A 243,793-nucleotide genomic window follows, 5' to 3' on the forward strand; every position below is an offset into this window, starting at 1 on the left:
ACTAGCGCGTCTAAAACGAGTGATAATGCACTGCTGGTACGATAATGCACTGCTGGCACGCGTCCAAATTTTGTTCGTCTACGAGCATTGAGTTGTAGTCCGCCGTGATACTGATAGTGAACTCTTCGAATTGTCAGAGGAGGATTTTCTCTCAATGAGACAATATTTTATGAGAAATTATGAAGGAAATTTCGAAAGCAACCCAGTCATCGCGTATTTGTTCAAATCATCGCCTTCTGCATGTACTAAGATCAAGGCGCTAGGCATGCACGAGATCGGTCGCGGTCCCAGCCTCGGCGCGGCTGGAGTGGAAACATTGGTGAGCTGTCCTGTCCTGTCATAAAAACGAAGCAAGTGAATCTAAATCTAAATAGAAATTTGTCTGGGATCCTGTCCTAGAGTATCAGTCATCAATCCGAGAGGGAAATCCTCAAACCGGAAAATCTACTGACGTAACTTCCAGTAATATAAATACATTGTAAATATCAACCTGCCGCCATGCTATCGTCTCACTTCACCGAGTCGCGTATTCGGCCGGGAACGATCGAAGCACGCTGTATTTAATAAACCACTTCAAGTTTATACCTTGAGTCAAACAGGTTGTTTATTCATCACTGTGCACTTTTAATGAGCCGATCAATGTACAGATTATCCCTAGAAACGACGAGCAGATAAAATAAATCCAGTCGCTGCACGACGTTCACATTAAGGCCAAGATCAGCTGTCTTGAAAAGCAGCGTTATTGTTATGCAAATTAGACACAGAGGCGCATATGAAACGAGGAAACGTTAGTTCTTATCTTGTTTCCGATATTTTCAATATACTGGTATAATATAATAGCGATAAACCACCCCCTGGGGAAGGTATACCACTCGGTTTTGACCAGTGAACTCAATATATGCACTCGCTATCGCTCGTGCATATATTTCGTTCACTGGTCAAAACCTCTTGGTATACCATCCCCAGGGGGTGGTTTATTGCTTAAGTATACCTAGATGCAATAAAATCTTCTAAAATCATCCAATTTAAAACTGGTAATATCCAGAAGAGCTTAATGAATAAATGTCTGATCGAAATTTGAATAAGGACATATTATGTGTACAGGTAACATTATATTAAAATTTATATCAGCAAGTATAAAAAGGAGACATGGAGACACTGAGTGTATGTATGTATGTATGTATGTATGTATGTATGTATGTATGTATGTATGTATGTATGTATGTATGTATGTATGGATGGATGGATGGATGGATGGATGGATGGATGGATGTGTGTATGTATGTATGTATGTATGTATGTGTGTATGTATGTATGTATGTATGTATGTATGTATGTATGTATGTATGTATGTACGTAGGTATGCGTGCGTGCGTGCGTGCGTGTGTGTGTGTGTGTGTGTGTATGTATGTATGTATGTATGTATGTATGTATGTATGTATGTATGTATGTATGTATGTATGCATGCATGCATGTATGTTTGTCATTTAATCTGGCAGGTATAGACAGGCAGGCATGGCCGGCATGTATACATATATGTATAATGTCAATGTATGTAATGTATGTAAACTTGTATTGTGTTGTAGCCATATATACTTTCACACACACAAAGTTATAGTCATATGGAACCATGCTGGATGAACATGATGTGGTTATTACAAGCGAACAAATGGCAATGAAAGGCATTATTTCAATGTGACATGTCAGGGATTTCCGGTTTTAATCTTCTTACTGTGTTGTCTGTCACATTTTCAGTCACACAGAAATGTTCTTTTAGAGCACACGCATGGGTTAACAAAAATGAATTGATACGAGACTCGCAATTGGTCAATAAACCTGACATGGCAGGACAAAGCACCCTGTCCATCACGGTTACCATCAGAATGAAATCGTTATAAATTAATGGGGCTACTGGACATTTAAGGCTTTTTCGTTGTCATATTCTAACCAATTTGGACAGCACTACGAAAGAATGGAATAATCGGTTATAAGTATGTCTCTGTTGTAGCAAGCCACATCTGGATCAATTTAAAGCATCGCTTGTGGAATTCTAGCTCTAAATCTATTTCGAAGCAGGTGGATGTTTGCAAAGCAAAATCAAGAAAACATTCAATAATTGCGGTTGTTCCTGTCTTTAAAAGCAGACTCAAATTGATGGCATGACCCTGTTCTAATCTCTCGCTCGTTTACCCTAACTGGTTAATCCTAATAGTTGGCCCCTTAAGTACGCGATGTTGTCAAAATTTCAACAATACACCACATTAAAAGGTTAGTACACTCTAAAAGATTTGGTATTTAGCTATACAATGGTTAAAAGTTTCTTATGATATTAATTCGTTACTGACATTTGATAATGGGAAGAGAATAAAGAAAGGATCTAGTAACGATGCTAGAGGGCGCAGTGGCAGCCCTGTTCATATATTAATATTGTAAAACAATCGTATTAGATTATAACATCTTTATCTCTTTCATCAATCATTAAGTATGTATATACTATATATTTTCTTCCGTAATTGCTGATCATTATTCACCTTAACTCTAAAGTGACTGAAGTCGCCAGTGAATCTTATAAATGAATTCTGTCTTTCATCTTAACCCTCATATTGTAACTTCGCGTTTAATATCCGCATTGTTGTCAATTGTCATCCCTATGTATCCGCATTGTTGTCAATTGTCATCCCTATGTACACTGTATCGCATTGCATTCACTTTGTACATGTTAAGCTACGTATGTGCCCTTGCTGCCCTCCATATACTACAGTACATCATCAGAACCCGTCAAACTGCACGAGATTCCCGTATTACTCTGAGTGTTCCAAAGGCTGCACCTGTGTGTCTCTATGTATTTCATCAAACACATGTATAAACTCTTATGTCATGCAACTTATCCGTCTGCGCTTTTTTCCGCGCTCTTTCTGTCGTCTGAGTTGGTTAGTTAGTGTCGTTATTATAAGTGAGTTTCCAGGGATACATTTGTCGTAATCATGTCAACCTTGTTAGTGCACAAGCAGCTATACCAGTATTGCTAAATCAATACCATAGAAGTTATTCTTGCTGAATGACCTCACCCGTCTATCACCAGTTTCATACAAACATATAATACATTTTTTAACCATATGTTTCAAACTATGTCTCACTGTTAAGAGTCTTTGCATTATCCAAAATCACATAGATTAATCATTTCACTTGTCAAATGAAAGAGCGAAAGTAAACGCTATACGTATGTTTTGTTCAGTTACATATTTGTTGAAATAGTTAATTAAATAGTACATGTGTGTATAACATTAATGATTGATGTTCCGTCCTACTAATGGTGGACAAAGTCAAGGACTTTTGTCGATCAAAGTTTGGCAAATAATGCTTGATGCACAACATACACCATAGGCTATGAGACATTTTCTATAACCTTCATTAAGATTATTATATTTTGAACCACCGACTTAGGGGGTTTAACTATAATGTGAATTGGTTATGGCTTACCGTAGAGGATCGAAATACCCTCACATGATTTTATATCTCATCTTCTTTACGAGAAACTTAATTGCAATCTAAGTATAGTCGCTGGTCAGTAGGGAAATGATGTTGAGTAGGTCTATTCAACTGTTCCTACATATACGTGTCAGTCAGGCGAAAGCATGATAAAGAGCAAAGCTATGCAATTTTTTTTTTCAAATTTATTCTCGGAGGAAGTATATTTGTCCCTGGCCATTAAAACACGTCTGTTGGATTACGCTAATCCTTACTTACCACATATTATAAGGATGTAGTGGATATAAGTTAAAAGACATGACTTGTCAACTTATCTGCTTATCGTATTTGATCCAGAGTGGAAGTTCAGTGACTTTGCATGGTAATCCGTTATCTTCTTAAATCACCAAATAGGGTGGCAAGGTGGAAATATATTTGGAGATGTTTTAATTAAACGTACACGTACGTACGTACGTACGTACACACATACATACATACATACATACATACATACATACATACATACATACATACATACATACATACATACATACATACATACTGTGAGTTAATAAGTGACTTACTGGCGTCCTAAAAAAAGTATTTCTGGGTATGTCAAATATCAAAACTAAAATATACCCCAAAATATATATACAGTTGTAGCTATAAAAGTTGTAGCGAGTCTCGGGTAACTTCATTTAGTCATTGGGTAGCAACTCCCATAGTATGTGGCATGCGCGCGCATGCTAATCAGCGTTTTAAGTCCATCTCCATATTATCCTATCCACCCCTCTTAGACAATAGATTCGTCTCCCCTTTAAATCCCTCAGTATTATTTTTTATTCCATTTTCGATTTCTGCTTCCTTTCAGACGTGTTGGAGGTTGGCGTGATACATGGTCAAGTATTACCTTATCTTCCTGAATAGTTCTCCTGAATACATCCCCATTTTACCGTCTGAGTTGGTTTCCTGACCACAAAGTTGGACATCACTTCGTTGTATTTTTTATTCACTCTTCATGATGATTTGGATTTTGATGTTTCTGATCTCAGCTGAATCACTTTTATTCACTGTTTCAAAGTCTACGACACCGGATGCCGTGACGCAAGATGGAAGGCTTGGATCGTCGTCGTTATCATTATCGTCGTCGACTTTTGAGACCGACTCTGTCATGCGTTCGTCATCAACGAGCGGTGCTATCACCAATTGGTCTCCGGACACCGACATAGGAGACGAATACCAGAAACACATGAATAGGAGTGGTCAAGATGACGACACCGTCGTCAAGTTTTTGCGTTACGTGGAGGAAGTCCAGGAAAATATCGAGAATTGTGAGCGTGGTACGGGCCAACGCTTACCACCGGGGGAATACAACACGGATCGTTTTCAGACACAGGCCCAGTTAGCTGTGAATTTTGCCAATTTCTTGACAAGAGTTTGGAAAGATCCCGCCTTAATTGGAGTACAAAAAACACAAGAATTCTTTTATGTTGCGGTTAGATCTCTACTTGATAGTGACGATCTTATTTTTGCGGCTGGAAATTGTTACGATTTTCGGGAATATGAAAATTTAAAAGAATTCTGTCCATACGCACATCGTTTACCAGACCGGAGTATACATGCTAAAGATCTATCGGTAGAGTATCCGTACTTAAACAACGAGTCTGAATGGTTTTCTATGGCTAAACACAAAGCAGAAGAGCTCTTAAAAAATTACAATCAAACTATAGGTAAGTTATGACGTTCATCATATTTTTAATTTTATTTCACCTTTAGGGTAGTTTATCTTGTTTTTGAGCCGCGGGCAGTTCATGTCAACTTCTGATCATTCCGCCTGTGAGAGCAGGGCATCTTCACTGTCATGCACTAATGAAGTCGACAGTCGCCGATATATCAAAACCCTTGTTGACATCTAGCTGGGATTCTGTCAGGGATTACAAATCCACGGTGTATCAATGTACTTTAAACACATTTTATGCATGTAACGCTGTATGAAGAAGTAATGATAACAGTGCAACTGTAGCTGTGTTGTGTATCCGTTCACCTTGAACTTAACAGTTCTTCTAGCGTGAAGCCCCTCTTTGTGTTTTGTATGTTACAAACGTTAACGTAAGTATGCTTATGAAATGCATTGCCAGCATCATTAGCAAGTTAACTAGAACAAGTTCGAATTTTTGTGATTAGAGTTGATGGTAGATAAGTGGAAATCTTGAATGGCCGTGGCGCTCGGAAGCTTTGAAGACCTTTTGATCGCCATATCAAATTATGGAGATGTTGTTATGGATTGTTTAATGATAGCAAGTCAGGGGCTTGAAGTGGAAACTTCGAAAACATATGCTGTAAAGACAGTGATAGTTGTTTAATCAATATACATCTCCAGAAGCTATATTTAACCGCCTGCGTATATTTTATTTTCCACCCCAGTCTGTATTTAAACATAATCCAGTGATATACGCGGATGGTGTTTCTTTGAACATGACATCAGATTTCGTTGATTCTAGATGTTTTGTGCTTACCTTCGTATCATATCATATCATACTTTAAAGAACACAGGAGTCTTTGGGTTGGCTTACGGGTACATTCCTAAGATAATAACTGCTACTCCAATAAGCTGCGTATACTTTAAACACTGTACCGTATTGATATAGCTCACCAATAAAACACAGTAGTCTCGTATATTTATACGGCCTTGTGAAATGACACACCTCGTCAACCGCCTTCACATTTTATTACCTGCAGCGAAACAAAGAACATGCTCAATTTTTAAAATTGAAGACGCACAATAAATAACGCGCGATACACTCATATTTCATTTTACAATGATCGATTTACAAATGTATGTAGCAAAATTAAGTTCACAGATCATTAACTACTTCATTAGTTTCCGATATGTTTATTTAATTACATCTGTGTTTAGCTACGAACGAGACTTCGTACGGGTCTTATCTCTGTATCAATTCGCCTCCACTGTATTCACCAGTATCGTCTTCACCCGGTACCCCAACAGAAAAAGGAAAGCGAAATTTCTCAAAGATTTAGAATTTTGCGAATATGACATCATTGATAAGGTATAAGATTAGGATCGTCACAATCTACTGTCAACGAGAATGCGTCTTTCCGAGCAAACGGGAAATAATTATCTCTGAATTTTCCTGTCTTGCTTACATCCACAACTAAAGATTTGTTGCCATGGTTACATTGCTTCATTTTCAATTCTTCATGCCAGACAAGGCATTACAGAATGGAATACGAACTCGGTGGCCCTGGAATTTCAACTCTCCATCTGACTTACGAACTCCAATTTAAATCTACCGGTCTTCTCAGTTTACGATACGGTTTTAGTTCTCTTCACTTGTAATTGAAATAAAAAATTATATGCGTTGGATATAAAAGCCCCCATTTTCATTCCACATTGTTTTTGATACAGCATTTTATGATCTTTTTCACACCCGACAATATAAATTGATGTTGGATGTTGAAAAATATGGGCTACTATGTTCTGCACGTTACTTTTGCTCACAAAACAGTTTTACAGTTTCTGAAAATTTACATTCAGACATTTAGGGATACATGTTCTTGGCTCAATTGAGAAGGATGAAGTTCATAAGTAATGAGTGAAATGCCAAGCATTAGATCCAAAATGAAGAATGGCGCTGGATGACGTTATAGTAAAAATAGCGAAATGTCAGTAATCGTGTACAATTGTGGCATGCAGCACAACTCGCATAATACTGTTCCGTTATGATGCATGTACACAGTGTCTCTTTATAGATTGAAGAGGGCAATTATTCGGACAATACGTAACTAACAATGTCTACATACTACGATCTATGCACAGAATCTAGACTCGATGAAAGTGGTTGACACACTGTGTATTGATGGCATTGCTTAGAGTGCTACATACATTTGAAGTATTCCATCGAGTACCCGTACATCAACGGTGACAACTGTAACAGTCTAGTCCTATTCATTATGCAATAGTTGCAACGCTTCATCGAGACTCTAGGTTTTTGTCTTATCGCCCATTTAGCGTATTCGTTCTGCTTTTCAGACCACTGCACATTCGCCAATCTTCGGTACGCTTCGACTTCAAGTGCTTCCTCTCGTTGCATGTAAAACCGCCCCGACATAATAGTTCCATTATAATGATGATATTGAATATCAAGCAAGGAACTCTGATGTCACACGGGTACACGAACTAGTCATATGTCTACCTTCGGGGTAAAATATTCGGGCATTTCCGAATTCGAAAACAAGTGTATAGCCGTCGATTTTTGTATTAATCCTTTTAACATGTTCTTTACATGTTTTCTCGCTTACAACACCCACGTATCACTTCAAATGTGATTAGAGTGTTGTCTAAAGCCATAGGCAGCGATTGGCATTACCAAGAGAACAATGAGTAATAAGAAGTTCTTTCGATTCATCCTGTCTTGATTGTAAGCTGATTCTTACAACTTTTATTCCTCGGGTGTCTTTTGACACACTAATAGATATTGTGCTAGTGTTAATAATCGACTATGAGCCACACAATCATTGCTAGGTGGTAGGTGTTGTAAAAAGAGAGAAAAGTTAATCTTCACATTGCAGTTTCAAAATACTAGACTACAATATAGCGAGATAAGAATCAAATAATAAGTCCACAATTTATACAAATATAACACACATTTCCCAACCATGTATCACTGAATGTTTTCTAACTCAGAAACAAATGTGAAATGTGAAAATGTGATCGGCGTTACATGTAGTTGCAAAGAGACGAAATACTCATTTATTTCTAAATTCACACTGAAGGTACAAGGTAGAAAATATAAAATCAAATTCAGCAGCCATCAATTTTTTTTTTCGAAAAATCAACCATACATAGCATGTCCCAAACGTTAAATAAAATCAGTGAATATGTTGCATTTACTTTAATTAATGGCCTGACAGACGAAACCTACTGAAGTGATATCCATAACGAATAATGCCCATTGGGTCTTACAGTTAAATCATAAATATTACGTCCCCTTTGTAAGCACACAACATTATATCCTTGAAGTGATATTAATATCCTTACAAACTTGATAACATACAACTATCGTTATATATATATATATATATATATATATATATATATATATATATATATATATATATATATATATATATATATATATATATATAATGTGTTCATATTTATGTATGTATATATATATATATATATATATATATATATATATATATATATATATATATATATATATATATATATATATATATATATATATATACATGCTGATATTAATATTGAGGTCCCTTGCGGAGATGACCTTCATTTATGTGTTTCAAAAGCCTTGATCACGGAGTTCAAATGTTTCTCAACAAACTTGAGTTACAGCGCCAAAGTAGCCCTGTACAGTAACTATAAATATCGGCAAGTAACCATTTCCATTATCAACATCGATCTTCAATAATGTTATGAAATATTCATCACTTAAAACATCCGGGAATGTCGTGGCAGAAAATTTATGATAAATCCTTAAGTAATTGCTCATTCCTTGTTTCTGTTTTCGACGTTGCCATATTCTGAAACCACTTCCTGTCCAACTGACTACTTCCACGACTGATCAATCATTTATAACAAGACAGATTTATTTCAATAGAGTCGTTTCTTTTACGGAGTGATTACAATGTTATTCAATATCCTATCCGGGTTATTTTTCCCGCTGACTAGGACATTATTGAGCAGCTAACAAATTTACCTTTTATAAATTAGTACTTCCTAAGATGTCGTAAGGCGAAAGCTGTGTTTGTCACCTCTCATTTGTCGTGAGACTGTGAATAATTCATAATCGGGATCTCGTGACACTTTCCAACAGGCTTCAAAAAGTGTTGGTTTTTTGAAGTGCGTTTTTTCTATAAATGTATAGTGATCGAGCCAGTTTATGTATCTAGTTATGTAATGGTCTGATATCTGCGTAACAATGCCGCGTTAACGATCCAGGGAGAAATGCGTACGACCGAATCAGCGTAAGTTCAGCCATTAATGCCGTTCGTATTGCAGCAAGCAGAAGAGAAAAGTAAATTCAAACTCGTCGAGAGTGCTTGCCTATCTCGTAATGTCGAGTTGACCTTTGAAAAAAAAGTAGGAAGTTTCTCGCTATCCTAAAACAGAAGTCACGTGATATATAAAGAGCAACGTTGTTTGTCTTTTGTCACATGAATATTTAATGAACCCAAAAGTCCATAATATGAATAACTGCACCGTCCGGTTATTTTAACGAAATATACGGTATATATGAAATAACAGAATGAAATAGTCAATCAATATTAAAGAGCTGAAAATGCAGGCTCACCTGAACTCTTTTCCAATAACATTTACTAAGACATTACCATAGAGGTTTGCTAAGGGGTATGTCCATATTGCTGAGTTAAGCCAGCATGGCAGAGAGTTTGCACCTTCACACTAACAGACAGAATATGACATTATATTGTTTAAGACGATTTCTGGCAAGATATTTACTTCAACAAAACGTTTCGAGAAAGTGACCTGTTTCTGTTTTTAAACAGTATCTAGTAAACACTGTTTTGTGAGAAAGTACACCTGTTCTACAAAAAAATGCCCACGGGGATCGCTATCTGTTTTATGGATTACACTATACGTAGGTAATGCATTATGGTTATTTCCATGGGACTGAATTCATAGAAATTAGACTGCTTTGGCTAGACAGAAGTCTTATAGATTTTGTTTTGTTTGATAGCAGAGGGTGCGAAGTTTACAACTCAATTCATTTTAATATTACTTTATAAGTATTATAGTTGATGGTCAATTTGAAAGCAAAATAGAGTTCATACACTTTTTCTCTAGAACACATCCAGAACGTATTGCACTTATATGGTTGGTAGGAGCATAATCACTTTTAGTCAAACTGCTTTCTCGTCATTCACACTTGATTCATTTACGGGCGATTGCCGCTATTCATTCGCTGTCACTTTGCAAACAATTTCACAGCGTACTATTATTCCGCGGCGTAGTACATAAACACTTGGTGTATATTAACCTGACTCGAAATCACCAAACAAAATTCTTTGACTTTTTGTTTTACATGCACGCTGATTCACAGTTACATGTGTGCAGTAAAATTGAAAAAAAAATGTCATTTGATCTTTCGAAGCTTTACGGAATTGAAAAATGTTAGTGAACTGTGCAGCGGCAAAGACTTTGATGCATAGACATTTGGTCTGCAATGATCTTCAATGGAGACCGCCTGGCGGAGATTGTTTGAAACTACCGACGTGGTAACTAACACACGGAAGGAACACGTATTGTAGTTATAAGCGTTAGGCTTGCTTCGCTGTCGTCACATTCGCACTTGTTTAGCACAAATTAATGCTTCGTGTCGCTCCAGTGCACCAAGTCCTACTTTCAATACATTTGATCGAATGCTTTTTCAGAGACAGGTGAACTTCCTAAAATGATTACCCAGGGGTCTCTTTATTTTAGAATTAGGCAAGCTCTAAAATAAACATAAAATGAATTTGTCTAATTAGGTTACATCGGCAACATCTAAACCTAATCTGTAGCAAAAATATTATATCAGTCTTCATGTATTTGAAGAGTTGGCTTGACAATTTTAATATCACGTCGTGCGACTCGTTTCAGCCTTCACTTGTAGTTACGAGGAACACGTGACTAAAATTAAAACGTGCATTTCCTTTGTATTTGGCCTGACGTCACAATTTCCTTAATGGAGGAAAAAACGCCAATTAACCGTTGAACAAATTTTCATAAAATAACAACTAACCTAGAATGACCAACAGCATCTCCACAGTGCCCTTCTAGATGGCAAAATAAAAAAATGGGATTCTGATGTAATTGTTTCTTAAATGAATGCTGAAGTGTTGTGAATCATTTATTTTCTGGACTTATATAAGACATATTTGATGACCTCTGGGGACTTTGCAGCTAGCTTTACTGTCATCAGTTATTAATGACTAGTGATTGACTAAGTGTAGCATTCGCGACTCTGACCTAGATTTCAAAAAGACACAGTAAAATCTTGCTTTCGGAGAATCAAAAGAAATTATATTGCTTAGGCTTATTGTTTACAAAAGTTCTCATTTTTGTTTTCATTTTTGCCCACTCTACTCCAAAAATGTTCATATTTTTTTAAGCGTTTATGGTATCCAGATATTTGATATTTGATGTGTGACGTGGTGTAGCGTAGTGTAGTGTGGTGTGGTGTAATATATTATAGTGTGGTTTGTTGTAGTGTAGTGTAGTGCAGTATGGTGTAGTGTGGTGTAGTGTAGTGAAGTGAAATGTATAATGGTGTCGTTTGCTGTAGTGTGGTGTGGTGTGGTGTGGTGTGGTGTGGTGTGGTGAAATATATTGTAGTGTGGGTTGTTGCAGTGTTGTGTAGTGCAGTATGGTGTGGTGTGGTGTAGTGTAGTGTAGTGTAGTCTAGTAAAATGTATTGTGGTGTAGTGCAGTGTAGTGTAGTGTAGCGTAGTGTAGCGTAGTGTAGCGTAGCGTAGTGTAGTGTAGTGTCGTGTCGTGAAGTGAAGTGGAGCATAGTACGGTGTAGTGTTACTGAAGTACAGTGCAGTGCAGTGCAGAGTACTTCGGGTCAGTTCTCTGCAGTACAGTTGAGTTCGGTTCGGTTAATTGTAATATAATGTGCTTCGTTTGTTGGCTTTTGTTGGTTTACCATTTGTAATTTGGATTGGTGATGGCTGTTTCTTGTTTCTTTTGTTAGCCAATAAATCATTCGTTTATTAGTTTATTCTCTTTCCTCGTTAGCTTAATCTTTTTTGGCTAAAAATAAGCTCTTAAAATGTAATGGAAAAAACGTGCAGTAAGCACACTGATCAGAAATGTGTACTCAGGGGGGATTGAAAACAAACAAAATGTATATTGTAGAACGTGACTTTAGTGAGATTTGACAAATTCAAATACAGCTCAGGTGGTCATGAGACTAGCAGCAATCGTCAAAGCTCGATCAATCGTCTTATTTTAATTGGAGTTATTACCAAATAGGGATGGTCTTTTGTTTGGTGTGATTACCTGTTTGTACAAATTATCAGTCACTGTTAGATAAAGGTAGTCAAAGTGATTAAAAACCAATTTGTTTACACACTTCGATTAAAGCGTTTGTTTGACAGTGATTCATGACTTGTCATCTCATAGCCCGTACATGTAGATGCATGGTTTCAATAACGGTTTCGTGTATAACGACCCAAATATAGGAACGGACTCTGTTGACATCTAAAAACTACTAAGAAATGTTCTTGTTGCATAATCGACAGTAAGTAGTTTCGACAATTTCTTCATGTTTATGGAGAATTGATATTTGATCGTTTAAAGGGGAATGCCACTACAGGATATAAAGGTAATTTCAGAAACTTTGAGTTCTGAATGGTTTCATTTAGTAAGTTCACATCACATAAATTACGCTCGGTTGCCAGGAAACACCAAATTAACACACTTTTTCACCTCCATTGTTCTGTCAGTGGCGCACAATTGGGTAATGGGTCTTAGCAGACACGACTACTTATTAGATGTGCAATGCATATTCATCTGAAGGAAAAGAACATTTAGGAGTCATGAATATGCATGTTACATCTCATAAATAGTCATATATGTTAACATCCATGACTATAAAGGTGCACCAATGAAAGAGCAATAGAGGTGAAAAAGAATTACAATTTGTTGTTACTTGTAAACCGAGCAAAATTTATGTCATGTACAATCATGACATGACTCTTCAGAACTCGGATTTTATGCAAATACGTTTATTTCCTGGAGTGGCTTTCTCCTTTCAGAACTGACTTTATATCATATTAACAACCTCAATTAGCTATGTATACGTGTGAAATTATACAAAGCATGCCATATTCATCACATTGTACAAGTCCACAAAACAGAGTTTTCATTGTCAGGGCTAGTACAGAAATCATACAAATTATTGCGTTTGGTTTTCATTTGCAGCTATTTAGTTAATTCAAACTTGTCAAACTATATTTGTTTGAGAAGTAGTGATTTACGGCAAAGTGCACTATTACTTATTAGTCAGTCGTCAGTCGTAATTTTTTCATCATTTGATCTTATCTCTGCGCATGTCCATAACGATGTGTTGATAAAATTGCAAATGTCATCCTGAAAGTAACTTTTGTGAACACCACTTGCCATGTATTTAAATCATAAATTTTGACTGGAATATCAACATTTCAATTGTCACTGTGACGCATATCTTGATATGAAACGGATTTAAGACTCGATTGTTAAAGATTCAAACTGTTTTTTGCGTCTCCAGCCTTGCAATGCGATGAAGCGTTAAGGACTCAATAGACAGGGCATCGCTGTTATTCCCCATGGCATGGCATCCCCATTCCGTTTCTACCAGCTTATACAGTCGTGAGCAAAACACGGCAAGTCAGATAATGAGCCGACATTTCCACCTATATTGCTTTTCAAATTTGCATGAGTAGCCATCATTCGAAGCGTTGACAATATTAAAATGACAAATGTCAGCCCAGCATTCCGAGCGGGAAGAGTTTACTTCGATGTGTGAGTTTTGGGCTAACTAATAAAGTTTGTCAACCTGATGTTATCAATGCAACAATACTTAGCCTTGTGAGTCCGCCAAAATTCTTGAATAACACAGCGCTAGCGAATATTTTGTGCTTCTTTTTCGGGAAAAACTAGATATTTTAGAACAAAAACAAAGATTCGCATCCTGTAAAAATACAAAGAGACTGATGTGTATATCACACATCGATTTATCTTCAGACCCTATATAGTGGCCTAAACCTTGTCTGTTAAAGAGCCATTCCTATTTGTGTGTTTATTTTTCCCGCAAAATATAACACCCGTGACTTGTTTAGTGTTATATTTGTGTACAGGGTTTATATGTATTCTCGTTATAACACTCACCATAACAATTCTAATTTATTATTTTATCATATGGTATGCACCCTTATATCGAATTATCGAGTAAAATGCATGTTGTATATTGCACGCCAGGCAGCCTCCTCCTTTCATCAGTGAATCACACTTCCTTAATAATGAGAATGACATAACAAAGATGATAGGAAATGTTGATTTTTGAAAACAAATTCAACTCTGGTAATAATCCACACGTAAAACTGAGTCTGGTGTGTAGTTGAACAATAGTTAGTGAAAGTCGATTCTTTAATTCATTTCAGGGCAACTTGGACATGTGAGTCACGCTAAAGACACTTTTATTGTATTAATGTTCTCACATTAGGACATCTAATCAAATATCCTTCGAAAAACTCATTACTACAAATTGGTTTCCTACCTGTACTACACAATGACACATCATAAAGATATCGAAAACCCAAATGAAAGCAAATGAACTGCATTCTTCTCTTAGTCAGCACAGCGATTTTGTATATAAATTTGTTTTTTTAAAGAAAACCGACATGATATCGACGATTAACGTAATTTATTTTTAAAAATATCAATTATAAATGATTTATCAGAATTTTTCGGATGTGAGTTTCTTTTTTCTCAGGGTGCATAATGTAATGATAAACAGCAAAATTGAATATGAAAGTAATATTTTCATTAAACGACCACTTAATTGAATATGTCCACCGCGTGTGGCCGGGGTTTTTTTAATAACTTATATGCTCGGAAGATATAGTTGTCTATAATAGTGAAACAGTATTTGACAAATTACTAGCAGACATGAAATACGCAATACTTTTCAAAAATAATGTTAATGATGTGCTCGTATAGTCTGCGCCCAAAGCTTTGCTTGTGGACTTCTGGTGCATACAATCCCCTGTTACATGTACTGTGGGTAGGTAGGTAGGTGGGTAGGTAGGTAGGTAGGTGAGTAAGAACACACATCTTTCATATGATCGATCAACATATTCGCCTATATAAATCTCTTCATTATTATCATTATCGTCATTACTACAAACCCCCGGATGTGTATTGAAAATAGTATTCGTTCCATTCAAAATAAATTGTGAGTATGATATATGCATGTATTATGAATAATATTTATTAATAAAGTATTCTTGAACGAGGCCAAGGGGGATGATGACAGAAATTTACAATTTGATTAAAATTACTTCACGTTACTTTGTATGATATGGAGTTATATAATTACAATAGAAGCCAGTTGACTGGAAACAAAACGCAGTCTCGCACAACAAACATGTTACTGACATTGCTACATTTTATCGTTGGCTTGTCAAACATCTTATTTGGATTTGGAAAGCTTATCAACAGCACTACATGTTCTTTGCGTGAGCTACCACTGTCTTAGCAGATCGTCGCCAAATCGTATACATTGTAACAATGTTTACTTTTATCAGGTATGCAAATGGATTCAAATGTAACAATTTTGTCGTGGTAGACGATAAAATGTAGCTACTGTTCACACGAATTTTGACAAACCAAAGGATAAACTGTAGCAATGTTAGTTAGAATTTCATGGAGCCAGACATTGTAATGTAGCAATATTAGTTGGTAAGATTTTTTGTGAAACGATTTATTGTAACTGAAGTGGTTCCAATTGTATTGTATATGTAAGTACTGCGCTTGTTCGTGTATCGTTAATATTGGTTGTTTGCCAAGCTCAAAACTCCCATTTCTCATTTCTATAGGTGGTTATTTACTCAAAAGCCAATTTTATAGCATACGTATCCTTGGATTTAAAAAATGATCGTCGTAAAAGACACTTTTATTACATTCATAATATTGACGAATAGCAGTAGTCGCTTTACCAGTCATTGCCGTAATCACAGCGTGACTTTTCGTAGTGTCAAGTGAAAAAACACACCTGCTACACTCTGAGTGAAATCATTTTAATGTGAAATGTATATATTTGCCTTGCAGCCGTTGGTTTGCAGCTGCTACTATATCCTGGTCGTAAAAATCTCATTGAATCATAAATTATACGATGTGAACAAACCACTATTTAGATCATTGAAATCTTATATTCAATATACAAAGTACACTCCTATACGTCTTACATAAGCTTGTTTTTAGTCGTATATGTTTACAAGCGATATGCTAGTATCTCAGTGTGAACAAGTATGAGTAGGGTTTCACATTGTATAAATTTACATATCACATTTTTTATATCATAATTTGTCTTCTTTCGTTGTCCAACTGATTAGGCCAAATAAAAAAAAGTTGTTTGGTTCTGGTTACCCGACCCCACCTAGTTTTTCACGCCGACCCTAAACTTTTTCTTTACGTATTCAAGAAAAATAATAATAAAATAGCGAAAATCGTGAAGTCTCGCAAGAAATGGTGGGTGCGGAAACTGACATCAACTTAAAATGACAATATAAACTATTCTTCCAATCTGTAATGGCTGTACATCTGACAGGAAGAAATAAACAACACAGAGACCATTTGGAAACTAATGGAAAACCTGAACAAGACATTCATACATGAAAACAAACAAATATAATAAAATAGGATAAAAATTTACCTACCCCACTTATTTTAATTTTTTTAGAATCCAATATGTCTGCTGAATACTGTATTAACGCGTTACGCAAAGGGTAAATAAAAGATTGCACATTCCAAACGATGGAAACCCCCCCCCCCCAACATGTCTTCCATAATTTTAAAGTAAGCAGAAGCAAGCTGGCATAAGTATAGAGAGATTTAAGAATTTTGATTTTCAGTGAAATTTGTCCCCAAGGCGCTGTCCATCTTAAATACAAAAATAGATGGTATAAAGATCATCACATGCGAATATTGCCTGCAGGGACATAAATCTATTATGGGTTCAGCATCATTTAATGGCCAAGAAACTGTCATTTGATAGAATCTCTAAAAGACTTAGTCAGGAACTGACTTCTATCTCAACAGATTAACCAACATTGTTTACGTGTTTTAAGCCAAGAGTTGTCTAATGAAAGTTTATGAGTGAATTATTCTTAACATTTATCATAACATCTGTCTGTGACTGTGGTAATGCGCTCTGTGACCAGCGTCACAAAATGTCTATGCAATGTACTCGGCGCATTCTCTTCGCATTGTCTTCTGTTTATGTTGATTAGCTATCTTTTGCACGTAATCACTGATTTCCAGAAATATCTTGATCAAGGGAAAAAACTCTTAATCATTTCATTTCACATTATATTATCTTATACTATCATATCATATCTTGTAACAAATATCATATCATATAATTATGACATATCTGTACACATCATACCACATGACTCGTTATCAATACCTGTTATTATAACTGTCAAAATACATATAAAAGATATAAATCATATTTGCCTTTCGATGGCGTCATTGGACATATTTACTTGTTTGGATAGACCTTGCAATCGGGACCTGGTAGTGAAATCAGAATATACATTAATCCCCCTAATGCTGAGCAGAAAATGCGTCAACTCCTTTCACAATTCATGTCTTGAGTTGTAATGATTCTAGCTTCAATGTTTTAAGCAATAGTAGGCCACACACACGAAATAGCAAAACTACTTAACATATGTTAATGCATTACACTCTTGACAAAATTCTTCAACAACAAATTATCGTAAAATCGTTTCCCCAAGCATTCACCTGACACCGTATTTGGGGTGAAAATCTTTATTGAATGGTACAAATCAAACGCTGTTTTAGGTTTTTGATGAATGGAATGCCCCTGAATTGTACGCCGAATAGACGCCTCACGGTAATATAAATCACAGATTCAAATAAAGACAAATCACTATATGACTGGGTGATTGCCGACTATTAACTTTAAGGTTTAATAGTTAATATGTTGATATGAAATAAGTGGAAAGAAAAACGAATATTAAAACATTAAATACTAGCAGCAATAATGGAAGAAACGTGTATGAATAAATCTAGACAAATTTTACAACTGCTAAAAGTAAACCCTCGTGATTGTTTTTATTAATATCATTTCTTGTGTCAATATTACTGACTTCTACGACACCTTATGATTGAATTCATAAATTGCATTTATTGCGTCGACATTCTAACATGAATTAATTTCTTTCCATGCCTGTTTCATTGTTATACATTTACCTTTTGCCTTTTTAGCGCCCCCCCCCCCAAGAGGGTGCTATTACAATGGGTTCCGTCCGTCCCATGCGTGCGTCTATTCGTGCGTCCGTCCGTCGGTAATACCCCATTTCTCTGACATGCGATATCATATTTCTTTCAAACCTAACACAAAGGTGACATATCATGTGGGACATGAACTTGTTTTTTGATATATGCTAATTTAACTGAATGGCGGCCATATTTGTAGTTGAAACCATTATTTACTGCATAACTAAAAAATTGTAATGAACAGAGACTCCATTCCAGTGTCTACCCCATATTATCAGATGCGAGCTATCATTGGAGACCTTGATTTCTTTTAAATCATGTTTACAAGTAATATTGAAATAAAGAAGGATATACAAGCATTATTTTTGGTGCTCATGTAATGTTTACTGAATGGCATCCATATTTGTAGTAAACAATCACTATATTTCATACTGCATAACTAAACAACTTGAATCATTGTAGCAATTATGTGTGGCTAATGTCTTTTAGATCATGTCTACAGATAATGTAGAACCAGATAAACATAAATATGCATTACTTCGGTGCTTTTTGTAGTGAACAATCATGACTTACAAATTAACTCAAAAACGTTAATACATGGAGACTACATTAAAATGTCTACCCCTATGTTGTAAGGTTTTTGATTTTTCTTTTTAGACACTGACCTTTGACCTAGACCTGGATATTCAGGTTCAGTTACTAAAATTCAACAATTACCTGCATTATGAAAGACACTTTGTAGTATTTATTTGTTGCCACCAATTTCTTTTAAATCATGTCTCCATTCAGTTACATTTGAGGGAGAATGTCTTCTATGAAGACTTGTTAAGATTTGTTTAAAGGATATTGGTCGTCTGATGCGCATGTCCAGTTGAAGGGCACGTCTGTTGACAAATACGATGCATTGTCACTATGTAAGCTTTTACCCATGCCAATTCCAACAGCAATGTTGCATTTAGCTAATTTGCATGGCAATACAATCACCAAGGCACTATCCTTCGTAAACCATGCATATTTCCACTCACTGCCAGAAACAAAGTTCGGTGCGTACTTAGTTACTGGCTAGGTTTTCGTAGCACGGGACGCCGAGGTGCCCACGTGCATCAGACAACTACAGTCCTTTAGTTCTTCAGAAAATACTAAGTATTTATAACAGCTTGATTTCAATTTAAGAGATGGATTTCAACGTCTTATATATTAATTCACCAATTATAGAAAACAGCGTGTGTAAAACGTCATGTTGTTTTACCTATACTGTGTGCATTCATCATTTGTTGTTCACAGATGCACAAATACTTTTATAGTGCGTCAAACTATGGTAAATGAAATCTTCATTTCCTCTGTCCCCAGTCTTATAGACAAGACAGACTATGAAATAATAGAAACAGATTTCTCATCAATTGACCGCATGAGCGATCTTTCATCTTCACGTTTTCAATAGATGGTGTTTTTATTCCCGTATACCAATTCTCCATACGGTTCTTTCATCTCCGTATTATTTGAAGTTATGTTCAATCACAATTTATCATACAGAAAAGTATTCACTATCCCTCCTTTTAAAGCAGACAATTTGATGCCCGCGTGTGACGTTCCTTCAATATGATTAATGACACAGATATTAATGACCTGTGTTATTTTAAACAAAACTTCTGAATGCATGATTTACGGCTTGAGAGGTCGAGATCGCTGCTTAGAAAAGCCATATGTCAATCGTGCGTAAAAAACGTGTTCTTCCTATTTGCATGCTAGTCTCGATGAGATTATTCAGTATTCAAAGATTTATGTGCGGCCTAAAAATATCATCACCTAAAGTTAAAGACTTTAATTCAAAGCTAGCCTGGGGGAGGGGGGGCTGAAATATGAAATGAATTATTGTTTGGTGGCCTTTACCTCCATTCTGTACTTATTTTTAAAAAACTATGTGATTTCTCCCATAGGGAATATGACAAGGTGTCCACTCAGTGATTAGTACTGACGCTTTCAGTAAAATGTGTGTGTAGTACCATTGAAAGGTTTTAAGTGCACTGTTAGACACATTAGCGGCAGCATCTCCTGCCATTAAACATGAAATACCATCTTGCAGACTGTTGAAGTAAAAACCATTACGAGTTTATAAAGATAACTTAAACAGATGGATGTGACCATCAAAAGAATAATAATCATGTTTTTAGGTTGACTGTGATAGACGGGTCTATAGATAAATCGCTGATGTACGTGACGTGTATTCAGGATTACTGTTGAACATTTGGTGACGTGTAAGTGAGTTATTTAATATGTTCACTGCCGCATCCGTCTGTCATCCTTATGTGGTTATGATTTCTTTGTTAAGCAGTTCTTTCACATTTAGGCTGAATGCGATGAGTCAACATAAACATCTCTCCTGACCTGCATTTAGGACGTTTGTGGGGATGGGTGCAGAAACAAGGAGGAATGAATGAATGAATGAATGAATGAATGAATGAATGAATGGATGAATGAATGAATGAATGAATGAATTCATGAATGTGAGGCCAGAATGGCCGGTAGACAGACGACAAACGGACGGTCGGGCGGACATACATACATACATACATACATACATACATACATACATACATACATACATACATACATACAGTCAGTCAGTCAGTCAGTCAGTCAGTCAGACAAGTGTACTGGCGAACGGACGGTGAGATAAAGATAACAGAAGAAAAAAATGAGTACAATAGACAGATATATAGAAAGATATAGACTGGCGAAGGAGAGTATGACAGTTTCCGGTTTGACTCGATTCCTTACAAAAATGATCACTCACAAGACAAGGAAATGCTTGATTGGTTATAGGCTCACGCGAGAGTCGTATCACATATCGCAAATATGTACTACGGAGACATTGATCTACGATTGACCTATGGTTTGTGCCATGTAGGTCATAAAAGACAGAAAGAATATGCATCTATCCTGAGATAGTCAATATGATGGAAGCCATTGATCTGAAGGAATGACTTGCTGTCAATGCATTCAGTCATGCCACAATTTTTATCTATACTATTGTATTTGTATTTCTGTTTTATCCTATGCATGTTCAGCCCTAAGTGCCAGATCAATGCAACAACGTACCACCCTATAGTCTGTCGATAAATTTGCGCGAGAAAATAGAACGCTTTGATAGACCAGAATGATATTAAAGTTCGGATGTTGGTAAGAATAGAGATATTTTACCTACATTACGCTTATTCACACATACAGTTATGCTAGCTAGGGCAAGTACATAGTTGAGTATACGCCTTTGTGTTTTTGCAGCCTTCCAGCTCCAAATCACTTATTTTTAAAACATGGTCCCAGTTATCTCCACGCAGACATGACAAATCTGTTTCGAAAAGAAACCCACCGTAAATATTATATAATTATTTAAACATTTATCAGCGTCGTTTAATAGGATTGTGTTCGAAAATGAAAAAGTAATTTGTGCATGAATTTGTGAAATTACGCACACTGGCACACAGGCTTCCTGAATGCGAAATTGTATTTCTTTTTGAAAAGTGATGATGATAGGAAGAGACAGGTTCTCAAAGACGTCTCATCCGTTACAGGAATAATTAAGATTATTAAAAGATTAATATTTTATATACAAAATCCACTGCGAATATTCTACAACATAAGTGCGTTTTAAAGAAAACCTCATCTTTCATGCTGCGAACCATTTCAATGTATTTACGTCCATGTGCGGACGAGACTTAATGTCTTCATGGTCAAAGGAATAAACGCTGTGTCGTGGAACAAACGTATTTCTACCCGGTATACTTTACCATCGCAAATCCCATTGTTTGAGTCATGATAAAGAGGAATGATCGTAAATAACAGTCTGAAAATGAAGAACACAACGTTTGAGCCCAACACTGTTATACAAGGTTTGATGAATATGTTGTAATTAAATTGTGTGCTAAAGAAATATTCTCAATAGTTACCACCTGCCTGCAATATCACCTAGTACTGTAAACTTAACGCATTTCGTAATCTTTTATATCTATAAATAACGCTTCTAGTGTCATACGTTATGATAAATTACTTTTCTCCCTGAACAATTATCAACATACGTTGCAATGGCATGTGGTATCTACATCGACCTTATAACGTATCATAATATGTTAGCAAAATTGATTTCATGTAAATCTCTTGTTAACCTAATTTCTTAAATATGTTTTACATGACAAATTGATGTGCTGTTAATTTTAATCTAATATCGCTAATCGTACGTCCTTTACCGGCTATCTTAGAGTTGTATCATGGGTGTCATCTCATCCATAAAAACAATTGTGAGTTATTTGTAGCTTTGAAAAGTATTCTTGTCCTTAGAAAATATATCGCTGATGTTACTCTTCAACACTTTGACTTCTAGACATAAACACTGTTAGTAGAGTTACAGTTACTGTTGTGGAATCTAGTTTTAAAGCGAATGTGTAGCTATCGACCAAATCACTCTGACATCATGTCAGTGTAATGGTTTTATACCATGTGATCAATAAACATCGTTAATAATGTTGATTCGTGGACAACATTAAAATGAATGATTGAAAGGTACGCTGAATGGAAAAAACATCAAAAGAAACTCATAAGTTAAGATAACTTTTTTTAAATAGGAAAGCTATCAAGTGTTGCGTACACGATTTATACATTGCCCGAACACCATCTGCGAGGAGTTTAGATGGCACCGATTAGGCAGGTTGAACTGTTGCGTAGGAGACATACCAGGCTTTAATTTGAATTTGGAAAGCATTTGGTGATATGAAACTTCTTTAAAAAAGATTACTGTGAAATAAAAAGGAAGCGGCGGAAAGACATTATCTTAATAAATACTTCAAGGAAACGGATTACGTACAAAGTTGTTTCCACTGCCATCTGAACAGGATACGCAGCGACGATTTGCCTTGTTTGAAATCCATCACTAATGCTAACAATTTTAGGATTGCAGTCATTACAAGGTGCATTCTAAAATGCCAATGGCTTTAGAAATCACACAAATTGCCAATTTCTTGCAATCTTTTTTGCAAACCGCTTCTTGTGAGTGACGGAAGTTGCCCGCTAATCCCGAAACTTCTTTCAAAACCCATAAATGCTAACAAGCTTATTACAATTCTTCCGTCACGTTTACTAGCGATATCTCTCTTTGCAATTGTAGCAGCACATCCTCCTCTCCTAGCGTTTACCTTCTCCCTTTCATCCACACGGTCCTGCTTTGGTAAACCTTCTATGGTCACATTCTCTTGATATTAGATATAATTGACAAGTTGTTGTTTTTTTATTGAATACGACCACATCAGTAAACCATCGTGCGATTTAACATTATTTCCATGAAGGAAAGTGCAAGTAGTAGTTTGATAAGTACGAAGCAATTTTTTGGCAATGCATAAATTTGATAGACAAATGCATTTAGATTAAAGTTTTTGTACCTTGCGCTGATGCTTGGTGATATCAGATTCAGAATACGTGAAGTTATATACTTTATTCTCGGTAAGCCAATCCCACGGGGTAACACAAACAAGCTGAAAATGATTGGGTCTCCTTTCGGTACAAACTCACGTTTTTATAAACACGTGATAAACACATGTCCACGAACAACACTCCAGTAAGGCAACTGATTACTCAATATAATACTAAACGTGTTCTCGTTCAAATTTTCTAAAGGTGTCATCAGAAGCTTACGGTTACTCAAGATGGTAATAGCCGGTTATCTCCATTTTATTTGGAATTCCTGTTATTACTACAGTACTATGGATCGTATGATCTAGGGACACATTCGGAGTAATGTTTGTTCAACATAATATAAATTATGTTGCCATGGTTAATCATGAGCACGCTTGTCGAAATTATTTCAAAATCAAAATATTGAAAATAATGCTGATGTATCTAGTATGTTACATCATTGCATAAGTAATGAATAACAATCAATACTTGAACATGGGCAAGAAATAATTTATTTTTTTCAAATTTCAACTGTGTTGATACTGATATCATTGTGAGTTTTTTTATCCCGGTAAATACAAAGTGTGGTGTCCGAAAAAGAAGAGAAACTATATAAGGTATGCGTTACCACTTCCAGAGTTTATTCATGTCCCAATGAATTAAAGAAGTGTTTAAGAAATATAACATTCGGACAAACCTTTATTAGTATTTAAATATCCTACAGATACGTGATCGTAATAACTATGAAGTCAAAATCCAGTGAATTGGTAATATACACTCACAAACTATGTTTCATACGCTACCAGGGCATTTTGCCACAATACAATACAATGCAATGAAATGCAAGGCATAATCATGCCATACGATACAATGCGAGATGAGATGAGTAAGTATGAATCCGTGTGATACAAGACAAGACAAGACAAGACAAGACAAGACACGACACGACACGACACGACAAGCCAAGCCAAGCCAAGCCAAGCCAAGTCAAACCAAAGACAAGACAAGACAAGACAAGACAGGGTATGACAGGACAAGACGGCACGGCATGGCACGACACGACACGACACGACACAGCACAAAGCAAAGCAACTCAACGCAACACAACACAACACAACACAACACATCACATCACATCACAACACAACACAACACAACACAACACAACACAACTCAACACAACACAATCCAATCCAATCCAATCCAATTCAATTCAATCTATTCTTCTTGATTGTCCCAAATTGGCAATTCATGACGCGATTGAAATAAAAACTAATGGTAATACTAGGGAAAATTGTTTTGATAAATGTGCACTTTCTCAACAACCTGACGTCTAGCGTATAGGCTCTGTTACCAGCAGTCTTTTAAATCATAGTCTTATCCTTGATATATGGTCAAGATAGGTAATCGGATCTGTAATGGCTGCTGCCTAAAAGTCCAATAAATATTACACAAATGATTGATTTGTAGGACACAATGTACAATTAACATACAGCCTGCCGTAATAGTCCTTGAATTAAGTATGGTGTTTTTAAAGCTGAGCTAAAATGCAATCTGTAAAATGCATATCTGTAAAAAAAAAAAAAAAAAAAAAAAAAAGGGGCGTTGCACGCAAGGACATAGAAAGAGAAACAGAAGCTGTCGTTGTAACTATTTCCCCCGAAGGTCTCTTGCAGGTAAAAGAAAACTACTACCGACATTTACAAATCAAAGATTGGCCGCTGTGTTGTTCTCACACACTGTATTTTAGTTGTTTTTTAAATTTTTCTGTGAAAACATGTGGAACGTTGAATGTTGACAAATAAGAAAGAGGGAGGAATGGAAAAAAAATGTGCTTGCACAGCTGAGACATGATCACCTTGTAGTTTATCTGTGAGAATCACATCCTTGTGATATTCCCCCGAGGTCTATTTTCTATCTCAGACTGGCTTACATCTTAAGCCGGAGAACGATCGTGTTATTGTGGATAACTGCCTTGGGTACAATTAACAGATGTGCTAGTCATATGTGGATAACAGGAATGACTTCACCATCGGTTTTCCGTTAATCAACACCCACCAAGACAAATAAACAATACTGGGAAGAGAATACTTCTTTCAATGAACGTATCTACAGCTATCATTAATTACTTCTGTCTAGAAAGACAGAAACAGAAAAAAATTGCATATTCTTCAAAAATAGCTATATTTTTCCATGTCATGTATTTAGTTGTGTACATTACGCCATAACCATTAAACCTATAAATTATCAGAACTAACAGTCAATATGATATAACCGATAAAGTCATTCCTAAACAAGACACACTATCGTTCTGGTCAATAGACAACTTGTTTATAGTATTTTTTGTTGGTTTTCGATAATCTCGTAAATGTAATGAGCCATTACATATACAATTCATCATGCTACACCAATTAGCCAAGTAGAAACGATAGCGAAAATGGCCACACATGAAGAGTCTGAAAATATTATAATGGGTCGTTTAATGGCAGTGATTTAGTTGCACTGAAAGTCATGCATTAGCAGTTAATTTGCACAATCTTTTATTACAGGTTGCATTGTATCCCTCTCTTTAGAAAAAAGCTGTACTTTTTGTAATTGTGGTTTACTTATCCCTTGTAGTCAGAAACTAATTTACATGTCAGTGAACTGGCGAAGGTTTTTTGATAGATTGTGTATCACTGTACTATTACGCTTTGGACTAGGGGATGCATTGTATATGACATATCTATCGAATAAGGTTAAATGGCTTACAGGGAAGTTCAGAGTGCAGCTAATTAATTATGCGTAAGGTGAAGTGACTGGCAGCAATCTTTAGTCTATTAAGTGAAATGTTCTTAATGAATAATATAAACTAACATCACTGTAGGCTGCCTGTCTTTCTCTTATGTTTTGTTTGTTTGTGACAATTGGTTGTGGAGATTTGAAATAATTGTAAATTGCACTCTTGTAGCAGGCCTATGCTAATTTACATATGCTTTATTTGCCTTTTAGATTATAAAAAATAAGGTATTTTCATCATAAAGATTTATTTGACTCTCTTCTCCTGCCATAGCATAATATACGTATTGGATAAATAACCTGCCAGTGGGTTCGTATTAATATTTGACACTCTTCACCAAAATAGATCATATGAAGTTTATATCCTAAGTTGTGTATAACAGATCAGTAAATGGAAGCCAGTGAATTCCGGATCAATAGTTCATGTTGGCACTATCCGATTACTGGTAGCCTTTGGAATTGTTTCAATGAAACCGCCCATGCGAGTCGTGTTGAGTAAAATGTTACTATATGAATAATAGATAGTCAATACTAATATAAAAATAATTAATGTCATAATGTCTTTACAAAATAAGACGTGTTGAGAAAGTGTACGTATTTACTAAACAACCAGACATTAAGTTTATCAGGCGATGTTAATTGTAGGTTGCGAGTGTGCATTTGTAGTAGGTGTAAAATAAATCATAACCTTGAATGAACTGCATCACGACCTGTTCAAAACGTTCAGGTGGGTGTAAAGGGTTGTTGAAATTAAGAACTATATAACTGTCTATGTCGGCAAATAAAGCCCATTCTTCAAACGAAGCTCGTTACAGAATAAACATGAAGGGGGATTACGATTGTGTTTATCTTTGTAGGCCTCGTATAAATTGAATAGTCCCACGCAGCTAATGTTGATGATGAAATACATTGATTGATCAAATATTAAAAGATTTAGATTTGCGATACTTACAGCTTTATATAAAGACTGCAAGGCAAGATGTTACTGAGAATATAGGATTTTGTGATGCACTACTTGACCTTTACTCTAAGGTCATTAGACGGGATGTGATAAAATGCAACTATAAAGGTTTTTGAGTACATCAGGCGCCAGATGCGATTCGGGACTGTTTCACTCTGAAAGGAGATTTCATACTGTAATTCACATGCTGAGAATGACTAGTGTTTGCCTAATGGACTCATATTAGATGGTTTAGATGAAAATGCAAGTCGTTTTATGATTCAGCAAAATACTGGATTTCCTGTTAATCAGATACTTTGTATCAAGACGTTCTGATCTAAGCTTTTGTATTTATTTTGTCATTTACTCTTAGACATGTCCATTTTACGAAGACCACCTTGGGATCTCGCGGGACACACTTTCTTTAAGATTAGGTTAAACACACGGAGACTTATATGGACGGTGTAGTTTCAGGAAAACACGAACACTTGTTTCTGTTAAAGAAATAACCTTCAATAAAAATTCAAGTTTAACTTTATCGGAACGATGACATCTCATTTAGCCACAGTGAATTAAGTTTGGGGTGTAATCGATTCTCTTTGTATTCCAATTTGTTTAGTTTGGTTAGATTTTGAAGTGTTCTTCTGATATGCCCAATATGTAATTCCCATCCGTTGTCCTAATCTAAATAAGTTTTTTCTTCTTAGTGTATTCCACTTAAAACTCATTCATAAAATAATATAACACCATCGAGATGTGAACTCAGACATTTTTTTTTAATTCAATGAATCGGCATCAGGCCAGCTAGTTAGTGACACACGGTCGCATGTTAATTGCCCACGAATGGAATCAAACTGTGATATTGCAGCAGTGAGATGGGAAATTGATTATTGAGAAAGCGATTCAATTACCACAAAATCCCTAAGTGCGGAAGTAGTGGATGGGAAGCAAAAGTTGACGGCGTAAAAACCGAAAAACGAGGGGACTTTAGAGGTGATTGAGACGTACTTCTAGTACTTTCTAAGTAGTGATTTAGTAAAGACAAATGAACAGGAAGTGTCTAACTGAGTATGAATATCTTTAAACTGAATTAGGCCATGCCAATTGACCTGTGACCCGATTCTACTTTTTGTATCATTTACTGTAATTGTTTCATATATGTTACGAGTCAGTGCATCTCTAGTTGGGTTAATATGGTGCTGCCATGCGAAATGAAATACTTGGTCATAGTCTGGTCAGCGGAAGAGTAATAACAAACCCTTTTAGACATGTTGTCATGGAAACGTGATATAGAAATGTACCTTTACAGTCACATTTTTCCTTCATGAGCATGTCAAGATAACGTCACTTTCTTCAGTAAATCTCTGTAACACTCTGATGCTGCAATCGGCAGGCTTGACTGACAATTGTTGTGGACATAATTCATACAAAAGCAATGTTATATAGGAGTAATAGTCAGAAAACTGAATCTACAATCATGATTTCGATGTAAATCCATGATACAATTATTGCAACGAACTGTCAAATCGAAGGATGACTCGATACGTCTGTAAAACGTACTATGAAACTAAAACAACCTAAATAAGAACTTTCATCTGAGGAGCAAAATCAAATATTTCCTACCTGCGTGTAATATTTCTGTCTTCTCGTTAAGGACGGATGAATCCTCAAATTGAAAGTTGAAATACTGTGAATTGTTTAGATCTTTATAGGGCATATGTTATGAGAAGTAGAGTATACAGCTTCTGTATTTGATACTGAGTAAAGAGATTGGATTTCCTATGAAGTGTCAAATACATAAATTCAAAATACAGGGAATGGTTTCAGTAGTCCCTTCGTATTACTTGTCTTATATGATGACCTTTAACCATTCCTGTTTTTCTTGCTAAGCTTATATTGATAAAATTCTAATGTAAAAGTAATGTATCTATGTACCTATTATTTGATTTTTAACGAGGCCAATCACTAAACTCCAAAATGCCTAGGAACAGATACAACTTATTTTTAAGAGAATAGCTTGTTGCTTTAAGTTCGATTGATTTGATCTAGTTGTTGTTACCGCCACCTGAAGTTTGATATTCGTTTACTAGAACCACATAACATCGCTGTTTACATCACATGATAATGAAGATTGGTGTATGCGTAATGTATGCATGTATTCAGCTAATTTCATTCAAAATCCACATATCTATGTAAAACGTCAATGTTACTGTGACATCACTAACGAAAGGCTACAATTATCTCAGTTTTCCGACTGTAAATATTCAAATTGTACAGTCAGCAATTGCTTTGTCTTGTTATAGTCTACCTTTTGAAAATAAGGATAAAATTGTGAGCGTAGATGTAGTGTAATTTTTGACTTAACGTTAATATTATACCTACAGTGAATTGCATTAAAAATTAAAACATGCGTTTGCCTAGTTATAATATATCTTGTGGATAATTGAGAATGTGAATTTAGTTCATGCTTCAACTTAAGGTTGATATTACATTTTAGATTCAACGAGGTATGTTAAACATTACAAAAGGACCGCAGACTAGTTTACAGTAACGTAATCATGTCCATTAGAATACTAGCCTTTTCTGGAAAAGCGACCTTTTACTTTAGTCATTGAACAGGAATGGTTAAAGGTCATCATATAAGACAAGTAATACGAAGGGACTACTGAAACCATTCCCTGTATTTTGAATTTATGTATTTGACACGTAATTACAATACATTTGAAATAGTTAAATTATAGAAAAATACTTTAGGATCAGCATGTATACTAATACGCTATGCTTGAAGCTATGCCGTTGAACAAAAATGAACAACGTAAGTGAATTATTTAAAGCTAAAGATTGACTTGCACTCACGTCACACCACTCTCATCTTTACGTTTGGTGAAATCTCTGTTAAGATAAACGTCACATTCAATTTTATTATAAGTGTCACTTTTGAAATGTCGGTGATGTAAATATGCAGTAAAAATGGCGATTTGTCGAGTATCTGCACGTATATAGCTGTTCACTCAAGGAGCATTAGGACGAAAGCTTTGACAAAGACAGCTTACTAAAAAAAAGCTCAAAAGCAATCTTCCCCAACGTATCTACATCCCAACTCTACTGGGATGTCTCAACTCTTACTGTAAACTTCTAAATGCCTCACGTAGTACAGTGCACAAAGCTGTTCAAATGGTATATGATTGACCTGGGTAGATACAAGGTCGAATCGGAAATATACATTAAGAACATGTGTAATTTTTGTCGTAAATTTAACACAGTTAGCGTCCGCAAATTTATTCAATTATTGCGTAAACTGCGTCAATTTATGCTAACTTTAAATGTGAAGTTTTTTGTTACTATTTTGGTTCTAAGTGTACAGCACAGGAAACATTACCTGATAAGGTGTCTAGTGTGTTATATTCTGCATTTTTATACATTGGTTTACTCTAAATTGAGGATGCCACTCTAAGCCTGGGGACATAGATAACTAATGCTATACCTTTCTCACATGGGGATTGAAAACGAGCACAAAGCTGTCAAGATTCAGCTCACCTAATGTACACGTTTGAGCGTACATGATACGGGGTTTTGAACCAACTGCATTCCTGTCGATGATCAAGGACAGAACTAGTCTTTAGCATGTAAACATGGAGCCTTCAGATACAAGAGTGCTAGAGACACATGTGTTCAACAATTAGTCCAATCCTTTTCGAACCACGGCTAATAGCAAAGGCAAAGAAAGACGCCGATAAGTGCAATAGCCTAAAGAAATCCACAAAAAGTCGGCGTCGGCGATTAACTGAAAATAAGCGGAAGAGAGGAAGAAAGCACTTGGCAAAACAAAGTATTCATACTTTTGAATGTGCATCGTCACATGAAGGTTCACTGAGACGTACCCAATGTGGAAATTAACTTTATGGTTGAAAGTGTTCCTACTTATTCCAGTGTACTGTTTAAGTCATATTCAGTGTTTAGAAGTAAGTCAGGTGAACTTCATTAGCCGACGAATATAATCACAAATGGGCTAATTTTGAACTTTAAGATTGTTTTACTATCAAAGTACCCTCATTAAGGACTCTTTCTTCAATCCAAACAAGCGTTAATGATCTATCATACATCTTCAGCATCGTAGTCATCTCATACAAATATAGCTCCTTTGATCATTCCGCTGAATCTTGCTTCGATATGGATAGATAACGACGGGGAGTCATTCCACGATTGCCTCCATGGAACTTGTGAAGCAGTGAAATTGAAAAAACTGACTGAGCTGCAAGAAATTTGCACTCGTAATTACACAAATGGCAAATGGTGACGCCATTAATACGGAATTTAGAAACCTACACATTTTACACGTAAAGGTGAATCTATTTGTTTATCAAAGCTTCACTGAACAATGATGTCAAAGATTACGACATATGGATAATTTCTGTGCAAATATCCATCTCTGGAAGCAAATTGGTGGATTGATTGAAGGCAATATGTGCACTTTATAAACGTCGATTGTCTCACATTAGCAGTTCCGACCATGTCAATGTTCCCTCTCAATCCGTGACATAAATAAAGGCTACACATCTAGGGAACACTACTTTTTTTCAACAAGTACTCCACGAGGCGGCTTGTGTGCTCACTATTTGCTTACTCCTGTTATAATTTTTATTCGAAACACCCGAGATTTACTTATTATTAGGGACTGTATAATCTGTTCATCATTGTAATTGTATAGATCACGAATATGTACCTTTAGGTTCCATTGAAGGATGTCTGAAAGGTTATATCCACTGGTAGCCACCTTCTAGGTATCGGTGATGATTGATCATACTGTACAATGTTTCTGTAAGACCTCACCTTATAGGGTTGAAGTACACTTTCCTTGTTATATCATTTACATTGCTCCCTTCAATGACAGTCACTCATGCGAATTCTAATATCGAAATGATACCCATTAACGCAAACTTTATGTAATCGTTACTCTTACAGTTTACAACCATCGCGACTTTCTTTTAAGCGTATGTACGGTGTTGAAACCCAACTCTGCAATATTAGCAATATGAATTACGTTTCGGTTCACATCTTGCCTCAAAGTTGGCATTTCAACAATTCCTTCGGTTCAAGTAAGGTGAATTGAGGGTGTCATATTGCATTTAGGAAACTCATCCCCTCTCATAGTGTACTAACAAGTGAAGTCTGTTATCGTCAAACATTATGGAATATTTCATTGAGGGTCACGACTTTACGTACTCGACCCTATGTTATAGTGTAAGTAAATAAAGTATTGCAATAATATTTATACATGTCTAGACACTATGGGGAAACCTTACATTGAGCACACAAGTATAATGACATTAACATACCGACCCCTATTCTCGTGGTATTTACACGAGTAATATTCACTTTAAGTATATTGGACTGCTGAATTGAACGACGTTATGTCCTGCATCGAGCTAGTAGTCACGGCAAGATTCGTAATTCTTACAGTATCTAATTTGAATATCGTGCTTATAATGATTAACATGTCACAGCGGACATAAATTGACTATGCAGTTGCAAACCACCTAGAAACAAGCAAATTTCATTCGAGTGTGTGCCTGTGTGGGTACCTATATTATTTATTTATAAATGTGTATGTATGTGTGTGTGTGTGTGTGTATTTGTGTGTGTGAAATCCAGGCGAAACTGTCCGTTGAATAGATAGCTTGTATGTAAATTTACAAATAAAAGCCAAAATACTTACTCATAAACGTTCGCGTAAGCTCCTTACAGGAATTGCAAAAGTTTCGTTTCAATTATAACAATTTTAACCAATTAATGTTATCTCTTAACTATCGACTTTGGTTCCTCTTCAACCGATGATTTATTAAGCAATACATAGTAAATTTTCGCTCACTCTTAGTTAATATATTACACTTAGGGTACTCCTCATTTCCTAGCACTATTAGATAGCCGATAGGAGTGACACTTATTGCCGTCATGGATATCGTCTTTTAGAAAATAATAACAAATGACTGATAAATGACTACGTCTGAGGTCAGGTCAAATTCTCTATTTCTAGTGTGTTTTCTTGAACTTTAGCTCGCCAAACTTGAAAAAATGATCGAGATTGTAATGAGTTGTATGTGTTATAGAAAACGAGCTATGAGAGGCAATGATTGTCGGAAGAAAGGTAATTTATTTTTGTATTGATTTTCTTCTAGTTATCATGAAGTGCTCATTACACCAAGAGTATATAAAATGTGCATTTTATTGGCTAGATAGGAATGTTGGATTGTGTGTTATCTGTATTGCTATATTATGTTTTATGGTCCTACATTACACCTAAAATGCGCCTCCTGATATGTCCGTATTTGATGGATTTGTATATAAGGCATTAAGATCAAGGATATTTCACTTCTTATATATTAGAGATGAATTTACCAAACCAAGCATGCAAAACAAATATTTTACGTTAAACATAGTTAGTTATATTTTAATTTCATTTTATAGTACATTTCCGATTGCACGACGTCTTACAATACAATAAAGTGACTGTAGTCGAGAATTTGAACTGTCAAAGAAAGGCAATCAAGATAGATGCAAACTTCCTCCATCGCATTACTTTCAAGAATGAAATATTCAAATATGGCAGAACGATGGCAAAGTAATGATTGTATTTTGTATTTCAAGCATGTCAAATACAATTTTACAAAATGAAAATACCTATTAGTAGCATTTTGAAAAGGAAATTTCAATCCTCAGTCATTCAATCATAGATACGTCCATCACCGACACAATAGTCGATTTTCCGGTTCCAAGATGCATTGCGCGAGATGATGTCGCTTCTGTTCTTACATTTAGTCTTGTTTTGTCTATATTACGTTTGAAATAACATTTTCATCAGGAAATTATGGAAACACATGTTGACATCTTTGATAATGATTGATTTTATAGAACAAAGACTAAACACCATCAATTACAGACAGTGATTTTACAGGTGAACCCAGGGTACGGTCAGGTGACAACCATCCCCCTGAGTAGCGCGTGCAACCCCCTCAGCGCGTACACAATACATGACATTGTATGGAGAGACGCGCAATGCATCTTGGAACCGGCAACAGGTCTATTAAATTCACATAGAAAGTATACCAAGAATATTTTTGGGTAAACGTAATATTTTCATATTATTGTAGACTGTCCTATTTTCAAGATATACCTACGGCGCCGTGTACACATTTTCTAATCCCATTTATGTCTGTATTCGTAGCTGATGAACTTCGATGCCATTGTGTACCCTCTCAGTTCATGATATGTTGCAGGTTTAATAATCTGTTCAATCAATGACCATGGTATCAAACTACCCAAAGTGATTCTACGGATTATTTTTTAAATTAAAAAAACATTTGTATGTCATGAAATGATTATTAGGTTTAACATTAACTATCAGTGGTACATCTTCCACTTACGTTAAAAGGAAAACATTACTCATTTTAAATCACGCTAATTTTGAACACTCAAAATAGAACGCATTTAAATTGTTTTTAAACAGCTTTCTTATTCACCATCGGATCAAATAATCACTCGCAATTTACGATATATCAGGCTTAAAAACGTGATATGTGGTCTCGATACCTGGAAACTGATATCTAAAATGTCAGATTGAGTCTCTACCCAACCTGGTATTATGCATAGGGACTAAATCAGCGGAAATCACGTCACCAACTTAGCGGAAATGACGTTACCCCAAACAGAGAATGGATGACTCTCAATTGCAAATATCGCGATTACGGTGTCGATCTTCTGCTCTGTAATGTGATAGCTTACGTTGAATGTTTTCAGAACCAAGCCAGTACCTTGAACGACTTATGCTTAATATTTCTCAAGATGTCGAAGTTCACTCACCGGAAAAGTGTACGTGATATGGGGAACTCTCACATCTTATTTTACATTAGTCTTATCCCTTCAATGACATTGAAACAAGATCATTGAAAAAAAATGTGATTTTCCTGCTAACTCACAATCGTAGACATACAAGGCTATTCATATTTGGTTACCATGGACACTAACATCTCTCAACCTCAGCTCGACCAAATGTTAGATAATTACATCTATATCAGGTATCATCGTCGTTTCGTATATGATATGACAACCAAATAGTTCGTTATACATGGATAGCCTCATGCAATCCGACATATGTACAAGGCAATAATAAATGTCACGGGGCAAAATGTAAAGTAGTATTGTGCTTATCGAATTTACTTTGAGACGAAGTCATATCATATGAAGCTGCCAACAAACAATTTTATTATGGATATTTTAGGGCAGGTTGTTGTTGTTGTTGTTGTTGTTGTTGCTGTTGTTGTTGTTGTTGTTGTTGTTGTTGTTGTTGTTGTTGGTTGTGGTGGTGGTGGTGGTGGTGGTGTCGTCGTCGTCGTCGTGATCGTCGTCGTTATATATGGTGGTGGTGGTGGTGGTGGTGGTGGTGGTAATGATGATGATGATGATGATGATGACGTTTTGTTGTTGCTGTTCTTGTTGTTGTTGTTGTTGTTGTTTTTGTTGTTGTTGTTGTTGTTGTTGTTGTTGTTGTTGTTGTTGTTGTTGTTGTTGTTGTTGTTGTTGTTGCAGTACTTATTTATTGTTTTTTGAAAATAGGTTTACTTGATGTTTGCCCGTAAAAAAGTAATGAACTTTTTTGACACAAAATCTGCTAATGTGTATTTCCGGTGCTAATCACAAAACGCGAAATTCAGAACTTATTGCGAAAGATGATCTAAGCCTTCATGCTTGTGTCGCCAACGACAAGCGTCATAAGCTATGTTCTGGCACACTTCTAGTATTTAAACAAAAAACTAGATAACAGCTTGTGCAACCTTTTTTGGCCTTATCTCTGAACTTACACATCCTTTTGTGTGCTTGAGCGAAAGCTCTATTACATAGTACCTTAGCAAAAAAAAGAACTTAACTCGGGTTCTGGTGACAAAGGCAGCCAAAGCCAGCTGACGAGTTTGAATGAAAGGCGAGATTAAAAACATGTGCAACCTGTGTGCCATTCATTACTAACACACAAAGGGTAAAAAGTGCCTGGAGGTGTACATAATGATCATATGATGCCAGCCTACATACTACTCTTGTAGTCGCAATTCACGAATGTTACATGACTTACAATCACAGAGGGAAAGCTGCAGACTAATAACCAGTTAGCCTACGGATCTTATTAGACTTTCTCGCAAGCTTAGGGTGCAGTGATCTTTATTCTATAACTCACACACAGAAAATACAAATACGAAAATAACCAAGAGATTTTGATCGAATTTCTAGAGTAATAGTTGTCACAGTGGTGCTTTATTTGCGTTTTATTAGTGTACATTCAGTACAGTTTTCTCCGTATGCTTCCTTTAATCTCTTGAGTAGGGTAAGGAAAAATTACCCAAGGAAAAATCGACTTTGTTTCATTTCTATAGCGTGTTTGATAAACTCGGTCATCAGATGTTTTCAGAGATAAGGATCAAACCCACTCACCAAAGGAATACTGAAAGCTATTCCCGAAGATTAAAATTATGTACGGTACCAGTTGTGAATTTAATTGAATTTGCTTTCAGTATCGTAGTCTTTCCGCCCTTATCTCGAAAACGTATGGTCCGCAGGATTGAAATGATGCGACCTTAACTATAAGCTTTGGCTCTGTATAGGTGCAGTGAATCGGGAGGCGCTGTACAACAAGCAGCATCTGACAGATTTTCACTTATTTCATTCTACTTCACAGAGAGGAATCAGAATAACACAATATAGATAAAATGTCATGGATTTTGGTAGCTGACGCCTTCATTCAATTTTTGTTTGCATTTCAAAGCTATTATTTGTCAAATGGTGTGCATACCTACCGTACATGTCATATAAATTGTGTTGATGGTAATTCATGTCAACATCAATCGCACTATTTTGTGGTTAAAACTGTCTCCAGCTGTCATCGGTTTTTTTGTTTGTTACATTTCTATTACTATTGACCTTATTTATATATCTACCTTTCAACTTCAAGATAACAAAGCCGCCAGGTCATCTCTACCTAACTCTTAAAAAAGACAAAGTAATGATAGAACACATCTCAGCGGGTTACTTTATCGTTATTAACATCTGTCGACCAGTGCTTCTGCCTATATTCAAAATGTTCGAAGCCATGTCTGTTTTAATTTCCGTGACCTTTAACCGTACTACTTGGTAACATATTTCAACGTTTGTATAAAGTCTGCCTATAAACCAACTCTTGGTAGACATTTCAAACATTAATTAAACTCTGTGTGATTAAAAATAGACAAAAAATAGTAATGAAAATGAAAAACAAATTGTGGAATTTTCCAATTTTACGTTTCCGTTTACAAGATTAACGATTGACAGTACATTCGTGAATTAAAAAAGATAGCATATATATAACATGTGGATTAGTCGCTACATACCCGCCGGCAGATTACCAAATTGTCAAATAAACACATTTGAATAAATAGAGTATGATTACAAATTGAAAGTTCATAGTTTGTAGTTTTTGGTTTTTGAACGATCTGCGTTTTTTCAGCCTTTGAGAAGCTGTAATTCAATGCCTTTGCTCCGATTCTGCGTCGTTATTTTTGCCTCTTACAATTTCAGCGCGCGGCGTTGTGAACAGGAACACCTATGTAATGCATTGTACAACTTGAAGAAGTTTACCGTACAAGCAAATCATCAGAGGTTTCTGTTCTATATGCTCTTTTACCGAATGGATAATAACAATAATATTTCATCACTCTATTTCCAATGGCGCACTTTAGGTGGTAGTAATTTTGTGGCGCTAAATAACAAGCGGCAATACATCTTCACAAACGCCATTCATGTTGTACTGTGCTACCGATTATGGTATATACTTGTGTGGAAAATTGTATTCATTATTGCCGTATTATCAACCAACCTATTTAATATCTATCAGAATCATTCCATAATAAGTATCTTATTATCTTGAAACGCGTCGAGGAGATGAAAACGGGAACATCAAAGATCTATAGAATCATTTTCTCGTACAAAGTACAAATGAAACCCTATGCATCAGGCCGCTGCAATTCTATATCTTAATTCTGTCTGATTTAGTTGTCGATTGTATGATCCTTGATGTTGAATAGCCTAAGTAGTCAAGTGTCTTCAAGACGATTTATTCTCCTTAGTTGAGTTTTACCTTAATGCCTCGACTGGGAAGCCCTATTACCGCTAATACAGTAACGATGTGTAATGATCTCTCTCGTTGTATAACACAGATTATAAAAGAATTGATTTATTGAATGATACGGACATTTTTGAATCTATTGAAGTACAATAGTTAATCTAGTTTTTTTTTAAAGTATGAAATTCGTAGGTACGCTCTAAACAGCAAAGAAAAAACGTCGAGAGTTGATACTAAGATAGACAGACAAAAATAGTTTTCCATTCTCTGTGTAAGATGTACGATAATCGAAATAAAGGTGTATTATGTGCACTCTTATACAAAGATGAATTTGAAATGTTTTCAGGTAGTTCATATGAGTTTACATTTCTTAGACTAGTACAGGTGACGTAAGACTTATGAATAATTTAGGATTCAAATAATATTAAAATTGCTATACTATGCGATTGCTGTAAACGACATCCGAATGTGTCTTCTTTGAAGGTTACTGTGTGGTGGCTAAATGTGAAATATTAAGTATAAGTATGTATATTTATTTTTTCCAGTTTGCTTGTGATATGTAAATATGTAAAATGTTTTTGACAGAGCAGTTATGTAAATAAATAAATAAATAAAAAATAAAAATATTAATATTATTTTGAAATTAACCGAGCAAATATAGAAAAGGCGTGAAAGAGAGAGACGTTGATGTGTCTGAAAATGAAATACGAGAGAGCGAATAAGTGACAAATCTCTTGTCAGTCTGATAACCCTGTGGATCTAGTGTTAGAAACCAAACTTCACCATGTTGTGACTACAAAACATGGTTTCTTAATAACATGTGAGGGATTTGATACTTTGATAATATTAACATATGTAATACCAGGAATCTCTCCAGGTAATTCTAATGTCAAGTTACTAAAAGGATCACATAGACCCAAACACAAAATGCAAATGGTTGCAAAATGATTGATGTGGAATGTGTCAATGTATATCCAAAAGCAAAAAGACTATGCACACGACAAAGATTGTATTTACAGTCACTATAAAAAAAACGTTGGCATGCACAATGCGTTTACAGCTTGAAGGCGGAGCTGCTGACCTCCGACGTGAACGCGTTAAGTAATGTTGTACTGCAAATGTGCAACGTGTGTGTGATCAAGGTCATATGTATTCTTAGTTTCAGTTTTATGCAACATCTTCTTGTTTGCGCGAAGGTACGAATCTCTTCAGTAAATAGAATGTAAGGATTATTATGGTACAATCCGCCTCGGGACCAATTTCCTTGAAAATCACAGTTCCTCAAATCTCTCCAAAATTTGCCATATGAAAGATTGGTCCAGGTTCTCTTGAAATAGTACTAGGAATTTGGGAGTTCATCATCATGTTCTCAGGAAATCGTCATTTTGTCATTGAGCTAACAAAGTATTCAGTGGCCATATTGGATTCTAAAATGGCTTAAACGTGGACCGATATTTTTTTTTAACTGTATGGTGACTCGTGATTTTTTTCTCTACTAGATTTTAACTGGCGGGTTTGTGTTTTCTTGACCTAAGAAACAGCAACTTTTTAGTGCAGTTCGCGTACAAAGAAAATTCACTAATTTTCATTAATTTCTCTTACAGGTTTAACTACATTGCGTCATAATTCGACAGCATTCGGTCTTACTGAGAGGGATGAGAGCGTCTTAGTTGGTTACGAAAATGGACACTGGAGTTTACCTTACTTTGATTGTGGTGGCGGTAATATATGGATGATGACGTACACAGTACCATTTCTTGGAGTTAGAAACCATACATATCATTTTAAGTAAGTTTGAACTATTATACAGATGTGCCTCAAGAACTTGGTGTTACCAACCAACATTTCAACACTTCTGAGGATAGCCCTGTTCGTATTGTTCTGTTTTTAGTAATTGGTTTTCTTTTCGTTGTTTGCCTGTCTAAGTATGTTAGCGTGTGTGTTTGTTTGTTTGTTTGTCTGTTTGTTTGTTTGTTTGTTTGTTTGTTTATTTGCTTGCTTGCTTGCTTGCTTGCTTGCTTATTTCCTTGCTTACTTGCTTGCTTGTTTTGGTTGGTTCGTTGGTTGGGTTGTTTGTTTGTTTTGTTCGTTGTCTGTCTGTCTGTCTGTCTGTTTGTTTGTTTGTTTGTTTGTTTTTTGTTTGTTTGTTTGTTTGTTTGTTTGTTTATTTGCTTGCTTGTTTGCTTGCTTGCTTGCTTATGTAAAAAGAATGTTCATGGTCCACTTACAACTGCCAAACACAAGCAGTGTGCATCAATTTCGTGTCCATTTGATCTATAGTATTGTCCACAATTATACCATGTCATTTTTAATATAGCGACTATTATCAACCGAAAGACCGAACTACAGTATACACCGTTAAAAGCATACTTTTTGATATCGATGATGGTGCACAACAATAAAAGTAGATTGACGTAAACAAATGCCTCTACTTGTACTTTAGAACCTTTTTGTAGTACTAAGGCCCAATTTTAAGATACATGCAGTGAGTTTTTGATATTTCGCAAAGTTTTTCGACTTCTGTAAATATTTTTTTGTTTATTCTGCATTTCGTACACTATGATATCCTTTAGTCGACATATCCCACATTAAATATTATTACATCGCCTGTGGGTGAACGTTTTTTTTTGTAGATATAATCAAGTAATCAAATTGATTTTTGGGGTCCGCACCAAATATCAGCGCCCTCAACGGCGATTACGATTTCAACCTGCTTCTGCACTGCTCAGATTTACACTTGCCAATACTCTACCTAAAGATAACAACGACCACTAATCTACAGATGCAATGTATTTTTTTAAGTAATTGACAAATGTTTAGTGAATATATCTTTGGTTGTGTGATGAAAAAAAACAGTTGCAGCTAGTGCAGTTTTAATGTAATGTTAGTAATAGCATTGCTTTTTATCTCGCAAATCACAATTTCTAGACCCACGTTCTTGTTTGCATTACTTTAAATAAAATACATCAGTTTCGAGCCATTTGACATCGGTAATACGTATGTGCGACGACGTACACGTTCCTTTCGGACCAAATACTCATTTTACTAAAAGCATGGAAATATTTATAGCACCCATATAGACCAACTGTGCATGTACTTTTTTTTCAACAGGATGTTCATTTTACTAAAAGCATCTTCAGGATGCAATCAACGTAGAAATGTTTTGTTGAAATATTAAGTAACTTCTTCTCGGTATCACTTCGTTTGTCCACGCTTTCCATAAAATCAATAGTCACAGTGTTCACCTTTATCTGTGAGACTTCGATCTTTGAAGTCTGATATTCAACATTGGCATTTGACCTTGAACGTCTATGTCACGAATGTTTTGACAACATCGTAAAACATGATAATCATTTTGTCTAAATATTCAAATTGTCTGTACACATTGCACTGTTTTGATAGAATACACGAGATTTGTTTAGATTGACAGCATCAGCCCCACAGTGTTCAATATTTATTTCAAAATGCGTGGTGATTTGAGGATGGGGCGTAAACACCTTTATGTAACATAAGAACGATTCGACAATGTGATACATTACACACACACACACACACACACACACACACACACACACACACACACACACACACACACACACACAGATATACTTGACTATATAAATACGCAATTGTTTTTTCTGGCCTATACAGATAAAGATGCAACTCGTTTCAATGTCATTTCCTGTTGATGCAAATCTTTTTAACGTCACAGGTGAAACATATATACGTCAAAACATCGACCCTCGATTCATATCTCTACTGTACAATTGTTTGTGTGTTGGAATGACGTGTTATTTCCTCCACTCTGACAGCTTCTACTGCAAATGTACACGCCGTAAATATTTCATGATTACGTTTATTTATTCATAGACGACTGATGGAACAATGTTCCTCATTACGCCAATAAATGTAATCATTATAAAACTATATTCCTCGACAAGGGTAAAGTAACTACACATTAAACTACTATGTTATGTATATTGTAGGATTTGTTGGCATACTTTCAGTGCTCCCTAGCTATACCATTATTCTACCAATGATGGAGGTGCACTTTACATTTCAGATAACGTCGGTGATGTAAAAACAGAACGTTTTGATTCCAAACTGAAACAACGAGGAAAACTGTTGATTATTTTGTTGTACAAACGTTTGTTTTTCTTAGCGATTTCATTTCCAATGTTTGTTTGGGTTTGAAGCAATTTCTTAACTCAAATCAGTTGATATGATACCGGGGCAAATGTTATCAATAGAAAAATAAGGATTTGGGTTTTTATCTATTTTATTATGGATGCTGTGTTTATCTTGGTTATCCGGTGATTTGTCCGATCAGAATGATTTGTTTGTTATTCGGCTTCCTGACTATGTGGTTTATATGTTTTATCTATCCATTCATTCGTTCATACTAACTTATTTATTCGTCCTGCCTCTCTTTACCCCCTCAGTCATTTAGTGAGTGAGTGAGTCAGTCAGTCAGTCAGTCAATCAGTCAGTCAGTCAGTCAGTCAGTCAGTCAGTCAGTCAGTCAGTCAGTTGTTGTTGTTGTTGTTGTTGTTGTTGTTGTTGTTGTTGTTGTTTCTTTATTCCTCCTCAAAGAGAAGAGTTACAACTCAGTTCACAAATATACAAAAACAAAATAATGAATAAATAAGTACAGAGTGCATGACTTCATTAGTCAGTTGAACGATAAACTTAAGGATTTTATCTTGAATATTTCCTATTTGTGAGTGAGTGAGTGAGTGAGTGAGTGAGTGAGTGAGTGAGTGAGTGAGTGAGTGAGTGGGTGGGTGGGTGGGTGGGTGGGTGGGTGGGTGGGTGGGTGGGTGAGTGAGTGAGTGAGTGAGTGAGTGAGTGAGTGAGTGAGTGAGTGAGTGAGTGAGTGAGTGAGCGAGCGAGCGAGCGAGCGAGCGAGTGAGCGAGCGAGTGAGCGAGTGAGCGAGTGGGTGGGTGGGTGGGTGGGTGTTTGGGTGAGTGAGTGAGTGAGTGAGTGAGTGAGTGAGTGAGTGAGTGAGTGAGTGAGTGAGTGAGTGAGTGAGTGAGTGAGTGAGTGAGTGAGTGAGTGAGTGAGTGAGTGAGTGAGTGTCGGCTGGCTGGCTGGTTGGTTGGTTGGTTGGTTGGTTGGTTGGTTGGTTGGTTGGTTGCCAGGTTGGTTGGGTGGTTGGTTGGCTGATTGGCAGGTTGATAGATTGGATGGTTGATAGATCGATCAGTTGCTGGCATTCGATCCATTATATTGTCAAGGCTGTTTGAAGTTAGAAGGGTTAGTTGGTATGCATGTGTTCGATTAACGAGAAAATAAGTTTTTAATGATTAGAGTTGTTTGACGGGCCTGTGAATGACAGACACGAGAACAAGATACTGACCGTCCTATTTCAAGACAATTACATAGATTGACGGATAGTTAGATAGTCGTTTACTTTTACTTAATCAACACATTTTTTCAAAAGCTACAACATAAATTTCTCTTTCTGTAACCCCCTGTGGATAGTATACGTCTGGGATTCGCTGTAGTTTCTATGACAGTAAGCAAGTATCGTCTAAGTGCTTCTATTGTCGTCTGTTTAATGTTACTGATGAACACAACAATCAAGGTACGGTTTGTAATCAAATTCAGTAATTACAGTGATTCGTCCACGTTTATGTTGTGGGCAAAGATGAATGAGTCTTGTTCTTTCCCTCATTCAGATGTAATATCGAACTTCATTGTCGGGCAACAAAGCATGTTTGATATCTCTTGAGTCTTTGCAGTAGACAAGTCGATTTGGCTAATTTCTATTTTGAACGAGACGTGCAAGGATAATGAACGGCATTTTCTGACATTTGGACTGAAGATCCGCAATCGAAATGATCGTAGGAACGGAAATGCCAGATTCTAACGGTCTAAAGAGCAATTACATACACTGACCCATTACGCTGAAGGCGACTTTCATCGTCAATGGGTTTAATTTTGAGCTGCATTAACCCGTACTAATGAAGCAACGATTTGTATTCTGGGCTTTGTCAGTTAGTACAATTCCCATAAAAAAACAACAGTTCATTACTGTTACCGTGGGCAATATAATGTACCTATTGAGAACATGGGCCATCAGTGGAAACAAATTAAATTGTCAAGATGTTGCCTTCGCATTTTGTTCACGTCATTAGAAGCAGTCAGTGTTGCGTGATGTGCAAGCAACTTGTGAAAAGAATTGTACAACATTAAAGTTATCGACATTATTCTTCTTATCTTGATGTCTACATCGGTATCCATTGGCAACGCATTTATTACTATTCAGTCGTTAAAATCATTGTAATCAATACAAACAATATATATTTATGTTTGGAATTCCTTTTCTTGAAATCAGAGTTAACTTCTCAAAACAGTTCGGGTTTTACTAGTGCATACTAGTGTACAGCATAGTTTTACACCACAATGACTCAAAACAAATGAGGTGTTAAGACTTCTATCACTCGTAACATAAATTTGTTGTTAATTTTTCACATAGTGTATCGACAATGTCTATGTTACCGTTCCATAAATCACGGTTGTATACTGTTAAGACTCTATTGGCCCTACTGGTTATTACTCTTAACTACATTTTACAAACATTTCACACCATACAGTGTCCAAGTCAACCATTCAATGGTTACAGGAGCCTGGATGGGTCTGGTCATATGACCAATACATTATTACTAATAAAGTACGTTCGCTGAGTGTGTTTTTCATTGAATGTGTGACTATATGATTTGCGAGGCTAATATGAATGAGATATGCCATTGACAAAAGTCAATATTTCAGTAAAAAGGTTTGCTTATATATAGTTTCGCATATTTATGATTTATGAGGGGTACACAGGTCGCATGGAATGTAATAATCAAATGGTTCATTTCTATATTTGATTTAGACTTTTAGCGTGGTGTAAAGCCTCACATCGCGGTTAAATAACTGTAGTTTTACAAATACTGACATTACCCTTATTACGGAGAATTTGATTTAATTGCAAACAGTTGTGAGTGGATTACTAAGGAGTCCTTGCGAATGTCGAAGCAACGGTAAGCGAGCAACCTCACACATACGCATGCTCAATGGCAGAATGAAGCTCAATAAAGTAGTGAGACAAACACTGTCTACAGTTGTTTCCATGGATCGCTAATGACTGTGGCAAAAAAATTTCTAATATTTCTTATGTAATATACGTATCTCCGTTTACTTGCATCCAATTTTGAACCATGTTTATAATGACATAATAACGCCATAAGGACAGGGGGGAATGTACAGCTGGGTCTAGGAACTCGCGCATGCTTACATAACTACGATGGTACTTTACGATTCAGAATCACACATCATACTTTTGGCTCGTGTTCGTCAACCATAAAGTATGATTGGGGTCACTTTCTTACCTTTAAAAGTAATCAAGCTTTGTGGTTATTTTCCCGACATAACCGAATACCTTTGAATGTGGGTTTCTTTCTATATGTTGAGTGACGTCAAATCTCTTATTAAAAAGCATAATACGGATTAGCTGTCATTATTGAAAATGATCGCATTACTATAGATTTCGTCTTATTGTGTGTTGTATGGATGCGTCATTCATTCAGAATCTATAGGTAAGCAAAATACAAGGTTGCTTTTTTTTTCAATAAGAATATTGTCGGATTGATTACATATTGATAAAAATAATGAATAAAATAATGAATGAAAGCGATGGAAATGTTACTGTACATATAGTCATCAAAGTTATACACTATGAGAAAAAACAGATTGAATATAAACTCTCAACAATGTATATGTTCAATATACGATGCGGTCGTAGTGATACGTCTCTTCTCATTTGTGTACATGTCATCGTCGTAAAAACGACACGCCTCTTTACGGTAACTGTACAGGACGCAAAAGAATTATTTTTCGCTGCGTCAGCGGCAAAAATGCTTTTTTAAGAGTATGTTAACATTGCACATTTTACAATTAACATTTTACTAAGTTATACAACCTAGCCTTGAGGGCTCTCCACAACCCAATGAATCGATACCCAACACACAAAATTGTCATATCTGCTATGTGGAAATAACGATAAAATATATAAATATCACCTATAATTGCATCGCAATAGTGGTACAAATGTATTATGTGTGTATCATGTGAAAGTGACATCATTTTTAGAATTGTCAAAATCTTTCACTCTTGATTCTAGACGTTGTGAATATGCTTGTATTGTATTGTATTGTATTGTATTGTATTGTATTGTATTGTGTTTTTTTTGTATGCATGCGTGCGTACATGTATGTATGTATGTATGTATGTATGTATGTATGTATGTATGTATGTATGTATGTATGTATGTATGTATGTGTGTGTGTGTTTGTATGTGGATGTGTATGGATGTGTGCGTGTGTGGATGTATGTGTGGAGACGTATGGGTATACAAATACTGGAATATCGGCTAGACTTTGAATTGCTGTCTATATACGAACTTGAAACTTCTAATGTAGCATGATCCCAAATCAGTCTTCCTACATAACACCGTTAGCTACTAAAAGAAGTCGACTGATAATAATTAGACATAACGGCAACGGCATATAACGCCGTCATCTGTCATTCCCAAGAGTGTTATCTGAGCCTTCAATAAGCCTATTCACCAACCATCTCGTGACTAGGGTTTCATGCCATACTCTGCGATCGAATTCTAAGATTGTGATATCCACATACCCTACTTGTCAATACGTCATGTTCGAGTCTGTATTGATGTATGCTTGTAGGCTTTGATGTAGTCTACACACTCTCGTCACTGGGTAGAAGATAACTCAACAAAATCTTCTTTTTTTAAGTCTTGAGGGAAGGAGCCCAACAATATCAGATTGCTAAATTTTAATAGATTCAACTATTGGTGTGTGCTGACAAAGCAATACATAACTCTGATGTGCTAGTATAGATACGAGTTTTTTATTGGGTTGATGTTGTTGTCAGGGGCCGATGGTACCTCCGTCGTAAGACACACGACTGACACGTTGATGCACAGTTCCCTGCATTCTGACATCTTTGTCTGTCCTTTTAAAAATACATTGAATGTGTTCGTTCTGACAGAAAGCTTGAACGACTAAGGATTTTTCATGTCTACAAATACTATACGCAAATAAAGGCCTTTAAGCTCATACGTGAAGCACGATTTTAGCCAAAGCGAAGATACCACCAGGATAGCAAAGTAAAGACCTAAAGCCTCGTGAATCAAGGTTTGTCTAAACACGGTTTTGTATCCGTGTACAAATGAAAATGCGGCGTGGACACGCAAGGGTGGGCGCCGGGCACGTTTGTGTAAAAATTGCCTATGGGAGCTGCGATTTCATGATGAAACTCTCAGATATGTTTCTATGTATCTCCCAGCTAGCTATTACTTTGATATACCCACGGTATCGGGTCATCAGTGCCTGTGGTAAGACACCCACGTTTAGATGGAATCATCGTCACTATATATGGCTCATAACCATTTGTCAGTTCAAAATAACGAAGCCATGTGGTCGGTAACATTTGTTGAAGAGTGATATGATATATGGGGAACTGAAACTGATATAAAAGAAGAAAGTCTTAGATTTCTTCAATCTTTTGAACTTACTGCAAATTTTAATCTCCACTTTGCTTCGCGGCAGTAATATACGTTCTAACAGTCTTGCGATGTGTCACCGCCGTTAGATTTTTTTCAACAAAACAAATTGCTTTTAGTTTGGAAAGTTCACAGTTGGAACCATGGTTCTATAGAATACAATTAGGTAAAGCATTTAGAATAAAATGTTTTGTTTGGGCTAGTAATAAAAACTGAACAAAAAGCTCCTGTGTGGTATAAAGTCGTGTCAGTTGTTGTGTATTATTGGGAAAAAATATTATATTTCTTGTTTTATTGCATATGAAAGAACAACCTTCTTGTCAATCAATCACAGATGTGACCTCTGACCTTTCAAGCCCATTAAAGGTTCATATACTCATGAATGTTCTGATAATGGGGCATAACTGATTAAACCCTTTTTGTTGTGTTATTCCAACTTGTCAAATGGCGATCTCTTAGGACGAGAATCTAATTTAATAGAGTTTTTTTTCTGCATTGAGAGTATTACAGTCTAAAATGACATCAAAGCAATTAAAACGTCAACTTCTGACAAGACGCCATCAACTGCCCAATGGTCCATTATCACAGTGATTGCTGACTTCCCGACTTTAGATTACACCGTGACTGCACCACGAACACTTTGTTGTAACCCACTGAAGAACATTCACAACATTAGAGTGAGCGATGTAGTAATGTCGGAAGATTCTTGTTGAGCCAGACGATAATACTGTTGGTATGATGTTTGTCGAGTCAGACGACATTTTGTTTCATATTTCATGATTTTCATTGTGTATCTTTTTTTTAATTCTATCCCCAGCTTCCTGTATTTGATTCTTAGATAATCCGTTAGTTATTGGGTACATGCAGTCAATTCGACTTATTTCTCATACATATTTGATATTTTCTGTCGCTTGCCTCGATCAATGTATAGAATAGTCCAGTGGTTACGAAGTGTTTTGTTAACAATACCACAACCCGAGACTGATATAATAAAACATATCTGAGAGTCTGCTATAATAGACAACACATCATATTACATATGACCTACTTTTTTGATCAAAGGAATTGCGTTTTATTAATTTACTTCAACATATTGTTAGTTTGGAGTCGTTACCAATATGCTGTTGATTTGCCTTTGGTACTAACAAAATTCACAATATTGATAATTATATAAAGTGTTCGTGACGATGTCAATAATTTAGTGAGAAAAGAAGTTGACGATAAAAGAGACTGCTACAACCCATGACATTTGACGATATTTCATTCACTTTGATATAATCACAATGAGTGGGTTCTCGTCTGATAATTTGTTACGTTGCGACCAAAAGGGAATCTGACAACTGCCACAAACCGGCAGCAGTACGGGAGGATCTGCGCGAAAAGGTTAATTGTTTATTGTCATCGGGTTTGAGAAAGGGTAATATTTCCTGTTAAAAGTTTAAAGGAGGGTTTTCGTTATGATGGTTAAAGATCACACCTGAGTTCTTCTCCAATATTTGAAAGCAATTATAACCATATTTGCCTTTCATGCCAGGTCAATCAGATTAAACTCTGATGTGGTGATATACACTAGATGTCTTTATTTACCTCCTTTTCCATCGTTTGTTTTGTTTCGGGTGATCGTCACTTTCAGTTTGATGCTAGGAGTGGTTCCCGGATATTTATAGCACAAACAGTCATGTAACTGTAAATTCACTATTGTGACCAAATACACTAAATGTTAGGCCTTTGCATGAGAAAGGGTCTTGTAAAATGAGGTATGATGTCCAATCTGGAGTTCTGCGAGGAACCTCCTCGTACGATTACTCATCATGGGGTGTCCCCCCCCCCCCACACACACACGCACACACCCGGGACTGTCCCTCTAGGAATTGGGATGCAACTGCGAACGATTTTGCAACACTTAACACTGGGAACAATATTCGATCACTAGGAACAATACTTCGACAGTTTTTTTTTAAAAAGCGAAAAGATTTTGGAAAATGATTTTAGATTTCATGAAAATGTAGGTTCAAGTTTGTTATCCCTATAAGCGACGAAGAGAATTTTAAGATTGAAATTTTATCAGAGAATTGCCTGCCTGACCCCTAAATTGACGTTTGCATGGAGCTGACAATCAATGTAACGTAACCTGGGACAATCATCAACCTCTTAACCCCAAAATGACTTAATGTCAGAATTATCGTTAATATCCCTGCTAAATGACAACGTCAGAATCAATATGTAGAGTGTATTCTCCTAATTCATGTGAAATGCTAAGTAGGGAACTATAAATAATACGTATCAAAACCACACAATATTTGATCATAATCTTATCGGGTTAATCATTTAAAAGCATGTTTATGGTAGTTTTTTAAAAACGTTCGGATCAAAGATTATGAAGACATTAAAATTGCGGGTATATTGGACATACTTGAATTAATGTTGGCCTTAATGTCTAGCTAAGTACTATGTAAAGCTGATAAAATAATCTATCGTGTGTTTTCATGTTTGTTTAATGTCTGGTATTTGATGTAAATGATTTAAGGAGGGGACATTAAATTTGAAGGGGAGAGTGTATATGAGTGATGCACGCTCTGGTCTCACGATATATGCTGCAACACAACGGGGCTGACAGGCTATTATACGGTTATACCAACAAAGTTCATCTATTTCTTCGTATAACCTTTGTTTCACGATATCGCTGTCCACTTAGGAGAAAATAGGGGCAAAGAAGGTACACCCATTGTTTAAGGCAATGAAACGCTAACAGAACCCCGTTCAGAAGCGAAAGCACATTATCCGGTGACGCAACGGATGGTGTCGTAAAGAGACCTGTGGTTTTACGACATTGATACAACACTTTCTTATCTTGTACATAAAATTGGCTATTTGGCATATCTAATTTAACGATTAACCGACGCGACACAGGCAACCGAAGTAGATGAGCTTGTGTTACTATCGAAAAATCAAATGGAAATAAAGTAAGCCATTGCTATTTATTCGTCGTCTGATGTTCGATGTGATATAGGGGGGGGGGGTCAATGGCTAAAGCGTATTACTAATCAATGTTCTGATCTCGCTATCTCACGTTTTGAGGCGGACAGGTACATGTTATCTAAAAGTTAAATGTTTACAGAAATTATTGATTTACGATTTTATGGCTATCTAATGAGTACTGCACTTTTCAGAATTACTTAGCTTCTAGTAGATCACTTGCGTTTGTTAACGTTTCCTATAACTTGTAAACATCTAAGAACCGTGTTAAGTCTGGGACAGCATCCTTTCAGCGGCGTTCACAACCTCTTTATGTTTAAATGTAAATGTTATCAGAGTAATAACTGAAAAAAGTGCATTTTAAAATAGTTTTTATTACATTCATATGTCTCAGGGTAGGATTTAGAATCCATTAGAATTGTCTGGGTTTTACAGACTTGACTTACTGCCAGACAAAGTCTCATTTGGCGCTGATAAGAGAATGACTTTTTGTCCAAACATGTGTTGAACGTTTGACATTTGAATGTAAACACATTAATTAGTTTTAAGGTAAGAACCATTTTATTCGGAGGAGGGGTACTGCATATGATCAGTAGTCATACTGAAGTTGACAAAACAATAGAATGTTGCTTACATAGGCTCCTTCACACTGTTACCTCATGGGTCTTAGCAGACAGGAAAGTCATTGAATATTCATGACCCCCAAGTGTTTATTTCCTTATAAATAATCATGAATATGTATTGTTCATCTAATAAATATTCATGCATATAGATAAACAAGTTTTAATTTGTTTCTTGGCAATTGAGAGAAATTTGATGGGAAATTATGAAATTACTCTCCAGAACTTAAAGTTTATGAAAATACTTTATTTCCTCGCGTGATGTTTCGCCTGTACCTTCATGGCTCTTAGTAGTAACTTCTGTTTACTATTAAAACAGATATAGAAATTACTAAAATATATTGAGTCATGTTTAGTTATAGCTAGAACTCTTATTCGATATATGTGTAAGCTGATAAAAGTGTGACAACAATAGTTTGGTTACCAAAACATTTGAAAATCGCCAACGTCATGTTTACCAATCCCCTTTTATTCACATTCAATCACGTCTATCCTATTTTGTAGACGCATATGTGCTCCAAAAATAAGATTGATCGTGAATTAAGTATATGTATTGTATACCAAAAGCAGACCTCTGTATAACAGACAACTGAATAAGTTTGTAAACGTTCTGGTTAACAACACCCTAATTGATGAGCCTCATCGATTAAACACAAGCCTGGTATGTCATAGTGTCATGTTCTGTATCATGTTTGCTTTATTTTCCATTAGGTATGACGTCAAAGTGCATTCATACTCATATATTACAATGTTGTGGCTATCATTGGGTTCAAATATCAGACAATATATTTTATTTCATTGAGTTACATACACGCAAAATATTCTCATTCATTACTATGAGAAATGTTTTGAATTGAATTAAGTGGCATGTGAATAATTCAGGTTGGTTCAATGGTGCTACAGGGAGAATCACACACACACACACACACACACACACACACACACACACACACACACACACATTTATAGAATATGGTCGTTGTTACAACTAAAACTGGTTTATAGAAAATCAATCGTCAAGTTATACTTTTATGTCTTTTTGTCATTTCTATATATTATTCCCATTATTTCAAATTGTCGAACCTGCTATCGCGCATGTCGATTAAGTATCAATATAGTGTAGTGTAACGCTGTGTGGCATTCTGTTCTTGTATGTTGATATGACATGTGTTATTATATAATTTGCCCTAAAGGTACATGGTATATAGCTTAAGTAGAGCTCCCCACTGTTATTTAGATAGAAGAGAAAAATGACGTAAAACACATAACTTTGGAAGTACTTAAATATTCGAAATAAGCCATATTTTAAGTTACCAAGCTCACTGCGCACACTCAACCATTTTATGGTTTTAAGTTTTCTGTGTACTTTGACTCAATGTTTAGCTAAAAAATGGGAACACGCTTACGGAGTCTGCAACTTTAATCTGTTTTGTTCACATGATTTTATTACACTTCACTTCAGACGTTTTCATCATTCACTCAATGTTTCCATGTGTAATCCTTTACTTTATTTTATTACGTATTATTCCGTTATTTCCATTTGACAAATTACTTGGTTGTTTGTTGAGCACACTTCTGTATATCATGTATCTGTAAGTCTAGGGTCCCCTCAGTATCATTTTTCAATGTTGAGATCCGTTCTCGTTAAATCTGACTCCTAGAATAATTTACATTTGATTTACTCAATTACTCAAATTATGATAAAATATTTCAAGAACATGATATATAGATAATGGAGCCTTTAATGGCAGGAAACGATTTTATAATTCCATAGACAATGTAATATGACAATATCAGTTTTGTTCACGAAATGTTTTCAGGTGCTTAGTTTTAAGTAGAGCTGGTGAACAGGAATTTTCATTAAAATTTGTAATGCGGGGCAGATTTTGTAACTTTATTAACATGAATTTCCGAGAATATGTAATGAGGATTACAGGCAACAGTTGTCATTTAAAGAGGTACAACATTATGGTATTTGGAGGTTACACTTTTCCCATATTAGAACATAATTATACTATTCTAAGTACTAAAATATGTTGAATCAATCCACCAACTGAACATTATATTAGGACAGAATTTCAGAGGTACCAAGAAAATCACCAAACACCGCATTTGGTTTCCAAGCTTCTTGTTCACCCCTTCTGCTAAACTGTGGCGATCCAGCTTTGCTTCCAACAAGTATAAGTATTGACAGCGGAGAACTTCACTGTCTGTGGTTTCCGCGTATATTGTTGATTTGTGTTGTGTACGCTAGCTGGGCATTAGCCGAAACAGGACCTTTCATGGAGACTATACTTCTAAGTTGGTGACTGTTAAAAAGAAAAAAAACAGACTAAACCATTATCCGTGAACTTTCGGGTGATCTGCAGAAAGAAACCCAATAAGTAACAGTTACAGGGTCTCTTAATTTCGAGTGATATTATTATATGTTAGCGCGGCAGCTTTGCCTCATAAAAGACGGACTGTTTCCGTTTGATGGTCTTAATAATGATTGAGGAATGCATGTAAGACCAAACCAGTAAATAAAATCCTGTGTGATCGGTGTATCAAACAACTCAATTAAGTCTAGCATAATCTGTAAGAAACGTTCACATGCACACGGAGTGATTATATTTGGTAGACAGCTAAGCTGATATGTCGTAAACCCTATTTCATATGACAAGAAATGATCATCTTGAAGGAGACAAAAGAATTGCACGATCCCATCACAATGAAGTCAAACCACAACATCTTTCAAATCTCTCTATTAATAGAGCTTCTTGTATTCCTATATGTGGAAACCGTTGTTGTAATTCTGTCAACATTTGGGGCTCCAGCATATAGAGTTAATGAGTTGATGGACGTAAGATGCTGCGAGTGTTGTTGACGGTATATATAACGTTTCCTGCCACTTGGTAACATATTACAACATCGAAGGACATGGCCAGTACGGATATCCAGTTCCTGTAATATTCGATGGTTTTTAAACATGTGTTTCCATCACCAACGCTTCAGTCAATTATATCACTTGCACTGCACGCATATGTATTGTGTGAAATACGTTCACTCTTTCTATGACGATATGTCATACAGTTAAATCATAATAGCAAATAGCAAAACCAGATCAATTAAAGATTGTTTTCAGGATTGTATATACCTGAAATTTCTCGGTTATTCTGCCTGTAGAATTTGCTTTGTTATTCAAGATAGTTTAGATAGCTTTCTAATTACTTTCTTTCTTGGGAAAGTCGTTTTTTTTTCTTGTCATGACACAACACTTGCTTTTCTTTGCTTTTGAATGAACCGATTACCGTCCTCATCAATATGCAAATGACTTAATTTATATGCATAGTCGTCGATAGCTTCAATATCAATAAGGAGATGATATGGGGAAAAGAAATCTGATAGAGGTAGATTGAAATGATAGCATTCTTATAGTGAGATATGCTTACCGGAAGGAAAGGTGAAAAGGTACCATTATTTATATCTTTCTTCGGATTGGATAGCATAATGATAACGCAGTCAAAGAAGCCGCCTTCCATAATTTAAAAATTATAATAAACAAATAATTGAACCACAAAGGGGCATAACCTGTAATTATTTGCTTGTATTATGATTATACCCGAACATGAAAAGCCATTCTCTTCACGGAAAAATGGATTCTAATCTTTGTAATCAGACGTGGACGACAGAGATTTCAACGTCCATCGTGTATTGTTAATGATTTGATGACGTAATTCGGTGACGTTAAACAATTACGTCACAGGATCGTTGATAACTGCAAGCTGAATTCCTGACTGTAGCAACGAGTATTTTTCAGCGTATTGATTTAATCTGTTAAAAGCATAGCAATACAAAATGCATCAAAATAGTGCGTGCCTTAAGTCAAACCAACGGAAAAAATACATTATGGTTTAAATTATGTTTACTATGACTTTCTTCTTATCTAATGTCATCATTACAGTTATATAGCCAAGGGGGGTGCTCACTTTTCCTGTCTTTATCTACAAAGCGTGGTGATTTTGCCTGTTCACGTAATTATGAATTCAAGAAAGCAATTACGTGAATGTTAATAGAAGAAGACGTCGGTAGGAATATTGGACAGGATTGGTATGACATTAACCTTTACACCCCATGGCTAAAGCCTTGCAGACAACTTACAAAGATGTAGCTCAAATTTGGGGTAAAATGTCTGTCTTGCAGTTCGTGATATATATGAAAAAACCAATGTCCATTAAAATTTAAGAAAACCGTGAGAGAAAACACATTGATTCACTCAGTGAAAGCTTTGAATTGACGTTTTCAATTGACTGATACCGCTATATCAAGGGAGACTATTCCCACGGCGTTCATATGGTCCGTTTCACATTCGTTGATTATTATCTCCGTTCGCGTGTTATTTCAATTCAATAGTTGAGTATTCTCTCTCGTGGCATTGCATACAGACTGCATAGCATCACTAGATCACAAACATATATAATGCAATATTGACCACAACACCCGCCTATTCATCACGTAATTTTCGTGCTTAATCCTCGAGTAAGAATTTCTTTCATGTCCCGAGATTATTCTCTCCCACAGCGCCTTGTTTTGGTTGACTGCGTTGATAGTTTTTCGTTTATTTTTTAATCAGTTAGATTCGGCGGGTAAAACTCCAATCCCAGATATATAATGACCTACTACTTTCTGAGTGTTATTAGTATGAAGGTGGCAAACATTGTCATTGCGATCAAGCCTTCGAGCTAACAACATAGAGTTCGGTAATACGACCTGACGAAGTTGACTGAGGGAAACTTTACATTTCTAGACAAGCGTAAACATTATACACGAAGTGCCAGATACGTTAGAAGTCTCACAAAAAGAGCAGAATTCGGTAGTATATGGAAAAAAACTCAATACATCGAGAGACCGATGTATTGAATAGCACACGGTTTTATTTAAGTATCACTTTAAAACATGCACGGTTGATGGCCGTAAGCTGGAAAGTATCGATGTATACTGCGTCTCTCACTCATCCCGCGGTATCTTCTCTTAGTTACGACCTTTCTTACAAATGCTAGCGGTTGTTTATCCTTCTTTTATCACATCGTGTTTTACTACAGAAATCCTCAAGCAGCGTCTCTTTTGTTGAAATTAGTTTATATATTAGCGACATTGTCGAGCAAATCTGTCGATATTGCTCGACAGATGGGTCATCTGTGACTTTATTCTGACTTCCACTGATTCAATAGAAAAAAACCAGCGGAACAATACTTCAAGTATATACGTCATGGAAGTTTTCAACGCGCAAGACGAGTGTACAACATTATGATCTTTACATTTAAATTCCGTTCCAGTTTTTTCTTTTTGTAAAGCGTATGAATACTTCGTGTTATTTCTGACATCACGTCCCCATGGAAACTATGGTGGCTGTCGTTTCTCAAGGAGACATCGAGAATAACTTGGAAACTCATCTTAAGCACGAATCAAATAATACATATTTATCACATATTTACCATCCTGTCTTGAAAACACTTACAAGGGTTAAACAGCTGTCATAAACAGCGACGAATGACAGTTTTACCGCTATAAATTGCATTCCGCCACGCCTTTTTTAAGCGAAACATATTCAGAAGTGAGAGACATCGTGCTCAAGAGTCGAATCTCTCCATTCCGAAATATTAAAATTGCATCAGGATTCCCATATTGTAAAATGTTACCTGGTAATAGTTTAATGTTACACAATATTGAAATTTCCTCTCTCAAGTTTGACTTCATGATTTAGTCGGTTTTTGAAATATTTTCCCTATTATCAGAGTACATCCTTTAGAGCCGGTTGTACCACCTCTCAATCACATAAATTGTTAAAAAGCATTTTAACTAAGCGACCACTTAAGTAATAAAAAGGTTTCTACCAAATGCGTTAACTTATCTTTATGGAAAAAATCACGGTGGAAATGTTAAAAGTCATTAGTGTAGAACTGAACTACCGCTATCTTGTTAACAACAATGTGCAAACCTGAATATAAACTGATTGAGTCTCCTGGTATTTAGTATCAGGAACTTAAACCTTAGTTCTTAGAGAAAAAGTCCAGTCACAGTTGTATTTATATACAGTTAAAAGGTTACAAGAAAAGTCCTGTCACTCGGCCAGACTAATTTCTACCTTTAGTACACTTACATTGATTACTGCTATCAACTTAAAGGAAAATTCCAGTCAGACTTATTTCTGCTTATAGTACACTTGCATTGATTACTGCTATCAACTTAAAGGAAAAGTCCAGTCAGACTTATTTCTGCCTTTAATACATTTGTATTGATTACTGCTATCAACTTAAAGGAAAAGTCCAGTCAGACTTATTTCTGCCTTTAATACATTTGTATTGATTACTGCTATCAACTTAAAGGAAAAGTCCAGTCAGACTTATTTCGGCCTTTAGTACACTTGTACTGATTACTGCTATCAACTTAAAGGAAAAGTCCAGTCAGACTTATTTCTGCCTTTAGTACACTTGCATTGATTACTGCTATCAACTTAAAGGAAAAGTCCAGTCAGACTTATTTCTGCCTTTAGTACACTTACATTGATTACTGCTATCAACTTAAAGGAAAAGTCCAGTCAGACTTATTTCTGATTTTAGTGCACTTGTATTGATTACTGCTATCAACTTAAAGGAAAAGTCCAGTCAGACTTGTTTCTGCCTTTAATATACTTGTACTGGTTACAGCTATCAACTAACATATGATTTGGGAGATAAAATAGCACCTTGATAAGTTATTCAACTTCGAAAATGGATCCCTACTGCACTTGCGATGTGTTTGGTCATTTTGGAGATTTCCTGCAAGGGTTTGTGAGAAGGCCTTCCTGGAAATGACGTCACATTTACTACAATCCCTTTCTCTTGAGGGTCAAGTGTATGTAAGTTGATAGCAATAAATACAAGTGTACTAAAGGAATACTAAATAAGTCTGACCAGAGTTTTCCCTTAAAGTGGCAATCTGGAAGAAAAATAGTTTTGATTTTGAATGAATGAATGAACGATTTTTATTTTGTTTTCCTACTTTAAAATACATAGTGAAAGAATATAGACAAAGTCTGTATTGTAACTTATTATATAGCGGAAATCTTCCATTTGTGTGTGAAAAGTGCGTTATTGCAAATGATTTGTAACCAAATCAGGTAAACTCAAGTAATCACTTGTAATCATAAGTAAACACATGAATTAATTACACTATTGATATATTTTGATGTTTCAATATTTGGGAAGGGACAGGCAAGCACAGACTGGACTCGACATAATGATTACTTGTGTTACGGTAACCCTACATATTACACATGTTGTTTAACACTGTGTTCTGCAAATAGATAAACATGGAAAAATTGTTTCACTGATTGAAATCCAAAATAATTACCCATTCCGTCCATATGGTCACTTAAGTATTTCCAATCCAAATACCAAACGCTACTTATCATGCTACATGTATTTCAGATTGTCGACATAAGTTCGAGTTCATTGCAAATGAAATTTGTTTTGTTTTGTTTTCTCCGACCATCATACTCAATATTTCCTGATGTATTTCCCTTTTTCAGAGGAACAAGTGGAATCGATATATCACTTGATGATGTAGATATTAACCAGTGTAGTCAGACAACGAATATATCCGATAGCGGTGGAGGGATATTGATGCATACAGAGAAAAGGAACGTGTTTGCTGGCACTAACAAATGTCCGCCAGAAAGTACAGAGGTGAGTACGCGGAAAAAAATAGAAGAACGAAAATGACTTTACTCAGGTGAAATGATTGTGTCAAGAAATAATAAGCAACTTCTATTTCATATGCATATAGTAGAAACCAGTTGACTTGAAACAAATCATAGTCTTGCTCAACAAACATTTCACTAGCATTGCTACATTGTATTTGTTTATATGGTTTTTCGACAAAAATCTTATTACCAACTCTTCTTTTTATCATCTGGCATGACAAAAGTCTTACCAACATTGCTATATTTTCTTTGAGTGGGGTATAATTTCAGCCAATATTCCCCAGATCGTATACATTGTAACAACGTTTACTTTTTCAGGCATGTCAATGGATTACAATGTAACAATTGTAAGTCAATTATTGTCGTGCCAGACAATGTTTACACAACACTTGCAATAGACATGCTACTAATCAGAACGCCCTTTTATCAGTTGTGGACAATTTGGAAATGGCTTTGAAGGTACTGTAAAATCTTCTACTAGCACTATCAAACTGATATGACATGTACATTCATTGATACAAAAACAATAGCGGGTGCCTCTAATGTAGATTCACTTGATTAGTTCATCAGTTGGTTTATGTATGCGAAAGTTTGTTTATGTCTGTGAAAGTTAGACATAAGTTATATGGCTACCTTTCACAGACTAAACAAACTGATAACAACATGCCTTGAACCTACAACAAAGGCACCCGATCTTGTTTTGTATTTGTATATGTCTGTTTGAAAGTGCCATTTGTAATTGTCTACTACTGATACAATGACGTTCTGATCAGCAGCATTTCTATAGAACTGTAATTGCTGTAAGGGATTGTAACAATTTTTTTCGAGCCAGACACTAAGGTTCAGCAATGTTTATATTAAGATTTGTGTCGAGTCAGACATGTAGACAGTTTCCATTTTATTCCAACATGTAAGCTTAGTGGTGTATTCGACATGTTCCGTACAAGCTTGTAATGTCAGCATCAATGTACATAATGAGAGAATATTTTTACACAGAATCTCTCAGTATGTGGTGATTACCTCGGTTAATATATGTATAAACACGCCACGCTGATGGTCAGCTCAGCCGAAAATGCCTGTGTTTAGTGGAAACTAATTGAGCTGTTTTGCGCATTTTCATCCGGCACCATATGCGAGGTTAATGCGATCGGTGAACATAACTGTAATGCTCGACTGTTTTACGTTCACTCGTTCTTCTTTTTAAAATTTGAAAGTTGTGTGTGCGACTGAATTTCCTTCTTGTTGACAAACACGATTATTCCCATCACCTTTACTGTGTAAGTTCTTACCGGTAACAAGTTCTGACTATTATTGGTGAATTATTTGGCATAATGCACGAATTTACTTGGAGGAACAGTCTTTTGCATATCATGTGAATTTCTTGCTGAGAAACAAAAGGTTGTTAGAGTGTCCCTAGTTACTGGGTAGGCATTCGTACAGAGTGTATTTGGGAATGAGACGACTGCTGAATCGGAAGGTTACGTTTTAGTAGCCTGTGAATGTTAAAAGGTTTGGCTAAAACAAGCTCTAAGAATTCCAAACAGGTTCACAATTATTGAACCCTAAATGTACTCTAATTACATGGAGTATAAGTCCTTACCGAGGATGTTTTACTTCTAGTAAATATAGCCTTGGATATATCCGTATCAAGGAGGGTGACGATTAAACGACGGATATTGTACATTCTTGTACAATTCTGAAAAGGCTAGTTTAACTTGTAAATTAAGGTCAAAAGACATCAACTTTATCCGTGTTATCTCTAACATTCATCTAGGCCAAAAGGTTGATACAGGACCCAAAATACCTACCCAGAACCACAGATAAGTAACACAGAACTGAGTCATAAAAAATCATCCAAAACGCTGGCTAGCAAAATCGACTGACTCAATCTCACGAGATTGACAACGACAATACAGAAGGGTGCTGCCTAGAGCCCGCAACTAACAGATAATGTTCCGATGAACTTTGCTGATTAATTAGAAGGGAGTCGGTTGTTTAATGGTTTGCTTCCATTACTCTATTGTGTTGATTTCCCGGGAGAAGTCTTCAACAAAATCTATTTCATCAAAACTCATTGGCGAGTACTTAACATTAAGTAAAGGTTGATAAAAATGGATGGCCCTGTAGTTAAACTAACTTATAACCTCCTAAACGTAATTGTATAAGTGTTTCGGGTAATTTGTCTCCAGTGTAATGTGATTACTTGGGTTAACTCTTTATCACACCTGGCTTGACATTCTGTCAAGAGTCTAACAATAAATGACGAAAACGAAAGTACGTTACAAGACCGTGATTTACAAGACCAGGCATCGTGTACTTTTACTTGCTATGAATGTTACGACCTTTCACTCATTATTTGAGCAAAGAAGGGTACAAGATTTGAGCACGTTTGGTGTAAAGTGTAGATGCTGAACATCCGAACACCTTTTAGAATTCAAAGAGGGGTGAGAGAAGTCCAGTGAGAGCCATCCCTTATGGGTTCAGTGTTAATGCAGGATGAAACCGGAGTACCCGGGGACAACCTGCGTTGTTCGGTCGAGTCAAGCTGAACAACACTCTTTTTACTTACAGCATGGTAAATTTAATGAAATCCTGAATGGGGTTCGAACCCCGATCACAGTGGTAAGAGGCAAGTGGTTTAACCACTCGAGGGTTTAGGATATTACCGTACGGGGCAAGGTTGGGGTTGGGGTTGTTCAATTCAAGTTTGTTTTGCTTTAGAAGGCTTCGCTAAAGTTTCCTTGTGGACTGCCGAGAGGAATTGGTACAGTATCGATACAAGACACTTCGTGTCAACTAAAAGCCACTCAGAACTTGACAAGTCATCACATAAACTGCCTCTGACACGCAACAAAATACATAAAGGTCAAAAATTGCGAAAAGATGTAGTAGATTTGTGATGGTTTTGACAGAATTCATGAAAGGAACTGTCTTTTTACCTGTCGCAATTACTCTTTGAAAAAGCTCAGTTATGCCCTAGCTGTGATGTAACATGAGTTAGTGCTATTGACTGTCTGTCTGTCTGTCTGTCTGAAATTTAAATCAGTCTCAATTGAATGGAACGTAGACCCTTTCTCCGGTTTTTTCCACTGTCATTTATCTTTCACTGGTTTCCAATTTCTTCGATTGGAATTTAAGCAGCGACAATCGATGTTGTCGCAAAAAATTTGATTTCCAGAGTAAATAGAGGAGATGTGATCCCTCCACAAATCCTTGTTCATCGATTTCATCAAATTCGCATGCGCAAACGATTGAAATTCTTGAGTTTCAAGCCGACTGAAGGCCGTTTTTAATTGATTTTCAGATATTCTGAAAGATGCGCTCTAGATATGTTCAATTTGAGATGTATTATTTTCAACTCTTTTATCCGGTATAGTATGGATCTACCCATATCCTCTTCTGAGCTTTCTGTTTTTTGCTAATCTGTCTGAACCTGTTTAACCTCTCTCTCTCTCTCTCTCTCTCTCTCTCTCTCTCTCTCTCTCTCTCTCTCTCTCTCTCTCTCTCTCTCTCTCTCTCTCTCTCTCTCTCTCTCTCTCTCTCTCTCTCTCGCTCTCTCTCTCTCTCTCTCTCTCTTCCATAGTACTGTAGTTGTTTCAGATTTTAAAAAAGTTTCGCCACTTTTCCTCGGTTGAATTGACGTAAAAACTGTATCACAACATGTCATACCGTTACCATGGTAACTCGTTCACCCCTCTCCGCTCAGTCCCAGCAGCATATATTTAAGAAACAAGTGTTTCATGTTTTGATGATCTGATAACAAGATAACACATCCTCAGTTTCTGATCGCATAAAGCTTTAGATTCAGAAAAGAAAGAAAATATCCAACAACAATACATGTATCGAACCTGCCGCTCTTATATAAAAACTTGCTGATAGCAAACTAGGGCCATCAAAGGAAAATAATCGACATGAGACCCCTTTCAACGAACCATTACAAAGAAAGTTAAATAATGATATGATGTTTGTATGTACATGCAATGAGTCCTAGAATCAAAGAGTTTTTTATCATTTTAACTTTAGAATTGAGGATCCTATCTCTTGGAGGCATTCGGTTTTACAAGTATAAGTATACTTAGAACAAGCTTTACTGCAATATTCGCTACCCTGGATTCCATACATGTATTCTCAAGTTCTCTTTGGCTGTTCTTTAGAGATACATCACGCGGTGCATGAAAGATGTATCTATTGATGACAGCTTAATAGATTAGCACTTTTGAGTAATCCGTTCCTTGGAATCCTCTTGGTAATTTAAAAGAATATCCTAAACCATGGTTATAGATCCACCAAATAATTGGACGAGGTCATTCAATGCTGATATTTCATACAATGTGTTCATGAAGATTGATGGAGGTATACCATCAAAAAGTAATTTGAGAAAATAGAACCTAGGGAAAATTAGAAAATACCGTGACTAGAACATCTGTCTGATTGAGATGGAGATAGTTTTTTTTATTCCATGGTGTTTGTTCATTGAATTCATCCCACGCACTGTCGAATGCAGACTCGATGAAGAAACATCCGCATACTACCATATTTTGATTCGGTTGTCATGGAAACGGCTACCTTAGACTTTTTTCTCCGCTGTTCAACTTTTGACAAGTAGATTTCATAGAGGAAATATTTTTTTTTGCTTGCAAGTCAGCAATTCAAGACGACTGCCCGTCTATTTCACATCGAATTAACCAGTACATAGAGTTTCATTATAAACATCAAAATTGTTATTAAATCTGTCCCATGTTTTCCCTTCTGTGTAAATTGCCCTCCTTTGTCATAGTCATGTAATCATTGGTGCGTGTGATACAACCATTCGTTACTTTTTATTTCATTAAATTTTGTACGTGTTGAATAATATGCTATGGGGATAGTCGTCCATGTCATTGGGAAACCTACAAACGGTAAGGGAGTATAGATTTCCCGCCGTTTATTGGAAATAGTATACATTTCTTGATTTTCATATAAATGATTACCTTATAATGTACATGATAGTGATATATTTACTTTTAAATGTACGTCATCTTGAATAATCAAGTGGCTCTGATTTCCCCGTTGTTCATCTCTCCCCTGCAAGTCAAAGATTTCAAAGTTGTATATATCAGCGCGCCCCCAACCGGTTAACCTGATTGGCTGCCAGCGCACAGCCAATTGGATGCCTTGTTGTATTTGCTAGTTTCGAAGACGGAAACGTTCATACCTGGTATATTCCACGACTCTCTAACACTGCCTAAATAGTGTTTGCTCGCTTTCGCTTCTGCAAAAATGTAAAAGTCTTTTTTTATTTTACAAACCACCATTGAATGACTTTTAACTTAAATTCCCTGTCAAAGGATAGTGTTACAGGAACTCAATGATTGTGCTGGGTAAATGTGATAAATTATATCCTACTACCAAACAAACAAACAGGCAGGCAGACAAACAAACAAACAAACAAACAAACAAACGGGCGGGCGGGCGGACGGACGGACGGACGGACGGACGGACGGACGGACGGACGGACGGACGGACGGACGGACGGACGGACGGACGGACGGACAGACAGACAGACAGACAGACAGACAGACAGACAGACAGACAGACAGACAGACAGACAGACAGACAGACAGACAGACAGACAGACAGACAGACAGACAGACAGACAGACAGACAGACAGACAGAGATGATAGCATAACCTCCGTGAAATCTCGTGATGTTTGCGGAATTAATAATCATTATTGTAAGTGATAGTCAGTCTCGCATTTTAAGATGAAAATATATTCCATTACTTCTGAAATACATGGACGTCAGGAATCGTCAACCTCAACAATATCAATTCGCGGGTGAGCGATGGCTGACACAGTCGGTCGCCAACTCAGTTAATTTATAAGTATGATACAAATTTACAGTATTGTCAAAATTATGCTCTTCACGCCACTACACACCTATTATTCCGCTATCTTCCCATTAGCTAAAATTGGGCGTGGGTGGCCAGAACATCAAAATCATTTACACTGCAAACTATTCAAAAAGTTGCAACTCGAATGTTCATTCTTATATCCATAGATATTCAACCATATCGATAGACTATGTCGTAGTTTCATTATCCTTAATGAAATCTAACTATTACCCAAATTAGCAGTGGGGTTCTAAAGAGAGAGCGAAAAATACGCTATAATTCAGATTTTGTTACATCGTTATCTTTCTCGCAGCGTCGATTAAATTTACCATATATGGTATTGTAATCAAGAAACCGTAGATTTCATTCACTGATTTGAAAAATCTTGCAATCAACACATACATATGTACACACACTTCTAGGTCTTCAACAACACTGTTGAAATATAATTTAGCGACCTTTGTCGCTTTGATGTGACTCTTTTCATCTTCTTGTTTCCCGCCATTGAAAAAAAAAGAGAATCCGACAAAGTTCCGTTTATTTGATAAGTTGTAATAGGTTATTTGTTAGGTGCTGTTTGGGGAAAGACTTCAACATTGAATCTGTTGATGAAAAAGTTAGATCCACAGGCATGGAGATTGTTTGTATAGTGACATACATATGTGTCGTTATTTTGATTGTTCGATTATTCGTAGTACCCATTTTGAGATAAACTATGTGACACCAATGTAGTTATAACACCCATTCTTTGGAAAACGCAGGTCATACATATATAAGTATACATAGCATATACTCTCAACGGCGAGGGAGATATATTGTATACATTATACTGTCACATACAAAAGAAACAAAGTTTTTAACGCAATATTGCTGTGCTAATCTTCAATTTTACGAATATTATATACCCTTTATACAAAACAGATCTCAAACTCTTTCTGTGTGCATTTTCAGTACATTTCCTCTTTATGGAAGAGGTTGTTGCTTAGTTACATGGTTTTAATAAGTTGCCGTGCTAGTTACAAAAAAAAAACTTGTATTATTTTCGTCTGTATGGAGGTATAGTCAATAATATCAAAGCGCGTTTTATCCATACGTTTGGGTGTATTTAGATTTAGTGTCATTTACAAGTAATTCATGCACAAACTTCTCTCCCAGTCATATCGTATAGTTCACACACACACACACACACACACACACACACACACACACCACCACCACCACCACCACCACCACCACCTACCATCATCATCATCATCACCACCACCACCACCACCACCACCACCACCACCACCATCATCATCATCACCACCATGTGTTGTCAAAGAGCTATAGTTGGTAAACTCAATCTCTTTGTTGTTGCCGTAATTCAGTTATTAATTGGGTGACTTATCAATTTGCAGTATAAAGGACATAGTTCCTACATAATTAGTATCCAATTGATATTCTCTATACTCCAATATAGAGAATATATGTAACTCAACACAAGATGTGATTAGCTAAACTTGTTAGGTCAGAATCCTGGAACTTAATAAGATGAGCTATGTTTTGTAATCCACAGATAAATGTGATGTTGCACTATATGAAGTAAGGTTTACGAAAAGTAACACTTTGATTGCATTGTAAAACCAAGAACCAAATCTGACATGGAGACTCTTAATAAGTACAACACGAGTTGCACGGCAAAGATTATCTTATAAAATGGAATAAAATTGACAAATTTCAGATCAAGCTTAATAGCTTTCTCTATTGTCCAAGTCAGTATGATAGACAATGTCCGAAAAGACACGGAGTCTTTTCTTCTACTCCGTGACCTTCCAGGCCTGATTTCACTACAATTGCTCTTTCATGGGTCTTTACAATTGAAACAGTAATCCTAAACCCCGCCGTATAAACTTAATTGGTTATTACTGACGGGAAAGGGCAGTTGTAAAAATACAATCAATTATTGCGATATTTGCTTATTTTATCATACGCAAGCCTCCGGCTCAAGTCATGAACAGTGAGTACGACGGATTGGTTGATAGTTCCAGGAGATGATCACGTGACAGGAAATCCCCGATTAGATCTCAACTTACAACAGCCAGCTGAGCATGCCACTTTAGACATATTTGTCTTGAGGCATGTAGGATTAACAAAATGCAATTGGCATGGAGCACTTACACTTTTCCGTTCCTTAAAAAGTATCTCACGAAGGACATTTGGTTGATATTTCTACTCCTCGCGTGATATTTAGTTTGCCCATACAGACAGTCAAGCGCCACCATAAAAAGGCTGGTAGTTTTACAAAGATGGAATTCCATCAAACTATTTAGAGTGTGCTAAGATAATGATATTTTATGTAAAAAGAATGTAGAAATGTCAGTAAGATTTTTTTGTCGAGCCAGACGATTCAATGTTTGGAAGCTTTTTTGTCGCGTAGACGATTAGATGTAACGTTGTGAAGTTCTGTTTCACGTGAACTGGTTTTCACTGTAAGTCGTACAATGCCGGGAAGTATTAGAGAGTCTGTATACAAAGAGCTATAAAATGACGATCCTAGTTATCAAGTTTCTCATAATGCATGTACCAGAATTGTTATGGTACGTCGTTCTGTTAATTCTCATCTCGGACCTTTCATGATCGTGACAGACTTTATGACCACGATTTTAGATATATTGAAAAAGATAGAAGTAAAATAGTATTTTTTTATAGCAAAGTACAGAAAATATTTTGCAAAGTATTTCAAGCTGTAAGTACAAAACGAGAAATGTGTGTAACGAGGAGCTGAGTGGTTGAGATAGGCGTTTCGATTGATGAACACACTGTGAACATAAAGTTGGTGTAACTGTCCTATAACACATTACTCAGTACGTAGATAGTAGTGATTTTTCTTTATAGCTGTCTCGACTGTGTCATTCATCACAACTAAGAACGCAATATAACAAACAAGTTTAACTACTTGCAGCAACTGTACGAATTACTCTCATCTATACCGTATAAGTAGGCCTTCTATTTGTTCCAAGTTAATGGAATGGGATTTCCTTTATTCGATGTCCATAATTGAGTAAGATTCAATCAACAAATTTATCCCATACTTAAGATTTGCTCGTCTCATAGCTTTTTTTACGGTCGGGTTAACTTTATAATAGCTGTCATCAACTATATAACCAGGCTAAGGCGATAAGATAACAACACACAAATGTAGGGAAACGAGAGAACTGACGAATTTAATATTCCAGTATGGTCGTGTAAAAAGCTCTTTCATTCTGCATTCCATCAGCGGAATCTCTTTTCCGCAAGGTAGATAATACTACGGGGAATTCGAAGTGTAATTTAAAAAAAGAGTATGAATTTAAACTCAGTTTGAGACTTTCCCATGCTGTGATATTCATCCGAGCAATGGGTGCATACTATTCGTGTCTTAAATGTCGAATTCACAGCAACGCCAGTAGTATCAGCGAAGTGGAGATACTGTGAAAATATCACTGAAACTTAATAATAGAAATCGTTTTTACGATAATTTTCATGAGCATCGTGAACTATGTAGACCTTGTGTATCATTAGAAAGAAAAACAATGTTATCGACAAATTTTAGCTTGCCATTCAGTAAAATAAGTTGACTGCAAAGCCAAGCAAATTTTGACAACAAAATTTCCCTGCTTGAGAAAATGTGACTAATATTTTTCACATAAAAGGTACAATGGACATTAACCAAGTTGCAACAAAAAAGTAATGGGCACAAAAATATTTTTGTTTATATATAAATAGAAGTGATTGAAAAGAATCTCTTTTTCAAAAATGTTAACAATGTTTTGGATATGACAGCTGTCTGTTTGTCCAATTATGAATTTATGATTATTTCCAAAGTCACACGATCACACATGGTTTACACATGGTGTGGGGTTCTTTTTTATTCCAGCCTCAGTACGAATGTATATGTGTCAGTTCAATGTCCTTGTTGACCGTGGGTACTCCTAAAAACCACCGTAAAATTCATTCTCATTTCGCGACTCGATAAATTGTCATTTTAGATCTTACAAAACCGTGTTTCCTACTTGTCAGTAAGCCAACGATGTTACAGCAATAAAACTGTACTTTCTCACACTTACCCAAGGGTACTAAATTTCCGTCAATAAAAACGGAATCATAAAAATGTATTTTCAGACCTTACTACATTAGTGCGTTTATTTTCTGTGTAACTAAAACTATCTTACCTCCGAAGTTATACTCATATCATTTTAAAAGATTGCACTAGAATTCAGGTTCAAATTCTGTAAAAAAAAAAAAAAAAATACTTGTGCTTTTGGATCAGTTTCTTCACATTTGAATTGAAATAAGTTTGGTCCAACCTATAATACATTGGTGGGGGAAGGGTGTAGTTATCCGGCCGATTAGCAACTATCTCTTGGTATTTTACAGTTCTAATCGGCTGACCTAAAGGGCTTAATGATATGAGGAATTTTGTTTAATCGTTTAAAATATTCTGATGTATAGCAAGGCTCACCCTCCCCCAGTTTCAATGTAAAGTCAAATGAAATGACATTGTAATTTCTAATGATAAAGTACATGTATGCCAAGTCACTCGATACCATTTTTTAATTCAACATATCTTTGATAATATTCCTGTTCTCATTTTTATTACAGTGTGTCTTTCTCCCAGGGCTTGGTTTTCGTCGTGGATCTTACAAATGTGTTTGCCAAAAGGGTTTCTACTTTCCTGTCCTGCAAGCCGAAAACCGTTTCTACAATGGCACCGAGCTAGAACGAGAACATGACAAATGGCTTCGACATGAGCCAAATTCTTTCGATGCTGCCGGGTGTCTACCATGTGGACCCGGATGTGATGAATGCAGCGACGGGAGATCTTGTATTCTAGCCAATGATTGGACAATGAGAACCGCCATTTTGATTATCCAATGTACCGTGATCTCATGTACGAGTATCTTAAAGTGGTTTACGATGAAATACAGCGGGGTCAAGGTATGTTTATAAGAGGAATCCTCTATTTTCATACAAGACATCGTCCACTAAAAAGATATTCAGCCTGGATAATTGATACATTGCGTCACCGTAGCATTTTCAGCACATACACAAACCCTTATAATTATAAACCCGGAAACGGTCATATAAAATAACAACTTCACGTGATCGCTGTTAGCCAATTACGGAGCGATTTTCCTTTCTGAAGTTTGGTCTAAAGTTGACTCTTTTGGCGTACCACAGTCTACAGTTTGGGCATTGTATAAGTGTCTACGAATCGAGTGTTAATCCCTAGAGAATGTCACCCATGGGGTTTGGATGATATTTTAATGACGTCCTTTCAGGAACAAAACTCATTTTGAAGTCGAAATTATCTCTAGAATTTAAGCATGGCTTGTTTTGATCTTTTACAGGTGGTAAAAGCAGCTAGTCCTGCCTTATTAAGGATTATTCTCATGGGTTCACTAATTCTTTACTCCCCGGTAAGTATTTCATCTGCTAGAGCTGTAGGGCGGTTTCAAATGAGCAGTTGTTATCGTACGATCAAGACCACTGTTATATGCGTGATTTAACTGAAAAATACGTCACACCAAAGTAAAGAAGATAAGAGTGAAGGCGTATGACTAAAAGAGTGGGTAACTAAGAGACAAGTTCAGTTCATTCACAATTCTGCAAGTGAATGTACTCTCAATGTTCACCCCGCAGTAGGAGTCCAGATTTGCCCGTGCTTATCAATTACAAAAACATCACCCTGCCTTCCTAACTTAAAACTTAAGTATTTTCCATTTTCTTCTGGCATTGAATGGCGTCCCTTGAAATTCAATCCCAAGATAACATATTATCTATGACAACCCAAAGGAAAGAATCCGAACGTCTCTATTTATAATTGCACCTTGCATCGCCCGAAGGTAGACTTTCTACCATTTTTTTTTGTTTGGCTAATATAGATCTTCGGTGGCATATTCAATGTGCCACAGGTCGTGATGAGTGCTATAAACTATGATTGTATTCGACGCCCGTTAGAAATGTCATGCCGCATTGGGTGCCAATCATAAGATAGTTTCATTATATCTAACTGGTTCTTTCCTTTCATTTGCCTTGTATGTTAAAGATATTGATCAGCTACCCAGAGCCTTCTGATATTTCATGCGCGATGATACCATGGTTCAATGAAGTTGGCTTCTCAATTTCATACGGTGCTCTCTTATTAAAAACTTGGAGGTGAGTTTATTGCTTTGATCTTGATTATAACTCGTTTGGCGTCTATATATCGAAGTCATGTACCTGTGATAAATCGAACTTTTAAAAGCTTGGATTAAGGGGTGGGTGGGTGGGTGGGTGGGTGAGTGGATGAGTGAGTGGTTGTGGTGCTGATACTGCTGCTGCTGCTGCTGCTGCTGATGATGATGATGATGATGATGATGATGATGATGATGATGATGGTGGTGGTGGTGGTGGTGGTGGTGGTGGTGGTGGTGATGATAAGAAGGAGGAGGAGGAGGGTGGAGGTGGTGGTGATGTTGATGATGATGATGATGATGATGATGATGATGATGATGATGATGATGATGATGATGAAGATGAAGATGATGATGACAACGACGATGACGACGACGACGCTGACGATGATGATGATGATGATAATGATGATGATGATGATGATGATTTTGTGGTGGTGGTGGTGGTGGTGGTGGTGGTGGTGGTGATATTGATGAGCTATACAAATATATTACTATCCCCATGTTTAACGTCAAAAACGGCTCATTATTACAGGAAAATTGAAGTTGTTTTGGCCTTTCACATAACTTTTTACACATATTCAGACGATTTCAAATAAAGGAGGTTCCCCTTGCACAGTTGGAATATAGAAGCAGACAAGTAATCGTGTTGTTTATCTATGACAAAGTAAACAATTGAATACATTAACATAATCAAGTCAATGTGTATTTGTTTTCACACTGTACAATAATAGTAATGCTTATCATTGTGATTCGATAGGGGATATTGCTGTGTGTGTGTGTGTGTGTGTGTGTGTGTTTGTGTGTGTGTGTGTGTGTGTGTGTGTGTGTGTGTGTGTGTGTGTGTGTGCGCGCGCGGTGTCTCTGTTGTTGTTATTGTGGAGTTGAAATGCGTCTATGTTTAAGTAAAAAACAGCACGTCTCATAAGTGAAACGCCAAGGCAACTTCAAGTTCCCTATATTGGTGATATTATATATACTGGTTATATACTGAAATTGATTTGTTATCAAACGCATCATTACAGCAGGCGTTTCAGCGATCCATACTTTTTATTACATGTTCAACCGATCCATTTCTAAAAATCAATATTTGCATCACTGAAATTGTGGTTCTGCCATAAAGCATTTTAATATATAAAAAGGATGGTGACACTACAAATTCAGTAAACTAGTACTAATATACATGGATACATAGGCTGTATTGCATTCGCTAGATTAATATGTCACACATCACTCTGCAATTTGTCATAATACAAACTCAGAAGGTACATTCAACATGGGTCGAATTATTAGAAGATGCTGCTTCCGGCCACCATTTGTCATAATGTTGTGTAGCCATATTACCATGGAAACAGTTTATAGCAACTATATGTAATAGGTTACACGTTGATTCAGTAATTGTCTAGTACCATGTTATACCTTGAGAGAGAATAATCACATAGATTATATGATAATTAGGACAGGAAAGAATTGAGAGTAACATATATGTATATTCATATAAAATAACATCTTATTATATTCAATTGCTGATGTAACCATTTAATAACAAAACTTAAATCAAACCATAAATATTTAACACAGTGTGAGTGTTATCTGAACACAAGTTGAAGTATTAATGTAGCCATTACAGAAAGGTTCACTTATGTCGTTAGCCATCGGTATGAGGACGAGCTGTGTGGGATCCCCTCATTACGGTTCAAACATCAACCCAGCCATTTCAAAATGGACGTCCTCGTCCACAGATACCCTAATACATACATGTAGCAACATCGCAACTAATGAGCATCGAACGAATATGTCATTATAAAGTATAGCATTACCGTTGCCTCAAGAGCAGTAAATGTTTATGCAGTGTCAAAACATACAAAGTTATATGCAAAGTATAGTAATATTTACGAGTCCCGGGGCATACAGTGGTTCTTTGATTTATACGATTTTTCATTTCCACTGTATTGAAATAATAACAAGAAATGTTTATTACTTTTTCAACTTTCCCCATATCCACATCAATTCTATACGAATCGATGTAAACTGTGGTCGTAAAAATCCAACTTCTTTGATCAACATTCCGTCGGTTATCTGGTAGTAGAAAATGCAATACAATTTTTATTTCCATGCATATTTTATTACTTTTTTATCGCTTAGGGGATTATTGTATAGTAGTAGACTTAAAACGCTTTTATCATGACTTACAGCTTACTTATATGAGTGTTGTTCAAATAATTATACACGTTCTAAAATCTAAGCTGAAATGTCAGACAGATATAGAAACTTTATGTAGCTATTAAAAGGATAATAAAAAAGAAGGTAGATTTATCGTTAACTGTTTTAATTCATTTCCATACCAATTTATTTATTTTGATTCGACAATTCAAATCTCCGATCTGTGTGACTATTTAAGGCTTAAATTTTATTATTCTAAAAAGCCCACCCAGGTGCACAACGAGTCTGAGATTCAAGCCTTTGCTTGGGCTGAATTACTACTACGTGTTAAGGACTAGAACTTAAAACTGCTACGATTGGTTCGCGTACCGTATTTCCTCGCGATCTCGAAGCTTTTTTCAAACATCACCGTGGTTACAACAGAGACATAGTAACTAGTGAAAAAACATTTCAGTGGGGTGTATTTAAAATTTGATTCGGTGTTCCATTAGTTAAAATTGCCAATATAGTTACCACAACAGACGCTTTAGATAGCTTGCAAATGTAAAATGCATATTTGATGGTGTTTTCTCGTAACTATTGGATTCCCATGAGTTTATTTTGAGCTGTGTATGATGTCTCAATTCATCACAGCCGTCGTCAGTCGTACAGTAATACACGTCGTCGCCATTTAAGGAGACCAACATATTGGAAATGGTGCCATTTTCATCCATTTTCACTCCCTCGATTCTTGTGCTTTTTATCCCGCATGAAATTGTTAGGAGAAAAAGCCCGTCTCCACATTCGATATAGTGATCAATCATATATATATATGACGTCGAATTTTAGATATAAATTTTTATCTTGTCTCAAAAATGAGAACGATATATTTGACAATTTAAAATGATTTCTTGCCGAAAGTGACGATGGGTACAAGAGTGATAGAAACGATCCATCATATCTGTCCCACCGTCAGCGATTTGTGGACATCTACAAAATGCCGTGACTAGTTGATTTTCTTTCCTCAGCGACCTACTTTCATCAGTAGCTTTTGTCCTTTAGATCTTGGACATGAGTGGCACGTTGTCACGAACACCAATTTAACAGCATGTTACCTGATTACTTCCATTACGGATGTCGTTGTCATTCAAACTATTGCTATTTACAAAAGTTTGTGCTTTGAATTTAAAGCGCCACATTCGTCAGGAGCGCAATCGTAGGAGTGTGTGTACAAATAAGGATTCTGTTTGCATCTTTAGTAGTCTTTCATATTCGAGTTTGGACAAAGATACTACTAGGTGGTTACACAGCTTGAGGTTTTCCAAGGGGCCACGTACCAGCAATAGTCCGTATATCTGCATTAAGCATTGTCGGCATTTTCCACCATGGATGTCTGGTCAAAAAGACCCTTTGTGCATTTTATACCTCCGTATGTTGAGAACGAGTGGTTTAATGTTCGAAGCAGTGAAACATGTATTCAGTCAAAGAAAATACATTTAAATTATTTTTTTAATATATGTTTCGTTTATGACTTGGGCGTTTGGATTCATACCAAGCATCTTCTTGTATATAGTACATGTACAAGTATGCTTGAGACAATATGAATATTGATTATAATGTCAAGTTTGTATTGCTTCGTATATCCAATAAATAAAGAAAATTGATGTAGCAAATACCCAATTGTAATTTCACATTTCATTTTTTTTTCAGGATATCAGTGGTATTCAGGGTCCGTTCAGCAGCTCGTGTAAGGATCACAGATAACGATCTTATAAAAAGGTTGTTATTTATAGTCGCTGTATTCGTCGGTTACGTCACAATATGGACGATAGTTGACAGACCACATGTTGTCAACACAAAAACTTTATCAGGGTTAAAAACGACACAGTGTTCGTTAACATGGTGGGATCATGCAGCGGCAGGGGGTAAGTGTGAGACTTCCAATAATGGAGTTTGTATCTCTTGTTTTACCACCTGTCGATGCGAAGGTACAGGATAAGAGACCTTACCGATATATGACGCCCTCTAGTGGCGAAAATTTGAAGAAATGTATTAATATACAGCAGACCTTCTGCGTCACTTCTGCTTTTGCAATTAGAAAAAGTCCTAGCTGTCGAATAGCCGACTTGATGAGTGCAAAAAAAACCTCTGGCAATTCAAGTTGTATATGAGTTGCAATATTAATATTTTAATATCTAGACTGTGTATTTGTTAACTATGAATATCTCTCTAATGGAAATAGTGAATACAACACAAATTAAAAGCAGAATCGTTATTAAAAAAACACGAGATAATGACATAAACAAATATTACAAAAGAATTTCTACCCATACAACGTATTTTGGCGGGAGTTATTCAAGTATGACAGTTGATTGGCAAGGTCATGGTCAGTAACTGCTTGTGACAGCTGTAATATGCCATCATCATGACGCCCCGAGTATGAACCCCTGACAGGCAAATTTGTCTTTTGAAAATAACGTAATGATGAAAACGACAGAATAGCCGTAGTTTACGACCTGTAAACATTTACAGAACAGGTGATTCTCGAAGGGGTAAAATGATTCAACGTCACCGGTTGCCCTGGAGACAAGGAACAAGCTCGTGTCAGCCATATAGCAGCACAAATATTGCATTTTCAAATTACACCTAATCCTGGAGAGCTGTTCTCAAAGTATATCTGTGTCAATTCATTCGCGGATGTGGACATGACTCGCTTAAGGAGGCCGTAAAGAGCCATACGAGGAAACTGTGGTCGAAACATTAATAGTCAATTTGTGGTGAGTTGGGGGGAAATGACTATGTCAATGTCTTCAAATTGGTTCTTGGGGAATAGTGTTTCGAAAATCCAGTCATAAGTAATGGCGTTGTCATTTTTTTACCTCGCCTTTAGGCTGGGGTCAGGATTTACGGCAGAGGGCTGAGCTGGGGAGAGATTGGGGGCATGAAAAAATTGAGGGTTCAAGGGGGGCATGAAAGTTCTGATGGTCTGAAAGGGTGGCCCCGAAATATTTTGCTCATGATTTGAACCAACTTAAACCTCAGGAGCGGTCGTTTACCTAGGAATTAAAAATATTTCTCGCGACATCGCCGCAATACCTTCTACAACTTATATTCAATGATAAGAGACAAAATAATTTCTCCCCAGGCCCCCTAATTTCTGACCCCGTTCTAGTTGTATATGTGTGACCTTGATGTTTAAGTTAGAAGCAAATGCAGTGGCGAGTTCTTTCTAAGTTAATATGTATGTTGTACTGCTCATGATCACAGAATCAGTGTTTAAACTTTGCAAATCGGACATTACACATAGTTCAGTCTATAGTGGTCTGAATACAGTGGAACGCTCCAAAATACTGCATCCGTCATCTTGTAGTAGTTTGCCTGCGGGGCAATTTTGGCTCTGTATTTAAAGCATGTAATATTTGCACCTTATTTTCGTCTGAGCATACAAAACAAGATCCTCTGTTTTATTAAACTTCTCAGTCTCATTTTTCGTTGTCTGTAGGATACAAAATTTAGGCCTTCATCCTGGTTTCAAGAAGCATTGGATTTGCGGACTAGCTGGGTCACGCACGTAGATAGAACACACGTTATCTGTTTTTTTATAATGCGGTGCAAAATGTAACTTGGAATACACAATAACCAATGTACATGCGTGCAAACATGCGAACCGACTGTGGACTAATCATATGAAAGTACCCACAACACTTTCTCGTCAATCGAATAATGTCTCCTCGTTCATGGTTGTAAATTAGGTGGTTGTAAGTTAGATATTCACACTGCGTATAGCCGTCATTTGAGGAAGTATGCCACCATAAACATTCACGTTGTATCGATTCGTTCAGGATATGTAAACACGATACGAACAAAATAATGGTGACTTTTTAAGTGACGGAATAGGTTCTTAAATCAGGAATTGTCGGCTGTGTTTACAAACTGGCAGCCATCTCCGTTGATTAAATGACTATTTGTGACAGATAGCCGTAGTTGAGAACGTGATATGCTGCCATGACTTATAAGAAGTGTTTTGTTGAACAAGCACACGCACAGTCTATCACAAGCGGTAAAGACGAAAGGTGACATTTTAGCGTTCACAGTATTGACCATGTTCTTCAATTACTTTATGTCCTCGATTCCTGTTTTGTATGTTAAAAGCGCGGGGAATCATTGATAAAGTCTGGGCAGAAATTCAAGCTGTTCGAATTGACAACATCAGAGATACCATGAGTTCAAAATATGTTATTTACAATAAACATGATACACATGATTGTATACTAATATGTACCATTCCTGTGATAGATGTTGTTCTCACGGGAAAGTATATAATTCTTATTCATTTATGTATTCACTTACTTTTTATGCTTTAAACGTCTTAAAAGTAGGCCAGAAAAATTTTGTACGCTACCTTATAGACTATTGTATTGATCAGCCAGATTGAAAATCGATGAACGTCTTGTCGAAAAATCCCTTAATGTCTATATGCCAAGGTTATTGGAGTCAAACTTGGAGATACGTGTACGTTTATCTTGTGAACTAATAAATACTTTAATATGAAGCCACTAGGGTGCTGAAATTGTAATAAACTCTGAGCACATAGGCGGCTCTTGAGGAAATGCGGTGAGTCTTTGAAATGAAATAACCAACAAAAAAAACTGATATTAACTTCTTGCCGGTTTCACTAGAGGAGATAATATGAGGAAATGAAGAAAGGAACGGAAATCAAACAAACATGACAATAACAATTTGTGATATAAAAAAAGAGTAAATTATGGTTAGGAAAGTGAAGTCAACTGACTTACGTCTCAGAAATCTCCTTTCGGTGAAATAAGATTTTGTGTGCGTGGTTAAAACTTTAATTACAATGTACAGTCTTGGATTACTGTATGCCAAATAGAAGCCTTACATCGTGCAGAGATGTTGAAGTAAAATCAGTGTTTAGATACACGACAAACTATTGAGTTGTAGTTTTGGGTTTCCTAAAAGTGTTACATTTTGCAATCTTAAAGATTAAGGCCCGCACACAAAGTAACCTTATATGCACATATTAAATGAAATTTCTGTAAGGTTTGAATTTGAAACCATTTTCGTGAAAGACCTCAACTGCGCATAAACTAGTTTTATACTGACTCGAACACAAAATTCAACTTCGTTAATTGGAGCACGGGAGTATATGTCACCCGTGGATGATTCTCCATTATTGGACATAAACAGCTTGTTTCCTTCACGAAAGATTGCTCACGTTAACAAGCCTGTTTTCTTTCACTGTTTTCTTTCACATTTGACGTATGCCAAGATTATTCCCCCAAAAGAAAATGCGTTTTTTATCAGTGTGGTCCAACAACCGTCCCTCCGATTCAATCATCAACATCTGCGCCACTAGTAAAAAAACGAAGTACGATTATCGATTATCAGTTCGTCTTTTACTTAAGGGTTCGTTGAATAAAAGTCGTCGTGGTATGTTAGCTCTTAATTCCCTTTTCTGGGATAGCAGAAAGGGAATGATTCATTCACAGTAATTTGAAGTTCTCGGTTTTCGATTGACATCGGTTGAGAAATCGTGCAGTTGCATTTAACTTTCGGCATATCTTTCGGCTAAGTTCAGCTTATAAATGCAACCGTAACTCCTTTATTTTTGTCTTCGATTTTTTTTTTCATTTTTAAAGCTCAACGGTTGTCAGATGTGCATGTCCAAACGAACTAATTTTTGTTTGTTGACAAACATGGTGTGCTGCTTTGATGTCACTATACTGTAAACTCTTACTCGTCCCGACCATCACGTTGAATTCGGCTCGTTTGCATTACGTCAACATTTGTTGTTGTTGTTGTTGTTGTTGTTGTTGTTAGTATTTGTTGTTGTTTTAATTTAAAGGTTTTCTAGAACATATTAACAGTGAAAATGTAAAACCTCTCTTTCCGATGCGCATACTACGAAAAGTATTTGGAATATCTTAGTGATTTTCTTTTCAATTTTACAATAATCTGAATTTTTCAAGCAAGTGTTCATATTACGAAAACATTTGTGACGTCGGTACACAGGTCTGTAACGTTGCCCTACATTGAACTGTTGCCCGATAAAACCTATATTTTGCACATTCGCTATTTCTAATTTCAGTTCAATAAGCATACATGAGCCGAATTTCTATGATCATTCGACGCCAATGAGGAGGACGTGACGCTACCCCAGTGACGTTGCGTTATTTTTCGCAACGGAAACTGTTAATTGTGTTTTTCACCTTGTTTTCAAGGCATCATGAAAAAAAAACCAAGCTCCGTCGACTTGTAATTGTCCAATCAATTTTTTTAATTTCTGAAATGCAAAATTCGTGTTTGAGAAAATCAATTCAATCAAGGGAAGTGTGGTGTTTTTGATATTATATTGCCACTCAACTCAACTAGCACAGCAACGGACATTTATGGAATCTCGGATCGGTTCATACAATGCCAGCTATATATCTACTCGAATTGCCTTGATAAATTGGTCTTGCATCAGTGGTTAGACATGAAACTATTTTTATTTAAATCACTTCGCTTTGTAATGTATTTCTTTACTTTAAGTATGATACTAGAAAGAACAAAACGTCCCGCTTTGTTAGACGTTAGACCGCTGACATTTCGTTTTCGCTTTTCTTTCGTCTCAATATCATCCATTCATGGTGTCGCAATGAAATGGAATGTCTCTTTCTTAACGATATCTGATCCATTTATGTTCTTGATAGAGATATTTTCAGGCGTGCATATACCATATGTCATTTTTCAAAACGTGTATCTGCTATAGTTCGTGAAATTTGCATACTCGTGACGTCAGAGCGCCACTGTTTGAAATAGACAAAGTGCTTCGAGGTGTGGAAAAAACAAAAAGTCATTTAAAATCAATGTCTTGCTTTTAAATGGAAATTAAACGATCGCAAGAAAAAAAAACACAGGAAACCAATTCAAGTGGAACGTCGAAAGCTTTTACGGAAATTATGAAATGCATTCAAAATATATTAATAACAGTAAAAAAAATGACATGCGATTGATGATGGGGTCAATCTACTTTTCAATAACAAAGAAATGCAGTGAAGACTGAAAATTAAGTATAATGACATTGAAACTTATATTTTTTTTTAAAAATTATACTTTAATGAGTCGAAACTATAGAACTGACAAAATATGATATCTAAAGGTAACGTGATGAAAAAAATGAACACGTGCTTAAAATTGATTTTAATTTGGTGAGATCGTGCTTCTATCTACTAGAAATTGACAGGAAATCGAATTAGTGAGTGATATATATTGGAAAATGTTTTTTTTTTAAAGTGTGGCATTATCGATAAATAGGATGTGGTTATCAACGAATGCGTAAGCACGCTGAACTGATCGTAAAAATGTGTTTAAGTACTTCGGTAAACGTTGATGGCAGCGCAGTATAACAAATGATCAAACGACCAATAAGACATAACCGTTTATCGCAATGAGATTACAAATTACTTTTTATCAAGAAGACAAAATTAATCTTCCCATTGCAGATTAGTTGTTTTTTAAATGTAACTTTATTGCTATCATTTCATCTTCTTTATGGGAGTGTCATGGTGTTCATGGTACTCTAGTATCATTCAATTTACATTCCTCGTTAAAATGACTCAACTCGTCACGCTATTTAGCAATAAAAGATGTTATAGAGAAAGTCATAAACCGGGGATGATCAAACTTTCACTCAGTGTACTATCAGCATCGACTGTAATACATACAGTATCGGTGAATTCTATAATTATTAGTGTACATTTACCTATTTTTTTCCGTCAGGTGAAATACTGTTGCTACTTTGGGGGATCAGACTCAGTTTTATCGTGCGGAAAGCGCCCTCAGAGTTCAACGAAAGCAAATTTATCACATGGGCGATATACAACGAAACTTTGCTTTCTATGTTTCTTAATATTGCACTGTGAGTATGAAATGATTATTCTTTTAACTATGTTTCACAGGTTATGCTGAGAGAGAGAGAGAGATAGAGAGAGAGAGAGAGAGAGAGAGAGAGAGAGAGAGAGAGAGAGAGAGAGGGAGGGAGAGAGAGAGAGAGAGGGGGGGGAGAGATGGAGGGATGGAGAGAGAGAGGGAGAGAGATGAGAGAGAGAGAGAGAGAGAGAGAGAGAGAGAGAGAGAGAGAGAGAGAGAGAGAGAGAGAGAGAGAGAGAGAGAGAGAGAGAGAGAGAGAGAGAGAGAGAGAGAGAGAGAGGATAGGCAAAGACGGAGGCCCAATGACTGACATAGACAGACAGTCAGGGAGGGAGAGTACTATATTTGTAATGATTTGTCTTTAACATATGCCTTCTTTTTCGTTTCTGGTTGCTAATATAAATAGTTCTTAGTCTATTGATGTAAAACAAGCTTGTCGATATTTTATATCATTATATCAAAATTTTGGCCCTTTCGATTTCTTTGTGTTTATCCGATTACTTATACAACTAAGCCGATCTTCTCCCTTTTGTTGAAACAGAATATTTCTCCAGGATCCAGCAAATCCAGATCTTAGATATATTATTTTGTTTGTACACAGTCAATTGACAACAACAGTAGTCCTAGGTTTGTTATTCGGTAGTAAGGTAAGAATTCAACCTCCTCTATTTCTTCTTGACTTCTGATGTTTTAGTTTCCTGCTCCTGAAATTTTTATTTTGTGTGTCTGGTGCAAATTATTTTGTGCTATCGAATATGTTAGAACATGTCATTCATTTTCAAGTTATGGAAATGATAAAAAAAAAACATGGTTGTTTCACTCTCTTCATTCAAGACGTAAATCATACTCGTCTGTCGTCTGCTATTTTTCTCCGAAATCTCGCGCTTTTAATTTGTAGATAGGCTACCAAGGCCGCGAAACGACATTCTATCAAATTATGTATGCATCAAACCATAATTACGTTTCTGCGATATGCACTCAAGTTTCAAATCTATTAACAGTTTGGACCGACATTTAATTTATCATATTAATGATTTTTTTTTCAAAAATAGATTCAAACAGTGATAAAAAGTCGTAGATATTTTACAGGAGAGAGCAAAAAATGATGTCCAATTTGCGGGTGGTTATTAGATATGTAAACACTTACCGTACGTGTGCAACTCAGCAGTTCTACGCTCTTGTATCGCCTACATGTAAATGCACGCTAACACCATGTTTTCTTCAACCAATGAATATTTATAATTGCTGTATTTCGTTGTCCCAAAGAACATAATTTTTCACAGCATGAATTTTTTATAAACATAGGGATATGTAGAAAGTTTGAATCTAATAGCCCACTGTGCTTATTTCATACGTCATAGTATGTCTTCGTCATTGCTATAGTATTCGAACCACCTAGTGCTTGAAATTGTTTTCGTTGCCTAATTACATCTACCACGTTCGGATAAAAGCTCCACATGATATTAGATCCGTACACATTGCTATAGTTAAAGAAGTGTATATACCATCTGTGTGTGAAGCGCATATCGGAGTTGATAGTCCTTAAATAACGACCCCCAACCAGCTTTGATTGGTACTTGATATCCCGAACGAAAAACTCTACCGATCTCAGAATTCATCATTTTGTTTTTAAATTTCACTAATAATTCACAGAGATACCTAATATCTGTATTTATGTCCATTACACCTAAGACTTTGTTCGTTTCTTATGTTTGATTTCATACCAAGCCCCCCAGGCCTTACATATATCTGTATGGTTTCATCCATTAATTCCATATTTTACTCAGAGTATTGTGTATTTTCATAATCTTACTGCTTTCGGGCAGCCTAAAGAGATCACCACAGGTTGTGGACTTAATTTGTTTTTTCCGATGTTTGTTTTAAGATGCACTTATGTGACATGATTTGATTGAACCATTAGCTTGGGGCGTCACCGTCCATGATTGCCTACAATGGGGAAAACTAATGTACGATATGTCCTCGGTATATTGCTGCAGGGGTCTGTTTTGAAGTTCCCTAAAATGTTTGGTTGTAGACGCGATATCAAAGTTTACGTTTAGCGATGTTTCTGTGCATTCATAGACTTGCAGTCCAAAGTCGTCATTTAAAGTGACCATATGGATGAGGATTGGGTATTTATTTTGGAATTTTAATTTTATAAAACAAATTTATCTTGAAAAGTCAATGTGTTTGTAATTCGTACATTACAAAAAGCTAAAAAAAAAGCAATGTATAAGAAGTCAATTTTTGTACGTACAATAACAAACATTTTACACATTTATTAATTCTTTGCAATTTATTGGGTTACAAACAAGGAGTTCGTATATGTTCTTTTCACATTGGTTTTTGAAGTAGGAAGCCACGATAAAATTGTTTTATAAATTAAAAATGCAAAATATAAATACCATCATCCATGTGGACTTTTTAAAGTCGTCAGCTATGCATGTCTAGGCAAAGTGCTTTTTGTTTATTGATGAATACAAAACATTGCTTTGCAATCACTGTGTATTAAGATCTTGCTCATTCCAACTTCCAATCATTTCCATTTGGATTTGCCACAACGCCAGAGTTCACTTCTAGGAGAGAAAGTCTTTCGTAAATCACGTAAATTTCAAAGTTTCGTTTGAGCGTCCCTCGATACTATCTCGGCTGTCGTAGCATGGGACCCCGAGGCGCGAGCGTGTACATCAGACGACTGCTGTACATGTACTTTACACTAAACTTCGTTTCTCTCTATTTCTCTATTGACAGATGTATCTGGTATACAAATACCAAGGTAAGACAGGGAAACACGATTCCTATTCCTCCAAAAGATCATTAGGTATATCACGAACTTGTGAACAGTGCCACAAGTACTACATCGGAGAGTGTCATACCGATGCTGTTAAAAAATTACAACCACGTGAACCAACGTTGGATAGATTCGACGTAGAGGTATCAAACAAATCGCAGCCTCGTTCAGTGCAATGTTGTCACCCTCGTTCGCAGACATGTATTTCCCATATGCTTCACTGAGACCAACCCCATCCCAGACTGAAAGAAACCGGCTTTTTTCATCTTTCATGTCATGCTATTTTTTTCTACATGTCACACTGCTTCCTCTCCAATGTCTTCTTAACTTTGTGTCTAATTTCTCTTTTTCTGTCGACGATTTTTTTTCCTTTTTTTCCCACATCAGCCCAGTTTACCTCAACAAGTTCATCTTCTTGTACGCACACACGACCGTTGGAGTCGAGCAAGGCAAAACTAGCCTGCTCTCGACTCTAGGCTTTGATTTCAGTCGTAAGTGCCGTCATCTATTTCGCATGGAAATTCAACAAAAGGCTCATTGTATTCAGCCAGGGCAAAACGTAGTTTCGTAGATTTTATATCGTTAAAAATATCATTAATATTTTGATAATTTAAAAATTAAATTAAAAGTTGGACTAACTCTAAACTGCTCATAAGCCTTATGTGTGTAACTAATATAAAATATATAACATTTTCTCATTTGTAGAATAGTCTAAAAGTACCTCTGTAGTGGTAAAGTTTTCTGTTTTGTGATGTAAATGTTCTTGTGTCAATGCTAAATAAGCCCTATCGGGCATTTTCTCTAACCGTCATTCTTATCTCCCCTATTACTTCTGTTTTCATAGTTCACGTGTCATTATTCTCAATACAAACCTGGAAGTGACTGCCATTGGTACGTCCTGCCCAGATGTTCTTCTTTTTTCAATTCTGAACATTAAAGTTTCTGTATGTGTTTATAATCAATGAAAATAATTGTTTAAATGTCATTCATCTTTGTCCCCGAAAAAAAGCAAGATGATTGTGACAAATTTGATATATACGAGGAACTCTTTGAACTCATTTAAGCAAGTCAAGATTTTCAAGTTAAACTTTACGGACATTATTGCAAGAATATTAAACGTTGTCTATTTCAAAACTTGGGAAAACTAAGATTGCTATAACAGTCGCACATAGTTTCCATATTAGTCAATCATAGTAACACGTCTATCTTTTCAGCATTCGATTTTTTAAACCGTTGTGTTTCACTGTTTACAGTCTGCAGACGGCTATTATACCAAATTCTTACAAAATATAAACTGTCCTTTACACATACATGTCATGTGTATTTTACAACTTAATACTTAAAGAAAGTAGATGAAGTCATCATCACATAGCATATATGATGTCACGTGACACACGAGAATCACGTGATAATATGAGATGATACAACATGACGTAAAGCGCGTCACATCCATTATGATTGGTTGAAGTAACTTAGTTTGCACTTCACAAATTAAAACAAAATGTTATTTTCTTTTCTATATCTTAGGTTCTCCCTCCATCAAAACTACCATTACTAAATCATTTTTTTTCTCAGTATCCTCACTAACAATATCATCGCCTTATTTGGATCATCATTTCATTTGGGGAATCACACTCCATACGTTCTGCACTACAGTCTCAGTCGTCAAAATTTAGACAAATTTCCGTAAAGAAATTTTTCGGCATTGGTAGAAAAAAGATAGGGAAATTGTGTTTTTTGAAACAAAAATGAAAGTGATAAACCAGACGCGATAATTTTTTGTCTTAGACACATTCCACATTGTCGTTTTATCCAGTTCGTTGGCAAAGCCTGTCAGTTTGTCACGTGCTTGTGTTTTGTGAATGTGAAATAGGACTTGTTGGTTACCCACTTGTCAAGTCCTATTTTTGTTTTGTCCAATTATCTCTATCCTCTGTGCATTTGTGTCATGCTCTTGACTGTGTGTCAATTAATGATGGTGATAGACACTTGGGTAGGGGGTGCATGTCACATGACCATCACATGATATTAATGCTGGGATCACATGATCACCGCATGACCTGTAACCCCTGCCGGAAAAAAAAGATTATAACCAGGATTTTTGATCCCAGCCTGTTCACCAAGTTTCTCCACCCATATGCCTTACATTTTGGGATCACATTCACATCACTTCACGTCACGTCACGTCACATCACGTCACACCACCATATTACCCGGGAAACCAATGATTACCCTGTTTTCTCTCTGTCCTCTTTTTTCTTCAAATCACTTCACACATTGACACATGTTTGGCATGCATTGTTCGTCATTATTTTGATATATGAATATGTTTATGTTTAATACTAACTCCTAATTCACTTCCAGTCCCCTTTAACACGGTTTGCATCACGCACCTTGCACTGGTTAATGTAATGCATGGGGAGTATTAGTTGTAACAACTTTGAATGTACATTTAATTTTGCACTCATTTCAAACCAAAGCATGCATCTGTAGTTTGCATGACGATATTCGTTAACTTTTCAGTCATTGACGTGTAAATCCTGAAATCTCGGTAAGTTTTCGGAATAAAGAGAGAGAGGCAACAGCTTAATGGGTGAAATCAAACATAAGGGAACCCCGAGAGGAATCCTTTGGTTTATCCTCAGACCATTAAAAATAGTGGTCTGAGGTTTATCTGAGCAGATCAATGTTTCCCCCAAATTTGTGAACAAGCAAGATATACTTACATTGCTCTCAACTTCAAGTTCACATTTTAGTAACACACCTGAATTTACCTGTCTCTTTTTTTCATCTGATGGACAATTTGCATTGTTTTACCGGAAATGACGTCAAAAGCAACTCTTCTCGGCGATATCCTATAGTAAAACGAGGCTGTTGACCTCAACTAAAATATTGCTTGCGCACAGCCAGGAGACGACACAGTTACGAACGTCATTTCCGTAGCTCTTATGCAAAATGGCCATCAAATAAAAATATGTTTAGAGTAAATGTATTAACTGCACGAAAATTAACTTATGATTGGTGGCGTAGAACTAACAACTAGCGAAAACAGTACTGTCATAATAATTAAATAAATAATGAATTAACCTTTAATTGTAGGACGTATTACATGTAAATGGTGACGTGTTGGTGACGTAACTAACAATTCCCCATCCTCCCCTTTGCATGTTGTAAGTAGCATTCACACAATCATATTTCAAGCCAATTCTTTATTCGCAGGGATTCACAGTTAGCATGAGGAAAGAAGACTTTGTGCCGACTTGTCCACACAAAATGGGGGTAGGCTCGATGGCTAGCGCCCTCCATGTTGTAGAGTAGAATATTCAATAATTCTCGACAGCTCAAGTTCGTTCGTTGTCCCTGTCCTGCGTCACCCGTAAGGTTTATTTTCGCGCAATGAAGACCAGGTCACTCCAAGACATAATCGGGTCGTTTACCTTCTTAGCAGGCGTTGTATAGCTTAACTTGTGTATTTGTCAGCCTCTTTCTATCTGTATCACTTCTAGATCTGTGAATACAACATTTGAAATAACACTTTTAAAGATTGAATTAATCATTGGAAGTATTTTCATTCAATTTCAATCCATCATTATGGTTGCATGCTATATAAATGTTAAAATTCTGCTTAACATATCTCATTGCTTGCTGAATATATTTCGCTTACAGTTTAACAAGGAAATCGACCTGTCTTGGAGCGACTTGCTTGTGGAAATTCAAAAAAATCGCTCATCTTGTTCTCCCATTTCTGACGATCTTACTCTAACAGGAGGAATTCCGCCGTCTCTACGATCAATTAGAAACACTCAAAGGAAGGAACATGAAAACGTCGAATCCACACCTAGTTAGAACAATAGCTGCGATGACTGACGCTGCCATAGCAACAACATCGGCGATATCAGAAGAAGCCACAAACATCATCCGACAGAAATCATGCAGAATGAAAGAACAACAAGAAAATGGATTACCAACACACACAGAGGAAGAATGGTTATGACTAGAGGAGATCCAATAGTATTTTTTTATTCTGTATGGTAATAAATAACTTCCAATTATGTTGAATGAATTGCAGATTTCACCAGATTTGAAATGTCGAGATTCAAACTTGGGAGTGCTGGCACTCTTCCCCACATTAGTGGTTTGTCTTTAAAGACACTGACAAAAAGTCTGCAGAAAACTACTGTGAATTTGGCGCCAATTCATTTTGGCGGGTCCACAATTTTTGACGGCAGTGTACCCATATCTACTTCACTTTTGTAAGCAAATATAATGATAATGATTTCCCTATGTTATATATATATATAGTAATTTACGGATGAAAGTTATATTATTTTCGCATTATCTAGTTTGGTGCCAAAACTGTTTCACGTAAATAAACTAAAATATGTTTAGAGCTAAAGCACATACGTTCGCAGTATTTATTGGAAACATATGCATGCAAGACACGTTATGGATATTGATAATGCAAATACAATTAATTGTGCACACGGTTTGCAAAATTACCAGATTGCATTTTACACAGCTTTGTTGTATTTCTCTATTTTGTCATATTTTAAATATGGGTTTGTCTTACCATGTACTTTGATTTAAAAGTCAATTTTGAAACTTTATGTCATTTTGCCTACTTAAGTTGGTTTTGAAGATGTAATAGGGGACAAGTACATTACAGTGTCGATATATAATATCCTACTTTCAAAAGCATGTTTCAATAGACAGTTTTCATGACTCCCTGTGTGATACCTACCTCACTTCGACCACTGGTGGCGCTCTTTCATTTTAGACTTATAGTAAAGTGCGCCGCCGGTGTTTAGTGTGCTATCACACCTGATTTACAAACAAGAATTTTTTTAACGATTGGAAATTACTTCAATAACTTGCTTTCGTAGACGAAAAAAGAAGATAATTTTGTTCTTTGAATAGTCACTGATGTAGTGGGAACACATAAAGCAGTCAGTTGAACTGTACAAAGAGGTAACTCCAAATGGAAATACCCGGGTGTCAAATCCGAAATCATTCTAGGGGCCAAATATTCGAATGAAACACTATCTGCATAGAATCTAAAAACCTACATGTTTTTCTTTGAATAATAAAGTAAATGGCGTAAAATACTCATGAACGTTATCCTGATTTGATTTGATTTTCCTTGCAATGTTTGTCAAACAATTTGTAGTTTGGAATATCAGTCTTATCTAAACCAATGTATCAAATGCTGGCAATATTGGATATTATTTCAAAGGTTTCATTTTCGTTTTCCTTGGCATGAAAGTACTCGAAAGTAACAATGATATGTGAAGAGAGAGACAATAATCAGTGGCTTTGTATTCGATTCTTGCTGTTTCTTTTAATTTCCCTTAAAACCAAAACCAAATGAAAGTTTGTTCTTAGTCATTTTGAAACAGTAGAGAAATTTGAGGGTTCACTGTCTTGTTTTCATAAATCGACATTAAACTTTGCATACAGTTACATTGAAACTCAATATTCGGCGTCCACATTTGACTCTATTTGACGATCATCTTGACCTCGACAGAACATTTGCGTGGGGACCTCTCATTTTTTTTTCTTAAATTTAACTGAGAATTGGTTGGGAGATTACTTGGACAAATTTAAGTAACTGCAAAAGTTTTTTTTTTAATTATTCCGAGGCACGTATTACGTTTAAGCATTAGAGTTGGTCAGTATGTTGACATATTTAAAAATCCAAACCCCTATCGTTATGCCTATAGAGGCGGTGTCTTTTAACGAACAGGGGTTAAGATTAGTGTCTTTGGACCGACTGCCGTTGTGCTACTTAATAACAGAATGACTCGTATTCGAGTTCAATATATAGCCCACAATTGTAAGGCATAAAATTTATTTTCTTAGTGATGTATTTGAAATCTTAAAGACGTACAGTACTGAAATAGATGACTCGTTGATTCACAAAAATTACATTAATATGTTTTGTTGAATTTTTTTCGACACACTAGTATAACTCATTCACACAGCTAATGTGAATTTAATAAAGGGCTGTTTTTTGAGAGCTGGTCGATTTATTTTTTAAAAGTACCAGCTATCGCATGATGCATACGTTATGATATATTTCAAAGACTGCACTTGTCTCTTATAAGTATGAGAGCTTTTCCTACGCCGTAGCTTCTTTTGTTTTTATATAGAGTAAATATTTAAAGAAAAACAAAAGTCAAAATTCTTTACAACTGTAGAGGGCGCTGTGAACGAGCAACGCATGTTTTTGAACGTGACATGCAATGGTAATGATCTGAACTTTAGAGTGAGTTTGTTTTGTTTATTTGTTTGTTTGTTTATCTGTTTCATAAAAAACGGAAATGAGAATTACAGAGTGATTCAAGGTATTCGGAAAATATTGTGATTGTGTCGCTCGCGTAAGTAGATTAGGAACTTATCGTACTAAGCTTGAGAAGTATGTATTCGTCTTTTGCTATGTATTTTACTCTTTTCTAAAGAAATGAATAGGCTGATTTTTATACAAACTAAGTGTGTGTTCATGTAAATGTATATTTCACTAGTTTTCTCTGAAATTAAATTTTGTAAACTTGAACTTGCTAATTTCTGACTATGTAATCTACAAAGGAGATAGTTTCACCACGGAAATTAAAAATCGTCTTTTATTGCAAAAAACCTTAAAATCGGTTTCTAGTAGTCATTTTATTTCGTTGTCAATATGTCAGTGCGAAGCATTGCAATATAATGCTATAGAACACCGTACACAAGTTATGTTCTAGTGGGAACTTTGCCTATCAAATCTTTGTTTCCGTCCACTATTGGGAAGTATGTAATACATTCACCCAGGCACTGATAACATAAGTTTGATATCATTCTTGAAATGCATCCCTAATGTATGTGTATGTATGTATGTATGTGTGCGTGCGTGCGTGCGTGCGTGCGTGCATACGTGCATGCGTGCGTGCATGCATGCGTGCATACATGTATGTATATATGTATGTATGTATGTATGTATGTATGTATGTATGTATGTATGTATGTATGTATGTATGTATGTATGTATTTAATGGGGTCGCAGTAATTTCTAAAATTTAAAGTAAATAAAATGAATTCCGACCTACCTGCCATAACTTCTGAAGTCATGTACCAGAAAAAATAGCTTTTTATCTTGGCTAAACACAGAAATCGTCTCAAATAATGCAAATAATATTTATTGCTTGAACACATATCATTATTGGCTCAGAAGTGGACGTTACTACAGCCTAAGAAAGGCGAGGATAAATATCAGGTCAACTGTAGATGGCAGTATACATCTCTGAAGTCAAGGTAAAAAAAACGCGAAATTGCGATTGTTTGCCGTCTCAAAACGATATATTACGTAAGAGTTGAAAAACGTCAGTTTCCGTTTGTTGGCAGTGATAAAAACGTGTCCATGGCCGAGTCAAATCATATTTTAGAAGATGTATAAAAGAAAACATGAACTTTTGAGTCGATTCTAGATAATTTAGGATAACTATACGAAAAATTCATAGAAATATAAACAGAAAATCCCATACTTTCCTAATACTTTCAAAATTTCTTTCGAATCCGAACGCGTTTACAATAGTTTTCATAGTCTGGTTGATGCTAAATGCATAAAAACAAAAAAATCGCCTCAAATAATAGAGAATATTTGTTGTTTGAACATACGCACGGTCACAAAGGTAAAAAAAATTGCTTTTCATAATTAAAGACAATCAATCGGTCTGACAATTTACACACACATACACACACACACACACACACACACACACACACACACACATACATACATACATACATACATACATACATACATACATACACACACACGACAGAGACGCATGCATGCACATGCACACAAACACACACACACACACATACATACATACATACATACATACATACATACATACATACATACATACATACATACATACATACATACATACATACATACAACTGTACATACATACATACATACATACATACATACACACACAGACACAGACACACATACATACATACATACATACATACATACATACACACGCACGCACGCACACGCACACAGACAGACAGACAGAGACACACAAACACACACACACACACACACACACACACACACAAACACACACACACACACACACACACACACACACACACACACACACACACACACACACACACCACAGCAATACCCTGTATGGTTGCAATCAGAAACGGAAATCATTTTGGTATTTAATACTAACAGACACTAGTCAATGTCTAATCTTTATTTATTGAAGAGTCCGAGAGAAAACAAACCTGGTACATCACTAAAAGATGACATTATCCCTTGTATCTAGTGTAATACTGTCATCGATATGGCATCTGTTACATCACTTTTTATAAACACAAAATTTGAAATAAAATAATCATAAATATATTCAAGGAACATATACATAAATTTACAAAATATGTAATTCAATACACAAACAAGGATTTCAATTAATGAATTTTTCAAAATAAAGTCAAATTGTACACCATTTTGTGACTTTTATGTTGATTACCAGGGTATCTTTGAGATCTGGACACTAGTAATTATTTTTATTTACTAAGTCATACCAGATGGTCATAACTTGGCCCCCCCAAAAGTCTAGTGAAAGCTGGTTAGAGTTAATGCATGGCGAAATTTCAGTGCCTGGGGAAAACCTGCGTTGTTTGGTAGAGTCCAAACGAAGTCACTCATATTATTTACAGCAAAGCAAAGTTAATCAAGCCCTGGTAACTCCAACTGCAGTGGTAAGAGGCCAGTGGTTCAATGACTCAGCCACCAAAAACTAACTAGTCTTAATGCTTCATGTGAAAAGTCATCTATGTTGGTAAACCATTAGTATTGAATGTAAACATTTTTGTTCCAAACACATTTTTTTTTCCAGGTACACTTCCAAGTTTATATTTGAAAGAAAAGTTTGAATTCGATACTACAGTCGTCTCTGTATGTTATGTATGTTTTTCCTCGATAATTTACATAATTGCATTATTAACAATATCAGTTATCCAATGTGGAACCAGAGAAATAAATGAACATGCAAATCGAAAAGAAAATATAACAATTAAATGTAACTTTATAAATACATGCAGTAAACACAACACTAAAACTTCTGAGAGTTGGGGTATTGGGGTATCGACTTACAAAAATAGACACAAACTAAAAGTTTCATGATCTTGCAGTGTACATTTTGGTGATTTCCAGAGTTTACACTACCAGTGTATTGACTATTGCATGATTATAACTGCATAACAGAGTCATCACTACTATCGCCCACATGTGTAAATCTTCCCACATTGAACAATAATAGTTTTAGTTTGTGTCTGTGTCTGTCTGGGTAAACTGAATCCTGATTCCTACAGTAGTATTTATTTCAAGTTAGGTGCATACAGTGGATGTCAAAATTACTGTGACTCCCCCCCAAAAAAAACAAAACAAAAACAAAAACAAAAAAAACACACAGATAGTAACGGAGTTAATTGTAACTATGTGCAGTGACCATGCATGGAATTCAAAAGAATGAAAACGTTTAAATAATCAATATAGCACTTTCAAGTAAAGTAAAGCATAAATTTCTTTACTGGCTGTGTAATAATCGGAAAGCTATATACAACCTGTAACACCCAAGAAAAGCAATTTCAGAGTGTACCAACAGCGTCGTAAACCACGGACCCCTTTACGGCACCGTCCAAAATGTACCGCACTTCATATCTTTGGCAGAAATATGTGCTCTGGCTTGCTAGAATGTGTACCACAATCTTTTAAAGCATTCAGATCAAGTGTAAATGTATAAGTTTCAATTATCTAACTATCAGCCCAGTACATGGGGGCTGTAAATGTAAACAATTGCAGCAGTTCAAAGTAAGTAAGTAGTCAATGACTAGCTGTCACCAAGAGATGAATATGATTACAGTTGTGGCACTAACGCACTATCATCACAACGCAATCAGTTTGTTGTTTGCTAAACTAAGGGTTTTTTTTAAGCTAACTGAATTGGAAAGGACACATACTAATTAAAGTGTCATTAAAGTGTTATTTTACACTTGATATGAATGTTATGAACATAGTGTAGCACACAATGGAATACGCCGTATTCCGGTTATCGAAGAAGCCCCGAAAAGATAAAAGATATGATTGTTTGGCCACTAGGGGCGCTGTTTTAGAACCGGAAGTGAGGGCCAGAATTGTAGAGTATCGTTGCAAAGCATAGAGTCTATAGGCATCGTAACCACTGACTAAAGATTTTCTGTCATTCCCCGTAACTTTACGCTATAATATTGCATTATCGCCCATCAAATAACGAAATAGCAAATTAACCTCTTGTTCTCCTAATATTTCGCGTAAGTTTGGCTCTGCAATTCGACCGTGAGGAAAACCCAAAAGTAGCAACATTTTGAAACGGGTAGTACACTGGCATCTCACTCACGTTTTCAGTGTGACCTCGTCCATTTGCGTTACCATTGGAGAAATTGTAGCGATTGCTTCCAGTCAAACATCGGAACGGAAAAAGGTACAAAAACAGAGGAAAGAATCCTCAAAATCACAATATACGCTACAGTTATTGCAGCTTGTATAAAACCAATCTGATTAAAATCCGATGTAGATGTCGGCTAATCGTTCATTGCTATTTTACTTTCGTTATTGTGCCTGAATTGACCTTCGTGGTACATGTTTGATCGCCTCCTCTACCGATCAGGACAAAAACGTAAACATGTACCACGAAGGTCAATTCAGGCAAAATAACGAAGGTAAAATAGCAATGAACGATTAGCCGACATCTACATCGGATTTTAATCAGATCGGTCTAAGACATGGTATGATGAGTGAACCACGTAAACGTTACATGGAAGGCCGATTCATTGAAGGGGTGGGCGGTGTGGTACATCAATCACAATAACAATATTTATGATTCGTTGCCGACTTCAATGCGTTTTTTTTTATACACTGATGGTCCTGAATGAAGAATAGCAAGCTAACCAAAGTGTGATAGTAAAGATGAGTATATCAATACAAATATGTTTATGCCAACTTATAACCAGTACATGAAATGTTTTTTTTCCGTACAAAGTTTTATGATTTCACCCGTGGTGCTACACCACTGTTCTAATAAACAAGAAAGGCCTAAGTATGATTTCACCCGTGGTGCTACACCACTGTTCTAATAAACAAGAAAGGCCTAAGTATGCGGCGACATCAGTTACAATATAAACATGTGGCTTGGTAATAGTCGACCGAACTCTCAATATTGCAATGACTGTAGCTGGAAGCTGTTCAATCGGATTAAAATCCGATGTAGATGTCGGCTAATCGTTCATTGCTATTTTACCTTCGTTATTTTGCCTGATATTATTTTTCTTGGTACATGTTTACATTTTTAGCCTGATCGTAGAGGAGGCGATCAGGCAAGCTAAAAAATGTAAACATGTACCAAGAAGGTCAATTCAGGCAAAATAACGAAGGTAAAATAGCAATGAACGATTAGCCAACATCTGCATCGGATTTTAATCAGATTGGAAGCTGTTGTCAGATTTGTAATTTTGTAATCGTTCTTTTGTCAAGCAACAGACACCAGTAAGGTAAAGAAATATGTTTATCATGTCTACATCGGGTATATTTCGAAGGTCCTCCGTCCAACTTTCAATGTTTCCGCTGTCGATTAGTTCTATCTTTTGATGCCCGACATCCACTATTCGTCTCCTCTTCCGTTCTCTCAGAAAATTATCATTTTCTAGTGTTTCAAGACCAAGATTGACAGCATTTCTGGTGATATCTAGTAGATTTAGAAGTAGTAATTTTCCACTCTTTTATGAATGCACGGAGTTCTTTTACGCCCATTTTGTTGACAGCTTCATACATCGCCATACTATTAGATGCCATGACGAAAATTCTGGCCCTCACTTTGTCAGATATGGTGCGCCCTCTCGCGATACTTTCCTGCGAAACAACCGGAAGTTCGATAACCGGAATACGCCGTATTGTCTTACTTGAATATTACAGGTTGTAACATATGTAGGCAGGTGCATTCACAAGAACTATGTTATGAAGATAAGAGTTCTGTATTTATGCCATATACTAGATATCAGAGGAGATAAAAGATGTGTTAGTCACTAGGTCTAAGGAGTGATGTTTGTAAGCTGTTTTAGGACCAGAGAAGTGAGGACCAGAATAGTTGAGTATTTTTGTACCACAAAGACAGCAAATACGAAGTTCATACTCATTTTTCATGTTGATCTCGCTGTAATGTTTTATTAGCAACTATACATAACCAAATCTGGGGTGCCCTCTTGCAATCCTTGTGTGCAGGATAACTGGAAAATGGTGTACTACAACGTTTACTTTACAATAAGCAAGGGTACAATGCTGTAGACATGCGTATCTAGTACATACCATAGAGCACAATATACAAGATAATATACTTTTCCATTTGTAACAAAAACATTGCAACCAGAGATAAACACCTGGTAACACACATAACTGATGATATGCAAATTGTAAAGGTGAAACTACCATATGCTTGTACCTCACAGCTCATATTTCTGGCATGTTAATATTCTAAGTAGAACCTTGCTAAAAATGTCAGTACAATGTATATATTTTGCAAAGAACCTCAGTTTGCAACTAAGTACTGAATTAAATAAAAAACAATCCATTCGGGGTTTTTTCACATATTTAGAAAGAAAAGATAAGTCTAACTTCAAAATGAGTCAATGCAAAGATTGGCAAGTGAGAAGTAATTTGTTGTAACCATACTCCCCTAGTGACATGTCTAATAGAACAATCCATCACAGAAAACAATAGGGACAAACTAAAATTTGATACAATGGGTAAGGCAGTAGGTATATTATCCTTCTCATTATCAACCATCTTGAATCATCAAAGTATTCTGATTTGATTCCCTTTTGTGAAGATTATATATATTTATTTATATGTCAGTATGCCTATAAATGGTACAAGATACCTTGAACACTTTCATCTGAGGGTTGTAATATTCATATTGATATTAGTATGCCCATAAATGGCACAAGCTATCATTATGTAATGACAAATTGACCAATCATCAAGTTCCTTTTTATGTTCTCCATGTCAATGGCTTTTCCAAGATGGCTGCCTATGACACCAAATCTAACTTCGAAGGGGTTGAAAGGACGTCGTAATAGCTTTAGAAGCAAAAATGAGCCAAAGTCATTCAGGTGATGTTGGAACATCACAGAGAATCATCAAATTACAGGTATTGTCATCTTTCAAACTGGTACACAAAACAAGACACACAAATAGGCAGCATTGAGTTGCCGATATCAGCCAATCAGGTTGACAAGTTGGGGGTCATGCTAAACATATACAACCCTCAACAAAAAAACTTCAAGGTATGACAAAATATATTAAAGTCAGAATACCTTAATTACTCAAAACAGTTACTAGCATGGTCCTGCCATTATTTCAGTGCTGAGGGTTTTTTTATGTTTTATCCCATTTTTCTCAAGAGTTCTATGAATTCAAAACTACAAAATGTTTTGTTTTCTTTAAATTCATCAGAAGGATTAACAGAATCAATTGAACCATAAATACATTTAATCCAATTGGTTTCAGTTTGCACTGATTTCATTGGTGGGAAGAACAATGGCGACCTCTAACCCTAAATATGTCACCTCTGACCTTTATGTAAATCTTGTCATTCAAGGGTTCCATTACATTTTGTACTTCAATTGAAAACATTCATAATAATTTAGATACAACTTTAAGTTTTATTTTTATCAAATAATCACGATTTCTTTCAACTCTCCTCTTGCGTACAACTATTCTAGGCTATCAATACGACCTCTAACTTTTGTACGAAATTTTGATATCATAATTTACAATTTTTTTGTAGTTTACGTCTATATTTTCACAATGTGTATTCTTATATGATACATTCTACTTTGTAAAATGTGATGGATTTTTTAATAATTAGCTATAAGTTCAGCTTGGCTGAATCTTACCAAGACGTAATATTCTCAATATTTTTTCCTATTTTTTTTCCCTCTCTATTCATCATCACCATCCAATAAGTCATGTATCTCTTTCTCCAGGGTGGCTATATCTACATTGGAAGATGTGGAGTCATTGACTTTATCACTGGCATCAAGGTCAAGGTCGAGGTCATCAAGGGTCACCTCAGTGTCAGAGTTTGTATCTTTTGTTTCGTCGACACCACTGTCTATATGCATATCTGTGCATATACTGCCCGTGTTAGCATCTCCCTTCCTGTTGGCATCTTTTTCTGAATTCATTACTTTACTTGTATCATTCTGTTCAATATCTTGCATTGCATTACCTGTTTGTTTTAGTACAGAAACTTTCAGTTCTTTGGCTGGATTAGTTCCTAATACTGGTGCTTTCACCTCCTCAGCAGAATTCCCCATGTCTGCAGTGCTGCCATGACTTGTCTTGCCAGGTATTGCTATACCTGTGGACGATTTCCTTTCACTCTTTGAGTAAGTCCTTTCATCTCCGGCACAATTCTGTATTGATTTAGTTTCTGACACACCGTAATAGTTCTCATCAAAATCACTAAGATCTTTATCATTTGCATCCTCTTCTCTTTCCATGCCATTAGAGCCCTCATCTGAGTTGTTGGGACTTCCAATTTCAAAACTTTTAGTTCGGTGTCTGTTTTGTGTTGATTGAGCATGCATGTCTTGACTAGTTTGATCTTGACCTGCCATATCTAGATCCTCAGTAGAGACAGACGGACTGCTTCTATCATCAGTATCTACATGTTTCAAACGATCCTGATCAAAGTGTTGAATGGAAAGCTGAAATGAACAAAGTTTTTCATACAATCACACAATGTTTGATATTAGAGTTCCACAGGCTGAGTTCATACGCTTTGTAACTCCCAAGCGGTTAACAAGACAAACACACATAACACAACCATTAAAACTATTATAACACAATGTTTTTATCCATGCATGCATTTGATGTTTTAAAATTAGTCACAGTGATGTATGTATGTATGTATGTATGTATGTATGTATGTATGTATGTATGTATGTATGTATGTATGTATGTATGTATGTGTGTATGTATGTATGTATGTATGTATGTATGTATGTATGTATGTATGTATGTGTGTGAATGTGTGTATGTATGTCTGTATGTATGTATGTGTGTATGTGTGTATGTATGTATGTGTATGTGTGTATGTATGTATGTATGTATGTACGTATGTATGTATGTATGTATGTATGTATGTATGTGTGTGTGTGTATGTGTGTATGTGTGTATGTGTGTATGTATGTATGTATGTATGTATGTATGTATGTATGTATGTATGTATGTATGTATGTATGTATGTATGTAACATAGAAGATTTATAATACACCTAATCTTTGCAGGTAAAGCTTAAGGCACTGAAGTATGGGGATAAATTTACTGTACATGTATGGTAGGGGAAATTTTAAAAGAATAAACCAACTTATAAACTTGGCAAATGGAGAAGATTTAGCTTAAAAGTTTAAAGAAACAGGTCTTGAGAGAGTTACAGGAAGATGTCAGAAACTTGGAATGGCAGAGATTGAAAGATTGTTCCATGATGTAGGGCAATATGAGAGAAAAGGATCTCTCACCAAAGGTCTATACCCTTAGGACACAAAGAAGACATCGTCTATAGTATGACAATTGTGCTAGGTTTGGTTGACATTGATTTATACATGTCAGAGACATGACTGTACACAGACAGACGTATGCACGCACACATGGATGGACAATAAATGGATGGACCTAAACTTATGACATTACCTGATGTTTGAGTGGGTCATCTAGTCTTGGTGCACTCATATCTCTTGTAATGGTTTTCTTCAACTCTTTGTCTTTGTCAAAAGTCTGGATTGACTCCCCAAGTTCTCTAAGTTGATTCATATCTGATTCTTCAAAAGCTTTAAATAAGTCTTTCATACTCAGCTGTCTTGTTGGTGAACCTTCAATGTTAAAATATAAACTTCAAAGTTACAGTCTCTGAAATCTGATTATAGCAAGATTCCTACTTGGTTTGACAAAAAATACACAAGATTTTACATAATGTAACTTTCTTCAACAGGTTGGTGGACCAACAATACTAATTAAAAGATAGAGAATTCTTTTCTAGAGAGGGTGGAGTTGGGTGTAAACAATGTTTTGGTTAGAGTTTCAGTCATGTTTGGGTTTGGGCTGTGGTATGTGTTAAGAGTACAGGTAAGATTTGGGGTAAAGGTATGGGTTTGTGTTAGGGGTACAGGTAACATTTGGGGTTGGGTATGGGTTTGGGTTAGGGGTACAGGTAACATTTGGGGTTTGGGTTAGGGGTACAGGTAACATTTGGGGTTGGGTATGGGTTTGGGTTAGGGGTACAGGTAACATTTGGGGTTTGGGTTAGGGGTACAGGTAACATTTGGGGTTGGGGTATGGGTTTGGGTTTGGGTTAGGGGTACAGGTAACATTTGGGATTGGGGTTTCAGTAAGGGATACCGACTCTAAACCACTTGGAGTTAGGTATAAATAAGATTTTATTTATATGGGTACAGAAAACATTTGGCATTTGGGTTGGAGTATTTACAAGGGTCTAGTCCTTCACAAACAAAGCACAGTACTGTCTGTACAACTGTCTCCATAATGTATCCTTACTGTACTGTAGATATTGAACACAACTTACTAGCAGGAATGGCTGGTACTTTATTACCCTGTGTACTTCGTTGACTGGCTGTCTGACCATCCTTAGCTGGAGACCTGGATAAAGTATTGCCACCTTTAGCAGGAGACCTAGACAAGGTGGTGTTGCTGGCAGAAGAACTGTACTCACCACTAGATTCAAAGTAGCCATCCTCAGCATCTTCTAAGATTGATATCACGTCATCATTCTATGACAGTAACAGATATGTATGGTTAGAGGTGGATGGCTTTGACTTGTGTAGAATTTGTACAACTTGGAACATCGAGAAAGGTGATTTCACTGTGTGGCGCATCCTTTTATAGCTGTCATATCAAGTGCAAAATAACAATGTTTCAACAGTTTTTATTATAAGCCCTGTATGTGGTCACTGTAAATATTTACACATTCATTCACCCTTTAACAATGGAAAGTGTGTATGTGTGTGTGTGTGTGTGTGTGTGTGTATGTGTGTGTGTGTATGTGTGTGTGTGTGTGTGTGTGTGTGTATGTATGTATGTATGTATGTATGTATGTATGTATGTATGTATGTATGTATGTATGTATGTATGTATGCATGTATACCTTACACTGTCGTAAAAAGATAAAACAATATCTGTCTGGCTTTTAAAACATCCTTCATACATCTCTGACTGCCCTAGCTAGACTTTAATATGTAACTTACCTGTGCATACTGTAATGGGGTGAGTTGTGCCTTGTTTCTGGCTGTAATATTAGCCCCTGCACCAAGTGTTAACTTGACAAGCTCAAGCTGATTCCACCTAGCAGCTTCATGTAGAGGTGAATTGCCTCTGTGGTTCATTACATTTACACTAGCACCACTCTGACAAAAAAAATATTGGGGTAAAAATCATTATGGGAACATCTGGGGTTACTGTTAATATTCTGCATTTCTGCTTCAAAATGCAAATTTACATGAACACTGTGATATGAAAAATACACACTTTCATGTACTGTGTTCTTTTAATGTGAGAAAATTTCACAAACTATGACATCATTTGCTTCTTCTTAAGCATCATTCTACAGCTGATGTAATTTCATTTGCCTTATCTAGATAAAGGCAAATTTGAAATGATACAGAAAATTTGAATGACACAGAACACTCATTTGAATATATTTGAATATAGTCTGGATGCTCACCTGACTACCTGGCAGGCAAATTAAATTGTGTTGTTGTTGTTGTTGTTGTTGTTGTTGTTGTTGTTGTTGTTGTTGTTGTTTTTTTTTAGTCATCTACTGGGATGAATAAAGTGTTTCTGATTCTGAATACTGGACACTTACCTTCAACAAAAGCTCTGCTACTTGTACATGACCATTCTGACAACAGAAATGTAGAGGAGTGTTCCCTTTACTGTCTCTTGTGTTACCCTTAGCACCATGATTTAACAGGATTGTCATCACCTAGCAACAAAAACACACACACACAACAATACAAACACAAATCAGAATTGACAATTGTATATATTATTCCTCAAATAAATGAGATAATCCCAAGATACGTGAATGCCAGTGTGGTGCACTCGAGGTATTGGCAATGAATGCTTTTGCCAGTTGAAATGACAAATACAAACAACAACAACAACAACAACAACAACCCCCCCCCCCCTTTGAGTATCAACACTGGCACCCACATATCATGTTATGTTATCAAAACCAGTTTCAATGACCTGTGCCATGAGTGACACTGTGTATTAATGTGATTCTGTGTACATAGTAATGTTTTGGTATTGTGCACACATTGATGCAAGAAATCAATGATGGATATGGAATAGGAAGGGGTCTTGTCACTAAGAGCTCAAGATAAGTGGTGATAAAACACTGATGAGTATTGTACAGCTGAGTAAAAATCCAACTAGTTTGGGGGAAAATACAATATCATATAATTATACCTGTATTTGGAAATACAGAGGTACCCCTTGCAACAGTGTATATTTGTCATCATGCATGTCCGGTATTGTGTGTAATACAAGTGTCTACCAGTAGTAAATCCGTTCTATATCATAAAATATTAGTATAGCCTTGGTTTTCATATCATTGATAACTTGTTCACTTACCCCTGGTCTGTTATACTGAGCTGCCAGATGTAACGGTGTACATTGCTGAGTTTTATTTCTACAATTGACGTTAGCTCCTCTACGTATCAGTAAACTGACCAATGACTCATGACCATGAGCTGCTGCGATATGCATGGACGTAAGTCCATTATGATTGGCTGAGTTGGAATGAATCATCTGACTTGAGGAGACCGAGGTACGCTATAAGTAATCACAAGTATACAATCATAACTTATGATAATTCATAATTATATGTTGGTCGACGTATTTTTGTGCAACTGGATTCATATCACTATATCATACATGAGCCATGTTTAACAAAAAATATGGAATATATACTATGGTTGTTCTATGTCATGACAATGCATGTCTACGTCACTGGTTCTGCTTTGTTCGAAATATGAGTCAAAACGTTCAAAATTGTCATTACTTTCCCTGATTTTTCTTTGCTATTACTGTCGCTAGTATAATTATGTTCTCCTCCAATATTTTGCTTCATTCAGCCAGAAAATACTCTTGACCTAAGGTCTGTGCATTATGCATTTCAATTTTCTGTAATTTGGAGCTTAGTGATGACAGCCAATATACCACTTGTCTTTACTTTGGGTTTTACAAATAAAATCTTTTTAAACATGTATGGCTCCCACAACATCACAATAATCAATATTAGGGATGTCTTAGTCAAAATGTTGCATTAGCTCAGAAAGTGAGGTGGGGTGGGGTGGGGGTTCATTTCTATTCTGGATGTGAGACTCTGAAACAGTTCCTTGTTATTTTTATTTATTTTGATGGTAGCATTGCTGCTGTAATTTTTGACATTGAGGAGGTCACATCTTATGAGAGTATCTGGATTAATATCTAATTACATCAAGAATGTGATTTTCATGTACAAGACACACACTTACAATTCATATCTACTGTACAGCTTGATACCTTTCATATTGACAGAGTGGATGACATACCTTATGACTGTTGACACTTTTTCATTTCCATCACTATCTCACAGCTCTCCCAACTATCTATACTACAACACATACATGATTGAGATAGAGGCAATACTTACCCTTTGTAAAGTTTGACATCTCTCACATTGACACAGTGGATGGCAGAGTTTAAGACTGTCAGCTGACATTGTTTCATCTTCGTCACTTTCACTATCACTCAGCCATCCTAATTGGTACCTCACTAATTGTATGTCATTATCAGCGACAGCCTTCAACAGTTTCAGCACCTGCAGAAACAAACGAAGCATGCATCGTATTCAAATACTCCGATTACAATGTTTGCCACACTGGCACTCAAACACCATGGCGGTCCGTTAATATCATTTTCCCATTTCAAAACACATGAACTGAATGGAGAATACATACCTCAATGGCTTGCCTGATTTGCATTGGTATGCCTAGAAGTTTCATTATTCACCACTTTTTTTCTGTTCTTCCTTCAGTTGTCCTATAATATTATCGACCTACCTGTTTTTCTTTTTGTTGTTCAACAGCCGATAACCCTGTAGTTTTAGACTTGATAGGTGATACTTGTACTGAGATTTGATCCATCACTGATGGTCTGACTGGACTTGCTAGCACTGTACTAGCAGTGGGTGGACTTGAAGGCTGGTGAAACAAAACATATCAACTTTTCAGAAATGTAATTTCCACAAATGCATACAGTTATGAGTAACATTGGGGTGCTTACTGCCTTGTTGAAATTTTCACATACACTTGAACAATTTAAATTACATACAATAAAACAATTTACATACATCCAAAAGAAGCTCACGATCAACATAAACTTTGGGAGACAATTTGTGTCTATATACATAGTGACACTGTACAACATATTTCTGATGATGTATTTTTTGTTCAGTTTATTTTCTAGAATGGACTGGCAGATCTTAAACAATTGTGGAATGTATTTAACATGTGATAGGTGTCGGACAAAGTTCTAGACAAATGACCATTTTCATTCAATGTTATCACAACAGTGAAAATGATCATTTACAAATAAGTTCATCACACTTTTTGTATCAAATCTATACCATATATTCATTACAGCACTGGGTAATAAGCCTGTTTTCGTCTCGCGGCAGATCTCACGAGATCCCACATGAGCCATTCTGTCCTTAGCAGCCAGGTGAGGGTGGTCAAGCTGAAAGTGTCAAACACTTAGCAACACTATTGTTCTCAATGTCATCACACATGGCCATGGCGAAAGCTTGACTTCAATCACATGTTTGACAACCATTGTTGCTAGGCATATTTGCATATCTTGTGATATATGCAAAGAGACGTAAAATCCCTTACTGCAATTCCAGGAAAAGTGCAACAACTTGCAAATAAAGTTATAATAATCATAAATACACACACCCAAATGAATAAAACTGTACACCACTCTATACTTACACTGATAAGTTCCTTGTTTTTCTCCATAGCTCTCATAAGTAATCTGGATACTTTGACATTGTGAGCACATAACAATGGTGTTTCCTTCCTACGATTCACTGCTTCTACTGATGCGTTATGTTCTAGTAGGATCTCCACAATACCCTCTGTAGTAAAAAAGTACAATTTGTAAAAAATAAATATCAGGTGATGTGTTTATGTTCTAGCAGGATCTCTACTGTACCCTCCAAAGTTAGTAGAACAATTTGTATATATAACTGTTATCTGTCAATGATTGCACACTTGCAATATTGATGGTACACTTGAAAAGACACAATGAGAAAATGGTGCGCATTAACATTAAAGATTCCGGCCACATGTGGTGAAAGAAGCTCTTTCTTTATTTCTAGATGTGTGAAGAAATGAACATAACTTACCATATCCCCACCTAGAAGTGTGGTGCAATGGTGTATCTCCTTGTAAATTAGCTACATAACTTACCATATCCCCACCTAGAAGCATGATGCAATGGTGTATCTCCTTGTAAATTGCCTACATAACTTACCATATCCCCACCTAGAAGCATGATGCAATGGTGTATCTCCTTGTAAATTGCCTACATAACTTACCATATCCCCACCTAGAAGTGTGGTGCAATGGTGTATCTCCTTGTAAATTAGCTACATAACTTACCATATCCCCACCTAGAAGCATGATGCAATGGTGTATCTCCTTGTAAATTAGCTACATAACTTACCATATCCCCACCTAGAAGTGTGGTGCAATGGTGTATCTCCTTGTAAATTAGCTACATAACTTACCATATCCCCACCTAGAAGTGTGGTGCAATGGTGTATCTCCTTGTAAATTAGCTACATAACTTACCATATCCCCACCTAGAAGCATGATGCAATGGTGTATCTCCTAGTAAATTAGCTACATAACTTACCATATCCCCACCGAGAAGCATGATGCAATGGTGTATCTCCTTGTAAATTAGCTGCATTGACATCCACAGGAACAATAGCCTTGTCAAAGTACACAACAGCTTTTACACACTGAAAAACAAAACGACAGCTAGTCCTTAATATCATTAAAATCTAATAGAAGTACGATCAATGTTTTGAAAGTATGTGTCTATTGTTATGGTGTCATTTGTCTACAGTATATACAAAAAAATAATGGTTATTTTCAGCATGCAAGGTTAAAGATGGCAAGAGGAAATCATTACTTACATCTTCATGTCCATTGGCACAACATTGATGTAATGGTGTATTTCCATCATTATCAGCTAAGTTAGGACTACCACGACAATCTAGGAGTAAAAGCTGTACAAAGAGAGTGGAGAGAAAATGAATTGGTGAGCTCATTCACTGACGGCAGAACAGCTTGTTACATATATACATTAGAACTACCAGGAGAAGAAGCTGTATGAAGAGAGTGGAGAGAAACTGAGTTCATTCACTGATAACAGAACAGGAACTAATTTGCAAATCAAACATATGCTGTAACTATATGGGGTTGTTAAAGTAATGTTCTTTTTTTAGCATAAACTTTGATCTTTTCAGTTACAATACACTACTGAATCCTCCTTAGTGTGTGATATCTCATTTATTTTGAGCTTACATTTAGAGTGTCATTTTGGGTTTATACTTACAGTGGCATTTTGATGACCTCTTTGACATGCTAGATGTAGTGGTGTAGAGCCATGGTAATCAGTGGCATTTATCACACCACCTCTTTTCACAAGTAATTCAATAATTTTAGCCTGACCTGAAACAAAGAAGAAATTTATGTCGGGAAAATTTGACTAAAACTAAGTATAATTGTGAAAGCAAAGTTGTCAATTTTCTGTCAAACAAATTTTAAAACATACATGCTAATTGGCCAAGAAGTACTAACATGCTCTTCCACTAGTCCCTCTGGCCAATTAGAGACTGGCTTTGTAACAGAACATTCCACATAACACCAATAACACCAAAGTAAAGCATTTACTATATGTACTACAATCGTTTATAGCAGCCATATAAAATGTAAAAGTATACTAATTCATTTACTAATTGACCACATTAGAAAGGCCACATGCTAGGCTTGTAAATAAACTAATTGAAAAAGTATACTTTTACACTTGATATGAATGCTATAAACAAGTGTAGCACATAGAGAAAATGCTTTACTTCAGTGTTACTAGTTGTAATATGAATGCTATAAACGAGTGTAGCACATGGACAAAAGTGCTTTACTTCAGTGTTACTAGTTGCATTTCCTTACCATATGAAGCTGCTATATGTAAAGCTGTACATCCTCTGTCATCTCTTGAGAACACTGTCACAGTTGATGGGTCATTTCTTTTCCTGAAAAAGTGGAACAACAAGACACTGACTAATGGAAAGATAAAAGTGAAGGGTTTTTTGACAAATGTATATATCCTTGATTGCGACATCCTTGGCTTTTAATGTTTTATTTGTCATACACCAGTATCTCACATGTGTTGAACTACAATGGTTGATATCCTTGTAGGAGCAGTTACAAGGGAACACTGACTGGGTAACATGAAGGATAAACAGGTAGTTGCTCAAACACAAAGACCTACATGGTCCAATAATTTTGAAAAGTTATCATGACACAAAAATGATACACAGTGGGAAGTCAACAACTCCTCATTTGGTTGAAAATATACCAAGGTTCCCAGTTACTGCAAGCTAAACTTATGAAATACAATGACTTGAGTAAATCTTTACATGGGGATGACATGTAAATTTTGTAGATGCCTTTAAAATCATTTGTCAGACGGTGTAAACATTTGAAATGATTTGGTTAGATTTCTTACCTTTCAACAAGCGCTGCACATTTTTCACAGGAACACAGTGGATGACACATCCCTTCAGACACGGCTCTCTGATCTCTAGAACTCAGTTGTAACATTCTCTCTACATCTTCCAAACTGCCTTCTTTAATGTGCTGGTGATTAATATACAAATAAATACATCAAGTCTATACACCTGCCAATTACAATACTTGTCGGTACAAGTACATAGGATACTTTTCCCATTACAATTTTATTTCAGAGATTCAATTTTTATTTGAAATGGAAATTAGCCTTCATGTCATCATATCTTATTTCACAGCTTTGATGAAATATACACAGTCTAGGTGAAAAAAGGTATACCAATAGTTACTAGAATTTCATTTTTTACTTTTTATCTTAAACATATCTATGTATGAGTGTACATTCACTTTTCCTCTGCATTTATCAAGTATAAAAATCTTTCAAATTTTTTTGGACCTAGCTACACTCACATCGACTTACTATTGTACCTATGTCACTGGCGATTTTTGTTTATGTGTGATGACACACTTTGAAAGACAGAACATTTTTAAAAAGTAATATGACACAGACACCATGCACCAATACTCACCTCAAACAACACATCGATACTTTGGGTGGTATCTCCATCAAAGCTATCTTGTCGTTGCCATGGCATTTGAACAGATGGTGCAGTAGAGATACCTAGTTTTGGAGGACTGCTCTTCCCGGCCATCATATTAGCTAAATTACCACTTTTTACATGCTCTACAGCTGCCTCAATGGAAGCCATATAAAATCTACAAGAAAATAATCAATTCATCAACTTTATTGTATTCTTTGGTGTCCTGGGGAGATGTTGATGAAAGAGATAGACAGAATAAATGAGAGAATGGGTGTAGCAGAAACACAGGGGAGAGAGAGGGGGGAGGGAGAGAGAGAGAGAGAGAGAGAGAGAGAGAGAGAGAGAGAGAGAGAGAGAGAGAGAGAGAGAGAGAGAGAGAGAGGCAGAGAGAGACAGAGAGAGACAGGCAGAGAGAGACAGAGAGAGACAGAGAGAGACAGAGAGAGACAGAGACAGAGAGAGACAGAGGCAGAGACAGAGACAGACAGACAGACAGACAGACAGACAGACAGAGACAGAGAGAGATAGATAGCCAGGCACAGACAGACAGACAGACAGACAGACAGACAGAGACAGACAGACAGACAGACAGACAGACAGACAGACAGACAGAGACACAGACAGAGATAGAGATAGGGACAGAGAGAGGCAGAGAGGAGACAGCAACAGAGCAAGAGAAAGACAGAGAGACAGTGTTTATGTGGTGGGGTGTCAAAAAGAGAAAGCGAGCCAGTCAAACTAAGAGACACAGAAACAAAGGAAATTAAAATGGCCGTAGAAAACAGAAATTGGTAAGCAAGGATATGTAGAGAATATTAAGAGAAATCTTTTCCCACAGTGGACATGAAGACCAGTCACACCAGCACACTTACCCAAATTCATCATTAGATGGTTTAGAGAATCTAAAGTTCTGCATGTAGGTGAGATTTGCCAACCAGTTTGCAATGTCTGATTTGACCACTAAGAAGACCAGTATAGGAAGAAGATCATCGGTTGTAATCGGACTAATCAGTGCTACAATGAGGAAACAAAAATAACTGGTTATATTAAATTCATCAAAACTTCAAAGTTTTTCAATATTGAATATGAAAAAAAAAATAGCAAACACAAACAATCATGCCTTCAACTTTATATGCAGCTATAAAAGAAAATTATTTACTTTTCTTGATGCTGTGTATTTAACATATGAAATATGCAACAAAATGAAAGAGAATAGATAATGTTTGTTTGGAAGTGGCAAAAAGCTGACTCAAGGTGTAAGATATTGATAGTATATTCATATTCCCGATGTGGCAACTTGAAGACACTCTTTTACAAAGGTGAAAACAAGGTGACAACATGTGTGGCAATGAGACTGCATCACATGTCTCTAGCCTCTGACAGCCATCTCAATATATCTAAAAAACCAAACCTGACAGAATTCACCGCACACTCCCTAAAAAAAGTTCATGTCCTACTGACAATGACATTACATGAACTTACTATTTTTTCTTCTTCGTAGAGATGCGTGCGTAATTGTCATAATAGTTCTTCTAAGACAGTATAGTTTCTCTAGAGGTGTTGAGTATTTATTAAGATCAGACAATTCTCGTCTAGCTCTTGGTACATTCTGTGTAAACTGTGCTCTAATACCAAGGTCCTTCAGCTGCAGTTCAGCCAAATTTCTATTTATCTTATTCAAGTTGGCATCCTGCAGAATAAAAACAAAAAGTAATGACAAGCATTATCTCCTGTACTTACTCCAATAATAAAGTCTTTGTTATAGTTCTTGTTTACTGACTACAACACATCAACATTAATATTGACTCCATTTAGTCCCTGTGCCTACATTCTGCTGTATTCTCCAAAGCAAAGTAACGAGAGCACTATGCCCTGTCAATAATATGAAAATAACTTGAAGTGGTTTGGTGAGTGATTTTCATATTACCAACATTTTTTTTTTCATTTTGAAATTTAAAATTGATAGCATAGCAAATCAGCCAGTAGACCCCAGATACTGCCTTCACGTTCTCTAACTGACAACTTAACCAGTCTCTGGGCATTCTTGTGAAAAAGGTGAATAGAGAACACTGCAAGACTACTCTTTGCCACTATTCATCTCTAAGCTTTCTTATGGCGAACACTGCATTCTGATGTACAACAATGCTGAGAAAAGAATGAATGATATCAAATCTGTACCTGGTACACACCTTCAAATAATCAACATCTCTTTTTCATATCTAAATCTCACTTTTACCTCTCTAGCATAGAAAGTACTGACAGCCTTGAATACTTTCTTGAAGACACCATTCATGACATAGGTTTCCATAGCAACTTTCAAATTATCCATGAAGCTTCTATTTATCTTGACAGCTTTCCTCTGTTTATAGAAAGAAAAGAAACACATAAGTATGTAAGTTTGTAATAACAAGGTCGAATAAATTTTACTACTATTACAATTCGATGTAGTGTACTCTGCGCGATTTCTTTTCAGCTCTTATGTTTACTGTCACTTGTTTCTTTGTGAGCGGCTGTTACCTACATCTGACACAATACCATAGATTTCCTCAAGCCACACTAGAGTGCTGAGTGAATTTAATACTCAACAAATGAGAATGCGTAATGCACTGAAACAAATGTGTACAGTACTTCAGAGTGCTAGGTTAGAAAAGAACACAGAGCACAGACAACGATGTTATCGTTATTGTTTCGTGGTTCTTGTTCTTTCAATTTCAAACGTTGAGTGTTATATTGTAAGATGGATTCTGTTTGGCTATTCGTAAGTATGAGACTATGGTATTGTGTCAGATGTAGGTAATGGGCAGTCACAAAAGAACAAACGACAGTAAACGTAACACCTAAAAAGAATCGTGCTGAGTACACTACATCAGAGTTTAATCAGATTGACTACTACAACTACTACTACTAGGTAGTACTCTTATTCAAATTAAACTACTGATGGTTTTTGTCAGAATGGAAACAATACAAAGGTGTCATGACTGAAAATAGTTTGCAACTCTTTATGATTATGTCTCACTTGGAGTTCACATACATAGCACTGGGGAAAATAATTTAATTTTTTTTTTGAACATTTTGACTGACAATTTGATTACCATGATGACATTGACACATGTTGTTATGATGTAGAATGGCCAGGATATACATCCTGTATTTTCAGTTTTAACACTAGGTTTGTGAGTTGTATGAACTTACATGGTAGCTATCCTTGAGGGCAGTTTGTACAGACTTGGTAAATAGTGCATTAGCGGCATCTATACAGTATCTAAGTGACTCTGCCTCTAGTCTTTGGTAGGTTTTATTAAAGAAATCAATCATCTCATCCACTTGGCGTTGTGATCGCTTGCTGACTGTGTACAGAAAAATAGGAAGATTTTAAAATTCATTTTCTCACTGTAATGAAAAGAATCATTACAATGGCAAGATAGGTATCGACAAGCTATGACAGACACACACTCACTACTATTGTGACACTGATGATACACTCCTCCCTGGGTGGTAGCGTATATCATACCTTATTACATGAATAACTGACCTGGAGGGTAGCATCTATCATAGCTTATTACATGTACAACTGACATGGAAAATTTCTAGGTTTATCAATTATAAAAGAATGGATCATTCTATGGGAATACCCATACAGTACTTTTATCTTTGTATATATCTGTTGTACTTTCAATGTACAAATTTGTTTACAAAATGTATTTCCTGTATTCATTTTATCTCAATTTGCAGGGAGATTTTGTCATCAGCACCTATAAATGTAATACTACATGTAATATACTGCATGTCATACCAATAGTTTAATGTTTGTATCTGTCTCAGTTATTCAAAACCAATCTCACCACTGTTGTATATAAAGATTTTGAGATCACACTTTTTTCTGACTATACGAAGAGTTTGATATTGAAGGTATTATTGGAGCCTACTACAAATAAAGTTAATGGAATTTCATAAAAGAACAGGATAGTAGTGGTTGAACAGTTCAGTATAGAGGTATGGCATAACACACCAGTATTGTTAGGACACAACAGCTGAAGAATAAATCTTGTAGCTCTCCTTTGCAATTAAATAACTATGTACCCCTTGTTCTAACTGTGAGGATTGGGGACATTGGGGGGAGTATGTGACAGAAATGGCTTGTCTATACCACAATGTTTAAAATTTCTCTCCTACATAATTTAATAACTACATGTATGTACCCCTTGTTCTAATTGCGGAGTAGGGACAATGAGTGGGTATGTGATAGAAGTGAAGATAACCCTACCTTTTTGACCCCACAGAAAATCAGTGCAGTCTTCCAGACTATCCAGATTTACCAAGAATGGTTGATCATCTGTCTCAACTAAAAAAAAATCAATAGTAGTTGTGAATAGCATGAAATAGTTGCACAATGAATGGTCCAACTGGGTTTTTTTTTACTCATATCTGATCTTCCATCCCACCCTCCATTCCTATCCACATCACAAGAAATAAGAATACTTCATATGTATTGCCACAATAAACGAATTAAATTTTGCAGAACAACTAAATGCTTGATAATTTAGTCATTTTTAAGAAATGTTCATAAATTTTTTTCAGCGATTTTTGCCGGTAAGAAATAGATGAGCCATATACCCATGGTGTTAGTTTTCATTTATTTTACAAACATAACATGGAAAGCAGAAAGCTTTTACGTACCTGTTCCTCCCTCCAGTAGTTGGTCAACACATAGTACTCTGAAACTTTCATCTCTGTTGTTGAAAAAGGTTTCTTCAAATAACACCCTTACCTGAAGAGATAAAAATTGAAATGTTACACAGTGATTAAATAAATTTATCATACAACAAGTTATACACCAATGACTTGGTAAAGACCTTAAACCCCAATGTCTGAATCCAGGGGCTTGGGCTTTTATTATTATCTTATCATTGGCGCCATAAAAATTATTATTCTTTTGTTTAGGACTAAGAGTTTTCATAGCTTTTCCTGACAAATGTTTTGCACACCTAAATTTCAATCCTCACCCTTAAAGTGGGCATATGGATTGGGGATATTTATTTTGGATTTTTTTAATTTATAAAACAATTTTATCATTGGCTTGCTACTTGAAATCAATGTGAAGCAACATATACTAAGTCCTTGTTTGTAACTCAATAAATTGCAAAAGATTAATAAAATGTGTAAAATCTTCGTTATTGTACGAACAATAATAAACTTTGTACACATTTTTAGCTACTTGGCCACTTTAAGTAATGTTAAGATTGTATACCTTACAGATTTCATTCATTATGACAAGTTGATATCTACGTAGATATAAACCATAATACTAATAATATGAGAGCAATCAGATGAATGAACTATAATGACCTTCTGTTTGTAAATTCCATACAAAAAAGTGGTTGCCCTGAGAGCATGAAATTCAAATGAAAGACTCACTGATTTGACTTCTTTGAAGCCATTTGTTGTAGTGATAATGTCCCCTGTCACTTTCACTTCCTGCAAGAAAATACAGAGTACCAAGTTTTACGACTATTCATTCTCAAACTTATTCTTCCCACAAACAATAATAGACTGGAAAAAGCTCATGCTTGAAGATGGTTTAGAAAAGACTGGACCTGTTCATGCTTTTAAAGCATCTATCAGGCTCAGTGACCTATCTCTCTCTGTTGATGATATACCAGTTATCTGGTCATTTGATGTTCTACAGTAAACTACAGAACTGCTGGGGTTGTACAGCTACACAATGTGCCCATTATAATAGTTTGCAGTGAGTGTTTCAAAACACACAGAACAAGGTATACATTACAACTACAGTCAATTTTCTTCCATTTCTATGGCAACATCAACTGACTAAGGAACCTGCTGTGGAAAAAATTCTCTAAAGTAGTGTGCTATGATTTTCATGACATTTTCATGGAGCAGACATGTTGGAATCCTCATAGTGCATATATCCAGTGCTAACAAGACCAGGAAAATGACACAAAGACAGATGTGTAATCTCTATTACTGGGGAAATGGTTGCTTCCTTGTGGCCATCAATAAAAAAAAAAGTGTTACTCATACATTATCAGATTCAATAGCATTTTCCTAGTTTTATTTGTGATTGGTAGTAGTTTTATTTGTGATTGTTTTTTTTTACCTTGTCACTGACTGTGACATATGTCTGTGAGTTGTTCTGGACAGATCGTAGAATGTGATTTTCCATATCACTGGAAGTCTGGGAATGTCTGGAAAATGTACCAGACCTTGGAATACAGATCTGAAAAACAATCAGAAATTATGTAATTGACAAATAAAACATACACATGAAGTGCCTGACATAGTTCTTTAAGTGCAGTAGTCATCAAATCCACCTCAGGATCCCATGCTACACAAACCCAACCAGTAATTTGGGATGCTGAAACAACACTGTGTTTCTAGAAATTCTGAGCAGATATTCATGTGATTTACAAAAGATTTTTCCTTCTAGTGACCTCAAATGTTACGAAAATGCACCAATGTTCAATGTAGCCACATCAGAAATTTGAATGTATGAGAGGTTGCACAGTGATTATTGGAACATTATGTATCAGACAACCCTTGGAGTTAAAGCACTTCCTTTATTCAGACATAATACAAAAGACTTCCTCTGTGTCAATGGTCAACTAAAATAGATTTTATGTATCTCTACATGATGGTGAAAGTGACAAATGAATGGAAAACCAAGCAAGAGTTTAAAAGATTGATATTGCCAAAATACAATATTCCATTCTAGGACATAACATGCCTGGACATGACGTAAAACTACAAATACTGGGTATGTATCTTTCAATGTACACAAGTAAATGATTCGGGGGAAACTGATAGGGCTTTACATTTAAAGGACCGTGCTTCAATCCCAGGTTCTCACATTAGTTTTATCTTATCAGAGTAGCCATAATGATTACGAGGAATCGTTCTTTTGTTCTGAACCAACTTTTCTATAACTTTGCCACAAAACTGTTTTTCACACCTAAATTTTAATCCCAACCTGAACTGGGCCTTTCAATTATGCATGTTCAAGATTAATAACTCACATATTACCCAATAGTTCTGTACTTACTGTCCATCTGTTATCTGCAGCTTTCTCATATAGTTGTTTATATTTAGATTGCATAAGATGGAAAAATCGATTTTCTGCAATATCTTCATCATAGGTTTCCATGACTGCAGCAGTTATATTCCCTTTAATTGTTGCTGGATTTTTTTTTTAAAATGTCTTTATGTTTTATACCAGTTTATCACATGGTTGTTTGGTATCGTTTGTTTTGAGTTCATCACACGATTCAGTTAATACGATTCTTGGGTCCTGAAATAAACCAATCAAACAAAACAAAATACTACAGGTATAAGCCATGATACATGTACTATCAATCAAAACCTCATTACCCAGTGTATTTGCATCATTATTCTACATCCAACAAAAAAACTGTACATTTAAATTTTAAACATGAGGGTTGAATCACAGTCTAGCTGCCTACATGGTTTGGCTAAAACATGGCGATTGTGCGTCGTACCACGGTCGCTGTTATCATGTGATACGGGGACTGTTGACTATAGTACGCTATCTATCTACGGGGATTCCGACACGTCTTCATACATAAACATGGACCGCTAGAGTCCCCATGTGGTAGCCACCCGGGGTAGCCAAAGCTATTTGACGAGTCATTTTTAACTGAAAAACAAACAGGTCATTCAATACAAGAATACCTGTGACAGTACGAACCAATGGTATGTATGTACATCCGTCAACATTTTGACAACATTAAACATATGAATAAACACGAAGATTTCATTATTATTGAAGTTTTCAATGACGTTTCCGTACAAAGTTCGGTTGAACAAATCACGTTAAATGACACCTTAGGACAAAACTATTGGGAGTACTTCCCTGCACGAATAAACAACACATAACTCGTGATTTAGGGAGACAAATTTCACTCACATATGCTAGAATTACAGATAAATTTACAAAACTTTACCTGGGCTTGTCATTCTAAGGCAAGCAAGTCGCCATTTTGAATACGCAATAAGGAATGGTTGTGCGTTGATTCTTACCTATTGTTCATGTTGACCCACTTTCCATTGTAAGAGGTCATGGCCCGGGGAGGGGAGGAAATATTATTCATTTCATTATCATCTTCTTTTCTTAATTTAGATATCATCAGATATGTCTGTCTAAATGAGCAACATTTAGGAATTGAAAAAAGTTATGAGTTTTATATACAGATCAGCCACCGTGTAGGCCTAGTAGTTCAACTTTTAGTTGCAATAAAGCTAACGACAAAGAAAACCAAAGCTTATATAAACACTGGTAAATAGAATGACATTTATGACCGAAACAGTAATTTAGAAAATATAGCTGCATAGATATCTGAATTAATAGCCTGGGCCTCCCTCTGTGATACAGACCATATTTTAATATGTCGAGTGTTGTTAGCGATACTGACTCACGCCATCATAATATTATTTATACAACAGTAACAATGCTGTAAGCTTAGATCTCGTACTTGTAGTACATAATATGACATCACTGAAAGTAGTTGAGAAAGTAATTCAAAAGAAATTTTCTTATTGGGGAATGTCATGAAATGTGGCTTTAGGCCTTCGGGACAGGGAACCTTTCGACAATGCAATCTAGTCATCTTTCATCTAGAAAGTAATTGTTTAGTTTTGATAACTTATACTTGAATGCACTAAAAGAATGTATAATAGTGGTCTAAGTGAAACTGCAACACTTGCTGTCTTCACCGTGACGCCGAATGCGAATGTGCTTATTTTTACTAGCGCCCTCTTGCGATGGTTACACGTGTATATAGAACTGCACAGAACAGTCGGGAACATTCTGAGCTAAGAACCCTGGCTGGTGATGTCACAGGAACATGTAACCCCCGGGATATAACCCGGCTTGTATATGGTGCTTTTGTCAAATATAAAATGCTATAGTACGAATAAGAATTGCGTTGTTAGGGCCCTATTTATACGCAATCTTGTTGGGGTAGCTAGCTAGGTGGGGATAATAATTTCCTGTAGGGTCTATGATAATACTTTGAATAGTATTGCTACTTTCTACTCCATCACTATCGATGTAGCTGCAATAATTGTAACGTGTGTTTGATTTTGATGAGTTTTTTTCTTTATTTTTTTTTTTTTCAGAAGATGAACACACAAAGAAAATACAACTCAAAATGAAACAAACGCCACAATAATTGCAGTTCATATCGATGTGTGGGAGAATAAGTTCATTCATTCCAACCTTAGAGTTTCAATTTACAAAGCACCTTATTTAGTAATTCAATACCGCCATTTCCTTGTATTATTTTATTAATTTCTTGCCAAAAATGAAATGTTAAGTTTTTTTAGTGTCATTTCTTTGACCGTGTATTGCTTAGGAAAGAAATAACGGGGGAATTGGTGTAAAGCGACGTTTCTTAGAATATTCTGTTCGCATCAAAATGAGGCTTTGACGGGTAATAAACGATTGCCATATTGCAACCAAAACATTTCGATTTTGTTGGTTGACCCGAAGGTTTGTTATTACGACTATTAGAAAATTTTAATTATGTATGTATTAGAGGTATGATGTATATATACATTGGTTTGGTAGTTCTCTTTTTGGAGGATGTGGTGGTCCTGAAAAGGACCTTTTGGTTTGTGTATGCTGGGCATACGAATTATTTGGAGCTGGTGTACTTTGTGACGGCTTTGGTACCCTCACTGACGGCGTGCTTGGCAAGCTCACCGGGCAGCAAGAGACGTACAGCAGTCTGGATCTCTCTGCTAGTGATGGTGGATCTCTTGTTGTATTGGGCAAGACGGGAAGCTTCAGCTGCAATACGTTCAAAGATATCGTTGACGAAGCTGTTCATGATAGACATGGCCTTGGAGGATATACCAGTGTCTGGGTGAACTTGTTTCATAACTTTGTAGATGTAGATACCATAACTTTCCTTTCTACGTCTCTTTCTCTTCTTGTCACCACTTCGTACAGCTTTAGCCTGACCGGCTTTCTTGGCAGCTTTTCCACTTCCTTTGGGAGGCATGTTTGATTTCAATCGGATGATGACTTCAGTGTGTTGAGGCAATGCAAACGGTACACTTTTTATAGCCAAAGGAATGCAAATGAGGGATTCTAAAGATGAATGAAGTGTAAAGCGGGAAAGACAAAATTCAATAAGAATTATCACCTTTTATTCATGCATTTAACTTCGCGCCAAATCAACTCTTTGTCATTCATTACAATTGCAATTTATCACCAGTTCGTTGTTGTGATTGGCCAAAAATTACCGGCTACCAGAATCCTCCTTCGGCTATAAATTTGGACAATTTGGTGTCAGGTTCAGTCATTTAACATCAGTAGACAATACTCACGAAAAACCAACAACTTCATAATGTCTGGACGTGGTAAAGCAGGTAAAGCTAAGGGTAAAGCAAAGAGCCGTTCCAGCCGTGCTGGTTTACAGTTTCCAGTCGGACGTGTGCACCGTTTCCTTCGCAAAGGCAACTATGCTAATCGCGTTGGTGCAGGTGCCCCAGTCTACTTGGCTGCCGTTCTCGAATACTTGGCTGCTGAAATCCTAGAGTTGGCAGGGAATGCTGCCCGTGACAACAAGAAGACAAGAATCATTCCACGTCACTTGCAGTTGGCTGTCCGAAATGACGAAGAATTGAACAAACTGATGGGTGGTGTCACCATTGCCCAGGGTGGTGTATTGCCAAACATCCAGGCAGTACTTTTACCAAAGAAGACTCAATCCAAAAAGTAAATCGTATGCCCAGCATACACAAACCAAACGGTCCTTTTCAGGACCACCACATCCTCCAAAAAGAGAACTACCAAACTTTCAGCACAAACACCTTGACATGTCTTGCCTCTTTTTAATTGCAGAGAAATACATTACACAATACACAACAAAAGTTAGGGATAAAAGAGGAAACAGTTTCATTTCAAAATTACAAAAATAAGCGTGCGTATGAAAACTTGACACATTGTCAGCAGATGTGAGTAGAATAAATCGAATTTAGACTGAGGACAACAAGAATGTACTTTTCTGTCATTTGGAGGCCAATGAATATATTATAGATAGTTGCTACACTGCATTGAGGTATAAAGGGAGACCTCCATTGTCTTTGGGTTATGTTTGCACCAAGTACAGTCTAGTAGAGGGGTTTGGGTGGGTGTGAAGTTTTTGCGACACCTTCCAAAATAGTGACACATGTGCATTTATCAACATACCATTTACAGAGATCTGATAAACAATGCCGTGAATATCCACACCATTCACTTTCATTCGAAATACAAAAAAAAATTACATTTTTATAATAATGAACGTGAAAGATTATTTGCCATTCGAGTATAAAGATAATTTATTTATTTATTTAACTTTGACAACAAGTCAGGCAGTTCACACGTACAGATGACGAACACCTATAAACGTGGACCCCAAAACAAATATACATAGAAATAAAAGACAACCGGCAAAAACTACACTTACAATACAAGATGAATGGAAACACTTAAAATTACATTAAAGTACACTTTGTACAATGACAAACTGACACTCGGGTACAGGGATTTTTATGATCAAATTTGTTGACGCGTAGCTCATGGTAATGGTTTGCAATCTGAGTGTTAAATATTTCAAACGACATGTTTGTATGATACAACAAATTTGACATGAATCAATTCCCTTCTGTAAGAAAGTGGAAAACGATGCTCCTATCATTGCCGATAGGTAAAATATGTAAAACAAAAGATTGTGTAGTTCAGCCATCAGGGCGCTGTTTCAACCCACAAGTCGGAAAAATGATACATGAATACTACCATAGCATCCTTGAAAAAAAAAACAATTCTTATATTGGACTGTTGCATTACTACATACTATGTATTACTTCCTTTCCCTCACTTAAGGTTTATCTATCTATCTATCTATCTATCAGTACAAAATAAGACATTGCCATCATAATACTAATCGACAGTTTTGTTATTTGTAAGTACGATGATGTACGTTTATCCGAACGTGTGATCAAAGGTGTCCTTACACCATAGCCGTTTACGATTACACTGTTGTTGTCAATTGAAGATAATGAGAAACTGTTTCTGAGAGAATTTAATTATAGTTTGTGCTCTTTCAAATGCCTTAAACAATATATTTTTGAGAAAGACGTCTTCAAAAGATGTTAATCCAAAGTTTTGTTGTAAGAAGAGGATCCTAGAACAGAAACAATGTTAACATTCTCTCTCTCTCTCTCTCTCTCTCTCTCTCTCTCTCTCTCTCTCTCTCTCTCTCTCTCTCTCTCTCTCTCTCTCTCTCTCTCTCTCATTTGCTGAGGTAGATCAAATAGTATAGCAATAACAAACAACAATTATTCCATTGTTTCATGAAACTTAAAATCACAGCTTGGGATTCCAAGTGCGAATGAATGAGCTTGGTGAAGACTCCTGAAAAAGAGCTGGAATTCCAACTCGAACAATAGTGGTTATTTGCAAGTGTCAAAAGACGTTGTTCAGTATTACGTTCGTGTCAAGTCTATACAAACTATGGGGTAACGCCTGAGAAACCATAACAACTTAGCTCCCCAAGTGAAAACAATATCTTACAATAATCATGTCTGGTCGTGGTAAAGGAGGTAAAGGTCTAGGAAAAGGAGGCGCCAAGCGTCATCGTAAAGTTCTTCGTGATAACATCCAGGGTATCACCAAGCCAGCTATCCGTCGTCTTGCCCGTCGTGGTGGTGTCAAACGTATCTCTGGTCTCATCTACGAAGAAACTCGTGGTGTACTGAAGGTGTTCTTGGAGAATGTCATCCGTGATGCCGTCACCTACACCGAGCACGCCAAGAGAAAGACCGTCACCGCCATGGATGTCGTCTATGCTCTGAAACGCCAAGGACGTACTTTGTACGGATTTGGTGGTTAGATCCAACTACAAAAACCCAAACCAAACGGCCCTTTTCAGGGCCACCACATCCTCCAAAAAGAGAACTACCAAACCTTCAGTACAGACACCTGACAATATACAACAAAAATCGGGGAGAAAATAGGAAATAAAGAAGGGAAATTTAGTTCGTAATACAAGCAATGATCAGTCTAAAGACTCTAACTAGAGTGATTTGGTACAACATATTTTCAACACAGACTTACTTGAGAATGGCACAATAAAAGTTAAAGTCTGGTCAAAACTTGTTTTATTTGAATCCCAACGTTTCCACTGTGCACAGACAGTCTTTTTCAAGACAGTCTTTTTCAAGGGCTAAAATGCAAAAAAAAAGTATGAAACAAAGAATACAGAAATTGAAAAAACAAACTAAAATGGATGAATGGAAATACTAGATAAAAACAATATGATATTCTTTCTGTAGAATTTTGAAAATTGTTCCCTCAATCACTCGAAATGTGGGTTGATTAGTTACGATGACCAGTATTCAACGTAATTTTAGTGAACTGTTCCGATATGCAGTTTCTAACTTTGCATGACAAATTGGCCCGGGTCCACCTTGGACTATTTGAGGAAAACACTGATTCGTAGTGCTGCTATTGATACTGACTTATGAAAAGGAAAAAGGGTTTTACCGCGAGCTCGTTATAATTTTTATTCAAACACACATTCAGTCTTGCCAATGGAGATCGTTATGTTTCATTTCAGACTTACGCAAATGTGTGTGTATATTCAAACTTTCACCAAATCGAATTTAGACTGATTTCCGCTATTATTTAGGACAGCATCCTATTTATTAAAGTTTATTTAAGTTTATTTATTTTCTAAAGCGCCTTTTCTATTTATTAATATTCAAAAGCGCTGTACATAAAAGCATGGTAAAACAAATAATACAGCTAAAAACAACAAATTGGTTACAATAATTACAAAAAGGCTAAAATGACTACTTAGTAAAAGACACGTGGTAATAAATTAATACAGCTTATAATATTGTTTAAACAGATGTGTTTTAAGTTAACCTTTAAAAAGTTCAATGTCAGTAATCAGCTTTAGTTCTCCAGGAATTGAGTTCCATAGATTTGGTCCACAAATGGTAAGCGCTCTGTCATTTGGTGTATTATATGATCGAGGTACAACAAGATTTTGACTACAGTCGTTACGTAAATTGTAACGAGAATTGTTGGTACGTGTGAACGAATCCTGGAAATACAAAGGTGCTTTACCATTCAAAGCCTTAAAATAACTTTAAAATCAACTCTTGCTTTGACAGGCAGCCTTGACAGCCAGTGAAGCTCAATAAGAGATTGTGTTATTCCATCATACTTTCTCAAACCTTTTACAACTCGTGCGGCATTATTTTGTACTCGCTGCAATCTGTCAAACAAATACTGTGGCATTCCATACAATATGGAGTTTGCATAATCAAGATGAGAACTGACTAGAGAATGGACCAATGTTTCACAAGCTTTCTGATTAAGACATTTACGGATACGACAGAGATTGTATAAGTTATGATTGACTTTCTTACAGATTTGGTTAACATGACGAACCATCGATAGATTTTAATCTAACCAGCCTCCCAGATTGCGGACATGGTCAACTATTTTGATCTGATTATCTCCGACAGTAATATGCTTACTTGTTACTTTAGCTAATTGTTGTTTTGTCCCTAGTAGCATAACTTCAGTTTTGTTCTCATTTAACTTCAGTCTATATGTTGACATCCAGGCTTGTATGTCACCGACACACCTCTCTATACACTTTATAGCATCAGTTTTAAATAAAATTATATTTTTCCATAATTTTGAGGCCAATGAATATATTATAGATAGTTTTGATAGTAATGCAGATACATTAAGAGTTGCCTCCATGGTCCAGTATAGTATACAGGTTGGTGTGAAGTTTTAATGACACTTACGTACACCAAAATAATAACACATTTACAAAACAAACCAATTACAGAGATCTGATAAACCATAGACCTTCCACCCACTATGGATAAACAATGCAGTGAATGCCAACCATAGTGGCGATAATCAGATAAACAAAAGATTATATATTTCTGCCACCAGGGGCGCTGTTTCAAACCAGAAGTCGTGACGTCGACCTTGATAGTTGAGGACTATAGTATCCTTTGAAAATCAATTCTTTTTGGCAAACAGATTGTTTCTAAGAGAAGTTAATTATGTTTTGTGTTTTGAGACTCTTTCAAATGTCTTAAACAAGATAATTTTTTTTTGAGTTTTGAAAATCGTGAAGTCCACTGAATCTTTAATTCACAGCGTGCATCCTAAGTATGAATAAATAAACTTGGTAACTATCTTTTGTTTTGTGAAAAAGAGCAGGAATTCCAACTCGAACAATAGTGGTCATTTGCAAGTGTGAAAATGCGTGGTTTGGTATTACGTTCGCGTCACCTCTATATAAACTATTGGGTAACACTTGAGAAACCATAACAACGTTAACTTAGCTCCCCAAGTGAAAACAATATCTTACAATAATCATGTCTGGTCGTGGTAAAGGAGGTAAAGGTCTAGGAAAAGGAGGCGCCAAGCGTCATCGTAAAGTTCTTCGTGATAACATCCAGGGTATCACCAAACCAGCTATCCGTCGTCTTGCCCGTCGTGGTGGTGTCAAGCGTATTTCTGGTCTCATTTACGAAGAAACTCGTGGTGTACTGAAGGTGTTCTTGGAGAATGTCATCCGTGATGCCGTCACCTACACCGAGCATGCCAAGAGAAAGACCGTCACCGCCATGGATGTCGTATATGCTCTGAAACGCCAAGGCCGTACTTTGTACGGATTTGGTGGTTAGATTTCCAACTACAACAAAACCCAAACCAAACGGTCCTTTTCAGGGCCACCACATCCTCCAAAAAGAGAACTACCGAAACTAGCATAACTAACTAGTGTGTGTGTGTGTGTGTTTGTGTGTGTGTGTGTGTGTGTGTGTACACTTCTTCCTCTATTTCATCGTTATTTTACCAAAGTAACACGGTAACACTGATCGTGGTTCACCATTGCTCTCCACAGGACTTCCTACCTCCGTGCTCTTTCCATCTAAATAAACGGTACCAAAATCCCAAAAAATGTGTATAAAACGAGAAGACTTGCATTACTCCGTAAGATAGCATTGGTAAGTCAAAACTAGTACGGGAGCTTTTTTTTGTACAGTTTTCCAAGAATGGAACCGTGAAAGAATATAACTGCTTGCAATCTCAGACAACTAATAGAGCGGCATCTACCGAATATTGAAATGGTAATTAATTAAATTGCACGAATGATAATAACTTTCACCAGAATTCACCATTTATATATAATACTGTAAAAGTACAAGCTTCAACTGATATCTAGTCTTTTATGTCAGTAAAATCAATACAGGAATTATTTATGACACTACTGATTTTACAACAAAGCATACTAATAATCCATATAAATTTCAACCCGTTTTTTCGCACATAGCTTTCTTAATCGGTAGATACAAAACGCAGGTCAGGTATAGCCAGAATATTATTTTGGGATTCACATTTCGGATCCACCGATCGACCCATCATCTGTTTTATTCGTACTATTTATTTGATATTTATGGCAAATCCCACATTCTTCGTGAAGTTGGCTCCAGGATCATGTTGAAATTAATATTCATTGCACATCAACCCAAACATCACAAGTAGGAGAAATGTAGACATATGAATACCAACAGTCTCAAATTGGTGGAATAATCTCTTGAAATTGAGAAAAAATAGTCAGTGAATAGATATTAGTATGTCCATAGACCTTCCACCAACGTTAGTGGAGGGTCTATAATCAGACAGAAAGTCATGAGTCATTCACACGAGGGTTTGAATGTGAACAGGAAAATAAGTCTGCTCCAAAGTTTGCCAAAACAGTAGTTCATCAGTCTGAGACAGGTCCCATGTGAACTTCTCAAGACATTAGTTCTTGAACGAGCAGTTGTCACTAAGTTTAGCCAAGCCATTTTTATACATTATTATTCTTTTAGTTGTGCAAATCATCCTGTGACATCAATAAAATACTGAAAATGCAAGAAATGCGACAATTTACCGATATGAGAGTCTGTCATCTTTTTTTTGTTTTTCAACATTAAAAGGGCATGTAGATGTCCTGTGCACCCAAGCAATGACAAAAAATGTTTGCACCAAGTACATGCAAGAATGAATATGAAATTGGTGTGAAAATGTTATTCCAAGAACACGAGACATTTATTGTGTGGCCAATGACCACTGTGAACAAAATGATGGCGAATTGCTGGGAAAAAATAACCCGACGACAACTAATGGAAAATCTACAAGAAACATATTGACGGATTTCAACATCTTTGTATCTGAATGTGAATCTAAAAATAAAATTCAGTTGATACTTGGCTTGTGCCTGACCTGCCTCTGCGTTTGCACTGACTGTTTCTCAATAGCTTTTGAGAATTTTGGGGGACTATGACCTGGACGGGAAACGAACTCGTTACCCTTTATAGCAACTAACAATTTAATCAGTCTACCTTTATTTTAATATGACCTTCTTTAACACTTATCAGAACATCTACACCGCATACATTGTATATATTTATGGGTGGACAACAAATGTATTTTGTGCAAGTATAGACATTAAAGAGACTTCAACGTCTATGCTGCAAGCTAATTAGTCTAGTTCTAAACTTGTACAGTATTACGTATTAAAAACTTCATTACGAATACGTAATACTGTACCTGTTTAGAACTAGACTACAAGATGTCTACATTTTCGTTGTCGCAAACCTAAGAGCTGAGAAAAATGTGCTATTGTGCTGTAACGTTGCCTACGTTTCGTTTACGTTTGGTGTAAAAAAAATGTAAATTGGGTATACCTTGTTGCAGTATAGAGAGATGTGTGTACAAGTTTTGGTAGTTCTCTTTTTGGAGTATGTAGTGGTCCTGAAAAGGACCGTTTGGTTTGTGTATGCTGAGCATACGAATTATTTGGAGCTGGTATACTTGGTGACGGCTTTGGTTCCCTCGCTGACGGCGTGCTTGGCAAGCTCACCGGGCAGCAAGAGACGTACAGCAGTTTGAATCTCTCTGCTGGTGATGGTGGATCTCTTGTTGTATTGTGCAAGACGGGAAGCTTCAGCTGCAATACGTTCGAAAATATCGTTGACGAAGCTGTTCATGATAGACATTGCTTTGGAGGATATACCAGTGTCTGGGTGAACTTGTTTCATAACTTTGTAGATGTAGATACCATAGCTTTCCTTTCTACGTCTCTTTCTTTTCTTGTCACCACTTCGTACAGCTTTAGCCTGACCGGCTTTCTTGGCAGCTTTTCCACTTCCCTTGGGAGGCATGTTTGATTTCAATCGGATGATGAGTTCAGTGTGTTGAGGCAATGCAAACGGTCCACTTTTTATAGCCAAATGAATGCAAATGAAGGATTCGAAAGTTGAATGAAGTGTTAGGCGGGAAAGAGAAAATTCAATAAGATTTATCACCTTCTATTTATGCATTTAACTTCGCCAAAAACAACCCTTTGTCATTCATTAAGATTGTAATTTATTACCAGTTCGTTGTTGTGATTGGCCAAAAATTATCGGCTACCAGAATCCTGCTTCGGCTATAAATTTGGACAATTTGTTGTCAGGTTCAGTCATTTAACATCAGTAGACATAGACAGTACTCACAAAAAACCAACACCTTCATAATGTCTGGACGTGGTAAAGCAGGTAAAGCTAAGGGTAAAGCAAAGAGCCGTTCCAGCCGTGCTGGTTTACAGTTCCCAGTCGGACGTGTGCACCGTTTCCTTCGCAAAGGCAACTATGCTAATCGCGTTGGTGCAGGTGCCCCAGTCTACTTGGCTGCCGTTCTCGAATACTTGGCCGCTGAAATCCTAGAGTTGGCAGGAAATGCTGCCCGTGACAACAAGAAGACAAGGATCATTCCACGTCACTTGCAGTTGGCTGTCCGAAATGACGAAGAATTGAACAAACTGATGGGTGGTGTTACCATTGCCCAGGGTGGTGTATTACCAAACATCCAGGCAGTACTTTTACCAAAGAAGACTCAATCCAAAAAGTAAATCGTATGCCCAGCATACACAAGCCACACGGTCCTTTTCAGGACCACCACATCCTCCAAAAAGAGAACTACCAAACCTTCAGTACAGACACCTTGACATTTCTTGCCTCTTTTAAATACAGAGAAGTACATTACACAATACGATATACAACAAAAATCGGGGAGGAAATGGGAAATAAAGAAGGGAAATTTAGTTCGTAATACAAACAAGTATCGGTCTAACGAGAGTGATTTAGTACAACACATGTTCAACACAGACTTACTTGAGAATGGCACAACTTGAGTTCCAATAAAAGTTAAAGTCTGGTCAAAACTTGTTTTATTTGAATCCCAACGTTTCCACTGTGCACAGACAGTCTTTTTCAAGGGATAAAATGCAAAAAAAGTATGAAGCAAAGATTACAGAAATTGAAAAAAAAAATAAAATGGATGAATGGAAATACTAGATAAAAACAATATGATATTATTTTGAAAATTGTTCCCTCGATCACTCGAAATGTGGGTTGATTAGGTACGATGACCAGTATTCAACGTAATTTTAGTGAACTGTTCCGATATGTAGTTTTTAACTTTGCATGACAAATTGGCCCGGGTCCACCTTGGACTATTTGAGGAAAACACTGATTCGTAGTGCTGCTATTGATACTGACTTATGAAAAGGAAAGGGGGTTTTACCGCGAACTCGTTATAATTTTTATTCAAACAAACATTCAGTCTTGCCAATGGAGATCGTATGTTTCATTTCAGACTTACGCAAATGTGTGTGTGTATACAAACTGACACATTGTCAGCAGATGTGAGCGGAATACATCGAATTTAGACTGATTCTCGCTATTATTTAGGACTGCGTACATACATACATACATACATACATACATACATACATACACATACAAACACAAACAAGCAGACAAACAAACAAACAAACGCGCGCACACACAAACATTTATGCTAATATAAAATCAAAACTTGCTCAAGCATACTTTCGCATTGTCGTTAAAGAGAAAAGATTTTTGTAAAAAAATTTTTTTTTAAAAATCACATTATACCCAACGTATATCAGACGGTCAAGTACCTACCCCTCTGTGAGTTGTTTTCGATTTCCGTTAACACGTTATAACTTGCGAATTCATATTGACGGTTCTATAAAAAATATAAATTATTTGACGATATAAAATGTGTTGATTTCATTCATTTTCATGACAAATATCAATGGGGCGTAGTACACACCTACAGTAATAATGAATCAACATCATTTGCAAAACAATGTTAAAATTAAAACACTTGTATCATACAATAACAGACACATTTCGTTGACGTAATCAAACGTTGCCGATACGTTGTTTTCAACCGTTAGGTGTTTTTCATTCATACCCAACATATCCCAAAACGTGTCAGTTCATTGTTATTCTTGCGCAGAGGCGATATCATAGCCAATGAGGTCCATCCGAGGCGTGATAATTGCTAGTTGAAAACTTACCCCAATACCCTGCACAACGACGTGAAATACCGTCGTAGCTGCAATTTTTGACGGCCTTTACGAAGGCCTGGTTATTAAAATCTAAGATTAGAAAACAATTCCTGTTCCGAGGACGAAGGGTGGGAAATACAAAAATTCGGATGTTCCGTCTGCGAAACTTACTCCCGTACATAATTCCTCCCACACTCTGGACATGTGTCCCAAATTTTGTTATTTCCTAATTTAGTTTGTTTTTATATTTAGCGGGATTTGTACTTGTTCCCATCTGTATTTCGTTTAACGTAATGTGGACACACCCCACCCAACCCCAGGCTATGTTACGACGTACATGCATGTACTACTATATATATGTATATACTACCTAACCCAACCCCTAGACTATGTTACCACAGCTATACTTTCTGATATCATGTCAATGGCCGGAAACGAATTCTCCATCATAATCGTGTGTGTGTGTGTACACTTGTTCCTCTCTTTCTCAGTTGAAGCGGTTATTTTACCATAGTAACACCGTTACACTGATCGTGGTTCACCACTGCTCTTCCTATGGAGGTAGGAACACAGGACTTCCTACCCCCATGCTCTTTCCATCTAAATAAATGGTAACAAAATCCTCAAAAATGTATATAAAACGAGAAGACTTGCATTACTCCGTAAGATAGCATTGATAAGTCAAAACTAATACGGGAGCTGGGGCAACCTGGCCTCTTTTTATCTTTTTTTTTTCTTTTTTACAGTTTTCCAAGAATGGAATCGTGAAAGAATATTATTGCATGTAATCTGGCACAGACAAGTAACAAAATAACATTCTAGGACTGAAATTCCAAAACAAATAAACAATATTTTCTCTTGCCTTTTGCATACAATCTGTACTGTACTGAATTGGCCGTATTTTCGGGTATTTTAAGCTCATCGTAACTTTCACCAGATTTCACCATTTAGATATTGTAAAAGCACAGACCTCAACAGATATCTATTCTTACATGCCAGTAAAATCAATATAGGAATTATTTATGGTACTACTGATTTTACAGCAAAGCATACTAATAATCCATATAAATTTCAACCCGTTTTTTTTTCGCACATGGCTTCCTTAATCTGTCGATACAAAGCGCAGATCAGGTCAGCTACATCCAGAATATTATTTTGGGATTCACATTTCGGACCCACCGATCGACCCATCATTTGTTTTTATTCGTAATATTTATTGGTATTTATGGCAAATCCCACATTCGTCAAGAAGTTGGCTCCAGGATCATGTTGAAATTAATATTCATTGGACATCAACCCAAACATCACAGGTATGAGAAATGTAGACATATGAATACCAACAGTCTCAAATTGAAGGATAATCTCTTGAAATTGAGAAAAAATAGTCAGTGAATAGATATTAGTATGTGCATAGACCTTCCACCAACGTTAGTGGAGGGTCTATAATCAGACAGACAGTCATGATTCATTCACACGAAGGTTTGAATGTGAACAGGAAAATAAGTCTGCTCCAAAGTTTGCCAAAACAGTAGTTCATCAGTCTGAGACAGGTCCCCTGCGAACTTCTCAAGACATTTAGTTCTTGAACGAGCAGTTGTCACTAAGTTTAGCCAAGCCATTTTTATACATTCTTATTCTTTTAGTTGTGCAAATCATCGTGTGTCTTCAATAAATACTGAAACTGCAAGAAGTGCGACGATTTACCGATATGAGAGTCTGTCATCTTTTTTTTGTTTTTCAACATTAAAAGTGCATGTAGATGTCCTGTGCACCCAAGCAATGACAAAAAATGCTTGCACCAAGTACATGCAACCTACAGTAATAATTAATCAACATCATTTGCAAAACAATGTTAAAATTAAAACATTTGTATCATACAATAACAGACACATTTCGTTGACGTAATCAAACGTTGCCGATACGTTGTTTTCAACCGTTAGGTGTTTTTCATTCATACCCAACATATCCCAAAACGTGTCAGTTCATTGTTATTCTTGCGCAGAGGCGATATCATAGCCAATGAGGTCCATCCGAGGCGTGATAATTGCTAGTTGAAAACTTACCCCAATACCCTGCACATCGACGTGAAATACCGTCGTAGATGCAATTTTTGACGGCCTTTACGAAGGCCTGGTTATTAAAATCTAAGATTAGGAAACAATTCCTGTTCCGAGGACAAAAATTCGGATGTTCCGTCTGCGAAACTTACTCCCGTACATAATCCCTCCCACACTCTCCACATGTGTCCCAAATTTTGTTATTTCCTAATTTAGTTTGTTTTTATATTTAGCGGGATTTGTACTTGTTCCCATCTGTATTTCGTTTAACGTAATGTGGACACACCCCACCCAACCCCAGGCTATGTTACGACGTACATGCATGTATTACTATATATATGTATATACTATACCTAACCCAACCCCTATATTATGTTACCACATACTAGTATAATATACTTTCTGATATCATGTCAATGGCCGGAAACGAATTCTCCATCATAATTTAATCCGCTTTTCATACTATATTACACTTTTCCTGGCTTTGCACTCAGCTGTCTCATAATAAATTAATGGCGGAACTTTTCTTGAGAACCTGAATTTTCTATTTAAAAAAATCACAGGACACTTCCATAATTAGTTTTTGATATTTAATTTCGTATTGCGTTGAAACACAGACATTATGAAGTTGTTGGTTTTGTGAGTACTGTCTACTGATGTTAAATGACTGAATCTACCACCAAATTGTCCAAATTTATAGCCGAAGGCCAATCACAACAACGAACTGGTAATAAATTGCAATCTTAGTGAATGACAAAGAGTTGATTTGGCGCGAAGTTAAATGCAAAAATACAAGGTGATAATTCTTATTGCATTTTGTCTTTCCCGCCTAACACTTCATTCATCTTTAGAATCCCTCATTTGCATTCATTTGGCTATTATAGTGCTGGAACGTTGCCTACGTTTCGTTTACGTTTGTCATGTCAATGTGTAACAAATGTAAATTGGGTATATCTTGTTGCAGTTATTTTACAGCGATAGAGAGTTGTGTGTATTAGTATTGGCAGTTCTCTCTTTTGGAGGATGTGGTGGCCCTAAAAAGTCATTTTACTTTGATATGCAGCTTTACTCTATTGTTCACGTCTGCCATGCTGTACTACTGATATTGGTATCAGTATATATTTCATCTGATTACTTCGGTTTAATCATATCAAGAAATTACTTCAATAATAGACCATGATGGGTTTGTCTTTTATTCACTTTTCGTGTAGGGTCTGTGCATTTTCAACTTAGAAACTTGGATGAAGCAACAACAAATGTACACTACTATACTTTAATTATGTATGCTAGTTTCGGTAGTTCTCTTTTTGGAGGATGTGGTGGCCCTGAAAAGGGCCGTTTGGTTTGGGTTTTTGTAGTTGGATCTAACCACCAAATCCGTACAAAGTACGTCCTTGGCGTTTCAGAGCATAGACGACATCCATGGCGGTGACGGTCTTTCTCTTGGCGTGCTCGGTGTAGGTGACGGCATCACGGATGACATTCTCCAAGAACACTTTTAGTACACCACGAGTTTCTTCGTAGATGAGACCAGAAATACGTTTGACACCACCACGACGGGCAAGACGACGGATAGCTGGTTTAGTGATACCCTGGATGTTATCACGAAGAACTTTACGATGACGCTTGGCGCCTCCTTTTCCAAGACCTTTACCTCCTTTACCACGACCAGACATGATTATTGTAAGATATTGTTTTCACTTGGGGAGCTAAGTTGTTATGGTTTCTCAAGTGTTACCCCATACTTTATATAGTGCTGAGACGAACGTAATATCAAACAACGTCTTTTCACACTTGCAAATTACCACTATTATCTGAGTTGGAATTCCCGCTCTTTTTCAAATAAGCTTCACCAAGCTCGTTCATTCGCACTTAGGATCCCAAGCTGTGATTTTAAGATTCCATAAAACAAATGTTAGTTGATTATTATATTATGCATCAGCTAATAAGAATATAAACATTACTTCTGTTGTAGAATCCTCAAACTCTGTAGAAATGTCTTTTGAAAACATAATAAATATCTTGTTTAAGATACACATGTACTTGAGAGTGTTTAAATACAAAAATAATAAACTTCTTTCTGATATTCCTATAGCAAATAAATAAATCTCTCTCCAGCGTTTATGGTTACAAGAGGTGTGAAGAGTTCGTTTCCCCATCAACCCTCCATGTCAATTCATTAGGACTCATCTAAACATTCCAACGACACTACGCTGCACCAGTACCATCAAACTATAGGCCCTACGTTTCATGGGTTCGATAACCGACCAATTGTTTTCGTGTGTTAATTTACAATCCAGTAACTTATAAATATATCATGTCGTCGTACCAATACCAATACTAATACCAATGCACTACATGTTACGACTATAGTTATTCAATATGACCCCTCATGACACTTTGTTAGCATTTCCTACATGTGAATATGTTTTGTTAAATATTTGTAATAATACAGTCTCCGATATAATTTGAGATAATATAGTTAAGCCTACCACTGGTAGTATATTTTAACTGATAGCTTACAACATATATTTCAATTGTATGCAGCGGAAATTGAATGGTACAGTGCAGCTTTTCGATTTATTTGTTGGTGTCTTTACTTTCATATCCTGTATGCACAAAGAAAGTAAGAGACAAAAGATGTATTTATTTGAGTATCTGTTGTAGCTATTCATTATCTCTTCTATTCGTAGATTTTAGATACATGGTTGTTTTCTGTGTTTGTTTGTTTTTTGTTATTTATACACTTGGCAATTCGCCCTCAAAGACAGATTTAGGCTTATTGAATGTATCCTTCGTTACAATATTTTTAAGTTATACAGACAAATTAACGTTTCAACGATTTGTGACAACGTAACGATATTTTTCATATTTTTTACTTTTCCTGGATTTTTTCGCTTTTGGAAGGGTAAATGATAGACCACGATCAGTGAAAAAGGCGTGTTTCCGATAACATGGCCTATGGAAATAGGGTAGGTAGATCGGGGTTTTTATTTTATACTTTTCATTATTTCACCTTTGAAAAAGATTTCTTCGACCAAAAACAAACGAAATGTCGGTCAGAATACCCCTTCTGTGATAGTTTGATCTGTCTGTGGTTTGATGAAATATGTACAGACATCGCTGGGGAAATAAAACACATATACACGAAGATACAGAACATCTTATCTTTTCCTATCAAAAATACCTGTATGGTCGGAGACTTATACCATAAACGCCTATGGGTAGGTCAGTTTGTCGGAAACACATTTTTTTATTAGGCCTAAAGTACATTCTTGTTGTCCTCAGTCTAAATTCAATTTACTCTGCTCGCATCTGCTGACAATGTGTCAGTTTGCATACGCACGCTTAGTTTTGTTTGAAATGAAAATGTTTCCCTTCTTTATTTCCTCTTTTCTACCCTAACTTTTGTTGTGTATTGTGTGTAATGTATTTCTCTGCAACTAAAAGAGGCAAGAAATGTCAAGGTGTCTTTACTGAAGGTTTGGTAGTTCTCTTTTTGGAGGATGTGGTGGTCCTGAAAAGGACCGTTTGATCTGTGTATGCTGGGCATACGATTTACTTTTTGGATTGAGTCTTCTTTGGTAAAAGTACTGCCTGGATGTTTGGCAATACACCACCCTGAGCAATGGTAACACCACCCATCAGTTTGTTCAATTCTTCGTCATTTCGGACAGCCAACTGCAAGTGACGTGGAATGATTCTGCTCTTCTTGTTGTCACGGGCAGCATTTCCTGCCAACTCTAGGATTTCAGCAGCCAAGTATTCGAGAACGGCAGCCAAGTAGACTGGGGCACCTGCACCAACGCGTTTAGCATAGTTGCCTTTGCGAAGGAAACGGTGCACACGTCCGACTGGGAACTGTAAACCAGCACGGCTGGAACGGCTCTTTGCTTTACCCTTAGCTTTACCTGCTTTACCACGTCCAGACATTGTGAAGTTGTTGGTATTTCGTGAGTACTGTCTACTGATGTTAAATGACTGAACCTCACACCAAATTGTCCAAATTTATAGCCGAAGGAGGATTCTGGTAGCCGATAATTTTTGGCCAATCACAACAACGAACTGGTAATAAATTGCATTCTTAATGAATGACAGAGACTTGATTTGGCGCAAAGTTAAATTGCATGAATACAAGGTGATAATTCTTATTGAATTTTCTCTTTCCCGCCTAACACTTCATTCATCTTTAGAATCCCTCATTTGCATTCCTTTGGCTATAAAAAGTGTACCGTTTGCATTGCCTCAACACACTGAAGTCATCATCCGATTAAAATCAAACATGCCTCCCAAAGGAAGTGGAAAAGCTGCCAAGAAAGCCGGTCAGGCTAAAGCTGTACGAAGTGGTGACAAGAAGAGAAAGAGACGTAGAAAGGAAAGCTATGGTATTTACATCTACAAAGTTATGAAACAAGTTCACCCAGACACTGGTATATCCTCCAAAGCAATGTCTATCATGAACAGCTTTGTCAACGATATTTTCGAACGTATTGCAGCTGAAGCTTCCCGTCTTGCCCAATACAACAAGAGATCCACCATCACCAGCAGAGAGATCCAAACTGCTGTACGTCTCTTGCTGCCCGGTGAGCTTGCCAAGCACGCCGTCAGTGAGGGTACCAAAGCCGTCACAAAGTACACCAGCTCCAAATAATTCGTATGCCCAGCATACACAAATCAAACGGTCCTTTTCAGGGCCACCACATCCTCCAAAAAGAGAACTGCCAAACCAATGTACATATACAGCATACCTCTAATACACACACAATAATTAAAATATTCTGATGGTTGTAATAACACAACTTCGCGTCATCCAACACAGTCGAAAAGTTTTCGTGCAAGATGTCAATGTAAGAAATGTAACTTTACATAAACTTGAATAATTCAACACAATATATGGTCAAAAGAAATTACATTAGCTAAAACTTATTATTTTATTTTTGACACCAAATTAATAGAAAAATCGTACAGAGAAATAATTGTCTGGGTTCGGTAAATTGCCGAGCAAAACCAATTGAATTGAAATTTGATTTGAAATTTATTTCCCACAAGAAATAAACTTATAGGAAAAAAATAACTGATAACACCCAAAAGGAAAACGATTTCAAGTTGTGGGTGAGAGACTAGAAAATAGTTTTCGGAAAATTAATCGAGTCTAGCCACCTAATTTCAAAAGCATCGAATTGCATATCACAAAAAAATGTGGTGACTGTAGTTGCTCAAATTAACACTGATTACAGAGTCAGAAAACAACAAACAACAATTGTTTACATTAATAAGAAAACAGATAAACACACTACGATGATATCAAATTTACATGTCAACTGGTTAAAGCATAATGAAAACACAAATAACTAATAACCTTAATATGTACTTAGAATCCAATGCTTATATTTTGATTTAAACCTAGCCCTGTTGGGGATATTTCTGATATCGTTTGGTATTTTGTTCCATAGCATGGGACCGGCAAATTGAATTGAAGACTGGCCAAGTCGGCTAGTATATTTTGGAACATGAAGATCTCCTCTTAATTTACACCGAGTATTACGATCATGTGCAATAAAAAGAAAAGTAGTTATGGGAGATAGGTGGAAGATTATTGTTTAGTGCCTCATGCACAAAAAGACCTACTTGAAACTCAAATTGTTTATATATGTCAAGTATATCAATTTTTTTGAACGGGGCATTCGTATGTACATTATCCTTACTACCATTTATAATCCGAACGATCTTTTTTTGTACAAGTAAAATATCCTTTAAATGCGTTTTATACGCACTTCCCCAAGTTTCTAGTCCATAACTAATATGCGGCAGTATGAAAGTGTTATAGAGCATGACAAGAGTAAAACGTGGAACCATATATCTTAGCTTATAGAAAATACCAGTTAATTTACATAATTTCTCCTTTGTGTGCAAATTATGCTGCCGCCAAGACAAATTGTTGTCAAGACGAATTCCAATGAAAGATGTATAGTCAACCTCCTTTAAAAGCGTATCATCTAGAGTAATTGAACCAGTGACTGAATGTTTACTTTGTTTACTCTTAATCACCATATACTCGGTTTTGCTAGCATCTATGGCCAATTTGTTAGCGTTACACCATTTATTCACATTTATAAATTCGAGTTCTGCTTGACTAAGTGATACGTTATTATGTATGGGTTCGAAAGAATGGAATAAATTTGAGTCATCAGCGTAAAGCCTGAAATTAAAAAATGGTGAGGAGGATGAGATGACAGTACCTCGGGTCCGAGTTTCGGACACAAACGCTCTCAATGTGCATCTCTGGTTCAATGCGACTTTCCATCGTCTAATATCAATAGACAGTAGCAGCTAGACTAAGTACATACTTACTCCCATATTACAATAAATACAATGTTCACGACAGTTTGTTTCCGTTGAATTGGCAAAAGGTGAGCTTTGCCATAAAAAAAAGACAATAAATAATACGAATAAAAATAGATTACTGATCATAGGATCCGAATACGAATCTGAACATCACATTCTGTCTATACCTGCACTGCATTTTGTACTGATTATTAAAAGAACCTCTGAGCGAACAAATGGTCGAAATTTCCATGGATGCTTCATGAAATCGTTGCAAAATCAGCATTCCTACAAATAATTCCTGAACGTAAGCGATTAGTTATGTTTGAAGTATGTACCAAAAATAACAAGAGTAAATACTGAAATATTTAATTCTGCAAATGAGACATTAAAAGTACAAGCTATATTATCAAACTTTAATGTACACACATACACACATACGTTTATAGTTAGTTATGCGATAGTTCTCTTTTTGGAGGATGTGGTGGCCCTGAAAAGGGCCGTTTGGTTTGGGTTTTTGTAGTTGGATCTAACCACCAAATCCGTACAAAGTACGGCCTTGGCGTTTCAGAGCATAGACGACATCCATGGCGGTGACGGTCTTTCTCTTGGCATGCTCGGTGTAGGTGACGGCATCACGGATGACGTTCTCCAAGAATACCTTCAGTACACCACGAGTTTCTTCGTAGATGAGACCTGAGATACGTTTGACACCACCACGACGGGCCAAACGACGGATAGCGGGCTTGGTGATACCCTGGATGTTATCACGAAGAACTTTACGATGACGCTTGGCGCCTCCTTTTCCAAGACCTTTACCTCCTTTACCACGACCAGACATGATTATTGTAAGATATTGTTTTCACTTGGGGAGCTAAGTTGTTATGGTTTCTCAAGCGTTACCCCATAGTTTATACAGACTTGACGCGAACGTAATACTGAACAACGTCTTTTGATACTTGCAAATAACCACTATTGTTTGAGTTGGAATTCCAGCTCTTTTTCAGAACTCTTCACCAAGCTCGTTCATTCGCACTTGGAATCTCAAGCTGTGATTTTAAGATTTCATGAAACAATGGAATAATCGTTGTTTGTTATTGTTATACTATTTGTTCTACCTCAGCCAATGAGAGAGAGAGAGAGAGAAGAGAGAGAGAGAGACAGAGACAGACAGAGAGAGACAGAGAGAGAGAGACAGAGAGAGAGAGAGAGAGAGAGACAGAGAGAGAGAGAGAGAGACAGACAGACAGACAGACAGAGACAGAGACAGAGAGAGACAGAGACAGAGAGAGAGAGAGAGAGAGAGAGAGAGAGAGAGACGGACAGAGAGAGAGAGAGACAGAGAGAGAGAGAGAATGTTAACGTTGTTTCTGTTCTAGGATCCTCTTTTTACAACAAAACTTTGGATTAACGTCTTTTGAAGACGTCTTTCTCTAAAATATCTTGCTTAAGACATTTGAAAGAGTCTTAAAACACAAAATATAATTAAATTCTCTCAGAAGCAGTTTCGCATTATCTTCAATTGACAACAACAGTGTAATCGTAAACGGCTATGGTGTAAGGACACCTTTGATCACACGTTCGGATAAACGTACATCATCGTACTTACAAACAACAAACTATCGATTAGTATTATGATGGCAATGTCTTATTTTGTACTGATAGATAGATAGATAGATAGACAGACAGACAGACAGACAGACAGATAGATAGATAGATAGATAGATAGATAAACCTTAAGTGAAGGAAAGGAAGTAATACATAGTATGTAGTAATGCAACAGTCCAATATAAGAATTGTTTTTTTTTCAAGGATGCTATGGTACTATTCATTGAAACAGCGTCCCTGGTGGTTGAACTATACAATCTTTTGTTTTACATCTATTACCTATCGGCAATCATAGGATTGATCACATCACATATCAGCATCATTTTCCACTTTCTTAGAGAAGGGAATGGATTTATGTCAAATTTATTGTAAATACAGATTTTATGTGTTTCCATTCATCTTGTATTGTAAGTGTAGTTTTTGTCGGTTGTCTTTCATTTCTATGTATATTTGTTTTGGGGTCCACATTTACAGGTGTTAGTCATCTGTGTGGACTGCCTGACTTTTTGTCAAAGTTAGATAAATAAATAAATAAATAAATAAATAAATAAATAAATAATCTTTATACTCGAATGGCAAATGATCTTTCACGTACATTATATTACCATGTACAGGTTGTATTAAGCTTATAATACATGTACGAGAACATTGTATTGTATGTAAAAAAGTATTTCGAATGAAAGTGAATGGTGGATATTCACGGCATTGATTATCAGATCTCTGTAAACGGTATGTTTGTAAATGTGTCATTATTTTGGAAAGTGTCGCAAAAACTTCACACCCACCCAAACCCCTCTACTATACTGTACTTAGTGGAAACATGACCCAAAGACGAGGTCTCCCTTTATACCTCAATGCAGTTTAGCAACTATCTATAATATATTCATTGGCCTCAAAATGACAGAAAAGTACATTCTTGTTGTCCCCTGTCTAAATTCGCTCGCATCTGCTAACAATGTGTCAGTTTGCATACGCACGCTAAGTTTGAAATAAAACTGTTTCCCTTCTTTATTTCCTCTTTTCTCCCTAACTTATGTTGTGTATTGTGTAATGTATTTCTCTGCAACTAAAAGAGGCAAGAAATGTCAAGGTGTCTTTACTGAAGGTTTGGTAGTTCTCTTTTTGGAGGATGTGGTGGTCCTGAAAAGGACCGTTTGGCTTGTGTATGCTGGGCATACGATTTACTTTTTGGATTGAGTCTTCTTTGGTAAAAGTACTGCCTGGATGTTTGGCAATACACCACCTTGGGCAATGGTAACACCACCCATCAGTTTGTTCAATTCTTCGTCATTTCGGACAGCCAACTGCAAGTGACGTGGAATGATTCTTGTCTTCTTGTTGTCACGGGCAGCATTTCCTGCCAACTCTAGGATTTCTGCAGCCAAGTATTCGAGAACGGCAGCCAAGTAGACTGGAGCACCTGCACCAACGCGTTTAGCATAGTTGCCTTTGCGAAGGAAACGGTGCACACGTCCGACTGGGAACTGTAAACCAGCACGGCTGGAACGGCTCTTTGCTTTACCCTTAGCTTTACCTGCTTTACCACGTCCAGACATTATGAAGTTGTTGGTTTTTCGTGAGTACTGTCTACTGATGTTAAATGACTGAACCTCACACCAAATTGTCCAAATTTATAGCCGAAGGAGGATTCTGGTAGCCGATAATTTTTGGCCAATCACAACAACGAACTGGTGATAAATTGCATTCCTAAGGAATGACAAAGGGTTGTTTTTGGCGCAAAGTTAAACGCATAAATACAAGGTGATAATTTGCATTGAATTTTCTCTTTCCCGCCTCACACTTCATTCATCTTTAGAATTCCTCATTTGCATTCCTGTGGTTATAAAAGTGTACCGTTTGCATTGCCACAACACACTGAACTCATCATCCGATTAAAATCAAACATGCCTCCCAAAGGAAGTGGAAAAGCTGCCAAGAAAGCCGGTCAGGCTAAAGCTGTACGAAGTGGTGACAAGAAGAGAAAGAGACGTAGAAAGGAAAGCTATGGTATCTACATCTACAAAGTTATGAAACAAGTTCACCCAGACACTGGTATATCATCCAAAGCCATGTCTATCATGAACAGCTTCGTCAACGATATCTTTGAACGTATTGCAGCTGAAGCTTCCCGTCTTGCCCAATACAACAAGAGATCCACCATCACTAGCAGAGAGATCCAAACTGCAGTACGTCTCTTGCTGCCCGGTGAGCTTGCCAAGCACGCCGTCAGTGAGGGTACCAAAGCCGTCACAAAGTACACCAGCTCCAAGTAAATCGTATGCCCCAGTATACACAAACCAAACGGTCCTTTTCAGGACCACCACATCCTCCAAAAAGAGAACTACCAAACCAATGTATATACACAGCATACATCAAGTACATGTACAATTAAAATGTTCTGATAATCGTTATAACAATATTTCGGGTCGACCAACAAAATCGGAAGGTTTTGGTTACAAGATGTCAATCTAAGAAAATGTGGACAAACTTGAATAATTAGTCATTATATCTCTTCAAAGCAATACACGGTCAAAAGAAATTACACGAGCTACAACTTATCATTTCATTTTTGACATCAAATTAATAAAAATCGTGCAAAGAAGTGGTTGTATTGATATACTAAATGAACTGATCAAATGACTTACTACTTGTATTAAAACGATCAAGGACCGTTTACAACAATTCAGAGTAGTTTTGTAACAAGACCTCGGATCTGGTCTCGGTAAATTACCGAGCAAAGCCCAGGGATGACAGTACCTCGGGTCCAAGTTTCTGGCACAAACGCTCTCAATGTGCATCTCTGGTACAATGTTATTTTACATACATACATACATACATACATACATACATACATACATACATACATACTCCCACATTACGATAAATACAATGTTCACGACAGTTTGTTTCCGTTGAATTAGCAAAAGGTGAGCTTTGCCATAAAAAACAAACAAACAAATAGTACGAATAAATATAGATTACTGATCGTTGGATCCGAGTGTGAATCTGAAAATAACATTCTGTCTATACCTGCACTGTATTTTGTACTGATTATTAAAGGAAGCGCTGAGCGAAAAAATGGTCGAAATTTCTATGGATGCTTCATGAAATCGTTGCAAAATCGGCATTCCTACAAACAATTCCTAAATCGATTTTACTAGCACGAAAGAAAAGATATGAATTGAGGTTTTCTCTTTTACAGTATCTACTAGATTTAGACTGTATTCCTTCCCTCAGGGTAAAGTCTTTAGATCTTCGTTCCTACACATCATAATTGTGGCAAGTTTTTCGAAACATATGCGATTAGTTATGTTTGAAGTATGTACCAAATGATATTCAATTAGAAGAGTGCATTCTTAAGATATAGCCTAAATACTGAAATAATTAATTATGCAAATGAGACATTAAAAGTACAAGCTATATTATCAAACTTTATATGACACATACCCTTAATCAATATATGTACCAAATTATATCGAAATTGAAGAGTGCATTCTTGAGATTTACACTAATTATGCAAATGGTTCATTGAGAGTTACAGTGAGATGAACATACCGTGAAATGTGGCCCTCGAGCAGTCATTCAAAGTGTAACCATGGATATCGATGATTTAGGGGAGATGGCGTAATATTGTCGAGATCTGATGAAGGGTAGATTGTATGCAAACAGGCCAGGCATTCAGTTGAGACGATACTACTTATTTGTTTTTCTGATTTCATTCCTAGCATACACAACGTACTTGTCGAATGTAATTGTCACCTATACCTGAGGGCTGTGCCTAAATGAACATTCAGTTTATTCTCATTTGTGAAGCTTAATTAATTTTCATTGCAATAATCGGTAGGTGCCGTGCATAAATTACAACCGATTGTAGATGCAACATCATTGAACTGCATGTAATAAAATAGTTTCTATTGTTCCAATTTTAGAAATCTGCACCAAAAAAAAAAAAGAAACAAAAAATGGCCAGGGTTACCCAAGCTCCCGTATTAGTTATGACTTATCAATGTTATCTTACAGAGTAATTAAAGACGACCCACCATCTCATTTTATAGAAATTTGACGATTTAGGGGATTTTTTTAGATAGAAAGAGCACTGGTGGACATTGTTGTTAGTATGGTAAAACGGCAGCTTCAACTCAGAGGAACAAATGTACACATACACATATGTTTATAGTTTATAGTTATGCTAGGTTCGGTAGTTCTCTTTTTGGAGGATGTGGTGGCCCTGAAAAGGGCCGTTTGGTTTGGGTTTTTGTAGTTGGATCTAACCACCAAATCCGTACAAAGTACGGCCTTGGCGTTTCAGAGCATAGACGACATCCATGGCGGTGACGGTCTTTCTCTTGGCGTGCTCGGTGTAGGTGACGGCATCACGGATGACATTCTCCAAGAACACCTTCAGTACACCACGAGTTTCTTCGTAGATGAGACCTGAGATACGTTTGACACCACCACGGCGGGCCAAACGACGGATAGCTGGTTTGGTGATACCCTGGATGTTATCACGTAGAACTTTACGATGACGCTTGGCGCCTCCTTTTCCTAGACCCTTTCCTCCTTTACCACGACCAGACATGATTATTGTAAGATATTGTTTTCACTTGGGGAGCTAAGTTGTTGTGGTTTTTTGAAGCATTACCCCATACTTTATATAGAGTTGTCGCGAACGTAATACCAAACAGCTTCTTTTCACACTTGCAAATAACCACTATTGTCTTGAGTTGGTATTCCAGCTCTTTTTAAAACAAAGAGTAGTAACGTTACCAAGCTTATTTATTCACACTTAGAGCTATGAATTTAAGATTTTATGAAATAACAAAATGTAATAGTTTTCTTCTACCCAATCACCTGTATTACAAACACTGTAAAATATACGGCCGGGAGCGTCTTCATCATCCCTCCCCTTTGTGGAAAGGAGTAAGAAGAGCGCCCACAACAGTTGATCTTTGTATTACTACGAGTTTGGAGTAATTATACTGACGAGTATTAGACGTTTTTTATACTATTACGATACTAAGTTCGTAAAAAATGGAGCACCCTAATCGTCGTTATGACGTACGAGTATCCCACAGCCTCATACTAGCTATTAGTGCATAATCCTCACTAATACAGGCTGTATTAGCCATGAATCCGGCATGATCTCAAGAACAAACTATCAGCAATAGTAATTTCAAGTTGATCATTTCATTATTTCATGTTCACAAAAACAAAACAAATTCTAGGACTTTCTGTGAATAGTTTCAAAGCCTTAGCTGTTGATTTTGTAAAGACACCGGAGAAGACCATTATAATTTATTTTGAGCCTGAATAATTTGTTGCTTTATTTTGAAATTCAGTATAATATAAGGATTGGTTTATTAATTTACCTATTAATACAGTCAATTGTATTCTTGGTGACTTTAATAACCATAGACTGTCCACCAAGAGTCTATCTTTAATGAAGAAATTCACATTTTCTTTTAATTTCATTTTCCTTCTAGGTCGCTGTTTCATTGTTAGATGCAAATACTAGTATTCAAACACTATACAACATATTACTGGATTCAAATCATACATTAGTTCAATATATAAAGTAGAAAAACGAGTAAAATCCTCTAGGAATGACTGAATTATTCTCAATATCTAAAAAATTAATTAAACAATCACATGAAATAGTTAGAAGAGAGCTTTTGGTGTAAACATGATTAAATAAACTTTATTCTTACAACAGCTATGAATCTGATCGTGCATTAATCAAAACACAAACATGTAAACAAACAATGTGTGTACTCCAGTAAATATCTGGTACAAATATGTATTTTTTTATTCAAAGACAACTGATTGATATAAATCAAAACAATATGTACAAATCATAGTTGACTACTATCTCATTGAATCAGATGATTACAAAATTGATGACATTTTCTAGGCATCAAAATTATGCATTAAACCGACTACACATCCGTGAGATTGCATTACTAGGTACCTCAATATCTGGCTGGGTTGGTTGGACAGACGGAACACCCGAATTTCTGTATTTCCCACCCCTCCTTTCCTAATCTTAGATTTTAATAACCAGGCCTTCGTAAAGGCCGTCAAAAATTGCATCTACGACGGTATTTCACGTCGTTGTGCAGGGTATTGGGGTAAGTTTTCAACTAGCAATTATCACGCCTCGGATGGACCTCATTGGCTATGATATCGCCTCTGCGCAAGAATAACAATGAACTGACACGTTTGGAATATGTTGGGTATGAATGAAAAACACCTAACGGTTGAAAACAACGTATCGGCAACGTTTGATTACGTCAACGAAATGTGTCTGTTATTGTATGATACAAATGTTTTAATTTTAACATTGTTTTGCAAATGATGTTAATTAATTATTAATGTAGGTGTGTACTACGCCCCATTGATATTTGTCATGAAAATGAATGAAATCAACACATTTTATATCATCAAATATATTTTTTATAGAACCGTCAATATGAATTCGCAAGTTATAACGTGTTAACGGAAATCGAAAACAACTCACAGAGGGGTAGGTACTCGACCGTCTGATATACGTTGGGTATAATGTGAACTTTTTTTTTTTTTTTAAATCTTTTCTCTTTAACGACAATGCGAAAGTATGCTCGAGCAAGTTTTGATTTTATAATAGCACAAATTTTCAATAGGGATGTCCGGTTTTGTCAAAAGAGCACGTGGTGACTTCAAGCCAAATAGTAGTATTTCCTGTCATAAGCATTGTCCTCAATCGAGATTTTGAATTATTTACTTCCTTTATACGCGGTCAACTACAAATGTGACATGGTAAATCCCATGGTAAATATGATACTATTGGGAGGTGAAGTAACACCGCCACTTATGTATAGCTGGCTGGGCTGTTACAGTGCTGTAGCACCGTGCAACACCAGTATTCGCTCCATCTTCAAGTGAATGTATGTATGTGTTTGTGTTTGTTTGTTTGTGTGTGTTTGTGTTTGTGTTTGTGATTCTATGCAAACTGAATGTTCCATTATGCAGTGTGACACTCTGAATGTTGCCACAGTGCTATCACAACTATACAAGTACGCCTGCTAGAATTTGTAGTGTAACTAATTTCCCGTAACACAAGAACCAATTGCAGTGAACTTTGGGGCACATGTAGAACAGTGTCATCTTATAGCACTGCAGACGATATGAGCTAAGTTCATGAGGCTTACTCTATTCTCATCTTTAACCTCCAAGTCAGATGAGACTACAGTCATTAGTGGTGTCACGAAGCCTTAACGCGTAACCACAGAAACCAACACGATTGTTATTTGAGCCCTATCTCTCTAGTGCATAGCCATATGGGACGTATAATCTTGCTTGTATGGCATGGGGACGTGGATACTTTAAAATATAATGTTATGAATATAAATGACGTTACTTCTTGCTGGCGTTCTCCATCTTACTTGTATGGATGGATACAAAAATAGTGTAAAGAGAAAAAAAGTATCAAGCGAGCATGCATAGTGTATACAAACTGTCACATTGTCAGCAGATGTGAGCACATTGTAGGAATGCTGATTTTGCAACGATTTCATGAAGCATCCATGGAAAATTCGACCATTTTTTCGCTCAGAGCTTCTTTTAATAATCAGTACAAAATGCAGTGCAGGTATAGACAGATTTGATGTATGCTGTGTATAAACATTGGTTTGGTAGTTCTCTTTTTGGAGGATGTAGTGGCCCTGAAAAGGACCGTTTGGTTTGGGTTTTTGTATGTAGTAGGATCTAACCACCAAATCCGTACAAAGTACGGCCTTGGCGTTTCAGAGCATAGACGACATCCATGGCGGTGACGGTCTTTCTCTTGGCGTGCTCGGTGTATGTGACGGCATCACGGATGACATTCTCCAAGAACACCTTCAGTACACCACGGGTTTCTTCGTAGATGAGACCAGAGATACGTTTGACACCACCACGACGGGCCAAACGACGGATAGCTGGTTTGGTGATACCCTGGATGTTATCACGAAGAACTTTACGATGACGCTTGGCGCCTCCTTTTCCTAGACCTTTACCTCCTTTACCACGACCAGACATGATTATTGTAAGATATTGTTTTCACTTGGGGAGCTAAGTTGTTATGGTTTCTCAAGTTTATATAGACTTGACACGAACGTAATACTGAACAATATCTTTTGACACTTGCAAATAACCACTATTGTTCGAGTTGGAATTCCAGCTCTGTTTCAGATGTCTTCACCAAGCTCGTTCATTCGCACTTGGAATCCCAAGCTGTGATTTTAAGATTTCATGAAACAATGGAATAATTGTTGTTTGTTATTGTTATACTATTTGTTCTACCTCAGCAAATGAGAGAGGGAATGTTAACATTGTTTCTGTTCTAGGATCCTCTTTTTACAACAAAACTTTGGATTAACGTCTTTTGAAGACGTGTTTCTCAAAAATATCTTGTTTAAGACATTTGAAAGAGCACAAACTATAATTAAATTCTCTCAGAAGCAGTTTCTCATTATCTTCAATTGGCAACAACAGTGTAATCGTAAACGGCTATGGGTGTAAGGACACCATTGATCACACGTTCGGCTATTAAACGTACGTCATCGTACGAGTACTTACAAACAACGAAACTATCGATCAGTATTATGATGGCAATGTCTTATTTTGTACTAATAGATAGATAGATAGATAGATAGACAGACAGACAGACAGACAGACAGACAGACAGATAAATAGATAGATAAGCCTTAAGTGAAGGAAAGGAAGTAATACATAGTATGTAGTAATGCAACAGTCCAATATCAGAATTGTTTTTTTCAAGGATGCTATGGTAGTATTCATGTATCATTTTCCCGACTTGTGGGTTGAAACAGCGCCCCTGGTGACTGAACTATACAATCTTTTGTTTTTCATATATTACCTATCGGCAATGATAGGAGCATCGTTTTCCACTTTCTTAGAGAAGGGAATTGATTCATGTCAAATTTGTTGTAAATACAAACATGTCGTTTGAAATATTTAATACTCAGATTGCAAACCATTACCATGAGCTACGCGTCAACAAGTTTGATCATGGAAATCCCTGTACCTGAGTGTCAGTTTGTTATTGTACAAAGTGTACTTTAATGTCATTTTAGGTGTTTCCATTCATTTTGTATTGTAAGTGTAGTTTTTGCCGGTTGGCGTTTATTTCTATGTATATTTGTTTTGGGTTCCACGTTTACAGGTGTTCGTCATCTGTGTGGACTGCCTGGCTTTTTGTCAAAGTTAAATAAATGAATAAATAAATAAATTACCTTTATACTAGAATGGCAAATAATATTTCACGTTCATTATATTACCATGTACAGGTTGCAATAATACATGTACGAGAACATTGTATTGTATGTAAAAATGTATTTAGAATGAAAGTGAATGGTGGATATTCACGGCATTGATTATCAGATCTCTGTAAACGATATGTTTTGTAAATGTGTCACACCCACCCAAACCCCTCTACTATACTGTACTGGGTGCAAACATGACCCAAAGACAATGGAGGTCTCCCTTTATACCTCAATGCAGTTTAGCAACTATCTATAATATATTCATTGGCCTCAAAATGACAGAAAAGTACATTCTTGTTGTCCCCTGTCTAAATTCGCTCGCATCTGCTAACAATGTGTCAGTTTGCATACGCACGATTAGTTTTGCAAGTTTGAAATAAAACTGTTTCCCTTTTTTAAACCAATGTATATACACAGCATACATCAAGTACATGTACAATTAAAATGTTCTGATGGTCGTAATAACAATCTTTCGGGTCGACCAACAAAATCGGTAGGTTTTGGTTACAAGATGTCAATCTAAGAAAATGTAGACAAAGTTGAATAATTACTCATTATATCTCTTCAAAACAATACACGGTCAAAAGAAATTACACTAGCTAAAACTTATCATTTCATTTTTGACATCAAATTGATAAAAATCGTGCAAAGAAGTGGTTGTATTGATATACTAAATGAACTGATCAAATGACTTACTACTTGTATTAAAACGATCGAGGACCGTTTACAACAATTCAGAGTAGATGACATACTAGTTTTGTAACAAGACCTCGGATCTGGTCTCGGTAAATTACCGAGCAAAGCCCAGGGATGACAGTACCCCGGGTCCAAGTTTCTGGCACAAACGCTCTCAATGTGCATCTCTGGTACAATGTTATTTTACATACATACATACATACATACATACATACATACATACATACATACATACATACACATATACATACATACATACATACATACATACATACATACATACATACATACATACATACATACATACTCCCACATTACAATAAATACAATGTTCACGACAGTTTGTTTCCGTTGAATTAGCAAAAGGTGAGCTTTGCCATAAAAAAAAACAAATAAATAGTACGAATAAATATAGATTACTGATCGTTGGATCCGAGTGTGAATCTGAAAATAACATTCTGTCCATACCTGCACTGTATTTTGTACTGATTATTAAAGGAAGCGCTGAGCGAAAAAATGGTCGAAATTTCTATGGATGCTTCATGAAATCGTTGCAAAATCAGCATTCCTACAAACAATTCCTAAATCGATTTTACTAACACGAAAGAAAAGATATGAATTGAGGTTTTCTCTTTTACAGTATCTACTAGATTTAGACTGTATTCCTTCCCTCAGGGTAAAGTCTTTAGATCTTCGTTCCTACACATCATAATTGTGGGAAGTTTTTCGGAACATATGCGATTAGTTATGTTTGAAGTATGTACCAATTGATATTCAATTAGAAGAGTGCATTCTTAAGATATAGCCTAAATACTGAAATAATTAATTATGCAAATGAGACATTAAAAGTACAAGCTATATTATCAAACTTTATATGACACATTCAGTTGAGACGATACTATTTATTTGTTTTTCTGATTTCATTCCTAGCATACACAACGTACTTGTCGATTGTAATTGTCACCTATACCTGAGGACTGTGCCTAAATGAACATTCAGTTTATTCTCATTTGTGAAGCTTAATTAATTTTCATTGCAATAATCGGTAGGTGCCGTGCATAAATTACAATCGATTGTAGATGAAACATCATTGAACTGCATGTAATAAAATAGTTTCTATTGTTCCAATTTTAGAAATCTGCACCAAAAAAATGAAACAAAAACATGGCCAGGGTTACCCAAACTCCCGTATTAGTTTTGACTTATCAATGTTATCTTAGAGTAATTAAAGACGACCCATCATCTCATTTTATAGAAATTTGACGATTTAGGGGATTTTTTTAGATAGAAAGAGCACTGGTGGACATTGTTGTTAGTATGGTAAAACGGAGCTTCAACTCAGAGGAACAAATGTACACATACACACATGTTTATAGTTAGTTATGCTAGGTTCGGTAGTTCTCTTTTTGGAGGATGTGGTGGCCCTGAAAAGGGCCGTTTGGTTTGGTTTTTTGTATATGTAGTTGGATCTAACCACCAAATCCGTACAAAGTACGACCTTGGCGTTTCAGAGCATAGACGACATCCATGGCGGTGACGGTCTTTCTCTTGGCGTGCTCGGTGTAGGTGACGGCATCACGGATGACGTTCTCCAAGAATACCTTCAGTACACCACGAGTTTCTTCGTAGATGAGACCTGAGATACGTTTGACACCACCACGGCGGGCCAAACGACGGATAGCTGGTTTGGTGATACCCTGGATGTTATCACGAAGAACTTTACGATGACGCTTGGCGCCTCCTTTTCCTAGACCTTTACCTCCTTTACCACGACCAGACATGATTATTGTAAGATATTGTTTTCACTTGGGAAGCTAAGTTGTTATGGTTTTTGAAGCATTACTCCATACTTTATATAGAGTTGTCGCGAACGTAATACCGAACAGCTTCTTTTCACACTTGCAAATAACCACTATTGTCTGAGATGGTATTCCTGCTCTTTTTAAAACAAAGAGTAGTAACGTTACCAAGCTTATTTATTCACACTTAGAGCTGTGAATTTAAGATTTTTGAAATAACAAAATGTAATAGTTTATTGGTAGTCTATTTCTTCTACCCAATCACCTGTATTACAAACACTGTAAAACATACGGCCGGGAGCGTCTTCATCATCTCTCCCCTTTGTGGAAAGGAGTAAGAAGAGCACCCACAACAATTGATCTTTGTATTACTACGAGCTCGGAGTAATTATACTGACGAGTATTAGACGTTTTTTATACTATTACGATACTAAGTTCGTAAAAAATGGAGCACCCTAATCGGCCTACCTGAAAAGTTATGACGTACGAGTATCCCACAGTCTCATACTAGCTAGCTATTAATGCATAATCCTCACTAATACAGCCATGAATCCGGCATGATCTCAAGAACAAACTATCAGCAATAGTAATTTCAAGTTGATCATTTCATTATTTCATGTTCACAAAAACAAAACAAATTCTAGGACTTTCTGTGAATAGTTTCAAAGCCTTAGCTGTTGATTTTGTAAAGACACCGGAGAAGACCATTATAATTTATTTTGAGCCTGAATAATTTGTTGCTTTATTTTGAAATTCAGTATAATATAAGGATTGGTTTATTAATTTACCTATTAATACAGTCAATTGTATTCTTGGTGACTTTAATAACCATAGACTGTCCACCAAGAGTCTATCTTTAATGAAGAAATTCACATTTTCTTTTAATTTCATTTTCCTTCTAGGTCGCTGTTTCATTGTTAGATGCAAATACTAGTATTCAAACACTATACAACATATTACTGGATTCAAATCATACATTAGTTCAATATATAAAGTAGAAAAACGAGTAACATCCTCTAGGAATGACTGAATTATACTCAATATCTAAAAAATTAATTAAACAATCACATGAAATAATTAGAAGAGAGCTTTTGGTGTAAACATGATTAAATAAACTTGATTGTTAGAACAGCTATGAATCTGATCGTGCGATAATCAAAACACAAACATGTAAACAAACAATGTGTGTACTCCAGTAAATATCTGGTACAAATATGTATTTTTTTATTCAAAGACAACTGATCGATATAAATCAAAACAATATGTACAAATCATAGTTGACTACTATCTCATTGAATCAGATGATTACAAAATTGATATTTTCTAGGCATCAAAATTATGCATTAATCCGACTGCACATCCGTGAGATTGCATTACTTGGTACCTCAATACCTGGCTGGGTTGGTTGGACAGACTGAACACCCGAATTTCTGTATTTCCCACCCTTCGTCCTCGGAACAGGAATTGTTTCCTAATCTTAGATTTTAATAACCAGGCCTTCGTAAAGGCCGTCAAAAATTGCATCTACGACGGTATTTCACGTCGTTGTGCAGGGTATTGGGGTAAGTTTTCAACTAGCAATTATCACGCCTCGGATGGACCTCATTGGCTATGATATCGCCTCTGCGCAAGAATAACAATGACCCGACACGTTTTGGGATATGGTGGGTATGAATGAAAAACACCTAACGGTTGAAAACAACGTATCGACAACGTTTGATTACGTCAAGGAAATGTGTCTGTTATTGTATGATACAAATGTTTTAATTTTAACATTGTTTTGCAAATGATGTTAATTAATTATTAATGTAGGTGTGTACTACGCCCCATTGATATTTGTCATGAAAATGAATGAAATCAACACATTTTATATCATCAAATATATTTTTTATAGAACCGTCAATATGAATTCGCAAGTTATAACGTGTTAACGGAAATCGAAAACAACTCACAGAGGGGTAGGTACTTGACCGTCTGATATACGTTGGGTATAATGTGAACTTTTTTTTCTTTTCTTTTTTTTTAAATCTTTTCTCTTTAACGACAATGCGAAAGTATGCTTGAGCAAGTTTTGATTTTATAATAGCACAAATTTTCAACAGGGATGTCCGGTTTTGTCAAAAGAGCACGTGGTGACTTCAAGCCAAATAGTAGTATTTCCTGTCATAAGGATTGTCCTCAATCGAGATTTTGAATTATTTACTTCCTTTATAAGCGGTCAACTACAAATGTGACATGGTAAATCCCATGGTAAATATGATACTATTGGGAGGTGAAGTAACACCGCCACTTATGTATAGCTGGCTGGGCTGTTACAATGCTGTAGCACAGTGCAACACCAGTATTCGCTACATCTTCAAGTGAAAATTCATCCACATGAATATTGGTAAACCATATCCATACAATCGATTTTCAGATTACAATCTTTGTGTTTGTGTTTGTGTTTGTGTTTGTGTTTGTGCTTGTGTTTGTTTGTTTGTTTGTTTGTCTGCTTGTTTGTGTTTGTTTGTATGTATGTATGTGTGTGTATGTATGTATATATGTATGTATGTATGTATGTATGTATGTATGTATGTATGTAATATGTGTGTGTATGTGTGCAGTGTGACACTCTGAATGTTGCCATAGTGCTATCACAACTATACAAGTACACCTGCTAGAATTTGTAGTGTAACTAATTTCCCGTAACCCAAGAACCAATTGCAGTGAACTTTGGGGCACATGTAGAACAGTGTCATCTTATAGCACTGCAATGTCTGCAAACGATATGAGCTAAGTTCATGAGGCTTACTCTATTCTCATCTTTAACCCCCGAGTCACATGAGACTAGTCATTAGTGGTGTCACGAAGCCTTAACCCGTAACCACAGAAACCAACACGATTGTTATTTGAGCCCTATCTCTCTAGTGCATAGCCATAGGGGACGTGTAATCTTGCTTGTATGGCATGGGGACGTGGATACTTTAAAATATAATGTTATGAATATAAATGACGTTACTTCTTGCTGGTGTTCTCCATCTTACTTGTATGGATGGATACAAAAAATACAGTGTATAGAGAAAAAAAAGTATCAAGCGAGCATGCATAGTGTATACAAACTGTCACATTGTCAGCAGATGTGAGCACATTGTAGGAATGCTGATTTTGCAACGATTTCATGAAGCATCCATGGAAAATTCGACCTTTTTTTCACGAAGAACTTTACGATGACGCTTGGCGCCTCCTTTTCCAAGACCTTTACCTCCTTTACCACGACCAGACATGATTATTGTAAGATATTGTTTTCACTTGGGGGGCTAAGTTGTTATGATTTCTCAAGTGTTACCCTATAGTTAATATAGACTTGACGCGAACGTAATACTGAACAACGTCTTTTGACACTTGAAAATAACCACTATTGTTCGAGTTGGAATATCAGCTCTTTTTCAGACCTCTTCACCAAGCTCGTTCATTCGCACTTGGAATCCCAAGCTGTGATTTTAAGATTTCATGAAAAAATGGAATAAACGCTGTTTGTTATTGGTATACTATTTGTTCTACCTCAGCCAATGAGAGAGAGAGAGAGAGAGAGAGAGAGAGAGAGAGAGAGAGAGAGAGAGAGAGAGAGAGGGGGGGGAGAGAGAGAGAATGTTAACGTTGTTTCTGTTCTAGGATCCTCTTTTTACAACAAAACTTTGGATTAACGTCTTTTGGAGACGTCTTTCTCTAAAATATCTTGTTTAAGACATTTGAAAGAGTCTTAAAACACAAAATATAATTAAATTCTCTCAGAAGCAGTTTCTCATTATCTTCAATTGACACAGTGTAATCGTAATCGTCTATGGTGTAAGGACACCTTTGATCACACGTTCGGATAAACGTACATCATCGTACTTACAAACAACAAAACTATCGATTAGTGTTATGATGGCAATGTCTTATTTTGTACTGATAGATAGATAGATAGACAGACAGACAGACAGACAGACAGACAGACAGACAGACAGACAGACAGACAGACAGACAGATAGATAGATAGATAGATAGATAGATAGATAGATAGATAGATAGATAGATAGATAGATAGATAGATAGATAAACCTTAAGTGAGGGAAAGGAAGTAATACATAGTATGTAGTAATGCAACAGTCCAATATAAGAATTTGGGGTTTTTTTCAAGGATGCTATGGTAGTATTCATTGAAACAGCGCCCTTGGTGGTTGAACTATACAATCTTTTCTTTTACATCTATTACCTATCGGCAATGATAGGATTGATCACATCACATATCAGCATCATTTTCCACTTTCTTAGAGAAGGGAATGGATTTATGTCAAATTTATTGTAAATACAGATTTTAGGTGTTTCCATTCATCTTGTATTGTAAGTGTAGTTTTTGTCGGTTGTCTTTCATTTCTATGTATATTTGTTTTGGGTTCCACGTTTACAGGTGTTAGTCATCTGTGTGGACTGCCTGACTTTTTGTCAAAGTTAGTTAGATAAATAAATAAATAAATAAATAAATAATCTTTATACTCGAATGGCAAATGATCTTTCACGTACATTATATTACCATGTACAGGTTGTATTAAGCTTATAATACATGTACGAGAACATTGTATTGTATGTAAAAAAGTATTTCGAATGAAAGTGAATGGTGGATATTCACGGCATTGATTATCAGATCTCTGTAAATGGTATGTTTGTAAATGTGTCATTATTTTGGAAAGTGTCGCAAAAACTTCACACCCACCCAAACCCCTCTACTATACCGTACTTAGTGCAAACATGACCCAAAGACAATGGAGGTCTCCCTCAATACCTCAATGCAGTTTAGCAACTATCTATAATATATTCATTGGCCTCAAAATGACAGAAAAGTACATTCTTGTTGTCCCCTGTCTAAATTCGCTCGCATCTGCTAACAATGTGTCAGTTTGCATACGCACGCTTAGTTTTGCAAGTTTGAAATAAAACTGTTTCCCTTCTTTATTTCCTCTTTTCTCCCTAACTTATGTTGTGTATTGTGTAATGTATTTCTCTGCAACTAAAAGAGGCAAGAAATGCCAAGTGTCTTTACTGAAGGTTTGGTAGTTCTCTTTTTGGAGGATGTGGTGGTCCTGAAAAGGACCGTTTGATTTGTGTATGCTGGGCATACGATTTACTTTTTGGATTGAGTCTTCTTTGGTAAAAGTACTGCCTGGATGTTTGGCAATACACCACCCTGGGCAATAGTGACACCACCCATCAGTTTGTTCAATTCTTCGTCATTTCGGACAGCCAACTGCAAGTGACGTGGAATGATTCTTGTCTTCTTGTTGTCACGGGCAGCATTTCCTGCCAACTCTAGGATTTCAGCAGCCAAGTATTCGAGAACGGCAGCCAAGTAGACTGGAGCACCTGCACCAACGCGACTAGCATAGTTGCCTTTGCGAAGGAAACGGTGCACACGTCCGACTGGGAACTGTAAACCAGCACGGCTGGAACGGCTCTTTGCTTTGCCCTTAGCTTTACCTGCTTTACCACGTCCAGACATTATGAAGTTGTTGGTATTTCGTGAGTACTGTCTACTGATGTTAAATGACTGAACCTCACACCAAATTGTCCAAATTTATAGCCGAAGGAGGATTCTGGTAGCCGATAATTTTTGGCCAATCACAACAACGAACTGGTGATAAATTGCATTCCTAATGAATGACAAAGAGTTGTTTTTGGCGCAAAGTTAAACGCATAAATACAAGGTGATAATTCTTATTGAATTTTCTCTTTCCCGCCTCACACTTCATTCATCTTTAGAATCCCTCATTTGCATTCCTGTGGTTATAAAAGTGTACCGTTTGCATTGCCTCAACACACTGAAGTCTCATCCGATTAAAATCAAACATGCCTCCCAAAGGAAGTGGAAAAGCTGCCAAGAAAGCCGGTCAGGCTAAAGCTGTACGAAGTGGTGACAAGAAGAGAAAGAGACGTAGAAAGGAAAGCTATGGTATCTACATCTACAAAGTTATGAAACAAGTTCACCCAGACACTGGTATATCCTCCAAGGCCATGTCTATCATGAACAGCTTCGTCAACGATATCTTTGAACGTATTGCAGCTGAAGCTTCCCGTCTTGCCCAATACAACAAGAGATCCACCATCACGAGCAGAGAAATCCAAACTGCTGTACGTCTCTTGCTGCCCGGTGAGCTTGCCAAGCACGCCGTCAGTGAGGGTACCAAAGCCGTCACAAAGTACACCAGCTCCAAGTAAATCGTATGCCCCAGTATACACAAACCAAACGGTCCTTTTCAGGACCACCACATCCTCCAAAAAGAGAACTACCAAACCAATGTATATACACAGCATACATCAAGTACATGTACAATTAAAATGTTCTGATGGTCGTAATAACAATCTTTCGGGTCGACCAACAAAATCGGAAGGTTTTGGTTACAAGATGTCAATCTAAGAAAATGTAGACAAAGTTGAATAATTAGTCATTATATCTCTTCAAAGCAATACACGGTCAAAAGAAATTACACACTAGCTGAAACTTATCATTTCATTTTTGACATCAAATTGATAAAAATCGTGCAAAGAAGTGGTTGTATTGATATACTAAATGAACTGATCAAATGACTTACTACTTGTATTAAAACGATCGAGGACCGTTTACAACAATTCAGAGTAGATGACATACTAGTTTTGTAACAAGACCTCGGATCTGGTCTCGGTAAATTACCGAGCAAAGCCCAGGGATGACAGTACCCCGGGTCCAAGTTTCTGGCACAAACGCTCTCAATGTGCATCTCTGGTACAATGTTATTTTACATACATACATACATACATACATACATACATAAATACTCCCACATTACAATAAATACAATGTTCACGACAGTTTGTTTCCGTTGAATTAGCAAAAGGTGAGCTTTGCCATAAAAAACAAACAATAAATAGTACGAATAAAAACAGATTACCGATCGTTGAATCCGAATGTGAATCTGAAAATAACATTCTGTCTATACCTGCACTGCGTTTAGTACTGATTATTAAAGGAAGCTATGAGCGAAAAAATGGTCGAAATTTCCATGGATGCTTCATGATATCGTTTGCAAAATCAGCATTCCTATAAACAATTCCTAAATCGATTTTTCTAGCACGAAAGAAGAGATATGAATTGAGGTTTACCCTTTTACAGTATCTACTAGATTTAGACTGTACTCCTTCCCTCTGGGCAAAGTCTTTCGATTTTCGTTCCTACATAATAATTGTTGGAAGTTTTTCGGCACATATTATGTTTGAAGTATTAGTATATACCAAAAATAATATTCAATTAGAAGAGTGCTTATATAGCCTAAAGAACATGTGCACTAAATTTCGTTTGAACTCAGCCAAACCTGAAAAAAAGTTGAAAATACCCTAAAATACGGCCCACGAGCAGCCATTCAATGTGTAACCATGGGATTCGATGTATTAGGGTAGATGGCGCAATGTTGTCGAGATCTGAAGGGTAGATTGTATGCAAACAGGCAAGGCATTCAGTTGAGACAATACTGTTTTTTCTGATTTCATTCCCAGAATACACAGCGTACTTGTCGAATGTAATCGTCACCTAAACATGAGGACTGTGCCTAAATAAATATTCGGATTATTCTCATTTGTGTAGCTTAATTAATTATCATTGCAATAATCGGTACGTGCCATGCATAAATTACAATCGATTATAGATGCAACATCATTGAACTGCATGTAATAAAATAGTTTTCTATTGTTCCATCTTTTAGAAATCTGTACAAAAAAAAGAAAGAAAAATGGCCAGGGTTGCCCAAGCTTCCGTATTAGTTTTGACTTATCAATGTTATCTTACAGTGTAATTGAAGACGACGGCCCATCATCTCATTTTATAGAAATTTGACGATTTTGGGTTTATATTAGATGGAAAGGGTGTTAGTTAGTTAGTTATGCTAGTTTCGGTAGTTCTCTTTTTGGAGGATGTGGTGGCCCTGAAAAGGGCCGTTTGGTTTGGGTTTTTGTAGTTGGATCTAACCACCAAATCCGTACAGAGTACGGCCTTGGCGTTTCAGAGCATAGACGACATCCATGGCGGTGACGGTCTTTCTCTTGGCGTGCTCGGTGTAGGTGACGGCATCACGGATGACATTCTCCAAGAACACTTTCAGTACACCACGGGTTTCTTCGTAGATGAGACCAGAGATACGTTTGACACCACCACGACGGGCCAAACGACGGATAGCTGGTTTGGTGATACCCTGGATGTTATCACGAAGAACTTTACGATGACGCTTGGCGCCTCCTTTTCCAAGACCTTTACCTCCTTTACCACGACCAGACATGATTATTGTAAGATATTGTTTTCACTTGCATTGGGGAGCTAAGTTGTTGTGGTTTTTTGAAGCATTACCCCATACTTTATATAGAGTTGTCGCGAACGTAATACCAAACAGCTTCTTTTCACACTTGCAAATAACCACTATTGTCTTGAGTTGGTATTCCAGCTCTTTTTAAAACAAAGAGTAGTAACGTTACCAAGCTTATTTGTTAACACTTAGAGCTGTGAATTTTAGATTTTATGAAATAACAAAATGTAATAGTTTTCTTCTACCCAATCACCTGTATTACAAACACTGTAAAATATACGGCCGGGAGCGTCTTCATCATCTCTACTCTTCCTGGAAAGGAGTAAGAAGAGCGCCCACAACGGTTGATCTTTGTATTACTACGAGCTTGGAGTAATTATACTATTTATACTATACTATGTCCGTAAAAAAATGGAGCACCCTAATCGGCCTACCTGAAAAGTTATGACTTACTAGTATCCCACGGCCTCATACTAGCTATTAGGGCATAATCCCCACTAATACAGGCTGTATTAGCCATGAATCCGGCATGATCTCAAGAACAAACTATCAGCAATAGTAATTTCAAGTTGATCATTTCATTATTTCATGTTCAAAAACAAAACAAATTCTAGGACTTTCTGTGGATAGTTTCAAAGCTTTAGCCATGTTGATTTTGTAAAGACACCGGAGAAGACCATTATAATTTATTTTGAGCCTGAATAATTTGTTGCTTTATTTTGAAATGCAGTATAATATAAGGATTGGTTAATTCATTTACCTATTAATACAGTCAATTGTATTCTTGGTGACTTTAACCATAGACCCTCCACCAAGAGTCAATCTTTAACAAAGAAATTAACTTTTTCATTTTTCTTATAGGTCGCTATTTCATTGTTAGATGCAAATATTCAAACACTATACAACATATTACTGGATTCAAGTCATATATTAGTTCAATATATAAAGTAGAAAAACGAATAACATCCTCTAGGAATGTACTTGGTAAACACATCAATAAATGATGCCCACCTATTACCTGTTTTGACATATGTAGGTGTTTCTGGTCGTCTGTATTAGTCTTGTGGTTTGTTTGTTTGTACTTTGTTTTGTCATGTACTACTTTTTCCTTCTTGTAAAATAAAGAAAAAACAGAAAAAAAACAACAACAACCTTAGCCTCTCCAAAGGGACAAAACAGATGTGCTACAAGCCTAAACTCACTTAATATAGGCAAGGAAGCATCACCCAACATGGTATACTACATGATATCAATACTCTACAGAGAACATCTTTAAAGATAGACTCAGTAATAATAAATATGACTAAATTATTCTCAATATCTAAAAAAATAATTAAACAATCACATGAAATAGTTAGAAGAGAGCTTTGAAAGACTTTCGGTGTAAACATGATTAAATAAACTTACAACAGCTATGAATCTGATTGTGCGATAATCAAAACATAAACATGTAAACAAACAATCTGTACTCCAGTAAATATCTGGTACAAATATGTATTTTTTTATTCAAAGACAACTGATTGATATAAATCAAAACAATATGTACAAATCATAGTTGACTACTATCTCATTGAATCAGATGATTACAAAATTGATGACATTTTCTAGACATCTAAATTACACATTAATCCGACTACACACATCCATGAGATTGCCTTACTAGATACCTCAATTACCTGGCTGGGTTGGTTGGACAACCTGGTAAGTGTTTTCTCAACAGCTGTGAACTCAATATGATCAATTTTATTATTTTTTGCCTCATTATCTGAAACTGTTAAAATCAGCATGAAATTAGCATATTACCTTTGACCTTTCAAGGTTATAATAATAATGTTTATTCACCAGTATAATAAAAATTAACCTTAAAATAAATACATATACAGAATACATGGCATAAGGGATCAAGAAATAGCAAAGCTAGTCAAGCTTGTATCCCTTTGGTGACTAACAAACATACTAGTACTTGTAGGTGTATATATTTGTACATACAGTAGGTCACATTTTAGTGTGAATCAACTAGATCACATCAGAGTAAACCTAACACAGTCAACATAATAAATAGAAATTGACATTCAACCAATCAGCTTGTACACATGGTATCTATGAAATGTACTGAGTTTGAATTACTGAGTTCACAGGCTTTGTGGAGAGGACAGTTGCCATATCAACCATCCTGTCTACTACAACAGAGAGGCTATATTACTAGGGGTAGTCAACTCAAAATCTCCTCTGACCCCGTTCAAAGATTTCATAATTTTCAAGTTATAGCTCACATGACTACCTAGTGATTTGGATGTTGCTATATACCTATCTATACTAGAAATAACCAGGCTGATTTAGTCTGTAAGGTACGCCGTGACAGGGCGCCCTCACACATCGGTCAAGGTGAGAGGAGGGCAGAACGACACAATGTGTAATTCAGTCTAACAAACTATCATCATTGAGATTAGACCATCAGTCCTTCAAAAGTATAATGTAGAACATAAAAACTGACGATTCTGGAATTTAAAAGAATTAAAAAATCTAAAAAGTAATTTAGTTACAGACTCACATTCTCTACTTCATTTCTACTAAAATCCCAGACTCTATAAAACAGAATTCTTATGGTGGTCTGAGATGAAATCATTACTTGGGGGAAATATACAACTCAAAATCCAACACTCAAAAGTAATATTGCAATGAATACAATGTATGGAAAATCAAATCTCTCCTCCTCAATCTCACATGATTTGAGTCAATTCAATGTAGACTCGTGGAGGTGGTCAATAGTTTGTTGTCTTGAGGAAATAATTTTGGAATTTTACTCCTGAAAGTTTATCATTTTGCAGTTTGGAAAGGGTAGACTTTAAAATGAAGGAATTTATTGTCAAAATTGTGTACTTTGACATGAAATTAAAAGGAAGTGAAATTTAAATGAATTTGAATAGGGCGTTTATTTGATTTCAGATTGCATCTACAGGGATACTGTTTAGCTGTCTCTTATCTATCTATCTATCTAGTGGTATGTATGTATGTATGTATGTATGTATGTATGAGTGTGTGTGTGTGCATGTGTGTCTAAGTCTGTATGTATGTATGTATGTATGTATGTATGTATGTATGTATGTGTGTGTGTGTGCATGTGTGTATGTGTGTGTGTGTCTGTCTATGTATGTATGTATGTACGTACGTACGTACGTACGTACGTACGTATGTATGTCTACATGTCTGTCTCTGATTAAATGTATTCATCTATTGGGCTAAACCTACTAGTAAGTATATTGTTGAAGTATTAAACAACATTAGCAATCCAGAAACTGGATGTCAGGGGGAGGGGGGGGGGCACATTTGGTGATTGTCATTTACAAATGTGAACATACATTACCATGGAGTTTTCTGTGAAAACTATCGTGAAGTCTAACTGTGTATGATATATATAAAACCAAGACATTACAGATAAAAGTGTTATTTTACTAGAAGAAAGGAAGAAATTATATGAATGAAGAACTAATTAAATATGTATATACAAATGTCACTTTCTACACTTATCGCTATCAGTTTAAAGGCACAGTTGCTGGAACTATTTGCCAATATTGGTAAAGTTCTTCTTTTATGCAGCAATGGTTCGCTCTATCTCTGTATACCACAATAACTATCGATGGAAACTTTTTTACTCGATAAGAATTTTGATCAAAGATCTGAGATCAAGAACCAACAGGTGACTGAATGAGCAAAAGAAACTCTTGATGCCAATTTGTTGTATTGAAATGAGTTATTGACTGGTAAAATAATACATACAAAGGTTGAATTTCTTTTTCCAGTGACCTTCACATTCTCACAAAGGAGGAATTATTTTTCTGTTCCTTTTCACGGAGTGTGCTCTACCATAAAGTTATCATACAGTTTTATGATGTACAATTTCATTCATTTATTTGGCAAAAAAATAGATTTATAATTGCAGCTATTGAACCTTTCATATTGTTATCAAAGTTTCACAGACACTGCAAAAACAGACATTCATCTTTGTCGACTCTACAAAATCTGAACTGAATATACTACATTCGCAACTATCAGTTGACAGGTTTTCTTAGTATGACAAAAGCCTGGAATCCATGCCTTTTCTACAGAATATCAATTTCATTTCACAGTTTTGTTCATAAATCACAGGTATTGCACAAGATTTTTGCTGACTAGAAAAACAAAGTGCTATCAGAGTTAGAGAAAAGACAGTAAACTTGTGCTGTACATGATATAGTAATATATGTACTCTGTGTTCACAAGTAGTAGGTTGAATTTCTAAGCTGTAACAGTAAAGTTACCATAACCCATCAAATCTCTAAATCCAGAATCATATGCATGGATCTGTAATGACCCTGCTGCACTTTAGTACAATACAACAGCATGGATTACAGGTTAGTTTGACAAAATTCTTTATTTTCCTTTTCACTTAAATTTGAGTTCTACTTTCTACACTACAAAAGCTGATATAATATAAAGTTGTCAAAATGTCTACATGCAACTAAAAATCATGAGAAAATTTTGATAAAATTTACAGATTATCAATTTTTTTGTAAATGTATATATACAGGATTTTACGATTAAAAAATAATTCTGATAAAGTCAAAAGCAAATTGTTAAAAAGCCATAATAATAACTACAATATTGTCAAAGGACTAAAATGTTGCATTTGTACTTTTCAGGTAATACGTTGACTAGCAATCGACCATATTTCAGTTACTGAAGTTGTAGCCATTTTGCACATAATAATCACAAGAGGGCGCCCCAGATTTGGCAAAGTGAGGGCCAAAATTTAGACATGGCAGCTGATTGTATGGCAATGCACAAAGCTGTGTACAAAATGTGTACTGCATTACAGTAGTGGTTAGGTGTGTTTTGATTACGGATAGTTGTAAGTAAAACAGTATAGCCAAAACAATATGGAAAATGAGAAATAACTTCCTCTGTTGTCTTTACACTGCAATGACTATTATTGCTCACCACTTCTGGTCCCAAAGTGGTCTATGAACAGCACTCCTAGTGGCCAAACCATGAAATCTTTTAATCTCTGATAACCAAAATATGGCATATTGCTATGTTGAATTAATAAAGCAAACTTTTTAGATATTGAGTAATGCATTGATCTGAATGAAAATAAGTTAACTTGGGTGCTGAACCAACATGTAGTATCTGAGCAAAATCCTGACAAATTGTAAATTACATCTGAAATTTCAATATGTATCGAAATGGAAATGCATTCTGATTGGTGGCAATTGATGATGGAATCTCCCAATACAGTGCTTGATTCTTTAGGCTTCCATTCCAAAATGATGCTGGTTTTTACTGGTATGAGAGGAGCTTTCTGACTGGTCAATGGGCTAAATACACTGAAATAATCTCAGTGTCTTCACGGTTTAAAATAAAGTCAGAAATGTTATGAGCAACCTTTTAATAATCCAAGATTACTAAGTTAGGGATACCTCCCTCTAGATAAGTCATCTAGGGATATCTTCCTCTTGATGGCTAAGCTAGGGATACCTTCTTCTTGATGGCTAAGCTAGGGATACCTTCTTCTTGGTAGCTAAGCTAGGGCCTTGTCTGTGACTAGGGATACCTCCCTTAAGATTCTGATAGCTATTAAAGTGAGGGATACCTCCTTCTAGACAGCTCATCTATGGATGGCTCATCTAGCCTTCTTCTTGATGGCTAAGTTAGGGATACCTCCATCTTGATGACTAGACTAACTCTTTGCTGTAAATTCGCTAGTGAAAAAATCATAACTGCACGTGGAGTTAATTACCAGGAGAAGTGACTGTGATTATCTACCGCAACCGACATACAGTATTCCTGACGATATTAGATTGTACCTGCATGCTAATACAGCAATTCTGTTTTGAAAGATTCAGTGTATTGTGGTTGCAGAGTGGATGTTGCAACGGAAGAAGAATTGCGATTCAATTCATTGCCTTCCCTTATTGGCCATCAAAATATTAATATATCGGTAGGTGCATTTCTTTATGGCTATCAGCAGGAAATGGGTACACAAATGGCTCAACTCTTTGAATTTGAAACTGTGGAAGTAACAGTAGAAGAAATATCAAAGAAATGAAAGAAGTTTTTGAAAAAGTTTTGAAAAAGTTAAAAAAAAATTTGCCGTAGAAGTGCACATTGTCACAGTTCAGCTTGTTTGCAATATACCCTGAAGGCAAACACTATCCTAATTTCAATTTCCATCTCATTCCAATATTTATGTATTCATGAGGTCAGTATGATTATATCAAAATGTAAAATGCAATAATAAGCATCGTTCTTTTCAAATCAATTTTATACTTTCTACCAAACTATGAGCATGAAGTGAGGTGATCATCATATAATCAATCCTTTTATAAACATTAACAGAAGTCAAACATAAGCAAATTTTAAAAGGTTACAAAACAACAAATTATGGAATACTTATATCGTTTACTTATTGACATTTTTACAAATCTCACAGATACCTAAATCAATCCCTTGACTTCCATAATTTTGAGGGAAAAAATACGAAAGTCTAAAATTACAATTATTGAAAGTAATCACGTTTATAATATATCACTATCAAACTACTTTCAAAAATACAATTCTTAAAATATTTGGAGTTTGTTGGTAATTGTCGGCTGGTTGCCAGGTTGGCTATACAATGTATTGGTATGGTGTGACTTTTCCACTGTGGAAGTTAGGTGTTGAGAAAGGTGAGAACCATCCCATTGAGAATTTACTTCCAAAGGTAGCCTTCAGAGCTAACCAAGTCGACTTCTTGTTCCAGGTTGGCTGTTCTCTCTTTAGCTGTTCAATACCCTGAAAAGCAAAGAGGTCAAAGGTTATAAATTGGCGGCCATGTTGGAGTGGGAGTAAACTTTGGCATGAGAAAAAATCAGCTGTCTGATGGAGCTACGGAAAAAGTTGATCCAGAACTAATTAATGATCCTATATAATCCGTATGGCACCACTGATACGATATCACTAATGTGACAATGTAGGACTGAATACCTGGCCTTTAATGTCGACATGTATTTCATTGGCTTATAGTTTCTATCCTCTGTTTCTCTAGAAGTACATTATTTGTGATAAGTGCATGCAAGTTACAGCAAAATTATCATACATTTTACGACAACAAAATTTACAATGCTCAGACAATTTCCTGCACATGTTGACAGACACTACCACAAAGGTTCATAATCACTATTAACAACATTCTTTAACCAAAATTGTCTGCAAACATGTATATCACTGTTGTCAGGTGTCCATAACTCTTTACAGAACATCTAGATACACCATATGTAAAGATTAGGGAGTATACAGGAGTATAGCGCCACCAACGACTGTATCTTATAGTCCACTTAACCTATGACAGACGAATATGACTGTGGCACCCTTAGTATCGACAAGATTATCCACAAACTAAAACTATTATCATATGGTATGTGTAATAGGTTGAATAAACATGGTGCCATGGCGATGTAGATGTAATTCTTGTTTATTCAAGTAGTGTAAACACTGGAAGTATCTGGAAATATACACTGGAAGTCGGCGAAATAAACACTGCATAGGTCTTGAAACAGAGAGAATAAGTGTAATCATATCAATGTCGGATAGATTAATATCAACATAATTGTTTTTAGTTTGTTTCTGTGTTAGCTTGTCAAAAGTAATTTCATCACAGTAGTAATAATCAATCAATCAATCAATCAATCAATCAATCAATCAATCAATCAATCAATCAATCACAGACTTCGTGTAGCATCAAAATCCAATATGATGTAATATTCTATGGTAGTAGTAGACCAATGTAAAGGTTAGGATACAACTTACTGTTTCATCCGTACATATAGCGTGTAGTTGAGTACCACACATGATGGTTGTAAAAAGGGCAAAGAGAACTCCTTCAAAAATGAGGAATATGAGAAGAATTACAGTTGCTGGTGGAGAATACCGACTGCAATCTGAAATCAAAGACAATGACATTTGAAACTCCTTCTCTTTCATATTGTTGTCTATGTTGATACACCTCGTGTCTACTCTCCACATGGGCTAAAAATTATCCCGTAATTAATTCCCTGTTCATAGTAGTCTGAAAGATATGACATGTTGTGGCATGCTGTATCAGTTATCTCCTAGTCCAAGTGGTGAATGTTATTATCGTATGTACTGCTGTGTGTGTGTGGTTAACATCAAAGACATAATAAATCAAATACTAGGACACTTTCTAATACCAAAGATAATTGACACAACTGTGGATTCTTAATGTCGATAAAAGCTGTCTCTCATCTACTATAACAGAGCAAACACTACACTTAGCTTGCTGTTGCTGTAAATACATTATTCACCTTGTTTTGCAACATCAGCATGTCCTTGTCATTTTTGTTATCAAATACCCATTACCAGAATTTCCTTCATGTCAAAAAAACCCCTTACAGATAGATCTATCGATCACTATCAATAACTCATTATTTTATTGTGTTATGACATATATGTTGTAATTTGACAGAAAACTTCTATTGTTGAAGTATCAATGGTCTCATCACCATGGTAACAGCTGCTCAATAACATAGCAACCCCTCCAGAGTAAAAAAACAGAGAGAAGTATTACACAACTTACTGCTCCACTGTGAATTGATACAGGATACAAAATGGATTATCCCTAAAATTAGACCATATACAGAGATGAGGGCTATATACATCTGGAAAAATAAACATGGATACATGGAAATGTTAGACAGTACACTGAAGCCATTGAAAACAAGTATGACAAGTCTTCGACATTCAAATACATAGCCCCCAACACTAACATGGTGTTAAAGTGGTGTCTATATAAAAATGTGGTTATACAATTCACTGGCAAAATTGTTACATCACACTGTCTGCATAATTGTCTACTCTGATTTAAAGTGGCCATATGGATGAGAATTTGGTATTTATTTTGGATTTTTATTTGATAAAACAGCTTCACTAAGTTTTTCTACTTGAAAAAATAATGTGAAATAACATATACCAAGTCTATGTTCACAACTCAATAAACGGCAAAACATTAAACAACGTGTAAAATGTTTGTTATTGTATGTACAATAACAAACTTTTTGCACTTTTTGCATCTTTTTGCAATGTATTGAGTTATGAACATGGACTTGGTATATGTTATTTCACATTATTTTTTCAAGTAGAAAAACTTAGTGAAGCTGTTTTATCAAATAAAAATCCAAAATAAATACCAAATCCTCATCCATATGGCCACTTTAAGTGTCTTTGGTCACATGTTTAAATCTGGACTAGTTGTAACTCGATTATTATTATTTTGATCAGACAACAAAAAGACATTCAGTTGTATATCGATAATTAGACTTTTTACATGTTAATTAGAGGTCTATTTATCTATAAGTGGTACAGTAATAAGTTCAAATCATGATTCATTGTGGCACTGATTTTTGAGTGTGGACAACAAGTGTAATATTGCACCACACTGTGTACAGCTGCATAAATATGTCTCTATGAACAGGTGATTCAGTACTGTGCAGGGTATACAATATTAGAGTTATTATGTCTAATTAAAAATTATAATTATTATAATAACATAAATGAAGAGAGTCATTTGGGGAGAGTTTGAATTTGAAGCCCCATTTTTGTCACCTTCCGATATTATTTGTGCATCAAGCTGATAATCGGCAATAGTATTTGTTGCTAAAGTCAAGGTTAGACACTGCAGTTTGGGCCTGGTTGAAGCCAAAAAAGGTGATGCCCTTTCACTGACTTTTTGCAGCCTTAACATATAGGTATCAGCTTCCTCTGTGACGGCGAAGAGGGTGTGAAGTCTTCCAACGAATCTTTTGACATTATCAGACACTTGCTGAGATTTTGTGCGAAAGTAAAATAGACCACTTCATCTTTAGATATAAAATATGGTAAACTGTAAAAACTGATACTAATACATCACCAGAGCGGGAAAGAGACGCACTAAAGGGCACCCCAATTATACCCAAGCAGTTGGGCCTCATTGATAAGGATCATTTCCACCTCCTAAATCAGTCACAATCATGTACAATTGGAAATTAAACAGACATTTTTATTGTCATTGAATTACACACATCGTCATTATGACAATTCACAAAGGAGACTTGAGCAAAAAGAAAATCCAAACACTCAAATCAAATCACACCAAAGTAGGACTTTTGTAATCTTAGTATTTCCATGGAATGAGATTTTCTCAAAATAGAATCTCACCATCTGTTTCACATTAAGGAGTTTATCTTATTTTTCACTGAAGATTCAGGCAAGTTGATTCATGCATTTCTACGACCAGCAGTTTTCTTTTTTAGACAAGGAATAATTCTGTCATCTCCTTCGACAATGTGTCTTGATAAGAACATTACCAGCTACTGTTACTAGTCAAACTTGCTATACAGATGGACGATTGGTTACAAGCATGCATACAAACAGTAGTAACGTTTGTTTTGTAAGACATGGAATGATTCTGTCATCTCTTCTACAATGTATTGATAAAAACATAAATGGTTTCTGAGTACAGTCATGTACATTAGACAACCATGGCTAGTTCTATACAGATAACATTGTATTATGGTGTGTGTGTGTGTGTTTATGTGAGTGTGTATTGCTTTAAGAATACTTGATCAGCCTGTTATGTTAATGGCAGTGACTGTGATGTCATCTTCTCAGCTTGTTATACTAATATTATCCCTTCAAACTGAGTTAGCCAAACCCCCAAGAGCTGATACCACAAAACCTGTATGTTTAAATTTACATATTAAGTACATGTGCACTTCATGTGTTTATGTTCATCACAATTACACAATGTTCATTTACATAATGACTCCATTTGAATAATCAAAAAGTCTGACGAATGTAATCACTCCCCACTGTGACCAATCAGCTTAAGGGAATATTTTCAAATCACAATACCCACTTGATATAGGATAGTATTACAAGCTGATAAGACAACAGCTACTGCAGCCACAGTCAGGGCCACAAACAAGCTATTCATTCATTTGATGGATTGTTGTAATTGTGTAGTGTTGCTGGATAATAGCACAGATAACACTGCTACACAAAAAGTGTCCAGTAATGGCCATGATGGCATTAAATATTCCTTTTTCACTTAGGAAGATAAGTATGAAAATAAGCCAGTAGTTGTATATATGTGGTTTAATTATGTTTTGAGTGTGAAGAAGGTCAACAAACTCATTAAAGTACATCATGATATGATCAAGCAGTGCAAAGGAAATGATGAATGAGAAGATATTGTCAACAAGGACAAACTGATACAAAATTTTTACCAACTGGTTTTTGTTTTGTATTTGTCCTGTTGCAAACAAAAACCTGCTTTTCTTCAAACATTATATTGTTAAGAAAAAGTAAAATCCACCGAGGTGTAAAACTAGTCAACAATTCTATTTATTAATTCAATTCAAATTTCTTGAAAAAAAACAACACTGAGGAGTGAAACTAGTTGTAGATCCAAGCCATGTTCATACAATTTAATGACTGGTTCTAATATAGTATTCAGCTTATTTCAATGTTAGTCTGTTCTCTAAGTGGCTTAGGCAGGGGTATAGAGGAAATGTTTTCAGATGGTTGAAAATATTATAAAGTGTTAGAATAGTGGAAAGACTTGCATGACATTCAGTATCACCACTCCATGCTACTTCGTACACAAGTACAGTACTCGGGCAACATCGTTTGTCTGTTTCCCTTTAGTCTCAGTAACCCAGACCTCCCAAGCGAGATCTCGTCTGGGTGGTAACTTTTAGAAGAGCCCCCAGCATTGGGAGTCTGGGTAACATGGACTAGTTTCCCTTGGGTCTGGGGTTACCCTAGCAGTGTTGGAGTGACCTACAGTCATGGCAGTCCCTTGAGGAAAGGGTTAAAATAGTGTTTTTTGGTTGTTTTTGACAGTACATGACAGCAACAGAATTTCATTTCTAAGATTACAATTTCAGCAATACCTTGTATTGGACTAGAACTATCAAATGATTTAAAGATAAAATTTATACACAGCTGACAGCATGTAAATAGGTACTGTACACTTACCGTAAATAGTACAAAATATTTCTGGTTACTTTCGCCAACACAATTGTTTACCCATGGACAATGATGATCCATTTTCCTGTTAAGAAACAGAAAAAAAAATTAAAACATCAGTTTTATGTAAATGACAGCACCTCATACAGAATGAGTGAGTACAAGTAACAGCAAAATACAATATATATTTTGATAAAATGTAAATATATATGCCACTGATCCAAATTTGTGAACAGTCATATGGCCTTACTATCAATGTACATGCATTACAATGCACAAATGTTTAAATATGTAAATTTCCTCATTGGCATGCAAAATGTGCATATCAAATATATGCAAATTAACTATGCATATCAAATATATGCAAATTAAGTCATCTATTTGCAAGTCATGGCATAATAACTTCAGTAAATCAATGCATATGAAAACAATGCTTGGTCAACATTTACATGTACACATACATTTTCTGAAGTCGTCACTTAAAGAAGCCTGAAAAATGGAAATCATTCTGACTTGCACCGTGTAAAATCTTCTGATTGTAAAAGCATGTCTAAATTTCAGTTTGATTATTGTTATATAATACCACATGTATAGACCTCCAAAAAATTCACACATTTTCTTGTACATATGTATAGATATAAATTAACAAATAGCACCAGTTATAGAATTACTCATGTGGGTGACTTAAATACAACACTGTATTTCATAATCATACAGTCATGTACACACATGTATATTCACTGCACTTTCGGAGGACATACTATGTACAGTTATGTACAAACATGTACTACACTCCCAGAAGACACTGACTTCCTATGAAAAGGCACTCTAGTCTGTACTCTCTCTTACACAAGCACTATAATTTGACAAATTTCCGTATGGCAATTAGAATCCCTTCTACTACTGGGAAACCTACTTTTTCATCTAACCCATCTTTTTTTCACAGATTTCACTTTCTAAAATTAAACCTTATAAAACTTCTTTCAATTTCTTCATCAGACTTTCCCTTCATCTCTTCCTCATAAAATATTTTGTGAGAGCACCAGGGTATATAATGAAAACACACAATGTCATTTCCTTTCTGATGAAATTTCCCATCATTATTCGTAGCCCATGGTTACAGAGGGTACTGAACTCTAGGTGCTCCCACTTACGGTATATGTCTGTAATAATGTGTTATTATAGCACACCACAGGCAGGATTACTAAACAGTGATATTAACTTTGAACAGTAGGGACTCCGACGACTGCAATGAATTGTTCTACAATGCCATACCTAAATAACCCAAATTATTTCAAATGAGGGATTAAAGTGTGGCTGTAACTATCATAAATACATTTAGGATACCTTAAAACTTATTAACTTATCACAAGTCACACAATCAAACTTATTTACATATCTGAATCAAGACAGAATAATAAAAGTGGTTAAATATACATATCATATACTAATTCAAGGTGACATCTACTACATTTGTATTTCCAAATAACAAAAAGAAAATTGGGGTTCGTCAGGACTTGTTTTAGAGGAAATTTATTTTACTTGTGTTAATAAAGTATTTGGTGGCCATATTGAATTTTACAATGGTTTCTAGTAATTTAGATATCATTTTGACCTCTATTCAAAGAATTTATCTGGTGACCTCTGAGATTTTATACTTGATTTTAACTGAGAATAGGTTGGGGTTTTCTTCAACTAAGCGATAGCATAAAATTCTAAGGAGCATACGATTTCAATTGAACTTAAGCAAATATTATTATTTCTTCAAGTAAGTTTTCTCATCTTGACTAATTCAGCTATTGGTTTCGAGGCACAACTAAAAAAAATCAGGCTTCATATTTTCTTTAATATCTTACGCCTGCAGACAAACACAAAGATGTGAGCGAATTTCCTTAAATAGCAACTTATAGCTTAATTTCACGGTTGAATATACTCTAGTGTATCCCCAGGAGATTACACCGTTTGCTGGAATTGAAATTTGTCAGTGACAGATAAATCTCATGCATTTGATGGATATCCCGTCAGATTGCCGATCTTATGAACTATTGCAGTTTTCACTCTTACCTTTAATTGATACTTGTCAATTGTATGTAAAAATATTCCCTAGGCTACTGTTATTGACAAATTCTTGCCATCAATTGTCGAGTACTTAGTGCATTCATACAGACAGAATGAACCACACTCTGGCAGGTCAACAAACAACAGATATACAAAATGTACGTTGATGGTACAAAGTATAAAATACTAACTAATGAAATTTCTAGACAAAGAGTCAAAAAATGTCTTGGAAGCAAATTAATTTTTTTTTACAGACATCTCATCAGCATTGTCTGGTGTGTACTACAATGGGCTATCATCACATTTGGCCCTCTGATGATGCAAACGAGATGTAATTTATTAAACAAACGATCTGAATTAATGTCAAAGTGTCGACATCAAAATAGATATGTACTGACCAACTTCCACTCTGGTGCCCATATCACGTGAAATGGAATCTTAGAATAATATACCAAACTGTGGTGAACATTCTGTATTTCAGACTTCATGTTATTCTAAGCTACATCATCTCTCAACTTCATCTGGTTTTACTATGGACTACAACTGTTGCCACACAGGCACTAACAAATTGATACCCCAATTTGATCACGGGTGCTGTACTCTCAATTTCCTGTTTGCAGTCTGGAATGGCCTATTGGAGTAATAACACTTGGCACGGCATGTTGGAACTACAGAGATGTGTAGTACAAATGATGAATTGTAATACATGTTTCTCTATACTTCCAACATACACTATGCCAAGTGGTATTGATCCAATTCATTTGTTTGCATTCCCCATTGGCACTGAGTTTTGATTGTTACTGCTCGCATGTCAACAGTTGTATGAACTGAACAGACAACAAAAATCACCATATAACACTGATACATAACTAAAGGGTAAGCCTTTCGGGGCTATACAGCTTTTCTTTTATAGAAAATTTGCAGTTGTGTCCATAATAAGCTAACCAGTGACTGTATATCTTCATAATACAAAGAAAATGTCTGTTTTTCTTGCCAAGATGATCTTAGAAGTATTACAAACTGTATACAGCTAGATGGCTTTTGGTGAATATTGGAAATGATGCTGTCTAATATAGTCAAGCTTCCCTCGTTATAAAACAGGAACAGAGAAAATCAGACAGAGAGAGAGAGTTCATGCTAAATGTCAGTACATTTACTTCCATAATGGAAAGGTATAAAATCACTGCTGTTCAGCTTAAATCATGCCTTCAATCATTAACTTCATTTACAATGGTGTCAGATAGCAGGAGTTTATTCTTTGGTCACCTGGCATTTCTCATGTTACCAGTACATCTGATATGTCACTATTACAGATTATATTGTAGGAAGAAGCAGAAATGTCCTCCCAATAGTGATAGAATACAAGGATGAAGATCAATTTGCATAATAATTTGCATATGAGTAGAACAATGATATGCTTAGAATGATCTGCGTGACCAATGCATGTCTTCAATATTTGTAGCACACAATTACACTCAACACATGCACACTGTTGGGATCAGCCATTTCTCTTCACGCTAAAGTATGATATTTGCATTTAACGGGAAAATTACCAAAACTAAAGCAGAATAAAACCCCTTGGAAGCATGACTGAGTGGGTGGGTGGGTGGCAAGAACAGTGCTTGCACCAGCTTTCTGATTAGTGGGGTAAACACTGGGCAGATGATGTTTCTTATAAGAAATTTGGTACATTTTTGGTATATGGAATATGTAAGTTAACTATCACATGCAATAAATACATACTTAATTAATGCCGCCTGTCAGATACACAGGTAAATAATGGGATTATCTTCATAAATAGATTTACTGCTGGGTATTTGATTTTAAATCTGTTATGGTTTGTACGGTAAATCTTAGGGTTAAAGATTAAACAGTGGAAATGGAAAGATTTAGCAATAGAAACAGAAAATGTAACGTCTGCTCTCCAGGATTATATTAACAGACAAAAGTAAATATATTCATTACAGAATGCACACAAAGTCTGATGTAATGAATTTCAAATGACATCATGTACCAATGTAGCATGCAATGATGTGTGCCCCTTCTTCTGTTATTAGCACACATACATTATACATGACACCAGTGTCAGTATTGTTAGGACAAATTCTTAATCTACTCAACCCTAGATAAATAAACATTATGGGAGCAGCGCAATAGTTTGCATGCCCCTTCTCCTGTTTTTAGCATACATGTATATACATATACATTAGTCTAGCTGCTAGACCTCGGATGTTCTTCCAATACAATATGACACATGACCAAACATCGCTATTGAGGATCACGGTATTGTTAGGAAAAAATCTCAATCTACTCAACCCTAGATAAATAAACATTATGGGAGCAGTGCAATGGTTTGCATGCCCCTTCTACTGTTTTTAGCATATATACAATATACAAGTACTTCACTTCACTTCAGTCACAGTATTGTTAGGAAAAATACTTAACCCTAGATAAGTAAATGTGTTTTAAGATTATGCATGGACAGTGTCCTGAAACAAATGGAGCAAAGATGTTCAAATCTCTTTAAGATTTGTTGAATATAAATAAGGACCCTGGACACTTCAGAAGATTTGGAATCAATTTGAGTTTACTCATGAGGGTCTATACATGCTTTCAGTTCATTGCAGTGATTTAGCAGCCACAATCATTGAATCAGAGATTACCTTGGAAATACCCATTTTGACTGCACATTCATCTAGATTGAAATATATTATATAATAATGAAATCAGCAATTGTTCCACCACTAAATGTATCAATGCAATATATCTGTATCAGTGTTTTAGTTTTAAGTGTGGCAATCAGTAGGCATATTTGATCTGTCAGTCCCTCTGGTTTGTTACATGATTCCCACTACAATGATAACACAAAGTAAGGAAATCTAGCAAGATTTAACAGAATTTCCTCCCATGTTACCATGGCTATCAAACCCAAAAACCAATGATGATATAAAACATTTGGAAAATGTGTGAATACATCCAAATGACTACATTCAGTCAATTTTCAATACCTTGAACATAGTACCTCATTTCAAAGGATCAGAATAGAACAAGGGGATCAATTTATTTTCAAATGTGCCTATAGTAATGCCTGTGAAACAGATGTCTTGAGGGCATTGCTGACCACAAACTGAGTGATTGTTATTTTTATGATGCACCTACATGTAGGTGGTGGTCAAATTCTATATCACATATTAGCATGGAATTATAAATTTGAAAGCAATGTTCGTGTCTATCTGAAAATTTTTTGAAAGTTAAAAATACCACCTACTGTACGACGAAAAGAACTTAAAGAACTTATCAAAATAAAAACTTGTGTACATATTCACAAAAAGTGATGGAAATGTAAAGAAACTCAGCCAACCCCTGCTGTATGCATATGGAATGTGAAATGACAAACAGAGTACGTACATATCAAGTTGGAGCAGTAAAAATGTTATTATCAAATTAAAATTTTGACTTACAGTCAAAAAATGTCTTGGAAGCAAATCCCAACTTTTCGCTCATGTCTCGTCAGCATTGTCAGGGGTGTACTACAATGAGCTGCTTGGGATTTGCTTCCACAAAATGTTTTGACTCATTTGATACTATGCACCCAGAGTCCATGAACATTCATTCTCGTAGAAGTATTGTGTTAATCAAAACAAAAATAATCAAAAATTGGAACCTACAAATATCATAATTATACAAAAATTAAATTATCTCAGTTCTAACCTAAATACACACACGCAGCGTATCAAAATCCATAGTTGTCAGCTTTGGGAACCCAAAGTAACAGTGAAAAATCTAGTAGTAGTAAAATTTGTATAGCTTTCCGCATCTTATAGCACTCTTCAACTTCCACAGGTCAATGAGACCCATTGCGTCAACAGTACATTTATTCTCAAAAACCACTTTTCACCTACATGTACTTTAGCACACCTTCTAGTTAATGATACATGTACTACAAAATTAGTCTGTAAGGTGTAAACGCCATGATGGGTTGCCGTCAAGAGGCAGAGCGACACCTAACAGTCTACTACAAAATCAACTTTGTGAATACATGTAGGCCACAGTACTTCACTACAATCAAAGTATGTATGATGAACATTCTAAATCCATAATATAATCAAAGTGTGTACATGTACATTCTTGTATTAATTCACTACAACAAAAGATGTGTTCTGATATGCTATTAATGCTACTATGCCAATGACTTTAACATTTGTAACCTTTCTGCCTGTTTTTGGGGTGAACAACATCATCGATTCGATTAAAAATTTCCAGGATTTGCGAAACACATACCTTATACATCTTCTACAGACACTGCAGTGATGTGCTCTTACTGGTTTTATACTTATACACTTGGGACACTTGTAGACCACTTGTCCAACCTTCAAACCAAGACTAGCTATATTATCATTTGTAGCATTCCCTAAAGGCACTGCTCCCTGTAATGCAAAGAATACAAATTTACTTAGTAACGGCTACCAATTTGTAGTCTTGATAAATGTTTGTGTGTGTGTGTGTGTGTGTATCTGTATGTCTGTCTGTCTGTCTGTCTGTCTGTCTGTCTGTCTGTCTGTCTGTCTGTATGTATGTATGTATGTATGTATGTATGTATGTATGTATGTATGTATGTACATGTATGGATGTCCGTATGTATGTATGTATGTATGTATGTATGTATGTATGTATGTATGTATGTATGTATGTATGCAAAATTTGAAAAGTTCACTGACTGAATTCTGTAAAATTAATATATCACTGTGCACTATTACATGAATGATTGCATAGAAGCATTGCAGCTTACAATGTAGGTCTGAGCTTTGGTGAAAGAAATTTCTCCATTCTTAACTATGTATAATCTATCACATATAATTTCAGTCAAGCGTTTTCTAGAAATAATCTGTAAATGGCTAAGAAAGATCAATGGGTGTAATTTGAAATTGCAATGATCCAATACCTGACCCTGCAAAGTAACAAATCTTAGATAAAGATCAATTCATTCCTCTACCATTTAATGGTTCTGGCTCTTTTAGGAGACAACTGATTTCCCACAGGACAATTTTTGCACACAAACATGAAACTGATCAATATCAATATAATAGAATGACCGATATCTTTCTGTATACCTATTACATAGTCTGAAAGTTTAAAAGGGTACTCTGTAAGAGTACATATAGACTGATCAATGCAGCATAAACAACTCTCCATCAAAGCCATAGTTCCCAACATTTCAACTTACCGTAAAGTAGACTGACATAACATAAATTACATATGCACACATCTTCCCATCCATCCACCAAATCCTATATAATCACCACACACGCACACACACTCTCTCTCTCTCTCTCTCTCTCTCTCTCTCTCTCTCTCTCTCTCTCTCTCTCTCTCTCCCACTCTCTCTCCCACTCACTCTCTCTCTCTCTCTCTCTCTCTCTCTCTCTCTCTCCCACTCACTCTCTCTCTCTCTCTCTCTCTCTCTCTCTCTCTCTCTCTCTCTCTCTCTCTCTCTCTCTCTCTCTCTTATACAAAATGTTCATACATACATACATACATACATACATACGGTACATGCATACATACATACATACATACCTCCATACATGCATGCATGCATGCATACATACATACATACATACATACATACATACATACATACATACACCAACATGTCCACATTTGATGTAAGTTTTTCACTGACAGTAATGCAGGTTTTAAGATTACTGGAGTGTCTCGACCTCAATATACAGCAGTCAGTGTAGTTCATCTAAGCCATCAGAAATATAAAGGTTTAAACTATGTACTCCAATTTCATGTCGATTAAGAAGAAGGCTAACACATAAAACCCCATCAATTTAAAGTGTCAGTCACAATGAATCAATGATCCAAATACAACATTAATGAATTTGCCTCATTCCAATAAAGTAATGGAGAGAGTAAAACCAACATCTGGCAAACACTGTCATTTTCTTTGAAATTTGTGTTTATTTTGGATTTTCAATTACTTAAAAACAACTTTACTGTGATGTTTGAAAACTTGGAAAAAATTATGTGTAACAACAAAATCAATAGTATGTACAAAGGTTTCTATTGTACATACAAGAAGTGATTTATAAAACAAACTGGGTACTATATACACATGACATCATGACATTGATCACTTTTAATTACATGTTAACACAAGAAATCAAATTATTTACACATCGTGACTTTCAATATACGGGGAAGCAACAGATGTGATGGAGTGAACATGAACATATTACATCATGAATTACCAATAATGGATTTCAATTTGGGCTACTTTTGAATAAAAACAACACATTTTGCATATATTTCTATGATAACAACAATTTTGAATAGGGAACTTGCAATCCTGACTGAGCATGCTCAGACGCAAAGGACTACGGGATTACCTGTGGTTATCGTAATACCTAATCTGGAGCTACCGATAAAATAAACTCCCACAATGATCAGGGTGACTATGAATTGATTATTTGTGGTTGAAAACAATGTAACATTATTGTTTACAATACCATTTGATTAGTACTTATTAACACTTCCCATGATGCAACATTCAATATGGCGGGTTTGCAAGTTCCCTATTCCACTCACTTTGGTACATCAAGGAATATAAGAATGACAGAAACATAATTTCACATATCAGATATTGGGAAATCATGTAAAGTAATCCAGTTTATTGTGTTCAATAGGAGTTCTGTAGCTACAGTATGAATTAAATTGGCTGTGTATAACTCTGTAATCTCAATGAGTATCTCACACTTTCCTAATTCTAATTTGAATTTGTTGAGCTTTACAATACTGAATTCAACTGTACATGATGATGTCTGAGAGAGCTTACAGATTCATCAGCAGTGTTTCAGATTTCTAAATCAACTGAAAACACTTCAATTGTTGCCCTTGGAGTCTCATACTCAGTCATGACCATAAAAATCCAAGCTTTAAGATTTCCACATTGTAATTGAGATGGCTTCTTAGAGAGAACATTGAGGATTCAACTCCCTAGTGTTGAACCTAAGGTGCGTATGTCATTAAAAATTTAACATGTTGATTTTACAAAGCAATAGATTCAATTTTCTGGGACAGGATAACAGATTACATGTCCATGTAATCCCAGATGTGTATATCCAAGTGCGTGTACTCTTGAGGGTATACCATATACCCTGGAATAAACATAAATCTATGGACACCATATATTGTAGGCTGCACAAACTATATAAATTTTAATCAGACAGATTAAGATAAATGTTTTTAAACAATCGATAATTATATATTATTTGTGACACAATTTGAGTTTGTTCACTTGTAATTGCCATCATCATGCCTGGGAGACTAATTTCTAGTCTTGGAAATAAAGGGAAAACACATTTCGATACGTCATACCTCTTTTGATGGCACAATTGAGACACCTATTGAGTGTGAACACTAAGAATTCTAATCCCGAAGTGTTTAACAGCTAATGTACACACATCATTAAATCTTCAACACATTCATTCCACAAAGTGGACAATTCAATTTTTCTTGAGAGGATAGGATAACAGATTATCGGTACTATGTCTAAACAATCCCTGATGTGTACATAACAGTATACAGTTTGTGGACTTTCCTATGAGATAACTGAGATTATCAGGTCACAACCTTTTTATCTTTACCACATAGAACATAATCCAGAGTTATTAGTCGACAACACCAAACATTATTCACTGATGCAGTGACTGTTATATCACTCCGTTGACAATGTCATGGACTCTAGACCAAATCTTCAGACTATCAAATTATTGTTGATTTGATTTCTGCTGACTATTTCACCTCAAACAGTTACACTAACCAAAAATTTATGTGATCATTCACCATTGTATGTTGTTCTGAAAATAGCTCTGATCAACTTTGATTATGAATTCGGCAGGGTACATCTTATAAGATCGAACTCCTATCAGCATGGTGGCATGTATTTGAATATGAATACAAAGCATATGAATATAAAACAGTGCACAACCACAAGTTTGACAGTTTGCAGATGTCTAAGAAACGTGACAGGTTGTGCATGCAAATGTTATGAAACTATAAACAACTAATTTTAATACATCACAAGACCACTGTTTTCACTATTTTAAGCCATAAGTACAAATGTATTGGCTAATGTTCAGTGGAAGCGTTTTGCCAAAACCTTTTGAAATTGGCTAAGTCAGTTGCTAAATGTTTTAACTTGCTAACAAGAGTCCTGTTTTGTATGAATTCAGTCTGAGCTTATTTCAGTGCATTACCTCTCTGACAGTCTGTAGACATTAGAGTTTGCCTACCAAAACAGAGACATTCTCCGTAATTCTGAGAGATATATTGAGATTCAAAATGTCAAATTTTTATCCATAGAAAATCATTTTTTTAGTTCTAGATTGTCTGTCACCTATGCTGTAATACTTCAGTTTAAAACAATGGTGTGAAAATCAAGTTATCTTCAATGTATGGTGTCGTGAAATGTCAGAATTATTTTACATCTTCTTCAAGTCTTACATACTTGACTTCAGGACATGTATTATTCTCCATATTCTTATTTCATTCCGAAAAACTTGTGATGGCCCACAGCTCCTTACTAATCACGACACTGATTTATATTGACATAGCATCATATGTTACTAATATTTCCCCTGTTCTTCACATTATTATTATTCTTTGTGTTAAAAAAATGCGCTACACGTGCATCTCAGCATATTGTACAAAATCGATAAATTCAAAAGAAATTATGAAAAAAGTTGTGGTTTTCACATACGCATGTGCAGGCAGCATTTTACTACAACTGTTGATATTTGTTTGACACTTGTGCTTGAATATCTCTTGGACATTTTAGGATCATCAAAAAATATTAGCCTGAAACCTTCCACTATCACAATTTCACAAACAAAAGAACAGCTAAGAGCAAAATATTAGGAAGTCTCTAATTTCAGGGATCACTTTCTCTCTCTTTTCGCAAATGTGCAAGTGAACTTGTGTGAACTAACAAAATGGCTGTGAACCAGCATCATAATCAACGGCAGATGGAGTATGTATATGAAAATATGCCATCATTACCATTTGAACTATCCACATTATTACATGTGATTATATTATGCCAAAATGAATGACTTGCCTGTACAAATAGAACGGCATTTTTGAAACAAAACTCAAATCTACTTTCAAAATTACAAAATACATTTATATCAGAGATACATTTGCAGACACATCTCCTGCAATAATGACAATACATTCCAAAAAAGAAAGAAAAAACAAACAAAAAAAACCGCCTTTTTTTCCTCTTCATTTCTGATAAGGCAGACTGACAGCAGAACACAATTTTGTCTGGGGAAACACCACCTCAATAAAAGTCTACTAAGCAGATATACATTACCATGGCAACCGATATAGCAAAATGATTGATCTAAGTTCATGCTCTAATATATAAATTGTAAATCAATAATATGAGAATCATTTTCTACTGCGCTAGTTCTTCAATATCTCAGACTGTCCTTTAATTCAACTTGAAATTTCTGAAATACGAACATAGATATTATAAATTACAATGAAAATCATAAAATCTGAATACAATTTATTGAGCAAGATAATAAAATATCGCACTGTTGGATTTTTTGTTTATGTTTTGTTTCAGGTTTCGTGATTTTGATTGCATTAATTTTGTATATTTGTAGTACATGAACATTTCTCTACTCACAAAAATCAAAAAATGTTTGGAAGCGAATTCAAAATTTTTTATTGATATCTCATCAGCATTGCCAGGAGTATACTAAAATGGGCTGGACAAATTTGGGATTTGCTTTCAAAACATTGTTTGCGAGCAGAAATTTTCTTTTGATGCTATGAATCCAAATCCATGAACATTCATTCTAGCATATATTTGTATATGTACAATTTCTAAACATCTACACAGTAGCATACCACAATATAATGATCCTGACCATTCCGTTTTGAAGTTTTGACGATGCTTAGACTATATTTACATCAAAACAGGTAACAATTACACAGTTTCATCTACATTGAAATACTTTTCTGTGACAGAAAATTTCAACAGGAGTTTTGTTCAATCTTTCTATATTACTTGTTTCATCCTTACAATTCAGCTAATGAATGGCAACATACAAATGTAGGTGACCATGAACAATTTCATGAATTTTGCAATGAAATTTATATTTTGTCATTCATGACTTATTCCATACATTGGGATATGGCTGAGTATGGATTCTCTTCCTTTCCAAATGTGAGAATTTATTACTTAGTTGAGTTATCATTTTCACATCAGTTTTATGATTTCGAGTAAATTCTGCTGCCACCACCATTTTGTTACAAATTAAGGATACGAAACATGCATATTCTTTTCTTGGCCTTTATTTGCGTTTTTCAAAAGTATTGATTAATTCTGACAGAAAAAAAGCAGAAAACTGTCTCCAAATTTATGACATCAAACTAGGAAGACTTGAGGCAGGCCAGTATGACAAATACGAATTTGATATCTGATTCTACAAGAAGCAATCAATCAAATAAATTAACTGATGATTTGATTGATGGATAACCGAACACCCAACCTAAGGCAGCCATACAACAGCATGCACTTTAATGTAGAGTGTGCCTCGTGGACAATTTCCCTCAATATCAAATTTCTAAAAAAAATCTCTCCAAAACTTTGCAAAATGAAAGCTTGCTCTTTTGAAATACTGTAATATAAGAAATTTGAGGGTTAACAGTCTTGTTTTCCTGGTAATCAATGAACAATTGTTTATTTTCCCCTCACATAAGCACAGTATTCGGTGGCCATATTGGATTCTAAAATGAATTGATTATAATCATTTTGAACTCTCTTTCCCAAATTTGTATGGTGACACATGATTTTTTTTCTTGATTTCAACTAAAATTTGGCAGTTTAAAAAAAAAATAACACCAAAAAATTATTTCAGAACACATATTGTTAAATTCTAATCCACTCACTAAAGATGCCAAAATAATTCAATGTGTACAATGATCCTTCAAACTGTCTATACTCAGTTTGCCCCCCCCCCCCACCTCACAATGGTTTAACCTATATATTTTACTAAGTGTACATGTTCAAAATGAGCTAATCTGCCATTACATATAATACAATGACTCGCTTTAATTACCATGGAAACTCACTAATGCAGTAATTCCTATCAGTCTGCGGTTCAAATGTTTGATTGTCTGGACAGCTGTCTATGTCAGCAATGTAGTGAAGATTTTTCAACCAATAATATTTCTTGAATATCTATCGCAAAGTAATAAAATTGTTCTCGTTATAAATTCTCGGTCAAATGTTCGTGTATGGATATTGCACTACATAATAAAGATTTTGGACATTTTTCAATTCTGTAGAGGTATACAAATGATGGAACAACCACAGAATTTATCCCACTCTGGTAACTAAACTTCTGACAATGCCATTGAGATATTGATAAAAATTTCAGATTCTTCTCCACAATTTTCTGACTATGAGAAGTAATGCCATATTTTATATCTAAACTGAGCCTAGAGCCAAAAAACACTGTTCACATTCTCACAGAATTTATCCTCTCGTGGTTTATTTCTAGAAATTTTTGAGATTCAATAAGCAGACTATACCTTTATGCCTAGACAATAGCATTCACTATTTGGACATGGCAGAATTACATATCATAAGTAAATATTCTGTCCACACATCTTAATGGAGGAGATGCTTATATCTGTGGGAGATAAACAACTACACACGATTTTACGATGAATGATGCTCAGTAAATAATGTTGATATGATAACTATCTATTTTTCACAAAGCTAGTAAGGTGAATTGAAACTGAGGTACATGTAGTGTAAATCTAAAATTTATGAATCAGTACCTCGTTTTCAACGTCATACTGCTAAGGAACAAGAGATGATAGGAGCATACAATTTTGTCAAATTTATGTTTGAAATCTGAAGAATTTAAAACATCCAGAAACATTCTGACCTTGCAGTTTGTTGTCAAGTTACACTTTTTTATAGATATTTTAAAAGAATTGTTGTTAAATTTTTATAATCATGTGATGATACTGAGAATTCATTAATAACCTTAAATCCTGGACATATTTCTGTCAGCAAATATCAATAAAGTGTTGATCTAAAACTAATTCCTACTTTTCTAGAGAAAATGTCAATTACACCAATTTTTTGATTTTCAGGTCTTTGGGCAACAACCCCTAGCTGATATTACAGGCCCATGATTCAATCCTTGGTCCTTGTATTAGTGTTATTTTATCAGTGAAACTGCTGGATCATTCTTTTTTGTGTAGGATCAACTCTTGCTATGGCTTTGCCGGACATCTGTTAACCTAAATTTTGATCCAATAATTTTATGGAATGACAAACAAGACCAGATGTTATTGTGTATAGATTTTGTATACATGTATCTTTGTGAGAAATTTACAATAATAATCTCATAGTGATTTAACTAAGGACAGTGAATAGATAAAATCTGCCTCAGTTCTAAGAATTCCCAAACAACATAAAAATGTAGCCTAAGAAGATATTGGAAATGATGACATTTACCTGATTCCCCTCCCCTTTTCCTGTTACAATGTTTCCTAATCTTAGTGCAAACATTGCATCTGACCACAACTTTCAGAGTTGCCGTGAAGAAAAATCTCTGAGAAAAATAACTTCTTTCACATCATCCTTTCACGTACCATTACTAATACTAATAGGGGCAAGTTTCACATGATAAAAACTGAAAACTTCAGATAAAATAGTGTGTCCATCACTTGCAATATATGACACCTCTTACATTAGTAGCATAAAATCAAAGAAACCTCTAATGTGAGTAGTCATCACCTTTGCATTAATGAAATTGCTGCAGGGCTATTGGAGTCACTTACGTTCTTATATTTCACCAAATTACCATCTGCACATATGCGTATCTCTTTTACATTTGACTACAACTCCATCTATTAAATTCAAACATTTCAGCTAGAATACAATGTTTCACATTTTGGCCCCACTTAGTCGTGGCTAATGGACAATTTTTAACCACAAAGGTAAAAGCTACATCACCTATGTAAGCTTTAAGGTAACGATTCACACTACATAAATCTCTCTTATATTACCTGTAATTACTTAAAATTTGCTGCTTAAAGTGATTCTATTTTCACATTTATTTTGGCAAAGAATGTGTTATAGCTAATATGTTTTGAGCCAAAATACATAATGTTCACAGTATTTTCAATGTTTTACTACAGATTCATCTTGACAAGACAACATAATGGGTGATACACACAAGACAAAGGTTAACAACATATATCCCAATAAAGTCCCTGTTGCTATGGGTGACAACACACACGGCATGAAATGCATTTTTATTCTGAATTCTATCATTTCCATATATCAAACTTCACATTACGTGTCATTTTGTAAAATTCTTCTACATTCCTTGTGACTTGCATTCTTGAACTGTATCTTATTCAGCTGTGCACTGAAGTACTCTCCTCCTCCAATGAAAAAAAATCATATTCTGGACAATTGTGCAAAGCCAGTTTGCTTAGAAATTAGTTCTTTGATGTGTACACGTAGATGTACTCACTTCAGGAGGTTGGAAATTTGCAAAGACGCACTGCAGAAGTAAGTGCAAGTGTGAACGTGTCAACTTTGTGACTGCCCACTATAACGATATGAGTTACATTGTGAATAACAAGCTTCAGACATTGGTTGAAAAAAAAGACATTATTTACTTGTGTTTGATGTACAAATGTAGACTGTGTGGAAGATTTAAATCCCAACAGTCAGTCTGATTCATTGAACATTACGGTATATGTTGTAGTACAGCTGTAACTTCACACATTTTATCATTAATCACAGCTTTAGATGAAATAACTGCATCCCAATACGGTTCTCTTGGCATATTCACATGTGACATACAAGCAGGATAAATGAATGAGTGAGATTTATAGGAGTTATGCAATGACAATTTTAAGTGCTAATAGTGTTCAATAGGATAGCGGCTCGAAATTACTAGTCTACCGCATATACACTACTAAAACATTTATCTAGACAACTAAATTTATATGGAGATAGTCTGTTAGACCAATGGAATCAATAGAAAACTCTAACAAAACTGTTAACATGGCTAAATCTGATTGCCTAGTATGTGTATCAAATTCATGCTGAATATTTTATATCATACATGTACAACTGCTCATGCTTGCATTTAGAGGTATTCAAGAACACATAGTCTACTAAATATTGCATCTACATGTACACTACCAAATGCAAAGTAGTAGGAGTCCAGAGCACATAGGGTACTGAACATTGTATGTAGACTACCAAAGTAGCAATAGTCCAGGGCACATGACTACTAAAAACATTGTATCTACATGTAGACTACCAAAGTAGCATTAGTCCAGGTCACATAGGCTATTAAACATTGTAGCTAGTCTACTAAATTTACAAGGTGTAAGTCAGTTTAATGGACCAACAGAAATCAATAGAAAACTGTAGGTGAAACAGTTCACTTATGGCTAAACCAGACTACCAAGCATAGATGCTAGATGGTACAGCAATTATCTCCAATGATAAATGACCTGTTCGCTGACTGTATTTACACAAGAGTTTTCAGAGATTGCTTTAGATGAAACAGTGTGACTTGTTAAGCCACTCGAATGTATTTGATGGTTTGGATGAGTCATTAACAATGCTGACATTACCTTCTACGTCTATATGACTACATGTAGGTACTTTTATTGACTTCTAGTAAAGCATGAACATTGATACTTATAAGTATAACATCAAAATACAAATTAACAACAGGAATTGGAACAACATTTGATGTAATATTTTTCTCAAAAGGATGGCTTTAGTATGATTATAAAACCCTGTGTAAGGTAAATTTTCATTTCATTCCAAATACAATGGAGAAAAAGTAATAGTACCACAAATATTTGACTGACTGCTTCAGTTTCAGTCATAACCCACTATTCAGAATATTACTCTAGCAACCCAGGTCTCCGTTTAATGGGATAGAGACCTACTAAAATTATGTAAATCTAATTACCCTGTTATCAGGAAAGTGTAAACATTAAAAGTCACCAAAATGTACAGACAAGATAATGCATGTCATAGAAAATGTTACCCTACTGTTAGTACAATTAAACCAATGCACATTCAACAGCTTGTATCAACATATCACAACAATAGTAAACCGAGACCTCAATTGTCAGAGTAGTAGTGACAAACAAAACAATGTGTTCTTTATTCCTTGGTTGTTCTACATCATGACAATATATCATTGGCTCTGTAGTGCTCAAAATATGAGTACATGACGATGTACTGTACCAGTATAATTTCCCAATTTCTTTCTTCTTTCAACCAGACAATATTCTTGATGCAAGGGTTTGTCACTTCTCATCTTTTGACTTTAACTGACAAGGCCCCTTAGGTCACTCATATTTCCCTTGGCTAAATAAAGAAAGACAGTGGGGAACAATATCCAATTGAACACGTATTCATATACAATGTACATTATACTTCTGTGTATGGTATGGTATGGTAAAACTCGCCGACAGTGGTATTCATAATTGGAGAGACATGCTGACAATGTTTTCACCTAGACAGATTTCTGATTTGACAAAACTCAGGTACACACTGCTTAAATTATGTTATGAAAGAATGAACATTTTTCCTGGCAGGGACACATCTAAACATGCACTTAATGTAAAATGCTATTGACAACAAGAATATTGTGTTACCAGCAAAATATATATACATTGTGCAGGTACATACATGTATCTATGCATCAAACTAAACATATGTCAAATTTGTAATTAGCTGTTAATGAGATATCTAAAAATTTAATTTAATGCATTCTAATATTAAAGGCTTTCTGTCATATTTTTAAGTATTTAAATATCACTCTCTGATATTCTCTCCTAGGAAACATGGTAACTCACTTAAGTTAAGCTTAACATTGTACAAAATAATGTATACCATAGAAGTGTTTATATGGTATATTCCTACGCTTGCACTATGCTCAAAGCACTTTACAATGATTACCCCTGGTACGGACCTTTAGTGGCACAACAGCCCTTTATACCAGTACCTCCTCAACTCCCAGAGGAGCATACAATCCACTACAGCCTTTATAAGTGCATACATTTAAATGATATCATTTACCCAGCAACCTCTATCCTACCAGGTCCCCATCTATACAGGAGGGCTGAATGGTGAAGATAGTAGATTCCAAGCCAGCCCTTCTGATCATTTCACCATCATGACCCAATAATTATTATTTTTTTAATTAGACTATAAAATATTTATCTTACATCTCAAAACACGACAGGGTTGTCGAAATATGAATTCATAGCCTAACTTTTGATTATCAAAGTAGTTGATTACATGCTTGATAGTCTAGCAATAAATATTAAACAGTCAGCTTGGGTACACATGATATTCAATAGACACACAACACTGAACAAACTAATTGAGATCATAAATTTTCCAGACATACCCTAATAGTTGCAAGGAGGGAATTGCAAGTGGTTTAAGGGAGTAATTAAAGAATAATTTGCCAAGAAAAACTATAACTATTAAACAGTAACAAAGATTAATTTTTAAAAAATTCAAAAGCATTATTTATGTAATACAAGTCCCATCGACTAGACTATCTTTTTATTTTTGAAAATATGTCATTTTTAATACTCAAAATATAATTTTACGTCAGGTATTAAAGTGACAGTCCTCGCTCTTGAGTTTGATTTTGATGTGTACTGACAAGAAAAGACCTCATAACATTAATGATTTTTGAACTTTGTTAGTTAACATACTGAAAACTTCTTTTCTCACTAACAGCTCTTACAACTTCAAGTTTGATTTTGATGTTAGCCTGGTTACATCATTATATGTGATATTGCTTTGCTGTCTTACTAACCACTTGTAAATGATTAATTTAGCCACACCCCAACAACAGTTATCAATTTGCCTGTTTGGACATATTTACATAATATTCACCACATGTAAATCATGTTGCTCTTACGCTAATCTCAATGAAGGTACATTTACATACTAACTTCATTTGAATATGATCAATTAGGCTGATGTACGTTATCACTCCCCGTTGCAACCAATCAGTTTGAATTCATTTTTTCAGTTTGAGTTTAAGCTTACAATTTTCAACCCATATTAATCGTTTGCCATCAGTAGCGATACAAGTGGTTAGTGAGAAAGCGAAGCAAAATAACAGATGCCCATGTAAACAGGCTATTTTGACGTGTACAAATACAAAAAGATCTTATAACTTCAAATGATTCCAAAGATTTGTTGAAAATAAAGAAAATTTCTAATACTGATGATAGATTGTCATGATAAACAAGAGAAAGTAAGGTATTAAAAGGAGTTCAGCTCTTCTAACATGTTTGATTTTGATGTGTACAGATACATAAAAAGATTTTCAACAGCATTCATGATTACGCAGATTGTTGAAAATGCAGAATTTTTTTGTCACTGGTGATAAGTTTTTCATGGGAAAGCACAGGAAAGTGAGGTGAAGAAGTTCAATCGTATATGGATCTTTTTATTGTGTGTCTCAGCTGCCAATCCATCAGACATAAATGCCTCTTAAATTTTAGTGAACAAAGATGACAGACAGTACAAATGTATGTTGAATGAAGGGAAATACGGATCATGATGACTGCCAATTTTTCTACTAAATTTTTACGATCTACTGTTCAGTTTATGATGCTGTGCTGATTAGGAGACATGCTATAAAATCTTGAAGTACAAACTGCTGGCAGATATGTATTTTCTCATTAGGTAACGTGGTAACCAATACATGGGCCTTTATGTTAGTGTGTGTGTGTGTGTGTGTGTGTGTGTGTGTGTATGTGTGTGTGTGTGTGTGTGTGTGTGTGTGTGTGTGTGTGTGTGTGTCTGTCTGTCTGTCTGTCTGTCTGTCTGTCTCATTTTTAAATACTGGGTTTAACCAATGCTGTCTGTCTGTGTCTGTATCAGTCTCATATTTACATACTGGATTGGCCAACACTGACGTTAATATACTGCGCAGGGCTGGTGTATGAATATTAACACTTCCAATTACGAATACATGTTGGTAAGGAGTGCTGGCCTAGTGTTAAACCCATGCTGGCCAAGTTTGGCATTGAACTAGGCCAATGCTAGCCAAGCAAATTTTACATATTATCTTTTGACCGAGAATCTTGTGGTTACAAAAGTAAAGGTATACTAGAAGCTAAATGAATGTGTTAGTGGCCTAATATGCAACTAAAAATGTTGAATTTTTGGCATAATTCTGATTTAATACTAGATTGTATACTCACCGGATCCGACATCATACACTTAGCATGTGATGCTCCTCCAAGGAAAATGAGAGTATTGAAAATAACCATGTTGATGGAAGAATACACTGGGGAATAGGCCGGAAGTAGTACTACATAATTGATAACAAATACTCCATACAATAGTAGTAAATATGTGAAAACTGCACAAATAATACCACAAGGATCCTACAATACAACAGAGAAAAAAAAGGATTTTTAACTTAATATACAAAGTTTTTTTACACATGGTATTTCAACTAGGGCTCAAAATTAACTTTTTCTTTTGGTAGTCCCTTGGTAGCAAGGATGGTGACCAGTAGTCCCATATTTCTGAACTAAAAAGAGACTTCCTCAATTGGGAACTTGCAAACCCGCCATGTTGAATGTTGCATCATGGGAAAAGTGATAATAAATACTAATCAATAAGTATTGTAATCAATGTTGATACATTGTTTGTAACCACAAATACTCAATTCACAGTCAAACTGACCATTGTTGGAGGTTTTTTTGTCAGTAGCTCCAGATTAGGTATTACGATAACCACAGATAATCCCATAGTCCTTTGTGTCTGAGCATGCTCAGTCTGGATTGCAATTTCCCTATTGGAAATAGGTATCATGAAAATACTTGCATGTCTGTAAATCTACCAGCCATTAAATCATTGCATAATCAGTGGTAGCCTGAGTGGGCTACCAGCTGCAAATCATGGTAGCCCCATTACAAGAATTGGTAGTCTGTGGATATGGGACTACCTTTAATTTCAAGCCCTGTATTTTGCAATAGAATGTACCTCACTGACCAATTTCTCTGAAAATCAAATTCCAAACTTTGCCATATGAAAGCTTGTTTTCTGTCTCTTTGAAATAATGGCAGAAAGTTTGAAGTTCACCATCTGATTTTCAAGGAAATTAATACTCTTTTATTTTCTCTTAGAGTCATCTGGTGGCCATATTGGATTCTAAAATGGCTTCATTTTTCTGTAAATTTGACACTTATTTTCCAAAATCTAAGCGGCAACCTCCATTTTTTGTTTTTTTATCGAAACTAAAAATGGGTTGAAATTTGAACAAAATAACAGCAAGATTTTTATTTCTAAAGCATGTACTACCTTAAGATAAAACAACAATCTGAGATTGGATGGACAACTGGAATTATTAGATGTGCTTGGTGAAAGTCTAATATACACACATACACACAGACACAAACAGACCCATGCACACATGCATACACACCAGTGTGCCCTCTAATGATAGCCAAATTTTGTTGTTCTGGGTCAAACTGATAAAAAATGGCATTTCTGATGAGTCACCACATAGTAAGAGATGGGGGAAACATCAAATTTCGGTGCGTCACTAGAAATTGTGTGCGTCAGTGGCGTGTCACATCAAATTTTGGTGCGTCACTAGTAATTGTGTGCATCAGTAGCACGTCAATTGGCTTAGAGGACACATTCACACACACACACACACACACACACACACACACACACACACACACACACACACACACACACAGTGATACACACACAATGCTTTAATTACAGCATAAGAAAGTAAGCTGTGCAAAAACAAAACTTTCATGATTCAGATTGATGTCCAATTCATAAAATTCTGAATTCAAAATAGTTGATGGATAAAAAGTTTTCTTACATTATAACAATTGCTATGACTATGTGTTAGAGGCACTTTGTCAGTCGCCAGTATGACGGAGGAAATTGAAACTTGGGATTAAGAATAAGATGAACAATTTTCTTTCGCTGTGAAATTTTTATGAGAAAGAACGATGATGGTTATTTGAGGTTAAAGGTTAAAAAAAGGTCAAAAGTAATTTCTAACTTCCATTAAAACATCACTGGATGTATCATTTACGGATTACTTTACCAAGTAAATTATTCTTAGCCTCCACATGGGATTTCAATACATGGTTCTTTAATTAAACTATGACAACTATCATCATCAAATATGTTACATTAAAACTTTACAATACATGTATATCTTTTATATTAGGCCAAGGCTCAATATTAGCAGTAGTCCAAGGCATATATCATGACTACTAAACATTGCATCTAAACTACCAAATGAGCAGTAGTCCAGGACACATAGACCACTAAACATTGTATCTAGACTACCAAATTAACAGTAGTCCAGGACACATAGACTACTAAACATTGTATCTTGACTACCAAATTAGCAGTAGTCCAGGACACATAGACTACTAAACATTGTATCTAAACTACCAAATTAACAGTAGTCCAGGACACATAGACTACTAAACATTGTATCTAGACTACCAAATTAGCAGTAGTCCAAGGCACATAGACTACTAAACATTATATCTAAACTACCAAATTAACAGTAGTCCAGGACACATAGACTACTAAACATTGTATCTAAACTACCAAATTAGCAGTAGTCCAGGACACATAGACTACTAAACATTGTATCTAAACTACCAAATTAGCAGTAGTCCAGGACACATAGACTACTAAACATTGTATCTAAACTACCAAATTAGCAGTAGTCCAGGACACATAGACTACTAAACATTGTATCTAGACTACCAAATTAGCAGTGGTCCAGGACACATAGATTACTAAACATTGTATCTAAACTACCAAATTAGCAGTAGTCCAGGACACATAGACTACTAAACATTGTATCTAAACTACCAAATTAGCAGTAGTCCAGCGCACACAGACTACTACTACACACGGTATCTAAACTACTAAATTAGCGGTAGTCCATGACTCTTAGACTACTAAACATTGTACATGTAGCTAGACTAACAGATTTGTACAATGGTAGTCTGTTAGAGCAAAGTGAATCAATAGAAAATTGTAGCTCAAACAGTTGGCTGAATATTGCATCTAGACTATTGAATTTTAAAACTTAGGGGCAGCCTGTTAGACCAATGGAAATCAACAGAAAATTCTCACTGAAACAGTTCACTTGACTATTAATATCCGACTACTCAACATAGAAATTAAATTCAAGTCCTACACAATATAGACAAGCAATTAGACAGATTGCTGAAGCCATGTGGTTGGGTAAGTCCTAGCTAGTTTAACTCTTGGTCACAAATACACAGGGGTAGGTATCTATACTTCTGTTTAATACATATCATAATTTGACATACATGATTAAAATGCAAAACATGGACATTAAAAAAAATTAAAAAAATTAAAAAAAAGTTGTGTAATATTAATTAGAAGTTACTTATTATATCAGGGTCATATTACAGTTCATTTGTAGGAGTACATTATACAACAATTTAGGATATTACTCTCACTAATGACAATCTTAGGAAATTATGTAACAACCAATTGAGTGTTAGCTATTGTTAGATTTGCTCAACACCATGTACGTAAATCTATATTTGTAGCGGAATATCGTAACTGCTGTAGTTTTTTTCACAAATAACAATTTCAATTTCAATCACTATTACTGTAAATGTATACAACCTTTTCACATTTCTTTCAAACTTTACCATGGTTTCATAAATGTAGAAGGGGAAAGGGAGACTGATTATCAAATGCAACACAGCTTTCAATACACTGGATCATTACTTTAGATAAAACAGAGGTAGAAATGATACTGAGGAACTTGAGGGTCTTATATTTCACCAGCATCGAACAGACAGAACACTTTCCAATATGTGCAATGAGGAGTAATTGTGTTTACCAAGTATAAATGTACATGTACAACAGCCTAGGTATATGCACTACATATATGTGTTCATGCAGAACAAGCAACTTGAGTTTTATGATATGTATACATGCAGAACATGCAACTTGAGATTTATATGTTATTGTATACATACATCTACTGAGTGCTATACCCTATAAAGTACATATACATTAGTCTCGAAATTATATGTGTTGGCTCCTTTTCTACAATCCTCTCTCTCTATGTATAATCAAATGGACAAATTCTACTGAAATCCCTTGCTGAGGAAAGGGTGAACAGTGCATGTCAGTAGTAATCTATCACACATTGACAGGTGGTTGTAATTGGTTACTTCTTTCTGTTTACTACAAACTCAACCTTTAGTCTTAAAGTCATATGTGAGAATGTGGTAACATCATTACAATGATATCAATGCTCCAATAGCATTAAACTTCTGCTGTTAGTACACATGGTAAAGAACAGAATGTCGTGCCACAGAAAGCCAATACTATGGGAGAGAGATCGTAGAAAATGCACCCATATGTATAGTTCCTAGGCTGTGCGCACATACATGTACACAGACACACACATACAGCTTATATTGCATACTACCTACTGGTATCTCATTGGTGTGTTGTGACACAACTACTTATTATACTCACATCTAGATGTGTTTTGAGTTACTGTCACAGTCAGTAGAGTAAGTGTGGAGTTGTGTTAAAGGGGTATATAACTTTAAAGTATATAGTGTTCTGATTCATATCACTAAATCATTGCATTTTCCAATGCGTATACCACAGTACATGTAATGTCTGCTACTCTAAATAATGAAAGCCAACTGAAGTAAACGACAGGTGAACTACTGAAAATGGGGAAAGTGAAAAATAGAGTATGTGTTGACCACTTGAGAGCAACGTTGGTTCTTGTGAGTGAGTATCATTATGTATCAATATGACAATTTTCATCAAAGTAGTGAGACCTGAAACCATTACAGATCAAATCGTTTTGCTTTGAAGAACAGGTAATAGATAAAAATTCCTCTCCCCTAATAGAATGGCATCAGATCTGTGTTTTTAGGTTCTTAAGTGTATCCGTATAACAGCTTCAGACAGTGTTTAGTAGCTGCTGGATTGTTATCTTCCGTTTCCCATTCTACTCATAACATCATAGATTTCCTACACTTTTAGTAATATTAGACTTTTATCTCATAGAACGGTTACTCCCAAAACGTCAACTATCTATCACTTTATTGGACAGAAGACATTTTATCTCGATAAGGTTTTAGACAGAAATACATACATATATACATACCAAGAACAGATGACATGTTCCTAAGTACTCCACTACTTACTAACATGCTAGAAATATCGTACCGAAATTTCAACATGATTTTATTGATATCATTTAGTTTTTTCCTCTCAAAGCTGAAGCAGCTGGAGAAATATTTTGAATTTGACATTTGTATTTGCATACTTTAAGTTTCGTGATCTTTGATTAAAGTTGGCCATGCAAGTTTTGAAACCAAACAGTGACTGAGACTTAATTAGTATTATTGCTCTGATTGACAAAAAGAGAATGACAAATATAGAATTTATTAGGACCCACAGTGACAGTTGTGACTTGAAGTTATTAAAGCATGACTAGAGGACTTCATTATTATACAGTCTCACAGTGTAGTATGAACTGTCTCTGTTTACGTACATTGTGCATTTGGATACATTGTATGTGTACAAACATATACTATTAGTGACATTACATTAACTTGATGATGTATTGCTAATTAACCCAGTGTTTTGAATGAGAATGGGAAACCTTCATAGACAGCACTCTGTTCATGACAAATACAAGATAGCCATCCAGCTGGACTTAGTGTCTGCTCTCTATCACATACCAGTTATGTGGTCATTAATGTCTTTTTACTGATACAGATACAGTTTGACAGTCATTTTACCAATAGGAGGGCTTGGAAGTACAACCAGCTAACAAGTGTATCTCAACAGTGCAGTATAAAACAGAAAAGGATTGAAGTCACTCATTCTTATTTTCGTGATTCTCAGTCTACAGAAAGTTCATAAACCAACTGTAGGGTTATGACATGAGTGAGGGCTTAATTAACTTGTGAGACCTCTAACATACAGATTTTATTCAAAGGACTTACTTTTATGAGTATTGTGTTTGGAGCTACTATCATTCATGCCATTAAACAGATAGTATCAGTTATAATCACCTGTCTGAATGAAATATGAGTGACATTGGGAGTCCCTTGCCAAGAGTTCTTGACCTGTATGATACATGTAAGACACTCAAGTCACAGAGTTCAATCTGGTTGATCAAAGAAAAATATACTATGATCATAACTTGTACAAGTTAAGATTTAGCTGAGGATCCTGTTGTGTGGGGACTTTGCTCTCATTTCTGGATTCTAGGCTAGACAAGTTACTAGTAGATTTGTTTAATGTTCAGCGGTCACCTGGTGAAGTACTTTGATGACAAACACATGATAGTATTTTGTTGTGATTACTACATGTCTATTCCAACAAATTCTGACCACTGTGTTGAAAGTGGCTTGTTTGCATGAAGTTGTGATACATTTGGGGGAAAAACATCTTAGAAATCATGTACATTTCTACTCATAAATTTGTGTGTCCCTAGTTGATAGTTAGATTTTCATTGTGCAAGACATGTGCATGTGACATAGGCAACTGCTAGACTAAGTGCACTTTCACATTTTAGCACAAAGTTTTGCCGCTAAATTTTCGGCACTACAGACGTTTTATGTACATGTAAACGTGATATCAGGACAGGGTTCCAAAACCCCTGAATACTGCATCTACTGCCAATCTCAATGTATAGTAATAAAATTGACAAGAAGTACAGTAAAACTGCAATATCAAACTTTTGGCTGATGTTATATCTATACACTTCATGCCCATACGGTGAAATTCAAAATAGGTATAAGTTACAGATGACAAAAGTTGGTGTAATTTTATTTCATATGTTGCCATAAATTCTGATGGTAAACCCTGGCTAATGTCACAGAAACTTGTACCATTACGTATCTTATTCTATCTCCATGGCGATTACTCATAAATGTAGAAAATGTACCACTAAGCAAAGTACCATCCAAGCAGTGACTCATACGTATTATATGCATGATTGTAGCATTACATGTAACACATGCACCTAAATGTACGGTGGAACTAATGGGTACAAATTAACATTTGAAGCATTCAAACAGATTGCCAGTCTTGGTGAACCGTAATGTCAAATCACATCTAATAGAACAGCATAAGACTGTCTACAGAAGCTAACTCAGGGAATGAAGAGACATCTACATGTACATGTAAGACTGACTAGAACTGGTACCTCAAGGACTCCACAGTCTAAACAGTATAAGACTGTCTGGAGCAGTTACCTGATGTTTGTAAGACTCACTAAAACTGCTTAACTACATACCTCACAGATTGAATAGAATCATTCCATGTTTGTGATTTCAATGTACTAAATTGATAAATCTGTGCAATATATTGAAATGTCTGAACATGATTTATTTCACTACAATACTGTAGTTTTTCCACTCCAACAATGTGATTGGGTACTTCAAGAATTGGTGCTTCATTTGAATCTAAGTAGTACATTGGTGCTGCATTTGCATTTTAATTAGTGCATTGGTGCTTCATTTGCATTTTAATTAGTACATTGGTGCTTTATTTGCATTTTAATTAGTGCATTGGTGCTTCATTTGCATCTAAATGGTGCTTGGTGCTTAATTTGCATTTAAATGACAAATGGACATTGTTACTTTTAGCCTTATGAAAAGCCTGAGAAAAGATAGCAAAAGCAATGCCATGAAAAAGCCATGATATTTTCCACTACAGTTTCATTTACCATCATGTGCATGTTCAAATAAGAAATACTGATTGGCAGGTTATTAATATGTCAAATTAATAACATTTGCATTTTGCATGAATGTTCTGACTGTATGAACATGACATGTGCATAGAGAATGATCATAGTACTTTACAAAACAGGTAAATCTACCAATTTGCAGGTTGGCAGATTACCATATACAAATCACACTATTAAACCTCACAGGATTGAACAAATGTATAACACCAGAATAGAGCATATTACAGCCATTTAATTTAGAAAAGCAGTTAAATTAGAGTTACTTTCAGGTAAAAATGAATTTACATGTACATCAGCACTGAACAACATTACAAGTATGACCTACTGGACAGAATATGATATCTCAGCTCTGCAATACACAACTCTTTTGCTTCATGCAAAAGTACATTTTTGAGATTTCAAAGTTAATTCTTGTCTGAGTGACAGTGAGTCAGATACACTTTCTCTCAGCTAGGCCATAAACTACTTTATAGTATTATGTATGACATCTTGAATAAATGCTACATCCCACAAGACAATGAGTCAGTCTCATCTACCAACATACATGTACATGTACATTGTATGACAGTGACTCCTACTTAAGTTGGAAGAAAAGTTGAGTGGCAAAATCACTGGTTACCATGGAAATACCCAGTCTGTCATCTGCTATGATTCCTGAGCCATTTTGAACCTCCTGGACTAAAGATGATACTGTACTAAGTAATACTGCAATATATTGGAATAAAAATTTGATGATGAAACTACTGCATAGTGATTATTTAAGGATTTTTTAATGTAAAGATGTCATGATAAGACCTGAAAGTGAAATGCCAGCTGTCTGGCAGAAATATGTATAAATAGTACTGAGACAGACAGAATAACATTATATTGTACATCTACACATTTATACACTATCATGTCATCTATAAAGCTCACATGGGACATTGAGATGAATCCTGATAAGTGTTTATTAGCAAATGACATGAATAGTAATGATTACTTACAAATGTAAATGAATACATTGGTCACTATCAATACCATAATAGTCTAAGTTAATGGATTTAACTTCGTATTGCACCAAAATTGACAATTAGATGAGTTTTTGCCAGGTATCCACCATGGCTTTGTCTGCGTTCTCTGAAGTCATGGTGAATGTGTGACGTCAGACAATTGTTTCAAATTCTCAGAAGTTGGTAACATCTCCCATCACAGTTCATAGGTGGTTTTAAAGTCCAAACCTGAATCGCTTCTTTAATCCCTTGCCTAAACAAATCCGACTCACGATCCCAAATCGTAACATTGTCAGGATCAAATGAATGACCTGAGTGGTCCTTATGTAGATGCTGGAGACCTCCACTGATGTGCATGCGCCATGACTTCAGAGAACACTGACGAAGCCATGGTGGATACCTGGCAAAAGCTTAGATAACTGTAAATTTTGATGCAATATGAAGTTAAATCCATTAACTTAGACTGAACTTTTGCACAGACAAACTTTCATCATACTAATGATATCATACTAGGTTACTTTTTTGTGAGCAATCTTCAAGTATTGATTCTGTAGCTGTCTGTAGGTTGTATTTGGTTTTGCATGCTAATGTTAAAATTTCAGTGAATGGGCTCGTGGAAACTTCAAGAGACTTTTTATGATCCTCCCTAAGTGGTTACCTCATAAATAGCCCAATAAACACTTTAACCATCCAGTCATTCTCTAAATTGAGCAGTTCACATGTACATTTATGACTACTTGGGTAGAGGTATATTATAACATAAACATTCCAAAGCACTTTAATCACTTGTATAAACAAATTTAGGAAAATAATTGTTTAATTATTTTGAGAATTAACAATTGTAGAACACACAGTTATGCAGTTAACATTAATTTTTTATCACAAATATAGCCACCATTCAGTAAAATTTGATGTCATGAAACAAATTGACACGCATATGTCGCATATGATATGTCACCTTTGTGAGAGAAAGCAGATCTTGTATGGCTGGGTAATGACATATCTATCAAAGACGGATGAATGCTCGGACTGACAGACGCATGGAGCCTATTTTAATAGTCCTCGGGACTAAAAGCTGATTTGACAATTTTCATAAGATTAAACACTGTCGCCGCCACCTACCACCTGATATACATGTGTAAAAAATATCAAGAATTTTGGAATATGAAGTTTTCACTTTCCCATAAAATTGATGTCGATGGCATGAAACCATAACACAAGACAAAAGCTGATGAATAATTAAAACACATAAAACTCAGAGTAGAATGTGACTGCAAAAAAAATAATCTCAGACATGATTCCGATTACATGGTGACAACAGAAAATGATTAGTAACTTTCCTATTAATTATTCATATGTACTATCATACATTCTGACTTTGATATCTCTCCTAATGGATGGCTTAGGTGAACTAACTGTAGTATGTTTTGATTAATAAACTTAATAAAATGACAGTCGTAAAACACCCATTCTGCTGTATTCATGATACATGTACATTCTATGATATCTCTCATGATGGATGGCTTAGATGAAGTTACTCAACTATAATATGTTTTGATCAATAAAGTTAATGAAATGACAGCCATAAAACACTCACTCTGATGTATTCATGATACATACTATGATATCTCTCAAAATGGATGGCTTAGATGAACTAACGCCAGTATGTTTTGATCAATAAACTTAATGAAATGACAGTTGTAAAACACACATGCTGATTTGCGAACAAACCATACACTGCGGAAATTACAATTTGATATTTCCATTAAATGGTAAACCACCTGCAGGATATTAATTCAGTGTTCTTTGTACAATTTCTATAAAGTTACAGATGCGCGATATTTGTTTTCAAATTGGTCACTCGGAAGGAAAAACTGTGAAAGTATTTTGTAATTGTGATACGCACACATGGCATTATGGATATTGTCACCTGTAAAAGCATTTCAAATGTGACAATACACCAAAACTAATTTTATTCATCACGGCTCTTGATTATTATGTCTTCAAAATAATTCCACATGGATGCACTATTTCTATGGCTAATGGTTTTGATCATTATGATGCAGACTCAAACCTGCATTAGATAAGCAAACTTCTTATCATTATATTACCTGAAGTTTGATAAGCTTTAAGGCTATTAAGGAAAAACAAACTTTCTCGACATATCTATGTGTACATTGTACATTTTGTGTACATGCATGCAATGATTATTTCAAGGAGTAACATGTGTTTTACACCTAATTTGCATATTGCTGATCTGATCACTAATTTTGGAACAAATCCACAACACTACTGAAAGTAGAGTTCCCAACAAACACTTTGAAGTACAGTTCCCAACAAACACTCTGATGGTACAGTTCCCAACTAGGACTAGGTAAATAAGTCTAGTAGTATCAGACTTTCAGTTTTTCAAAAATGTACAGATAGGCTGTAAAATACACTGCTCATCCTTATCATCCCTCTCCTTCATAGAAAGGATGATAACCAACAATGGCTAGTTTTTCAGTCTAGCAGACAAACAGACAGTTGGCTATAACACTACTGAACCTCAGTTTCGCCATGTTAAAATAAACAAACTTTACTGATATACCTATATATACAAATTGCAATGTACATTGTAAGTACTGTATAAAATGTTTAATTCGAGGAATTCTACCATGTTTATGCAAATGGTGCACAGAGAATCTTTAAACAGCCTTTTCACAAATATGACATATTAGTAAGGATTTGTTTGCTCTACATCCCTGACACTCTGTTATGAACTTTTCTGTTTACCATACCTAAAAGTAAACTTGAGAGAGAATCATTATGGTTACCATGACAACAGTATCATCCTACTTTCATAAAGATGTCCTGGAGCACATCAAATCAAAGGTATACACAAAGAGATCATACAGAGACCACAGATGGCAATGAGACTTGAAGAAATCTCTTTTTTCTGAAGGAGGGTCTTTATTTCATGAAAAGCGTCTCTATTATACAATGTACATGCATTGTATTTTCTAAATCAATATCTATATTGCCATGTTCTCTATACAAAATTGTGTACACGATGCTCTACTCACATAATGCTCATGGCACTGCAGCACAACTAATTACATTTTAATTATTTTTTTCCCTAAACAATTGTCTCTGTTTGCAGTCTAATTTTCACATGATAAACTTGATCACCTAATTTAACCTGGGTAATGTATATCATCGAGACACCCCATGAAACAAAATTACTAACTATCAAACCTGGGTAATGTACACTGTATCACTGAGACACCTTAGAAACAAAATTACTAACTATCAAACCTACTTGCCTGATACTTATTGAATGTAGGGATTTTTACACAAACTAAAGTTTTCTTGGCCTACTTTTTTTTTGTAATTTAAGGTTTTATTGGGTGTTATTTGTAAAGTGTGTACATGTCATGTTACATTCCAGTTTACAAAAAAGCAATTGTTTACATTGCAGTCTATTACCATTTATGTTACATATGCAATTTCTTTAGAAAAGGTAGAAGTTTCTGGTTTTTCTTTGCAATACATTTACTACTGTAAAAGAAAGGAATCCCTTCCTGCGTTCAGAGAACTGTACACCCAATGTAAACAAATTTATAAATATGAATATTTCATTGCAAAGAAAAACAGAAACTTCTTGACCTACTTTGCATACATGTGTATTAACTATTGAGTCAGTTTGTCTTGAACAATTCTTCATCAAAACACCCCTAGTACAAGATCACCTCAGACGATTTTCATCCACAACCAGTTTAATCTAAGCTTTTTACCAAACTCTAATTTTTTTTAACACCCCAAGTGCATGGTGCAAGTATGATAAATACAAAAACAACTGGCCCAGCATTTTTTTGTCGTAAGTTGTTCACACATACAGTTCAATCAGGCCAAAAAAAACCCCATAATATCTTCACTATTTCAACTTTACTCATTACTCTTTCCCCCGAGCGAATATTTGTTTGTATACAAGTAATTACATATACTAGTTTAGCATTATATGTACAATGTATTTATATATGGTCTATACCAAAAGCACTCATAAATATGTATACATGTATCTTTACCTTGAAAGTTATTCTGTTATCAATACAAAACCATAGCTATCTGAAAGAACGTACATAATATGAAGGCCTAGATAATTGAAAATTAAGTTGCCCTACTCAGAAATTTCCATACTGTGAGCAATGTAATTGTATGGAAGAAATTATCTCAGTAACCAGGGTGAAACATTCACAAAAATTGATTATTTAGTACAAGTAAATTGCCATGAATATTTAGAATATTACTTTACAAATCCATATTTTTCATGTTCTGCTTCAAAGCTTCATTCTGATCAATAATGAGCAACCTCTAGTCTTTTCAGTTACTTCCTTTGCAGAACACCCTGCAGACTTTATTGAACATCTGCATGCATCGACCTTAAGCTTTGATTTAACGATTTCACTAAACCTAAAGACAGACAAATTATCAAATTGCCATTTGAGATATACAGGACTGCTTAGATCAACCGGAGACTTATCTTGTATATAACATCTACAGTACTGTGCCATCTAAGCTGCTCTGATGCATCACTGATGCAAAGCAATTTGTTCACATGCAACTAAAATTTGAGTTCCCTATCCTTACTATATGTGACCAGTGTGACCTCTTAGCCAATTTTGACATACCAATCATACATTGCAGTTTCTTGGTGATACACCAAAGTCTTGCGATCTCTGAATAACAACAGTATATGGTGATCAATGCACTCTCTGTACCAGTTGAACATGTTACTGACAGCAATTCCCTGTGATGCATCAATATTTTGTTCCCCTATATAGATATTTTACTATGTGACCAACGTACCGTACCCTCTATGATGACACACCAGTGACGTACAGTAATTTCTTATGACTCATCAAAAACTCTATGTTCTCCAATACCTTACTGTGTGGTGACTTGAAAGAAAACACTTTGTTCATTTTGAAGAAAATACATGTACATGTACATGCAGGTCTACAGATGATCTGAATAAAACATGCATAAATATTACAATTTTCCTTACACCATTATACTTCTTAATTGCATTGCAAAGGTAAGACAAGCTATTTCTGTTTGAAGCAGTAAAATTACTTTGGCCTCCTAGTCATACTGGTTGACTGAATACAGAAAAATGACATACAACTCACAGTATTCTCCGTTTTTAAAATGTGGCATAGTTAAATTTTCATAAATGTTTGTCTAATCCAGTCTCTGTGAGAGTGAGCAATCAGTTGATGTGAATGTGAATCGTTCTACATTAAACCCCATTACAATGATTGTGTTAAAGTCTGACATTACATGTAAGCAATTACCCCCATGTTTAATACACTTTAGTTGCTAAATGATTACGGTTGTCTGAACCACACTATAGACAATGTCTGCCTGAACTGAATAAATAAATATAAAGATACATGTACAAAAATGTACCTGATGACATCAAGTCCTCTACATTGTTTTGGTTATTAAAGGGGCAGGAATATATATATGTTTAAGGACAATATGATCCTAAGTTTTCCTCGTCAATAAGACACATACACAGACTTGAACAGACACAGCAGGACTGTGAAAACTAGCAGTAGTCAAGGGCATATACAACATGTACATTTGTAGACTACTAAATATCATATATAGCCAACAAAATTCACAAGGCGGTAGTCCGATAGACCAATGGAAATCAATAGAAAATAGAAAACACAGTCCATTTGGCCAAATTCTACCACCAAATAACATGACAATCAATCAGCTTGCGATTTTTACACTCAGACACAAACACATACATACCGTATATTACATGCATGCAAACAGACAGACATGTGAAAGTAGCAAATCATGGACACACATGATTTTAAAAGTCTGTCATTAGAAATGCCTTTTAAAAAGATAAGTTTCTTAAAGATTCCATATATTTCTAAATTGATGAAGTCAAAATAATTAGCAATCATAATTTCATATCTTTATTTTGTCATCAAAAGTAATGTCTAAATCCATACTCAAAAGAATACTGACTAATTGACAATATCATCATTAAACTTACATTACAAGTATATGCTACGTCTGTGTTGAGATGATATAATCAATTTAAGACAGAACTGCCCTATATAAAGAGGATTATGGCTAATCTATGCAAATGTGGGAAATTCAAACTGCTGTACACAGCACTAGCTTCTGGGTCTTGTTTTCAGCATTTTTTCTGTGCTCCGAGAAACACACAGGTCATGTATCATGTACAAATTGTTTGTGAATGTCGTAGGATGGTAACTTGATACACAAATTAGTTGAAAATCAGTCTGTTTGTTTCATAGAATGAAAAAACCTTTCCAAAAGAGACAAATTTTAGGAATATAGGGAATGTTTATATTTTGGTGATTACTTGCCAGTGAGTCATCACAAGTTCTCCACCTCCAAACATACAGTCAGTCGTATGCAAAATAGGGTCCAAGGCGCCGCCAGTTGTATGTTTAAAGTGCAGTGGAGTCTACAGAATGTAATGGATCTAAGAATTACGCCAAAATATAATACGACTACATTATATTGGCGTCATTTTTGAATGCATCACTAATCATGACTTTCATTTCAAGGGGTTTCAAATGGCCTGTTTACAGTGCTGTTGTGTTACATCAGTAGCTGCCACTGTACATCCTAGCCCTCAAAACTAATGCTTGTTTTCAGAAATAGAACAAGATGGTAATCACGAGTTAAAAATGTTTGCCCAACAACCTGATTTCAGTGATTACAACCAAGACATTATTCACATGAAGTCATTATGTAAGTGTACCCAATAACCTGATTACAACCATGATGTTATTCAAATGAAGTCATTATGTAAGCGTACACCAAATAACGTGATTACAACCATATTATTCAAATGAAGTCATTATGAAAGCATACACCCAATAACCTGATTACAACCATGACGTTATTCAAATGAAGTCATTATGTAAGTGTACACCCAATAACCCGATTACAACCATGACGTTATTCAAATGAAGTCATTATGTAAGTGTACACCCAATAACCTGATTACAACCATGACGTTATTCAAATGAAGTCATTATGTAAGTGTACACCCAATAACCTGATTACAACCATGATGTTATTCAAATGAAGTCATTATGTAAATGTACATGTACAGCAGAGATGATCACAGGAGTTAACACATAAAGCATGTGAAGGGCACATTTGATCATTTACATGTAATTATGTAAATTTAACATATAAGTGTTTGATGACGACTTTTGGGAGTGTGGCTGAAACAGTTCTAACAGTTCTCAGCACAAGGTAGTTGGTATCTAGGACTAGGAAGTACGATGACAGTCAGTGTTCACCAATGTAACACAACATCATAGTAAACAGCCTGGTTTCAAACGATGTTCATCATGACGTAGTTCCTCTTGTAGTTTCAGTTTACTTAAGGAATATGATTATGAATGATTATGAATAAGTATCATAACACCATACCAAGTTAAACGATGCTGTTGTGCCTGACTGTGTGGGCAGGACTGGTAAGGTGGAAAAACTGTTGAGATTTGCTTTGACACTTCTTTGAATATTCTAATAGATGGGACATAGACAATGTTATTTGTGAGATTGTTTCAGTTATTATAATGGTGACTACAGTAATCTAATTTAGGTTTGAATAATCAACCATTTGTCATTTTCCTTAATAGTCAAGATAACCAGCAAAGGTTATGCTATTATAACTATGCTGGTATGGTGTGAGAATAAACATGTACTTTGTGAGCATTGTCTAAAAAGCATATAATATAACATGAATAGTGTGAATTAAAATTGTCTGGTTGATTTGGTTGTCAATGTACATTTGAAGTGCTAGTAGTATTCTATACAGAGGTTTACTACACACAGGGTCAAAAATAACCTATATATAATTATTCATTCATTCAGTAGTCTTAGTCACTACGTTGTCTGTTGTCTAATACCAAATAACCATCTTACTTCCACCCCAGGGAAAAAGTCTACTTGAAATACTGGTGATTTTGATACTTTTAGCTACTACAATTAATTGACAAATTTTGGTTTTAGTGGCTAATCATGTCATTTCTCTTCCATGGTTGAAAAAAAAATCAATTTCGATAGTATTTGTCGTTCAATGTGTCCCTTTTCAGAAATTTTCAGAAATGATTATCCCTTATTTTTCTTTAATTGTAAAATTAGCATTATCCTACCAATGCATTGATTTCAACAAATGTCAAAATACCATATCCATACTACTCACATATAGCATTTGATTAAAACTGTTTTAGGTAGCAAAATATATTTGTACAATGTATATCGACATTGAAAATCAATGATAAAATCAAGAGAGTAAGTATATATAAAGAATGCTAGAGCTTTTGCTTTTATGAACATGCCGCTTTCCCTTAACTAGAAAATGACTTCTTTCGGAGATCTTTTATCTGGAAAGCAGATTGAATTTATCATTCTTTCAATTACACAGATGGATATACCGTATTTATACGCCTATAGTATAAACCACTCTACAAAATTAGGTACAAAAGTGAGTACTTTTACAAGTATTGAAACAAGTGACATTAAACATTAGTCTGTTCATGGCTCTGTTGAGATACATCGTTAACTGGTCATAACCCCTAGCCCTCATATGTATTTGATAGCAGATGCCCAAATCAACAGCTTGTCTTCAGAATACTTAGCAAATTACACATGGAAAATAATCACCCAATAACTTGGTTGATCACATAGTACAGTGCCTAAAACCATTACAACTAGTCAGACTTTCATTATTCAAATGAAGTCATTATGTAAATGTACACGCATTGCTGACATCACAGGAATGAACATTAAACAATTAACATGATTAGTGTAGTGGCATGTGACAATTTACATGGAATTTACATGTAATTATGTAAATTTAACATATGTGTGTTTGATAACAACTTTTGAGGGTGTCGCTACCTCAATCAGTTTAAACTATTCTCAAGACAAGCTGTTGATACAAGGGCTAGGAGGTACGACCAGCTGACAATGTATCTCAAAAGCACAGTGAACAGACTAATTAAATATGGAAACCACTAAGACATCGAATACAAACGGCATAAAAAATTGTATCTTGTTATGAGCCTGGCTTGTCATAATTGTATCACAGCTGCTAAACTTAAAGAATGATAATAAAAATGTTGGTGTATGTTTTTCCCTCACTGTCTCAACACAATTTTAATAGCTTTAAAACTAACCAGTGCTGATGTAATGATGTGAACAAGTTGTGGTATTGCATATTCATCAGATATGAAATTGCTTATTACTCAAAAATGTATATTAAAGTCTCCAGCACCAAGAAGTGGTTTTTGTAGTCGTTTTGTAGTACTTACTTTAAATTCATGAATGCTGCAAGTGTTTTCTAAACCAAGCATGGTAACCATGAGATCTGCAGCATTGGTTTGGAAAAAGGTAATGAACAATTAAAAGACCAAGTAGATTTGAGAATGGCTATCGCTAACACTATTCCGCTATCCTAACCTACATTTCAAATTTTTTAATTTGCGATCCGTTCCTAGTCAACAGTGAGAATCGTACGTTGCTCAACAGTGATTGTGGTTACAACCTTTTATCTACTTACATGTACAACAGCCTACTGTCAGATGACTCCACTAGGAAGTCACTTGACCAGATGGCTTAGTATCATTAAAATGAAGACATCTGAAAAATTCAGATGACAGTTACATTGTCCAGACCTCAAAAAGGTAACTTTACCAGTATTCCATTGAGAATATTATAATTAAACATGTAGACTATAATAATTTATGCAGACTAATGGCGACTTTGAATTTTTTGTCTTGTATACATTGTGTATTTCATACACTTCAGAATGAATGATGTAGACGTGTACATGTATTACTGTGATGTAGAATGACTCTGGTATAAATCTCATATTTTTTGTTTGAACAGGTTAATTTTGGCATGTGCATGGGATGAATCACAGACAAGTTCTATTAAAGACAGATTGGCAACAAGCCTTCTCCCATTGTTTCGAACTTAGCCTCAGGTAAACATTAATCTATTGTCATGGAAATAACTTTCCAACGTGTGAATCTGCCCGAATTCAATAGTCTCGCATAAAACAACAAACCACACGATACTACGCGATATTTTGATGGCAAAGTTTGCTATCCTACTGACAGAATCATCAAATGTAATAGATGACTTGCAATATCGGCACTTGAACTCTCATGCGAACTTGAAGCAGACTCAGATCAAATATCGTTGACAAGTAATCACATACCGTCTCGTGTTGTCAATAAATGTACATCGACAGGTGAAGTTCAAAGGTTAAAGGGCACATAGAGGTCAAGTCTATCTGGACACATAGATTATCACGCTGATTTCAATCACTGCATGAAAATCACACAATTAGTTCTGATATACAGTTTACCAACAGGAAGAAATCTGTAATCAGTTTATTATACCCATAGTGTCTAGACACAAATCATCACAGTTATTACAGTACAGAACTTTGATTAACTTTCCAAACTGATTACTGTAGAGTACACAGTGATCCCTGTGATATGAGGTTTGGATATACTCACTGAGAAGCAACTGCAATTAGCTACCAAGCAACGTGATGGTTTGACGTCATAAAAACATTAAAGCCGTGATTTTGTTATATCCCAGATTAATCACTCAGCCACAGGCTACCAAATAATCAGGAATAGCATAGTTCATACAGTTCATACCAAGAAAATGATTGGGCACCTACACAGTATGAAAGGTTCTCTAATAACAACATGCACTTACTGCTTTACATCTCTTCCTTTTTTTAAAGTCCAAGATGCCAGAAAGTCCTGAGATCTTGCAAGTGTATCCTTCCTTTGCAGGCAGTGACATGCATTGTGCAACATAGCCATCCACAGAAAGAGAACAACTACACATGATTTTTTACTTCTACCCTCATCAATTATAAAAAATGAGCACCGAGGTCTAGCAAAAATTGACAAGCATTGCATACTGCTTGCCATACTTACCTTGTAATGAAATACTAGACAGTACACAACGTCCCTTTACCTGTAGGACAACTTGAATGTAATGATAACGATCTCTAGATCTTTTGAAAAGATATCAAAACATTGAGGAATATATATGAATTTACAGGAAGACATAACAGATAAAGAACATGTACGTCAGGTAGAGATATGCATTTATCAGATTTACTGGTATATACCTGTGTTTTGATTCCCTTAATGAGTTAAGAGATAAAAGTATACAGATTCATATCAATTTCTATTTTGCAATTCACTTTTCAATAGAGCCATACATGTATAACCTTCATTTATACTGCTTGATAGCAAATCCTCCAGAAAAGTTGGCAAAGAAATTATGAATGGGATACATAAATAAAAGACTAATAATATAGTACCTGGTCTAAAGGTTTATTATTGTAAGTCATCGAAACACACAGATAGATAGATAGATAGATAGATAGATAGATAGATAGATAGATAGATAGATAGATGGACAGACAGACCCAGACAGAAAGACAGACGGACAGACAGACAGACAGACAGACAGACAGACAGAGACAGCAAGACTTACAGACAGACAGACAGAGACAGACAGACAGACGGAGACAGACAGACAGACAGACAGACAGACAGACAGCAAGACTTACAGACAGACAGACAGACAGACAGACAGACAGTCAGTCAGGCAGTCAGTCAGTCAGTCAGTCAGACAGGCAGGCAGACAGACAGACAGACAGAGACAGACAGACAGACAGACAGACAGACAGACAGACAGGCAGGCAAGCACTCTGTAATCTCTATATTACTATCTAACATGTATGTGAATGAAAAACAAATAAAGTGCTATTTATATCTGTATTATTACACACTTGGAATAAAGTCTGACACCTAAATTAACAATTTACATTCCCTAGATCATATGAAACAAATTTCATTTAAACTAACAACAGCGATATTACTTTACAACACAACTTTCTCATAAGGAATCCCCCTGTGAAAATTGGCCACCTCTGTGCTCACTTAGGATCTGGGCAGGAAGACACATTTGATCTAGTAATGATGCCCACAGGTAGTATAGACTTGCATTGATCAACAGATGGATTGCAATTAGAAAGCCAAGCACTCCTTGATACTGCCTTCTGGGTAGAAAGCCAAGATTGCTGTTAGACTATGAGAGAACAGTTCACATGCTGGATGTTGAAGACTTGACTTGCAAGTGCTTTCCTGTGAGTTCCTCCTACTAGTTGATTAAATAGCTGTGTGTGTATTTAATAGCTTATAAAAACTATGGATACTTTCTACAAAGTTGTGTATTTCTTATACTGTTCAACAAGGGTTTTTTCTTTCCTAGATGTGACGTTTGATGTTAAGAATGTATTTTCCAATGAACTGCCAATGACATGACATTTAAGTGTATGTATTTGAATAGCTGAAGTGCTTTTTATTCTTTCCTGCTTGATGGCAAAACTCACGAACTAAATGGAATGACCTACATTGTAAGTGTCTTGAACAGGAGTATAAGATGGTCTCATTGGTTTCATACCATTTGTGTCCATAGGTTTACATCAGTCATTTACTTTTCTGAGAAGCATGGCTAACCCTCAGTGACTGAGATATGGCAGGTTATAGAACAATTCAGCACAATGGAATTAACAAAGTACAGTGGTTATCTTAGTCTGTACAGTACACCTTGATGGGGCACCCTCACACATTGGTCAACCAGATGTGCGAGAGGGCGGTGAGGGCAGAGGGACATGGCATATGGTTAAAGTCTATGGTTATCTCACAAACAACAAAGGAAAGCACACATTAAAATTAGTTCATTGGAACAAAATAACAGGAAACCCACAGACTTGGGCAAGTTGAAATAATGTTGCATGTAACATTTACAGTGATATATTCACTCAATGTGTTCATTAAAAACGAATGAGCCTGCTGATATGAAATGTTTAGGTATTAATTGCATTAAAATAAAACAAATACCCAGTGGAACAGGTATTGATGTCCAGATGAACAAATACATAATTAACATTTCCCTCAGGAAAAAGTTCATTCTGTGCATGTAAAACTAAATCCTTGTTAGCTGTCATTTCATAGTGTTGAGATTACCTTAAAGACCTGCTGTAAAGTTTTCACATACACAGTGTCAAGAGTGAACTTAAAACAACATGAAGAGTGGTACATAAACTTGTCACATGCTATTCAAGGACAGTCAGACCATGAACATAGGCTCCAATTGAGTTAAAGACTGTTGAGTCAATCCAGGGTTCCAATTGGGTTAAAGACCGCTGAGTCAATCCAAGGTTCCCACATAAGGGCTATTATTTTAGAGGAGTCACAGGGAGTAGACAGGACTTGGCAACTTTTTCCATAGCTTTTTCTGATAAACATTTTGTTCACCCAAATTGTAATCCTAATTGAACATGGCCTTATATGGTTGTCAGAGACTAAGCTGTTAGTTTGTGTGCCTCTTACCACTGCAGTCTGGGTTTGAATGGTGTCGGCTGAGCTTGATTGATAGTCAACCGCATCTGTATGTAAGAGATGCTCATTTCGACTTTAATGAACAACACAGGTTTTCCCTCCAGATATTCCAGCTTCCTGTCTTGAGCACTATACAGACACTGCACAAATGGTGACCATATCTCAATTTCGAATTCGATTTGAATTAATAAAATATGCTGTCATTATTTTCATTTCAAACATCCTAAGGTAACTGCATGGTTGTAAGTTAGTAATGCAATGGTTGGATGTTATCACCAATGTCATTTAACCATCATTGTACAGTCCAGTGATCAGGAGGTCCTGAACTACTTAATGTCATCTGAATGAGGTGGGTCATGGACATGGACAGCATTATTCATCAAAGACTGAGCTTGAATTACTGGTTTTCATAATGTTATCTTACCAGTAGAACTAAGGAATTACATAGGATTATTCTTTTGTTTTGGACCTACATTTTCCATAGCTCTGCCAGACAACTGTTTTTCATACAGAAATGTTCATCTGATCCGAATTGGGTGTTTATCCAATTCAGGTTAACAATGCCATACATCAGACAAATTTCCTCTCTCAAATGAGTTCAGGAGCATCTTGCAACAAGAAAACTATTGAAAGACACCATGGATGTTTTTCAAGATTTGTAATTCTATTCTTACCCAAAACACAACAGAAAAGATGAGGTGTAATAGAGCCAATATTATTTTACAGTGTAATAACAGACATATTCTTAGTTAAACTCAGTGGAGACAAAATTTCATTTCTATTCTCTTACCATTTGATATAAAGTATACCTCAGGTACTATTTATTGACATTGACATAATGTAGGGCTTAGGGTATAATCCTATTATCAAGTCTACCAAACGCAAATTGATCTTAAATCAATTTTCTGATGTACAGATAGAAAAACTGTGTAGAGCTGTCATTCACAAGGTTCATTGTTCCCCAAGTCCTTTTTTTGTTGCCCTTTATATATAAATAAGATGAAACACCACATGAACTTCAGTCCGTTTTCCTCTGGTTACATATTTACATACATGGTGAGCAATGGCTATATCTCATTTTTCAATAATATTTTGTGTTTTCAGTAATTTTTCAACAAAAATATTAGACTAACGATATAGAACAATAAAAGCAAATACAGAACAAAGGATTGTGAATCAATGTATCATCTTTTCACCTGAAATGCCCCAAAACAGTGTTGATAATCACTTCAGAAAATGCAACTATACATGTATTAGTTTTGTTTTCTGCTTGCAATGTACATGTATACACCGTTACAACATGATTGCCACATTGATGTCATTCAAAAAATATCTGGATCCAATGGTTTCAGTAAAAAGAAAACAGTCCTGCAGGGAACAATATTTTTTTTATACATCGGTGCAGATTTAGTTGATAGTGTCTACAGCAGAGGACTATTAGATCTGGTTATTAGTGAATACACCTTACAGGCATATGAGAATTTCCAGTGTAATGTACCTATTAAATACTACCACTAGGGGCAAGACATGTTGATGTATCAATACACCACATGTTGAACTGTTCTAAACCTGCTGGTACAATTACGATTACAAGCTTTCTTACGCTACACACACACTACCAGAGAGTGTTATATGGTAGCTACATTAGCAATCAAGGTTGCCTGTTTTACTATTTTGTTCCAAAGCATCTAAAAAAGGAAGCTCCTTTAGTGCTTAAAAGTCAGTAGCCAATGACCGACCTTTCTTAAATTCTATGAAACCTGTATAAGAAAAGTATGAAGTACAGTATGCTTTACATAAAATATACTCATGGATCATACACATCCTAGTTGGTGAAAGTGTGCACATACATGATTGGTTAACTATTCTTATTTTTTGCAATAAAAGCAGCAGACTGGATAATTAATTTAAACCACATGGAGCCTTACATATACTTCACCTAAAATACGTTTTCAAATTTCTGCTTGGATTACCAAATCTTTCACTCCAGTGTGATTATGCACAGGAGAAATATTTTATATAAAATATGTGCCAGTTAATCCCATGTCATTGTCAAAACGGATTACAGGCATATGAGATTAACAGATTAACAGCTTATCAGTATTGGTGGGAATACGGGAGGTGGATCATATATCCACATTGTATCCTTGACCTTAGAAATAAAGTACACCATACATTTATGTACAGCAGTTAGTTATCCAGTTAGATATTATCCCAAAGCTTTCTTAGTCAGCTGAACTAAATGTAAGTGGCATAAGGTTCCTTACAACCTGAAGACGAGTATTGACAAACCCCACTGTGTCACTAGATTTTCCAGCTGAATAAAGAAAAATACATAAGAATAATATTCTAACTACACATTTGGGAAAAGATGTAGAAAATGATGGGAATTATGAATACTTAGAGACATATTTTGAACACCACAAAAACCAATGACATAATTAACCACACAGAATTGTCACGACATAGGTATGATTTCATATTTTCTGTCCGACAATATACAATTTGAGTTGCACCTGATACAATTAGATGTTATCCCCCAATACTTTTCTTCAATCAGTCAAGGAAATATGAGTGACTAAAACCCTTAGGTCACAGGCATTTTCTGACTGAATGAAGACAAATATTTGAGTATAATTTATTATACCACTAGCAGTAATATCAAAGAAACACTGGGGAAAGTAATGATAATTATAAACATTTTGACTTATATTTCAAACACAGCAGAACCAGTGACGCAGACACATTGACATTGACAACCCTGCTTAGTGTACCATCTACTGGTATTTACACACACAACCATGTCCAGTGTACCATCTACTGGTATTTACACACACAACCCTGTCCAGTGTATCGTCTACTGGTATTTACACACACAACCCTGCTCAGTGTACCATCTACTGGTATTTACACACACAACCCTGTCCAGTGTGCCATCTACTGTTATTTGTACACACAACCCTGTCCAGTGTGCCACCTACTGTTATTTGTACACACAACCCTGTCCAGTGTGCCACCTACTGTTATTTGCACACACAACCCAGTCCAGTGTATCTACTGTTATTTGTGGAGTCATGATGGGTGAATGGTTAGCGTGACCGGCTTGGAATCTACAGGTTGCAGGTTCGAGCCCCGTCGCTGCCTGCTGTTTGTTTCTGAGTGGCTAAAGTCCTTGGGCAAGATTTGAACCACGACTGTGCCTCAGTCAACCCAGCTGTATAACTGGGGACCTGGTAGGATGTAGGTTGCAATGTGAAGGCTTTAATCCTATGCGCTTAAATGGCTGCAATGGATTGTATGCTCCCCGGGGAGTTGAGGAAGACTAAAAAAGGGCCGTTGTGCTGTTCTGATCCGAGCCAGGGGTAATAATTGTAAAGCGCTTTGAGCACGGAGTGGGAAAGCGCTATATAAGAAACCAACATTATTATTATTATTATTATTTGTACACACAACCCTGTCCAATGTGCCATCTACTGTTATGTGTACACACAGCCCTGTCCAGTGTGCCACCTAGTACATACAACCCAGTCCAGTGTATCTACTGTTATTTGCACACACAACCCAGTCCAGTGTATCTACTGTTATTTGTACACACAACCCTGTCAAGTACATGTATGCCATCTAAGCCAATTTGACATGCACCGACACAAAGAAGTTCATTGTGATGCATAAAAACTGGTGTTCCCTACACCTTACTATGTGGTAAACCCATCCACATACAATAAAACACTTTTTTTGACCCACAACAAAATATATTCTCTTTTATGTGATTTCTAGATTGTAAGATACCTAAGTTGTTGTTCAGCCCTATCAGGCTTCCTAACCTTCTCTTGTGTGTGACTGTGTTCTCTGATAACACTGCACTACACATATCTTACAGGCTAACTGCTTTCTTGTCATACTGTACAGTGTGGAAACAGTGAGAATTGTTAGCAAAAATGATGTGATTTGAAATGACAGCTAAATTAATAACCTTGTGAAAGCATTAACATCGTATCAATTTATTTCCATTGATGACTCTTTATAACAGATGATTGCACGTCAGCAATACTACTCCATCTAACCAACTACTAGTATTAGCATTCACTCAATAATATGGTCCTAACTGTATTTCTACATCAATACTATTAAAGCCCGGTTCTACTCTGTCATTTTATCAATAAATCTGACACAGCATGTTTACCATACAGACAGACATAAACAAACCTAAATTTACTGACTGAATATCAAATATATCACACTAAGGACTTCAGTACTAATAAAGCAATGCTGTATTTCAGCTTGTCTCTACTTACGAGGTAGCCATTATGCATTTTGAAGTAAGTTCTCATGAAATCTAGAATCCAATATCTAATGTACACATTAGTAACATTATTACAGAGGACTGTTTATTCCACTTTATGATTGATTTATAATTATTATAAAGCAGTATTATATTTCAGCTTGTCTCTACTTATCAAGTGGCCACTATGAAATTTATTACAGGAAATTCTCATAACATTAGAGGCAGAGTATTTTCATTTTGAATAACTCTAACACATTACTGACTGTCAACAATATTTAACATAATGACTATAGCTTTCAAGTTTCATTTCCAACAAAACAGTGCTATATTTCAGCTTGTCTAGAAAGACAAGTTGCAGCAATGTGTAATTTGTGGTAAATATCTCAATTGAACTGGCAGAGAATATTTTCATTATAAACATTTACATAAGCAAATGAATAACAACAATACATGTACCACAAAATTTTTTATCAGCTATTGATTTCACTCATAACATGGTTCTCCTGCTGTTTATCAATAAAACATCATGTACTACAGCATTGCAGTTTTGATGATTTCTAAGTTTTACATGTGTTACTGAATTTACTAGACAGCATTATTATGATACATTGAAAATTTTTATCAGAATGTAGACAGCAAGGACAATTTCATCAACAATTCACATCCACATGTACATGTTTGTAACGACACATGAATTTATTAATATTCCATGTGATACGTCTATATATACAAAAGAATCACTTGTGCAGTTTATTCATACCATACAATATCAATGTTTTTTGTTACAATGTGCATGCAGGTAAAATCGGCCTGAATTCCTCAGACAGTCTTCTAGAAAAAACAAAGAGTATGTACATGTACACATTACATAATTATTGCTATCATTGTCAACTCTCAGGTCTGTTTCACCACTGCATTCATGATTTGGTAAGTGATACTCACAATACATGTACATATATATATATTTTATATATTCAATTTATTAATAAAACTATGTTGCGGTACTATGTTGACATTCATCTGGTCTCTATTCACAGGCCACTTGAAACTGCATCTTAAATCACTAAATTATTCACTGAATGAGAAATAGGATATACTTGGCACTTTTTAACAATGCTTCCCATGAAAAAGAAAGAAGAGCTGACAGAAATCAAATTGTTTCTCCCTAGTCCCTACACCCAGAATCATCCTCTCTGAATAGTTTGCAGGACTCCTCCCTTCCCCTTGACAATTTCCTCTCATTTTCACTTATACATTACTCAGAATAGACACTACATTGTCACCAAATCTTTTCTTATTGCTGATTTATTCCAGATAATCTATATTAAAGTGACTGGGAATATATAAGAAACTAATTTGTTTACAGTCACATACACATCGTGATCAGGTGATGAAGACAGTCAGTGATTAAGCATAGCCTTGGGTATACCTTTCCAATGGTGTGTAATTTGACAGATTACCTCAATGAGTGGTTCAAAACATGGACTCATTACGATTGGGACAATGTGGACATACTTGACAAAGGTACGGTTAGCCAACTGGAAACAGATAGGCAATGACAGTTTACAATCTTTAATACATTTGTAAACAGGATCATTTTATTAGTTGTTTTGTACATAGCCTGGAATCTACACTGTTCTGTTTTATATAAGGAAACTGGTGATATTCTTCTCCGATATTTTTCTTCACTCAGGCATGGATAATCCAAGTGACCTACATGTACATTTAAGGGCTGTCATCATTTTGAGTTCAAGATAAGAAGTGAATAAACCCCTTGGGTCATCCTATTTATTTTCTGTCTGAATGACCATTGATACATGATACATGTACAGAAATACATAATTCAGGCCATCTCATTCCAGTCTCGTCATCCTGTTTTGTTGACTAAACTACATGGATACAGGGAGACTGTTCTAATCCATATGTTCAAAGTCCACCACCTTTCTTGATGAGTTTCATTTATTTGTCTGCTAATTCTTCTCCCCTAACTACGCATGTGTTCACTTCAATTTGCACCTCAAACACCTAGTAAATGTTCCAACCATCCTTCAAAATACCATGACAATGAGGCAAAATACAGGAAATTATAATTAGATATGAGGTCTTTGAAGAAATGAAACATGAACTTGAAGTATGATTATACTAACTCTGTCTTATTGAGTACACATGTACATGGCTTGCCTTGCTGTATACATCCACCTTTTACAATAGTTGGTATCTAAATTTCAAGCTACACAGAATCATTTCACAAAATAAACAATATCTTAGTAGCCTATATGACGTCACTTTGGATCATTGTAATTTGGAGATTGAATACTTTATACATGATTACACTGCATTACTTTCACTACATGTAATCTGCAGATTCCCATTTTACTTGTAATCTTTTCATGAATATTGTGAATGTCTGCATATTGGCTTCCATTACCCATTGTAAAAGCTTATTTAGCTGAAACAGTATTTACATGTATGTAACAATGGGATCACTTTCACTGGTAAACTCTGAAATAACTTTACGTAAATAAAGGCATATTTGTTTCAAATTACTACATTTTACTAAACAAAGTGATGTGGATATTACACACCTGTTGTCAAAAATTGTTTATCTACCAAAATAAAGTGGAGCCAAGTGTGAAAGAATGTCTTGCTGTGAAAATGTCTCTATGCCAAAATAAATACATTCACAGAAGCAGATCATCTGATATGAAGATTCCATAAGTTATCACTTGATACATGTACCTACACCCATATCCATGTACATGTGATGTAAGCTGCATTTACATCATCAAGCAAGCATGGATTAAAATATTTTTGCCAATAACCATAGTCCATACTGCTATTAAACTAAATTGTACAGTATACATATACATGATGTACATCAATAAATATGTTACATGTACATATCTACCTGTTGCTAAATGTAGCTAGCCCTATAGCTAACCCAATCAAACAATCTAATTTTTTAGTCACGAGACACGATTATGATTCAACAAAATATGCTATTATGAAAGGGAATATAAGGAGGTTCATTGTCTTTTAACATTTCCCGTAACAATTTTTTGTAATAATGAACAAAAAACACAGACACTACATCCACTTATATATATATACTAGTGATAGCACAAACACACATATAAAAATTACACATTTTGTTTAGTCAAATCGGACTTTGCATGTGGCAGTGATGTTCATTTGTTTCAAAACAAGATGAAATGTATCATTTTTGATGCATGCATGCTATTATTTGCTATATCCGTTTTGTCAATGTGTTATTAAATTCGTACTAAAAATCATTGAAGGAAACATAGCAAATATCATGCTTCCTAACTGACTTTCGAAACCTACCTTGTTGCCATAGTAATATACATATTATACAAGTGACCTTTGTTCAAAAAAAAATTGAATCGGATATATTTGCACTGGAAATTTTCAGTCTGGTTTTTTGTCGACAGCAGATGATGTTCTGACTTGTGATATACTAAGAACATGTACTCTGGACCTCAAGCTATAGGCAAACTATTGTTACAACATGTTGATAAAGCCAGCAACTGATATTACTATAATTACACTGAGTAGGGTAGCATGTTTAATAACATGTTTTCATCAAGTGGCCACACATTTTGCCTCATTCAATGTTCTCACTATCTTGATTACAGGGTGATTATATTGTGTCTATCTTAGTTTGCCGATAGCTGGTTTTCCACAGTAGTAGTTTGTGAATAGTAATAGATATTTGATCATGCTAAATGTCATAAGATATTGATTCATATATGCTTACTTTGATGAATGCATACTTTGACATTTAGCAATTTCTCTCTTTGACTCGCAGACACGTCAAATGGATTCATTCAAAGATAACGTTTTACTCTGGAATAGTCTTTATTCCAATCTGAGCTTCTGGGATAATGTTTTCATTTTGAAATTTGTTAAACTCTTCTGAGATAAGGCAGCACAATTATATGCATTATCTTAAAACAAATTCATCAAAATTAATGAAAATATAGAAAGACAATACTGAACTTAATTGAAATGTGTAGGAGGTCCTTAGTTTCTCAACAGATACTGTAATGGCCTCCATATCTCTTTTATCATCCTAGTCTTGTAGACTGTAAAAACCTCAGATCTGTACTTTGTGTCTTGATAAACTGTCATGATAGTTACTTTGATTTACATGTACAGACTTATTAACTTCTCATGAAATCTGTCCAAATATTGCAGTGTTTCATGAATGTAATCACTCAATGAGATGGATATTTGAGTGCCACCAGTCCCTTGGGAGTTCTTTTTGATGGTCTCATAATCTTCAAATCTTTTTGAATTTGTTATTCATTTTTGGTTTTGTAAAAGGTAACATCCTTAACTTTTTTTTTTAATTTGTCAAGTCACTAGTACACTTCGTCTCCTAAGGAGGGTTATACATGTACACCCCTCCCCCCACCTCCCCACTTTTCTGTAATCACTCATGTTATTATTGACATATTAAAACGAACACACTTGATTTCAAAAATTATATTCAATAAAGAATGAAAAAATCCTGGAAACTTGAGCAAGTCTAGGGCATTTGTTTAATTCAATTCTATTTTTCCTGATCCAAACTGTTATCATACATTTAATGATGAGTGACTTTAACACTGTACAGTAGGATATGGAACCCTGGTAAAATGTCTAGAAAACTGTAGGTTCTACCAACTCATGGCTATTAGTGTAACAAAGACACTTACTGACAGTATTGATGAATTGATAGCCAGCTCTCAAAATGCCAAAGTACACAATTCCATACTAAACTATTAATGTATAGATGGAATATAAATCACCAATAAAAAAAAAACCCAGTTGACCCTAACACCCATTAAAATGTTAGACTCCTTAGGATGGTATAACATTGGTTGTACTTCAGTCATTGAGAGGTTACATCCGTGAGATGACAGTCATGATAACTGCAATGTGTATCAACTTGATGGATTGACAGGGACAATATACTAGAAAGTGCAATGCCTATAACGAGAGTTACATTCACTCCTCAGAGCAAAGGCATAAAGAGTTGACTATTTTACACTATACACACTTTAAACACACAAAATATTCTGATTGAAATGTATTGTCACTTTTTAATAGAAAACACTGCATGGGTAACATTATCATATTTTCTCTGTATGTGTAAAGTGTCTGTACATTACATGTAAGTGTCGAATAAAACACAAATTTGACAGCAAGAGTGCAACACGTAAATGTTCATTTTGACAGCTATCACAAAAAAACCCATGTCATTAATATCAAAATTTCCATGTAGAAAACAGTTACAATTTGAACCATCACACAAAGGTTTTATTTCACCACAAATTTTACTTTGTGAAGATGGTATTTCATGAGCATTTTACATTTTACCTTGTACATGTTACCTTTTACATTTTACATTTTACCTTTCACCTTTTACAATTTACATTTTACCTTTCACATTTTACCTTTCACCTTTTACATTTTACCTTTCACCTTTTACATTTACCTTTTACATTTTACATTTTACATTTTACATTTTTACTTCTCCCATCATCCAACCCTTTCAAATGAATTTTTAATGACATTTTAATCATCTTTAATCAGCTTTTTATTGCGGGGGGCCAGGCGATCTATAACTATATAAATAAATCATAATTTATTATCACGCTCTTTCACTTTTTAGCTAATTTTTTCTGCAAGGACGTTATTAACGTTACATTTACATACTGAAAGCAGCAGCTGCTATACTATCAACCACAATTTAGCTGCCTACAGTGTATACAAAATAGATTAATATGTATGTAGGTAATAAATACACTGACATCATTATGTCTAACATTTCTGAGTAAATGTACATCACGCAATTTTTACATCTGCAGCAAATCTATTTATCACATTCTACAATTAATATCGATTTTCCACAACTCATTCTCATTTAATTGTACCATCCTCATCTGAATGCATTGTTGCACTGTCAGAATCAACTATCGTTGTAATATTACTGGCAGGTGATGTAGAGACTAGACTAGACCAGATTCCTCATGGTTTGTACCTCTCAGAGTTGACCTCTTGAGGTCAATAGGTCAAGGTAGGTCAGCTGTTAACATTGATCATTCAGTACATGGAACACTGAGTCATACATTTGCATCTGTAATTTGCATATTGTAGTGCTACAATGTTACTTGACAGTCACGAATGCCTAAGAGGTTGACAACATCATTTAATGTAACTGACTGGAAGAAAGTCACGACAACAAAATGTCAGACAGACTCTTGATCTCGAGAAAGTATATCGACATGCTGTATTACAGTGAATTTCACAATACTGTTCATCTTTTCTGTTCGATACAATCATGCAGAAACTCCATGCAGACATTTGGGTGCAATGTTTTTCTTAAAATCAAACACCGGCCTGATGAAAGTAAAATGTCCTTTGTGGTGTTCATTTGATGTCTGTATGTTGGCATGTGTAGTTCATTTCACTTAGACAAACTGTAGCAAGAAACTGTACTCATTCAATCTTGCTATCTTAAAGTGTAGCATGTCCAGTTTATTATTGGTTTCTGCGTGGATGTATCAAACAGAAAAGCTGAATGGTATTGTGAAATTCGCTGTATACATGTATGTATCTCTAATGTGATGATGGAGATACATTTTGTATGTTGTGACGCCTTCAAATATAAACTTAGCGGTGCAATCAAACATGTATTTTAACAATTACGCTATGAAATTTATATGATCAACTACAGCTATGAACTTTTCATATTAACATCAGGGATTCAATTTAATTTCTTACTTGGTCGTCAGATTAAGCCAAGTGAACTGTGTCAGCTACAATTTTGACATTGATTTCATTTGGTCTATACAGACTACAATGTTAAACTGTTAAATTTGGTAGACTACATGTAAGTCTTGATACAACATTAGACATCTATACATGTGTCCTGGACTACTGCTAATTTGGTAGTCTAGATACAATGTTTAGTAGTCTATGTGTCCTGGACTACTGCTAATTTGGTAGTCTAGATACAATGTTTAGTACTAGTAGTCTATGTGCTCCGGTCTACTGCTAATTTTGACTCATTTGAGTCTTGTACATGAATACAATATATAACCATTTCACAACAAAGTGGATATTCTCTACCACTACATATAGTATCCTATTCAAGTATCCTACATGGAATGTGGACATTATATTTGGCTTAAGGTATATGGGTTGACCCAAAACATTAGCATTTTACCAATGTTGGGATTAAAAATGTCCAATTTACTACCAGTTTTACTCCAGTTTACTCTTATTCCAGTCCGAGCAGCATTTACACATTTCAATTATCTGTAGTAGAAACTCTCTTCATTTCTCTTCTCTCATCATTTCTACAATTAACTGAGTTCATACTTCACTACAACAGATTATTTACTATATTCAAACACATTCATTAAATGTATAAATAACTGACAACGTATATGAGTTGTAGTCCTCACCTGTATAAACCAAGTTCTTTCACATCCCATCAGTTTGGTAAGTCCACAACATTTACAACAATAGTTGAGCCTAGTTTTGAAGTCCTCAGGATGATATGTTTTTGCTAGTTTGGCTTTTTGTTCTATGTCTGGATGGACTGGCACAAGTTGCATGTTAGTTTGTCTGTAATAAAATAACGTAATAAAAATTATTGATGAAAATTTCTACTCATTTTTTTTTTGAGAAAACGAATCCCAAATTTGCATATTATACAAGCCTCCTGTAGTACACCCCTAGCAATACTACAGTTAAGTTGTGCTAAAAAAACAAAAAATTGGGAGTTCTTTTGAAAACACTTTTTTTTTTTACAATAAGTAGATATTTTTATTCTTGACTACATTTTTTATAAATCCAATGTCCAAGAACATTCATTCTAGTGCAGTACAAATTACAACCCTGGTCACAACCAGGTCATACAACTTCAAGTAAAGTGATTCCACTGACTGTGTACCACAATTATTTATAAATTATATTGTTCATAGAATGTGTAAACACACAGACAGATATATTGTTTCAATTGCTTGAAAGAGCCCAGTATATCATATGTGTGGTTTACTTTGAATTGTAATTCAATCTGTAAACAATGCTATCAGTGCCAGCATGTAAATAGTTGTCTAAATTGTACACAAATATGTAGATAACATATAATTGTGAGGGGTACCATTCATATAGCTGGTGTTTCATTACAAATTGACAACGTTAGCAGGGCACATACACAGCTTATACTTACACGTAAATCCATTCAATAGCTTACAAATGTATATCAATATGTCGTAACAATAGTTTTAGTTTGCATACATCTCAGTTAGCTGAAAGCTCAGTTTCAAGTGTCATATATTCTATGCTATCCTACTGTCCAAAAGACTATCATACTACTGGCACCAAACACAAAGGACAGCATATACTGAATTCCTGACTAACATCCCCATAAGGCTCCACCTAACATGTTGTGTACTACAGGTTAACAAAGACAGACAGATACAGCTGTTGTTAATTAGCCTCCAATCAATAACCTCATCAGTTTTCAACACATCCCTACATACAACCTAACACTTGCAGGAACTTGAGACTCCAAGACAATTAGTAGGTGCCTACATTTCTGCTTTCTTTGACAAACTCACACTACTTAATATACTTGTTTTCCGACCTCACTGTAATCTAATTTATAGGTGTTATATTGAATTCCTGTCTTCCTATTACAGTTAGTACTTGACAAAAGTTAATTTCATCAACCAAAATTGCAATACAAAATCACACTGCCATCTTCAACTGGGAATGAGGACATGACCCTAAAAATATAGGTCGCGACCTAAAGCCTAAGGTGATGTATTATAAGTACTAGTACCGGTTCCCTCGAGTCTCTCCCTTGAGAACTTTAAACAGTGAATGAAATTATTCAAACATACGGTTGGTATACAAGTACAACAGTATCGCCCATTTGAAGGTGATACAAATAATGTTTAGCCTAAGGAGTCTATCCATATTCCTTATCCTATCCTAACCCTAAACCTAACTCCCTAGCTTGAATACAAATATGTATCTATTTTACTGCCAGTCATTGTCCACTTTACCACCAAATATGGAAGATACAAATAATGGTTATCTGATGGAGTATACATTGTACACCCTATTCTTACCCTAACCCTATAGCTCCCTAGCTTGAATATAAATGAGTGTTTATAGTAAAGGCAGTCTACTGTTCTACATTCTTGCCGACAGTCAGATATCAAAATCTGTATGTTGTGAATACCGTACATAGTGATGTGTCATCACTCAGTGATGAAGTTCATACAGAAGTCAGTAATGTGAAACTACAAACCACACTGTGTAAATGAAGTCTGGAGTACAGGATTATGACTGCAGAAAGTAGATGAAGGGATGATAAGAACACCAACCTCACCCCCATCCCACCCCATCCTCACAATGTATTTTCCACCACCACCACCACCACCCTTTTATGTTATGAATATTTTTTGGCTGAATGAAGAAAAATATTGGAGAATAACATGATTTATATTGTACATTCGTAAGCATAATTTGGGAAACTTGAAAGCAATTTTGAACATTTCAACTAACTATGAGTACCACAAATCAAATTAGGTACATTTGTATTATAGTGACTAGTACAAGCAACATAAAAACGAATCCCATATTTTCTGTTCAAACCTGTTCAACTTGGCTTGCGCAAGGTATAACATTATGATATCTCCTTATTGTACAGAATGCACTAACATTTCTATCACATGTAATCCTACAGTATTTTAATAAAATAGGCAATGTGAAGCAAAGAAAAACATACGTACTTTGTTTATATTATATCTATAGAAGTATGTCGTCACAGTAGCAGATCTCATCCATGACGAATTGAATAAATTGAGTGAATGTATAATTTCTCTTTTCCCTTATTATATAATAATAAAGAGATACAGTGCTAGAAATCTGAGTTTCTTTCATTGTCGTTTTTTAAAAATCTGTTAACATTTCACAGACTGGATAGAATGTATTCATTGAGGTAGTTCTCCCTCCATGATATGACAAAAGCTAATAAGAGGTTTTATGCTTTATTAATTGCACCGTAAAATTGTATTGTAATGAAAACGCTGCCATACTAATTACAAATACCTTTATGAATATTGAGTACTGATAAAGAAAAGCTCAGCAAGTGCCTTGAAGGTCGTGGACAAAAACTATCTTACCACCGTTAATGCATGACAGTATTTCAATCTTTCATTCGGGGAATACACGTGTAACAGTACAGGAGTCAACAATGAGAAATATACTACACACATTATAGACACATATTATCTTTGACGACTCGACGCCAATGGGCCGGCCGGCCATAGGAACCTGCCCAAACAGGCTGTTTGTTTAGTGTTGTTGCGCATCGAATGAAGAATACTTACTCCTGTTTCTGGGCCCGTAAACCTTCAATGGTGAGGCTACTGCTTGAATGTGGGCTTGAACCATCCCGATCACCGGTCAAGCGCTGCATAGTTTCACTCTCTCCGTTCATCTGAATCTACCTGCTCGTTGATAGAATAGGATTTCCTGGATCACACAGTCTCTTGAGTGAATCAGACGCCCCAAGTCACTCAATTTGGAGAATCCTGATAATATTACCGGTTTATTAACCCTGGGAATAATCCGTACAAGAACCGAGTGACGTGATCCCACCAGACGTACTTAAATGCTTTCTTATGTCTGATACGGTGAAAATTGAATGAAATGGGCGTGGTTAGGTTGAAAATGTGAATTTATATTTGTGAATAAATAATATTGAGATAGAGGGTCTCATAACTCATTTTTGGTGACGTCACCATCCCATGTGCACAGTTGAATTTCGGCATGGCTTCCGTGTTGCTCAGCGAAGCTGAGAGAACATTCATTTTACATGGAATTCAGGTAATTTAACAGCTCAGTTAAGATTTCATATTTATCTTACTACTGTGGTCTTAATGTGTAATCAATTCAATTCAAAATAACGTAAGAATTATGTCTATATTGTCAGTGCTACAGTAACTGAACATACAACTCGTAAGGGGGCGCTGTCGTTTCAACTTTACAGACTACATTATAGACATTGAATAATACACAGAATTATGCATCTACTGTAAAACCCCACTGCCTTATTTTCTTTCCCTTTGAATTCTAGGATGGGTTACGGACTGATGGTCGGAGCTGTGAAGAATATCGTGTTATGGAACTACAATGTGATGTTGTATCAAACACAAGTGGTTCAGCCAGACTGAAACTTTCACATACTGACATTCTAGTAGGCATTAAAGCAGAAATGGGTACTCCAAAACCAGACAGACCAGACGAGGGATATCTGGAATTTTTTGTGGACTGTTCTGCTAATGCTGCTCCAGCATTCGAAGGCAGGGGTGGTGATGAACTGGCTACAGAAATATCCAACACAATACAAAGAATTTATGATAACAAAAATGCAGTCGATTTGAAATCACTGTGTATAATGCCAAGGGAAACATGTTGGGTTGTGTACGTGGATATGGTGATTCTTGAATGTGGCGGCAACCTCTTTGATGCAGTCTCGATAGCAGTGAAAGCAGCTCTACATAATACAAGGTACCTGTGTACAGTTCATCTCAACAAAGTATAAATCTGATAACTGAATAACAAGCTCGTTTGACAGGGGAAAAAAAGTGACATTTCATCATAAGTGAATGAAACTTTTATAAAAATGTCGTACTGAGTATTTTCTGAATTGAATTGAATTATTGGTTGAAAAAAACTTGATAAATTGAGGAAATTACCATGCAAATCAGAGTTCCAGACTTTAGCAGTTTTAACTTAGTTTATTTCAAGTTTTAAATTTTATATTCAAGGACTGATTTAACAATGTATTACTTCCAAATACAGTGTTCTAGATTAGTATTTTCAACAGTACTGTTCACTATACTGCTTACTTGGTGTCTTACTTGTTATTGCAACAGCTGTAGTTTCTCTAACAACTCCAAAACTACAGAGCTGCCAGGTTCTGATTTCAATACACCGTATTCCAGTTAACAGAAAAACGAAAGATTGTATAGTTTGGCCACTAGGAGTGCTGTTCGGAAGTACCTTTTAGACCAGAAGTGAGTGCCATGATAGTTGAGTACTACAGCCTCCTTTGAAAACATCACCATTCCCTAGCGTTCAACAAGAAAAGCTGGTTGCATCCTCACAAAGCATTCTGCTAAGTGTTTTTCAGGAACTTGCAATATTTTAGTCACATTTTGTCAACTGCTTCATGTACTGTCAGTCATGTGATCTAGCCCTTTTTTCCCCTCATCTGGGATACCCTCTTATGCCACTTCTTTTGAAAATAGCAGATTAAATTGAAAATGTAAGCAAAAAAAGACATTCAGAATTACCATCATGATTTATTTCCTCCACTTAATAATCATAACACTGTTCTTCCAGGATACCTAATGTGACAGTTACCGTAGATGATGAAGGTCAAAGAGAGATAGAGTTATCTGACGACCCTCATGATTGTAGTAGAATTGATACATCCAACATTCCATGTATGGTTACAGTTAGCAAGGTAAATGTACTACATGTACACTATGTACTGTTAAGTCTTGTCGGTGATGTTTGTATCTCAACTGCATCTGTGAAGTGGTAAGAACAGCGGGATTCCTTTGCTCAAGAAATAATGAATTCATTGTGAAACAAATCTAATGACCAGGAAGTAATTGGATATGCAAGCAAAATGCTTGATTCTGTTATAATATAAAGTATATTTTGCAAATTTTGACATTGTAAAATGTTAGGAAACCTTTTGATCTTTTAGTGTTAATAGTAGTATTAAGTGTGTGGGTGTGTGTCTCTAAAACTACCATTATTGTCATTTAAGTCCGATATGTCAGTCCCAGGATCTCACATTACTACTATCTTATCAATGGAGCCTTAAGAATTAGACAAGATGATTCTTTAGTTCAGGTCCAACTGTTTCTATAGGCCTCCTAAAACAACAGTTTTTTTCACACCTGAAGTCCAAATCCAACATGACACTTGTAAAATTGTAACATGTCATCTGGAAATGGCTCACTTAAATTTCAATGCTGCTCATTTCAGGTTGGAAATAGACATATTGTAGACGCCACCATGGAAGAGGAAGCTTGTTGTCTAGCATGTTTAATGGTAGCTGTGACATCCAAGGGAACAGTCAGTGGTATGAGGAAAGAAGGCTCTGGCAGTCTTGATCCTGAAAGTGTCTTTGAAATGATGGAGGTAAGAACTTCGTCTAAAAACTCAGCCTACTTACAATCTCAACCCAGATATAGGATATCTTGCCCACTCTCTTTTGTGATATGATTTTAGGGCAATTTAGGATCTAGTTTATGAAAATGATGTCAATCTATTCAGATATCCACTTACCATAATAAATAATAAATCACATGGTCGGCAGTGATGTGTTCAAGAAAGTGAACAAGTAGACAAGTTTGATATCGATATTTGCCGACAACACACACAGACACACCCACACTTTGTATACACACAAAACATATACACACATATACATATGTTTCTCTCTCTCTCTCTCTCTCTCTCTCTCTCTCTCTCTCTCTCTCTCTCTCTCTCTCTCTCTCTCTCTCTCTCTCTCTCTCTCTCTCTCTCTCTCTCTCTCTCTCTCTCTCTCTCTCTCTCTCTCTCTCTCTCTCTCTCTCTCTCTCTCTCAGACATATCAAGAGTTCATTAATCTTTATGAATTCAATGTTTCTATATTTTTGATATTTTGATCTTAAAACAATTAGCTGAATGTTCATCAATCTTATTCACTGGTACCTGTAATGATATTATAAACATAGTACTGCGCTCTCTCTCATACATTATTTTTTAAGAAGGTTCAAAGAATGACTGCCAAACCAGAAAAAAATAAAAATACAGAAGACTACAATAAAAGACACAGATTTGATGTTTACTTCTGTACACAGCACTTTATTTGGTAAACAAAGCATAATATACAATGTACATGCATCATGTAAATAAAGGAAATCAATGACATATCAGGAAAAAAACGTTTTAATAGTAGCATAGCTATTGCACATATGGTTTGTACCAATTCAAAACTTTCATTAAGACAAAAATTGGTTACTACATTACATCAGGTAGAAACTTTCACTTTAGTAGTAGCTGCCAAATAAAAAAAGAAACACCCCATAAAGTTAAAGTCATCAATTGCAAGTAAAAATATTGTCAAAAGTTGAAGAAATATGTCTACAAAGTTGTACACACACACACATATATAGTATAACACACTCATTACAAGTATTCACCCCAATCTTTGAAAAGTTACTGAAAAGTATGGTTGTACGGATTACAGCGTTTTCATTGGTTAAACAAGTAATGGGGTCAAAGGGCACTTGTTGAACAAGAAATGGGGTCAAAGGTCAAACCAAGTCAAATTGTAGGCCAACATTTACAATGTACAAATGTACAAAGCAGTCAAAAGCATAGGTGATACGAATTACTGTTTTCAAGTAAGAGTCTCCCAGTTTGTATATAAGCCCCTCTTGATCAAGTAAGGGCCTCTGGTTTGTTTATAACCCTTCTCAATCATTCTATTTATGTTCCAAATCAATTCAATACAATTAATGTACTAGTATTACAAAACAGCTTGTCTTTTCTACTGTATCGTCAATAAACGTTGCCCAACATTCCCAACAAGTTTTCTCATCAGTTTCAGATGTATGTGTCATTCAACAAAATTTGCAGAAATGTTGAAAAACGCACACAACTTTCTATTGTATAGATTATTATTGAATGGATTTCTGAATTAAAAAGTACACATTTGATTGGTATTCATACACTTAAAATAAGTTCTGTACAGTCACAGTCAGTAGTATGGTAAATAGTAGTAGTATACAATGTAGTACAAGGTAGGTGGCAATGTTGTTTTACACAATCTAATAGTAACTGCACTAAAAGCACATCTTTGGACTGACCAGGACCTTTGATTACACCTTCAGTACATATACATCATACTTGCACATGGGTAATGTATTTGCATCTTTCACTGTGATGCAAATGAGTATGCAAATATATTATAATGATCTACTGCCACCGCATTCTAAATCCAAGATGGCCACTGTTAATCAGCGGTCCTTCAAATCAATAGTTTTCATGTTACATTCATCAATTCTGCCAAGAGTCTACTTTAGCAACAGCATTACCTTCTTGGTCGGTTCTTAACAATTTAAGAGAGTAAGTAGTTCATTTTCTGTGCTTTTCTCTCTCTACCTTTCAGTCTGCTAAAAAAGTTGGTGTTGAGGTCAACAAGAACTTGTCAGCTTTACTGAAGAAAGTGGAAAAAGAACCAAACAGAGGTTACACATGTTTCTTGGACTAGTCTCTACTCCACTATTCCCAGTCTACTTCTTTGATGGTACTACATGGTGACTAAATTTTAGCCTGTCTAGAGAATATTCACTGGAAGCCATGCATTCATTCAAGCTCCTACGTATTGATACCCACAAATATCACTGCCATCTGTGGCGGCCATATTTGTTTGCTGATTGGTTACTTGCAATGACTTGCAAACAAGATGGTGCTATGCATTCATGTTTCACGACTTAGTATAAACATATGCGGTACTTCTTTTTCCCCATAAACTAAGACTTTACTGTTATCAGAGATGATGGATGAACCATTAACACGGTTTTATATCAAAGGTTATATGTTGTAGATTATCTGACTACAGTAAAATGCACATGGGAAATAGTTGCTGCATAAAAGCTCTTGTGGTAAAAGATGTCTACTAGTGCCCTCATAGCCAGGCAACAAGTATAGTGCCCTCGCTGGCATGTGTTAATGTTTACAAATGAACGTAAGAATATAGGCCCTGGATCATGTCTCAAATATTGCTGACTTGAACTTGAAGTTTTCAATGAGCTAAAGTCATATTTTGGTTTCATTACCATTGTTAGCCATGAATATTGTTATTGTGAAGCCAGTACCCTTTCTGCACAGTAATGTTTATTGTCTATGAAATATAGTAGAATTGAAAAAGGGAAATAAATGATTATACCTTCATGACCCTATAATTGTTGCTTGATTGAAGATTGAACATCAATATTTTTAAGAAAGAATCATCCATAGTTTATGACTAGAAAACATTTCCTTGAATATCGCCCTCTGGTGACCAACAATTGTATTGATGTGTACTGACTACAACTAACACAAAAATATTTTGAAAGTGGAACTTGCATACCCATGATAATATTAATAAAAACGTCAATTTTTATATCACGCTTTCCCACACTTCTCAAAGTGTTTTACAATTAGTAACCCTGGCCCTATAATGGCATAACATCCCTTTACACATATTTAACTCCCTGGGGAGCAGTTGAAACACATAACAGTTGCTATGGTCCTCATGTGGACACCCCATTACAACAACCCCAATTTATATCGTTCAAGCTATTTTTGAACAGAAGCTTCAAGTCACATCCCACCAAATACAACAGCCATCAACTTTTAAGTTTCACACGCACACAGACACACACACATTGTGAAGTGAGAGACAAGTGCTCTGCCAAAGCACTCCTGAATCATAAGTACAAGTTGAAGTCCAGGTGTTCTAACTCAAAAATGCCCTACCAGTGAACAGCACCCCCTGGTGACAATATACACATCAATAGGTGACATGTAAACATGAATGGTAAGTTACCTGTCCTTGAAATATTGAAATCGAGACATGAAGATATTTTAGTATGCATAAAACTGAAACTATGTAAAAACTATGCTACTCTCTAACACTTTCCTTGCAATTCACTTATCTATGTAAATGTTTCCATGAAGCCACAGGCACTGTATAACCAAAGGGTCTATCAAATTTTGTAAGAATGCTATAAAAGATAGAAAAAAATCACAAACAAACTTAGTACACATAACACCGATACGTTCTTGTGAACAAAGTTGAAATGATTACGGGGGGTATATACAAAAACACTTGCTAGGGTAGAGGGTGGTACCTCTATTCTTAGAAGGGTCTATTGAAATTTTGGAGCTATGCTATCCAAGAAACTAGAAATTGACTTGTCCACTAAGAGATGATCATATGAATAGACAGGATGGGAGGGGCTGAATTTTAGAAAGGTCTATTGAAATTTCCGAGCTATAGCCTATACTATCCAAGAAAGATCAATTGACAGACCCACTAGAGGTTCATATGGACACACCTGGGATGAGGGCACTCTTTCTTTCTTAGAAAGATCTATCAAAATTAAGCTGTGCTATCCAAGAAAGATAAATTGACTGACCCCCCCCCCCCCCCCCCCCCACTAGGATCAAACCAATTAAGTTGAAATAATCAGATGAACACACTTGCTAGGGTTGAGGGCGCTGTGAGCTATTTTAAGATAAATTGACTGATCCCACTAGGATCAAATCAAATATGTTGCGATAACTGTAAACACTCACTGTCAAGACTCTGATAGTACAAAGAAAATGATAACCCAAGTCTTACAATAATTTGTACACATACCTAGCTATATTAGTTTGAGTGAAGAGTTTCTTTGGAGTCCAAGAACTTTGTACACATCTTGAATCAAGTTCATAGTACACTTGTGTCTTCTTGACCAAAACTTGCAGTAAAACAATCACTTTTTGATCAATAAAAAACAGACGAATAGACTTTCTGTTGGCAAGACTTGCAAAGATAAAATTCATGTGACGTATTTGGACCAAGAAAATTCTTTGCGTGCATGTAATGTAGTAATTTACATATCTTTTATAGCAAGATGGGGTGTTTTTTTAACTCCTATCCTAACTCCACAGTGAATGAAGAATAGATAAATTAATCACCCTGAACATGGAGGGTGAACTCGGGTATACTGCCGAGATTAGCTTTATGCGGCTTTGATCGAAAACCTACACCTTTTGTTCGAAAAGAAATTTTCCAATTTGTTACTCCTTCGCTACTCTGGACATGCTGACAAAGTTTGTATTAATAATCTTTCTTTCATGATTGGGATACTTGGCTGTAGTTGCACAGAAAAATCTATATGGCAGAAACATCAAGTGTTTCAACTTAACATACGCCATTGGTACTTGGTGTTTACATGGGCCATTGGAACACGAACGTTATCCTATACCTTACTGTACCAGAAGGCTATGAAAATATGGTGAAACACAATATATTGCCTCTGACATGATGTTTTAGGATATGATTGTTGGAAATTCTCCACAATCATAGTACTGAATGGGTTGACTTTTCTATGCACAGATTTACCTTAATGGGACAAAATATGATTGATATGGCAAACTGTTATCCATAAAACAGAACACATTGTCATTCTATCCATGGTGTAACTCAGCATACAACTCTGATGTATGATACCACCAATGGACTTGATCCCTTACTATCACTCTAAAGTCTGTGTTCCCCATAACAAGACACTTCTGAACTGAAACAAAAGTTTCAAGCAGAAAGTTACTTGCAAGTAAAATATACTTTACATATTATCCATATGTTACAGTTTCCTACACATCCTGCCAGAGGCCACACAGATATTACTGATTTCACCACTCTGTTCCAGTATCGGTAGATCGGGTGCTTTCAACAGTTCATTATAAACATCATGTTTGGATTTCTTGACAAACAACGTTATACCCGACTTGTAAGCAGCAGGTATTTTGATGTGTGTTGTCATTAGTCTGTACGATTGTTGACCAAAGCCAAGGCCATGTGACTGCTGTCCAAAACTGGGTCCTGGATAATGTATGGCTGGAGGTGTTCGTTCCCGTATCATGTTCACAACTTGACCTTCAACGAACAACAAAATTGCAAAGTTAGGCTTGTATGATGAATATCTAGGTCAGAGAGAAATCCTAACACACGAAACAGAACTAGAATTGCCTCAATCATAAGCGGTCATTTTGTTAAGAGTTGTAAGTAGGTAAAATCACAGACCATCAATGGATGGTCTATGGTAAAATCTGCACAAGTTAAGTTCAACCATAGACCCTTGGTGGAGGGTCTATTATTCAACCAAATTTCCCAGTTTTGTTATTGGAACACCCACCAAAATTATGGTGCAAGGTATGGAAAACTATGCAAGTTTTACCAGGTTTCTCAACTCTGCAACTGCAGTTCCCCACCAAAATTATCATACAAGATATGGAAATTGATTTCCTCTCTCTGTTACTGATGCTCCCCCTCCCCCCCCCAAAAAAAAAATAAATAAATAAAAAAATAAAAAAATTATAGTACATGGTATATAACTCTAATACAAGTTTTTTGAGATTCCTTCTTCTGTTGTTGAAAATCAAAACCCAAATTATGGTACAATTAAAGTATATAAATCCATGCAACTTTTACTAAATTTCCTTTCTCTTCTTACTGATGTTCCCAAACCTTAGTAAAAACATAACATAAATATCACTGATCCTCTACAAGCAATCAGACAATTTGATGACCATAGGCCAGTATACAGGAAGACTTACCAAGGACATTCATTTCAGCCCATCTCTTATCAGGATGAACCATAAGTGGTGTTAAATCTGTCTCTTCATTCCATCTGCCAAGGACATCATATTTCCTAACCTGTAAAAACATGGAATTCACAAATTATGTCAATCTAAATATCTTAGACACAGTAATACATCAAAACTGAAACAAAAACTCTAATCCATAATAGACAATGCAATGAATATTTTATTAAGGATCACAAGATACTGATCACTGAAACAACAATTGTGAAACTTGTGATACAGGTCACGCATGCATGCACACACACACGCACGCACGCACGCACGCACACACACACACACACACTTCATCACTAAAAGCTACTAAATTTCTATTCAGTTGCCCTAAAAATTTTAAAAAATTCATTTCCCTTACCAAAAGCACCGAATCACTACAGAGTTGTTGATGAAGTCTATCCACACTTTCCGTTACCAATGGATTAGTCAGGTATATTCCATCTGGTCCCAGTCCATGCACCATCTGATGGTGCCAGGCATCAGGAATTTTCCATCCTGGTTCCTGTCCTTTCTGTAAATTGAGAGTTGCTAAGGGAACAACACCTGTGTACCAAAGTAAAGAAAAAGTCATTAGGTTTCTTATTTCTTCCTTTCTAACAGGTCTGCAATCTGATGAAGTTTGATTTTAAACAACAATCAATACAAACATGTAGATTTTGTGCAAAAATAATTACACCACATTGATTTCAATAAATCATTCAGATACATGTAGATAGAGCTCTTTTAACATCATTACCCATGTAACTCCACTGAAATGGCAGTCACATATTTTACCTTTTCTCATCCAGGTAGCGAGCCACTCCTTGAGATCAACATCCCGTTTTGGATAGAATGGAAAGAACCTTCCGTAGACTCTTCCTTCTGTCAATTGATTGAGTCCATTTATCAGATCTTCATGTGTGGTGCCGGCCACACTCCTGGAAAACAAGTACTCTGGTAGTGGTGCATGGTTAGCACGGAGATGAGTTGGGATAGCATCGGTTACAATCTTTATGTCTGGGCACATGTATAGACAATTCTGAAAAAAAAAGAGATAAATATCATTTGTTATAATATAATAATAACAGTTACTGCTCTGGCAATCAAGGTCTCATTTACTAAGATAAAATACAAACTAAAATTATTGTTGTGACATGCTGATATCAGCTAGTGAAAGGATGTTGGTTTAATTATACTCAGAGTAGGGTGGCATTTCTGATGACTGCCATAATCTTGTAGAGTAGATTTGGGGACTTCCAGTGTTTACACTATCTTGATCACAGGGGTGATTAGATCTGTACAACAAAGACACATTGAAGAACACTAATTTTTTGTTTGTGTCTATCTTGGTAAACTGAGACCTCGATTGCCAAAGTAGTAAGTCAACAAGATATGACAAACTTGAAGTAACTATGTTCTTTGTTCCCCATCAAAGTTATGGTACAAGGTATGAAAATCTATCCAAGTTGTATTATGAGACTGCTTCCATTACTAAGTTCCTAAATCTCACCAAAGAAATCACTTCACTGTCATTCATTTTGGATGTAAACATTATCCTGTCTACAATTATTGTGTCTTATTTCAAAATTTCTTCTACAATCCCTTAATTTACTCCTTCACATCAGACAGTATGAAGCTAATCCTTCTTTGTGTATACTTTTGGTAGCATTTGAATGTCTTGCCTTAACAGTTTTTAGCTAAGGTGATAAATAGCTAAAAATCTACCCAACTTTCTAGTCCTTTTACCAGGGTTCCTTACCTGTGGTTTTGCTAAGGACGTTAAGTATATAAAACCTACCTGAGTTCCCCAGTCACTTTACCAGGGTTCCCAGACAAAATGGCAGTAGAAATGCACAGAGAATTAAATTATGCCTTTTATATCTTTCTCAGTTTGTTACTAGAGTTCCCACACCTTAGTAAAAAGAATGGTCTATACGCAGTGTTTCCTTACCAACACATTAATGATAGCAGTAGCACCACAAGCTGATGCCCCAATCTGTCTGACCTGCCTAGCCACTGCTTCTTCAAACGTCCACAAGAATACAGTATCATCATCAGCTTTCATAGGAGTTGTTGGTTCATCCTTGCGGTCATCCTGAAAGTTATAAAGTTGATTCAGTGTGGTGGTAAATGTTTTACTAGGGTTCCCCATGAAAATTAAGGTACACTGTACATGTACAAGGTATATGGAAAAACAATGCACATTAAACTTCATTTCCTTGTCTGTTACCAGGGTTCCCATACCTTTACTTTTTTGAGCCTTATTTTTGTATATTTCCCAGTTCCATGATCTTCCTGTAAAGCATTTTTGGGACATCTAGGGTTTATACTATATTGATTAGAGTGTGATTGTATCCAGGGACTGTATACACAACAATCAAGTGTTGCTATCTATCACCCATAGTATGTAATCTACCACATTTAACAATAATAGCTTTAGTTTGTGTATGTTTTAGCCTCTTCAAAAAAACCTGTCTGCTTCTATCGTACTTAGGTACATATCCAACTTATGTATCACACAAAATACCTAAGTTTTGTGTACATGTAGTCACCAAGTATGAATGTTCCTTCCTGACATTTTCAAAACACCTGTTCATCCTTACACAGTAGTAATCACATGTATCTCTGTGAAGATATTCAAAGTTCCTTAGTGAAATACATGCAAATATTGGAAACAGTAGACTTTCTAACTCACATGAGTCACAGAGAGCATACATGTATGTACATTGTGTAGTCAGTGTTATCCCCAGTATAGATCACAAGGACAGTAGTCAATTTGCATAATCATTTGCATATTAATAACTACGATTTGCATGTCTTCTGGATTGAAGCACATATTTACATACTTTATAGGACACTTAAAAATAAAGTTACTTTCAAGTTTGGAAAAGAGTTTCAATCCTACTACAATGGCCTTGATCACACGTATGATTTCATAATTCAGCATTTATCTTTTCGAAACTGTTGGGACGATATGTTTGCAAATTGATGGTAGTTAGTATCCTTGGTCCTGTTCATGATGGTTTCAGAGAGAGAGACAATAACACTCAACAATTAAATGATGATCAAGGGCGGCGATCAAAACGTTGCACTCATTTCCAACTTACCATTCCAAAGTAACTATATTTTACTATCCTATTGATTCTTGGAACCATGAATAAAATATTCTCCATTACATATTTATACTCATCACACATGTACAATAGGGATCAGCTATTCTCTTTTCAAAAAATAGTGTCATTCAATTCAAAGATTACTACAGATCAAGGATGGTAGAACACCTTTGAACTTGAAGAACAACAGAAACCTGCCAAAGCATGGCAGCCTAGGTGGCAAGGATGGTGCTCTTACTGTACTTTCTCTATAGTGGGAGAACATTTGCATCTTACTATCTTGATCAAGATTACTTCACCTCTACATTTGCGTATGTGATATTTGCATATGTGATATTTGCGCATGTATGTATGTAGTATGTATGTATGTATGTATGTATGTATGTATGTATGTATGTATGTATGTATGTATGTATGTATGTATGTATGTATGTGATAGCCTTGCGTCAGATTACATGTATCTACTTTGCCCATTTCATGCAGTATTTGATTTCACAATATATTGTAATTTACCTGATAAGAATAGTAAATTCAACATGCATTTACCGAGTAGTAATGAGATACTATTGGCAATACTTTGAAAGCTGATACTGCCTTAAAAAGACAACTAAAAATTGACAAACTTACATCTTTGGATAGATATTACAAAAGCAAACAGGAAGACAATAATCTGGGTCCATGTATGACAACTCTCAGCAACTATAATAACATTTAACTCATCATAGATGGTCAAAATAGAACAAGAAGGTTGACTAATTCTCATGCATGCCTGCCTATACATATAGTAGACTGTGTATATGTATGTGTAGTGTGTGGAGTGGAAGTCATAGTGTTGGCCAAAAAATCAAATTTTTATTTTTCATGACATCCCTATGAGGTAAAATTCCGTCAGGTGACAAGAATTACGACAGAACCTCCATATACTTAAATTACAAATATGTTTACTTACATCGTCACAGCTGTCTCCAAAGGTCAAAGGGTTATCATACTGTGAAATCATTGATAAATAATCAAAGTTATTATGGTCATCGGGTCTCTTATAGTTCAGTCTCATTTCAACATTATTGGACTCTGCTTGACAACCAATATCCTCCTCCTCCTCCTCCTCCTCGTCCTCCACTTCCTCACCCTCATCATCCAACCTGTTGACATCTTCAATCTCTGCTCCATCTTCATCATTTGTACTCCCACTGCTTTCAAGCTCTCTGTCTTTTGCTTCCTTAGCACGGTACCTCAACTCATAAAGATGTATATCCTCAATCAGTTTATTAAAGTCTATCATATTAGCGTATTTTGACCGTGCAACCTTTTTCAAAATGTCTTTAACTTTATGACGCCCCGATCTGAACGACATCAGTCCAAAGTTGATGATCTCAGCTGCAAGTTTGTCTTCCTCAGTTGGTTCTTCTCGCTCCCTTTCATCATCTGCATCCATATTACTATTGCTATGGTTACTATCATCATTACATATGTCATAGCCACCCACAGCTCCTTCAAGGTTTTCATCAATCTCTTCAATTTCATCAATCCATGAGTCGTCATCGTACTGAACCGAATTCGCATGATGTTCATTATTTGATAAATCCACGTCATCGTGAGAAATATTACAATGACACCGATGAGATGATTCCCTATCAAAACAAAGACAGTTCCTTCCCTGACCACATTCAACATGACTGTTCACTTCAACATGTCTCCTTTCAAAACTGTCAGTACGATTATTCAAAGCATGCGTGGACAGTTCCTCGTTATAATCAAGATCATCACCAATGTCACCTTGTATCTCATCAACATGTCCATTCAGTGTATCAATCCTATTAACAACCATCATCTCAGGTTCAAAGTCATCCAACACACTTGGCCTTGGATTAAGATCATTATCACGATCATTAAAATCATTAGTACTTTCTGTTGTATCAATATCTTCATCGATAAAATCATTCATAAAATTTGAATTTTCATATGGTGCGGCAATTCCTTCTTCCATTTCATCAATACCTTCATCAGGGAAGTCAATCCCATTCATTAGCCGATCATCATGTCCATTACACAAGTGGGGGTTCTGTTCACCTCCATTGGTATTAGGTGGTCGAGGGGGCTCATGACAATAGTTTGTTTCAGGTGACACTGGCCTAGATCTGGCCAATGCTTCCTGGTCGTCCAAGAGGTCATTGTCCCCTATGTCCTGTATAATTGGGTCAATGTCATCTTCACCATGTTCTCCATCACTCAAATCATTCACATGGTGATTTGAACTTGAATGGTTCATACTATGAGCCATTTTTTCGATTCCATAGACTTCATCAGGATGAGGTCTAAACCTACCAAAACAATACCTTGTATTCCACTGTCACTGAAACAGAATACAAAACAATAGTTTGAAATTGTGATATATATCATTCTGAAGCTGAGCATACAAAATTTTTTGTAATCCCATTTACACAGGTATGAAAATCCCTACTACCAGGTAACTTGTACCTTACAGTAGGAGTTAGAAAAGTTTGGGATCCCTGTATATAAAACGCAAACATGTCCTGAAACTGTCCTGCACTTTTCGTGAGTGTAAATGTGTACATGCACATGTAGCACTTACCATCCCACATGAAAATGGGA

General features: G+C 35.8%; 18 protein-coding genes, 4 non-coding genes and 5 pseudogenes across 24 annotated transcripts in view; 11 read left to right on the forward strand and 16 right to left on the reverse strand.

Moving 5' to 3' along the window:
• The window catches only part of LOC144437538 (putative G-protein coupled receptor CG31760), a 165,054-nt gene extending 73,807 nt beyond the window's left edge, over nucleotides 1–91,247 (forward strand). The window contains exons 2-14 of one of the 3 annotated variants that reach the window (XR_013481018.1): nucleotides 4,340–5,198; nucleotides 40,428–40,611; nucleotides 59,541–59,697; nucleotides 70,211–70,546; nucleotides 70,960–71,028; nucleotides 71,658–71,767; nucleotides 75,637–75,851; nucleotides 81,709–81,847; nucleotides 82,400–82,505; nucleotides 84,610–84,634; nucleotides 85,037–85,140; nucleotides 87,869–87,928; nucleotides 88,416–91,247. Coding sequence is in view for 2 of the 3 variants with exons in the window: in XM_078126485.1 (XP_077982611.1) it covers nucleotides 4,487–5,198; nucleotides 40,428–40,611; nucleotides 59,541–59,697; nucleotides 70,211–70,546; nucleotides 70,960–71,028; nucleotides 71,658–71,767; nucleotides 75,637–75,851; nucleotides 81,709–81,847; nucleotides 82,400–82,505; nucleotides 84,610–84,634; nucleotides 85,037–85,125 (2,142 nt within the window). In the remaining variant the exon portion in view is untranslated. The remainder of the gene's footprint in view (nucleotides 1–4,339; nucleotides 5,199–40,427; nucleotides 40,612–59,540; nucleotides 59,698–70,210; nucleotides 70,547–70,959; nucleotides 71,029–71,657; nucleotides 71,768–75,636; nucleotides 75,852–81,708; nucleotides 81,848–82,399; nucleotides 82,506–84,609; nucleotides 84,635–85,036; nucleotides 85,141–87,868; nucleotides 87,929–88,415) is intronic. The other 2 variants (XM_078126485.1, XM_078126486.1) reach the window with 2 other exon arrangements.
• A 5,645-nt stretch (nucleotides 91,248–96,892) lies between these two features.
• Nucleotides 96,893–117,222, reverse strand: LOC144437685 (ankyrin repeat domain-containing protein 27-like). The gene is made up of 25 exons (XM_078126690.1): nucleotides 117,186–117,222; nucleotides 116,267–116,512; nucleotides 115,325–115,444; nucleotides 114,622–114,681; nucleotides 113,884–113,974; nucleotides 113,471–113,548; nucleotides 112,399–112,553; nucleotides 111,443–111,565; nucleotides 110,689–110,896; nucleotides 110,079–110,220; nucleotides 109,195–109,381; nucleotides 108,606–108,736; nucleotides 108,047–108,129; nucleotides 107,433–107,548; nucleotides 107,011–107,103; nucleotides 106,725–106,833; nucleotides 105,797–105,942; nucleotides 104,867–105,007; nucleotides 104,458–104,625; nucleotides 103,395–103,595; nucleotides 102,622–102,741; nucleotides 102,005–102,163; nucleotides 101,326–101,530; nucleotides 100,437–100,615; nucleotides 96,893–99,451 (listed from the first exon to the last, which is right to left on the reverse strand). Exons 2-25 carry the CDS (start codon nucleotides 116,366–116,368, stop codon nucleotides 98,681–98,683), a joined length of 3,888 nt encoding a protein of 1,295 aa, XP_077982816.1. The 5' UTR covers nucleotides 116,369–116,512; nucleotides 117,186–117,222; the 3' UTR covers nucleotides 96,893–98,680.
• Nucleotides 117,223–118,877: 1,655 nt separating this feature from the next.
• Nucleotides 118,878–119,246, reverse strand: LOC144437242 (histone H2B, gonadal pseudogene; annotated as a pseudogene).
• A 348-nt stretch (nucleotides 119,247–119,594) lies between these two features.
• On the forward strand, nucleotides 119,595–119,969 carry LOC144437554 (histone H2A-like). The gene has a single exon (XM_078126513.1). The coding sequence runs from the start codon at nucleotides 119,595–119,597 to the stop codon at nucleotides 119,967–119,969; it is 375 nt and encodes a 124-aa protein (XP_077982639.1).
• A 1,842-nt stretch (nucleotides 119,970–121,811) lies between these two features.
• LOC144437777 (histone H4) lies at nucleotides 121,812–122,123 on the forward strand. The gene has a single exon (XM_078126798.1). It carries the CDS (start codon nucleotides 121,812–121,814, stop codon nucleotides 122,121–122,123), a length of 312 nt encoding a protein of 103 aa, XP_077982924.1.
• Nucleotides 122,124–124,644: 2,521 nt separating this feature from the next.
• LOC144437272 (histone H4) lies at nucleotides 124,645–124,956 on the forward strand. Its single transcript, XM_078126188.1, has one exon. It carries the CDS (start codon nucleotides 124,645–124,647, stop codon nucleotides 124,954–124,956), a length of 312 nt encoding a protein of 103 aa, XP_077982314.1.
• A 2,154-nt stretch (nucleotides 124,957–127,110) lies between these two features.
• Nucleotides 127,111–127,479, reverse strand: LOC144437244 (histone H2B, gonadal pseudogene; annotated as a pseudogene).
• Nucleotides 127,480–127,832: 353 nt separating this feature from the next.
• LOC144437271 (histone H2A-like) lies at nucleotides 127,833–128,207 on the forward strand. The gene has a single exon (XM_078126187.1). The coding sequence runs from the start codon at nucleotides 127,833–127,835 to the stop codon at nucleotides 128,205–128,207; it is 375 nt and encodes a 124-aa protein (XP_077982313.1).
• A 1,406-nt stretch (nucleotides 128,208–129,613) lies between these two features.
• Nucleotides 129,614–129,752, forward strand: LOC144438351 (U4 spliceosomal RNA). Its single transcript, XR_013481048.1, has one exon. It is a non-coding gene; the product is annotated as a U4 spliceosomal RNA (small nuclear RNA).
• Nucleotides 129,753–131,667: 1,915 nt separating this feature from the next.
• LOC144438353 (U4 spliceosomal RNA) lies at nucleotides 131,668–131,806 on the forward strand. Its single transcript, XR_013481050.1, has one exon. It is a non-coding gene; the product is annotated as a U4 spliceosomal RNA (small nuclear RNA).
• A 1,292-nt stretch (nucleotides 131,807–133,098) lies between these two features.
• Nucleotides 133,099–133,410, reverse strand: LOC144437776 (histone H4). Its single transcript, XM_078126797.1, has one exon. It carries the CDS (start codon nucleotides 133,408–133,410, stop codon nucleotides 133,099–133,101), a length of 312 nt encoding a protein of 103 aa, XP_077982923.1.
• A 1,882-nt stretch (nucleotides 133,411–135,292) lies between these two features.
• LOC144437460 (histone H2A-like) lies at nucleotides 135,293–135,667 on the reverse strand. Its single transcript, XM_078126402.1, has one exon. It carries the CDS (start codon nucleotides 135,665–135,667, stop codon nucleotides 135,293–135,295), a length of 375 nt encoding a protein of 124 aa, XP_077982528.1.
• Nucleotides 135,668–136,016: 349 nt separating this feature from the next.
• Nucleotides 136,017–136,385, forward strand: LOC144437239 (histone H2B, gonadal pseudogene; annotated as a pseudogene).
• Nucleotides 136,386–138,587: 2,202 nt separating this feature from the next.
• On the reverse strand, nucleotides 138,588–138,899 carry LOC144438230 (histone H4). The gene has a single exon (XM_078127273.1). It carries the CDS (start codon nucleotides 138,897–138,899, stop codon nucleotides 138,588–138,590), a length of 312 nt encoding a protein of 103 aa, XP_077983399.1.
• Nucleotides 138,900–140,847: 1,948 nt separating this feature from the next.
• Nucleotides 140,848–141,222, reverse strand: LOC144438228 (histone H2A-like). The gene has a single exon (XM_078127270.1). The coding sequence runs from the start codon at nucleotides 141,220–141,222 to the stop codon at nucleotides 140,848–140,850; it is 375 nt and encodes a 124-aa protein (XP_077983396.1).
• Nucleotides 141,223–141,570: 348 nt separating this feature from the next.
• LOC144437248 (histone H2B, gonadal pseudogene) lies at nucleotides 141,571–141,939 on the forward strand (annotated as a pseudogene).
• A 1,994-nt stretch (nucleotides 141,940–143,933) lies between these two features.
• Nucleotides 143,934–144,245, reverse strand: LOC144438229 (histone H4). The gene has a single exon (XM_078127271.1). It carries the CDS (start codon nucleotides 144,243–144,245, stop codon nucleotides 143,934–143,936), a length of 312 nt encoding a protein of 103 aa, XP_077983397.1.
• A 1,483-nt stretch (nucleotides 144,246–145,728) lies between these two features.
• Nucleotides 145,729–145,867, reverse strand: LOC144438348 (U4 spliceosomal RNA). Its single transcript, XR_013481046.1, has one exon. It is a non-coding gene; the product is annotated as a U4 spliceosomal RNA (small nuclear RNA).
• A 1,542-nt stretch (nucleotides 145,868–147,409) lies between these two features.
• LOC144437774 (histone H4) lies at nucleotides 147,410–147,721 on the reverse strand. The gene has a single exon (XM_078126795.1). The coding sequence runs from the start codon at nucleotides 147,719–147,721 to the stop codon at nucleotides 147,410–147,412; it is 312 nt and encodes a 103-aa protein (XP_077982921.1).
• Nucleotides 147,722–151,133: 3,412 nt separating this feature from the next.
• On the reverse strand, nucleotides 151,134–151,445 carry LOC144437775 (histone H4). Its single transcript, XM_078126796.1, has one exon. The coding sequence runs from the start codon at nucleotides 151,443–151,445 to the stop codon at nucleotides 151,134–151,136; it is 312 nt and encodes a 103-aa protein (XP_077982922.1).
• Nucleotides 151,446–152,959: 1,514 nt separating this feature from the next.
• LOC144438350 (U4 spliceosomal RNA) lies at nucleotides 152,960–153,098 on the reverse strand. The gene has a single exon (XR_013481047.1). It is a non-coding gene; the product is annotated as a U4 spliceosomal RNA (small nuclear RNA).
• Nucleotides 153,099–156,603: 3,505 nt separating this feature from the next.
• On the reverse strand, nucleotides 156,604–156,978 carry LOC144437208 (histone H2A-like). Its single transcript, XM_078126102.1, has one exon. It carries the CDS (start codon nucleotides 156,976–156,978, stop codon nucleotides 156,604–156,606), a length of 375 nt encoding a protein of 124 aa, XP_077982228.1.
• Nucleotides 156,979–157,325: 347 nt separating this feature from the next.
• On the forward strand, nucleotides 157,326–157,694 carry LOC144437247 (histone H2B, gonadal pseudogene; annotated as a pseudogene).
• A 1,775-nt stretch (nucleotides 157,695–159,469) lies between these two features.
• On the reverse strand, nucleotides 159,470–159,781 carry LOC144437209 (histone H4). The gene has a single exon (XM_078126104.1). It carries the CDS (start codon nucleotides 159,779–159,781, stop codon nucleotides 159,470–159,472), a length of 312 nt encoding a protein of 103 aa, XP_077982230.1.
• A 6,559-nt stretch (nucleotides 159,782–166,340) lies between these two features.
• Nucleotides 166,341–229,112, reverse strand: LOC144437682 (palmitoyltransferase ZDHHC3-like). Its single transcript, XM_078126686.1, has 8 exons — nucleotides 228,998–229,112; nucleotides 226,055–226,217; nucleotides 192,230–192,415; nucleotides 178,187–178,332; nucleotides 171,857–171,932; nucleotides 168,417–168,498; nucleotides 167,630–167,760; nucleotides 166,341–166,615 (listed from the first exon to the last, which is right to left on the reverse strand). The coding sequence occupies exons 1-8, from the start codon at nucleotides 229,105–229,107 to the stop codon at nucleotides 166,451–166,453; spliced, it is 1,059 nt and encodes a 352-aa protein (XP_077982812.1). The 5' UTR covers nucleotides 229,108–229,112; the 3' UTR covers nucleotides 166,341–166,450.
• Nucleotides 229,113–229,411: 299 nt separating this feature from the next.
• Nucleotides 229,412–234,632, forward strand: LOC144437180 (exosome complex exonuclease RRP42-like). Its single transcript, XM_078126063.1, has 5 exons — nucleotides 229,412–229,496; nucleotides 229,747–230,180; nucleotides 231,018–231,141; nucleotides 231,675–231,830; nucleotides 233,848–234,632. Exons 1-5 carry the CDS (start codon nucleotides 229,440–229,442, stop codon nucleotides 233,947–233,949), a joined length of 873 nt encoding a protein of 290 aa, XP_077982189.1. The 5' UTR covers nucleotides 229,412–229,439; the 3' UTR covers nucleotides 233,950–234,632.
• A 2,329-nt stretch (nucleotides 234,633–236,961) lies between these two features.
• LOC144437889 (uncharacterized) lies at nucleotides 236,962–243,206 on the reverse strand. Its single transcript, XM_078126921.1, has 6 exons — nucleotides 242,130–243,206; nucleotides 240,019–240,162; nucleotides 238,863–239,106; nucleotides 238,447–238,631; nucleotides 238,047–238,146; nucleotides 236,962–237,366 (listed from the first exon to the last, which is right to left on the reverse strand). The coding sequence occupies exons 1-6, from the start codon at nucleotides 243,204–243,206 to the stop codon at nucleotides 237,074–237,076; spliced, it is 2,043 nt and encodes a 680-aa protein (XP_077983047.1). The 3' UTR covers nucleotides 236,962–237,073.
• Nucleotides 243,207–243,793: the final 587 nt, after the last annotated feature.

This window comes from Glandiceps talaboti, chromosome 7 (assembly GCF_964340395.1).
Source record: "Glandiceps talaboti chromosome 7, keGlaTala1.1, whole genome shotgun sequence".
Classification (NCBI taxonomy): domain Eukaryota; kingdom Metazoa; phylum Hemichordata; class Enteropneusta; family Spengelidae; genus Glandiceps; species Glandiceps talaboti.

Excerpts from the sequence above, each read along its gene's own strand:
- LOC144437685 (XM_078126690.1), bottom strand. The coding sequence starts at position 116,368 with ATGGAAACCTATGATGAAGATATTGCAGAAAATCGATTTTTCCATCTT. Across the intron at positions 110,221-110,688 it reads TCTACGAAGAAGAAAAAATA|CACTGATTAGTCCGATTACA; the intron begins GTAAGTTCATGT and ends TCCTCATTGTAG. Across the intron at positions 106,834-107,010 it reads GTGCCAATGGACATGAAGAT|TGTGTAAAAGCTGTTGTGTA; the intron begins GTAAGTAATGAT and ends TTTGTTTTTCAG.
- LOC144437554 (XM_078126513.1), top strand. The coding sequence starts at position 119,595 with ATGTCTGGACGTGGTAAAGCAGGTAAAGCTAAGGGTAAAGCAAAGAGC.
- LOC144437777 (XM_078126798.1), top strand. The coding sequence starts at position 121,812 with ATGTCTGGTCGTGGTAAAGGAGGTAAAGGTCTAGGAAAAGGAGGCGCC.
- LOC144437272 (XM_078126188.1), top strand. The coding sequence starts at position 124,645 with ATGTCTGGTCGTGGTAAAGGAGGTAAAGGTCTAGGAAAAGGAGGCGCC.
- LOC144437271 (XM_078126187.1), top strand. The coding sequence starts at position 127,833 with ATGTCTGGACGTGGTAAAGCAGGTAAAGCTAAGGGTAAAGCAAAGAGC.
- LOC144437776 (XM_078126797.1), bottom strand. The coding sequence starts at position 133,410 with ATGTCTGGTCGTGGTAAAGGAGGTAAAGGTCTTGGAAAAGGAGGCGCC.
- LOC144437460 (XM_078126402.1), bottom strand. The coding sequence starts at position 135,667 with ATGTCTGGACGTGGTAAAGCAGGTAAAGCTAAGGGTAAAGCAAAGAGC.
- LOC144438230 (XM_078127273.1), bottom strand. The coding sequence starts at position 138,899 with ATGTCTGGTCGTGGTAAAGGAGGTAAAGGTCTTGGAAAAGGAGGCGCC.
- LOC144438228 (XM_078127270.1), bottom strand. The coding sequence starts at position 141,222 with ATGTCTGGACGTGGTAAAGCAGGTAAAGCTAAGGGTAAAGCAAAGAGC.
- LOC144438229 (XM_078127271.1), bottom strand. The coding sequence starts at position 144,245 with ATGTCTGGTCGTGGTAAAGGAGGAAAGGGTCTAGGAAAAGGAGGCGCC.
- LOC144437774 (XM_078126795.1), bottom strand. The coding sequence starts at position 147,721 with ATGTCTGGTCGTGGTAAAGGAGGTAAAGGTCTAGGAAAAGGAGGCGCC.
- LOC144437775 (XM_078126796.1), bottom strand. The coding sequence starts at position 151,445 with ATGTCTGGTCGTGGTAAAGGAGGTAAAGGTCTAGGAAAAGGAGGCGCC.
- LOC144437208 (XM_078126102.1), bottom strand. The coding sequence starts at position 156,978 with ATGTCTGGACGTGGTAAAGCAGGTAAAGCTAAGGGCAAAGCAAAGAGC.
- LOC144437209 (XM_078126104.1), bottom strand. The coding sequence starts at position 159,781 with ATGTCTGGTCGTGGTAAAGGAGGTAAAGGTCTTGGAAAAGGAGGCGCC.
- LOC144437682 (XM_078126686.1), bottom strand. The coding sequence starts at position 229,107 with ATGAACGGAGAGAGTGAAACTATGCAGCGCTTGACCGGTGATCGGGAT. Across the intron at positions 226,218-228,997 it reads TTACGGGCCCAGAAACAGGA|ACAAACTAACATGCAACTTG; the intron begins GTAAGTATTCTT and ends ATTTTATTACAG. Across the intron at positions 178,333-192,229 it reads AGTGTATGATGTCGGATCCG|GGAGCAGTGCCTTTAGGGAA; the intron begins GTGAGTATACAA and ends TTTGCATTACAG.
- LOC144437180 (XM_078126063.1), top strand. The coding sequence starts at position 229,440 with ATGGCTTCCGTGTTGCTCAGCGAAGCTGAGAGAACATTCATTTTACAT. Across the intron at positions 230,181-231,017 it reads GCAGCTCTACATAATACAAG|GATACCTAATGTGACAGTTA; the intron begins GTACCTGTGTAC and ends CTGTTCTTCCAG. Across the intron at positions 231,142-231,674 it reads GTATGGTTACAGTTAGCAAG|GTTGGAAATAGACATATTGT; the intron begins GTAAATGTACTA and ends TGCTCATTTCAG.
- LOC144437889 (XM_078126921.1), bottom strand. The coding sequence starts at position 243,206 with ATGAATGGGATTGACTTCCCTGATGAAGGTATTGATGAAATGGAAGAA. Across the intron at positions 240,163-242,129 it reads TTGGAGACAGCTGTGACGAT|GATGACCGCAAGGATGAACC; the intron begins GTAAGTAAACAT and ends TATAACTTTCAG. Across the intron at positions 238,632-238,862 it reads CGCTACCTGGATGAGAAAAG|GTGTTGTTCCCTTAGCAACT; the intron begins GTAAAATATGTG and ends TTTGGTACACAG.